Here is a 288,358-nt window from a genome sequence, read left to right as displayed (position 1 = left end):
CCCTCTGTGTTCAGCCCATCCAGAACAGTCACTCACCTTCCCCTCTGTGTTCAGCCCATCCAGAACCGTCACTCACCTTCCCCTGTGTGTTCAGCCCATCCAGAACAGTTACTCACCTTCCTCTCTGTGTTCAGCCCATCCAGAACCGTCACTGAGCTTCCCCTCTGTGTTCAGCCCATCCAGAACAGTCACTCACCTTCCCCTCTGCGTTCAGCCCCTCCAGAACAGTCACTCACCTTCCTCTCTGTGTTCAGCCCATCCAGAACCGTCACTGAGCTTCCCCTCTGTGTTCAGCCCATCCAGAACAGTCACTCACCTTCCCCTCTGCGTTCAGCCCCTCCAGAACAGTCACTCAGCTTCCCATCTGTGTTCAGCCCATCCAGAACAGTCACTCACCTTCCCCTCTGTGTTCAGCCCATCCAGAACAGTCACTCACCTTCCCCTCTGTTTTCAGCCCATCCAGAACAATCACTCACCTTCCCCTGTGTTCAGCCCATCCAGAACAGTCACTCTCTGCTTCCCCTCTGTGTTCAGCCCCTCCAGAACAGTCACTCACCTTCCCCTCTGCATTCAGCCCATCCAGAACAGTCACTCTCTGCCTCCCCTCTGTGTTCAGCCCATCCAGAACATTCACTCTGTGCTTCCCCTCTGTGTTCAGCCCATCCAGACCAGTCACTCTCTGCTTCCCCTCTGTGTTCAGCCCATCCAGAACAGTCACTCACCTTCCCCTCTGTGTTCAGCCCATCCAGAACAGTCACTCACCTTCCCCTCTGTGTTCAGCCCATCCAGAACAGTCACTCACCTTCTCCTCTGTGTTCAGCCCATCCAGAACAGTGACTCTCTGCTTCCCCTCTGTGTTCAGCCCATCCAGAACAGTCACTCTCTGCTTCCCCTCTGCGTTCAGCCCATCCAGAACAGTCACTCACCTTGCCCTCTGCATTCAGCCCATCCAGAACAGTCACTCACCTTCCCCTCTGCGTTCATCCCATCCAGAACAGTCACTCACTTTCCCCTCTGCATTCAGCCCATCGAGAACAGTCACTCTCTGCTTCCCCTCTGTGTTCAGCCCATCCAGAACAGTCACTCACCTTCCCCTCTGCGTAGAGCCCCTCCAGAACAGTCACTCACCTTGCCCTCTGCGTTCAGCCCATCCAGAACCGTCACTCACCTTCCCTCTGCGTGCAGCCCATCCAGAACAGTCACTCACCTTCCCCTCTGTGTTCAGCCCATCCAGAACAGTCACTCACCTTCCCCTGTGTTCAGCCCATCCAGAACAGTCACTCTCTGCTTCCCCTCTGTGTTCAGCCCCTCCAGAACAGTCACTTACCTTCCCCTCTGCATTCAGCCCATCCAGAACAGTCACTCTCTGCTTCCCCTCTGTGTTCAGCCCATCCAGAACAGTCACTCTCTGCTACCGCTCTGTGTTCAGCCCATCCAGAACAGTCACTCTCTGCTTCCCCTCCGTGTTCAGCCCATCCAGAAGAGTCACTCACCTTCCGCTCTGTGTTCAGCCCATCCAGAAGAGTCACTCACCTTCCCCTCTGTGTTCAGCCCATCCAGAACAGTCACTCACCTTCCCGTCTGTGTTCAGCCCATCCAGAACAGTCACTCTCTGCTTCCCCTCTGCGTTCAGCCCATCCAGAACAGTCACTCAGCTTCCCCTCTGTATTTAGCCCATCCAGAACAGTCACTCATCTTCCCCTCTGTATTCAGCCCATCCAGAACAGTCACTCACCTTCCCCTCTGTGTTCAGCCCATCCAGAACAGTCACTCACCTTCCCCTGTGTTCAGCCCATCCAGAACAGTCACTCTCTGCTTCCCCTCTGCGTTCAGCCCCTCCAGAACAGTCACTCACCTTCCCGTCTGCGTTCAGCCCATCCAGAACCGTCACTCACCTTCCCCTCTGTGTTCCGCCCATCCAGAACAGTCACTCACCTTCCCCTGTGTTCAGCCCATCCAGAACAGTCACTCTCTGCTTCCCCTCTGCGTTCAGCCCCTCCAGAACAGTCACTCACCTTCCCGTCTGCGTTCAGCCCATCCAGAACCGTCACTCACCTTCCCCTCTGTGTTCAGCCCATCCAGAACAGTCACTCACCTTCCCCTGTGTTCAGCCCATCCAGAACAGTCACTCTCTGCTTGCCCTCTGTGTTCAGCCCCTCCAGAACAGTCACTCACCTTCCCCTCTGCGTTCAGCCCATCCACAACAGTCACTCTCTGCTTCCCCTCTGTGTTCAGCCCATCCAGAACAGTCACTCTCTGCTTCCCCTCTGTGTTCAGCCCATCCGGAACAGTCACTCACCTTCCCCTCTGTGTTCAGCCCATCCAGAACAGTCACTCACCTTCCCCTGTGTTCAGCCCATCCAGAACAGTCACTCCCTGCTTCCCCTCTGTCTTCAGCCCATCCAGAACAGTCACTCTCTGCTTCCCCTGTGTGTTCAGCCCATCCAGAACAGTCACTCTCCGCTTCCCCTCTGTGTTCAGCCCATCCAGAACAGTCACTCTCTGCTTCCCCTCTGTGTTCAGCCCATCCAGAAGTCACTCACCTTCCCCTCTGTGTTCAGCCCATCCAGAACCGTCAGTCACCTTCCCCTCTGTGTTCAGCCCATCCAGAACAGTCACTCACCTTCCCCTGTGTTCAGCCCATCCAGAAGTCACTCTCTGCTTCCCCTCTGTGTTTAGCCCGTCCAGAACAGTCACTCACCTTCCCCTCTGCATTCAGCCCATCCAGAACAGTCACTCTCTGCTTCCCCTCTGTGTTCAGCCCATCCAGAACAGTCACTCTCTGCTTCCCCTCTGTGTTCAGCCCACCCAGAACAGTCACTCTCTGCTTCCCCTCTGTGTTCAGCCCATCCAGAACAGTCACTCTCTGCTTCCCCTCTGTGTTCAGCCCATCCAGAACAGTCACTCACCTTCCCCTCTGTGTTCAGCCCATCCAGAACAGTCACTCACCTTCCCCTCTGTGTTCAGCCCATCCAGAAACGTCACTCACCTTCTCCTCTGTGTTCAGCCCATCCAGACCAGTCACTCACCTTCCCGTGTACAGCCCATCCAGAACAGTCACTCTCTGCTTCCCCTCTGTGTTCAGCCCATCCAGAACAGTCACTCACCTTCCCCTCTGTGTTCAGCCCATCCAGAACAGTCACTCACCTTCCTTTCTGTGTTCAGCCCATCCAGAACCGTCACTCAGCTTCCCCTCTGTGTTCAGCCCATCCAGAACCGTCACTCACCTTCCCGTGTGTTCAGCCCATCCAGAACAGTCACTCGCCTTCCTCTCTGTGTTCAGCCCATCCAGAACCGTCACTGAGCTTCCCCTCTGTGTTCAGCCCATCCAGAACAGTCACTCACCTTCCCCTCTGCGTTCAGCCCCTCCAGAACAGTCACTCAGCTTCCCATCTGTGTTCAGCCCATCCAGAACAGTCACTCACCTTCCCCTCTGTGTTCAGCCCATCCAGAACAGTCACTCACCTTCCCCTCTGTTTTCAGCCCATCCAGAACAATCACTCACCTTCCCCTGTGTTCAGCCCATCCAGAACAGTCACTCTCTGCTTCCCCTCTGTGTTCAGCCCCTCCAGAACAGTCACTCACCTTCCCCTCTGCATTCAGCCCATCCAGAACAGTCACTCTCTGCCTCCCCTCTGTGTTCAGCCCATCCAGAACATTCACTCTCTGCTTCCCCTCTGTGTTCAGCCCATCCAGACTAGTCACTCTCTGCTTCCCCTCTGTGTTCAGCCCATCCAGAACAGTCACTCACCTTCCCCTCTGTGTTCAGCCCATCCAGAACAGTCACTCACCTTCCCCTCTGTGTTCAGCCCATCAAGAACAGTCACTCACCTTCTCCTCTGTGTTCAGCCCATCCAGAACAGTGACTCTCTGCTTCCCCTCTGTGTTCAGCGCATCCAGAACAGTCACTCTCTGCTTCCCCTCTGCGTTCATCCCATCCAGAACAGTCACTCACCTTCCCCTCTGCATTCAGCCCATCCAGAACAGTCACTCACCTTGCCCTCTGCATTCAGCCCATCCAGAACAGTCACTCACCTTCCCCTCTGCGTTCATCCCATCCAGAACAGTCACTCACTTTCCCCTCTGCGTTCAGCCCATCGAGAACAGTCACTCTCTGCTTCCCCTCTGCGTTCAGCCCATCCAGAACAGTCACTCATCTTCCCCTCTGTATTCAGCCCATCCAGAACAGTCACTCACCTTCCCCTCTGTGTTCAGCCCATCCAGAACAGTCACTCACCTTCCCCTGTGTTCAGCCCATCCAGAACAGTCACTCTCTGCTTCCCCTCTGCGTTCAGCCCCTCCAGAACAGTCACTCACCTTCCCGTCTGCGTTCAGCCCATCCAGAACCGTCACTCACCTTCCCCTCTGTGTTCCGCCCATCCAGAACAGTCACTCACCTTCCCCTGTGTTCAGCCCATCCAGAACAGTCACTCTCTGCTTCCCCTCTGCGTTCAGCCCCTCCAGAACAGTCACTCACCTTCCCGTCTGCGTTCAGCCCATCCAGAACCGTCACTCACCTTCCCCTCTGTGTTCAGCCCATCCAGAACAGTCACTCACCTTCCCCTGTGTTCAGCCCATCCAGAACAGTCACTCTCTGCTTGCCCTCTGTGTTCAGCCCCTCCAGAACAGTCACTCACCTTCCCCTCTGCGTTCAGCCCATCCACAACAGTCACTCTCTGCTTCCCCTCTGTGTTCAGCCCATCCAGAACAGTCACTCTCTGCTTCCCCTCTGTGTTCAGCCCATCCGGAACAGTCACTCACCTTCCCCTCTGTGTTCAGCCCATCCAGAACAGTCACTCACCTTCCCCTGTGTTCAGCCCATCCAGAACAGTCACTCCCTGCTTCCCCTCTGTCTTCAGCCCATCCAGAACAGTCACTCTCTGCTTCCCCTGTGTGTTCAGCCCATCCAGAACAGTCACTCTCCGCTTCCCCTCTGTGTTCAGCCCATCCAGAACAGTCACTCTCTGCTTCCCCTCTGTGTTCAGCCCATCCAGAAGTCACTCACCTTCCCCTCTGTGTTCAGCCCATCCAGAACCGTCAGTCACCTTCCCCTCTGTGTTCAGCCCATCCAGAACAGTCACTCACCTTCCCCTGTCTTCAGCCCATCCAGAAGTCACTCTCTGCTTCCCCTCTGTGTTTAGCCCGTCCAGAACAGTCACTCACCTTCCCCTCTGCATTCAGCCCATCCAGAACAGTCACTCTCTGCTTCCCCTCTGTGTTCAGCCCATCCAGAACAGTCACTCTCTGCTTCCCCTCTGTGTTCAGCCCACCCAGAACAGTCACTCTCTGCTTCCCCTCTGTGTTCAGCCCATCCAGAACAGTCACTCTCTGCTTCCCCTCTGTGTTCAGCCCATCCAGAACAGTCACTCACCTTCCCCTCTGTGTTCAGCCCATCCAGAACAGTCACTCACCTTCCCCTCTGTGTTCAGCCCATCCAGAAACGTCACTCACCTTCTCCTCTGTGTTCAGCCCATCCAGACCAGTCACTCACCTTCCCGTGTACAGCCCATCCAGAACAGTCACTCTCTGCTTCCCCTCTGTGTTCAGCCCATCCAGAACAGTCACTCACCTTCCCCTCTGTGTTCAGCCCATCCAGAACAGTCACTCACCTTCCTTTCTGTGTTCAGCCCATCCAGAACCGTCACTCAGCTTCCCCTCTGTGTTCAGCCCATCCAGAACCGTCACTCACCTTCCCGTGTGTTCAGCCCATCCAGAACAGTCACTCGCCTTCCTCTCTGTGTTCAGCCCATCCAGAACCGTCACTGAGCTTCCCCTCTGTGTTCAGCCCATCCAGAACAGTCACTCACCTTCCCCTCTGCGTTCAGCCCCTCCAGAACAGTCACTCAGCTTCCCATCTGTGTTCAGCCCATCCAGAACAGTCACTCACCTTCCCCTCTGTGTTCAGCCCATCCAGAACAGTCACTCACCTTCCCCTCTGTTTTCAGCCCATCCAGAACAATCACTCACCTTCCCCTGTGTTCAGCCCATCCAGAACAGTCACTCTCTGCTTCCCCTCTGTGTTCAGCCCCTCCAGAACAGTCACTCACCTTCCCCTCTGCATTCAGCCCATCCAGAACAGTCACTCTCTGCCTCCCCTCTGTGTTCAGCCCATCCAGAACATTCACTCTCTGCTTCCCCTCTGTGTTCAGCCCATCCAGACTAGTCACTCTCTGCTTCCCCTCTGTGTTCAGCCCATCCAGAACAGTCACTCACCTTCCCCTCTGTGTTCAGCCCATCCAGAACAGTCACTCACCTTCCCCTCTGTGTTCAGCCCATCCAGAACAGTCACTCACCTTCTCCTCTGTGTTCAGCCCATCCAGAACAGTGACTCTCTGCTTCCCCTCTGTGTTCAGCGCATCCAGAACAGTCACTCTCTGCTTCCCCTCTGCGTTCATCCCATCCAGAACAGTCACTCACCTTCCCCTCTGCATTCAGCCCATCCAGAACAGTCACTCACCTTGCCCTCTGCATTCAGCCCATCCAGAACAGTCACTCACCTTCCCCTCTGCGTTCATCCCATCCAGAACAGTCACTCACTTTCCCCTCTGCGTTCAGCCCATCGAGAACAGTCACTCTCTGCTTCCCCTCTGTGTTCAGCCCATCCAGAACAGTCACTCACCTTCCCCTCTGCGTAGAGCCCCTCCAGAACAGTCACTCACCTTGCCCTCTGCGTTCAGCCCATCCAGAACCGTCACTCACCTTCCCTCTGCGTGCAGCCCATCCAGAACAGTCACTCACCTTCCCCTCTGTGTTCAGCCCATCCAGAACAGTCACTCACCTTCCCCTGTGTTCAGCCCATCCAGAACAGTCACTCTCTGCTTCCCCTCTGTGTTCAGCCCCTCCAGAACAGTCACTTACCTTCCCCTCTGCATTCAGCCCATCCAGAACAGTCACTCTCTGCTTCCCCTCTGTGTTCAGCCCATCCAGAACAGTCACTCTCTGCTACCGCTCTGTGTTCAGCCCATCCAGAACAGTCACTCTCTGCTTCCCCTCTGTGTTCAGCCCATCCAGAAGAGTCACTCACCTTCCGCTCTGTGTTCAGCCCATCCAGAAGAGTCACTCACCTTCCCCTCTGTTTTCAGCCCATCCAGAAGAGTCACTCACCTTCCCGTCTGTGTTCAGCCCATCCAGAACAGTCACTCTCTGCTTCCCCTCTGCGTTCAGCCCATCTAGAACAGTCAGTCAGCTTCCCCTCTGTATTCAGCCCATCCAGAACAGTCACTCACCTTCCCCTCTGTATTCAGCCCATCCAGAACAGTCACTCACCTTCCCCTCTGTGTTCAGCCCATCCAGAACAGTCACTCTCTGCTTCCCCTCTGCGTTCAGCCCCTCCAGAACAGTCACTCACCTTCCCGTCTGCGTTCAGCCCATCCAGAACCGTCACTCACCTTCCCCTCTTTGTTCAGCCCATCCAGAACAGTCACTCACCTTCCCGTGTTCAGCCCATCCAGAACAGTCACTCTCTGCTTGCCCTCTGTGTTCAGCCCCTCCAGAACAGTCACTCACCTTCCCCTCTGCGTTCAGCCCATCCAGAACAGTCACTCTCTGCTTCCCCTCTGTGTTCAGCCCATCCAGAACAGTCACTCTCTGCTTCCCCTCTGTGTTCAGCCCATCCGGAACAGTCACTCACCTTGCCCTCTGCGTTCAGCCCATCCAGAACCGTCACTCACCTTCCCTCTGCGTGCAGCCCATCCAGAACAGTCACTCACCTTCCCCTCTGTGTTCAGCCCATCCAGAACAGTCACTCACCTTCCCCTGTGTTCAGCCCATCCAGAACAGTCACTCTCTGCTTCCCCTCTGTATTCAGCCCCTCCAGAACAGTCACTTACCTTCCCCTCTGCATTCAGCCCATCCAGAACAGTCACTCTCTGCTTCCCCTCTGTGTTCAGCCCATCCAGAACAGTCACTCTCTGCTACCGCTCTGTGTTCAGCCCATCCAGAACAGTCACTCTCTGCTTCCCCTCCGTGTTCAGCCCATCCAGAAGAGTCACTCACCTTCCGCTCTGTGTTTAGCCCATTCAGAAGAGTCACTCACCTTCCCCTCTGTGTTCAGCCCATCCAGAACAGTCACTCACCTTCCCGTCTGTGTTCAGCCCATCCAGAACACACTCTCTGCTTCCCCTCTGCGTTCAGCCCATCTAGAACAGTCACTCAGCTTCCCCTCTGTATTTAGCCCATCCAGAACAGTCACTCATCTTCCCCTCTGTATTCAGCCCATCCAGAACAGTCACTCACCTTCCCCTCTGTGTTCAGCCCATCCAGAACAGTCACTCACCTTCCCCTGTGTTCAGCCCATCCAGAACGGTCACTCTCTGCTTCCCCTCTGCGTTCAGCCCCTCCAGAACAGTCACTCACCTTCCCGTCTGCGTTCAGCCCATCCAGAACCTTCACTCACCTTCCCGTCTGTGTTCAGCCCATCCAGAACAGTCACTCACCTTCCCCTGTGTTCAGCCCATCCAGAACAGTCACTCTCTGCTTGCCCTCTGTGTTCAGCCCCTCCAGAACAGTCACTCACCTTCCCCTCTGCGTTCAGCCCATCCAGAACAGTCACTCTCTGCTTCCCCTCTGTGTTCAGCCCATCCAGAACAGTCACTCTCTGCTTCCCCTCTGTGTTCAGCCCATCCGGAACAGTCACTCACCTTCCCATCTGTGTTCAGCCCATCCAGAACAGTCACTCACCTTCCCCTGTGTTCAGCCCATCCAGAACAGTCACTCTCTGCTTCCCCTCTGTGTTCAGCCCATCCAGAACAGTCACTCTCTGCTTCCCCTGTGTGTTCAGCCCATCCAGAACAGTCACTCTCTGCTTCCCCTCTGTGTTCAGCCCATCCAGAACAGTCACTCTCTGCTTCCCCTGTGTGTTCAGCCCATCCAGAACAGTCACTCTCTGCTTCCCCTCTGTGTTCAGCCCATCCAGAACAGTCACTCTCTGCTTCCCCTCTGTGTTCAGCCCATCCAGAAGTCACTCACCTTCCCCTCTGTGTTCAGCCCATCCAGAACCGTCAGTCACCTTCCCCTCTGTGTTCAGCCCATCCAGAACAGTCACTCACCTTCCCCTGTGTTCAGCCCATCCAGAAGTCACTCTCTGCTTCCCCTCTGTGTTTAGCCCGTCCAGAACAGTCACTCACCTTCCCCTCTGCATTCAGCCCATCCAGAACAGTCACTCTCTGCTTCCCCTCTGTGTTCAGCCCATCCAGAACAGTCACTCTCTGCTTCCCCTCTGTGTTCAGCCCACCCAGAACAGTCACTCTCTGCTTCCCCTCTGTGTTCAGCCCATCCAGAACAGTCACTCTCTGCTTCCCCTCTGTGTTCAGCCCATCCAGAACAGTCACTCACCTTCCCCTCTGTGTTCAGCCCATCCAGAACAGTCACTCACCTTCCCCTCTGTGTTCAGCCCATCCAGAAACGTCACTCACCTTCTCCTCTGTGTTCAGCCCATCCGGACCAGTCACTCACCTTCCCGTGTACAGCCCATCCAGAACAGTCACTCTCTGCTTCCCCTCTGTGTTCAGCCCATCCAGAACAGTCACTCACCTTCCCCTCTGTGTTCAGCCCATCCAGAACAGTCACTCACCTTCCTTTCTGTGTTCAGCCCATCCAGAACCGTCACTCAGCTTCCCCTCTGTGTTCAGCCCATCCAGAACCGTCACTCACCTTCCCCTGTGTGTTCAGCCCATCCAGAACAGTCACTCACCTTCCCCTGTGTTCAGCCCATCCAGAACAGTCACTCTCTGCTTCCCCTCTGCGTTCAGCCCCTCCAGAACAGTCAGTCACCTTCCCGTCTGCGTTCAGCCCATCCAGAACCGTCACTCACCTTCCCCTCTGTGTTCAGCCCATCCAGAACAGTCACTCTCTGCTTGCCCTCTGTGTTCAGCCCCTCCAGAACAGTCACTCACCTTCCCCTCTGCGTTCAGCCCATCCAGAACAGTCACTCTCTGCTTCCCCTCTGTGTTCAGCCCATCCAGAACAGACACTCTCTGCTTCCCCTCTGTGTTCAGCCCATCCGGAACAGTCACTCACCTTCCCCTCTGTGTTCAGCCCATCCAGAACAGTCACTCACCTTCCCCTGTGTTCAGCCCATCCAGAACAGTCACTCCCTGCTTCCCCTCTGTGTTCAGCCCATCCAGAACAGTCACTCTCTGCTTCCCCTCTGTGTTCAGCCCATCCAGAACAGTCACTCTCCGCTTCCCCTCTGTGTTCAGCCCATCCAGAACAGTCACTCTCTGCTTCCCCTCTGTGTTCAGCCCATCCAGAAGTCACTCACCTTCCCCTCTGTGTTCAGCCCATCCAGAACAGTCACTCACCTTCCCCTCTGTGTTCAGCCCATCCAGAACAGTCACTCACCTTCCCCTGTGTTCAGCCCATCCAGAAGTCACTCTCTGCTTCCCCTCTGTGTTTAGCCCGTCCAGAACAGTCACTCACCTTCCCCTCTGCATTCAGCCCATCCAGAACAGTCACTCTCTGCTTCCCTTCTGTGTTCAGCCCATCCAGAACAGTCACTCTCTGCTTCCCCTCTGTGTTCAGCCCACCCAGAACAGTCACTCTCTGCTTCCCCTCTGTGTTCAGCCCATCCAGAACAGTCACTCTCTGCTTCCCCTCTGTGTTCAGCCCATCCAGAACAGTCACTCACCTTCCCCTCTGTGTTCAGCCCATCCAGAACAGTCACTCACCTTTCCCTCTGTGTTCAGCCCATCCAGAAACGTCACTCACCTTCTCCTCTGTGTTCAGCCCATCCAGACCAGTCACTCACCTTCCCGTGTACAGCACATCCAGAACAGTCACTCTCTGCTTCCCCTCTGTGTTCAGCCCATCCAGAACAGTCACTCACCTTCCCCTCTGTGTTCAGCCCATCCAGAACAGTCACTCACCTTCCTTTCTGTGTTCAGCCCATCCAGAACCGTCACTCAGCTTCCCCTCTGTGTTCAGCCCATCCAGAACCGTCACTCACCTTCCCCTGTGTGTTCAGCCCATCCAGAACAGTCACTCACCTTCCTCTCTGTGTTCAGCCCATCCAGAACCGTCACTGAGCTTCCCCTGTGTGTTCAGCCCATCCAGAACAGTCACTCACCTTCCCCTCTGCGTTCAGCCCCTCCAGAACAGTCACTCAGCTTCCCATCTGTGTTCAGCCCATCCAGAACAGTCACTCACCTTCCCCTCTGTGTTCAGCCCATCCAGAACAGTCACTCACCTTCCCCTCTGTTTTCAGCCCATCCAGAACAGTCACTCACCTTCCCCTCTGTGTTCAGCCCATCCAGAACAGTCACTCACCTTCCCCTGTGTTCAGCCCATCCAGAACAGTCACTCTCTGCTTCCCCTCTGTGTTCAGCCCCTCCAGAACAGTCACTTACCTTCCCCTCTGCATTCAGCCCATCCAGAACAGTCACTCTCTGCTTCCCCTCTGTGTTCAGCCCATCCAGAACAGTCACTCTCTGCTACCGCTCTGTGTTCAGCCCATCCAGAACAGTCACTCTCTGCTTCCCCTCTGTGTTCAGCCCATCCAGAAGAGTCACTCACCTTCCGCTCTGTGTTCAGCCCATCCAGAAGAGTCACTCACCTTCCCCTCTGTTTTCAGCCCATCCAGAAGAGTCACTCACCTTCCCGTCTGTGTTCAGCCCATCCAGAACAGTCACTCTCTGCTTCCCCTCTGCGTTCAGCCCATCTAGAACAGTCAGTCAGCTTCCCCTCTGTATTCAGCCCATCCAGAACAGTCACTCACCTTCCCCTCTGTATTCAGCCCATCCAGAACAGTCACTCACCTTCCCCTCTGTGTTCAGCCCATCCAGAACAGTCACTCTCTGCTTCCCCTCTGCGTTCAGCCCCTCCAGAACAGTCACTCACCTTCCCGTCTGCGTTCAGCCCATCCAGAACCGTCACTCACCTTCCCCTCTGTGTTCAGCCCATCCAGAACAGTCACTCACCTTCCCGTGTTCAGCCCATCCAGAACAGTCACTCTCTGCTTGCCCTCTGTGTTCAGCCCCTCCAGAACAGTCACTCACCTTCCCCTCTGCGTTCAGCCCATCCAGAACAGTCACTCTCTGCTTCCCCTCTGTGTTCAGCCCATCCAGAACAGTCACTCTCTGCTTCCCCTCTGTGTTCAGCCCATCCGGAACAGTCACTCACCTTGCCCTCTGCGTTCAGCCCATCCAGAACCGTCACTCACCTTCCCTCTGCGTGCAGCCCATCCAGAACAGTCACTCACCTTCCCCTCTGTGTTCAGCCCATCCAGAACAGTCACTCACCTTCCCCTGTGTTCAGCCCATCCAGAACAGTCACTCTCTGCTTCCCCTCTGTATTCAGCCCCTCCAGAACAGTCACTTACCTTCCCCTCTGCATTCAGCCCATCCAGAACAGTCACTCTCTGCTTCCCCTCTGTGTTCAGCCCATCCAGAACAGTCACTCTCTGCTACCGCTCTGTGTTCAGCCCATCCAGAACAGTCACTCTCTGCTTCCCCTCCGTGTTCAGCCCATCCAGAAGAGTCACTCACCTTCCGCTCTGTGTTTAGCCCATCCAGAAGAGTCACTCACCTTCCCCTCTGTGTTCAGCCCATCCAGAACAGTCACTCACCTTCCCGTCTGTGTTCAGCCCATCCAGAACACACTCTCTGCTTCCCCTCTGCGTTCAGCCCATCTAGAACAGTCACTCAGCTTCCCCTCTGTATTTAGCCCATCCAGAACAGTCACTCATCTTCCCCTCTGTATTCAGCCCATCCAGAACAGTCACTCACCTTCCCCTCTGTGTTCAGCCCATCCAGAACAGTCACTCACCTTCCCCTGTGTTCAGCCCATCCAGAACGGTCACTCTCTGCTTCCCCTCTGCGTTCAGCCCCTCCAGAACAGTCACTCACCTTCCCGTCTGCGTTCAGCCCATCCAGAACCTTCACTCACCTTCCCGTCTGTGTTCAGCCCATCCAGAACAGTCACTCACCTTCCCCTGTGTTCAGCCCATCCAGAACAGTCACTCTCTGCTTGCCCTCTGTGTTCAGCCCCTCCAGAACAGTCACTCACCTTCCCCTCTGCGTTCAGCCCATCCAGAACAGTCACTCTCTGCTTCCCCTCTGTGTTCAGCCCATCCAGAACAGTCACTCTCTGCTTCCCCTCTGTGTTCAGCCCATCCGGAACAGTCACTCACCTTCCCATCTGTGTTCAGCCCATCCAGAACAGTCACTCACCTTCCCCTGTGTTCAGCCCATCCAGAACAGTCACTCTCTGCTTCCCCTCTGTGTTCAGCCCATCCAGAACAGTCACTCTCTGCTTCCCCTGTGTGTTCAGCCCATCCAGAACAGTCACTCTCTGCTTCCCCTCTGTGTTCAGCCCATCCAGAACAGTCACTCTCTGCTTCCCCTGTGTGTTCAGCCCATCCAGAACAGTCACTCTCTGCTTCCCCTCTGTGTTCAGCCCATCCAGAACAGTCACTCTCTGCTTCCCCTCTGTGTTCAGCCCATCCAGAAGTCACTCACCTTCCCCTCTGTGTTCAGCCCATCCAGAACCGTCAGTCACCTTCCCCTCTGTGTTCAGCCCATCCAGAACAGTCACTCACCTTCCCCTGTGTTCAGCCCATCCAGAAGTCACTCTCTGCTTCCCCTCTGTGTTTAGCCCGTCCAGAACAGTCACTCACCTTCCCCTCTGCATTCAGCCCATCCAGAACAGTCACTCTCTGCTTCCCCTCTGTGTTCAGCCCATCCAGAACAGTCACTCTCTGCTTCCCCTCTGTGTTCAGCCCACCCAGAACAGTCACTCTCTGCTTCCCCTCTGTGTTCAGCCCATCCAGAACAGTCACTCTCTGCTTCCCCTCTGTGTTCAGCCCATCCAGAACAGTCACTCACCTTCCCCTCTGTGTTCAGCCCATCCAGAACAGTCACTCACCTTCCCCTCTGTGTTCAGCCCATCCAGAAACGTCACTCACCTTCTCCTCTGTGTTCAGCCCATCCGGACCAGTCACTCACCTTCCCGTGTACAGCCCATCCAGAACAGTCACTCTCTGCTTCCCCTCTGTGTTCAGCCCATCCAGAACAGTCACTCACCTTCCCCTCTGTGTTCAGCCCATCCAGAACAGTCACTCACCTTCCTTTCTGTGTTCAGCCCATCCAGAACCGTCACTCAGCTTCCCCTCTGTGTTCAGCCCATCCAGAACCGTCACTCACCTTCCCCTGTGTGTTCAGCCCATCCAGAACAGTCACTCACCTTCCCCTGTGTTCAGCCCATCCAGAACAGTCACTCTCTGCTTCCCCTCTGCGTTCAGCCCCTCCAGAACAGTCACTCACCTTCCCGTCTGCGTTCAGCCCATCCAGAACCGTCACTCACCTTCCCCTCTGTGTTCAGCCCATCCAGAACAGTCACTCTCTGCTTGCCCTCTGTGTTCAGCCCCTCCAGAACAGTCACTCACCTTCCCCTCTGCGTTCAGCCCATCCAGAACAGTCACTCTCTGCTTCCCCTCTGTGTTCAGCCCATCCAGAACAGTCACTCTCTGCTTCCCCTCTGTGTTCAGCCCATCCGGAACAGTCACTCACCTTCCCCTCTGTGTTCAGCCCATCCAGAACAGTCACTCACCTTCCCCTGTGTTCAGCCCATCCAGAACAGTCACTCCCTGCTTCCCCTCTGTGTTCAGCCCATCCAGAACAGTCACTCTCTGCTTCCCCTCTGTGTTCAGCCCATCCAGAACAGTCACTCTCCGCTTCCCCTCTGTGTTCAGCCCATCCAGAACAGTCACTCTCTGCTTCCCCTCTGTGTTCAGCCCATCCAGAAGTCACTCACCTTCCCCTCTGTGTTCAGCCCATCCAGAACAGTCACTCACCTTCCCCTCTGTGTTCAGCCCATCCAGAACAGTCACTCACCTTCCCCTGTGTTCAGCCCATCCAGAAGTCACTCTCTGCTTCCCCTCTGTGTTTAGCCCGTCCAGAACAGTCACTCACCTTCCCCTCTGCATTCAGCCCATCCAGAACAGTCACTCTCTGCTTCCCTTCTGTGTTCAGCCCATCCAGAACAGTCACTCTCTGCTTCCCCTCTGTGTTCAGCCCACCCAGAACAGTCACTCTCTGCTTCCCCTCTGTGTTCAGCCCATCCAGAACAGTCACTCTCTGCTTCCCCTCTGTGTTCAGCCCATCCAGAACAGTCACTCACCTTCCCCTCTGTGTTCAGCCCATCCAGAACAGTCACTCACCTTTCCCTCTGTGTTCAGCCCATCCAGAAACGTCACTCACCTTCTCCTCTGTGTTCAGCCCAGCCAGACCAGTCACTCACCTTCCCGTGTACAGCACATCCAGAACAGTCACTCTCTGCTTCCCCTCTGTGTTCAGCCCATCCAGAACAGTCACTCTCTGCTTCCCCTGTGTGTTCAGCCCATCCAGAACAGTCACTCTCTGCTTCCCCTCTGTGTTCAGCCCATCCAGAACAGTCACTCTCTGCTTCCCCTCTGTGTTCAGCCCATCCAGAAGTCACTCACCTTCCCCTCTGTGTTCAGCCCATCCAGAACCGTCAGTCACCTTCCCCTCTGTGTTCAGCCCATCCAGAACAGTCACTCACCTTCCCCTGTGTTCAGCCCATCCAGAAGTCACTCTCTGCTTCCCCTCTGTGTTTAGCCCGTCCAGAACAGTCACTCACCTTCCCCTCTGCATTCAGCCCATCCAGAACAGTCACTCTCTGCTTCCCCTCTGTGTTCAGCCCATCCAGAACAGTCACTCTCTGCTTCCCCTCTGTGTTCAGCCCACCCAGAACAGTCACTCTCTGCTTCCCCTCTGTGTTCAGCCCATCCAGAACAGTCACTCTCTGCTTCCCCTCTGTGTTCAGCCCATCCAGAACAGTCACTCACCTTCCCCTCTGTGTTCAGCCCATCCAGAACAGTCACTCACCTTCCCCTCTGTGTTCAGCCCATCCAGAAACGTCACTCACCTTCTCCTCTGTGTTCAGCCCATCCGGACCAGTCACTCACCTTCCCGTGTACAGCCCATCCAGAACAGTCACTCTCTGCTTCCCCTCTGTGTTCAGCCCATCCAGAACAGTCACTCACCTTCCCCTCTGTGTTCAGCCCATCCAGAACAGTCACTCACCTTCCTTTCTGTGTTCAGCCCATCCAGAACCGTCACTCAGCTTCCCCTCTGTGTTCAGCCCATCCAGAACCGTCACTCACCTTCCCCTGTGTGTTCAGCCCATCCAGAACAGTCACTCACCTTCCCCTGTGTTCAGCCCATCCAGAACAGTCACTCTCTGCTTCCCCTCTGCGTTCAGCCCCTCCAGAACAGTCACTCACCTTCCCGTCTGCGTTCAGCCCATCCAGAACCGTCACTCACCTTCCCCTCTGTGTTCAGCCCATCCAGAACAGTCACTCTCTGCTTGCCCTCTGTGTTCAGCCCCTCCAGAACAGTCACTCACCTTCCCCTCTGCGTTCAGCCCATCCAGAACAGTCACTCTCTGCTTCCCCTCTGTGTTCAGCCCATCCAGAACAGTCACTCTCTGCTTCCCCTCTGTGTTCAGCCCATCCGGAACAGTCACTCACCTTCCCCTCTGTGTTCAGCCCATCCAGAACAGTCACTCACCTTCCCCTGTGTTCAGCCCATCCAGAACAGTCACTCCCTGCTTCCCCTCTGTGTTCAGCCCATCCAGAACAGTCACTCTCTGCTTCCCCTCTGTGTTCAGCCCATCCAGAACAGTCACTCTCCGCTTCCCCTCTGTGTTCAGCCCATCCAGAACAGTCACTCTCTGCTTCCCCTCTGTGTTCAGCCCATCCAGAAGTCACTCACCTTCCCCTCTGTGTTCAGCCCATCCAGAACAGTCACTCACCTTCCCCTCTGTGTTCAGCCCATCCAGAACAGTCACTCACCTTCCCCTGTGTTCAGCCCATCCAGAAGTCACTCTCTGCTTCCCCTCTGTGTTTAGCCCGTCCAGAACAGTCACTCACCTTCCCCTCTGCATTCAGCCCATCCAGAACAGTCACTCTCTGCTTCCCTTCTGTGTTCAGCCCATCCAGAACAGTCACTCTCTGCTTCCCCTCTGTGTTCAGCCCACCCAGAACAGTCACTCTCTGCTTCCCCTCTGTGTTCAGCCCATCCAGAACAGTCACTCTCTGCTTCCCCTCTGTGTTCAGCCCATCCAGAACAGTCACTCACCTTCCCCTCTGTGTTCAGCCCATCCAGAACAGTCACTCACCTTTCCCTCTGTGTTCAGCCCATCCAGAAACGTCACTCACCTTCTCCTCTGTGTTCAGCCCATCCAGACCAGTCACTCACCTTCCCGTGTACAGCACATCCAGAACAGTCACTCTCTGCTTCCCCTCTGTGTTCAGCCCATCCAGAACAGTCACTCACCTTCCCCTCTGTGTTCAGCCCATCCAGAACAGTCACTCACCTTCCTTTCTGTGTTCAGCCCATCCAGAACCGTCACTCAGCTTCCCCTCTGTGTTCAGCCCATCCAGAACCGTCACTCACCTTCCCCTGTGTGTTCAGCCCATCCAGAACAGTCACTCACCTTCCTCTCTGTGTTCAGCCCATCCAGAACCGTCACTGAGCTTCCCCTGTGTGTTCAGCCCATCCAGAACAGTCACTCACCTTCCCCTCTGCGTTCAGCCCCTCCAGAACAGTCACTCAGCTTCCCATCTGTGTTCAGCCCATCCAGAACAGTCACTCACCTTCCCCTCTGTGTTCAGCCCATCCAGAACAGTCACTCACCTTCCCCTCTGTTTTCAGCCCATCCAGAACAATCACTCACCTTCCCCTGTGTTCAGCCCATCCAGAACAGTCACTCTCTGCTTCCCCTCTGTGTTCAGCCCCTCCAGAACAGTCACTCACCTTCCCCTCTGCATTCAGCCCATCCAGAACAGTCACTCTCTGCCTCCCCTCTGTGTTCAGCCCATCCAGAACATTCACTCTCTGCTTCCCCTCTGTGTTCAGACCATCCAGACTAGTCACTCTCTGCTTCCCCTCTGTGTTCAGCCCATCCAGAACAGTCACTCACCTTCCCCTCTGTGTTCAGCCCATCCAGAACCGTCACTCACCTTCCCCTGTGTGTTCAGCCCATCCAGAACAGTTACTCACCTTCCTCTCTGTGTTCAGCCCATCCAGAACCGTCACTGAGCTTCCCCTCTGTGTTCAGCCCATCCAGAACAGTCACTCACCTTCCCCTCTGCGTTCAGCCCCTCCAGAACAGTCACTCACCTTCCTCTCTGTGTTCAGCCCATCCAGAACCGTCACTGAGCTTCCCCTCTGTGTTCAGCCCATCCAGAACAGTCACTCACCTTCCCCTCTGCGTTCAGCCCCTCCAGAACAGTCACTCAGCTTCCCATCTGTGTTCAGCCCATCCAGAACAGTCACTCACCTTCCCCTCTGTGTTCAGCCCATCCAGAACAGTCACTCACCTTCCCCTCTGTTTTCAGCCCATCCAGAACAATCACTCACCTTCCCCTGTGTTCAGCCCATCCAGAACAGTCACTCTCTGCTTCCCCTCTGTGTTCAGCCCCTCCAGAACAGTCACTCACCTTCCCCTCTGCATTCAGCCCATCCAGAACAGTCACTCTCTGCCTCCCCTCTGTGTTCAGCCCATCCAGAACATTCACTCTCTGCTTCCCCTCTGTGTTCAGCCCATCCAGACTAGTCACTCTCTGCTTCCCCTCTGTGTTCAGCCCATCCAGAACAGTCACTCACCTTCCCCTCTGTGTTCAGCCCATCCAGAACAGTCACTCACCTTCCCCTCTGTGTTCAGCCCATCCAGAACAGTCACTCACCTTCTCCTCTGTGTTCAGCCCATCCAGAACAGTGACTCTCTGCTTCCCCTCTGTGTTCAGCCCATCCAGAACAGTCACTCTCTGCTTCCCCTCTGCGTTCAGCCCATCCAGAACAGTCACTCACCTTGCCCTCTGCATTCAGCCCATCCAGAACAGTCACTCACCTTCCCCTCTGCGTTCATCCCATCCAGAACAGTCACTCACTTTCCCCTCTGCGTTCAGCCCATCGAGAACAGTCACTCTCTGCTTCCCCTCTGTGTTCAGCCCATCCAGAACAGTCACTCACCTTCCCCTCTGCGTAGAGCCCCTCCAGAACAGTCACTCACCTTGCCCTCTGCGTTCAGCCCATCCAGAACCGTCACTCACCTTCCCTCTGCGTGCAGCCCATCCAGAACAGTCACTCACCTTCCCCTCTGTGTTCAGCCCATCCAGAACAGTCACTCACCTTCCCCTGTGTTCAGCCCATCCAGAACAGTCACTCTCTGCTTCCCCTCTGTGTTCAGCCCCTCCAGAACAGTCACTTACCTTCCCCTCTGCATTCAGCCCATCCAGAACAGTCACTCTCTGCTTCCCCTCTGTGTTCAGCCCATCCAGAACAGTCACTCTCTGCTACCGCTCTGTGTTCAGCCCATCCAGAACAGTCACTCTCTGCTTCCCCTCCGTGTTCAGCCCATCCAGAAGAGTCACTCACCTTCCGCTCTGTGTTCAGCCCATCCAGAAGAGTCACTCACCTTCCCCTCTGTGTTCAGCCCATCCAGAACAGTCACTCACCTTCCCGTCTGTGTTCAGCCCATCCAGAACAGTCACTCTCTGCTTCCCCTCTGCGTTCAGCCCATCCAGAACAGTCACTCAGCTTCCCCTCTGTATTTAGCCCATCCAGAACAGTCACTCATCTTCCCCTCTGTATTCAGCCCATCCAGAACAGTCACTCACCTTCCCCTCTGTGTTCAGCCCATCCAGAACAGTCACTCACCTTCCCCTGTGTTCAGCCCATCCAGAACAGTCACTCTCTGCTTCCCCTCTGCGTTCAGCCCCTCCAGAACAGTCACTCACCTTCCCGTCTGCGTTCAGCCCATCCAGAACCGTCACTCACCTTCCCCTCTGTGTTCCGCCCATCCAGAACAGTCACTCACCTTCCCCTGTGTTCAGCCCATCCAGAACAGTCACTCTCTGCTTCCCCTCTGCGTTCAGCCCCTCCAGAACAGTCACTCACCTTCCCGTCTGCGTTCAGCCCATCCAGAACCGTCACTCACCTTCCCCTCTGTGTTCAGCCCATCCAGAACAGTCACTCACCTTCCCCTGTGTTCAGCCCATCCAGAACAGTCACTCTCTGCTTGCCCTCTGTGTTCAGCCCCTCCAGAACAGTCACTCACCTTCCCCTCTGCGTTCAGCCCATCCAGAACAGTCACTCTCTGCTTCCCCTCTGTGTTCAGCCCATCCAGAACAGTCACTCTCTGCTTCCCCTCTGTGTTCAGCCCATCCGGAACAGTCACTCACCTTCCCCTCTGTGTTCAGCCCATCCAGAACAGTCACTCACCTTCCCCTGTGTTCAGCCCATCCAGAACAGTCACTCCCTGCTTCCCCTCTGTGTTCAGCCCATCCAGAACAGTCACTCTCTGCTTCCCCTGTGTGTTCAGCCCATCCAGAACAGTCACTCTCCGCTTCCCCTCTGTGTTCAGCCCATCCAGAACAGTCACTCTCTGCTTCCCCTCTGTGTTCAGCCCATCCAGAAGTCACTCACCTTCCCCTCTGTGTTCAGCCCATCCAGAACCGTCAGTCACCTTCCCCTCTGTGTTCAGCCCATCCAGAACAGTCACTCACCTTCCCCTGTGTTCAGCCCATCCAGAAGTCACTCTCTGCTTCCCCTCTGTGTTTAGCCCGTCCAGAACAGTCACTCACCTTCCCCTCTGCATTCAGCCCATCCAGAACAGTCACTCTCTGCTTCCCCTCTGTGTTCAGCCCATCCAGAACAGTCACTCTCTGCTTCCCCTCTGTGTTCAGCCCACCCAGAACAGTCACTCTCTGCTTCCCCTCTGTGTTCAGCCCATCCAGAACAGTCACTCTCTGCTTCCCCTCTGTGTTCAGCCCATCCAGAACAGTCACTCACCTTCCCCTCTGTGTTCAGCCCATCCAGAACAGTCACTCACCTTCCCCTCTGTGTTCAGCCCATCCAGAAACGTCACTCACCTTCTCCTCTGTGTTCAGCCCATCCAGACCAGTCACTCACCTTCCCGTGTACAGCCCATCCAGAACAGTCACTCTCTGCTTCCCCTCTGTGTTCAGCCCATCCAGAACAGTCACTCACCTTCCCCTCTGTGTTCAGCCCATCCAGAACAGTCACTCACCTTCCTTTCTGTGTTCAGCCCATCCAGAACCGTCACTCAGCTTCCCCTCTGTGTTCAGCCCATCCAGAACCGTCACTCACCTTCCCCTGTGTGTTCAGCCCATCCAGAACAGTCACTCGCCTTCCTCTCTGTGTTCAGCCCATCCAGAACCGTCACTGAGCTTCCCCTCTGTGTTCAGCCCATCCAGAACAGTCACTCACCTTCCCCTCTGCGTTCAGCCCCTCCAGAACAGTCACTCAGCTTCCCATCTGTGTTCAGCCCATCCAGAACAGTCACTCACCTTCCCCTCTGTGTTCAGCCCATCCAGAACAGTCACTCACCTTCCCCTCTGTTTTCAGCCCATCCAGAACAATCACTCACCTTCCCCTGTGTTCAGCCCATCCAGAACAGTCACTCTCTGCTTCCCCTCTGTGTTCAGCCCCTCCAGAACAGTCACTCACCTTCCCCTCTGCATTCAGCCCATCCAGAACAGTCACTCTCTGCCTCCCCTCTGTGTTCAGCCCATCCAGAACATTCACTCTCTGCTTCCCCTCTGTGTTCAGCCCATCCAGACTAGTCACTCTCTGCTTCCCCTCTGTGTTCAGCCCATCCAGAACAGTCACTCACCTTCCCCTCTGTGTTCAGCCCATCCAGAACAGTCACTCACCTTCCCCTCTGTGTTCAGCCCATCCAGAACAGTCACTCACCTTCTCCTCTGTGTTCAGCCCATCCAGAACAGTGACTCTCTGCTTCCCCTCTGTGTTCAGCCCATCCAGAACAGTCACTCTCTGCTTCCCCTCTGCGTTCATCCCATCCAGAACAGTCACTCACCTTCCCCTCTGCATTCAGCCCATCCAGAACAGTCACTCACCTTGCCCTCTGCATTCAGCCCATCCAGAACAGTCACTCACCTTCCCCTCTGCGTTCATCCCATCCAGAACAGTCACTCACTTTCCCCTCTGCGTTCAGCCCATCGAGAACAGTCACTCTCTGCTTCCCCTCTGTGTTCAGCCCATCCAGAACAGTCACTCACCTTCCCCTCTGCGTAGAGCCCCTCCAGAACAGTCACTCACCTTGCCCTCTGTATTCAGCCCATCCAGAACAGTCACTCACCTTCCCCTCTGTGTTCAGCCCATCCAGAACAGTCACTCACCTTCCCCTGTGTTCAGCCCATCCAGAACAGTCACTCTCTGCTTCCCCTCTGCGTTCAGCCCCTCCAGAACAGTCACTCACCTTCCCGTCTGCGTTCAGCCCATCCAGAACCGTCACTCACCTTCCCCTCTGTGTTCCGCCCATCCAGAACAGTCACTCACCTTCCCCTGTGTTCAGCCCATCCAGAACAGTCACTCTCTGCTTCCCCTCTGCGTTCAGCCCCTCCAGAACAGTCACTCACCTTCCCGTCTGCGTTCAGCCCATCCAGAACCGTCACTCACCTTCCCCTCTGTGTTCAGCCCATCCAGAACAGTCACTCACCTTCCCCTGTGTTCAGCCCATCCAGAACAGTCACTCTCTGCTTGCCCTCTGTGTTCAGCCCCTCCAGAACAGTCACTCACCTTCCCCTCTGCGTTCAGCCCATCCAGAACAGTCACTCTCTGCTTCCCCTCTGTGTTCAGCCCATCCAGAACAGTCACTCTCTGCTTCCCCTCTGTGTTCAGCCCATCCGGAACAGTCACTCACCTTCCCCTCTGTGTTCAGCCCATCCAGAACAGTCACTCACCTTCCCCTGTGTTCAGCCCATCCAGAACAGTCACTCCCTGCTTCCCCTCTGTGTTCAGCCCATCCAGAACAGTCACTCTCTGCTTCCCCTGTGTGTTCAGCCCATCCAGAACAGTCACTCTCCGCTTCCCCTCTGTGTTCAGCCCATCCAGAACAGTCACTCTCTGCTTCCCCTCTGTGTTCAGCCCATCCAGAAGTCACTCACCTTCCCCTCTGTGTTCAGCCCATCCAGAACCGTCAGTCACCTTCCCCTCTGTGTTCAGCCCATCCAGAACAGTCACTCACCTTCCCCTGTGTTCAGCCCATCCAGAAGTCACTCTCTGCTTCCCCTCTGTGTTTAGCCCGTCCAGAACAGTCACTCACCTTCCCCTCTGCATTCAGCCCATCCAGAACAGTCACTCTCTGCTTCCCCTCTGTGTTCAGCCCATCCAGAACAGTCACTCTCTGCTTCCCCTCTGTGTTCAGCCCACCCAGAACAGTCACTCTCTGCTTCCCCTCTGTGTTCAGCCCATCCAGAACAGTCACTCTCTGCTTCCCCTCTGTGTTCAGCCCATCCAGAACAGTCACTCACCTTCCCCTCTGTGTTCAGCCCATCCAGAACAGTCACTCACCTTCCCCTCTGCGTTCATCCCATCCAGAACAGTCACTCACTTTCCCCTCTGCGTTCAGCCCATCGAGAACAGTCACTCTCTGCTTCCCCTCTGTGTTCAGCCCATCCAGAACAGTCACTCACCTTCCCCTCTGCGTAGAGCCCCTCCAGAACAGTCACTCACCTTGCCCTCTGTATTCAGCCCATCCAGAACAGTCACTCACCTTCCCCTCTGTGTTCAGCCCATCCAGAACAGTCACTCACCTTCCCCTGTGTTCAGCCCATCCAGAACAGTCACTCTCTGCTTCCCCTCTGCGTTCAGCCCCTCCAGAACAGTCACTCACCTTCCCGTCTGCGTTCAGCCCATCCAGAACCGTCACTCACCTTCCCCTCTGTGTTCCGCCCATCCAGAACAGTCACTCACCTTCCCCTGTGTTCAGCCCATCCAGAACAGTCACTCTCTGCTTCCCCTCTGCGTTCAGCCCCTCCAGAACAGTCACTCACCTTCCCGTCTGCGTTCAGCCCATCCAGAACCGTCACTCACCTTCCCCTCTGTGTTCAGCCCATCCAGAACAGTCACTCACCTTCCCCTGTGTTCAGCCCATCCAGAACAGTCACTCTCTGCTTGCCCTCTGTGTTCAGCCCCTCCAGAACAGTCACTCACCTTCCCCTCTGCGTTCAGCCCATCCAGAACAGTCACTCTCTGCTTCCCCTCTGTGTTCAGCCCATCCAGAACAGTCACTCTCTGCTTCCCCTCTGTGTTCAGCCCATCCGGAACAGTCACTCACCTTCCCCTCTGTGTTCAGCCCATCCAGAACAGTCACTCACCTTCCCCTGTGTTCAGCCCATCCAGAACAGTCACTCCCTGCTTCCCCTCTGTGTTCAGCCCATCCAGAACAGTCACTCTCTGCTTCCCCTGTGTGTTCAGCCCATCCAGAACAGTCACTCTCCGCTTCCCCTCTGTGTTCAGCCCATCCAGAACAGTCACTCTCTGCTTCCCCTCTGTGTTCAGCCCATCCAGAAGTCACTCACCTTCCCCTCTGTGTTCAGCCCATCCAGAACCGTCAGTCACCTTCCCCTCTGTGTTCAGCCCATCCAGAACAGTCACTCACCTTCCCCTGTGTTCAGCCCATCCAGAAGTCACTCTCTGCTTCCCCTCTGTGTTTAGCCCGTCCAGAACAGTCACTCACCTTCCCCTCTGCATTCAGCCCATCCAGAACAGTCACTCTCTGCTTCCCCTCTGTGTTCAGCCCATCCAGAACAGTCACTCTCTGCTTCCCCTCTGTGTTCAGCCCACCCAGAACAGTCACTCTCTGCTTCCCCTCTGTGTTCAGCCCATCCAGAACAGTCACTCTCTGCTTCCCCTCTGTGTTCAGCCCATCCAGAACAGTCACTCACCTTCCCCTCTGTGTTCAGCCCATCCAGAACAGTCACTCACCTTCCCCTCTGTGTTCAGCCCATCCAGAAACGTCACTCACCTTCTCCTCTGTGTTCAGCCCATCCAGACCAGTCACTCACCTTCCCGTGTACAGCCCATCCAGAACAGTCACTCTCTGCTTCCCCTCTGTGTTCAGCCCATCCAGAACAGTCACTCACCTTCCCCTCTGTGTTCAGCCCATCCAGAACAGTCACTCACCTTCCTTTCTGTGTTCAGCCCATCCAGAACCGTCACTCAGCTTCCCCTCTGTGTTCAGCCCATCCAGAACCGTCACTCACCTTCCCCTGTGTGTTCAGCCCATCCAGAACAGTCACTCGCCTTCCTCTCTGTGTTCAGCCCATCCAGAACCGTCACTGAGCTTCCCCTCTGTGTTCAGCCCATCCAGAACAGTCACTCACCTTCCCCTCTGCGTTCAGCCCCTCCAGAACAGTCACTCAGCTTCCCATCTGTGTTCAGCCCATCCAGAACAGTCACTCACCTTCCCCTCTGTGTTCAGCCCATCCAGAACAGTCACTCACCTTCCCCTCTGTTTTCAGCCCATCCAGAACAATCACTCACCTTCCCCTGTGTTCAGCCCATCCAGAACAGTCACTCTCTGCTTCCCCTCTGTGTTCAGCCCCTCCAGAACAGTCACTCACCTTCCCCTCTGCATTCAGCCCATCCAGAACAGTCACTCTCTGCCTCCCCTCTGTGTTCAGCCCATCCAGAACATTCACTCTCTGCTTCCCCTCTGTGTTCAGCCCATCCAGACTAGTCACTCTCTGCTTCCCCTCTGTGTTCAGCCCATCCAGAACAGTCACTCACCTTCCCCTCTGTGTTCAGCCCATCCAGAACAGTCACTCACCTTCCCCTCTGTGTTCAGCCCATCCAGAACAGTCACTCACCTTCTCCTCTGTGTTCAGCCCATCCAGAACAGTGACTCTCTGCTTCCCCTCTGTGTTCAGCGCATCCAGAACAGTCACTCTCTGCTTCCCCTCTGCGTTCATCCCATCCAGAACAGTCACTCACCTTCCCCTCTGCATTCAGCCCATCCAGAACAGTCACTCACCTTGCCCTCTGCATTCAGCCCATCCAGAACAGTCACTCACCTTCCCCTCTGCGTTCATCCCATCCAGAACAGTCACTCACTTTCCCCTCTGCGTTCAGCCCATCGAGAACAGTCACTCTCTGCTTCCCCTCTGTGTTCAGCCCATCCAGAACAGTCACTCACCTTCCCCTCTGCGTAGAGCCCCTCCAGAACAGTCACTCACCTTGCCCTCTGCGTTCAGCCCATCCAGAACCGTCACTCACCTTCCCTCTGCGTGCAGCCCATCCAGAACAGTCACTCACCTTCCCCTCTGTGTTCAGCCCATCCAGAACAGTCACTCACCTTCCCCTGTGTTCAGCCCATCCAGAACAGTCACTCTGTGCTTCCCCTCTGTGTTCAGCCCCTCCAGAACAGTCACTTACCTTCCCCTCTGCATTCAGCCCATCCAGAACAGTCACTCTCTGCTTCCCCTCTGTGTTCAGCCCATCCAGAACAGTCACTCTCTGCTACCGCTCTGTGTTCAGCCCATCCAGAACAGTCACTCTCTGCTTCCCCTCTGTGTTCAGCCCATCCAGAAGAGTCACTCACCTTCCGCTCTGTGTTCAGCCCATCCAGAAGAGTCACTCACCTTCCCCTCTGTTTTCAGCCCATCCAGAAGAGTCACTCACCTTCCCGTCTGTGTTCAGCCCATCCAGAACAGTCACTCTCTGCTTCCCCTCTGCGTTCAGCCCATCTAGAACAGTCAGTCAGCTTCCCCTCTGTATTCAGCCCATCCAGAACAGTCACTCACCTTCCCCTCTGTATTCAGCCCATCCAGAACAGTCACTCACCTTCCCCTCTGTGTTCAGCCCATCCAGAACAGTCACTCTCTGCTTCCCCTCTGCGTTCAGCCCCTCCAGAACAGTCACTCACCTTCCCGTCTGCGTTCAGCCCATCCAGAACCGTCACTCACCTTCCCCTCTGTGTTCAGCCCATCCAGAACAGTCACTCACCTTCCCGTGTTCAGCCCATCCAGAACAGTCACTCTCTGCTTGCCCTCTGTGTTCAGCCCCTCCAGAACAGTCACTCACCTTCCCCTCTGCGTTCAGCCCATCCAGAACAGTCACTCTCTGCTTCCCCTCTGTGTTCAGCCCATCCAGAACAGTCACTCTCTGCTTCCCCTCTGTGTTCAGCCCATCCGGAACAGTCACTCACCTTGCCCTCTGCGTTCAGCCCATCCAGAACCGTAACTCACCTTCCCTCTGCGTGCAGCCCATCCAGAACAGTCACTCACCTTCCCCTCTGTGTTCAGCCCATCCAGAACAGTCACTCACCTTCCCCTGTGTTCAGCCCATCCAGAACAGTCACTCTCTGCTTCCCCTCTGTGTTCAGCCCCTCCAGAACAGTCACTTACCTTCCCCTCTGCATTCAGCCCATCCAGAACAGTCACTCTCTGCTTCCCCTCTGTGTTCAGCCCATCCAGAACAGTCACTCTCTGCTACCGCTCTGTGTTCAGCCCATCCAGAACAGTCACTCTCTGCTTCCCCTCCGTGTTCAGCCCATCCAGAAGAGTCACTCACCTTCCGCTCTGTGTTCAGCCCATCCAGAAGAGTCACTCACCTTCCCCTCTGTGTTCAGCCCATCCAGAACAGTCACTCACCTTCCCGTCTGTGTTCAGCCCATCCAGAACAGTCACTCTCTGCTTCCCCTCTGCGTTGAGCCCATCTAGAACAGTCACTCAGCTTCCCCTCTGTATTTAGCCCATCCAGAACAGTCACTCATCTTCCCCTCTGTATTCAGCCCATCCAGAACAGTCACTCACCTTCCCCTCTGTGTTCAGCCCATCCAGAACAGTCACTCACCTTCCCCTGTGTTCAGCCCATCCAGAACGGTCACTCTCTGCTTCCCCTCTGCGTTCAGCCCCTCCAGAACAGTCACTCACCTTCCCGTCTGCGTTCAGCCCATCCAGAACCTTCACTCACCTTCCCGTCTGTGCTCAGCCCATCCAGAACAGTCACTCACCTTCCCCTGTGTTCAGCCCATCCAGAACAGTCACTCTCTGCTTGCCCTCTGTGTTCAGCCCCTCCAGAACAGTCACTCACCTTCCCCTCTGCGTTCAGCCCATCCAGAACAGTCACTCTCTGCTTCCCCTCTGTGTTCAGCCCATCCAGAACAGTCACTCTCTGCTTCCCCTCTGTGTTCAGCCCATCCGGAACAGTCACTCACCTTCCCCTCTGTGTTCAGCCCATCCAGAACAGTCACTCACCTTCCCCTGTGTTCAGCCCATCCAGAACAGTCACTCCCTGCTTCCCCTCTGTGTTCAGCCCATCCAGAACAGTCACTCTCTGCTTCCCCTGTGTGTTCAGCCCATCCAGAACAGTCACTCTCTGCTTCCCCTCTGTGTTCAGCCCATCCAGAACAGTCACTCTCTGCTTCCCCTCTGTGTTCAGCCCATCCAGAAGTCACTCACCTTCCCCTCTGTGTTCAGCCCATCCAGAACCGTCAGTCACCTTCCCCTCTGTGTTCAGCCCATCCAGAACAGTCACTCACCTTCCCCTGTGTTCAGCCCATCCAGAAGTCACTCTCTGCTTCCCCTCTGTGTTTAGCCCGTCCAGAACAGTCACTCACCTTCCCCTCTGCATTCAGCCCATCCAGAACAGTCACTCTCTGCTTCCCCTCTGTGTTCAGCCCATCCAGAACAGTCACTCTCTGCTTCCCCTCTGTGTTCAGCCCACCCAGAACAGTCACTCTCTGCTTCCCCTCTGTGTTCAGCCCATCCAGAACAGTCACTCTCTGCTTCCCCTCTGTGTTCAGCCCATCCAGAACAGTCACTCACCTTCCCCTCTGTGTTCAGCCCATCCAGAACAGTCACTCACCTTCCCCTCTGTGTTCAGCCCATCCAGAAACGTCACTCACCTTCTCCTCTGTGTTCAGCCCATCCGGACCAGTCACTCACCTTCCCGTGTACAGCCCATCCAGAACAGTCACTCTCTGCTTCCCCTCTGTGTTCAGCCCATCCAGAACAGTCACTCACCTTCCCCTCTGTGTTCAGCCCATCCAGAACAGTCACTCACCTTCCTTTCTGTGTTCAGCCCATCCAGAACCGTCAGTCAGCTTCCCCTCTGTGTTCAGCCCATCCAGAACCGTCACTCACCTTCCCCTGTGTGTTCAGCCCATCCAGAACAGTCACTCACCTTCCTCTCTGTGTTCAGCCCATCCAGAACCATCACTGAGCTTCCCCTCTGCGTTCAGCCCCTCCAGAACAGTCACTCACCTTCCCGTCTGCGTTCAGCCCATCCAGAACCTTCACTCACCTTCCCGTCTGTGTTCAGCCCATCCAGAACAGTCACTCACCTTCCCCTGTGTTCAGCCCATCCAGAACAGTCACTCTCTGCTTGCCCTCTGTGTTCAGCCCCTCCAGAACAGTCACTCACCTTCCCCTCTGCGTTCAGCCCATCCAGAACAGTCACTCTCTGCTTCCCCTCTGTGTTCAGCCCATCCAGAACAGTCACTCTCTGCTTCCCCTCTGTGTTCAGCCCATCCGGAACAGTCACTCACCTTCCCCTCTGTGTTCAGCCCATCCAGAACAGTCACTCACCTTCCCCTGTGTTCAGCCCATCCAGAACAGTCACTCCCTGCTTGCCCTCTGTGTTCAGCCCATCCAGAACAGTCACTCTCTGCTTCCCCTGTGTGTTCAGCCCATCCAGAACAGTCACTCTCCGCTTCCCCTCTGTGTTCAGCCCATCCAGAACAGTCACTCTCTGCTTCCCCTCTGTGTTCAGCCCATCCAGAAGTCACTCACCTTCCCCTCTGTGTTCAGCCCATCCAGAACCGTCAGTCACCTTCCCCTCTGTGTTCAGCCCATCCAGAACAGTCACTCACCTTCCCCTGTGTTCAGCCCATCCAGAAGTCACTCTCTGCTTCCCCTCTGTGTTTAGCCCGTCCAGAACAGTCACTCACCTTCCCCTCTGCATTCAGCCCATCCAAAACAGTCACTCTCTGCTTCCCCTCTGTGTTCAGCCCATCCAGAACAGTCACTCTCTGCTTCCCCTCTGTGTTCAGCCCACCCAGAACAGTCACTCTCTGCTTCCCCTCTGTGTTCAGCCCATCCAGAACAGTCACTCTCTGCTTCCCCTCTGTGTTCAGCCCATCCAGAACAGTCACTCACCTTCCCCTCTGTGTTCAGCCCATCCAGAACAGTCACTCACCTTCCCCTCTGTGTTCAGCCCATCTAGAAACGTCACTCACCTTCTCCTCTGTGTTCAGCCCATCCGGACCAGTCACTCACCTTCCCGTGTACAGCCCATCCAGAACAGTCACTCACCTTCCCCTCTGTGTTCAGCCCATCCAGAACAGTCACTCACCTTCCTTTCTGTGTTCAGCCCATCCAGAACCGTCACTCAGCTTCCCCTCTGTGTTCAGCCCATCCAGAACCGTCACTCACCTTCCCCTGTGTGTTCAGCCCATCCAGAACAGTCACTCACCTTCCTCTCTGTGTTCAGCCCATCCAGAACCGTCACTGAGCTTCCCCTCTGCGTTCAGCCCCTCCAGAACAGTCACTCAGCTTCCCATCTGTGTTCAGCCCATCCAGAACAGTCACTCACCTTCCCCTCTGTGTTCAGCCCATCCAGAACAGTCACTCACCTTCCCCTCTGTTTTCAGCCCATCCAGAACAATCACTCACCTTCCCCTGTGTTCAGCCCATCCAGAACAGTCACTCTCTGCTTCCCCTCTGTGTTCAGCCCCTCCAGAACAGTCACTCACCTTCCCCTCTGCATTCAGCCCATCCAGAACAGTCACTCTCTGCCTCCCCTCTGTGTTCAGCCCATCCAGAACATTCACTCTCTGCTTCCCCTCTGTGTTCAGCCCATCCAGACTAGTCACTCTCTGCTTCCCCTCTGTGTTCAGCCCATCCAGAACAGTCACTCACCTTCCCCTCTGTGTTCAGCCCATCCAGAACAGTCACTCACCTTCCCCTCTGTGTTCAGCCCATCCAGAACAGTCACTCACCTTCTCCTCTGTGTTCAGCCCATCCAGAACAGTGACTCTCTGCTTCCCCTCTGTGTTCAGCGCATCCAGAACAGTCACTCTCTGCTTCCCCTCTGCGTTCATCCCATCCAGAACAGTCACTCACCTTCCCCTCTGCATTCAGCCCATCCAGAACAGTCACTCGCCTTGCCCTCTGCATTCAGCCCATCCAGAACAGTCACTCACCTTCCCCTCTGCGTTCATCCCATCCAGAACAGTCACTCACTTTCCCCTCTGCGTTCAGCCCATCGAGAACAGTCACTCTCTGCTTCCCCTCTGTGTTCAGCCCATCCAGAACAGTCACTCACCTTCCCCTCTGCGTAGAGCCCCTCCAGAACAGTCACTCACCTTCCCCTCTGTGTTCAGCCCATCCAGAACAGTCACTCACCTTCCCCTGTGTTCAGCCCATCCAGAACAGTCACTCTCTGCTTCCCCTCTGTGTTCAGCCCCTCCAGAACAGTCACTTACCTTCCCCTCTGCATTCAGCCCATCCAGAACAGTCACTCTCTGCTTCCCCTCTGTGTTCAGCCCATCCAGAACAGTCACTCTCTGCTACCGCTCTGTGTTCAGCCCATCCAGAACAGTCACTCTCAGCTTCCCCTCTGTGTTCAGCCCATCCAGAAGAGTCACTCACCTTCCGCTCTGTGTTCAGCCCATCCAGAAGAGTCACTCACCTTCCCCTCTGTTTTCAGCCCATCCAGAAGAGTCACTCACCTTCCCGTCTGTGTTCAGCCCATCCAGAACAGTCACTCTCTGCTTCCCCTCTGCGTTCAGCCCATCTAGAACAGTCACTCAGCTTCCCCTCTGTGTTCAGCCCATCCAGAACAGTCACTCTCTGCTTCCCATCTGCGTTCAGCCCCTCCAGAACAGTCACTCACCTTCCCGTCTGCGTTCAGTTCATCCAGAACCGTCACTCACCTTCCCCTCTGTGTTCAGCCCATCCAGAACAGTCACTCACCTTCCCCTGTGTTCAGCCCATCCAGAAGTCACTCTCTGCTTCCCTTCTGTGTTTAGCCCGTCCAGAACAGTCACTCACCTTCCCCTCTGCATTCAGCCCATCCAAAACAGTCACTCTCTGCTTCCCCTCTGTGTTCAGCCCATCCAGAACAGTCACTCTCTGCTTCCCCTCTGTGTTCAGCCCACCCAGAACAGTCACTCTCTGCTTCCCCTCTGTGTTCAGCCCATCCAGAACAGTCACTCTCTGCTTCCCCTCTGTGTTCAGCCCATCCAGAACAGTCACTCACCTTCCCCTCTGTGTTCAGCCCATCCAGAACAGTCACTCACCTTCCCCTCTGTGTTCAGCCCATCCAGAAACGTCACTCACCTTCTCCTCTGTGTTCAGCCCATCCGGACCAGTCACTCACCTTCCCGTGTACAGCCCATCCAGAACAGTCACTCTCTGCTTCCCCTCTGTGTTCAGCCCATCCAGAACAGTCACTCACCTTCCCCTCTGTGTTCAGCCCATCCAGAACAGTCACTCACCTTCCTTTCTGTGTTCAGCCCATCCAGAACCGTCACTCAGCTTCCCCTCTGTGTTCAGCCCATCCAGAACCGTCACTCACCTTCCCCTGTGTGTTCAGCCCATCCAGAACAGTCACTCACCTTCCTCTCTGTGTTCAGCCCATCCAGAACCGTCACTGAGCTTCCCCTCTGCGTTCAGCCCCTCCAGAACAGTCACTCAGCTTCCCATCTGTGTTCAGCCCATCCAGAACAGTCACTCACCTTCCCCTCTGTGTTCAGCCCATCCAGAACAGTCACTCACCTTCCCCTCTGTTTTCAGCCCATCCAGAACAATCACTCACCTTCCCCTGTGTTCAGCCCATCCAGAACAGTCACTCTCTGCTTCCCCTCTGTGTTCAGCCCCTCCAGAACAGTCACTCACCTTCCCCTCTGCATTCAGCCCATCCAGAACAGTCACTCTCTGCCTCCCCTCTGTGTTCAGCCCATCCAGAACATTCACTCTCTGCTTCCCCTCTGTGTTCAGCCCATCCAGACTAGTCACTCTCTGCTTCCCCTCTGTGTTCAGCCCATCCAGAACAGTCACTCACCTTCCCCTCTGTGTTCAGCCCATCCAGAACAGTCACTCACCTTCCCCTCTGTGTTCAGCCCATCCAGAACAGTCACTCACCTTCTCCTCTGTGTTCAGCCCATCCAGAACAGTGACTCGCTGCTTCCCCTCTGTGTTCAGCGCATCCAGAACAGTCACTCTCTGCTTCCCCTCTGCGTTCATCCCATCCAGAACAGTCACTCACCTTCCCCTCTGCATTCAGCCCATCCAGAACAGTCACTCGCCTTGCCCTCTGCATTCAGCCCATCCAGAACAGTCACTCACCTTCCCCTCTGCGTTCATCCCATCCAGAACAGTCACTCTCTGCTTCCCCTCTGTGTTCAGCCCCTCCAGAACAGTCACTTACCTTCCCCTCTGCATTCAGCCCATCCAGAACAGTCACTCTCTGCTTCCCCTCTGTGTTCAGCCCATCCAGAACAGTCACTCTCTGCTACCGCTCTGTGTTCAGCCCATCCAGAACAGTCACTCTCAGCTTCCCCTCTGTGTTCAGCCCATCCAGAAGAGTCACTCACCTTCCGCTCTGTGTTCAGCCCATCCAGAAGAGTCACTCACCTTCCCCTCTGTTTTCAGCCCATCCAGAAGAGTCACTCACCTTCCCGTCTGTGTTCAGCCCATCCAGAACAGTCACTCTCTGCTTCCCCTCTGCGTTCAGCCCATCTAGAACAGTCACTCAGCTTCCCCTCTGTGTTCAGCCCATCCAGAACAGTCACTCTCTGCTTCCCATCTGCGTTCAGCCCCTCCAGAACAGTCACTCACCTTCCCGTCTGCGTTCAGTTCATCCAGAACCGTCACTCACCTTCCCCTCTGTGTTCAGCCCATCCAGAACAGTCACTCACCTTCCCCTGTGTTCAGCCCATCCAGAAGTCACTCTCTGCTTCCCTTCTGTGTTTAGCCCGTCCAGAACAGTCACTCACCTTCCCCTCTGCATTCAGCCCATCCAAAACAGTCACTCTCTGCTTCCCCTCTGTGTTCAGCCCATCCAGAACAGTCACTCTCTGCTTCCCCTCTGTGTTCAGCCCACCCAGAACAGTCACTCTCTGCTTCCCCTCTGTGTTCAGCCCATCCAGAACAGTCACTCTCTGCTTCCCCTCTGTGTTCAGCCCATCCAGAACAGTCACTCACCTTCCCCTCTGTGTTCAGCCCATCCAGAACAGTCACTCACCTTCCCCTCTGTGTTCAGCCCATCCAGAAACGTCACTCACCTTCTCCTCTGTGTTCAGCCCATCCGGACCAGTCACTCACCTTCCCGTGTACAGCCCATCCAGAACAGTCACTCTCTGCTTCCCCTCTGTGTTCAGCCCATCCAGAACAGTCACTCACCTTCCCCTCTGTGTTCAGCCCATCCAGAACAGTCACTCACCTTCCTTTCTGTGTTCAGCCCATCCAGAACCGTCACTCAGCTTCCCCTCTGTGTTCAGCCCATCCAGAACCGTCACTCACCTTCCCCTGTGTGTTCAGCCCATCCAGAACAGTCACTCACCTTCCTCTCTGTGTTCAGCCCATCCAGAACCGTCACTGAGCTTCCCCTCTGCGTTCAGCCCCTCCAGAACAGTCACTCAGCTTCCCATCTGTGTTCAGCCCATCCAGAACAGTCACTCACCTTCCCCTCTGTGTTCAGCCCATCCAGAACAGTCACTCACCTTCCCCTCTGTTTTCAGCCCATCCAGAACAATCACTCACCTTCCCCTGTGTTCAGCCCATCCAGAACAGTCACTCTCTGCTTCCCCTCTGTGTTCAGCCCCTCCAGAACAGTCACTCACCTTCCCCTCTGCATTCAGCCCATCCAGAACAGTCACTCTCTGCCTCCCCTCTGTGTTCAGCCCATCCAGAACATTCACTCTCTGCTTCCCCTCTGTGTTCAGCCCATCCAGACTAGTCACTCTCTGCTTCCCCTCTGTGTTCAGCCCATCCAGAACAGTCACTCACCTTCCCCTCTGTGTTCAGCCCATCCAGAACAGTCACTCACCTTCCCCTCTGTGTTCAGCCCATCCAGAACAGTCACTCACCTTCTCCTCTGTGTTCAGCCCATCCAGAACAGTGACTCTCTGCTTCCCCTCTGTGTTCAGCGCATCCAGAACAGTCACTCTCTGCTTCCCCTCTGCGTTCATCCCATCCAGAACAGTCACTCACCTTCCCCTCTGCATTCAGCCCATCCAGAACAGTCACTCGCCTTGCCCTCTGCATTCAGCCCATCCAGAACAGTCACTCACCTTCCCCTCTGCGTTCATCCCATCCAGAACAGTCACTCACTTTCCCCTCTGCGTTCAGCCCATCGAGAACAGTCACTCTCTGCTTCCCCTCTGTGTTCAGCCCATCCAGAACAGTCACTCACCTTCCCCTCTGCGTAGAGCCCCTCCAGAACAGTCACTCACCTTGCCCTCTGCGTTCAGCCCATCCAGAACCGTCACTCACCTTCCCTCTGCGTGCAGCCCATCCAGAACAGTCACTCACCTTCCCCTCTGTGTTCAGCCCATCCAGAACAGTCACTCACCTTCCCCTGTGTTCAGCCCATCCAGAACAGTCACTCTCTGCTTCCCCTCTGTGTTCAGCCCCTCCAGAACAGTCACTTACCTTCCCCTCTGCATTCAGCCCATCCAGAACAGTCACTCTCTGCTTCCCCTCTGTGTTCAGCCCATCCAGAACAGTCACTCTCTGCTACCGCTCTGTGTTCAGCCCATCCAGAACAGTCACTCTCAGCTTCCCCTCTGTGTTCAGCCCATCCAGAAGAGTCACTCACCTTCCGCTCTGTGTTCAGCCCATCCAGAAGAGTCACTCACCTTCCCCTCTGTTTTCAGCCCATCCAGAAGAGTCACTCACCTTCCCGTCTGTGTTCAGCCCATCCAGAACAGTCACTCTCTGCTTCCCCTCTGCGTTCAGCCCATCTAGAACAGTCACTCAGCTTCCCCTCTGTGTTCAGGCCATCCAGAACAGTCACTCTCTGCTTCCCATCTGCGTTCAGCCCCTCCAGAACAGTCACTCACCTTCCCGTCTGCGTTCAGTTCATCCAGAACCGTCACTCACCTTCCCCTCTGTGTTCAGCCCATCCAGAACAGTCACTCACCTTCCCCTGTGTTCAGCCCATCCAGAAGTCACTCTCTGCTTCCCTTCTGTGTTTAGCCCGTCCAGAACAGTCACTCACCTTCCCCTCTGCATTCAGCCCATCCAAAACAGTCACTCTCTGCTTCCCCTCTGTGTTCAGCCCATCCAGAACAGTCACTCTCTGCTTCCCCTCTGTGTTCAGCCCACCCAGAACAGTCACTCTCTGCTTCCCCTCTGTGTTCAGCCCATCCAGAACAGTCACTCTCTGCTTCCCCTCTGTGTTCAGCCCATCCAGAACAGTCACTCACCTTCCCCTCTGTGTTCAGCCCATCCAGAACAGTCACTCACCTTCCCCTCTGTGTTCAGCCCATCCAGAAACGTCACTCACCTTCTCCTCTGTGTTCAGCCCATCCGGACCAGTCACTCACCTTCCCGTGTACAGCCCATCCAGAACAGTCACTCTCTGCTTCCCCTCTGTGTTCAGCCCACCCAGAACAGTCACTCTCTGCTTCCCCTCTGTGTTCAGCCCATCCAGAACAGTCACTCTCTGCTTCCCCTCTGTGTTCAGCCCATCCAGAACAGTCACTCACCTTCCCCTCTGTGTTCAGCCCATCCAGAACAGTCACTCACCTTCCCCTCTGTGTTCAGCCCATCTAGAAACGTCACTCACCTTCTCCTCTGTGTTCAGCCCATCCGGACCAGTCACTCACCTTCCCGTGTACAGCCCATCCAGAACAGTCACTCACCTTCCCCTCTGTGTTCAGCCCATCCAGAACAGTCACTCACCTTCCTTTCTGTGTTCAGCCCATCCAGAACCGTCACTCAGCTTCCCCTCTGTGTTCAGCCCATCCAGAACCGTCACTCACCTTCCCCTGTGTGTTCAGCCCATCCAGAACAGTCACTCACCTTCCTCTCTGTGTTCAGCCCATCCAGAACCGTCACTGAGCTTCCCCTCTGCGTTCAGCCCCTCCAGAACAGTCACTCAGCTTCCCATCTGTGTTCAGCCCATCCAGAACAGTCACTCACCTTCCCCTCTGTGTTCAGCCCATCCAGAACAGTCACTCACCTTCCCCTCTGTTTTCAGCCCATCCAGAACAATCACTCACCTTCCCCTGTGTTCAGCCCATCCAGAACAGTCACTCTCTGCTTCCCCTCTGTGTTCAGCCCCTCCAGAACAGTCACTCACCTTCCCCTCTGCATTCAGCCCATCCAGAACAGTCACTCTCTGCCTCCCCTCTGTGTTCAGCCCATCCAGAACATTCACTCTCTGCTTCCCCTCTGTGTTCAGCCCATCCAGACTAGTCACTCTCTGCTTCCCCTCTGTGTTCAGCCCATCCAGAACAGTCACTCACCTTCCCCTCTGTGTTCAGCCCATCCAGAACAGTCACTCACCTTCCCCTCTGTGTTCAGCCCATCCAGAACAGTCACTCACCTTCTCCTCTGTGTTCAGCCCATCCAGAACAGTGACTCTCTGCTTCCCCTCTGTGTTCAGCGCATCCAGAACAGTCACTCTCTGCTTCCCCTCTGCGTTCATCCCATCCAGAACAGTCACTCACCTTCCCCTCTGCATTCAGCCCATCCAGAACAGTCACTCGCCTTGCCCTCTGCATTCAGCCCATCCAGAACAGTCACTCACCTTCCCCTCTGTGTTCAGCCCATCCAGAACAGTCACTCACCTTCCCCTCTGTGTTCAGCCCATCCAGAACAGTCACTCACCTTCTCCTCTGTGTTCAGCCCATCCAGAACAGTGACTCTCTGCTTCCCCTCTGTGTTCAGCGCATCCAGAACAGTCACTCTCTGCTTCCCCTCTGCGTTCATCCCATCCAGAACAGTCACTCACCTTCCCCTCTGCATTCAGCCCATCCAGAACAGTCACTCGCCTTGCCCTCTGCATTCAGCCCATCCAGAACAGTCACTCACCTTCCCCTCTGCGTTCATCCCATCCAGAACAGTCACTCACTTTCCCCTCTGCGTTCAGCCCATCGAGAACAGTCACTCTCTGCTTCCCCTCTGTGTTCAGCCCATCCAGAACAGTCACTCACCTTCCCCTCTGCGTAGAGCCCCTCCAGAACAGTCACTCACCTTGCCCTCTGCGTTCAGCCCATCCAGAACCGTCACTCACCTTCCCTCTGCGTGCAGCCCATCCAGAACAGTCACTCACCTTCCCCTCTGTGTTCAGCCCATCCAGAACAGTCACTCACCTTCCCCTGTGTTCAGCCCATCCAGAACAGTCACTCTCTGCTTCCCCTCTGTGTTCAGCCCCTCCAGAACAGTCACTTACCTTCCCCTCTGCATTCAGCCCATCCAGAACAGTCACTCTCTGCTTCCCCTCTGTGTTCAGCCCATCCAGAACAGTCACTCTCTGCTACCGCTCTGTGTTCAGCCCATCCAGAACAGTCACTCTCAGCTTCCCCTCTGTGTTCAGCCCATCCAGAAGAGTCACTCACCTTCCGCTCTGTGTTCAGCCCATCCAGAAGAGTCACTCACCTTCCCCTCTGTTTTCAGCCCATCCAGAAGAGTCACTCACCTTCCCGTCTGTGTTCAGCCCATCCAGAACAGTCACTCTCTGCTTCCCCTCTGCGTTCAGCCCATCTAGAACAGTCACTCAGCTTCCCCTCTGTGTTCAGGCCATCCAGAACAGTCACTCTCTGCTTCCCATCTGCGTTCAGCCCCTCCAGAACAGTCACTCACCTTCCCGTCTGCGTTCAGTTCATCCAGAACCGTCACTCACCTTCCCCTCTGTGTTCAGCCCATCCAGAACAGTCACTCACCTTCCCCTGTGTTCAGCCCATCCAGAAGTCACTCTCTGCTTCCCTTCTGTGTTTAGCCCGTCCAGAACAGTCACTCACCTTCCCCTCTGCATTCAGCCCATCCAAAACAGTCACTCTCTGCTTCCCCTCTGTGTTCAGCCCATCCAGAACAGTCACTCTCTGCTTCCCCTCTGTGTTCAGCCCACCCAGAACAGTCACTCTCTGCTTCCCCTCTGTGTTCAGCCCATCCAGAACAGTCACTCTCTGCTTCCCCTCTGTGTTCAGCCCATCCAGAACAGTCACTCACCTTCCCCTCTGTGTTCAGCCCATCCAGAACAGTCACTCACCTTCCCCTCTGTGTTCAGCCCATCCAGAAACGTCACTCACCTTCTCCTCTGTGTTCAGCCCATCCGGACCAGTCACTCACCTTCCCGTGTACAGCCCATCCAGAACAGTCACTCTCTGCTTCCCCTCTGTGTTCAGCCCACCCAGAACAGTCACTCTCTGCTTCCCCTCTGTGTTCAGCCCATCCAGAACAGTCACTCTCTGCTTCCCCTCTGTGTTCAGCCCATCCAGAACAGTCACTCACCTTCCCCTCTGTGTTCAGCCCATCCAGAACAGTCACTCACCTTCCCCTCTGTGTTCAGCCCATCTAGAAACGTCACTCACCTTCTCCTCTGTGTTCAGCCCATCCGGACCAGTCACTCACCTTCCCGTGTACAGCCCATCCAGAACAGTCACTCACCTTCCCCTCTGTGTTCAGCCCATCCAGAACAGTCACTCACCTTCCTTTCTGTGTTCAGCCCATCCAGAACCGTCACTCAGCTTCCCCTCTGTGTTCAGCCCATCCAGAACCGTCACTCACCTTCCCCTGTGTGTTCAGCCCATCCAGAACAGTCACTCACCTTCCTCTCTGTGTTCAGCCCATCCAGAACCGTCACTGAGCTTCCCCTCTGCGTTCAGCCCCTCCAGAACAGTCACTCAGCTTCCCATCTGTGTTCAGCCCATCCAGAACAGTCACTCACCTTCCCCCTCTGTGTTCAGCCCATCCAGAACAGTCACTCACCTTCCCCTCTGTTTTCAGCCCATCCAGAACAATCACTCACCTTCCCCTGTGTTCAGCCCATCCAGAACAGTCACTCTCTGCTTCCCCTCTGTGTTCAGCCCCTCCAGAACAGTCACTCACCTTCCCCTCTGCATTCAGCCCATCCAGAACAGTCACTCTCTGCCTCCCCTCTGTGTTCAGCCCATCCAGAACATTCACTCTCTGCTTCCCCTCTGTGTTCAGCCCATCCAGACTAGTCACTCTCTGCTTCCCCTCTGTGTTCAGCCCATCCAGAACAGTCACTCACCTTCCCCTCTGTGTTCAGCCCATCCAGAACAGTCACTCACCTTCCCCTCTGTGTTCAGCCCATCCAGAACAGTCACTCACCTTCTCCTCTGTGTTCAGCCCATCCAGAACAGTGACTCTCTGCTTCCCCTCTGTGTTCAGCGCATCCAGAACAGTCACTCTCTGCTTCCCCTCTGCGTTCATCCCATCCAGAACAGTCACTCACCTTCCCCTCTGCATTCAGCCCATCCAGAACAGTCACTCGCCTTGCCCTCTGCATTCAGCCCATCCAGAACAGTCACTCACCTTCCCCTCTGCGTTCATCCCATCCAGAACAGTCACTCACTTTCCCCTCTGCGTTCAGCCCATCGAGAACAGTCACTCTCTGCTTCCCCTCTGTGTTCAGCCCATCCAGAACAGTCACTCACCTTCCCCTCTGCGTAGAGCCCCTCCAGAACAGTCACTCACCTTGCCCTCTGCGTTCAGCCCATCCAGAACCGTCACTCACCTTCCCTCTGCGTGCAGCCCATCCAGAACAGTCACTCACCTTCCCCTCTGTGTTCAGCCCATCCAGAACAGTCACTCACCTTCCCCTGTGTTCAGCCCATCCAGAACAGTCACTCTCTGCTTCCCCTCTGTGTTCAGCCCCTCCAGAACAGTCACTTACCTTCCCCTCTGCATTCAGCCCATCCAGAACAGTCACTCTCTGCTTCCCCTCTGTGTTCAGCCCATCCAGAACAGTCACTCTCTGCTACCGCTCTGTGTTCAGCCCATCCAGAACAGTCACTCTCAGCTTCCCCTCTGTGTTCAGCCCATCCAGAAGAGTCACTCACCTTCCGCTCTGTGTTCAGCCCATCCAGAAGAGTCACTCACCTTCCCCTCTGTTTTCAGCCCATCCAGAAGAGTCACTCACCTTCCCGTCTGTGTTCAGCCCATCCAGAACAGTCACTCTCTGCTTCCCCTCTGCGTTCAGCCCATCTAGAACAGTCACTCTGCTTCCCCTCTGTGTTCAGCCCATCCAGAACAGTCACTCTCTGCTTCCCCTCTGTGTTCAGCCCATCCGGAACAGTCACTCACCTTCCCCTCTGTGTTCAGCCCATCCAGAACAGTCACTCACCTTCCCCTGTGTTCAGCCCATCCAGAACAGTCACTCCCTGCTTCCCCTCTGTGTTCAGCCCATCCAGAACAGTCACTCTCTGCTTCCCCTGTGTGTTCAGCCCATCCAGAACAGTCACTCTCTGCTTCCCCTCTGTGTTCAGCCCATCCAGAACAGTCACTCTCTGCTTCCCCTCTGTGTTCAGCCCATCCAGAAGTCACTCACCTTCCCCTCTGTGTTCAGCCCATCCAGAACCGTCAGTCACCTTCCCCTCTGTGTTCAGCCCATCCAGAACAGTCACTCACCTTCCCCTGTGTTCAGCCCATCCAGAAGTCACTCTCTGCTTCCCCTCTGTGTTTAGCCCGTCCAGAACAGTCACTCACCTTCCCCTCTGCATTCAGCCCATCCAGAACAGTCACTCTCTGCTTCCCCTCTGTGTTCAGCCCATCCAGAACAGTCACTCTCTGCTTCCCCTCTGTGTTCAGCCCACCCAGAACAGTCACTCTCTGCTTCCCCTCTGTGTTCAGCCCATCCAGAACAGTCACTCTCTGCTTCCCCTCTGTGTTCAGCCCATCCAGAACAGTCACTCACCTTCCCCTCTGTGTTCAGCCCATCCAGAACAGTCACTCACCTTCCCCTCTGTGTTCAGCCCATCCAGAAACGTCACTCACCTTCTCCTCTGTGTTCAGCCCATCCGGACCAGTCACTCACCTTCCCGTGTACAGCCCATCCAGAACAGTCACTCTCTGCTTCCCCTCTGTGTTCAGCCCATCCAGAACAGTCACTCACCTTCCCCTCTGTGTTCAGCCCATCCAGAACAGTCACTCACCTTCCTTTCTGTGTTCAGCCCATCCAGAACCGTCAGTCAGCTTCCCCTCTGTGTTCAGCCCATCCAGAACCGTCACTCACCTTCCCCTGTGTGTTCAGCCCATCCAGAACAGTCACTCACCTTCCTCTCTGTGTTCAGCCCATCCAGAACCATCACTGAGCTTCCCCTCTGCGTTCAGCCCCTCCAGAACAGTCACTCACCTTCCCGTCTGCGTTCAGCCCATCCAGAACCTTCACTCACCTTCCCGTCTGTGTTCAGCCCATCCAGAACAGTCACTCACCTTCCCCTGTGTTCAGCCCATCCAGAACAGTCACTCTCTGCTTGCCCTCTGTGTTCAGCCCCTCCAGAACAGTCACTCACCTTCCCCTCTGCGTTCAGCCCATCCAGAACAGTCACTCTCTGCTTCCCCTCTGTGTTCAGCCCATCCAGAACATTCACTCTCTGCTTCCCCTCTGTGTTCAGCCCATCCGGAACAGTCACTCACCTTCCCCTCTGTGTTCAGCCCATCCAGAACAGTCACTCACCTTCCCCTGTGTTCAGCCCATCCAGAACAGTCACTCCCTGCTTCCCCTCTGTGTTCAGCCCATCCAGAACAGTCACTCTCTGCTTCCCCTGTGTGTTCAGCCCATCCAGAACAGTCACTCTCCGCTTCCCCTCTGTGTTCAGCCCATCCAGAACAGTCACTCTCTGCTTCCCCTCTGTGTTCAGCCCATCCAGAAGTCACTCACCTTCCCCTCTGTGTTCAGCCCATCCAGAACCGTCAGTCACCTTCCCCTCTGTGTTCAGCCCATCCAGAACAGTCACTCACCTTCCCCTGTGTTCAGCCCATCCAGAAGTCACTCTCTGCTTCCCCTCTGTGTTTAGCCCGTCCAGAACAGTCACTCACCTTCCCCTCTGCATTCAGCCCATCCAAAACAGTCACTCTCTGCTTCCCCTCTGTGTTCAGCCCATCCAGAACAGTCACTCTCTGCTTCCCCTCTGTGTTCAGCCCACCCAGAACAGTCACTCTCTGCTTCCCCTCTGTGTTCAGCCCATCCAGAACAGTCACTCTCTGCTTCCCCTCTGTGTTCAGCCCATCCAGAACAGTCACTCACCTTCCCCTCTGTGTTCAGCCCATCCAGAACAGTCACTCACCTTCCCCTCTGTGTTCAGCCCATCTAGAAACGTCACTCACCTTCTCCTCTGTGTTCAGCCCATCCGGACCAGTCACTCACCTTCCCGTGTACAGCCCATCCAGAACAGTCACTCACCTTCCCCTCTGTGTTCAGCCCATCCAGAACAGTCACTCACCTTCCTTTCTGTGTTCAGCCCATCCAGAACCGTCACTCAGCTTCCCCTCTGTGTTCAGCCCATCCAGAACCGTCACTCACCTTCCCCTGTGTGTTCAGCCCATCCAGAACAGTCACTCACCTTCCTCTCTGTGTTCAGCCCATCCAGAACCGTCACTGAGCTTCCCCTCTGCGTTCAGCCCCTCCAGAACAGTCACTCAGCTTCCCATCTGTGTTCAGCCCATCCAGAACAGTCACTCACCTTCCCCTCTGTGTTCAGCCCATCCAGAACAGTCACTCACCTTCCCCTCTGTTTTCAGCCCATCCAGAACAATCACTCACCTTCCCCTGTGTTCAGCCCATCCAGAACAGTCACTCTCTGCTTCCCCTCTGTGTTCAGCCCCTCCAGAACAGTCACTCACCTTCCCCTCTGCATTCAGCCCATCCAGAACAGTCACTCTCTGCCTCCCCTCTGTGTTCAGCCCATCCAGAACATTCACTCTCTGCTTCCCCTCTGTGTTCAGCCCATCCAGACTAGTCACTCTCTGCTTCCCCTCTGTGTTCAGCCCATCCAGAACAGTCACTCACCTTCCCCTCTGTGTTCAGCCCATCCAGAACAGTCACTCACCTTCCCCTCTGTGTTCAGCCCATCCAGAACAGTCACTCACCTTCTCCTCTGTGTTCAGCCCATCCAGAACAGTGACTCTCTGCTTCCCCTCTGTGTTCAGCGCATCCAGAACAGTCACTCTCTGCTTCCCCTCTGCGTTCATCCCATCCAGAACAGTCACTCACCTTCCCCTCTGCATTCAGCCCATCCAGAACAGTCACTCGCCTTGCCCTCTGCATTCAGCCCATCCAGAACAGTCACTCACCTTCCCCTCTGCGTTCATCCCATCCAGAACAGTCACTCACTTTCCCCTCTGCGTTCAGCCCATCGAGAACAGTCACTCTCTGCTTCCCCTCTGTGTTCAGCCCATCCAGAACAGTCACTCACCTTCCCCTCTGCGTAGAGCCCCTCCAGAACAGTCACTCACCTTGCCCTCTGCGTTCAGCCCATCCAGAACCGTCACTCACCTTCCCTCTGCGTGCAGCCCATCCAGAACAGTCACTCACCTTCCCCTCTGTGTTCAGCCCATCCAGAACAGTCACTCACCTTCCCCTGTGTTCAGCCCATCCAGAACAGTCACTCTCTGCTTCCCCTCTGTGTTCAGCCCCTCCAGAACAGTCACTTACCTTCCCCTCTGCATTCAGCCCATCCAGAACAGTCACTCTCTGCTTCCCCTCTGTGTTCAGCCCATCCAGAACAGTCACTCTCTGCTACCGCTCTGTGTTCAGCCCATCCAGAACAGTCACTCTCAGCTTCCCCTCTGTGTTCAGCCCATCCAGAAGAGTCACTCACCTTCCGCTCTGTGTTCAGCCCATCCAGAAGAGTCACTCACCTTCCCCTCTGTTTTCAGCCCATCCAGAAGAGTCACTCACCTTCCCGTCTGTGTTCAGCCCATCCAGAACAGTCACTCTCTGCTTCCCCTCTGCGTTCAGCCCATCTAGAACAGTCACTCAGCTTCCCCTCTGTGTTCAGCCCATCCAGAACAGTCACTCTCTGCTTCCCATCTGCGTTCAGCCCCTCCAGAACAGTCACTCACCTTCCCGTCTGCGTTCAGTTCATCCAGAACCGTCACTCACCTTCCCCTCTGTGTTCAGCCCATCCAGAACAGTCACTCACCTTCCCCTGTGTTCAGCCCATCCAGAAGTCACTCTCTGCTTCCCTTCTGTGTTTAGCCCGTCCAGAACAGTCACTCACCTTCCCCTCTGCATTCAGCCCATCCAAAACAGTCACTCTCTGCTTCCCCTCTGTGTTCAGCCCATCCAGAACAGTCACTCTCTGCTTCCCCTCTGTGTTCAGCCCACCCAGAACAGTCACTCTCTGCTTCCCCTCTGTGTTCAGCCCATCCAGAACAGTCACTCTCTGCTTCCCCTCTGTGTTCAGCCCATCCAGAACAGTCACTCACCTTCCCCTCTGTGTTCAGCCCATCCAGAACAGTCACTCACCTTCCCCTCTGTGTTCAGCCCATCCAGAAACGTCACTCACCTTCTCCTCTGTGTTCAGCCCATCCGGACCAGTCACTCACCTTCCCGTGTACAGCCCATCCAGAACAGTCACTCTCTGCTTCCCCTCTGTGTTCAGCCCATCCAGAACAGTCACTCACCTTCCCCTCTGTGTTCAGCCCATCCAGAACAGTCACTCACCTTCCTTTCTGTGTTCAGCCCATCCAGAACCGTCACTCAGCTTCCCCTCTGTGTTCAGCCCATCCAGAACCGTCACTCACCTTCCCCTGTGTGTTCAGCCCATCCAGAACAGTCACTCACCTTCCTCTCTGTGTTCAGCCCATCCAGAACCGTCACTGAGCTTCCCCTCTGCGTTCAGCCCCTCCAGAACAGTCACTCAGCTTCCCATCTGTGTTCAGCCCATCCAGAACAGTCACTCACCTTCCCCTCTGTGTTCAGCCCATCCAGAACAGTCACTCACCTTCCCCTCTGTTTTCAGCCCATCCAGAACAATCACTCACCTTCCCCTGTGTTCAGCCCATCCAGAACAGTCACTCTCTGCTTCCCCTCTGTGTTCAGCCCCTCCAGAAAAGTCACTCACCTTCCCCTCTGCATTCAGCCCATCCAGAACAGTCACTCTCTGCCTCCCCTCTGTGTTCAGCCCATCCAGAACATTCACTCTCTGCTTCCCCTCTGTGTTCAGCCCATCCAGACTAGTCACTCTCTGCTTCCCCTCTGTGTTCAGCCCATCCAGAACAGTCACTCACCTTCCCCTCTGTGTTCAGCCCATCCAGAACAGTCACTCACCTTCCCCTCTGTGTTCAGCCCATCCAGAACAGTCACTCACCTTCTCCTCTGTGTTCAGCCCATCCAGAACAGTGACTCGCTGCTTCCCCTCTGTGTTCAGCGCATCCAGAACAGTCACTCTCTGCTTCCCCTCTGCGTTCATCCCATCCAGAACAGTCACTCACCTTCCCCTCTGCATTCAGCCCATCCAGAACAGTCACTCGCCTTCCCCTCTGCGTTCATCCCATCCAGAACAGTCACTCTCTGCTTCCCCTCTGTGTTCAGCCCCTCCAGAACAGTCACTTACCTTCCCCTCTGCATTCAGCCCATCCAGAACAGTCACTCTCTGCTTCCCCTCTGTGTTCAGCCCATCCAGAACAGTCACTCTCTGCTACCGCTCTGTGTTCAGCCCATCCAGAACAGTCACTCTCAGCTACCCCTCTGTGTTCAGCACATCCAGAAGAGTCACTCACCTTCCGCTCTGTGTTCAGCCCATCCAGAAGAGTCACTCACCTTCCCCTCTGTTTTCAGCCCATCCAGAAGAGTCACTCACCTTCCCGTCTGTGTTCAGCCCATCCAGAACAGTCACTCTCTGCTTCCCCTCTGCGTTCAGCCCATCTAGAACAGTCACTCAGCTTCCCCTCTGTGTTCAGCCCATCCAGAACAGTCACTCTCTGCTTCCCATCTGCGTTCAGCCCCTCCAGAACAGTCACTCACCTTCCCGTCTGCGTTCAGTTCATCCAGAACCGTCACTCACCTTCCCCTCTGTGTTCAGCCCATCCAGAACAGTCACTCACCTTCCCCTGTGTTCAGCCCATCCAGAAGTCACTCTCTGCTTCCCTTCTGTGTTTAGCCCGTCCAGAACAGTCACTCACCTTCCCCTCTGCATTCAGCCCATCCAAAACAGTCACTCTCTGCTTCCCCTCTGTGTTCAGCCCATCCAGAACAGTCACTCTCTGCTTCCCCTCTGTGTTCAGCCCACCCAGAACAGTCACTCTCTGCTTCCCCTCTGTGTTCAGCCCATCCAGAACAGTCACTCTCTGCTTCCCCTCTGTGTTCAGCCCATCCAGAACAGTCACTCACCTTCCCCTCTGTGTTCAGCCCATCCAGAACAGTCACTCACCTTCCCCTCTGTGTTCAGCCCATCCAGAAACGTCACTCACCTTCTCCTCTGTGTTCAGCCCATCCGGACCAGTCACTCACCTTCCCGTGTACAGCCCATCCAGAACAGTCACTCTCTGCTTCCCCTCTGTGTTCAGCCCATCCAGAACAGTCACTCACCTTCCCCTCTGTGTTCAGCCCATCCAGAACAGTCACTCACCTTCCTTTCTGTGTTCAGCCCATCCAGAACCGTCACTCAGCTTCCCCTCTGTGTTCAGCCCATCCAGAACCGTCACTCACCTTCCCCTGTGTGTTCAGCCCATCCAGAACAGTCACTCACCTTCCTCTCTGTGTTCAGCCCATCCAGAACCGTCACTGAGCTTCCCCTCTGCGTTCAGCCCCTCCAGAACAGTCACTCAGCTTCCCATCTGTGTTCAGCCCATCCAGAACAGTCACTCACCTTCCCCTCTGTGTTCAGCCCATCCAGAACAGTCACTCAACTTCCCCTCTGTTTTCAGCCCATCCAGAACAATCACTCACCTTCCCCTGTGTTCAGCCCATCCAGAACAGTCACTCTCTGCTTCCCCTCTGTGTTCAGCCCCTCCAGAACAGTCACTCACCTTCCCCTCTGCATTCAGCCCATCCAGAACAGTCACTCTCTGCCTCCCCTCTGTGTTCAGCCCATCCAGAACATTCACTCTCTGCTTCCCCTCTGTGTTCAGCCCATCCAGACTAGTCACTCTCTGCTTCCCCTCTGTGTTCAGCCCATCCAGAACAGTCACTCACCTTCCCCTCTGTGTTCAGCCCATCCAGAACAGTCACTCACCTTCCCCTCTGTGTTCAGCCCATCCAGAACAGTCACTCACCTTCTCCTCTGTGTTCAGCCCATCCAGAACAGTGACTCTCTGCTTCCCCTCTGTGTTCAGCGCATCCAGAACAGTCACTCTCTGCTTCCCCTCTGCGTTCATCCCATCCAGAACAGTCACTCACCTTCCCCTCTGCATTCAGCCCATCCAGAACAGTCACTCGCCTTGCCCTCTGCATTCAGCCCATCCAGAACAGTCACTCACCTTCCCCTCTGCGTTCATCCCATCCAGAACAGTCACTCACTTTCCCCTCTGCGTTCAGCCCATCGAGAACAGTCACTCTCTGCTTCCCCTCTGTGTTCAGCCCATCCAGAACAGTCACTCACCTTCCCCTCTGCGTAGAGCCCCTCCAGAACAGTCACTCACCTTGCCCTCTGCGTTCAGCCCATCCAGAACCGTCACTCACCTTCCCTCTGCGTGCAGCCCATCCAGAACAGTCACTCACCTTCCCCTCTGTGTTCAGCCCATCCAGAACAGTCACTCACCTTCCCCTGTGTTCAGCCCATCCAGAACAGTCACTCTCTGCTTCCCCTCTGTGTTCAGCCCCTCCAGAACAGTCACTTACCTTCCCCTCTGCATTCAGCCCATCCAGAACAGTCACTCTCTGCTTCCCCTCTGTGTTCAGCCCATCCAGAACAGTCACTCTCTGCTACCGCTCTGTGTTCAGCCCATCCAGAACAGTCACTCTCAGCTTCCCCTCTGTGTTCAGCCCATCCAGAAGAGTCACTCACCTTCCGCTCTGTGTTCAGCCCATCCAGAAGAGTCACTCACCTTCCCCTCTGTTTTCAGCCCATCCAGAAGAGTCACTCACCTTCCCGTCTGTGTTCAGCCCATCCAGAACAGTCACTCTCTGCTTCCCCTCTGCGTTCAGCCCATCTAGAACAGTCACTCAGCTTCCCCTCTGTGTTCAGCCCATCCAGAACAGTCACTCTCTGCTTCCCCTCTGCGTTCAGCCCCTCCAGAACAGTCACTCACCTTCCCGTCTGCGTTCAGCCCATCCAGAACCGTCACTCACCTTCCCCTCTGTGTTCAGCCCATCCAGAACAGTCACTCACCTTCCCGTGTTCAGCCCATCCAGAACAGTCACTCTCTGCTTGCCCTCTGTGTTCAGCCCCTCCAGAACAGTCACTCACCTTCCCCTCTGCGTTCAGCCCATCCAGAACAGTCACTCTCTGCTTCCCCTCTGTGTTCAGCCCATCCAGAACAGTCACTCTCTGCTTCCCCTCTGTGTTCAGCCCATCCGGAACAGTCACTCACCTTCCCCTCTGTGTTCAGCCCATCCAGAACAGTCACTCACCTTCCCCTGTGTTCAGCCCATCCAGAACAGTCACTCCCTGCTTCCCCTCTGTGTTCAGCCCATCCAGAACAGTCACTCTCTGCTTCCCCTCTGTGTTCAGCCCATCCAGAACAGTCACTCTCCGCTTCCCCTCTGTGTTCAGCCCATCCAGAACAGTCACTCTCTGCTTCCCCTCTGTGTTCAGCCCATCCAGAAGTCACTCACCTTCCCCTCTGTGTTCAGCCCATCCAGAACAGTCACTCACCTTCCCCTCTGTGTTCAGCCCATCCAGAACAGTCACTCACCTTCCCCTGTGTTCAGCCCATCCAGAAGTCACTCTCTGCTTCCCCTCTGTGTTTAGCCCGTCCAGAAGAGTCACTCACCTTCCCCTCTGCATTCAGCCCATCCAGAACAGTCACTCTCTGCTTCCCCTCTGTGTTCAGCCCATCCAGAACAGTCACTCTCTGCTTCCCCTCTGTGTTCAGCCCACCCAGAACAGTCACTCTCTGCTTCCCCTCTGTGTTCAGCCCATCCAGAACAGTCACTCTCTGCTTCCCGTCTGTGTTCAGCCCATCCAGAACAGTCACTCACCTTCCCCTCTGTGTTCAGCCCATCCAGAACAGTCACTCACCTTCCCCTCTGTGTTCAGCCCATCCAGAAACGTCACTCACCTTCTCCTCTGTGTTCAGCCCATCCAGACCAGTCACTCACCTTCCCGTGTACAGCCCATCCAGAACAGTCACTCTCTGCTTCCCCTGTGTTCAGCCCATCCAGAACAGTCACTCACCTTCCCCTCTGTGTTCAGACCATCCAGAACAGTCACTCTCTCCTTCCCCTCTGCGTTCAGCCCATCCAGAACAGTCACTCACCTTCCCCTCTGTGTTCAGCCCATCCAGAACCGTCACTCACCTTCCCCTCTGTGTTCAGCCCATCCAGAACAGTCACTCACCTTCCCCTCTGTGTTCAGCCCATCCAGAACAGTCACTCACCTTCCTTTCTGTGTTCAGCCCATCCAGAACCGTCACTCAGCTTCCCCTCTGTGTTCAGACCATCCAGAACCGTCACTCACCTTCCCCTGTGTGTTCAGCCCATCCAGAACAGTCACTCACCTTCCTCTCTGTGTTCAGCCCATCCAGAACCGTCACTGAGCTTCCCCTCTGTGTTCAGCCCATCCAGAACAGTCACTCACCTTCCCCTCTGCGTTCAGCCCCTCCAGAACAGTCACTCAGCTTCCCATCTGTGTTCAGCCCATCCAGAACAGTCACTCACCTTCCCCTCTGTGTTCAGCCCATCCAGAACAGTCACTCACCTTCCCCTCTGTTTTCAGCCCATCCAGAACAATCACTCACCTTCCCCTGTGTTCAGCCCATCCAGAACAGTCACTCTCTGCTTCCCCTCTGTCTTCAGCCCCTCCAGAACAGTCACTCACCTTCCCCTCTGCATTCAGCCCATCCAGAACAGTCACTCTCTGCCTCCCCTCTGTGTTCAGCCCATCCAGAACAGTCACTCTCTGCTTCCCCTCTGTGTTCAGCCCATCCAGAACAGTCACTCTCTGCTTCCCCTCTGTGTTCAGCCCATCCAGAACAGTCACTCACCTTCCCCTCTGTGTTCAGCCCATCCAGAACAGTCACTCACCTTCCCCTCTGTGTTCAGCCCATCCAGAACAGTCACTCACCTTCTCCTCTGTGTTCAGCCCATCCAGAACAGTGACTCTCTGCTTCCCCTCTGTGTTCAGCCCATCCAGAACAGTCACTCTCTGCTTCCCCTCTGCGTTCATCCCATCCAGAACAGTCACTCACCTTCCCCTCTGCGTTCAGCCCATCCAGAACAGTCACTCACCTTGCCCTCTGCATTCAGCCCATCCAGAACAGTCACTCACCTTCCCCTCTGCGTTCATCCCATCCAGAACAGTCACTCACTTTCCCCTCTGCGTTCAGCCCATCCAGAACAGTCACTCTCTGTTTCCCCTCTGTGTTCAGCCCATCCTGAACAGTCACTCACCTTCCCCTCTGCGTACAGCCCCTCCAGAACAGTCACTCACCTTGCCCTCTGCGTTCAGCCCATCCAGAACCGTCACTCACCTTCCCTCTGCGTGCAGCCCATCCAGAACAGTCACTCACCTTCCCCTCTGTGTTCAGCCCATCCAGAACAGTCACTCACCTTCCCCTGTGTTCAGCCCATCCAGAACAGTCACTCTCTGCTTCCCCTCTGTGTTCAGCCCCTCCAGAACAGTCACTTACCTTCCCCTCTGCATTCAGCCAATCCAGAACAGTCACTCTCTGCTTCCCCTCTGTGTTCAGCCCATCCAGAACAGTCACTGACCTTCCCCTCTGTGTTCAGCCCATCCAGAACAGTCACTCACCTTCCCCTCTGTGTTCAGCCCATCCAGAAACGTCACTCACCTTCTCCTCTGTGTTCAGCCCATCCAGACCAGTCACTCACCTTCCCGTGTACAGCCCATCCAGAACAGTCACTCTCTGCTTCCCCTGTGTTCAGCCCATCCAGAACAGTCACTCACCTTCCGCTCTGTGTTCAGACCATCCAGAACAGTCACTCTCTCCTTCCCCTCTGCGTTCAGCCCATCCAGAACAGTCACTCACCTTCCCCTCTGTGTTCAGCCCATCCAGAACCGTCACTCACCTTCCCCTCTGTGTTCAGCCCATCCAGAACAGTCACTCACCTTCCCCTCTGTGTTCAGCCCATCCAGAACAGTCACTCACCTTCCTTTCTGTGTTCAGCCCATCCAGAACCGTCACTCAGCTTCCCCTCTGTGTTCAGACCATCCAGAACAGTCACTCACCTTCTCCTCTGTGTTCAGCCCATCCAGAACAGTGACTCTCTGCTTCCCCTCTGTGTTCAGCGCATCCAGAACAGTCACTCTCTGCTTCCCCTCTGCGTTCATCCCATCCAGAACAGTCACTCACCTTCCCCTCTGCATTCAGCCCATCCAGAACAGTCACTCGCCTTGCCCTCTGCATTCAGCCCATCCAGAACAGTCACTCACCTTCCCCTCTGCGTTCATCCCATCCAGAACAGTCACTCACTTTCCCCTCTGCGTTCAGCCCATCGAGAACAGTCACTCTCTGCTTCCCCTCTGTGTTCAGCCCATCCAGAACAGTCACTCACCTTCCCCTCTGCGTAGAGCCCCTCCAGAACAGTCACTCACCTTGCCCTCTGCGTTCAGCCCATCCAGAACCGTCACTCACCTTCCCTCTGCGTGCAGCCCATCCAGAACAGTCACTCACCTTCCCCTCTGTGTTCAGCCCATCCAGAACAGTCACTCACCTTCCCCTGTGTTCAGCCCATCCAGAACAGTCACTCTCTGCTTCCCCTCTGTGTTCAGCCCCTCCAGAACAGTCACTTACCTTCCCCTCTGCATTCAGCCCATCCAGAACAGTCACTCTCTGCTTCCCCTCTGTGTTCAGCCCATCCAGAACAGTCACTCTCTGCTACCGCTCTGTGTTCAGCCCATCCAGAACAGTCACTCTCAGCTTCCCCTCTGTGTTCAGCCCATCCAGAAGAGTCACTCACCTTCCGCTCTGTGTTCAGCCCATCCAGAAGAGTCACTCACCTTCCCCTCTGTTTTCAGCCCATCCAGAAGAGTCACTCACCTTCCCGTCTGTGTTCAGCCCATCCAGAACAGTCACTCTCTGCTTCCCCTCTGCGTTCAGCCCATCTAGAACAGTCACTCAGCTTCCCCTCTGTGTTCAGCCCATCCAGAACAGTCACTCTCTGCTTCCCCTCTGCGTTCAGCCCCTCCAGAACAGTCACTCACCTTCCCGTCTGCGTTCAGCCCATCCAGAACCGTCACTCACCTTCCCCTCTGTGTTCAGCCCATCCAGAACAGTCACTCACCTTCCCGTGTTCAGCCCATCCAGAACAGTCACTCTCTGCTTGCCCTCTGTGTTCAGCCCCTCCAGAACAGTCACTCACCTTCCCCTCTGCGTTCAGCCCATCCAGAACAGTCACTCTCTGCTTCCCCTCTGTGTTCAGCCCATCCAGAACAGTCACTCTCTGCTTCCCCTCTGTGTTCAGCCCATCCGGAACAGTCACTCACCTTCCCCTCTGTGTTCAGCCCATCCAGAACAGTCACTCACCTTCCCCTGTGTTCAGCCCATCCAGAACAGTCACTCCCTGCTTCCCCTCTGTGTTCAGCCCATCCAGAACAGTCACTCTCTGCTTCCCCTCTGTGTTCAGCCCATCCAGAACAGTCACTCTCCGCTTCCCCTCTGTGTTCAGCCCATCCAGAACAGTCACTCTCTGCTTCCCCTCTGTGTTCAGCCCATCCAGAAGTCACTCACCTTCCCCTCTGTGTTCAGCCCATCCAGAACAGTCACTCACCTTCCCCTCTGTGTTCAGCCCATCCAGAACAGTCACTCACCTTCCCCTGTGTTCAGCCCATCCAGAAGTCACTCTCTGCTTCCCCTCTGTGTTTAGCCCGTCCAGAAGAGTCACTCACCTTCCCCTCTGCATTCAGCCCATCCAGAACAGTCACTCTCTGCTTCCCCTCTGTGTTCAGCCCATCCAGAACAGTCACTCTCTGCTTCCCCTCTGTGTTCAGCCCACCCAGAACAGTCACTCTCTGCTTCCCCTCTGTGTTCAGCCCATCCAGAACAGTCACTCTCTGCTTCCCGTCTGTGTTCAGCCCATCCAGAACAGTCACTCACCTTCCCCTCTGTGTTCAGCCCATCCAGAACAGTCACTCACCTTCCCCTCTGTGTTCAGCCCATCCAGAAACGTCACTCACCTTCTCCTCTGTGTTCAGCCCATCCAGACCAGTCACTCACCTTCCCGTGTACAGCCCATCCAGAACAGTCACTCTCTGCTTCCCCTGTGTTCAGCCCATCCAGAACAGTCACTCACCTTCCCCTCTGTGTTCAGACCATCCAGAACAGTCACTCTCTCCTTCCCCTCTGCGTTCAGCCCATCCAGAACAGTCACTCACCTTCCCCTCTGTGTTCAGCCCATCCAGAACCGTCACTCACCTTCCCCTCTGTGTTCAGCCCATCCAGAACAGTCACTCACCTTCCCCTCTGTGTTCAGCCCATCCAGAACAGTCACTCACCTTCCTTTCTGTGTTCAGCCCATCCAGAACCGTCACTCAGCTTCCCCTCTGTGTTCAGACCATCCAGAACCGTCACTCACCTTCCCCTGTGTGTTCAGCCCATCCAGAACAGTCACTCACCTTCCTCTCTGTGTTCAGCCCATCCAGAACCGTCACTGAGCTTCCCCTCTGTGTTCAGCCCATCCAGAACAGTCACTCACCTTCCCCTCTGCGTTCAGCCCCTCCAGAACAGTCACTCAGCTTCCCATCTGTGTTCAGCCCATCCAGAACAGTCACTCACCTTCCCCTCTGTGTTCAGCCCATCCAGAACAGTCACTCACCTTCCCCTCTGTTTTCAGCCCATCCAGAACAATCACTCACCTTCCCCTGTGTTCAGCCCATCCAGAACAGTCACTCTCTGCTTCCCCTCTGTGTTCAGCCCCTCCAGAACAGTCACTCACCTTCCCCTCTGCATTCAGCCCATCCAGAACAGTCACTCTCTGCCTCCCCTCTGTGTTCAGCCCATCCAGAACAGTCACTCTCTGCTTCCCCTCTGTGTTCAGCCCATCCAGAACAGTCACTCTCTGCTTCCCCTCTGTGTTCAGCCCATCCAGAACAGTCACTCACCTTCCCCTCTGTGTTCAGCCCATCCAGAACAGTCACTCACCTTCCCCTCTGTGTTCAGCCCATCCAGAACAGTCACTCACCTTCTCCTCTGTGTTCAGCCCATCCAGAACAGTGACTCTCTGCTTCCCCTCTGTGTTCAGCCCATCCAGAACAGTCACTCTCTGCTTCCCCTCTGCGTTCATCCCATCCAGAACAGTCACTCACCTTCCCCTCTGCGTTCAGCCCATCCAGAACAGTCACTCACCTTGCCCTCTGCATTCAGCCCATCCAGAACAGTCACTCACCTTCCCCTCTGCGTTCATCCCATCCAGAACAGTCACTCACTTTCCCCTCTGCGTTCAGCCCATCCAGAACAGTCACTCTCTGTTTCCCCTCTGTGTTCAGCCCATCCTGAACAGTCACTCACCTTCCCCTCTGCGTACAGCCCCTCCAGAACAGTCACTCACCTTGCCCTCTGCGTTCAGCCCATCCAGAACCGTCACTCACCTTCCCTCTGCGTGCAGCCCATCCAGAACAGTCACTCACCTTCCCCTCTGTGTTCAGCCCATCCAGAACAGTCACTCACCTTCCCCTGTGTTCAGCCCATCCAGAACAGTCACTCTCTGCTTCCCCTCTGTGTTCAGCCCCTCCAGAACAGTCACTTACCTTCCCCTCTGCATTCAGCCCATCCAGAACAGTCACTCTCTGCTTCCCCTCTGTGTTCAGCCCATCCAGAACAGTCACTGACCTTCCCCTCTGTGTTCAGCCCATCCAGAACAGTCACTCACCTTCCCCTCTGTGTTCAGCCCATCCAGAAACGTCACTCACCTTCTCCTCTGTGTTCAGCCCATCCAGACCAGTCACTCACCTTCCCGTGTACAGCCCATCCAGAACAGTCACTCTCTGCTTCCCCTGTGTTCAGCCCATCCAGAACAGTCACTCACCTTCCGCTCTGTGTTCAGACCATCCAGAACAGTCACTCTCTCCTTCCCCTCTGCGTTCAGCCCATCCAGAACAGTCACTCACCTTCCCCTCTGTGTTCAGCCCATCCAGAACCGTCACTCACCTTCCCCTCTGTGTTCAGCCCATCCAGAACAGTCACTCACCTTCCCCTCTGTGTTCAGCCCATCCAGAACAGTCACTCACCTTCCTTTCTGTGTTCAGCCCATCCAGAACCGTCACTCAGCTTCCCCTCTGTGTTCAGACCATCCAGAACCGTCACTCACCTTCCCCTGTGTGTTCAGCCCATCCAGAACAGTCACTCACCTTCCTCTCTGTGTTCAGCCCATCCAGAACCGTCACTGAGCTTCCCCTCTGTGTTCAGCCCATCCAGAACAGTCACTCACCTTCCCCTCTGCGTTCAGCCCCTCCAGAACAGTCACTCAGCTTCCCATCTGTGTTCAGCCCATCCAGAACAGTCACTCACCTTCCCCTCTGTGTTCAGCCCATCCAGAACAGTCACTCACCTTCCCCTCTGTTTTCAGCCCATCCAGAACAATCACTCACCTTCCCCTGTGTTCAGCCCATCCAGAACAGTCACTCTCTGCTTCCCCTCTGTGTTCAGCCCCTCCAGAACAGTCACTCACCTTCCCCTCTGCATTCAGCCCATCCAGAACAGTCACTCTCTGCCTCCCCTCTGTGTTCAGCCCATCCAGAACAGTCACTCTCTGCTTCCCCTCTGTGTTCAGCCCATCCAGAACAGTCACTCTCTGCTTCCCCTCTGTGTTCAGCCCATCCAGAACAGTCACTCACCTTCCCCTCTGTGTTCAGCCCATCCAGAACAGTCACTCACCTTCCCCTCTGTGTTCAGCCCATCCAGAACAGTCACTCACCTTCTCCTCTGTGTTCAGCCCATCCAGAACAGTGACTCTCTGCTTCCCCTCTGTGTTCAGCCCATCCAGAACAGTCACTCTCTGCTTCCCCTCTGCGTTCATCCCATCCAGAACAGTCACTCACCTTCCCCTCTGCGTTCAGCCCATCCAGAACAGTCACTCACCTTGCCCTCTGCATTCAGCCCATCCAGAACAGTCACTCACCTTCCCCTCTGCGTTCATCCCATCCAGAACAGTCACTCACTTTCCCCTCTGCGTTCAGCCCATCCAGAACAGTCACTCTCTGTTTCCCCTCTGTGTTCAGCCCATCCTGAACAGTCACTCACCTTCCCCTCTGCGTACAGCCCCTCCAGAACAGTCACTCACCTTGCCCTCTGCGTTCAGCGCATCCAGAACCGTCACTCACCTTCCCTCTGCGTGCAGCCCATCCAGAACAGTCACTCACCTTCCCCTCTGTGTTCAGCCCATCCAGAACAGTCACTCACCTTCCCCTGTGTTCAGCCCATCCAGAACAGTCACTCTCTGCTTCCCCTCTGTGTTCAGCCCCTCCAGAACAGTCACTTACCTTCCCCTCTGCATTCAGCCCATCCAGAACAGTCACTCTCTGCTTCCCCTCTGTGTTCAGCCCATCCAGAACAGTCACTCTCTGCTTCCGCTCTGTGTTCAGCCCATCCAGAACAGTCACTCTCTGCTTCCCCTCTGTGTTCAGCCCATCCAGAGGAGTCACTCACCTTCCCCTCTGTGTTCAGCCCATCCAGAAGAGTCACTCACCTTCCCCTCTGTGTTCAGCCCATCCAGAACAGTCACTCACCTTCCCCTCTGTGTTCAGCCCATCCAGAACAGTCACTCTCTGCTTCCCCTCTGCGTTCAGCCCATCTAGAACAGACACTCAGCTTCCCCTCTGTATTCAGCCCATCCAGAACAGTCACTCACCTTCCCCTCTGTATTCAGCCCATCCAGAACAGTCACTCACCTTCCCCTCTGTGTTCAGCCCATCCAGAACAGTCACTCACCTTCCCCTCTGTGTTCAGCCCATCCAGAACAGTCACTCACCTTCCCCTCTGCGTTCAGCCCATCCAGAACAATCACTCACCTTCCCCTCTGCGTTCAGCCCAACAAGAACAGTCACTCTCTGCTTCCCCTCTGTGTTCAGCCCATCCAGAACAGTCACTCACCTTCCCCTCTGTGTTCAGCCCATCCAGAACCGTCACTCACCTTCCTCTCTGTGTGCATTCCCTCCAGAACAGTCACTCACCTTCCCCTGTGTTCAGCCCATCCAGAACAGTCACTCCCTGCTTCCCCTCTGTGTTCAGCCCCTCCAGAACCATCACTCACCTTCCCCTCTGCGTTCAGCCCATCCAGAACAGTCACTCACCTTCCCCTCTGTGTTCAGCCCATACAGAACAGTCACTCACCTTCCCCTCTGTGTTCAGCCCATACAGAACAGTCACTCACCTTCCCCTGTGTTCAGCCCATCCAGAACAGTCACTCCCTGCTTCCCCTCTGTGTTTAGCCCCTCCAGAACAGTCACTCACCTTCCCCTCTGCATTCAGCCCACCCAGAACAGTCACTCTCTGCTTCCCCTCTGTGTTCAGCCCATCCAGAACAGTCACTCACCTTCCCCTCTGTGTTCAGCCCATCCAGAACAGTCACTCACCTTCCTTTCTGTGTTCAGCCCATCCAGAACCGTCACTCAGCTTCCCCTCTTTGTTCAGCCCATCCAGAACCGTCACTCACCTTCCCCTGTGTGTTCAGCCCATCCAGAACAGTCACTCACCTTCCTCTCTGTGTTCAGCCCATCCAGAACCGTCACTGAGCTTCCCCTCTGTGTTCAGCCCATCCAGAACAGTCACTCACCTTCCCCTCTGCGTTCAGCCCCTCCAGAACAGTCACTCAGCTTCCCATCTGTGTTCAGCCCATCCAGAACAGTCACTCACCTTCCCCTCTGTGTTCAGCCCATCCAGAACAGTCACTCACCTTCCCCTCTGTTTTCAGCCCATCCAGAACAATCACTCACCTTCCCCTGTGTTCAGCCCATCCAGAACAGTCACTCTCTGCTTCCCCTCTGTGTTCAGCCCCTCCAGAACAGTCACTCACCTTCCCCTCTGCATTCAGCCCATCCAGAACAGTCACTCTCTGCCTCCCCTCTGTGTTCAGCCCATCCAGAACATTCACTCTCTGCTTCCCCTCTGTGTTCAGCCCATCCAGACTAGTCACTCTCTGCTTCCCCTCTGTGTTCAGCCCATCCAGAACAGTCACTCACCTTCCCCTCTGTGTTCAGCCCATCCACAACAGTCACTCACCTTCCCCTCTGTGTTCAGCCCATCCAGAACAGTCACTCACCTTCTCCTCTGTGTTCAGCCCATCCAGAACAGTGACTCTCTGCTTCCCCTCTGTGTTCAGCCCATCCAGAACAGTCACTCTCTGCTTCCCCTCTGCGTTCATCCCATCCAGAACAGTCACTCACCTTCCCCTCTGCATTCAGCCCATCCAGAACAGTCACTCACCTTGCCCTCTGCATTCAGCCCATCCAGAACAGTCACTCACCTTCCCCTCTGCGTTCATCCCATCCAGAACAGTCACTCACTTTCCCCTCTGCGTTCAGCCCATCGAGAACAGTCACTCTCTGCTTCCCCTCTGTGTTCAGCCCATCCAGAACAGTCACTTACCTTCCCCTCTGCATTCAGCCCATCCAGAACAGTCACTCTCTGCTTCCCCTCTGTGTTCAGCCCATCCAGAACAGTCACTCTCTGCTTCCCCTCTGTGTTCAGCCCATCCAGAACAGTCACTCTCTGCTTCCCCTCTGTGTTCAGCCCATCCAGAACAGTCACTCACCTTCCCCTCTGTGTTCAGCCCATCCAGAACAGTCACTCACCTTCCCCTCTGTGTTCAGCCCATCCAGAACAGTCACTCACCTTCTCCTCTGTGTTCAGCCCATCCAGAACAGTGACTCTCTGCTTCCCCTCTGTGTTCAGCCCATCCAGAACAGTCACTCTCTGCTTCCCCTCTGCGTTCATCCCATCCAGAACAGTCCACTCACCTTCCCCTCTGCGTTCAGGCCCATCCAGAACAGGTCACTCACCTTGCCCTCTGCATTCAGCCCATCCAGAACAGTCACTCACCTTCCCCTCTGCGTTCATCCCATCCAGAACAGTCACTCACTTTCCCCCTCTGCGTTCAGCCCATCCAGAACAGTCACTCTCTGTTTCCCCTCTGTGTTCAGCCCATCCTGAACAGTCACTCACCTTCCCCTCTGCGTACAGCCCCTCCAGAACAGTCACTCACCTTGCCCCTCTGCGTTCAGCCCATCCAGAACCGTCACTCACCTTCCCTCTGCGTGCAGCCCATCCAGAACAGTCACTCACCTTCCCCTCTGTGTTCAGCCCATCCAGAACAGTCACTCACCTTCCCCTGTGTTCAGCCCCATCCAGAACAGTCACTCTCTGCTTCCCCTCTGTGTTCAGCCCCTCCAGAACAGTCACTTACCTTCCCCTCTGCATTCAGCCCATCCAGAACAGTCACTCTCTGCTTCCCCTCTGTGTTCAGCCCATCCAGAACAGTCACTGACCTTCCCCTCTGTGTTCAGCCCATCCAGAACAGTCACTCACCTTCCCTCTGTGTTCAGCCCATCCAGAAACGTCACTCACCTTCTCCTCTGTGTTCAGCCCATCCAGACCAGTCACTCACCTTCCCGTGTACAGCCCATCCAGAACAGTCACTCTCTGCTTCCCCTGTGTTCAGCCCATCCAGAACAGTCACTCACCTTCCGCTCTGTGTTCAGACCATCCAGAACAGTCACTCTCTCCTTCCCCTCTGCGTTCAGCCCATCCAGAACAGTCACTCACCTTCCCCTCTGTGTTCAGCCATCCAGAACCGTCACTCACCTTCCCCTCTGTGTTCAGCCCATCCAGAACAGTCACTCACCTTCCCCTCTGTGTTCAGCCCATCCAGAACAGTCACTCACCTTCCTTTCTGTGTTCAGCCCATCCAGAACGTCACTCAGCTTCCCCTCTGTGTTCAGACCATCCAGAACCGTCACTCACCTTCCCCTGTGTGTTCAGCCCATCCAGAACAGTCACTCACCTTCCTCTCTGTGTTCAGCCATCCAGAACCGTCACTGAGCTTCCCCTCTGTGTTCAGCCCATCCAGAACAGTCACTCACCTTCCCCTCTGCGTTCAGCCCCTCCAGAACAGTCACTCAGCTTCCCATCTGTGTTCAGCCCATCCAGAACAGTCACTCACCTTCCCCTCTGTGTTCAGCCCATCCAGAACAGTCACTCACCTTCCCCTCTGTTTTCAGCCCATCCAGAACAATCACTCACCTTCCCCTGTGTTCAGCCCAATCCAGAACAGTCACTCTCTGCTTCCCCTCTGTGTTCAGCCCTCCAGAACAGTCACTCACCTTCCCCTCTGCATTCAGCCCATCCAGAACAGTCACTCTCTGCCTCCCCTCTGTGTTCAGCCCATCCAGAACAGTCACTCTCTGCTTCCCCTCTGTGTTCAGCCATCCAGAACAGTCACTCTCTGCTTCCCCTCTGTGTTCAGCCCATCCAGAACAGTCACTCACCTTCCCCTCTGTGTTCAGCCCATCCAGAACAGTCACTCACCTTCCCCTCTGTGTTCAGCCCATCCAGAACAGTCACTCACCTTCTCCTCTGTGTTCAGCCCATCCAGAACAGTGACTCTCTGCTTCCCCTCTGTGTTCAGCCCATCCAGAACAGTCACTCTCTGCTTCCCCTCTGCGTTCATCCCATCCAGAACAGTCACTCACCTTCCCCTCTGCGTTCAGCCCATCCAGAACAGTCACTCACCTTGCCCTCTGCATTCAGCCCATCCAGAACAGTCACTCCACCTTCCCCTCTGCGTTCATCCCATCCAGAACAGTCACTCCACTTTCCCTCTGCGTTCAGCCCATCCAGAACAGTCACTCTCTGTTTCCCCTCTGTGTTCAGCCCATCCTGAACAGTCACTCACCTTCCCCTCTGCGTACAGCCCCTCTCAGAACAGTCACTCACCTTGCCCTCTGCGTTCAGCGCATCCAGAACCGTCACTCACCTTCCCTCTGCGTGCAGCCCATCCAGAACAGTCACTCACCTTCCCCTCTGTGTTCAGCCCATCCAGAACAGTCACTCACCTTCCCCTGTGTTCAGCCCATCCAGAACAGTCACTCTCTGCTTCCCCTCTGTGTTCAGCCCCTCCAGAACAGTCACTTACCTTCCCCTCTGCATTCAGCCCATCCAGAACAGTCACTCTCTGCTTCCCCTCTGTGTTCAGCCCATCAGAACAGTCACTCTCTGCTTCCGCTCTGTGTTCAGCCCATCCAGAACAGTCACTCTCTGCTTCCCCTCTGTGTTCAGCCCATCCAGAGGAAGTCACTCACCTTCCCCTCTGTGTTCAGCCATCCAGAAGAGTCACTCACCTTCCCCTCTGTGTTCAGCCCATCCAGAACAGTCACTCACCTTCCCCTCTGTGTTCAGCCATCCAGAACAGTCACTCTCTGCTTCCCCTCTGCGTTCAGCCCATCTAGAACAGACACTCAGCTTCCCCTCTGTATTCAGCCCATCCAGAACAGTCACTCACCTTCCCCTCTGTATTCAGCCCATCCAGAACAGTCACTCACCTTCCCTCTGTGTTCAGCCCATCCAGAACAGTCACTCACCTTCCCCTCTGTGTTCAGCCCATCCAGAACAGTCACTCACCTTCCCCTCTGCGTTCAGCCCATCTAGAACAGACACTCAGCTTCCCCTCTGTATTCAGCCCATCCAGAACAGTCACTCACCTTCCCCTCTGTATTCAGCCCATCCAGAACAGTCACTCACCTTCCCCTCTGTGTTCAGCCCATCCAGAACAGTCACTCACCTTCCCCTCTGTGTTCAGCCCATCCAGAACAGTCACTCACCTTCCCCTCTGCGTTCAGCCCATCCAGAACAATCACTCACCTTCCCCTCTGCGTTCAGCCCAACAAGAACAGTCACTCTCTGCTTCCCCTCTGTGTTCAGCCCATCCAGAACAGTCACTCACCTTCCCCTCTGTGTTCAGCCCATCCAGAACCGTCACTCACCTTCCTCTCTGTGTGCATTCCCTCCAGAACAGTCACTCACCTTCCCTGTGTTCAGCCCATCCAGAACAGTCACTCCCTGCTTCCCCTCTGTGTTCAGCCCCTCCAGAACCATCACTCACCTTCCCCTCTGCGTTCAGCCCATCCAGAACAGTCACTCACCTTCCCCTCTGTGTTCAGCCCATACAGAACAGTCACTCACCTTCCCCTCTGTGTTCAGCCCATACAGAACAGTCACTCACCTTCCCCTGTGTTCAGCCCATCCAGAACAGTCACTCCCTGCTTCCCCTCTGTGTTTAGCCCCTCCAGAACAGTCACTCACCTTCCCCTCTGCATTCAGCCCACCCAGAACAGTCACTCTCTGCTTCCCCTCTGTGTTTCAGCCCATCCAGAACAGTCACTCACCTTCCCCTCTGTGTTCAGCCCATCCAGAACAGTCACTCACCTTCCTTTCTGTGTTCAGCCCATCCAGAACCGTCCACTCAGCTTCCCCTCTTTGTTCAGCCCATCCAGAACCGTCACTCACCTTCCCCTGTGTGTTCAGCCCATCCAGAACAGTCACTCACCTTCCTCTCTGTGTTCAGCCCATCCAGAACCGTCACTGAGCTTCCCCTCTGTGTTCAGCCCATCCAGAACAGTCACTCACCTTCCCCTCTGCGTTCAGCCCCTCCAGAACAGTCACTCAGCTTCCCATCTGTGTTCAGCCCATCCAGAACAGTCACTCACCTTCCCCTCTGTGTTCAGCCCATCCAGAACAGTCACTCACCTTCCCCTCTGTTTTCAGCCCATCCAGAACAATCACTCACCTTCCCCTGTGTTCAGCCCATCCAGAACAGTCACTCTCTGCTTCCCCTCTGTGTTCAGCCCCTCCAGAACAGTCACTCACCTTCCCTCTGCATTCAGCCCATCCAGAACAGTCACTCTCTGCCTCCCCTCTGTGTTCAGCCCATCCAGAACATTCACTCTCTGCTTCCCCTCTGTGTTCAGCCCATCCAGACTAGTCATCTCTCTGCTTCCCCTCTGTGTTCAGCCCATCCAGAACAGTCACTCACCTTCCCCTCTGTGTTCAGCCCATCCACAACAGTCACTCACCTTCCCCTCTGTGTTCAGCCCATCCAGAACAGTCACTCACCTTCTCCTCTGTGTTCAGCCCATCCAGAACAGTGACTCTCTGCTTCCCCTCTGTGTTCAGCCCATCCAGAACAGTCACTCTCTGCTTCCCCTCTGCGTTCATCCATCCAGAACAGTCACTCAACCTTCCCCTCTGCATTCAGCCCATCCAGAACAGTCACTCACCTTGCCCTCTGCATTCAGCCCATCCAGAACAGTCACTCACCTTCCCCTCTGCGTTCATCCCATCCAGAACAGTCACTCACTTTCCCCTCTGCGTTCAGCCCATCGAGAACAGTCACTCTCTGCTTCCCCTCTGTGTTCAGCCCATCCAGAACAGTCACTTACCTTCCCCTCTGCATTCAGCCCATCCAGAACAGTCACTCTCTGCTTCCCCTCTGTGTTCAGCCCATCCAGAACAGTCACTCTCTGCTTCCCCTCTGTGTTCAGCCCATCCAGAACAGTCACTCTCTGCTTCCCCTCTGTGTTCAGCCCATCCAGAACAGTCACTCACCTTCCCCTCTGTGTTCAGCCCATCCAGAACAGTCACTCACCTTCCCTCTGTGTTCAGCCCATCCAGACAAGTCACTCACCTTCTCCTCTGTGTTCAGCCCATCCAGAACAGTGACTCTCTGCTTCCCCTCTGTGTTCAGCCCATCCAGAACAGTCACTCTCTGCCTTCCCCTCTGCGTTCATCCCATCCAGAACAGTCACTCACCTTCCCCTCTGCGTTCAGCCCATCCAGAACAGTCACTCACCTTGCCCTCTGCATTCAGCCCATCCAGAACAGTCACTCACCTTCCCCTCTGCGTTCATCCCATCCAGAACAGTCACTCACTTTCCCCTCTGCGTTCAGCCCATCCAGAACAGTCACTCTCTGTTTCCCCTCTGTGTTCAGCCCATCCTGAACAGTCACTCACCTTCCCCTCTGCGTACAGCCCCTCCAGAACAGTCACTCACCTTGCCCTCTGCGTTCAGCCCATCCAGAACCGTCACTCACCTTCCCTCTGCGTGCAGCCCATCCAGAACAGTCACTCACCTTCCCCTCTGTGTTCAGCCCATCCAGAACAGTCACTCACCTTCCCCTGTGTTCAGCCCATCCAGAACAGTCACTCTCTGCTTCCCCTCTGTGTTCAGCCCCTCCAGAACAGTCACTTACCTTCCCCTCTGCATTCAGCCCATCCAGAACAGTCACTCTCTGCTTCCCCTCTGTGTTCAGCCCATCCAGAACAGTCACTGACCTTCCCCTCTGTGTTCAGCCCATCCAGAACAGTCACTCACCTTCCCCTCTGTGTTCAGCCCATCCAGAAACGTCACTCACCTTCTCCTCTGTGTTCAGCCCATCCAGACCAGTCACTCACCTTCCCGTGTACAGCCCATCCAGAACAGTCACTCTCTGCTTCCCCTGTGTTCAGCCCATCCAGAACAGTCACTCACCTTCCGCTCTGTGTTCAGACCATCCAGAACAGTCACTCTCTCCTTCCCCTCTGCGTTCAGCCCATCCAGAACAGTCACTCACCTTCCCCTCTGTGTTCAGCCCATCCAGAACCGTCACTCACCTTCCCCTCTGTGTTCAGCCCATCCAGAACAGTCACTCACCTTCCCCTCTGTGTTCAGCCCATCCAGAACAGTCACTCACCTTCCTTTCTGTGTTCAGCCCATCCAGAACCGTCACTCAGCTTCCCCTCTGTGTTCAGACCATCCAGAACCGTCACTCACCTTCCCCTGTGTGTTCAGCCCATCCAGAACAGTCACTCACCTTCCTCTCTGTGTTCAGCCCATCCAGAACCGTCACTGAGCTTCCCCTCTGTGTTCAGCCCATCCAGAACAGTCACTCACCTTCCCCTCTGCGTTCAGCCCCTCCAGAACAGTCACTCAGCTTCCATCTGTGTTCAGCCATCCAGAACAGTCACTCACCTTCCCCTCTGTGTTCAGCCATCCAGAACAGTCACTCACCTTCCCCTCTGTTTCAGCCCATCCAGAACAATCACTCACCTTCCCCTGTGTTCAGCCCATCCAGAACAGTCACTCTCTGCTTCCCCTCTGTGTTCAGCCCCTCCAGACAGTCACTCACCTTCCCCTCTGCATTCAGCCCATCCAGAACAGTCACTCTCTGCCTCCCCTCTGTGTTCAGCCCATCCAGAACAGTCACTCTCTGCTTCCCCTCTGTGTTCAGCCCATCCAGAACAGTCACTCTCTGCTTCCCCTCTGTGTTCAGCCCATCCAGAACAGTCACTCACCTTCCCCTCTGTGTTCAGCCCATCCAGAACAGTCACTCACCTTCCCCTCTGTGTTCAGCCCATCCAGAACAGTCACTCACCTTCTCCTCTGTGTTCAGCCCATCCAGAACAGTGACTCTCTGCTTCCCCTCTGTGTTCAGCCCATCCAGAACAGTCACTCTCTGCTTCCCCTCTGCGTTCATCCATCCAGAACAGTCACTCACCTTCCCCTCTGCGTTCAGCCCATCCAGAACAGTCACTCACCTTGCCCTCTGCATTCAGCCCATCCAGAACAGTCACTCACCTTCCCCTCTGCGTTCATCCCATCCAGAACAGTCACTCACTTTCCCCTCTGCGTTCAGCCCATCCAGAACAGTCACTCTCTGTTTCCCCTCTGTGTTCAGCCATCCTGAACAGTCACTCACCTTCCCCTCTGCGTACAGCCCCTCCAGAACAGTCACTCACCTTGCCCTCTGCGTTCAGCGCATCCAGAACCGTCACTCACCTTCCCTCTGCGTGCAGCCCATCCAGAACAGTCACTCACCTTCCCCTCTGTGTTCAAGCCCATCCAGAACAGTCACTCACCTTCCCCTGTGTTCAGCCCATCCAGAACAGTCACTCTCTGCTTCCCCTCTGTGTTCAGCCCCTCCAGAACAGTCACTTACCTTCCCCTCTGCATTCAGCCCATCCAGAACAGTCACTCTCTGCTTCCCCTCTGTGTTCAGCCCATCCAGAACAGTCACTCTCTGCTTCCGCTCTGTGTTCAGCCCATCCAGAACAGTCACTCTCTGCTTCCCCTCTGTGTTCAGCCCATCCAGAGGAGTCACTCACCTTCCCCTCTGTGTTCAGCCCATCCAGAAGAGTCACTCACCTTCCCCTCTGTGTTCAGCCCATCCAGAACAGTCACTCACCTTCCCCTCTGTGTTCAGCCCATCCAGAACAGTCACTCTCTGCTTCCCCTCTGCGTTCAGCCCATCTAGAACAGACACTCAGCTTCCCCTCTGTATTCAGCCCATCCAGAACAGTCACTCACCTTCCCCTCTGTATTCAGCCCATCCAGAACAGTCACTCACCTTCCCCTCTGTGTTCAGCCCATCCAGAACAGTCACTCACCTTCCCCTCTGTGTTCAGCCCATCCAGAACAGTCACTCACCTTCCCCTCTGCGTTCAGCCCATCCAGAACAATCACTCACCTTCCCCTCTGCGTTCAGCCCAACAAGAACAGTCACTCTCTGCTTCCCCTCTGTGTTCAGCCCATCCAGAACAGTCACTCACCTTCCCCTCTGTGTTCAGCCCATCCAGAACCGTCACTCACCTTCCTCTCTGTGTGCATTCCCTCCAGAACAGTCACTCACCTTCCCCTGTGTTCAGCCCATCCAGAACAGTCACTCCCTGCTTCCCCTCTGTGTTCAGCCCCTCCAGAACCATCACTCACCTTCCCCTCTGCGTTCAGCCCATCCAGAACAGTCACTCACCTTCCCCTCTGTGTTCAGCCCATACAGAACAGTCACTCACCTTCCCCTCTGTGTTCAGCCCATACAGAACAGTCACTCACCTTCCCCTGTGTTCAGCCCATCCAGAACAGTCACTCCCTGCTTCCCCTCTGTGTTTAGCCCCTCCAGAACAGTCACTCACCTTCCCCTCTGCATTCAGCCCACCCAGAACAGTCACTCTCTGCTTCCCCTCTGTGTTCAGCCCATCCAGAACAGTCACTCACCTTCCCCTCTGTGTTCAGCCCATCCAGAACAGTCACTCACCTTCCTTTCTGTGTTCAGCCCATCCAGAACCGTCACTCAGCTTCCCCTCTTTGTTCAGCCCATCCAGAACCGTCACTCACCTTCCCCTGTGTGTTCAGCCCATCCAGAACAGTCACTCACCTTCCTCTCTGTGTTCAGCCCATCCAGAACCGTCACTGAGCTTCCCCTCTGTGTTCAGCCCATCCAGAACAGTCACTCACCTTCCCCTCTGCGTTCAGCCCCTCCAGAACAGTCACTCACCTTCCCCTCTGCGTTCAGCCCATCCAGAACGGTCACTCACCTTCCCCTCTGTGTTCAGCCCATCCAGAACAGTCACTCACCTTCCCCTCTGTTTTCAGCCCATCCAGAACAATCACTCACCTTCCCCTGTGTTCAGCCCATCCAGAACAGTCACTCTCTGCTTCCCCTCTGTGTTCAGCCCCTCCAGAACAGTCACTCACCTTCCCCTCTGCATTCAGCCCATCCAGAACAGTCACTCTCTGCCTCCCCTCTGTGTTCAGCCCATCCAGAACATTCACTCTCTGCTTCCCCTCTGTGTTCAGCCCATCCAGACTAGTCACTCTCTGCTTCCCCTCTGTGTTCAGCCCATCCAGAACAGTCACTCACCTTCCCCTCTGTGTTCAGCCCATCCACAACAGTCACTCACCTTCCCCTCTGTGTTCAGCCCATCCAGAACAGTCACTCACCTTCTCCTCTGTGTTCAGCCCATCCAGAACAGTGACTCTCTGCTTCCCCTCTGTGTTCAGCCCATCCAGAACAGTCACTCTCTGCTTCCCCTCTGCGTTCATCCCATCCAGAACAGTCACTCACCTTCCCCTCTGCATTCAGCCCATCCAGAACAGTCACTCACCTTGCCCTCTGCATTCAGCCCATCCAGAACAGTCACTCACCTTCCCCTCTGCGTTCATCCCATCCAGAACAGTCACTCACTTTCCCCTCTGCGTTCAGCCCATCGAGAACAGTCACTCTCTGCTTCCCCTCTGTGTTCAGCCCATCCAGAACAGTCACTTACCTTCCCCTCTGCATTCAGCCCATCCAGAACAGTCACTCTCTGCTTCCCCTCTGTGTTCAGCCCATCCAGAACAGTCACTCTCTGCTACCGCTCTGTGTTCAGCCCATCCAGAACAGTCACTCTCTGCTTCCCCTCTGTGTTCAGCCCATCCAGAAGAGTCACTCACCTTCCGCTCTGTGTTCAGCCCATCCAGAAGAGTCACTCACCTTCCCCTCTGTGTTCAGCCCACCCAGAAGAGTCACTCACCTTCCCGTCTGTGTTCAGCCCATCCAGAACAGTCACGCTCTGCTTCCCCTCTGCGTTCAGCCCATCTAGAACAGTCACTCAGCTTCCCCTCTGTATTCAGCCCATCCAGAACAGTCACTCACCTTCCCCTCTGTATTCAGCCCATCCAGAACAGTCACTCACCTTCCCCTCTGTGTTCAGCCCATCCAGAACAGTCACTCTCTGCTTCCCCTCTGCTTTCAGCCCCTCCAGAACAGTCACTCACCTTCCCGTCTGCGTTCAGCCCATCCAGAACCGTCACTCACCTTCCCCTCTGTGTTCAGCCCATCCAGAACAGTCACTCACCTTCCCGTGTTCAGCCCATCCAGAACAGTCACTCTCTGCTTGCCCTCTGTGTTCAGCCCCTCCAGAACAGTCACTCACCTTCCCCTCTGCGTTCAGCCCATCCAGAACAGTCACTCTCTGCTTCCCCTCTGTGTTCAGCCCATCCAGAACAGTCACTCTCTGCTTCCCCTCTGTGTTCAGCCCACCCAAAACAGTCACTCTCTGCTTCCCCTCTGTGTTCAGCCCATCCAGAACAGTCACTCTCTGCTTCCCCTCTGTGTTCAGCCCATCCAGAACAGTCACTCACCTTCCCCTCTGTGTTCAGCCCATCCAGAACAGTCACTCACCTTCCCCTCTGTGTTCAGCCCATCCAGAAACGTCACTCACCTTCTCCTCTGTGTTCAGCCCATCCAGACCAGTCACTCACCTTCCCGTGTACAGCCCATCCAGAACAGTCACTCTCTGCTTCCCCTGTGTTCAGCCCATCCAGAACAGTCACTCACGTTCCCCTCTGTGTTCAGACCATCCAGAACAGTCACTCTCTCCTTCCCCTCTGCGTTCAGCCCATCCAGAACAGTCACTCACCTTCCCCTCTGTGTTCAGCCCATCCAGAACAGTCACTCACCTTCCCCTCTGTGTTCAGCCCATCCAGAACCGTCACTCACCTTCCCCTCTGTGTTCAGCCCATCCAGAACAGTCACTCACCTTCCCCTCTGTGTTCAGCCCATCCAGAACAGTCACTCACCTTCCTTTCTGTGTTCAGCCCATCCAGAACCGTCACTCAGCTTCCCCTCTGTGTTCAGCCCATCCAGAACCGTCACTCACCTTCCCCTGTGTGTTCAGCCCATCCAGAACAGTCACTCACCTTCCTCGCTGTGTTCAGCCCATCCAGAACCGTCACTGAGCTTCCCCTCTGTGTTCAGCCCATCCAGAACAGTCACTCACCTTCCCCTCTGCGTTCAGCCCCTCCAGAACAGTCACTCAGCTTCCCATCTGTGTTCAGCCCATCCAGAACAGTCACTCACCTTCCCCTCTGTGTTCAGCCCATCCAGAACAGTCACTCACCTTCCCCTGTGTTCAGCCCATCCAGAACAGTCACTCTCTGCTTCCCCTCTGTGTTCAGCCCCTCCAGAACAGTCACTCACCTTCCCCTCTGCATTCAGCCCATCCAGAACAGTCACTCTCTGCCTCCCCTCTGTGTTCAGCCCATCCAGAACAGTCACTCTCTGCTTCCCCTCTGTGTTCAGCCCATCCAGAACAGTCACTCTCTGCTTCCCCTCTGTGTTCAGCCCATCCAGAACAGTCACTCACCTTCCCCTCTGTGTTCAGCCCATCCAGAACAGTCACTCACCTTCCCCTCTGTGTTCAGCCCATCCAGAACAGTCACTCACCTTCTCCTCTGTGTTCAGCCCATCCAGAACAGTGACTCTCTGCTTCCCCTCTGTGTTCAGCCCATCCAGAACAGTCACTCTCTGCTTCCCCTCTGCGTTCATCCCATCCAGAACAGTCACTCACCTTCCCCTCTGCGTTCAGCCCATCCAGAACAGTCACTCACCTTGCCCTCTGCATTCAGCCCATCCAGAACAGTCACTCACCTTCCCCTCTGCGTTCATCCCATCCAGAACAGTCACTCACTTTCCCCTCTGCGTTCAGCCCATCCAGAACAGTCACTCTCTGCTTCCCCTCTGTGTTCAGCCCATCCAGAACAGTCACTCTCTGCTTCCCCTCTGTGTTCAGCCCATCCAGAACAGTCACTCACCTTCCCCTCTGTGTTCAGCCCATCCAGAACAGTCACTCACCTTCCCCTCTGTGTTCAGCCCATCCAGAAACGTCACTCACCTTCTCCTCTGTGTTCAGCCCATCCAGACCAGTCACTCACCTTCCCGTGTACAGCCCATCCAGAACAGTCACTCTCTGCTTCCCCTGTGTTCAGCCCATCCAGAACAGTCACTCACCTTCCCCTCTGTGTTCAGACCATCCAGAACAGTCACTCTCTCCTTCCCCTCTGCGTTCAGCCCATCCAGAACAGTCACTCACCTTCCCCTCTGTGTTCAGCCCATCCAGAACAGTCACTCACCTTCCCCTCTGTTTTCAGCCCATCCAGAACCGTCACTCACCTTCCCCTCTGTGTTCAGCCCATCCAGAACAGTCACTCACCTTCCCCTCTGTGTTCAGCCCATCCAGAACAGTCACTCACCTTCCTTTCTGTGTTCAGCCCATCCAGAACCGTCACTCAGCTTCCCCTCTGTGTTCAGCCCATCCAGAACCGTCACTCACCTTCCCCTGTGTGTTCAGCCCATCCAGAACAGTCACTCACCTTCCTCTCTGTGTTCAGCCCATCCAGAACCGTCACTGAGCTTCCCCTCTGTGTTCAGCCCATCCAGAACAGTCACTCACCTTCCCCTCTGCGTTCAGCCCCTCCAGAACAGTCACTCAGCTTCCCATCTGTGTTCAGCCCATCCAGAACAGTCACTCACCTTCCCCTCTGTGTTCAGCCCATCCAGAACAGTCACTCACCTTCCCCTCTGTTTTCAGCCCATCCAGAACAATCACTCACCTTCCCCTGTGTTCAGCCCATCCAGAACAGTCACTCTCTGCTTCCCCTCTGTGTTCAGCCCCTCCAGAACAGTCACTCACCTTCCCCTCTGCATTCAGCCCATCCAGAACAGTCACTCTCTGCCTCCCCTCTGTGTTCAGCCCATCCAGAACAGTCACTCTCTGCTTCCCCTCTGTGTTCAGCCCATCCAGAACAGTCACTCTCTGCTTCCCCTCTGTGTTCAGCCCATCCAGAACAGTCACTCACCTTCCCCTCTGTGTTCAGCCCATCCAGAACAGTCACTCACCTTCCCCTCTGTGTTCAGCCCATCCAGAACAGTCACTCACCTTCTCCTGTGTTCAGCCCATCCAGAACAGTGACTCTCTGCTTCCCCTCTGTGTTCAGCCCATCCAGAACAGTCACTCTCTGCTTCCCCTCTGCGTTCATCCCATCCAGAACAGTCACTCACCTTCCCCTCTGCGTTCAGCCCATCCAGAACAGTCACTCACCTTGCCCTCTGCATTCAGCCCATCCAGAACAGTCACTCACCTTCCCCTCTGCGTTCATCCCATCCAGAACAGTCACTCACTTTCCCCTCTGCGTTCAGCCCATCCAGAACAGTCACTCTCTGCTTCCCCTCTGTGTTCAGCCCATCCAGAACAGTCACTCTCTGCTTCCCCTCTGTGTTCAGCCCATCCAGAACAGTCACTCTCTGCTTCCGCTCTGTGTTCAGCCCATCCAGAACAGTCACTCTCTGCTTCCCCTCTGTGTTCAGCCCATCCAGAGGAGTCACTCACCTTCCCCTCTGTGTTCAGCCCATCCAGAAGAGTCACTCACCTTCCCCTCTGTGTTCAGCCCATCCAGAACAGTCACTCACCTTCCCGTCTGTGTTCAGCCCATCCAGAACAGTCACTCTCTGCTTCCCCTCTGCGTTCAGCCCATCTAGAACAGTCACTCAGCTTCCCCTCTGTATTCAGCCCATCCAGAACAGTCACTCACCTTCCCCTCTGTATTCAGCCCATCCAGAACAGTCACTCACCTTCCCCTCTGTGTTCAGCCCATCCAGAACAGTCACTCACCTTCCCCTCTGTGTTCAGCCAATCCACAACAGTCACTCACCTTCCCGTCTGCGTTCAGCCCATCCAGAACCGTCACTCACCTTCCCCTCTGTGTTCAGCCCATCCAGAACAGTCACTCACCTTCCCCTGTGTTCAGCCCATCCAGAACAGTCACTCTCTGCTTGCCCTCTGTGTTCAGCCCCTCCAGAACAGTCACTCACCTTCCCCTCTGCGTTCAGCCCATCCAGAACAGTCACTCTCTGCTTCCCCTCTGTGTTCAGCCCATCCAGAACAGTCACTCTCTGCTTCCCCTCTGTGTTCAGCCCATCCGGAACAGTCACTCACCTTCCCCTCTGTGTTCAGCCCATCCAGAACAGTCACTCACCTTTCCCTCTGTGTTCAGCCCATCCAGAACAGTCTCTCACCTTCCCCTCTGTGATCAGCCCATCCAGATCAGTGACTCTCTGCTTCCTCTCTCTGTTCAGCCGATCCAGAACAGTCACTCTCTGCTTCCCCTCTGTGTTCAGCCCATCCAGAACAGTCACTCACCTTCCCCTCTGTGTTCAGCCCATCCAGAACCGTCACTCACCTTCCCCTGTGTTCAGCCCATCCAGAACAGTCACTCACCTTCCCCTCTGTGTTCAGCCCATCCAGAACCGTCACTCACCTTCCCCTCTGTGTTCAGCCCATCCAGAACAGTCACTCACCTTCCCCTCTGCGTTCAGCCCATCCAGAACAATCACTCACCTTCCCCTCTGCGTTCAGCCCAACAAGAACAGTCACTCTCTGCTTCCCCTCTGTGTTCAGCCCATCCAGAACAGTCACTCACCTTCCCCTCTGTGTTCAGCCCATCCAGAACCGTCACTCACCTTCCTCTCTGTGTGCATTCCCTCCAGAAGAGTCACTCAGCTTCCCCTCTGCGTTCAGCCCATCCAGAACAGTCACTCACCTTCCCCTGTGTTCAGCCCATCCAGAACAGTCACTCCCTGCTTCCCCTCTGTGTTCAGCCCCTCCAGAACCATCACTCACCTTCCCCTCTGCGTTCAGCCCATCCAGAACAGTCACTCACCTTCCCCTCTGTGTTCAGCCCATCCAGAACAGTCACTCACCTTCCCCTGTGTTCAGCCCATCCAGAACAGTCATTCCCTGCTTCCCCTCTGTGTTCAGCCCCTCCAGAACAGTCACTCACCTTCCCCTCTGCATTCAGCCCATCCAGAACAGTCACTCTCTGCTTCCCCTCTGTGTTCAGCCCATCCAGAACAGTCACTCTCTGCTTCCCCTCTGTGTTCAGCCCATCCAGAACAGTCACTCTCTGCTTCCCCTCTGTGTTCAGCCCATCCAGAACCGTCACTCACCTTCCGCTGTGTTCAGCCCATCCAGAACAGTCACTCACCTTCCCCTCTGTGTTCAGCCCATCCAGAACAGTCACTCACCTTCCCCTGTGTTCAGCCCATCCAGAAGTCACTCTCTGCTTCCCCTCTGTGTTCAGCCCGTCCAGAACAGTCACTCACCTTCCCCTCTGCATTCAGCCCATCCAGAACAGTCACTCTCTGCTTCCCCTCTGTGTTCAGCCCATCCAGAACAGTCACTCTGTGCTTCCCCTCTGTGTTCAGCCCATCCAGAACAGTCACTCTCTGCTTCCCCTGTGTTCAGCCCATCCAGAACAGTCACTCTCTGCTTCCCCTCTGTGTTCAGCCCATCCAGAACAGTCACTCTGCTTCCCCTCTGTGTTCAGCCCATCCAGAACAGTCACTCACCTTCCCCTCTGTGTTCAGCCCATCCAGAACCGTCACTCACCTTCCCCTCTGTGTTCAGCCCATCCAGAACCGTCACTCACCTTCCCCTCTGCGTTCAGCCCATCCAGAACAGTCAGTCACCTTCCCCTCTGCGTTCAGCCCATCCAGAACAGTCACTCAACTTCCCGTCTGTGTTCAGCCCATCCAGAACAGTCACTCTCTGCTTCCGCTCTGTGTTCAGCCCATCCAGAACAGTCACTCTCTGCTTCCCCTCTGTGTTCAGCCCATCCAGAGGAGTCACTCACCTTCCCCTCTGTGTTCAGCCCATCCAGAAGAGTCACTCACCTTCCCCTCTGTGTTCAGCCCATCCAGAACAGTCACTCACCTTCCCGTCTGTGTTCAGCCCATCCAGAACAGTCACTCTCTGCTTCCCCTCTGCGTTCAGCCCATCTGGAACAGTCACTCACCTTCCCCTCTGTGTTCAGCCCATCCAGAACAGTCACTCACCTTCCCCTCTGTGTTCAGCCCATCCAGAACAGTCACTCACCTTCCCGTCTGCGTTCAGCCCATCCAGAACCGTCACTCACCTTCCCCTCTGTGTTCAGCCCATCCAGAACAGTCACTCACCTTCCCCTGTGTTCAGCCCATCCAGAACAGTCACTCTCTGCTTGCCCTCTGTGTTCAGCCCCTCCAGAACAGTCACTCACCTTCCCCTCTGCGTTCAGCCCATCCAGAACAGTCACTCTCTGCTTCCCCTCTGTGTTCAGCCCATCCAGAACAGTCACTCTCTGCTTCCCCTCTGTGTTCAGCCCATCCAGAACAGTCACTCACCTTCCCCTCTGTGTTCAGCCCATCCAGAACAGTCACTCACCTTCCCCTCTGTGTTCAGCCCATCCAGAACAGTCTCTCACCTTCCCCTCTGTGTTCAGCCCATCCAGATCAGTGACTCTCTGCTTCCTCTCTCTGTTCAGCCGATCCAGAACAGTCACTCTCTGCTTGCCCTCTGTGTTCAGCCCCTCCAGAACAGTCACTCACCTTCCCCTCTGCGTTCAGCCCATCCAGAACAGTCACTCTCTGCTTCCCCTCTGTGTTCAGCCCATCCAGAACAGTCACTCTCTGCTTCCCCTCTGTGTTCAGCCCATCCGGAACAGTCACTCACCTTCCCCTCTGTGTTCAGCCCATCCAGAACAGTCACTCACCTTCCCCTCTGTGTTCAGCCCATCCAGAACAGTCTCTCACCTTCCCCTCTGTGATCAGCCCATCCAGATCAGTGACTCTCTGCTTCCTCTCTCTGTTCAGCCGATCCAGAACAGTCACTCTCTGCTTCCCCTCTGTGTTCAGCCCATCCAGAACAGTCACTCACCTTCCCCTCTGTGTTCAGCCCATCCAGAACCGTCACTCACCTTCCCCTGTGTTCAGCCCATCGAGAACAGTCACTCACCTTCCCCTCTGTGTTCAGCCCATCCAGAACCGTCACTCACCTTCCCCTCTGTGTTCAGCCCATCCAGAACAGTCACTCACCTTCCCCTCTGCGTTCAGCCCATCCAGAACAATCACTCACCTTCCCCTCTGCGTTCAGCCCAACAAGAACAGTCACTCTCTGCTTCCCCTCTGTGTTCAGCCCCTCCAGAACCATCACTCACCTTCCCCTCTGCATTCAGCCCATCCAGAACAGTCACTCACCTTCCCCTCTGTGTTCAGCCCATCCAGAACAGTCACTCACCTTCCCCTGTGTTCAGCCCATCCAGAACAGTCATTCCCTGCTTCCCCTCTGTGTTCAGCCCCTCCAGAACAGTCACTCACCTTCCCCTCTGCATTCAGCCCATCCAGAACAGTCACTCTCTGCTTCCCCTCTGTGTTCAGCCCATCCAGAACAGTCACTCTCTGCTTCCCCTCTGTGTTCAGCCCATCCAGAACAGTCACTCTCTGCTTCCCCTCTGTGTTCAGCCCATCCAGAACCGTCACTCACCTTCCGCTGTGTTCAGCCCATCCAGAACAGTCACTCACCTTCCCCTCTGTGTTCAGCCCATCCAGAACAGTCACTCACCTTCCCCTGTGTTCAGCCCATCCAGAAGTCACTCTCTGCTTCCCCTCTGTGTTCAGCCCGTCCAGAACAGTCACTCACCTTCCCCTCTGCATTCAGCCCATCCAGAACAGTCACTCTCTGCTTCCCCTCTGTGTTCAGCCCATCCAGAACAGTCACTCTGTGCTTCCCCTCTGTGTTCAGCCCATCCAGAACAGTCACTCTCTGCTTCCCCTGTGTTCAGCCCATCCAGAACAGTCACTCTCTGCTTCCCCTCTGTGTTCAGCCCATCCAGAACAGTCACTCTCTGCTTCCCCTCTGTGTTCAGCCCATCCAGAACAGTCACTCACCTTCCCCTCTGTGTTCAGCCCATCCAGAACCGTCACTCACCTTCCCCTCTGTGTTCAGCCCATCCAGAACCGTCACTCACCTTCCCCTCTGCGTTCAGCCCATCCAGAACAGTCAGTCACCTTCCCCTCTGCGTTCAGCCCATCCAGAACAGTCACTCAACTTCCCGTCTGTGTTCAGCCCATCCAGAACAGTCACTCTCTGCTTCCGCTCTGTGTTCAGCCCATCCAGAACAGTCACTCTCTGCTTCCCCTCTGTGTTCAGCCCATCCAGAGGAGTCACTCACCTTCCCCTCTGTGTTCAGCCCATCCAGAAGAGTCACTCACCTTCCCCTCTGTGTTCAGCCCATCCAGAACAGTCACTCACCTTCCCGTCTGTGTTCAGCCCATCCAGAACAGTCACTCTCTGCTTCCCCTCTGCGTTCAGCCCATCTAGAACAGTCACTCACCTTCCCCTCTGTGTTCAGCCCATCCAGAACAGTCACTCACCTTCCCCTCTGTGTTCAGCCCATCCAGAACAGTCACTCACCTTCCCGTCTGCGTTCAGCCCATCCAGAACCGTCACTCACCTTCCCCTGTGTTCAGCCCATCCAGAACAGTCACTCTCTGCTTGCCCTCTGTGTTCAGCCCCTCCAGAACAGTCACTCACCTTCCCCTCTGCGTTCAGCCCATCCAGAACAGTCACTCTCTGCTTCCCCTCTGTGTTCAGCCCATCCAGAACAGTCACTCTCTGCTTCCCCTCTGTGTTCAGCCCATCCGGAACAGTCACTCACCTTCCCCTCTGTGTTCAGCCCATCCAGAACAGTCACTCACCTTCCCCTCTGTGTTCAGCCCATCCAGAACACTCTCTCACCTTGCCCTCTGTGTTCAGCCCATCCAGATCAGTGACTCTCTGCTTCCTCTCTCTGTTCAGCCGATCCAGAACAGTCACTCTCTGCTTCCCCTCTGTGTTCAGCCCATCCAGAACAGTCACTCACCTTCCCCTCTGTGTTCAGCCCATCCAGAACCGTCACTCACCTTCCCCTGTGTTCAGCCCATCCAGAACAGTCACTCACCTTCCCCTCTGTGTTCAGCCCATCCAGAACCGTCACTCACCTTCCCCTCTGTGTTCAGCCCATCCAGAACAGTCACTCACCTTCCCCTCTGCGTTCAGCCCATCCAGAACAATCACTCACCTTCCCCTCTGCGTTCAGCCCAACAAGAACAGTCACTCTCTGCTTCCCCTCTGTGTTCAGCCCATCCAGAACAGTCACTCACCTTCCCCTCTGTGTTCAGCCCATCCAGAACCGTCACTCACCTTCCTCTCTGTGTGCATTCCCTCCAGAAGAGTCACTCAGCTTCCCCTCTGCGTTCAGCCCATCCAGAACAGTCACTCACCTTCCCCTGTGTTCAGCCCATCCAGAACAGTCACTCCCTGCTTCCCCTCTGTGTTCAGCCCCTCCAGAACCATCACTCACCTTCCCCTCTGCGTTCAGCCCATCCAGAACAGTCACTCACCTTCCCCTCTGTGTTCAGCCCATCCAGAACAGTCACTCACCTTCCCCTGTGTTCAGCCCATCCAGAACAGTCATTCCCTGCTTCCCCTCTGTGTTCAGCCCCTCCAGAACAGTCACTCACCTTCCCCTCTGCATTCAGCCCATCCAGAACAGTCACTCTCTGCTTCCCCTCTGTGTTCAGCCCATCCAGAACAGTCACTCTCTGCTTCCCCTCTGTGTTCAGCCCATCCAGAACAGTCACTCTCTGCTTCCCCTCTGTGTTCAGCCCATCCAGAACCGTCACTCACCTTCCGCTGTGTTCAGCCCATCCAGAACAGTCACTCACCTTCCCCTCTGTGTTCAGCCCATCCAGAACAGTCACTCACCTTCCCCTGTGTTCAGCCCATCCAGAAGTCACTCTCTGCTTCCCCTCTGTGTTCAGCCCGTCCAGAACAGTCACTCACCTTCCCCTCTGCATTCAGCCCATCCAGAACAGTCACTCTCTGCTTCCCCTCTGTGTTCAGCCCATCCAGAACAGTCACTCTGTGCTTCCCCTCTGTGTTCAGCCCATCCAGAACAGTCACTCTCTGCTTCCCCTCTGTGTTCAGCCCATCCAGAACAGTCACTCACCTTCCCCTCTGTGTTCAGCCCATCCAGAACCGTCACTCACCTTCCCCTCTGTGTTCAGCCCATCCAGAACCGTCACTCACCTTCCCCTCTGCGTTCAGCCCATCCAGAACAGTCAGTCACCTTCCCCTCTGCGTTCAGCCCATCCAGAACAGTCACTCAACTTCCCGTCTGTGTTCAGCCCATCCAGAACAGTCACTCACCTTCCCCTCTGTGTTCAGCCCATCCAGAACAGTCACTCTCTGCTTCCCCTCTGTGTTCAGCCCATCCAGAACAGTCACTCACCTTCCCCTCTGTGTTCAGCCCATCCAGAACAGTCACTCACCTTCCCCTCTGTGTTCAGCCCATCCAGAACCGTCACTCACCTTCCCCTCTGCGTTCAGCCCATCCAGAACAGTCAGTCACCTTCCCCTCTGCGTTCAGCCCATTCAGAACAGTCACTCAACTTCCCGTCTGTGTTCAGCCCATCCAGAACAGCCACTCACCTTCCCCTTTGTGTTCAGCCCATCCAGAACCGTCACTCACCTTCCCCTCTGTGTTCAGCTCCTGTGTTTATGACTTCAGTAGACTCAACGTGGTTGGGTAAGCACAGCACGGTCATGTGGCTGTTAACGTTCCTTTTTGAAGCACCAATGATAGCGCGGTCACGGTTCAATTCCCTTTGCTGTCCGTGAGGAGATTGTAGGTTCTCCCCATTTCCTCCGGGTGCTCCAGTTTCACCCCACATATCACGGTGGACGGTGAGGGTTAGGGTGGGCAACTTGTGGGCATGCTAATCTGGCGTGAGAAGCGTGTCCCCACTGCACCCTCAAGCTGTGTTGTCTGTTGCTGAAAACGACACTTTTTAACAAATAAAGCTGATCTTTAACGCTGTCAATAACAACTTCCAACACTTCAGTACTGGTTGAGATTAGCTGATCAACTCCTCGCACTGAAGTCCTCACACTTTACTGTGGACAGGAGCTTGTATAAACATCAATAAATACAGGACAGGAGTTGTTAAATTCCCAGCATTTGTGCAAATATATATCTAGCATATTATAAACTAGGAAGTCTGCAGATGCTGGAAATCCAAAGCAACACACACAAAATGCTGGAGGAACTCAGCGGTCAGGCAGCATCTGTGACGAGAATAAACAGTGGACGTTTTGGACCGAGAAGGAAGGAGGAAAATCCGGAATAAAAAGGTGGGGGGAGGGGAACGAGTCTGGCTGGAAGGTGATAGATGAAGCCGGGTGGGTGGGAAACAGGGTTGGCCAGGGAATTAGCTGTAAAGAAGGTTAATATTGCTGTGTACTCCAAATATGGGCTACTTATTAATTACAGGCTAATTATTAATGGTGGTATTTTCCAGAGAATCTTTTGGCTTATTCTGATGAAATGCTGGGCGATATGTCTAAGGATCGATGTTTATAAAACAGTCAACATCCTCAAAGCATTGTGTAAGTTCTCACCAATTTCGGTCTGCCAGAATGTGCTGTGCACAGAGAGATGGAGACTCAGAGCTCACACCACAGGAACAGTTACTACCCCTCAACCATCAGGCTCTCGAACCAAAGGGGATAACTTCACTTGCCCCATCAGTGAAATGTTCCCACAGCCTATGGATTCACTTTCAAGGACTCTTCATCTCATGTTCTTGAGATTTATTCCTTAATTATTATTAGTGGTCTTTTGCTTTTTGTATTTGCACAGCTGGTTGTCACATTCACACTGGTTGTCTGCCCTGCTGATGCGGTCTTGCATTGATTCTATTATGGTTATTGAATTTACTGAGTATGCCCGCAAGAAAATGAGTCTCGGGGTCGTATATGGTGACCTATATGTACTTGATAAATAAAGTTACTTTGATCTTCGAACGTTGCTGCATTTTCTCACTGCCTGGAGAACGCTGCAGGAGATTGAATGCCATCTTGGTCAATGTCTCCCATCCCCTACATAATGTACTGGGTGGGCACAGGAGTACATTCAGCCAGAGACTCATTCCACTGAGATGCAACACAGAGCATCATAGGAAGTCATTCCTGCCTGTGGCCATCAAACTTTACAACTCCTCCCTTGGAGGGTCAGACACCCTGAGCCAGTAGGCTAGTCCTGGACTTATTTCATAATTTACTGGCATAATTTACATATTACTATTGAACTATTTATGGTTCTATTACTATTTATTATTTATGGTGCAACTGTAACGAAAACCAATTTCCCCCGGGATCAATAAAGTATGACTATGACTACTATGACTATTACAAAGGTACATTTAATGTCAGAGAAATGTATACGATATAATCCTGAAATGCTTTTACTTCGCAAACATCCACGAAAACAGAGAAGTGCCCCAAAGAATGACAGTTAAACTTGAGAACCCCAAAGTCCCCTCCCCTCCCGCGAGTAAGCGGCAGTGAACATCAATCCCTCCCTCCCCCCACCGGAAAAAAAATGCCGGAGAAAGGCATCGAGTAAAAGCAGAAACAGTTTACATGATCAAGGTAGTTGCCCGGAACTCTCCGCACTTCATGAAGCACCCTGCCTGTGCAGCAGGAGTGTCCGTTACCTGGGAAAGATGATATCTTACATGGCTATCAGATTCGAAGCATGTTGGTTTTGGAATTTTAATACAATATGGGTTTAAGGGCGGCTTCCTACTTTCTGAAAATTATCCGTTGTTATCCCTGTATTGAAACCTGGTGAGGATCAATCAGATCCTTCCAGTTACAGACCTGTTTCACTAACTTCACAGGTATGCAAGATCATGGAATGAATGGTGATTGCACAGCTTTCTTATTTTGTGGAAGATAATAGAAAATTAGCTGCATGCAAATCTGGAGAATGAGACTGGGCTCAATGTTAAGTTTGGAATCTGATATTCGTAAGACCCAAGTTAATAAAGAATCAGTGGCAAACAACAGAAAATCTGCAGGTGCTGGAAATCAGGGCCCCAGACAGAGACAACACTTCACCTGTGCTGCTGTGGCCTCCAGTATATCAGTGAGACACAACATAGATTGGGAGACTGCTTCACCGAGCACCTACACTCTGTCCACCAGAAGAAGCTGGATGTCCTAGAAGCCACCCATTTTAATCCATTCCGACATGTCAATCCATGGCCTCCCCTAGTGCTGCAATGAGGCCACACTCAGGTAGGAGGAACAACACATTGTATTCCAGTAATGACCCCCCTCACCATTCCCCAACCCCTTTTCCATCTCTCACCTCATCTCCTTGCCCACCCATCACCTCCTTCAGGTGCTCCTCCCCACTTTTTCTTTCTTCCATGGCCTTCTGTCCTCTCTTATCAGACTCCCCCTTCCCCAGCCTTGTATCTCCTTCACCAATCAACTTCCCAGCTCATCTCTCCCCTCCCAGCTTCACCGATCACCTTGTGTTTCTCTCTCCCCTTTCCCCAGAAATCTCCTCCTCAGCTTTTTTTCTCCAGTCTTGCCGAAGGGTCTGGGCCCGAAACGCCGACTGTACTCTTTTCCATAGATGCTGCCTGGCCCGCAGAGGATCAGTGGTAGCACTTTTCTTTGGCATAGAAACAGCTTTGAAATGTTATGGACACAGGGTTGCTGCTTAAACTGGAAAAGGTGCGAATAGGTGGGAGAATGTTCAAACAGATTCAAGATTTTTTAATGTGACAGGAAGATACAAGTTAGGGTGGGAACAACATTTCCTAAGGAGTATGAGACAGAGGATGGGATTCCACAGAGAGAGTGTGTGTGTAGCCCACTCCTTTTTAATATTAGGATTAATAATTTATTAAAAGTTGGCTCAGACATTTCCAAATCGTTGCATGTTGATGAGGTGCTGTGTGGAAGAGAGGCAAAATATAAAGGATATCCTCAGAAGTAGAGGAATGGGGTTGTTGGTGGGGATTTAATTTTCTGTATACATGAGAGTTTGACTTTCTGAAAAACATTAGACTTCCTGGTGTTATTTGAATTGGGGTTTGTAATCAAACGGGGTATATTTCCCGTCTCTTTGCTCCACACTCCATCTCAGTAGATAGCGGTAACTTTGGTCTGCCAGCCACCATTAAGCTTCACTACAAGGAGAAGGAGCGCCCGAGGAACACGGGAACGCGCAAGAACCGGACACATGCATGAAAGAAGGTTCCAGATGGTGGGTAGGCGGAGCGCCGGGATTAATTAACATTGGCGAGCAGCCCCACTCCTGTCCCCTCTCCCTCAGGCCGCAGCCCGGCCTCGGGATCTCCCGTTGCCGTTGGCGACCAGAGCTGGGCGGAGGGTTTCTGGGGTGCGCAGGATTGTGGGTAAGAGGGCGGCCATTGTTGCCGGCCCTTTGCCAGTGGGCTGTGTGGGAGCCGGTCGGCTCTCCAGATCCTGCCTGGCTGCGAATATCCAAGCCTGTGAGATAACTGTGGGCGTTAGGATGGGGATAAAATCTCCCAGTTAATCTGTAATACTTTCTCACAAATCAAAATTCAAGGTCAATCTATTATCAAAGTACATATATGTCACCATATACAAACCTGAGATGCATTTTCTTGTGGGTATACTCAATAATCTATAGAATAATAACTATAATAGAATCAATGAAAGGCCGTCAAACTTGGGCATTCAACCAGAATGCAGAGGACAACAAACTGTGCAATTCGAAAAAAAAGAAAGAATAATAAACAAACAATAAATATGAGAACATGAGATGACCAGCCCTTGAAAATGAGTCCAGAGGCTGTGGGAACATTTCAATGATGAGACAAATGAAGCAGAGTGAAGTTATCCCCTTTGGTTCAAGTCCTGATGTTTGAGGGGACTGTTCCTGGACATCATGCTGTGAGTCCCGAGGCTCACGTACCTGATGGCAGCAGCGAGAAGACAGCATGACCTGGGTGGGGACGGCTTTACCCATGATGGAGTGGGCTGAATCCTCTACGTTTTGTACGATTTTCTGTTCAACAGCAGTGATGTTTCCATACCAGGCTGTGATGCAGCCAGTCAATATATTCTCCACCACACATCTGAGGCTGGACGTAAACTACAGGAACAGCAAGTTGCAGTCCACTGAGTGATGTGAATTTTTACTTCCCCCCTCCCCCCCCAATTAGTGATTTTTCCTTCCTACATACAGGGGCTCCACAGTGTGTAGCGGTTAGTGTGACGCTATTACAGTTTGGGGCGTCAGAGTTCGGAGTTCATCTGTAAGGAGTGTGTACGTGTGACCGTGTGGGTTTTCTCCTAGTCCTCTGGTTCCCCCCCCCCCAACCCCAACAGACCGGTTAGGAGGTTAGTTGGTCGTTGTAAATTGTCCCATGACTCGGTTAGGTTTAAATCGGGAGTTGCTGGATGGCGTGGATCGGAGGGTAAATTGCGAGCTGTATCTCCATACGTACATATTCGCAACTAGACACAAAGACGGGAATAGACAGGTTGAACGTGGTGAGAATAGGGTTCCGAGGTCCGTCTATTTCACTGAAAGCAGTGTTGTAGGAAAGGCGGAACAGCTTGGGGCATGGATCAGCACGTGGGATTGTAGCCAGTAGTGAGACTTGCTTGCAGGAGGGGCAGGACTGGCAGCTCACTGTTCTGGAGTTATGTTTTAGGTGTACAGCGTGAGGTATTAAAGGGGGAGGGTGGCATTGCTACTCGATGGGAGTAGGCAGAATAATTGTTCAGCATGGAGTGGATGAGCCAAAAGGCCAGTTTTTGTGCTTGCAACGCTCTGTGACTCTGCTGTCCCAAATTACTGTGTTATTAATACATAATTTTACTGCAAACCTCCACTACACCGAATACAATATACACTCAATGGCCACTTTGGGTACACCTGTACACCTGCTTGTTAATGCAGATACCTAATCAGCCAATCATGTGGCAGCAACTCAATGCATAAAAGCATGCAGACATGGTCAAGAGGTTCAGTTGTTGTTCAGACCAAACATCAGAATGGGGGACAAAATGTGATCTAAGTGACTTTGACTGTTGGTGCCAAAGGAGGTGGTTTGAGTATCTCAGAAACTGCTGATCTCCTGGGATTTTTATGCACAACAGTCTCTAGAGTTTACAGAGGATGGTGCAAAAAAAAAACAACAAAAGACAGGTTCTCTGGGTGAAAACGCCTTGTTAAGGAGAGAGGTCAGGGGAGAATGGCCAGACTGGTTCAAGCTGACAGTAACTCAAATAACCACACATTACAACAGTGGTGTGCAGAAGAGCATCTCTGAATGCACAACACGTTGAACCCTGAAGTGGATGGGCTACAGCAGCAGAAGGCCACGAACACACACTCAGTTACTTACAGGAGGTTCCTAATTAAACTGGCCACAGAGTGCATAATATTACAGCAAAGGCATTTCCAGTCCCGCTGCAGCACCTACCAGACATAACAGCGCTGGAAATGCCACCAGGCCTGTGGCAGCCAAGTTTAAGGTCAAAGGCCTCCACATCTCTTTCCTCGTTTAAGAAACTCTTTAAAACTTATCACCCTGACCAAAGTATCTCCATCCCTGAGTTTTCTGAGATTTGCGGAAAGCACAGGACGTTCAGCATGTGATTGGAAACAATGTTCACAGGGATTGTTGGAGGGGAGAAGATCCCCATTGACATTTAGATTTAATGTTACACCCCCACCCTCCAGTCCAAAAAACCTACCAGGTTAATTGGTCATTGTAATTTGTCCTATGATTAGGCTAGGGTTACATTGGGAGTTGCTCATCTACTTTTATATAAAGAGGAAGGATTTTATTAACTTCTTCAGCTCTGTTGTATTTGTCAAGGGAAATTTCAGGCCTCGAAATGGCAATTTCGAGGCAGCCCTACCCTGGGCTGCCTGGGGAGTCTCATGGGCGGGACTTTGACTGCCCGCCACCTGAGGCCCAGCGATGGCCAAGCGTCAGGTTTAGGATCTCTTACTAGCTCTTCTTTCAGTTAGTCCTGACGAAGAGTCTCGGCCCGAAACCTCAACTGTACCTCTTCCTAGAGATGCTGCCTGGCCTGCTGTGTTCACCAGCAACTTTGATGTGTGTGGCATCAGGTTTAGGAGGCTGGTGGAACTTCATGCCAGCTGGACCTGCACCCATCAGACTTGGAAAGTCTGGGAGACGATCCTACTGAAACGGGCAGGAATCTGAGGCTAAACTAGATCGGTGCTGAGAAGACATTTCCTTTAGTGTTGAGGGAGAGGAGGTTCAGAGGAAGGATTCACCTTTTTCTGAAGGAGGATGAGGAGGGATTTCTCCAATGAATCGTGGAGGTTCTGTCAGATTCGGATATATGTAATATCGTTTGCATTTGATGGTGGCAGCCCGCAAGTGTCGCCACACATTCTGGCCCCAACCTGACATTCTCACAATGCTCAGCAGAATGCCATACAACAGGCTGTGAAGCAACAACAGCACAACAAGCTTCATTCCCCCCTCCCAACACCTCCCCCCACCGTCAACAGAGAAGGGGCGAGCGACGGTGAGGTGTGTTCCAGGGATGAGCCAAGATGGTGTGTTGCCGATGGAGTTCCGGTGCCTGTACAGCTGGCCGGGAGCAAGGTTAGATCATTCTGGGCACTGAAAGGAGAAGTCGGGACCCAGGCAGAGGAGATTTGGTGCCCATACGGCTGGCCAGGGTGCGAGGTTGGATCATTCTGGGTGCCCAACTGATTTGAAGAGCTTGAGAGTGGCACCGGGCTGGGTGAGGAAATCTGGGCCTGGAGCGAGCAGCATTGCTGGAGTCCGCGTGCGAGGTACGAGCTGCTGTTTAGACAATTTAAACGCCGGCTCAGATCGGAGACGAGAGCCGATTTTTGCTCGCTGTCTACGATCTTCACTCCTCTCTCCAGGGCGCCGGAGGCTTCAGCCATTTCATTGTTCGGTCAATAGACTGAAAAGACAGGGTATTGGGATCTGAGGCGAGAGCTGATTCTGCTTGTTTTCTGCAATGGTCATCTCCATGGCACTGAGGCTATGAAAACAGCCCCGGCTGCTGTGCTCAGTGCCTGCTAATATGATGAACTGATAAGCGAGGCTTTGGGCCGAATCTGGGCTGCTCCAGGGTTCAGATCTGAGGACTCATTTTTGGTGTGGAATGCTGTTCACTTCAAATGTTTGCATGATTTGTTTTTCCTTTCCACTTTCTCTTGCATATGGAGTGCTGGTCTTTGATTTTTTTTTCTTTAATTGGATCTTTTGGGTTCTTGCTTTGTGGCTAACTGTGAGCAAACAAATCTCAAGGTTGTGTAATTTATACATTCTTTCATAATAAATGCACTTTGAACACATACAGTTCTCTAACCCCAGGGCAGCTGAATTCCCGCGGCCCCCAGCCTATATGGAGTCATGGATTTGTTGATATTGCATCTTCAATTTCCCTAGCAGGCATGCAGAGATTTGTCATTGAATATATTTTAAATCAAGGTAGATTCTGTTTGATAAGAAGCATCGAATGGCAGGAAAGTGGCGCTGGGACAAAATCAGGTCATGCAAGAGCTTGAGGTGTGATGGAAGAAGCCTGAGATGCTGTAGAGTTTGTCCCTGCTCCACTTCTGGTGTGAATGTAGATAACCATATAACAATTACAGCATAGAAACAGGCCATCTCGGCCCTTCTAGTCCGTGCCAAACTATTGTGAGCTATTCATGTGCAATGTTGCCCTAAAACACCCCCGTACATAAACATTGATGGGGTGATGTTCCAGCCAAGCAACACACACAAAATGCTGGAGATACAGTCGACGTTTCAGGTCTCAGCCCGAAACGCCGACTGTACTCTTTCCCATAGCTGCTGCCTGGCCTGCTGAGTTCCTCTGGCATTGTGTGTGTGTGTTGCTCGGATTTCCAGCATCTGCAGATTTTCTCTTGCATTGATGTAACATCACAAACAAGTTGTTTCATTCTCTTTATTACAAGTTTATTTTTGACATAATATTTAATTTACAAAATAGAAACAAATGTTTCTTTCTGTCTCTGCTCTTTCCAATTCTTTGGCTGCTGCGTAATTTTATAAAGTTCCACAAAGGACCATACATATATTTGTGTGTATATATATTTTTCATAGCAAGTGGAATCTACCTCAGGCAGTTAATCTGCTCAACCATTCTACTAGCCCCCACCCCACCCCCTCTGTGAGCTCAGTCACTGCTCTGTAGGCATTTTAAGTCACTTTCTGTAATGTTGTTTACACTGTAAGTACACACCGGTATTAATGCACATTTATTCCATATCTCTTGATCCAACATTAGTCTTTATAATTGTTGAATGTTGTTTTTCTCGCACCAGCACACCACAGCAAGTTCCCAAGACATGCCAAGGTACAACATGAATGAAATTGATGATTGATCAGCTTGCATCAGAAGTGTGACTGAAAGCTTTGCTGTGTTACTGATCCGACTTATCCCTCCTGTGGAATCCTTCGGTGGGATAGGATAGCCCAGCTCTCCACGGATACTTTCCTGCTCACATCACAGCCTCCAATCCACTGGTCTCTCGGTCACGCGACATTCCTAGATGGGTGCGGTTTAGACCATAAAACCATAAGACATAGGAGCAGAATTAGCCCAATCGAGTCTGCTCCACCATTCAATCATGGCTGATCCTCTTTTCTATCTCCTCCTCAACCCCAGTTCCCGGCCTTCTCCCCTTAACCTTTGATGCCATGTCCAATCAAGAACCTATCAATCTCTGCTTTAAGTACACCCGTCGACCTGACCTCCACAGCTGTCTGTGGTAACAAACTCCACAAATTCACCACTCTTTGGCTAAAGAAATTTCTCCGCATCTCTGGTTTGAAAGGGCGTCCCTCTTTCCTGAGGCTGTGCCCTCTTGTCCTAGACTCTCCCACCACAGGAAATATCCTTTCCACATCTACTGTCTAGGCCTTTCAACATTAGAAATGTTTCAATGAGATCACCTCTCATCCTTCTGAATTCCAACGAGTACAGACCTAGAGCCATCAAACGTTTCTCGTATGATAACCCTTTCATTCCTGGAATCATCCTTGTGAACCTCCTCTGGACCCTCTCCAATGCCAGCACATCTTTTCTAAGATGAGGAGCACAAAACTGTTCACAATACTCAAGGTAAGAGCTCACCAGTGCCTTGTACAGCCTCAGCATCACATCCCTGCTCTTGTATTCTAGACCTCTTGAAATGAACGCAAACATGGCATTTGTCTTCCTCACCACTGACTCGACCTGCAAGTTAACCTTCAGGGTGTTCTGCACAAGGACTCCCAAGTCCCTCTGCATCTCAGATTCCTGGATTTTCTCCCCGTATAGAAAATAGCCTACACATTTATTTTTACTACCAAAGTGCATGACCATGCATTTTCCAATATTGTATTTTATTTGCCACTTTCTTGCTGATTCTCCTAATCTGTTTAAGTTCTTCAGCAGCCTACCTGTTTCCTCAACACCACCTGCCCCTCCACCAATTTTTGTATCGTCTGCAAACTTGGCAACAAAACCATCTATTCCACCATCTAAATCATTTATATACAGCATAAAAAGAAGTGGTCCCAACACTGACCCCTGTGGAACACCACTAGTCACTGGCAACCAACCAGACAAGGATCCTTTTATTCCCACTCACTGCCTCCTACCAATCAGCCAATGCTCTAACCATGTTAGCAACTTTCCTGTAATACCATTGGCTCTTAACTTGGTAAGCAGCCTCATGTGTGGCACCTTGTCAAAGGCCTTCCAAAAATCCAAATATACAGCATCCACTGCATCCCCTTTATCTATCCTACATGTAATCTCCTCAAAGAATTCCAACAGGTTCATCAGGCAGGATTTTCCCTGAAGGAAACCATGCTGACTTTGTACTATCTTGTCCCGTGTCACCAAGTATTCCATCACCTCATCCTTAACAATTGACTCTAAGACCTTCCCAACCACTGAGGTCAGGCTAACTGGTCTATAATTTCCTTTCCGCTGCTTTCCTCCTTTCTTAAAGAGTGGAGTGACATTTACAATTTTCCAGTCCTCTGGCACCATGCTAGACTCCAGTGGTATTTGAAAGATCATTTCTAATGCCACCTCAATCTCAAACGCTAACTCTTTCAGAACCCTAGGGTGCAGTTCATCTGGTCCAGGTGACTTCTGTACCTGTAGGTCTTTCAGCTTTTTGAGCACCTTCTCCCTTGTAATAGTAACTGCACCCACTTCCCTTCGTTCACACACTACAACATCAGGCATACTGCTAGTGTCTTCTACAGTGAAGACTGATGCAAAATACTCATTTAGTTCATCAGCCATCTCCTTGTCCCCCGTTATTATTTCACCTGCCTCATTCTAGTGGTCCTATATGCACTCTCAATTCTCTTTTATTTTTAACATACTCGAAAAAGCTTTTACCATCCTCTTTGATATTATTTGCTAGCGTGCTTTCATATTTCATCTTTTCCCTTCTAATGATTTTTTTAGTTGCTCTCTGTAGGTTTTTAAAATCTTCCCCATCCTCTAACTTCCCACTAATTTTTGATTTGTTGTATGCCCTCTCTTTTGCTTTTACAATAGCTTTGACTTCCCTTGTCAGCCATGGTTGTACTATTTCACCATTTGAGTATTTCTTCATTTTTGGAATACATCTTTCAGCAATGACCAGTGGTTTCAGGTTTAAATGCTGTAGGAGAGTGTCTGCTTGAACGTTTTGTCAGCTGGCTTTTCAGGGGTTAACAAGCTCCGTAGCAGGCTGTATGTTTTTGCGCCCATTACACTAAGTAAGATGCTGACTTTCTTTTCTTCATTAACACTGTTAGCATCACAAAATAACTCTATTCTTTTGATATGAATTGCCCAGTCTTCAATGCCACTATCAAATGCAATTAACGCCATCCTTGTTTTGTGAATTAAGCCCCGGTCCCTTATTTTCTTCTTGGCTCACTTTTTGCTAGCGTGGCGAGCGTACTCTGACTAGATGCGTGTGTCGTTCCTTTTTTTTCTCCCTTCTGGGGCAGGCAGACCCGCAGACCTTCAGCCCCTGGGGTCAGCGCCGGTGGTGGTCTCTTGGTCTCCTGATGTGCTGCCACTCCGACTGTGTCTCCGATTCTTTTCGGACTGCCGCGGTCTCGCTCTTCCTTCGAGTGCCGTTATCAATTAAAACACGGAGTTCCGATACGAAGATAGGTGGAGGGGCAGGTAGTGTTGAGCAAGCAGGGAGTCTGCAGAAGGATTGAGACAGATTTGGAGAATGGGCAAAGAAGTGGCAGATGGAATATAGTGTCGGAAGTATATAGTCATGCACTGTGATCGCTGCCAAGACTATTTTCTAAACAGGGAGAAATTTCAAAAATATGAGGTGCAAAGTGACTTGGGAGTCCTCGTGCAGGATTCCCGAAAGGTTAACTTGCAAGTTGAGTCAGTGGTGAGGAAGGCAAATGCAATGTTAGCAGTCACTTTGAGAGGACTAGACTATAATAACAAGGATGTAATGCTCAGGCTTTATCAGGCACTGGTCAGACTGCATTTGGAGTGTTGTGAGCAGTTTTGGGCTCCTATCTAAGAAAGGATGGGCTAGCATTGGACAGGGTCCAGAGAAGGTTCATGAGAAGTTTCTGGGACTGAAAGGGTTAATGTACAAGGAGCATTTGCTGGCTTGGGGCCTGTACTTGCTGGTTTAGAAGAATGAGGACGGATCTCATTGAAACCTATTGAATATTGAAAGTCTGAGATAGAGTGGATATGGGAGAGGATGTTTTGAGTAGTGGGGAAGTCTTGGGACAGGGGCATAGCCTCAGAATACAAGGACGTCCCTTTAGAACAGAGATAAGGAGGAATTTCCTTAGTCAGGGGGTGGTGAATCTGTGGAATTCATTGCCACAGACAGCTGTGGAGGCCAAGTCATTGGGTATATTTAAAGTGGAGGTTGATAAGTTCTTGACTAGTAAGGACGTCAATGACTACAGGCAGAAGGTGGGAGAATGGGGTTGACAGGGATAGTAAATCAGCCAATATTGAATGGAACAGACTCGATGGGCTGACTGGCCTAATTCTGCTCCTACATCTTATGTTATACCACTCATCATTTTGTACACCTCAATTAAATCTCCTCCGCTCCAGGCAATAAAGTCCTAACCTATTCAACCTTTCCCTATAATTCACTACAAATTAACAACGTTGTGACGAACTTGCACTAAAATGGACCTTTTTAATTCTAATTATGTTTTTATAGTAAATATTGTGAATAATTTCTTTATTCGTTGTGAATCCTGCTTATATGAAGCTATGAGCCTGTGTTTGTAAGCTGAACAAGTGCTATACATGCCCTTACACCTCCTCCCTCACTACCATTCAGGGCCCGAGACAGTCCTTCCAGGTGAGGCAACACTTCACCTGTGAGTTGGCTGGGGTGATATACTGCGTCCGGTGCTCCCGATGTGGCCTTCTATATATTGGCGAGACCCGACGCAGACTGGGAGATCATTTTGCTGAACACCTACGCTCTGTCCGCCAGAGAAAGCAGGATCTCCCAGTGGCCACACATTTTAATTCCACGTCCCATTCCCATTCTGACATGTCTATCCACGGCCTCCTCTACTGTAAAAATGAAGCCACACTCAGGTTGGAGGAACACCACCTTATATTCCGTCTGGGTAGCCTCCATCCTGATGGCATGAACATCAACTACTCAAACTTCCGCTAATGCCCCACCTCCCCCTGTACCCCATCCATTATTTATATACACACATTGTTTTTCTCTCTCTCCTTTTTCTCCCTCTATCCCTCTCACTATACTTTTTGCCTATCCTCTGGGTTTCCCCCGCCCCCTTTTCTTTCTCCCTGGGCCTCCTGTCCCATGATCCTCTCATATCCCTTTTGCCAATCACCCGTCCAGCTCTTGGCTCCATCCCTCCCCCTCCTGTCTTCTCCTATCATTTTGGATCTCCCCCTCCCCCTCTCAAACTCACTCTTCCTTCAGTTAGTCCTGACGAAGGGTCTCGGCCTGAAACGTCGACTGCACCTCTTCCTAGAGATGCTGCCTGGCCTGCTGCATTCACCAGCAACTTTGATGTGTGTTGCTTGAAATTCCAGCATGTATGAGCCTGTGCTGTTGTCTTCAGTAAGTTTTTCATCGCATGCATACGACAATAAACTGAACTCTGACTTCCTGCTCCTTCCCTCAAACCCATTGCCACTGGTTATAGACACCTCTCCTACTGGAAAACGTTTGCTGTCTCCCCTGACGGCTCTGTCTCTCTTCTCCGCCTCTGGGACTGGAACTTGGGCAAGGGTAGGTTCGCAAGGATGTGTTCTGGCAGGATCACTGAATATCAGATTTCATCAGAGAAGCAAATGTCACGTTTTGATTGAACTCTTGAAAAAATTTGTGCGGAGACTGCCAAAATGTAATTTTAACGGGATTCCGGGCAGCGCTTTGTGGAACAGTCCCTATTGAGCCCCAAGTAAACACAGTGAATGTATTGAAAGAGAAAACATTTTATGCAGGCAGAAAATCAGCTCGGGTTTCCACGCCTACTTGCTTTATACTCTTTCAGCTTGCAGTGTCAGTGGAGGTTCAGATGCACACTGTGTCTTTTTGTTCCGTTTCAATGTACACTCAGTGATCACTTTATTAGGTACTCCTGTATACTGGCTTGTGAATGCAAATATCTAATCAGCCAGTCATGTGGCAGCAACTCAATACATAAAAGCATGCAGGCGTGGTCAAGAGGTTGAGTTGTTGTCCAGACTAAACATCAGAATAGGGAGGAAATGTGACTTAACTGACTTTTGACAATGATTGGTGCCAGAGCGCAGATCTCCCGGGATTTTTACTCAGAACAGTCTCCAGAGTTTACAGAGAATGGTGCAAGAAACTAAAATACGTCCAGTGAGCGTTAGTTCTGTGGGTGAAAACACCTTGTTAATAAGAGAGGTCAGAGGAAAATGGCCGGACTGGTTCAAGCTGACAGGAAGGTGACAGTAACTCAGATAACCATGTAGGAACTTGCAGTGGATGGGCTCGAACAGCAGTGGGCGAGCACACTAAGTTCCACTCTGGTAAAGTAGCCACTGGGTGTATGTGCAGATACCCCAACCACTTCTAAAAATGACTTTTTTTATTTTAGGCAAATTTCTCTCTAACAGACACATGAAGGAGATATTGCATGTAGGAGTCAAAGCCATATGAATTAAGAAGGGAAAATATTTAAAAAATACTATGATTGGAAAAAGGGGAGACAGTGGGAATAGGGTAGAAAGTACATAGCGAAGTAGAACATGAGAGACAGAGTTATTATTTATTTATTGAGATACATTGTGGAATCAATCTTTCCAGTCCTTCAAGGCGCTTCACCCGGAAACCCCTACCCTAATCACAGGACAATTTACGATGACCAACTAACCGACAAACTGATACTTTATACTCGCCAAACAATTGATACTAGAATGTACAATCATCACAGCGATATTTGATTCTTCGCTTCCCGCTCCCTGGATTACAAATATTAAATATTAAAAAGTTAAAAATAGTAAATATTAAAAATTTAAATTTTAAATCATAAATAGAAAATAGAACATGGAAAGTAAGGTTGTGCAATAAAACCGAGAGGCAGGTCCGGATATTTGGAGGGTATGGCCCAGATCCGGGTCAGGATCCTTTCAGCAGTCTTATCCCAGTTGGAAAGAAGCTGTTCCCAAATCTGGCCGTTCGAGTCTTCAAGCTCCTGAACCTTCTCCCGGAGGGAAGAGGGACGAAAAGTCCGTTGGCTGGGTGGGTCGTGTCCTTGATTATCCTGGCAGCACCGCTCCGACAGCGTGCGGTGTAAAGTGAGTCCAAGGACGGAAGATCGGTTTGTGTGATGTGATGCACGGTCTTCTGCAGCTTCTTTCGTTCTTGGACAGGACTTCCATACCAGGTTGTGATGCATAATTGATAGGTCTTTGGAGTGGGGGAGGAAATTGGAGAACCTAGAGGAAACTCAGGGGAACAGACGAGCTCCTTACATACAGCGGTGAAGTGTACAAATTCCTAATGGGCAACAGTGAGGTGTACAATTCAACGAATGAAAAACGTGGAGCAAAATAGAAAAAGTTAAAAGTAAAATTAAAAGCAGAGAACAATTGAAAACCGAGTGAAAATACCATTGAGGAAAGGAAACACAGTAACAGGAAGTTAAAGAAAGGGACGAGAATTCAGCATCTTTGTGGCTATCGTTCAGCTGCAGCCTGATCGGTTGCAGTGTATGTGCAGGGACTGGTACGTGAACTGCTGACATCCACCAGGTGAATGCTGGAGAGCAGTCTCACCGTGATTTGAACATCAGCACAGCCAGCTTCAATCTCCACACGGCATTCGATGCCTCCATGTCATCGGTAATATCTCCAGGAGACAGCACCTCATGAGGGAACGTGAAACAGTAAAGTCTCCCACCACACAGGACACAGCATCCTCTCCCAGCTGCCAACGGATAGGAAATCCCACTGCCCAGGATCAGGAACAGCTATTTCCCTTCAACCGAGTGTGAAAGTGGGGAGCTGAGGCTTTGGTTTGGGAGGCTGAGAAGAGAGACTCGAAGGATTGGCTAAGTTTGGCTTTTCAACTTTCGTCTGGGAGTGACTGAAATGGTGTAGACAATTCAGGCGGGGGGGGGCAGGTCAGTTTCTGCAGTGTACAGTCAGTTCGGGCCCTGGGGAGGTCAGTTCGGGAGTTAGTTAACTCCACCTCTGGGGTCCCTGAGGACTCTAGCTGGCGGAAGTGTGTTCAGTTCCCCGCTGACTACATTCAGGACTTGTTGAGGATCATATGGGATACCGACAGGGAATCATTGTTTCAGTAAAGTGGTCAGGCTGCAGATTGATGAGTGATGGCAGGAGAAGGAGGGGTAAATGGACAGACAGACATTGCAGGGTCCCCCTGTCTCTTGCCTGCAGCGGGAAGTATGCCCCTTTGGATGCCTCTGGCAATGACATAGCAGGACACAGCAGCCAGGCCAGTTGCACCGTAGCCAGCTGTGAGGTGTTGGGGGGTAGTCAGGCAGAGCAACAAAGATAGGAGACTTAACAGTTAAGGGGACAGACGGGAGATTCTGTGACCATGAAAGAGTTGTTAGGAGAGTGTGCTGCCCCCTGGGTGCCGGGATTATAGGTGTCTCAGTATGATGGCGAACGCTCTCAAGGGAGGGGGGAGCAGCCAGAGGTGGGGGGTGCACACTGGCACCAGTGGCACTGGTAGAAAGTGGGAAAAGGCCCTGTGCAGTGTACACAGGGAGTTTAGAAAGTGGCTGGTCGTGGAGGTAGAGATCTCTGGATTACTCCTGGTGCCACGTGCCAGTCAGGGCAGTACAGATGAATGAGTGGCTGAGGAACTCGTTCAGATCACTGGAACACTTTTGCGGCTGGTGTGCCCATGTGTCAGGTTGCACCTTAACTAGAATTCTGGCCAGGAGGTTCTCTGGTGCCACTCGGGTGGGTTGGGGGGATGGCAACTCGTGCTCCAGGTCAGAAAGGGGAGAAATTGAGAGACACGAGAATGCCATGGCTGGTAAGAATGGGCAAGAGCAAGGCAACAGACACAATGGGACAGACGAGTATTTCAATGCTGGAGTATCACGGGTCAGTGTGATGAACTTGGAGCAGGGATCAGTACGTGGAGCTATAACAGAGACGGGGTTGTGTGGGGACAGGAATGGATGCTTCATGTCCCAGAGTATTGGTGTTTTAGTAAAGATAGAAAAGGAGGTAAAGAGTTGAGGGGGGGGGGGGTGTGAGGCGGAATTGCACTATTAATCAGGGACTATCGCAGTTGTGTTTAGAGGAGACGTAATGGAGGCTCATCCCTCAAAAACAAACAAAAAAAGGTGCAATCACCCTAATGCAAACCCCCAGTAGCCAGCAGGACTTTGAGGAACAGATAAGCAGGAAGAGCAGGGAAAAATGTAAAAACAATAGTGTTGTTGTCATGGGTGACCTCAGCTTTGTTAATGTAGAGTGGGACCTCCTTGGTGCAAGAGGTTTAGGCATGGCAGATTTTGTTAATTTCATCCAGGGAAATGTCTTAAATCATTATGTATGAAGTCTAATGACAGGAGGACCATACCGGACCTGTTGTGGGTAATGAACCCAGCCAGCTGACTGACCTTTCAGTGGGAGAACAGTAGGAAACAGTGATCACAACTCCTTAAGTTTTAACATGGCTACAGATATTGACCTTGCGGGAGAGTATTAAATTGAAATAGAGCAAGTTGTAAGAGTATTGAACAAGAACTAAGGAGAGTAAATTGGGAACAACTGTTTACAGAGAAGTCCACATCTGGCACGTGGAGGATGTTTGCACAGAATACAGGACAAGTATGTTTCAGTAGGGAAGAAAGGACAGGGATGGAAAAGAGAATCTTGAACGTTAAGAGAGGTGGTGAATTTACGTACGCAGGAAGCCACAATCAAACAGGCACCTTCAGAATTGTATGGAAACCAGGACAGAACTCATCCAGCACTGGCCTTCCCACCATCAAGGACATCATTAAGGACCCCTACAACCCAGGACATGCCCCCACCTCACTAGTACCATCAGAGAAGAGGCACAGGAGCCCAATGCACACGTTCAACGTTTTAGGAACAGCTTCTTCCTCCCCTCAGCCATCAGATTTCTGAACGGACAATGAACCCATGAACACTACCTGACTTTTGATCTTTTTTCACAATTTATTTACTTTCTACTTTTCTTATTGTAACTTACAGTAAGGTTTATGTCTCGCACTGTACTGCAGCCACACACTTCACGATGTCAGTGATTCTGATTTTGAATCACATTCTAACTGTACACATTGTGTAAACTTGAAATTTGGCCTGTCCCCTAAAACCCTCACTAATTTTTATAGATGCACCGTAGAAAGCATTCTTCTAGGGTGCATCACAACCTGGTATAGAAGTTGTCCTGTCCAAGACCGAAAGAAGCTGCAGAAGATCCTGAACACGGCGCAGCACATCACACAAACCAATCTTCCGTCCGTGGACTCACTTTACACTGCACGCTGTCAGAGCAGTGCTGCCAGGATAGTCAAGGACATGACCCACCCAGCCAACACACTTTTCGTCCCTCTTCCCTCCGGGAGAAGGCTCAGGAGCTTGAAGACTCATACAGCCAGATTTGGGAACAGCTTCTTTCCAACTGTGATAAGACTGCTGAACGGATCCTGACCCGGATCTGGGCCGTACCCTCCAAATATCCGGACCTGCCTCTCGGTTTTTTTGCACCACCTTACTTTCCATTTTTCTATTTTCTACTTATGAATTATAATTTAAATTTTTAATATTTACTATTTTTTACTACTTTTAATATTTAATATTTGTAATCAGTGAGTGTGAAGCACAGAATCAAATATCGCTGTGATGATTGTACATTCTAGCATCAATTGTTTGGCGACAATAAAGTATAAACATATTACAGCAGAGCTACCTGTATTTGATAGGTAACACTTCCTGGAAGAGTAATGAAGAGTTGAGGCTGTTAACCGGAGATGCAGGCTCGAGTGGGCGACAATAAAGTATAAACATATTACAGCAGAGCTACCTGTATTTGATAGGTGACACTTCCTGGAAGAGTAATGAAGAGTTGAGGCTGTTAACTGGAGATGCAGGCTCGAGTGGGCATCTGACGATCCTCCCCTCGTCCCTGTCCCAGCCACAAGGCCAGTGAGGGACTGAGGCTGTGTCCTGGTGACATCACACAACAGCACGGTGATGTCACAAGGCACCAGCCCCTCCCACCTGAGTCCTTCCACAGTAACGTAAGCAGGGTCCGAGTCAATAGACAATAGGTGCAGGAGTAGGCCATTCAGCCCTTCGAGCCAGCACCACCATTCACTGTGATCATGGCTGATCATCCACAATCAGTACCCTTTTCCTGCCTTCTCCTCATATCCCTTCACTCCGCTATCTTTAAGAGCTCTATCTAACTCTTTCTTGAAAGAATCTAGAGAATTGGCCTCCACTGCCTTTTGAGGCAGAGCATTCCACAGAACCACAACCCTCTGTGTGAAAAAAGTTTTTCCTCAACTCCGTTCTAAATTGTCTCCCCTTATTCTTAAACTGTGGCCTCTGGTTCTGGACTCCCCCAACATCGGGAACATGTTTCCTGCCTTTAGCGTGTCCAATCCCTTAATAATCAGATATGTTTCAATCAGATCCCCTCTTATCCTTCTAAATTCCAGTGTATACAACCCCAGTCGCTCCAATCTTTCAACATATGACAGTCCCACCATCCCGGGAAGTGAACAATATCGTCAGGTATAAACAGCCAAGACTTGAGGACTAGGGTTGGAAAGGTGAGGACTTCATTCCCTGGAGCGTAGAAGAATGGGGGAGATTTAGTAGCAGTGTGCAAAATCTCATCATGAGGGGTAAATGCAAGCAGGCTTTTTCCACTCAGGTTGGATGAGACTAGTAGAGGTCATGGGTTAAGGGTGAAAGGTGAAATGTTTAAAGGGAACATGAGTGGGACTTTCTTCACACAGAGGGTGGTGAGAGTGTGGAATGAGCTGCCAGTGCAAGTGGTGGATGCAGGTTTGATTTCAAAATTTAACAGAAGTTTGGATAAGCATATGGATGAGAGAAATAAGAGAAAGGCAACTCAGATTCCTGGGACACATCATGTGGAAAGATGAACTAGAAAAACTCATCCTCTCTGGAAAGATTGAAGGATCAAACCTAGAGAAAGACCTCGGCTTATGTACATCAAAAGCATAGCCAGGTGGCTACACATCGAGGAAATGGAAGTCATCCAAAAAACGAAGGACAGGTTTATATGGAAAACCATGGTCACCGAAGTCCGCATCGGATACGGTACCGAGACAGACATATGGATGAGAGGGGCATGGAGGGCCAAGATCGATGGAACTAGGCAGAATAGTATGGACTAGATGATGTTTCTGTGCTGGACTCCATGACAAGTTTATTACAGAAACAGGCCTTGTGGCTCACCATGCCCACAATGACTATCTGTGTTCATCCCATTGGAACGGATCGTTCCAATACATGACCATGGGGGTGGTGGAGTGCATCACAATAGATCGTTCCAATACAGGACCCTGGGTGGAGTGGATCTCAACGTTAATGTAACATTGTCTGATGTGATTGTTGGCCATCGCCAGCTCCTCACGTATAGAAACATAGAAACATAGAAAATAGGTGCAGGAGTAGGCCATTCGGCCCTTCGAGCCTGCACTGCCATTTATTATGATCATGGCTGATCATCCAACTCAGAACCCCGCCCCAGCCTTCCCTCCATACCCCCTGACCCCCGTAGCCACAAGGGCCATATCTGACTCCCTCTTAAATATAGCCAATGAACTGGCCTCAACTGTTTCCTGTGGCAGAGAATTCCACAGATTCACCACTCTCTGTGTGAAGAAGTTTTTCCTAATCCCGGTCCTAAAAGGCTTCCCCTTTATCCTCAAACTGCGACCCCTCGTTCTGGACTTTCCCAACATCGGGAACAATCTTCCTGCATCTAGCCTGTCCAATCCCTTTAGGATTTTATACGTTTCAATCAGATCCCCCCTCAATCTTCTAAATTCCAACGAGTACAGGCCCAGTTCATCCAGTCTTTCTTCATATGAAAGTCCTGCCATCCCAGGAATCAATCTGGTGAACCTCCTTTGTACTCCCTCTATGGCAAGGATGTCTTTCCTCAGATTAGGGGACCAAAACTGCACACAATACTCCAGGTGTGGTCTCACCAAGGCCTTGTACAACTGCAGTAGTACCTCCCTGCTCCTGTACACGAATCCTCTCGCTATAAATGCCAGCATACCATTCGCCTTTTTCACCGCCTGCTGTACCTGCATGCCCACTTTCAATGACTGGTGTATAATGACACCCAGGTCTCGTTGCACCTCCCCTTTTCCTAATCGGCCACCATTCAGGTAATAATCTGTCTTCCTATTTTTGCCACCAAAGTGGATAACTTCACATTTATCCACATTAAGTTGCATCTGCCATGAATTTGTCCACTCACCCAACCTATCCAAGTCACCCTGCATCCTCTTAGCATCCTCCTCACAGCTAACACTGCCGCCCAGCTTCGTGTCATCTGCAAACTTGGAGATGCTGCATTTAATTCCCTCATCCAAGTCATTAATATATATTGTAAACAACTGGGGTCCCAGCACTGAGCCTTGCGGTACCCCACTAGTCACCGCCTGCCATTCTGAAAAGGTCCCGTTTATTCCCACTCTTTGCTTCCTGTCTGCTAACCAATTTTCCATCCACATCAATACCTCACCCCCAATACCGTGTGCCTTAAGTTTGCACACTAATCTCCTGTGTGGGACCTTGTCAAAAGCCTTTTGAAAATCCAAATATACCACATCCACTGGTTCTCCCCTATCCACTCTACTAGTTACATCCTCAAAATATTCTATGAGATTCGTCAGACATGATTTTCCTTTCACAAATCCATGCTGACTTTGTCCGATGATTTCACCGCTTTCCAAATGTGCTGTTATCACATCTTTGATAACTGACTCCAGCAGTTTCCCCACCACCGACGTTAGGCTAACCGGTCTATAATTCCCCGGTTTCTCTCTCCCTCCTTTTTTAAAAAGTGGGGTTACATTAGCCACCCTCCAATCCTCAGGAACTAGTCCAGAATCTAACGAGTTTTGAAAAATTATCACTAATGCATCCACTATTTCTTGGGCTACTTCCTTAAGCACTCTAGGATGCAGACCATCTGGCCCTGGAGATTTATCTGCCTTCAATCCCTTCAATTTACCTAACACCACTTCCCTACTAACATGTATTTCGCTCAGTTCCTCCATCTCACTGGACCCTCTGTCCCCTACTATTTCTGGAAGATTATTTATGTCCTCCTTAGTGAAGACAGAACCAAAGTAATTATTCAATTGGTCTGCCATGTCCTTGCTCCCCATAATCAATTCACCTGTTTCTGTCTGTAGGGGACCTACATTTGTCTTTACCAGTCTTTTCCTTTTTACATATCTATAAAAGCTTTTACAGTCAGTTTTTATGTTCCCTGCCAGTTTTCTCTCATAATCTTTTTTCCCCTTCCTAATTAAGCCCTTTGTCCTCCTCTGCTGAACTCTGAATTTCTCCCAGTCCTCAGGTGAGCCACTTTCTCTGGCTAATTTTTATGCTTCTTCTTTGGAATTGATACTATCCCTAATTTCTCTTGTCAGCCACGGGTGCACTACCTTCCTTGATTTATTCTTTTGCCAAACTGGGATGAACAATTGTTGTAGTTCATCCATGCAACCTGTAAATGCTTGCCATTGCATATCCACCGTCAACCCTTTAAGTGTCATTTGCCAGTCTATCTTAGCTAATTCACGTCTCATACCTTCAAAGTTACCCCTCTTTAAGTTCAGAACCTTTGTTTCTGAATTAACTATGTCACTCTCCATCTTAATGAAGAATTCCACCATATTATGGTCACTCTTACCCAAGAGGCCTCTCACGACAAGATTGCTAATTAACCCTTCCTCATTGCTCAAAACCCAGTCCAGAATAGCCTGCTCTCTAGTTGGTATAGCACCAGCCCTTGTTGACTACCTGTGCACCACAGTCGCTCGTGGTGAGCACCGTGTAATTACAGCTCGGGGCATCGGAGTTGTGAGTTCAATTCAACAACATCCGGAAGGAGTTTGTGCTCCGTGAAGGCGTGGGTTTCCTCTGGTGCTCCGGTTTCCTCGCAATTCCAAAGACATATTGGTTAGTAGGTTAACTGGTCGTTGTAAATTGTCCTGTGGGTTAACTGGGTGAGGTGCTGGGCAGTGCAGCTTGTTGGCCCAGAATAAACCATCTACCAGCTCTGGAAATGGGAATCTGTGATGCTCGGAGAATGTCAGAAGAAATTAGTTCAGTCCCTTCCTGTTTACCTCTCATGCTCTTGATCTCCTCACTGGTTTTCAATTCCCTGGCCCTGCCCATGGACGTCCAGCCCCTGTACACGTCTATCCCCCACCAAGAAGACCTTAAAGGTCTCTGCTTCTCTCTCAGTACAAGAACCAAGCAGTTCCCCTTCACCTCCAACCTCCTCCATCTGGCAGAACCAGTCCTCACCTCCAAACGTTTTCCTTCCGCTCTGCCCACTTTCTGCAAACCCGAGGGGTGGCCTAAGCACTGGCACGGGCCCAGCTATGCCTGCCTTTCTGTTGGTTATGTTCAAGGCCGTCCCCAGTGACACTCCCCATCTCTTCCTCCGCTACACTGGTGACTGCATTGGTGCTGCTTCATGCACCCGTGCTGAGCTCGTCAATTTCATCAACTTTGCCGCTGACTTCAACCCTGCCCTTAAGTTCACTTGGTCCATTTCTGACACCTCCTTCTCCTTTCATGATCTGTCTGTCTCCATCTCTGGAGACAAACTATCAACCAACATATTCTATAAACCTACCAATTCCCATGGTTATCATGACTTTCCACCAAATCCTGTAAAAATGCTATTCCCTTTTCTCAGTTACCTTCGTCTCTGCCACGTCTTTTCCAGGACATCCGAGATGTTCTCCTCCTTCAAAGGATGGGGTTTCCCTTCCTCCACCATTGGTGCGGCCTTCACCCGCATCTCCTCCATTTCCTGAACATCCGTGCTCACCTCATCTTCCTGCTCCCTTTACAGTGTTAGAGTTCCTCTTGTCCTTACCTGCTACCCCATGAGCCCCACATCTAACTCTTCATTCTCCATAACTTCTGCCACCTCCAAAGGGATGCTATCACCAAACATATCTTTACCCCCCCCCAACCCCAACTCTCCACTTTCTGCAGGGATCGCTCCCTCCGTGATTCCCTTGTCGATCTGTCCCTCCCCACTAATCTCACTCCTGGCATTTAGCCCAAAGTGCTACACTGCTCATTCACCTCCTCTATCATCTCAATTCAGGGCCACAACATATTCCAGGTGAGGGCAACTCTTCACCCGTGAGTCTGTTGGGGTTGTCCATGGTGACTGGTGCTCCTGATGTGGCCTCCTCTACATTGGAAAGATCCATTGTAAATTGGGGAACCGCTTTGTCTAGCACCTCCCCTCCATCCGCCACAAGCGGAACTTCCTGGTGGTGAAACATTTTAATTCCGATTTCCATTCCCATTCCAACATGTTGGCCCATGGACCCTTGTATTCCATCTTGGTAACCTTCAATCTGATGGCATGAACACTGATTTCTCTTTCCAGTAAAAAAAATTCCCTTCCTCTCCCCTCCTCTTCAATTCCCCACTCTGGGCTCTTACCTCTTCTCACCTCCCCTGGGAACCTTTCTCCCACGGTCCACTCTCCTCTCCTATCAGATTCCTTCCTCTCCAACTCTTCACCTTTCCCACCCACTTGGCTTTACCTATCACCTTCTAGCTATCCTCCCTCCCCTCCCTCCCCACACCTTTTTATTCTGGCATCTTCCCTCTTTCCTTCCAGTCCCAATGACGGGTCTCGGCCCAAAATGTCAATTGTTTATTCATTTCCATAGATGCAGCCTGACCTGCTGAGTTGCTCCAGCATTTTATGTATGCTGCTTTGAAATAAAAAGCCTTCTTTTTAATAAGGTATCCAGAAATTCTCACATCAGCATTTAATAATGTTACAACACTTAACTCATATTCAATTCTGTTCTTCCTATTCCCCGTAATTTACACTGATTCTGTCATCTGTTTTCTAACTCGCCTCTCTGTTCTTTTGCAGACGTTTTGTGCCCTTGTTACAGTTTGCTTTCCCACCTTTCCTCATATCGACAGCAAACCTGGACAAACAACACTTGGCTCCTTCATCAAAACCCCAGAAGACTGTAAATGACTGTGACTCCAGCCCATATGAGAACCAGCCAGCTACCAAAAGGCACACGGTAGTGTAGTGTACTGCTAAGAGCATCACTCGCCTGCGATCAACGGTTTGGGTCCAATTCCTGCTGCCATCTGTAAGGAAAGTGTACATTCTCCCTGTGACCACATGGGTTCCTCTGGCTCTTCCGGTTCTCTCCCACGGTCCAAAGGTGGAAAGGTTAGGGCTGGTAAGTTAGTATGCCTAGTTGGCACTGGAAGTGTGCCGACAATCCTTGCTGATTTGACGCCAACAAGGGATTTCACTGCATGTTTCAATATACATGTGACAAATAAAGCTAATTTTAATCTTTAGTTTCAGTTTGCGTATCCTATATTGTTAATATTAACACCTCCAATTTTTATCCCATCTAGGTCTTCTATTTCTCTGAGAATCATTTAAAATCTATAGTGAAATGATTCTCAGAGGAATAGAAGACCTAGAGGGGATAAAAATTGGAGGTGTTAACATCAACAATATAAGATATGCAGACGATACCACCCTAATAGCAAGTGCTGCAGAAGACCTACAAATCCTCCTAGACAAAGTAGTACAAACAAGTGCAGATTTTGGTCTAACCATCAACTGTAAAAAAATGAAATGTATGCTAAAGCAGCAGGATACTCCCAACTGCCACTTGTACATCAGTAACCAAGAGATTGAAAAAAGACTGGCTTTAATTACCTTGGCAGTTTTATATCACAAGATGCTAGAAGTAGAAATAAAAAGAAGAATTGCCATTGCCAAAACCAACTTCCAAAAAATGAAACCCATTTTTACCAACAGACACATTTCTATGACAAATGTTAAAATGTTACACCTGGTCAATCTTGCTGTGTGCTTCCAAAACATGGACTATAACACCAGAACTCCAAAGAAACGTAGAAGCCACAGAAATGTGGTTTCTTAGAAGGATGCTGAAAATATCATATAGAGATAGGGTAACTAATGAGACAGTACTCCAACGTGCCCATACAAAAACATCTTTAATGAGAACATTAAATAAGAGGAAACATGAATTCCTGGGCCATGTCATCAGAAAGGGAGAAATAGAATGCCTTACATTACAAGGCCGTATGCCTGGGAAACGCGGAAGAGGAGGGCAAAGAAGAAAATATATGGACACTGTGAAAGAACTAACACTGTGTGCGAGATATCATTGATGCTGTGAGGGTCGTTCGATGTGGACAGCCGTGATCGCCCAAGCATGTAACGTGCGAGACACATGAAGAAGAAGTAGTTTCAGTTTGCCCGTGATTTACTCCACCTTGGTTTATCAACCAATTAATCAATTAATGCTGTAATTAGCTTTCATGTGGCCCCTTATTAAATGCCTTTTGCCAATCCATTATTTGTATTTGCTCAAAGTAGGAAGTTATAAGGAGTATTTAAAAAGCAAGAGAGAGAGATATGGAGGGAACTTGAAGATAATCTTGTCACGTGTTCCATCTTCATTCCCACCACAACGGCCATGCCATTATTTCCGGGTTAGTAATAACTCAGCAGGTGCTACTTTACCGGTGTTAGTTACAGCACGTTGTTTGAGAAAACGGAACATGTGTTGATGTGAATAACCAAGACGGTGGTAACGTTGTGGAGCTGTCGCCCACTGAGAATAATTGAGCATCATGGTAATGTAGCGGTAAGCACGACACTATTACAGCTTGGGGCGTCGGAGTTCAGAGTTCAATTCCGCCTCCATCTGTAAGGAGTTCGTACATTCTCCCCCTGACCGCGTGGGTTTCCTCCGGGTGCTCTGACTTCCTCCAGAGACGTACCGGTTAGTAGGTTAACTGGTCATTGTAAATTGTCCTGTGATTAGGCTAGGGTTGAATAGGTTGGTTACTGGGCAGTGCGGTTTGTTGGGTTAGAAGCTTGTCTCTAAGTAAATCAATATAATTGTGGCAAATGAGGGGTGACCGCTGAGCAGCGGGAACACTGACAGTCACGTCGGGTCTGGCGGCCGATACGTGGCCTGTGCATTCAATATGTAATTGAAGAGCACAGGTCCAAACTGGGATTGCCATCAAAACCCAGCACAACCCGATCACTGTGCATAAAGCGCAAGTGATTTGTTTGGCAAGGATCCAACTTTAAACTCCATCTTCACAAACAGTCCTGACTCCTGATCAGGCTCCTGACTAGCATCGATAACTTCACCCACCTCAACAGTGAAATAACTCTACAACCTACAGGCTCAATTTCAAGCACTATGATTCATGTTCCCAGTATTTTGTTTTATTTTATACTGTTTGTCTTCTTTAGCACATTGGTTATCAGTTTTTGTTGAAGTCCACGTTTTCATAGTTCTTCACCTTCCTGTGAATGAATCTCAGGATTGTGTATGGTAACACATGTACTTTGATAACAAATTTACTTTGACTTTGACTCTCTTGGTTGTGGTGGTTTTGAACAGCAAAGCTGAAATGTCCACCATGACAGTCACTTAATCCTGGGTTGATCAGCCACAGGTATAACTTCAGAATCTGTACCTACTGCTACCTCAGCTGCTGGGATTCTGAAACGTTCCACGTACACAGTGTCTTTAAACTTTCCCCCCGGCATGGACACGCTGGTGTTTAATCAGGTATGATGAAACAGCAAATCCTTTCCCACACTTGGAGCAGGTGAATGGCCGCTCCCCGGTGTGAATTTGCTGGTGCGTCAGCAGGTTGGACGACCGATTAAATCCCTTCCCACATTCGGGGCAGATGAACGGCCGCTCCCCAGTGTGAACCCGCTGGTGCGTCAGCAGGTTGGACGACCGATTAAACCCCTTGCCACACTCAGAGCAGGTGAACGGCCTCTCCCCAGTGTGAACTCTCTGGTGCGTCAGTAGGGACGATGACCGACTGAATCGCTTCCCGCACTCAGAGCAGGTGAACGGCCTCTCGCCGGTGTGAACCCTCTGGTGCGTCAGTAAGGATGATGACAGCGTGAATCCCTTCCCACATTCGGAGCAGGTGAACGGTCTCTCCCCAGTGTGAACCCGCTGGTGCTTCAACAAGGACGCCGACTGACCAAAACCTTTCCCACACTCAGAACAGGTAAATGGTTTCTCTCCAGTGTGCACCCTCTGGTGTGTCAGCAACGATGATGACTCACTGAACCCTTTCCCACAATCAGAGCAGGTAAATGGTGTGTTCCAGCTGTGAACTCGCTGGTGCTGCAGCAGTTGGGACGACTGGGTGAATCCCTTCCCACACTCAGAGCAGGTAAATGGCCTCTCCCAGCTGTGGACTTGCTGGTGTCTTTTCAGATTAGCTGACTGGGTGAATCCTTTCCCACACTCTGAGCAGGTGAACGGCCTTTCGCCGGTGTGAATTCGCTGGTGTTTCAGCAGCTGGGAAGAATCTGCCAGACCTTTCCCACACACAGAGCAGGTGAACGGTCTGTCTCCAGAGTGAATCCGCTGGTGTATCAGCAGGTAGCTTGACTGGGTGAATCCCTTCCCGCACTCGGAGCAGGTGAACGGTCTCTCCCCGGTGTGAACTCGCTGGTGGGTCACCAGGTCCGATGACCGAGCAAATCCTTTCCCACACACAGAACAGGAGAATGGCCTCTCCCCCGTGTGGATCCGCTGGTGTGTGATCAGGGCATTGGACCGCTTAAAGTTTTTCCCACAGTAAGCACAGTGAAATGTCTTCATTGGCATGAAGCACCGGTGTTTTGAATAGGAGGATAATCTGTGAACCACTCTCCAGATACAACGTAGGAAAACTCTCACCTTGGTGTGACGATCAAAGTTCCATGTGGTGTGGAAATCTCTTCGAAAGCCCAAACTGATATATATCAATATTTGCCTTCTCCATCAAATAAAGAAGAACATTTGTCTCATTTAATTGCAGTTTGGTCATTTACCAAAATCTCATGCTAACCCAGAATACAAGCTTGATTTCTTCCCAGTGTAAATGGTGAAACCCCCTCTTGCCTTTCCTTACAGCACCGATCCCACTGGGTACCTGAGTCTTGCTGCCTTGCTGTTCACAACCATGTTTTCACTCTTTCCCAAACTGGCGGATGTTTCCTCTCCCACACCAATCAGATGCAGATGTACTGAGCGGCCGTCAGATCCTGAGGATGTTTGGCTTGAAGAGCTCATCTTCAAATCCTCCTCTTCTAGAAACCTGCAAAAGGAATGTCCGAATGTCAACCCAGCACGAAGGAGGTTCTGAACAAGTAAATCTACTCCTAGCCACTATTGCCCCTCATTCAGAAGGTTGTGGGGAACGACTGATTTTTTTTAAAGTCCAACTTTGAGTGGGAGCATCTACGCTGATGCAGAGATAGTATAGATGAGATATTGTCCAACCAACACTCCATCTGCTCTCCAATATTTCCCCTTCAATCAACACCAGCCCTGCAAAGAGATGATCATTGTTGCTTGTGGGAACTTGTTGTGCACAAGTCTGTCAGCATGTATCTACATTTCAGGTGACCGAGGTAAGACTTTCTCTGTACAGATAACCCTGTCAGGGCAGCACACCATGAATTTCTTAGCCCTCAGAAAGACAAATACTGGATACACCTACATAAAACAGAACGCTGACAGATGGAATGAGACAGCTGTGTGTGTGTGGTGGGGGGGGGGAGAGGATTGGGCAGCTCGGTATTGGCAATTTACACTGGTGATCTTCTTGTTTGTTCTCTCAAGATGGGCAACATTTTAAACCACGCCTGCACTGCATTCAGCTGAAGGAGGTCGAAGCTGTCTGCTCCCGCCCACCCTTTCCCCTTGTGCCCAGCGTGACGTCTCCTGTCCTCAGAACCAGGTTTAATGTCACCGCGTATGTCACGAGAGTTGATGTTGGTGAGTCAGCAATACGTAACTAATAGAAAAAATTTGAATTACATTGAGTGTGTGTTAGTTAAAATAGTACAAAAAATATAATGAGGTAGTGCTTGTGAGTTCAGAAATTGGATAGCAGAGGGAAGAAGCTATTCCTGAATCATGGAGTGTGTGCCTTCAGGCTCCTGTACCTCCTTCATGACGGTAACAATGAGAAGAGAGCATGACCTAGGTGGTGGGGCCCCTTCATGATGGACGCTGCCTTTTTGAGGCACCGCTCCTTGCAGGTGTCCTGGGTACTACAGAGGCCGGTGCCCATGATGGACCTGACTGAGTTCACAACTTGCAGCTACTTTCGATCCTGTAGGGTGTCCCCCACCTCCACCATACCAGATGGTGATGCAGCCAGTTAGAATGCTCTCCACGGTATATCTGCAAGATCCCCCGCATTCTTCTCAATTCCAGTGAGTACAGGCCCAAAGCCACCAAACGCTCCTCATATGTTAACTCCTTCATGTCCGGAATCATCCTCGTGAACCTCCTCTGGACGCTCTCCAATGACAACACATCCTTTCTGAGATATGGGGCCCAAAACTTGACAATACTCTGTGTGGTCTGACTAGTGTCTTGTAAAGCCTCAGCATTACCTCCTTTCTTTTATATTCTATTCCCCTTGAAATAACTGCCTTTATTTGCCTTCTTTACCACAGACTCAAGCTGTAAATTAACCATCTGGAATTTTGCACAAGGACTCCTAAGTCTCTCTGCACCTCCGATGTTTGAACCTTCTCCCCATTTAGATAATAATCTGCACCATTGTTCGTTTTACCAAAATACATGATCATACATTTCCCAATACTGTATTCCATCTGCCACTTTTTTGCCCATTCTTCCAATTTGTCTAAATACTGCTGGAATCGCATTGCTTCCTCAGCACTACCTACCCCTCCACCCTTCTTATCATCCACAAACTTTGCCGCAAGGCCATCAATTCCATTATCTAAATAATAGACAAGCAATGTGAAAAGTAGCGGTCCCAATGCTGACCCCCGAGGAACACCAGCAGTCACTGGCAGCCAAGCAAAAAAGGCCCTTTTATTCCCACTCACTGCCTCCTGCCCGTCAGCCATTCCTGTATCCCTGCCAGTACCTTTCCTGTAACACCATAGGATTTTATCTTGTTAAGCAGCCTCAAGTGAGGTGCCTTATCAAAGGCCTTCTGAAACTCTAGGTAAATAACATCCACTGCCTCTCCTTTGTCCACCCTGCTTGTTACTTCCTCGAAGAATTCTAACAGATTTGTCAGACAAGATTTCCCTTTACCATGCTGATTGTGACTTACTTTACCATTAGTCTCCAAGTACCCCGAAACCTCGTCCTTAATAATGGACTCCAACACTTTCCCAGATATTGAGGTTAGGCTAACTGGCCTATAATTTCCTTTCTTTTGCCTTCTTCCCTTCTTAAATAGTGGAGTTACATTTGCAATCTTCCAGTCCTCTGAGAACATACCAGAATCAAGTGATTCTTGAAAGATCATGACCAATGCATCAGTTATCTCTTCTGCAACCTCTCTCAAGATTCTGGGATGTATTCCGTCTAGTCCAGGTGACTTATCCACCTTAAGAGCTTTCTGTTTGCCTAGCACGTTTTCCTTTGTAATAGCAATGGCACTCACTCCTGCTCCTTGACACTCACGGACCTCTTGGCTTACAGCTAATGACTTCTTTGCCCCCCATTACTACCTCGCCAGCATCATTTTTCAGTGGTTCAATATCAACTGTCACCTCCCTTTTATTCTTAATATAACTGAAAAAAACTTTTAGTATCCTGCTTTATATTATCAACTAGTTTGCCCTCATATTTCATCTTTTCCCATCTCACAGCATTTTTAGTTGCCTTTTAGAAACATAGAAAACCTACAGCACAATACAGGCCCTTTGGCCCACAAAGCTGTGCCAAACATGTCCTTACCTTAGAACTACGTAGGGTTCCCCATAGCCCTCTATTTTTCTAAGCCCCATGTACCTATCCAGAAGTCTCTTAAAAGACCCTATCATATCCGCCTTCACCACCGATGCCGGTAGCCCATTCCATGCACTCACCACTCTCTGCATAAAAAAACTTATCCCTGACATCTCCTCTGTACCTACTTCCAAGCACCTTAACACTGTGCTCTCTCGTGTTAGCCAATTCAGCCCTGGGAAAAAGCCTCTGACTATCCACATGATCAATGCCTCAGCCAGAGACTCATTCCACCGAGATGCAACACAGAGCGTCATAGGAAGTCATTCCTGCCTGTGGCCATCAAACTTTACAACTCCTCCCTTGGAGGGTCAGACACCCTGAGCCAATAGGCTGGTCCTGGACTTATTTCCTGGCATAATTTACATATAACTATTTAATTATTTATGGTTTTATTACTATTTAATTATTTATGGTGCAACTGTAACAAAAACCAATTTCCCCCGGGATCAATAAAGTATGACTATGACTGTGACATCTTATACACCTCTATCAGGTCACCTCTCATCCTCCACGCTCCAAGGAATAAAGGCCGAGTTCACTCAACCTGTTCTCATAAGGTATACTCCCAATTCAGGCAACGTCCTTGTAAATCTCCTCTGTACCTTTTCCATGATTTCCACATCCTTCCTACAGTGAGGCGACCAGAACTGAGCACAGTACTCCAAGTGGGGTCTGACCAGGGTCCTATATAGCTGCAACATTACCCCCCGGCTCTTAAACTCAATCCCACGATTAATGAAGGCCAATGCACCGTATGCCTCCTTAACCACAGAGTCAACCTGCACAGCAGCTTTGAGTGTCCTATGGACTCAGACCCCAAGATTCCTCTGATCCTCCACAGTGCCAAGAGTCTGACCACTAATGCTATATTCTGCCATCATATTTGACTACCAAAATGAATCACCTCACACTTATCTGGGTTGAACTCCATCTGCCACTTCTCAGCCCAGATTTGCATCCTATCAATGTCCCACTGTAACCTCTGACAGCCCTCCACACTATCCACAACACCCCCAACCTTTGAGTTATCAGCAAATTTACTAACCCATCCCTCCACTCCTCATCCAGGTCATTTATAAAAATCACGAAGAGTAAGGGTCACAGAACAGATCCCTGAGGCACACCATTGGTCACCGGCCTCCACGCAGAATATGATCCATCTACAACCACTCTTTGCCTTCTGTGGGCAGGCCAGTTCTGGATCCACAAAGCAATGTCCCCTTATCCCATGCCTCCTTCCTTTTGCTGGGATCTTAAAAGCTTCTCAATCATCCAACTTCCCACTGACTTTTGCTACCTTATATGCCCTTTCCTTAGCTCTTACGCAGTCCTTAACTTCTCTTGTCAGCCATGGTTGCCAACCCCTGCTGTTTGAGAACAACTTCCTCTGTGGGACATAACTATCCTGCGCCTTGTGAACTATTCCCAGAAACTTCAGCCGCTTCTGCTCTGCCGTCATCCCCACCAGTCTGCCCCTCCAATCGAACTGGGCAAGCTTCTCTCTCACCCCTCTGTAATTCCCCTTATTCCATTCACCATCACCCTGCCCCCTGAGTCTTTAAATCACCTAGAAGAATCACACAGATGCAACCCCTCTCCAAAGCACCATCTGAATTAACTTCATATCATACCAGAGCCAACCCCTTAGTCCCATACAGTGGAACAAGCTGTCAGTGCAAGTGGTGCAGGCAGGCTCGATTTCAATATTAAAGAGAAGTTTGGGTGGGTACATGGATAGTAGGGATATGGAGGGCTACGGTCCAGGGACAGGTTGATGGGAGTTGGCTTGGCCCACACTAGACTGGCTGTACCTTTCAATGACTCTACATTCCAGTACGTTAACAGAAGAAAGTGGCTGACGATGACGTCCAGCCTGAGGAGTCTTCTGTTGACCGTAGCTGTGCCCTCAGACAGGCTCGCAGCGACACCTCCGCCCTCAGACAGGCTCGCAGCGACACCTCCGCCCTCAGACAGGCTCGCAGCGACACCTCCGCCCTCAGACAGGCTCGCAGCGACACTTCCGCCCTCAGACAGGCTCGCAGCGACACCTCCGCCCTCAGACAGGCTCGCAGCGACACCTCCGCCCTCAGACAGGCTCGCAGCGACACCTCCGCCCTCAGACAGGCTCGCAGCGACACCTCCGCCCTCAGACAGGCTCGCAGCGACACCTCCGCCCTCAGACAGGCTCGCAGCGACACCTCCGCCCTCAGACAGGCTCGCAGCGACACCTCCGCCCTCAGACAGGCTCGCAGCGACACCTCCGCCCTCAGACAGGCTCGCAGCGACACCTCCGCCCTCAGACAGGCTCGCAGCGACACCTCCGCCCTCAGACAGGCTCGCAGCGACACCTCCGCCCTCAGACAGGCTCGCAGCGACACCTCCGCCCTCAGACAGGCTCGCAGCGACACCTCCGCCCTCAGACAGGCTCGCAGCGACACCTCCGCCCTCAGACAGGCTCGCAGCGACACCTCCGCCCTCAGACAGGCTCGCAGCGACACCTCCGCCCTCAGACAGGCTCGCAGCGACACCTCCGCCCTCAGACAGGCTCGCAGCGACACCTCCGCCCTCAGACAGGCTCGCAGCGACACCTCCGCCCTCAGACAGGCTCGCAGCGACACCTCCGCCCTCAGACAGGCTCGCAGCGACACCTCCGCCCTCAGACAGGCTCGCAGCGACACCTCCGCCCTCAGACAGGCTCGCAGCGACACCTCCGCCCTCAGACAGGCTCGCAGCGACACCTCCGCCCTCAGACAGGCTCGCAGCGACACCTCCGCCCTCAGACAGGCTCGCAGCGACACCTCCGCCCTCAGACAGGCTCGCAGCGACACCTCCGACCTCAGACAGGCTCGCAGCGACACCTCCGACCTCAGACAGGCTCGCAGCGACACCTCCGCCCTCAGACAGGCTCGCAGCGACACCTCCGCCCTCAGACAGGCTCGCAGCGACACCTCCGACCTCAGACAGGCTCGCAGCGACACCTCCGCCCTCAGACAGGCTCGCAGCGACACCTCCGACCTCAGACAGGCTCGCAGCGACACCTCCGACCTCAGACAGGCTCGCAGCGACACCTCCGACCTCAGACAGGCTCGCAGCGACACCTCCGACCTCAGACAGGCTCGCAGCGACACCTCCGACCTCAGACAGGCTCGCAGCGACACCTCCGACCTCAGACAGGCTCGCAGCGACACCTCCGACCTCAGACAGGCTCGCAGCGACACCTCCGACCTCAGACAGGCTCGCAGCGACACCTCCGACCTCAGACAGGCTCGCAGCGACACCTCCGACCTCAGACAGGCTCGCAGCGACACCTCCGACCTCAGACAGGCTCGCAGCGACACCTCCGACCTCAGACAGGCTCGCAGCGACACCTCTGCCCTTAGACAGGCTCACAGCGACATCTCTGCCCTTAGACAGGCTCACAGCGACATCTCTGCCCTTATAGACAGGCTCACAGCGACACCTGTGACCTTAGACAGGCTCACAGCGACACCTCTGACCTTAGACAGGCTCACAGCGACATCTCTGCCCTTATAGACAGGCTCACAGCGACACCTCTGACCTTAGACAGGCTCACAGCGACACCTCTGACCTTAGACAGGCTCACAGCGACACCTCTGACCTTGGACAGGCTCACAGCGACACCTCTGACCTTGGACAGGCTCACAGCCACACCTCTGACCTTAGACAGGCTCACAGCCACACCTCTGACCTTAGACAGGCTCACAGCCACACCTCTGACCTTAGACAGGCTCACAGCGACATCTGTGCCCTTAGACAGGCTCACAGCAACATCTCTGCCCTTATAGACAGGCTCACAGCGACATCTGTGCCCTTAGACAGGCTCACAGCGACACCTCTGACCTTAGACAGGCTCACAGCCACACCTCTGACCTTAGACAGGCTCACAGCGACATCTGTGACCTTAGACAGGCTCACAGCGACATCTGTGACCTTAGACAGGCTCACAGCGACACCTCTGCCCTTAGACAGGCTCACAGCGACACCTCTGCCCTTAGACAGGCTCACAGCGACACCTCTGACCTTAGACAGGCTCACAGCGACATCTGTGACCTTAGACAGGCTCACAGCGACATCTGTGACCTTAGACAGGCTCACAGCGACACCTCTGACCTTAGACAGGCTCACAGCGACATCTCTGACCTTAGACAGGCTCACAGCGACATCTCTGCCCTTATAGACAGGCTCACAGCGACACCTCTGACCTTAGACAGGCTCACAGCGACACCTGTGACCTTATAGACAGGGCTCACAGCGACATCTGTGACCTTAGACAGGCTCACAGCGACACCTGTGACCTTATAGACAGGGCTCACAGCGACATCTGTGACCTTATAGACAGGGCTCACAGCGACATCTGTGACCTTAGACAGGCTCACAGCGACATCTGTGACCTTAGACAGGCTCACAGCGACATCTGTGATCTTAGACAGGCTCACAGCGACATCTGTGACCTTAGAGATGGCTCACAGCGACATCTGTGACCTTAGACAGGCTCACAGCGACATCTGTGACCTTAGACAGGCTCACAGCGACATCTGTGACCTTAGACAGGCTCACAGCGACATCTGTGACCTTAGACAGGCTCACAGCGACATCTGTGACCTTAGACAGGCTCACAGCGACATCTGTGACCTTAGACAGGCTCACAGCGACATCTGTGACCTTAGACAGGCTCACAGCGACATCCGTGACCTTAGACAGGCTCACAGCGACATCTGTGACCTTAGACAGGCTCACAGCGACATCTGTGACCTTAGACAGGCTCACAGCGACATCTGTGACCTTAGACAGGCTCACAGCGACATCTGTGACCTTAGACAGGCTCACAGCGACATCTGTGACCTTAGACAGGCTCACAGCGACACCTCTGCCCTTAGACAGGCTCACAGCGACATCTGTGACCTTAGACAGGCTCACAATGACATCTGTGACCTTAGACAGGCTCACAGCGACACCTCTGCCCTTAGACAGGCTCACAGCGACATCTGTACCCTTAGACAGGCTCACAGCGACATCTGTGACCTTAGACAGGCTCACAGCGACATCCGTGACCTTAGACAGGCTCACAGCGACATCTGTGACCTTAGACAGGCTCACAGCGACATCTGTGACCTTAGACAGGCTCACAGCGACATCTGTGCCCTTAGACAGGCTCACAGCGACACCTCTGCCCTTAGACAGGCTCACAGCGACATCTGTGACCTTAGACAGGCTCACAGCGACATCTGTGACCTTAGACAGGCTCACAGCGACTCCTCTGACCTTAGACAGGCTCACAGCGACACCTGTGACCTTAGACAGGCTCACAGCGACACCTCTGACCTTAGACAGGCTCACAGCGACACCTCTGACCTTAGACAGGCTCACAGCGACACCTCTGCCCTCAGACAGGCTCACAGCGACACCTCTGCCCTCAGACAGGCTCACAGCGACACCTCTGCCCTCAGACAGGCTCACAGCGACACCTCTGCCCTCAGACAGGGCTCACAGCGACATCTGTGAGCTTATAGACAGGCTCACAGCGACATCTGTGACCTTAGACAGGCTCACAGCGACATCTGTGACCTTAGACAGGCTCACAGCGACACCTCTGCCCTCAGACAGGGCTCACAGCGACATCTGTGCCCTTAGACAGGCTCACAGCGACATCTGTGCCTGTCACAGCGACACCTCTGCCCTCAGACAGGGCTCACAGCGACATCTGTGACCTTATAGACAGGCTCACAGCGACATCTGTGACCTTAGACAGGCTCACAGCGACATCTGTGACCTTAGACAGGCTCACAGCGACATCTGTGACCTTAGACAGGCTCACAGCGACATCTGTGACCTTAGACAGGCTCACAGCGACATCTGTGACCTTAGACAGGCTCACAGCGACACCTCTGCCCTCAGACAGGCTCACAGCGACATCTGTGCCCTTCGACAGGCTCACAGCGACATCTGTGCCTGTCACAGCGACACCTCTGCCCTCAGACAGGGCTCACAGCGACATCTGTGACCTTAGACAGGCTCACAGCGACATCTGCGCCCTTAGACTGGCTCACAGCGACACCTCTGACCTTAGACTGGCTCACAGCGACACCTCTGACCTTAGACAGGCTCACAGCGACACCTCTGACCTTAGACTGGCTTACAGCGACACCTCTGACCTTAGACAGGCTCACAGCGACATCTGTACCCTTAGACAGGCTCACAGCGACATCTGTGACCTTAGACAGGCTCACAGCGACATCTGTGACATTAGACAGGCTCACAGCGACATCTGTGACATTAGACAGGCTCACAGCGACACCTCTGCCCTCAGACAGGCTCACAGCGACACCTCTGCCCTCAGACAGGCTCACAGCGACACCTCTGCCCTCAGACAGGCTCACAGCGACACCTCTGCCCTCAGACAGGCTCACAGCGACACCTCTGCCCTCAGACAGGGCTCACAGCGACATTTGTGAGCTTATAGACAGGCTCACAGTGACATCTGTGCCCTCAGACAGGCTCACAGCGACATCTGTGCCCTTCGACAGGCTCACAGCGACATCTGTGCCCTTCGACAAGCTCACAGCGACATCTGTGCCTGTCACAGCGACACCTCTGCCCTCAGACAGGGCTCACAGCGACATCTGTGACCTTATAGACAGGCTCACAGCGACATCTGCGCCCTTAGACAGGCTCACAGCGACACCTCTGCCCTTAGACAGGCTCACAGCGACACCTCTGCCCTTAGACAGGCTCACAGCGACATCTGTGACCTTAGACAGGCTCACAGCGACATCTGTGCCCTTAGACAGGCTCACAGCGACACCTCTGACCTTAGACAGGCTCACAGCGACACCTCTGACCTTAGACAGGCTCACAGCGACACCTCTGCCCTTAGACAGGCTCACAGCGACATCTGTGCCCTTAGACAGGCTCACAGCGACATCTGTGCCCTTAGACAGGCTCACAGCGACACCTCTGACCTTAGACAGGCTCACAGCGACACCTCTGCCCTTAGACAGGCTCACAGCGACATCTGCGCCCTTAGACTGGCTCACAGCGACACCTCTGACCTTAGACTGGCTCACAGCGACACCTCTGCCCTTAGACAGGCTCACAGCGACACCTCTGACCTTAGACAGGCTCACAGCGACATCTGTGACCTTAGACAGGCTCACAGCGACATCTGTACCCTTAGACAGGCTCACAGCGACACCTCTGACCTTAGACAGGCTCACAGCGACATCTCTGCCCTTATAGACAGGCTCACAGCGACACCTCTGACCTTAGACAGGCTCACAGCGACACCTCTGACCTTGGACAGGCTCACAGCGACACCTCTGACCTTGGACAGGCTCACAGCGACTCCTCTGACCTTAGACAGGCTCACAGCCACACCTCTGACCTTAGACAGGCTCACAGCCACACCTCTGACCTTAGACAGGCTCACAGCGACACCTCTGACCTTAGACAGGCTCACAGCGACACCTCTGACCTTAGACAGGCTCACAGCGACATCTGTGACCTTAGACAGGCTCACAGCGACATCTGTGACCTTAGACAGGCTCACAGCGACATCTGTGACCTTAGACAGGCTCACAGCGACGTCTGTGACCTTAGACAGGCTCACAGCGACGTCTGTGACCTTATAGACAGGGCTCACAATGACGTCTGTGACCTTAGACAGGCTCACAGCGACGTCTGTGACCTTACACAGGCTCACAGCGACATCTGTGACCTTAGACAGGCTCACAGCGACATCTGTGATCTTAGACTGGCTCACAGCGACATCTGTGACCTTATAGACAGGGCTCACAGCGACATCTGTGACCTTAGACAGGCTCACAATGACATCTGTGACCTTACACAGGCTCACAGCGACATCTGTGACCTTAGAGAGGCTCACAGCGACATCTGTGACCTTAGACAGGCTCACAGCGACATCTGTGACCTTAGACAGGCTCACAGCGACATCTGTGATCTTAGACTGGCTCACAGCGACACCTCTGACCTTAGACAGGCTCACAGCGACACCTCTGACCTTAGACAGGCTCACAGCGACACCTCTGACCTTAGACAGGCTCACAGCGACACCTCTGACCTTAGACAGGCTCACAGCGACATCTGTACCCTTAGACAGGCTCACAGCGACACCTCTGACCTTAGACAGGCTCACAGCGACACCTCTGACCTTAGACAGGCTCACAGCGACATCTGTGACCTTATAGACAGGGCTCACAGCGACATCTGTGACCTTAGACAGGCTCACAATGACATCTGTGACCTTACACAGGCTCACAGCGACATCTCTGACCTTCGACAGGCTCACAGCGACATCTGTGACCTTAGACAGGCTCACAGCGACACCTGTGACCTTAGACAGGCTAACAGCGACACCTGTGATCTTAGACAGGCTCACAGCGACACCTGTGATCTTAGACAGGCTCACAGCGACACCTGTGATCTTAGACAGGGCTCACAGCGACATCTGTGACCTTATAGACAGGCTCACAGCGACATCTGTGCCCTTAGACAGGCTCACAGCGACATCTGTGACCTTAGACAGGCTCACAGCGACATCTGTGACCTTAGACAGGCTCACAGCGACATCTGTGACCTTAGACAGGCTCACAGCGACTCCTCTGACCTTAGACAGGCTCACAGCGACACCTCTGACCTTAGACAGGCTCACAGCGACATCTGTGACCTTAGACAGGCTCACAGCGACATCTGTGCCCTTAGACAGGCTCACAGCGACATCTGTGACCTTATAGACAGGGCTCACAATGACATCTGTGACCTTAGACAGGCTCACAGCGACATCTGTGACCTTAGACAGGCTCACAATGACATCTGTGACCTTAGACAGGCTCACAGCGACATCTGTGACCTTAGACAGGCTCACAATGACATCTGTGCCCTTAGACAGGCTCACAATGACATCTGTGACCTTAGACAGGCTCACAGCGACACCTCTGCCCTTAGACAGGCTCACAGCGACATCTCTGCCCTTATAGACAGGCTCACAGCGACACCTGTGACCTTAGACAGGCTCACAGCGACACCTCTGACCTTAGACAGGCTCACAGCGACACCTCTGACCTTAGACAGGCTCACAGCGACACCTCTGACCTTAGACAGGCTCACAGCGACACCTCTGACCTTAGACAGGCTCACAGCGACACCTCTGACCTTAGACTGGCTCACAGCGACACCTCTGACCTTAGACTGGCTCACAGCGACACCTCTGACCTTAGACAGGCTCACAGCGACACCTCTGACCTTAGACTGGCTTACAGCGACACCTCTGACCTTAGACAGGCTCACAGCGACATCTGTGACCTTAGACAGGCTCACAGCGACATCTGTGACCTTAGACAGGCTCACAGCGACAGCTCTGCCCTCAGACAGGCTCACAGCGACACCTCTGCCCTCAGACAGGCTCACAGCGACACCTCTGCCCTCAGACAGGCTCACAGCGACACCTCTGCCCTCAGACAGGCTCACAGCGACACCTCTGCCCTCAGACAGGGCTCACAGCGACATCTGTGAGCTTATAGACAGGCTCACAGCGACATCCGTGCCCTTAGACAGGCTCACAGCGACATCTGTGCCTGTCACAGCGACACCTCTGCCCTCAGACAGGGCTCACAGCGACATCTGTGACCTTATAGACAGGCTCACAGCGACATCTCTGCCCTCAGACAGGGCTCACAGCGACATCTGTGACCTTATAGACAGGCTCATAGCGACATCTGTGACCTTAGACAGGCTCACAGCGACATCTGTGCCCTTAGACAGGCTCACAGCGACATCTGTGACCTTAGACTGGCTCACAGCGACATCTGTGACCTTAGACTGGCTCACAGCGACACCTCTGACCTTAGACAGGCTCACAGCGACACCTCTGACCTTAGACTGGCTTACAGCGACACCTCTGACCTTAGACAGGCTCACAGCGACACCTCTGACCTTAGACTGGCTCACAGCGACACCTCTGACCTTAGACAGGCTCACAGCGACACCTCTGACCTTAGACTGGCTTACAGCGACACCTCTGACCTTAGACAGGCTCACAGCGACACCTCTGACCTTAGACAGGCTCACAGCGACATCTGTGCCCTTAGACAGGCTCACAGCGACACCTCTGCCCTCAGACAGGCTCACAGCGACACCTCTGCCCTCAGACAGGCTCACTGCGACACCTCTGCCCTCAGACAGGGCTCACAGCGACATTTGTGAGCTTATAGACAGGCTCACAGTGACATCTGTGCCCTCAGACAGGCTCACAGCGACATCTGTGCCCTTCGACAGGCTCACAGCGACATCTGTGCCTGTCACAGCGACACCTCTGCCCTCAGACAGGGCTCACAGCGACATCTGTGACCTTATAGACAGGCTCACAGCGACATCTGTGACCTTAGACAGGCTCACAGCGACATCTGTGCCCTTAGACAGGCTCACAGCGACATCTGTGACCTTAGGCAGGCTCACAGCGACATCTGTGCCTGTCACAGCGACACCTCTGCCCTCAGACAGGGCTCACAGCGACATCTGTGACCTTAGACAGGCTCACAGCGACATCTGTGCCCTTAGACAGGCTCACAGCGACATCTGTGACCTTAGACAGGCTCACAGCGACATCTGTGACCTTAGACAGGCTCACAGCGACATCTGTGACCTTAGACAGGCTCACAGCGACATCTGTGACCTTAGACAGGCTCACAGCGACATCTGTGCCTGTCACAGCGACACCTCTGCCCTCAGACAGGGCTCACAGCGACATCTGTGACCTTAGACAGGCTCACAGCGACATCTCTGACCTTAGACAGGCTCACAGCGACATCTCTGCCCTTATAGACAGGCTCACAGCGACACCTCTGACCTTAGACAGGCTCACAGCGACACCTCTGACCTTAGACAGGCTCACAGCGACACCTCTGACCTTGGACAGGCTCACAGCGACTCCTCTGACCTTAGACAGGCTCACAGCCACACCTCTGACCTTAGACAGGCTCACAGCCACACCTCTGACCTTAGACAGGCTCACAGCGACACCTCTGACCTTAGACAGGCTCACAGCGACACCTCTGACCTTAGACAGGCTCACAGCGACATCTGTGACCTTAGACAGGCTCACAGCGACATCTGTGACCTTAGACAGGCCTTACAGCGACATCTGTGCCCTTAGACAGGCTCACAGCGACATCTGTGACCTTATAGACAGGCTCACAGCGACGTCTGTGACCTTATAGACAGGGCTCACAATGACGTCTGTGACCTTAGACAGGCTCACAGCGACGTCTGTGACCTTACACAGGCTCACAGCGACATCTGTGACCTTAGACAGGCTCACAGCGACATCTGTGACCTTAGACAGGCTCACAATGACATCTGTGACCTTACACAGGCTCACAGCGACATCTCTGACCTTCGACAGGCTCACAGCGACATCTGTGACCTTAGACAGGCTCACAGCGACATCTGTGACCTTAGACAGGCTCACAGCGACATCTGTGACCTTACACAGGCTCACAGCGACATCTGCGCCCTTAGACAGGCTCACAGCGACATCTGTGACCTTATAGACAGGGCTCACAGCGACATCTGTGACCTTAGACAGGCTCACAATGACATCTGTGACCTTACACAGGCTCACAGCGACATCTGTGACCTTAGACAGGCTCACAGCGACATCTGTGACCTTAGACAGGCTCACAGCGACATCTGTGACCTTAGACAGGCTCACAGCGACATCTGTGATCTTAGACAGGCTCACAGCGACACCTGTGATCTTAGACAGGCTCACAGCGACACCTCTGACCTTAGACTGGCTCACAGCGACACCTCTGACCTTAGACTGGCTCACAGCGACACCTCTGACCTTAGACTGGCTCACAGCGACACCTCTGACCTTAGACAGGCTCACAGCGACACCTCTGACCTTAGACTGGCTTACAGCGACACCTCTGACCTTAGACAGGCTCACAGCGACATCTGTGACCTTAGACAGGCTCACAGCGACATCTGTGACCTTAGACAGGCTCACAGCGACAGCTCTGCCCTCAGACAGGCTCACAGCGACACCTCTGCCCTCAGACAGGCTCACAGCGACACCTCTGCCCTCAGACAGGCTCACAGCGACACCTCTGCCCTCAGACAGGCTCACAGCGACACCTCTGCCCTCAGACAGGGCTCACAGCGACATCTGTGAGCTTATAGACAGGCTCACAGCGACATCTGTGCCCTTAGACAGGCTCACAGCGACATCTGTGCCCTTCGACAGGCTCACAGCGACATCTGTGCCCTTCGACAGGCTCACAGCGACATCTGTGCCTGTCACAGCGACACCTCTGCCCTCAGACAGGGCTCACAGCGACACCTCTGACCTTAGACAGGCTCACAGCGACACCTCTGACCTTAGACTGGCTTACAGCGACACCTCTGACCTTAGACAGGCTCACAGCGACATCTGTGACATTAGACAGGCTCACAGCGACATCTGTGCCCTTAGACAGGCTCACAGCGACACCTCTGCCCTCAGACAGGCTCACAGCGACACCTCTGCCCTCAGACAGGCTCACAGCGACACCTCTGCCCTCAGACAGGGCTCACAGCGACATTTGTGAGCTTATAGACAGGCTCACAGCGACATCTGTGCCCTTAGACAGGCTCACAGCGACATCTGTGCCCTTCGACAGGCTCACAGCGACATCTGTGCCTGTCACAGCGACACCTCTGCCCTCAGACAGGGCTCACAGCGACATCTGTGACCTTATAGACAGGCTCACAGCGACATCTGTGCCCTTAGACAGGCTCACAGCGACATCTGTGACCTTAGACAGGCTCACAGCGACACCTCTGACCTTAGACAGGCTCACAGCGACACCTCTGCCCTCAGACAGGGCTCACAGCGACATCTGTGAGCTTATAGACAGGCTCACAGCGACATCTGTGCCCTTAGACAGGCTCACAGCGACATCTGTGCCTGTCACAGCGACACCTCTGCCCTCAGACAGGGCTCACAGCGACATCTGTGACCTTATAGACAGGCTCACAGCGACATCTGTGACCTTAGACTGGCTCACAGCGACACCTCTGACCTTAGACTGGCTCACAGCGACACCTCTGACCTTAGACAGGCTCACAGCGACACCTCTGACCTTAGACTGGCTTACAGCGACACCTCTGACCTTAGACAGGCTCACAGCGACATCTGTGACATTAGACAGGCTCACAGCGACATCTGTGCCCTTAGACAGGCTCACAGCGACACCTCTGACCTTAGACAGGCTCACAGCGACACCTCTGCCCTCAGACAGGCTCACAGCGACACCTCTGCCCTCAGACAGGCTCACAGCGACACCTCTGCCCTCAGACAGGCTCACAGCGACACCTCTGCCCTCAGACAGGGCTCACAGCGACATCTGTGAGCTTATAGACAGGCTCACAGCGACATCTGTGACCTTAGACAGGCTCACAGCGACATCTGTGCCCTTAGACAGGCTCACAGCGACACCTCTGCCCTCAGACAGGCTCACAGCGACACCTGTGACCTTAGACAGGCTCACAGCGACATCTGTGCCCTTAGACAGGCTCACAGCGACATCTGTGCCTGTCACAGCGACACCTCTGCCCTCAGACAGGGCTCACAGCGACATCTGTGACCTTATAGACAGGCTCATAGCGACATCTGTGACCTTAGACAGGCTCACAGCGACATCTGTGACCTTAGACAGGCTCACAGCGACATCTGTGACCTTAGACAGGCTCACAGCGACATCTGTGACCTTAGACAGGCTCACAGCGACATCTGTGACCTTAGACAGGCTCACAGCGACACCTCTGCCCTCAGACAGGCTCACAGCGACATCTGTGCCCTTCGACAGGCTCACAGCGACATCTGTGCCTGTCACAGCGACACCTCTGCCCTCAGACAGGGCTCACAGCGACATCTGTGACCTTAGACAGGCTCACAGCGACATCTGCGCCCTTAGACTGGCTCACAGCGACACCTCTGACCTTAGACTGGCTCACAGCGACACCTCTGACCTTAGACAGGCTCACAGCGACACCTCTGACCTTAGACTGGCTTACAGCGACACCTCTGACCTTAGACAGGCTCACAGCGACATCTGTACCCTTAGACAGGCTCACAGCGACATCTGTGACCTTAGACAGGCTCACAGCGACATCTGTGACATTAGACAGGCTCACAGCGACATCTGTGACATTAGACAGGCTCACAGCGACACCTCTGCCCTCAGACAGGCTCACAGCGACACCTCTGCCCTCAGACAGGCTCACAGCGACACCTCTGCCCTCAGACAGGCTCACAGCGACACCTCTGCCCTCAGACAGGGCTCACAGCGACATTTGTGAGCTTATAGACAGGCTCACAGTGACATCTGTGCCCTCAGACAGGCTCACAGCGACATCTGTGCCCTTCGACAGGCTCACAGCGACATCTGTGCCCTTCGACAGGCTCACAGCGACATCTGTGCCTGTCACAGCGACACCTCTGCCCTCAGACAGGGCTCACAGCGACATCTGTGACCTTATAGACAGGCTCACAGCGACATCTGCGCCCTTAGACAGGCTCACAGCGACACCTCTGCCCTTAGACAGGCTCACAGCGACATCTGTGCCCTTAGACAGGCTCACAGCGACACCTCTGACCTTAGACAGGCTCACAGCGACACCTCTGCCCTTAGACAGGCTCACAGCGACATCTGTGACCTTAGACAGGCTCACAGCGACATCTGTGCCCTTAGACAGGCTCACAGCGACACCTCTGACCTTAGACAGGCTCACAGCGACACCTCTGACCTTAGACAGGCTCACAGCGACACCTCTGACCTTAGACAGGCTCACAGCGACACCTCTGCCCTTAGACAGGCTCACAGCGACATCTGCGCCCTTAGACTGGCTCACAGCGACATCTGTGACCTTAGACAGGCTCACAGTGACACCTCTGACCTTAGACAGGGCTCACAGCGACATCTGTGACCTTAGACAGGCTCACAGCGACATCTGTGCCCTTAGACAGGCTCACAGCGACATCTGTGACCTTAGACAGGCTCACAGCGACATCTGTACCCTTAGACAGGCTCACAGCGACACCTCTGACCTTAGACAGGCTCACAGCGACATCTCTGACCTTAGACAGGCTCACAGCGACATCTCTGCCCTTATAGACAGGCTCACAGCGACACCTCTGACCTTAGACAGGCTCACAGCGACACCTCTGACCTTAGACAGGCTCACAGCGACACCTCTGACCTTGGACAGGCTCACAGCGACTCCTCTGACCTTAGACAGGCTCACAGCCACACCTCTGACCTTAGACAGGCTCACAGCCACACCTCTGACCTTAGACAGGCTCACAGCGACACCTCTGACCTTAGACAGGCTCACAGCGACACCTCTGACCTTAGACAGGCTCACAGCGACATCTGTGACCTTAGACAGGCTCACAGCGACATCTGTGACCTTAGACAGGCTCACAGCGACATCTGTGACCTTAGACAGGCTCACAGCGACGTCTGTGACCTTATAGACAGGGCTCACAATGACGTCTGTGACCTTAGACAGGCTCACAGCGACGTCTGTGACCTTACACAGGCTCACAGCGACATCTGTGACCTTAGACAGGCTCACAGCGACATCTGTGATCTTAGACTGGCTCACAGCGACATCTGTGACCTTATAGACAGGGCTCACAGCGACATCTGTGACCTTAGACAGGCTCACAATGACATCTGTGACCTTACACAGGCTCACAGCGACATCTGTGACCTTAGAGAGGCTCACAGCGACATCTGTGACCTTAGACAGGCTCACAGCGACATCTGTGACCTTAGACAGGCTCACAGCGACATCTGTGATCTTAGACTGGCTCACAGCGACACCTCTGACCTTAGACAGGCTCACAGCGACACCTCTGACCTTAGACAGGCTCACAGCGACACCTCTGACCTTAGACAGGCTCACAGCGACACCTCTGACCTTAGACAGGCTCACAGCGACATCTGTACCCTTAGACAGGCTCACAGCGACACCTCTGACCTTAGACAGGCTCACAGCGACACCTCTGACCTTAGACAGGCTCACAGCGACATCTGTGACCTTATAGACAGGGCTCACAGCGACATCTGTGACCTTAGACAGGCTCACAATGACATCTGTGACCTTACACAGGCTCACAGCGACATCTCTGACCTTCGACAGGCTCACAGCGACATCTGTGACCTTAGACAGGCTCACAGCGACACCTGTGACCTTAGACAGGCTAACAGCGACACCTGTGATCTTAGACAGGCTCACAGCGACACCTGTGATCTTAGACAGGCTCACAGCGACACCTGTGATCTTAGACAGGGCTCACAGCGACATCTGTGACCTTATAGACAGGCTCACAGCGACATCTGTGCCCTTAGACAGGCTCACAGCGACATCTGTGACCTTAGACAGGCTCACAGCGACATCTGTGACCTTAGACAGGCTCACAGCGACATCTGTGACCTTAGACAGGCTCACAGCGACTCCTCTGACCTTAGACAGGCTCACAGCGACACCTCTGACCTTAGACAGGCTCACAGCGACATCTGTGACCTTAGACAGGCTCACAGCGACATCTGTGCCCTTAGACAGGCTCACAGCGACATCTGTGACCTTAGACAGGCTCACAGCGACATCTGTGCCCTTAGACAGGCTCACAGCGACATCTGTGACCTTAGACTGGCTCACAGCGACACCTCTGACCTTAGACAGGCTCACAGCGACACCTCTGACCTTAGACTGGCTTACAGCGACACCTCTGACCTTAGACAGGCTCACAGCGACACCTCTGACCTTAGACTGGCTCACAGCGACACCTCTGACCTTAGACAGGCTCACAGCGACACCTCTGACCTTAGACAGGCTCACAGCGACATCTGTACCCTTAGACAGGCTCACAGCGACACCTCTGACCTTAGACAGGCTCACAGCGACACCTCTGACCTTAGACAGGCTCACAGCGACATCTGTGACCTTATAGACAGGGCTCACAGCGACATCTGTGACCTTAGACAGGCTCACAATGACATCTGTGACCTTACACAGGCTCACAGCGACATCTCTGACCTTCGACAGGCTCACAGCGACATCTGTGACCTTAGACAGGCTCACAGCGACACCTGTGACCTTAGACAGGCTAACAGCGACACCTGTGATCTTAGACAGGCTCACAGCGACACCTGTGATCTTAGACAGGCTCACAGCGACACCTGTGATCTTAGACAGGGCTCACAGCGACATCTGTGACCTTATAGACAGGCTCACAGCGACATCTGTGCCCTTAGACAGGCTCACAGCGACATCTGTGACCTTAGACAGGCTCACAGCGACATCTGTGACCTTAGACAGGCTCACAGCGACATCTGTGACCTTAGACAGGCTCACAGCGACTCCTCTGACCTTAGACAGGCTCACAGCGACACCTCTGACCTTAGACAGGCTCACAGCGACATCTGTGACCTTAGACAGGCTCACAGCGACATCTGTGCCCTTAGACAGGCTCACAGCGACATCTGTGACCTTAGACAGGCTCACAATGACATCTGTGACCTTAGACAGGCTCACAGCGACATCTGTGACCTTAGACAGGCTCACAATGACATCTGTGCCCTTAGACAGGCTCACAGCGACATCTGTGCCCTTAGACAGGCTCACAGCGACATCTGTGACCTTAGACAGGCTCACAGCGACATCTCTGCCCTTATAGACAGGCTCACAGCGACACCTCTGACCTTAGACAGGCTCACAGCGACATCTGTGACCTTAGACAGGCTCACAGCGACATCTGTGCCCTTAGACAGGCTCACAGCGACATCTGTGACCTTAGACAGGCTCACAATGACATCTGTGACCTTAGACAGGCTCACAGCGACATCTGTGACCTTAGACAGGCTCACAATGACATCTGTGCCCTTAGACAGGCTCACAATGACATCTGTGACCTTAGACAGGCTCACAGCGACACCTCTGCCCTTAGACAGGCTCACAGCGACATCTCTGCCCTTATAGACAGGCTCACAGCGACACCTGTGACCTTAGACAGGCTCACAGCGACACCTCTGACCTTAGACAGGCTCACAGCGACACCTCTGACCTTAGACAGGCTCACAGCGACACCTCTGACCTTAGACAGGCTCACAGCGACACCTCTGACCTTAGACAGGCTCACAGCGACACCTCTGACCTTAGACTGGCTCACAGCGACACCTCTGACCTTAGACTGGCTCACAGCGACACCTCTGACCTTAGACAGGCTCACAGCGACACCTCTGACCTTAGACTGGCTTACAGCGACACCTCTGACCTTAGACAGGCTCACAGCGACATCTGTGACCTTAGACAGGCTCACAGCGACATCTGTGACCTTAGACAGGCTCACAGCGACAGCTCTGCCCTCAGACAGGCTCACAGCGACACCTCTGCCCTCAGACAGGCTCACAGCGACACCTCTGCCCTCAGACAGGCTCACAGCGACACCTCTGCCCTCAGACAGGCTCACAGCGACACCTCTGCCCTCAGACAGGGCTCACAGCGACATCTGTGAGCTTATAGACAGGCTCACAGCGACATCCGTGCCCTTAGACAGGCTCACAGCGACATCTGTGCCTGTCACAGCGACACCTCTGCCCTCAGACAGGGCTCACAGCGACATCTGTGACCTTATAGACAGGCTCACAGCGACATCTCTGCCCTCAGACAGGGCTCACAGCGACATCTGTGACCTTATAGACAGGCTCATAGCGACATCTGTGACCTTAGACAGGCTCACAGCGACATCTGTGCCCTTAGACAGGCTCACAGCGACATCTGTGACCTTAGACTGGCTCACAGCGACACCTCTGACCTTAGACAGGCTCACAGCGACACCTCTGACCTTAGACTGGCTTACAGCGACACCTCTGACCTTAGACAGGCTCACAGCGACACCTCTGACCTTAGACTGGCTCACAGCGACACCTCTGACCTTAGACAGGCTCACAGCGACACCTCTGACCTTAGACAGGCTCACAGCGACATCTGTACCCTTAGACAGGCTCACAGCGACACCTCTGACCTTAGACAGGCTCACAGCGACACCTCTGACCTTAGACAGGCTCACAGCGACATCTGTGACCTTATAGACAGGGCTCACAGCGACATCTGTGACCTTAGACAGGCTCACAATGACATCTGTGACCTTACACAGGCTCACAGCGACATCTCTGACCTTCGACAGGCTCACAGCGACATCTGTGACCTTAGACAGGCTCACAGCGACACCTGTGACCTTAGACAGGCTAACAGCGACACCTGTGATCTTAGACAGGCTCACAGCGACACCTGTGATCTTAGACAGGCTCACAGCGACACCTGTGATCTTAGACAGGGCTCACAGCGACATCTGTGACCTTATAGACAGGCTCACAGCGACATCTGTGCCCTTAGACAGGCTCACAGCGACATCTGTGACCTTAGACAGGCTCACAGCGACATCTGTGACCTTAGACAGGCTCACAGCGACATCTGTGACCTTAGACAGGCTCACAGCGACTCCTCTGACCTTAGACAGGCTCACAGCGACACCTCTGACCTTAGACAGGCTCACAGCGACATCTGTGACCTTAGACAGGCTCACAGCGACATCTGTGCCCTTAGACAGGCTCACAGCGACATCTGTGACCTTAGACAGGCTCACAATGACATCTGTGACCTTAGACAGGCTCACAGCGACATCTGTGACCTTAGACAGGCTCACAATGACATCTGTGCCCTTAGACAGGCTCACAGCGACATCTGTGCCCTTAGACAGGCTCACAGCGACATCTGTGACCTTAGACAGGCTCACAGCGACATCTCTGCCCTTATAGACAGGCTCACAGCGACACCTCTGACCTTAGACAGGCTCACAGCGACATCTGTGACCTTAGACAGGCTCACAGCGACATCTGTGCCCTTAGACAGGCTCACAGCGACATCTGTGACCTTAGACAGGCTCACAATGACATCTGTGACCTTAGACAGGCTCACAGCGACATCTGTGACCTTAGACAGGCTCACAATGACATCTGTGCCCTTAGACAGGCTCACAGCGACATCTGTGCCCTTAGACAGGCTCACAGCGACATCTGTGCCCTTAGACAGGCTGACAGCGACATCTGTGACCTTATAGACAGGCTCACAGCGACATCTGTGACCTTAGACAGGCTCACAATGACATCTGTGCCCTTAGACAGGCTCACAATGACATCTGTGACCTTAGACAGGCTCACAGCGACACCTCTGCCCTTAGACAGGCTCACAGCGACATCTCTGCCCTTATAGACAGGCTCACAGCGACACCTGTGACCTTAGACAGGCTCACAGCGACACCTCTGACCTTAGACAGGCTCACAGCGACACCTCTGACCTTAGACAGGCTCACAGCGACACCTCTGACCTTAGACAGGCTCACAGCGACACCTCTGACCTTAGACAGGCTCACAGCGACACCTCTGACCTTAGACTGGCTCACAGCGACACCTCTGACCTTAGACTGGCTCACAGCGACACCTCTGACCTTAGACAGGCTCACAGCGACACCTCTGACCTTAGACTGGCTTACAGCGACACCTCTGACCTTAGACAGGCTCACAGCGACATCTGTGACCTTAGACAGGCTCACAGCGACATCTGTGACCTTAGACAGGCTCACAGCGACAGCTCTGCCCTCAGACAGGCTCACAGCGACACCTCTGCCCTCAGACAGGCTCACAGCGACACCTCTGCCCTCAGACAGGCTCACAGCGACACCTCTGCCCTCAGACAGGCTCACAGCGACACCTCTGCCCTCAGACAGGGCTCACAGCGACATCTGTGAGCTTATAGACAGGCTCACAGCGACATCCGTGCCCTTAGACAGGCTCACAGCGACATCTGTGCCTGTCACAGCGACACCTCTGCCCTCAGACAGGGCTCACAGCGACATCTGTGACCTTATAGACAGGCTCACAGCGACATCTCTGCCCTCAGACAGGGCTCACAGCGACATCTGTGACCTTATAGACAGGCTCATAGCGACATCTGTGACCTTAGACAGGCTCACAGCGACATCTGTGCCCTTAGACAGGCTCACAGCGACATCTGTGACCTTAGACTGGCTCACAGCGACACCTCTGACCTTAGACAGGCTCACAGCGACACCTCTGACCTTAGACTGGCTTACAGCGACACCTCTGACCTTAGACAGGCTCACAGCGACACCTCTGACCTTAGACTGGCTCACAGCGACACCTCTGACCTTAGACAGGCTCACAGCGACACCTCTGACCTTAGACTGGCTTACAGCGACACCTCTGACCTTAGACAGGCTCACAGCGACACCTCTGACCTTAGACAGGCTCACAGCGACATCTGTGCCCTCAGACAGGCTCACAGCGACACCTCTGCCCTCAGACAGGCTCACAGCGACACCTCTGCCCTCAGACAGGCTCACAGCGACACCTCTGCCCTCAGACAGGGCTCACAGCGACATTTGTGAGCTTATAGACAGGCTCACAGTGACATCTGTGCCCTCAGACAGGCTCACAGCGACATCTGTGCCCTTCGACAGGCTCACAGCGACATCTGTGCCTGTCACAGCGACACCTCTGCCCTCAGACAGGGCTCACAGCGACATCTGTGACCTTATAGACAGGCTCATAGCGACATCTGCGCCCTTAGACAGGCTCACAGCGACATCTGCGCCCTTAGACAGGCTCACAGCGACATCTGTGACCTTAGACAGGCTCACAGCGACATCTGTGACCTTAGACAGGCTCACAGTGACATCTGTGCCTGTCACAGCGACACCTCTGCCCTCAGACAGGGCTCACAGCGACATCTGTGACCTTAGACAGGCTCACAGCGACATCTCTGACCTTAGACAGGCTCACAGCGACATCTCTGCCCTTATAGACAGGCTCACAGCGACACCTCTGACCTTAGACAGGCTCACAGCGACACCTCTGACCTTAGACAGGCTCACAGCGACACCTCTGACCTTGGACAGGCTCACAGCGACTCCTCTGACCTTAGACAGGCTCACAGCCACACCTCTGACCTTAGACAGGCTCACAGCCACACCTCTGACCTTAGACAGGCTCACAGCGACACCTCTGACCTTAGACAGGCTCACAGCGACACCTCTGACCTTAGACAGGCTCACAGCGACATCTGTGACCTTAGACAGGCTCACAGCGACATCTGTGACCTTAGACAGGCCTTACAGCGACATCTGTGCCCTTAGACAGGCTCACAGCGACATCTGTGACCTTATAGACAGGCTCACAGCGACGTCTGTGACCTTATAGACAGGGCTCACAATGACGTCTGTGACCTTAGACAGGCTCACAGCGACGTCTGTGACCTTACACAGGCTCACAGCGACATCTGTGACCTTAGACAGGCTCACAGCGACATCTGTGACCTTAGACAGGCTCACAATGACATCTGTGACCTTACACAGGCTCACAGCGACATCTCTGACCTTCGACAGGCTCACAGCGACATCTGTGACCTTAGACAGGCTCACAGCGACATCTGTGACCTTAGACAGGCTCACAGCGACATCTGTGACCTTACACAGGCTCACAGCGACATCTGCGCCCTTAGACAGGCTCACAGCGACATCTGTGACCTTATAGACAGGGCTCACAGCGACATCTGTGACCTTAGACAGGCTCACAATGACATCTGTGACCTTACACAGGCTCACAGCGACATCTGTGACCTTAGACAGGCTCACAGCGACATCTGTGACCTTAGACAGGCTCACAGCGACATCTGTGACCTTAGACAGGCTCACAGCGACATCTGTGATCTTAGACAGGCTCACAGCGACACCTGTGATCTTAGACAGGCTCACAGCGACACCTCTGACCTTAGACAGGCTCACAGCGACACCTCTGACCTTAGACTGGCTCACAGCGACACCTCTGACCTTAGACTGGCTCACAGCGACACCTCTGACCTTAGACAGGCTCACAGCGACACCTCTGACCTTAGACTGGCTTACAGCGACACCTCTGACCTTAGACAGGCTCACAGCGACATCTGTGACCTTAGACAGGCTCACAGCGACATCTGTGACCTTAGACAGGCTCACAGCGACAGCTCTGCCCTCAGACAGGCTCACAGCGACACCTCTGCCCTCAGACAGGCTCACAGCGACACCTCTGCCCTCAGACAGGCTCACAGCGACACCTCTGCCCTCAGACAGGCTCACAGCGACACCTCTGCCCTCAGACAGGGCTCACAGCGACATCTGTGAGCTTATAGACAGGCTCACAGCGACATCTGTGCCCTTAGACAGGCTCACAGCGACATCTGTGCCTGTCACAGCGACACCTCTGCCCTCAGACAGGGCTCACAGCGACATCTGTGACCTTATAGACAGGCTCACAGCGACATCTGCGCCCTTAGACAGGCTCACAGCGACATCTGTGACCTTAGACTGGCTCACAGCGACACCTCTGACCTTAGACTGGCTCACAGCGACACCTCTGACCTTAGACAGGCTCACAGCGACACCTCTGACCTTAGACTGGCTTACAGCGACACCTCTGACCTTAGACAGGCTCACAGCGACATCTGTGACCTTAGACAGGCTCACAGCGACATCTGTGCCCTTAGACAGGCTCACAGCGACACCTCTGCCCTCAGACAGGCTCACAGCGACACCTCTGCCCTCAGACAGGCTCACAGCGACACCTCTGCCCTCAGACAGGGCTCACAGCGACATTTGTGAGCTTATAGACAGGCTCACAGCGACATCTGTGCCCTTAGACAGGCTCACAGCGACATCTGTGCCTGTCACAGCGACACCTCTGCCCTCAGACAGGGCTCACAGCGACATCTGTGACCTTATAGACAGGCTCATAGCGACATCTGCGCCCTTAGACAGGCTCACAGCGACATCTGTGCCCTTAGACAGGCTCACAGCGACATCTGTGACCTTAGACAGGCTCACAGCGACATCTGTGACCTTAGACAGGCTCACAGCGACATCTGTGACCTTAGACAGGCTCACAGCGACACCTCTGACCTTAGACAGGCTCACAGCGACATCTCTGACCTTAGACAGGCTCACAGCGACACCTCTGACCTTAGACAGGCTCACAGCGACACCTCTGACCTTGGACAGGCTCACAGCGACACCTCTGACCTTAGACAGGCTCACAGCGACACCTCTGACCTTAGACAGGCTCACAGCGACACCTCTGACCTTGGACAGGCTCACAGCGACACCTCTGACCTTAGACAGGCTCACAGCGACACCTCTGACCTTAGACAGGCTCACAGCGACATCTGTGACCTTAGACAGGCTCACAGCGACATCTGTGACCTTAGACAGGCCTTACAGCGACATCTGTGCCCTTAGACAGGCTCACAGCGACATCTGTGACCTTAGACAGGCTCACAGCGACACCTCTGCCCTCAGACAGGCTCACAGCGACACCTCTGCCCTCAGACAGGCTCACAGCGACACCTCTGCCCTCAGACAGGGCTCACAGCGACATCTGTGACCTTAGACAGGCTCACAACTACATCTGTACCCTTATAGACAGGGCTCACAACGACATCTGTGCGCTTAGACAGGCTCACAACGACATCTGTGCCCTTACAGACCAGCTCACAGCTGCATCTGCTCTGTTCCCCACACTTTTGCTCTCACCCCAAAAGAAAAAAAAAAAATTTGAATAAAACCATAACATTCTAGGAGCAGAATTAGGCCATTCAGCTCAGCCTGTCCTGCCATTTGATCACAGCTGACTGTTTTCTCTACCCCATTCCTCTGCCTTCTCTCTGCAACCCTTCATCAGTCAACATTCACATATCCATGTAGTAAAGGCTGGGATAAATATCTTAGACACTCAAAAGAATGTTATGGTGATCTTTACATTATCCAACAAGATTTAGACGAACAGAGGCAGTCTGCAACAGAGGTTGGTAAGAGGAGCACGGATATTGCATAGAGTTACAGAACTGCAAGAGATTACACAGATAAAGAAAGACAGTGATACAAATACAGTGCAGAAAAATGTATCAGCAACCAAAAATATTCTAAATTTAGAATTACTCTAATTATTTGTATTTGTCATCAATTTAAAACTGTTGCACCCCAATGCATCACGATACACAGGGACACCTGTTTATAAGAGGCTGCTATCACCTAACGCAATTTTTGCAGCAGCCCGCAATTTCATTTAAATCTTTCATAGAATCAGAGAATAGTACGACCTCTCCTTTCATTGGGACTGATTTAAAGGTGTTTTGCCTTTAGTCCAGCATCTGGACGGCCCTTCCCAATGTGGGCTGACAGGTCTTGGTGCGATCAATGGCTACCGCGTTTCCCAGAATCCGCCGCGCTCCGGAACTCCTCTATGCATACAGCGCTAATGACAGACCCGGGCCCCGCCACCCTCCGGGAGCGGGAGGAGGCACCCGAACTGCCCCGGCATGGAGGCCGCGATATTTTGGAGCTCGTACCCATTCATTGCCACCTACCCTCAGCAGGGAAGCTGCTCCTCAGACCTCGGTGACCGGCGTCTATTGCCACAGGAACCCGTCCTTCCAGACGCTTCGTTTCTGACTGCGCATGCTCGATGACGCTATTTCCTGTGCCTGCCGCCGACGCCTGCGCTCTGGGTCAATGAGATTAGAGGGGCGCTGGTTCGAATCCCGGCTGGGTTGCCGTCGGTGGCGTTTGCATGCTCCTCTGCATTATTTTAAATGTAAGTCACTTCTAATAATGCGAGTTTTGTATTTTCAATTCTCTGCATTATAAGAAATGTTTTCCCCTGCTCTCATCTTGCATAGGCCGACACTCTGCCCTCAAACCATATGGGAATCTTCTTCATGTGCCTTGCGCGTTACACGCTTGGGCGATCATGGCTTTCCACATTGAACGATCCCATGCAGCGTCAATGATATCTCGCACTTACATCTATTAGTTCATGTGGGAGTAGTATCTCCGCATTTTCTCTTCCTGAACCCTTCTCTATCCTCTCAACTAAACACACTCGGCCACCATGGCTTCTCTAATCCAGCCTGACCCAGAGAAATCTCTCCTTCTCCAGGACTTCCACATCCTTCATAAAGTGTGGTGGCCAGAACTGGATGCTTTCCTCTACCCGTGCCTGAACCAAGCGTTTCCTCGAGGTTCAGCAGAAGCTCCCTTAATTTGTACTCTGTACCTCAATTAGTCATACATCACAGACACTGGCCAATCTGCCCACTCAGTTCCACTCTCTCGACCTCAGAAGTCTCGGAAATCAGGGCTCAGTGGAGGCCTGAAACCATACAAAAAATCTTGGGTGCCTAAGACTTTTGCATGGGACTGTGTTGGCCATAGTGCTGTTAAAATGTAATAATTAGGGTTGTATTGGTTGATTTAATAATGCAGTGGTCACTACTGTATCCTGGAGAATTGCAGAGATTTGATCATGGGGGAAAGTAGATACACCAAAGGTAGTATTTAATGTTTTGTGAATTGAACACGATGGGAACTGGCACAGAAGAGGAGGTAAGGCCGAGAGCAGATCATGCACGATTATATTGAATGGTCTATTCTTGCTCCAATCTTCTCACGGTCTTCCTCAAGTTGTAGTCATCTTCTCTGGGGTGTTAGAATGAAGAGTTTATGAATGGGAACCTGTAACACAATTTCACATCAGATTTGCAGCATCAGTCAGTTCCCCTGCACCTGAACACCATTGGTCTTTGATTTCAGAAGGAGAGATGTTTGTCCTATCTCGGGGGAAGGATTTTAGTCCTGAGCATTACAGAGGAGACAGTGAGACTCTCAAACTGCAGTGTGAGCCTCAGCCACAGAAGGTAAAGCGCATTCAGGGCAGTGTTGTGCACGGAGGGTGATAAAGGAACTTGGAGTCAAAATATAGAAAGTTCCTTCAAAACCGTGAAGAACTGGGCAGACATTTCTCTCAAACATGCAAGTTAATGAAGTTGGAAAGGAAACAATTATCTGTTCACTTGCAAATGGTGCATCTCAAAGGAGACAGACTTGTCTGCTTGTGCTTAAGATTTCTGATTTATATTCACAACACCATTGGTTCACAATAACTTACCAATAGAACATTCTTCATACAGTGCATTTCAAAGTATTTTATGAGGGATAAAGAGCAAACATGAAAATGATATTTGGCGGAGCTACGATGGTGGCTGACAGCGACTCCTTTGAGTTCATCTGCGGAAACAGCTTAATTTCTACCTTCACACATCAAAGTTGCTGGTGAACGCAGCAGACCAGGCAGCATCTCTAGGAAGAGGTGCAGTCGACATTTCGGGCCGGGACCCTTCGTCAGGACTAACTGAAAGAAGAGCATTTCTTCTTTTGAGACCTCTTCCTTCAGTTAGTCCTGACGAAGGGTCCCGGCCCGAAACGTCGACTGCACCTCTTCCTAGAGATGCTGCCTGGCCTGCTGCGTTCACCAGCAACTTCCATGTGTGTCGCTTGAAATTCCAGCATCGGCAGATTTCCTCGTGTTTGTGTTTTTAATTTCTGCCTTTAATGTTTCCCTCCAAAAACAGGAGAAAATCTGCGGATGCTGGAAATCTGAGCAACACACAAAACGCTGGAGGAACTCCGCAGGCCAGGGCAGGTTTATTATTGCTGACATTTGGCATGGAACGTGCTGTTTCTCAGCAGCAATACATAAAATTACATTACTATAAGCTACAAGTAGTATAGAAAAATGTAGTGCAAAACTAAGAAACATAGTGAGGTAGTATTCACGGACCGTTCAGAAATCTGATCACAGAGGGATAAAACTGCTCCAAAAACACTGAGTGTGTGTCTTCAGTCTCCTTACCTCCTCCCTGGTGGTAGTAATGAAAAGAGGCCGTGTCCTGGGTGGTGAGGGTCCTTAATAATGGATGCCACCTTTTTGAGACATCACATTTTGAAGATGTCATAGAGACATGGAACACTACGGCACAGAAACAGGCTCTTCAGACCATCTACTAGCCCATGCCAAAATGTGAATCATGAACGACACTGTGGGCCCGAGGGTCTGCACTGTACTGGGCCGTAGTGTTCCACGTCCATGAACAACGCTGTGGGCCCGAGGGTCTGCACTGGGCCGCGGCGTTCCATGTCCATGAACAAGGCTGTGGGTCCGAGGGTCTGCACTGGGCTGCGGCGTTCCACGTCCATGAACAACGCTGTGGGCCCAAGGGTCTGCACTGGGCAGCGGCGTTCCACGTCCATGAACAACGCTGTGGGCCCCGTCCATGGACGACGCTGTGGGCCCGAGGGTCTGCACTGCACTGGGCCGTAGTGTTCCACGCCCATGAACGACACTGTGGGCCCGAGGGTCTGCACTGGGCCGTAGTGTTCTATGTTTATACATCTGGTTTCAGGTTTATCATCACTGACGTATGATGTGAAATTTGTTGTTTTCAGTAGCAATGCAGAAAACTAATAACCTCCATTTGAAACACATTGTGTTCTTCATGTGAGGTGCGGGAATTCTGGGAAACCTCCAGCCTTCCGGATAACCGTATCTGCACCAGGCACACCGAGCCGCAGCTTTTCAGAGACACGTTAAGGAACTGGAGCCGCAGCTCGATGACCTTTCGCCCGCAAGGAAAACTGAGGAGGTGACAGATAGGAGGTGCAGGGAGGTAGTCCACCCCTGAGGTGCAGCAGGCAGGTAAAAGGGTGCCTGTCAGGAAAGGGAAGAGAAATGGGCAGCAATTATAGTGGCCTTTCCCCTCAACAGTAAGCAAACCGATTCGGATGCTGTTGAGGGGGACAACCTACCGGTGGAGGGGAGGGGAGGGGGTCTCTGACACCAAGGCTCAGAAGGGAAGGGAGGAAAAGAGGAGTGCGGTAGAGACAGGGGATTCCGAGGTTAGAGGAGTAAACACCAGATTGTGTGTGTGCAACAGACACAGCCGGATGGTATGTTAGCTCCAAGGTGCCAGGGTCAGTGACCGTTTGGGTTGGGTCCATGACAATCCAAAGGGGGAGGATGCACAGTTAGAAGTCTTGTTACATATTGGCTGTCTGATCCAGCTCCAAAAAAGTAGAGAGAGAATTTAAGGAGTTAGGTAGAAAGGACCTCCAGGACAGTAATCTCTGGACTGCTGCCTGTACCACACATCAGTGAGGGTAAGAAAGGATGACTTTGGTAGATGAATGTGTGCCTGAGAAATTGGTGCAATTTCAGATTCCGGGATCATTGGGAATCTCTTCTGTAAAAGGTACGACGTGTACAAAAAGGACAGCTCACACCTGAACCCCAGGGGACCAATATCCTTGCAGGCAAGTTTGCTGGAGTGATTAGGGAAGGATTAAACTATTTTGGCAGGGGGATTGGAACGAGAGTTCTAGTGCTGAGGATCGGGTAGCTGCTTTACAAACACAGGCAGTGTGTAGTGAGACTGCTAGCAAGGACGGGCTGATGATAGTGGGGTGAATTGCAATGTAACAGGCAGATGAAATCAAAAAGCGTAACAAATACAACTCTGAAGGTGTGATAGTTGAATGCACACAGTATACGGAATAAGGTAGAGACTGGCAGGTACGACATTGTGGGCATCACTAGGTCGTGGCTGAAAGAAGATCATAGCTTAACATCCAAGAATACACATTGTATTGAAAGGACAGGCAGGTAGGCAGAGGGAATGGGGTGGCTCTGACAGTAAAAAGGAAAAAGAGTGACATACAATCGGAAGATGTAGAATCCTTGTGGGTAAACTAAGGAACTGCAATGGTAACAGGAGCCTGATGGAGTTATATAGAGACCTCCACACAGTAGCCAGGATGTGGGTTACAAATTACAAAGGGAGACAGAAAAGGTATGTTAAAAAAAGGCAATGTTACGATAGTCATGGGGGATTTCAATATGCAGGAAGATTGGGAAAATCGGGATGGTGCTCTATACTAAGAGAGAAGATTAGTAAAATGCCTACGAGATGGGTTTAGAGCAGCTTGTGGTTGGGGCAACTGGGGATCAGATATTCTGGACTGGGTATTGTGTAATGAACTGGATCAGATTAAGGAAATTTTAGGAGGCAGTGATCATACATAATATGATAGAATTCATCCTGTAGTCTGAGAGGGAGAAGCTAGTCAGATGTGCCTGTCAGTGGCGTAAAGGGGATTCCAAAGGAATGAGAGAGAGAGCTGGCCAATATTGATTGGAAAGGAACACTAGCAGGGATGGTAGCTGAGCAGCAATGGCTGGAGTTTCTGGGAGCAATTTGGAAGGCACAGGAGAGATACATCCCAAAGAAGAAATAGTATTCTAAAGGCAGGATGATAAAACCGTGGCTGACAGGGGAAATCAAGGCCATCATAGAGGAAAAAGGGGGCATTTAATATCGCAAAAAATTGTGGGAAGTTAAAGGATTGGGTTTTTTTTTAAACCAACATAAGGCAAGTGAGCCATAAGGGAGGAAAAGATGAAATATGAAGGTAAGCTAGCCAACAGTATCAGAGAGGATACCGATAGTATTTCCAGATATATAAAGGGTAAAAGAGAGATGAGAGTAGTTATTGGACCGCTGGAAAATGATGCTGGAGAGGTAGTAATGGGGGACAAGGAAATGGCAGATGAACTGAATAAGTATTTTGCATCAGTTTTCACTGTGAAATGTCAAAAGTTTGAGAGTGCCAGGGGCAGAAGCAGGAGAAGATGCCATTACTAGGCAGAAGGTGCTTGGGAAAGTGAAAGGTCTGAAAGTAGATAAGTCACCTGGACCAGATGGACGACACCCAGGGTTCAAAAGAGATAGCTAAAGAGATTGTGCAGGCAGTGGTGATGATTTTTTTAAGAATCCACAGTCTGGAATAATTCCGGAGAAATGGAAAAAGGCAAATCTCCTTCAAGATGGAGAGGCAGAAGAAAGGAAATTATAGGCCAGTTTGTCCGACTTCAGTGGATGGGAAGATGTTGGAGCCTATTGCTAAGGATGTAGTTTAGGAGTACTTGGAAGCACATGGTGAAATAGACCACAGTCAGCATGGTTTCAGCATGGGAAAATCTTGCCTGACAAATCTGTTGGAATTCTTTGAGAAAATAACCAGGATAGACAAAGGAGAATTGGTGGATGTTGTGTACTTAGATTTGCAGAAGGTCTTTGACAAGGTGCAATTCGAGGCTGCTTAACAAGTTAAAAGCCCGTGGTATTACAGAAATATACTGGCATGGTTCTGGGATCGAAAGACTTGTCATATGGGAACCTTTACTCACTGGAATTTAGAAGAATGGGGAAGGGGGAATCTCATTGAAACCTATCGAACATTAAAAGGCCTAGACGGAATGGGTGTGGTGAGGATGTTTCCTGTGGTGGAGCTTCGACAACCAGAGGGCAGTGTCTCAGCACAGAGAGACATCCAACAGAACAGAAATGAAGAGGAATTTCTTTAGCCAGAAGGTGGTGAATCTATGGAATTTCATTGGTGTATTTACGGCGGAGGTTGATAGGTTCTCGATTAGTCAGGGCGTGAAACATTACGGGAAGAAGACAGGAGAATGGGGTTAAGAGGGAAACGGATCAGCCATGATGAGGCAGAGCAGACTCAATGGGCCGAACAGCCTAATTCTGCTCCTATGTCATTAGGACGCTGACCCAACCAAACTGGCTCCTCATAGATTGATCCAGTAAGGAAAATGACAATAAGAATGGAGGATTTCCAGTGGATAGGCAGTGACAACTCTGTGGAGACCAACAATCACAGAACTGGATGATCCCATGTTGGAAATGTGGATCCCAGCCAGCGCAGGCTCCTTTCCCCAGGTTTAATCTCCATTGGCTGTTCATGGAGGAGCAGAGAAACCGAGTGGGTGTTCACCCAAGTACTGAGTTGTGTAAATTCACGTGTTTGCTACCCAGAGCTAAAAGAGGTATTATCAGTAAATACAGATCCTTTCTGTGCCTAACTGGTCTTTATTACTGAAGATTTAATCCCTGCAAGACCACCTCACACTTTTTTAAGATTCACCTTTGTTCAGATGTTGCACAGTACAACACTCAAACTTCTCCTGAAGCCAGTGAGTAGAATGGAGCCTGGTGCCATTGGCAGCACGTTTACTCTGGGAGAAGGCTGAAACACGAGTCTGGCCAAGGAGCTTGGCTCCCTACTTCACTGCGGGAGTGTTACCGATTGAAAGGACCTGTGACACAGATTAAAACAGATTTGATTTATTTCACACTGATTCAGGAATATAAAAGGCCAGTCCAGTTACAAGATTTATGGACATCATCAGAAACAAATCCCAAACTGACCAGGGTTCAGTCCTTGGTCTGGTCAGTGGTGTCAGGAACTGCAGAAGGCAACAGCCTGCAGTCACTGTGAACTCACTGGTGTCTCGGTGACTGCAGTGTTTTAGTGTCAACGTGTCACACAGTTACACTTTCTCCCGAGTGTGAACTCGCTGGTGTTTCTCCAGGCGGAATGACCGTGCGAATCCCTTCCCACACACGGAGCAGGTGAACGGCCTTTCCCCGGTGTGAATGTACTTGTGTGCCTGCATTTGGGACAGCTGAACGAACCCCTTCCCACACACGGAGCAGGTGAACGGCCTCTCCCCGGTGTGAATCCGCTGATGTGTCAGCAGGTTGGCCCTCCGAATGAATCCCTTCCCGCACTCAGAGCAGACGTATGGCCTCTCTCCAGTGTGAATTCGCTCGTGCATTATCAGTTCTGCTGAATGTTTGAATCGTTTCCCACACACGGAGCAGCTGAACGGCCTCTCCCCGGTGTGAATCCGCTGATGCGTCAGCAGGTTGGTTGACCGAATGAATCCCTTCCCGCACTCAGAGCAGACGTACGGCCTCTCTCCGGTGTGGATTCGCTGATGCGTCTTGAGTTGTGCTGAATGAATGAATCGTTTCCCGCACATGGAGCAGCTGAATGGCCTCTCCCCGGTGTGGATCTGCTGGTGTCCCAGCAGGCTAGCCAAACAGGTGAACCCGGTCCCACAGTCAGAGCAGGTGAACGGCCTCTCCCTGGTGTGCGTCCGCTGGTGTCTTAGCAGGTTGGATGACGTGGTGAAGCCCTTCCCGCATTCCGAGCAGGAGAACGGCCTCTCCCCGGTGTGGATCCGCTGGTGCCGCAGCAGGGTGGATAAGCTGGTGAAGCTGATCTCGCAGGCAGAGCAGGTGAACGGTCTCTTTCCAGCGTGAACCTGCTGGTGGGAGGCCAGGCTTGTTAACTGCATGAACCCCTTCCCACAGTCAGAACAAGTGAATGTCTTCTCCCCGGTGTGAAACTGCTGGTGTTTCACCAGGTTAGCCGGCCAAGAGAACCCTCTCCCGCATTGAGAGCAATTGTATGGCTTCTCCCCGGTGTGAATCTGCTGGTGTGTCTGTAAGTGGGACAACTGAGTGAATCCCTTCCCACAGTCGGAGCATGTATACGGCCTCTCACCTGTGTGGATCTGCTGGTGTCGCTGCAGAGACGATAACCGGGCAAAGCTCCTCCCGCACTCAGTGCAGGTAAACGGCCTCTCCCCGGTGTGAAGTTGCTGGTGGGTCAGCAGGTTTGAGGACCGGGTGAACCCCTTCCCACACTCAGAGCAGGTGAACGGCTTCTCCCCGGTGTGGCTCAGCATGTGCGTCTGCAGTTGGGACGAGCGGTTGAACCCCTTCCCGCACTTGGAGCAGGTGAACGGCTTCTCCCCGGTGTGGACCCTCTGGTGTATCTGCAGATCGTACGACCGAATGAATCCCTTCCCGCACTCGGAGCAAGTAAACGGCCTCTCCCCTGTGTGAGTGCGCTGGTGGAGCTCCAGATTGTAAAACTGATTAAATCCTTTACCACACTTGGAGCAGGTGAACGGCCTCTCCCCGGTGTGAACTCGCTGGTGCCTCTCCAGATCGGATGTTGAATTGAAACCTTTTCCACACTTGGAGCAGGCGAACGGCCACTTCCCGGTGTGCGTGCGCAGGTGTACCTCCAGGTTGGACGACTGACTGAACCCCTTTCCACACTCAGAGCAGGTGTACGGCCTCTCCCCGGTGTGAACTCGCTGGTGCCTCTGCAGATCAGACGGCCATTTGAATCCCTTCCCACACTCAGAGCACGAGAATGATTTATTCCTGGTGTGAGCCCGCTGTGGTCTCCTCAAATCAGATGACATAGTGAACACTTCCCTCTCAGGGCGCAGTGGAAAGGTCTGTCCTCAGCAGGAATGTGCTGGAATACAGAACAGAGAACATTACAGCACAGGACTGGGCCTTCAGCCCACCATGTTGTGCTGTCCTTGAACCTACTCTAAGATCAATCCACCCCTTCCCTCCCACAGCCTCCACTTTCCTCTCATCCACGAGGTTATTCTCAGGTTCTTAAAGGCCCCTAAAATATCTGCCTTTACCACCTCTGACAAGGTGTTCCACACACCACCCCTCTCCATATAAAAAACTTACTTCTGACATTCCCCCCCCCCAAATACTTTTGTGCAATCACTTTAAAATTATTCCCCCTTGTATTAGCCATTTCCGGCCTAGGAAAGTGCCTCTGGATATGCCGATTATCATCTTGTTCCAATCTGTTACTTCACCTCTACCTTCTCTCCAAAGGGAAAAGCCCTACCTCGCTGATCCTTTCCTCATAAGACATGCTCTCTAGTCCAGCCAGCGTCCTGGTAAATCTCCTCCGCACCCTCTCTGCAGGTTCCACATCCTCCCGAAAATGAGGTGACCAGAACGGAACACAATATTCCGAGTGTGATCTAACAGGGTTTTACAAAGCTGCAACATTACTCATGGAGCTTGAACTGAATCCCCTGACAGGCCAACACACCACACACCTTCTCAGCCAGCCGGTCAATGAGAAACAGGAGTCTGATCGTTTCAGGGGGAGTTTTAAGTTCAAAGGAGATTTATTATCGAAGTACATACATGTCACCACATACAACACTGTTTTACTTGCACAATATGTCTTCTTTTGCATGTAGATTGTTTGTCAGTCTTTAGGTGTAATTTTTCATAAATTGTATTGTATTTCTTTATTTTCTGTGAATGCCTGCAAGAAAATGAATCTCAAGTTAGTGTTTGGTGACATCTGTGTACTTTTGAAAATAAATTTACTTTCACTTTGACTTGAGCACGAGATCAAGTCTGGCATTCCAGTAGAGTGCAGATCAGTAACTTTGAAGGTTTCTTCCTGGGGACAAATAATCGATCTGGGGCTGAGGGATTTTTGTTGTCTGGACGGACTGTAGAAGTGGGGCTGCTCTCGGAGCAGACGGTTGGGCTAGATCTGATCGAGTATAAACACCACTCAGTAAACAGAGAAAAACTCTTCCCGTGGGCAGAAAGTACAAGAACTGAAGGACACACGAATGTAGATCATTTGTAAAAGAAGCAGAAGAAACCAAAACAAGAGACATTTTTCCACAGGACCTGTCTCTGTGCTCTATCACTATTTTACCCACATCCTTAACTTTCCCACCTGATTCAGGTGAAAGTATTATCAGGTGTTATTTTTCAATGGGAATCAAACTTAATTCCTAATATTTGTACAAATACATGAAATTAGTTAGTATATGAACATAGTCTATAAAAATACACAAAATATAATGAATTCTGGTTAATTGGTTCACATTGAGACCATTGAACTGCTGCTGCTAAGTTAACAAATTTCACGTCACATGCCGGAGATAATAAACCTGATTCTGATTCTGAGTACATTTCCGCTGCTCCAATTAGCTGGTTTCATGGAAATACTGAAAATAGAGAAACTACCATTTAATTGAGCTACGGATTATGTGCCTAAATGAAACACAGAACAAATTAGAACACTACCAGTGCTACTACTGTACCATAAAACAGTGTATTAGCTCCTACTAACCATTGACAGAGGAATTCACCCAGTGTTGGCGGGGGGGGGATGGAAGGGTCGCACCTCTGGTGAAGGGGCTTGTCGTGTCCATTCTGGGGCAGCTCACTCACCTCCGGTCCCCACTGGACTCTCAGCTCTCACCTGTGGCTCCAAGTAGCCGTTTGCATGCGACAGCGGCCACAGCCTGGTACATACCGCTCCGACAGGCAGGCTAAACGAGGTGAGGGTAGCCAGAGGGCCTCGTACCCTGGTAAGACAGGGACATGCCTGTCCCAGCCTGTGATGTCAGCTGCGGTGGGCTGTGGGTGAGTTCCAACAGCCATTAAGGTATCTCTGCTCCACTTTGTGGAGAGCAAAGGGCTTGGCAAGGCACAGAATTCATGGTTATCCACTGCAACCAAGGAAGACCCCAGTTTATGACGACCACTTGTACCACTGGACCCAGACTTCTGAGGTCAAGAGAGTGGAACTTCCCCAGTGCAATGGCTTTTCCCCTTTAAAAACCCTGCAGCACAGGTTTCACGGTCATTACATACGACAGCCAACACGCTACTGTATTCTTTTAATTGACTGGAAATGAACAAAATGAACTAGTGCAGACACCTAGCGCAGCTAATGCTTCACACGACACTATCAACAATGCCACCCCTCAAATCTTAATTTTCATTGTAACATTCAAGATAATTGTCGATACCTTCAAATTCTTTGTAGTTTCTAACTTGTTGAAGTACTGTGTGGAAATGTATTCAAAACTTTTGAGATTTTTTAAACGTATTCAATGTCGTAATATGGCAAAAAAGGAACCTGTAAGATCCCATAGTGCTTCACTATATGCTGAGTCTGCACATGACCAGAGGCACAGAATGTCCTGGGTCACTGTGTAACACGTGCAGCTGTGTTGAAGGGCAGAAGCTGCCTTCAGAACAGATAACAGCCAAAGCATAGCCTGAACACGTGTATAAAATAAAAATTTGTAAGCTGCGAATCAGAAGCAGCCTCCAGCCTCCACTCATGGGAACCGAAAATGTTTCTCATTATTGCTGACAATAAGAACATAAGAAACAGGAGCAGGAGTCGGCCATCTGGATGTCGAGCTTGCTCCGCCATTCACTAAGATCATGGCTGATCTCCACCTACCTGCCTTTTCCCTAGAACCCTTAATTCCCCTTCGATGCAAAACAATAGGCATGCCTCTGAACAGATTCACCCAGGGTTTTTTTTGGTTCTTTGTTACAAGACATAGCAAAAGGTTCTTGGCAACTCAAATTGATTCATTTTCACTCATGCCCATTTCTGGCATCTCCAAGCCTGAATAATTGAGACCGCAGTGGGCAATGTGTGGAAATATATCTGAAACCTTGGAAGCCTTTATGAATTCGTAACTTCTATGAAATGTAATATGACAAAATGGAACCGGTGAGATGCCAGACTGCTTTGCTAATTTGATGGAGGCTTATAGGAAGATGTGTGTGTTTAATGACAAGGGGTGTGCTTACGGCAGGAACGTTCTGACAACAGAGATAAAAAACAGGACACAGCTGTCATGGGAAAGAAGTTTCTAAAGACAAATGGACTGACTGAAAAATAGGCACCAGGAATCGGAGATGTTTGCAGATAAAGGAGGAATGTTATTATGGAATGGGACAACCTAATTACTGTTCTCTGTAACAAGTATAAAAGTGGTTTGTTTGAGTTGTAAGATTGAAGCTCCTCTCCAACGATAATGTGTGGGGTAGCTTCCCTTGCAAGTAAATAACAAAACACACTTACAGTTTGATCCAATCTGAATGGGTGTCAGGGAAGAGAAGTGTGCGCAGTCACAATTATGACAGAGAAAGTACTCAGGAAGCTGAATAGTCTAAAGGTAGATAAATCTCCCGGACCAGATGGAATGCACCCTCGTGTACTAAAGGAAGTAGCTGTGGAGATTGCGGAGGCATTAGCGATGATCTTTCAAAAGTCGATAGATTCTGGCATGGTTCCGAAGGACTGGAAGATTGCAAATGTCATTCTGCTATTTAAGAAGGGGGCAAGGAAGCAAAAATGAAATTATAGACCTGTTAGCTTGACATCGGTGGTTGGGAGTCGATTGTCAAGGATGAGGTTATGGAGTACCTGGAGGCATATGACAAGATAGGCAGAACTCAGCATGGTTTCCTTAAAGGAAAATCCTGCCTGACAAACCTATTACAATTTTTTGAGGAAATTACCAGTAGGCTAGACAAGGGAGATGCAGTGGATGTTGTGTATTTGGATTTTCAGAAGGCCTTTGACAAGGTGCCGCACATGAGGCTGCTAAACAAGATAAGAGCCCATGGAATTACAGGGAAGTTACATTTGTGGATAGAGCATTGAATGATTGGCAGGAAACAGAGTGGGAATAAAGGGATCCCATTCTGGTTGGCTGCCAGTTACCAGTGGTGTTCCACAGGGGTCCGTGTTGGGGCCGGTTCCTTTTACGTTGTACATCAATGATTTGGATTATGGAAAATCCCTTACTCACTCTTCCTTCAGTTAGTCCTGACGAAGGGTCTCGGCCTGAAACGTCGACTGCACCTCTCCCTAGAGATGCCGCCTGGCCTGCTGCGTTCACCAGCAACTTTTATGTGTGTTGCTTGAATTTCCAGCATCTGCAGAATTCCTGTTGTTTGGATTATGGAATAGATGGCTTTGTGGCTAAGTTTGCTGATGATACAAAGATAGGTGGAGGGGCCAGTAGTGCTGAGGAAACAGAGAGTCTGCAGAGAGACTTGGATAGATTGGAAGAATGGGCAAAGAAGTGGCAAATGAAATACAATGTTGGAAAGTGTATGGTTATGCACTTTGGTGGAAGAAATAAACAGGCAGACTATTATTTAAATGGGGAGAGAACTCAAAGTTCTGAGATGCAACGGGACTTGGGAGTCCTCGTGCAGGATACCCTTAAGGTTAACCTCCAGGTTGAGTCGGTGGTGAAGAAGGTGAATGCAATGTTGGCATTTATTTGTGGAGGAATAGAGTATAGGAGCAGGGATGTGATGTTGAGGCTCTATATGGCGCTGGTAAGACCTCACTTGGAGTATTGTGGGCAGTTTTGGGCTCCTTATTTAAGAAAGGACGTGCTGACGTTGGGGAGGGTACAGAGAAGATTCACTAGAATGATTCCGGGAATGAGAGGGTTAACATATGAGGAATGTTTGTCCGCTCTTGGAGTGTATTCCTTGGAGTTTAGAAGAATGAGGGGGGACCTCATAGAAACATTTCGAATGTTGAAAGGCATGGACAGAGTGGATGTGGCAAAGTTGTTTCCCATGGTAGAGGAGTCTAGTACGAGAGGGCAGACTTAAGGATTGAAGGGAACCCATTCAGAACAGAGATGCAAAGAAATTTTTTTAGCCAGAGGGTGGTGAATCTGTGGAATTTGTTGCCATGGGCAGCAGTGGAGGCCAAGTCATTGGGTGTATTTAAGGCAGAGATTGATAGGTATCTGAGTAGCCAGGGCATCAAAGGTTATGGTGAGAAGGCGGGGGAGTGGGACTAAATGGGAGAATTATGATAAAATGGCGGAACAGATTCGATGGGCCGAATGGCCGAGTTCTGCTCCTTTGTCTTATGGAATTTGTAGTTTGTTACTGTATATCAGAAGACCTACCAAATGGTACACAACAAACACATTTCTAAATTGTCTGACTGCTTATCATTGACAAAAAAGTCACTGCTATTTGAACACAAACACACACAAAGATGCTGTTTAAAAACTGTTTGCTTTAAGTGTGGTGTTTAACAGCCACACAAGTTCATATAACTGAGAGTACTTCAAAAATATTCCGTAACAATCTCCAGTATGCATTAAGTCAGTGGTCCCCAACCACCAGGCCACGGACCGGTACCGGGCCGTGAGGAAACGATATGAGTCAGCTGCACCTTTCCTCATTCCCTGTCACGCACTGTTGAACTTGAACACCCCCGGTGACCAGAATTGAGCAGAGTACTCCAAGTGGGGTCTGACCAGGGTCCTGTATAGCTGTAACATTACATCTCAGCTCTTAAACTCAATCCCACGATTGATGAAGGCCAGTGCACTGTATGCCTTCTTAACCACAGAGTCAACCTGCGCAGCAGCTTTGAGTGTCCTATGGACTCGGACCCCAAGATTCCTCTGATCCCCCACACTGCCAACAGTCTTACCATTAATGCTATATTCTGCCAATTAACCCTCTGGGTGGAGAAGCAACACCATATATTCTGTCTGGGTAGCCTCCAATCTGATGGACTGTACATCAATTTCTTATGGTATTTTTTTCTTTATCCCTCCCCTTCTTCTATTCGGTCACAGTTTGAGGATAAAGAGGAAGCCTTTTAGGACCGAGATTAGGAAAAACTTCTTCAAACAGAGAGTGGTGAATCTGTGGAATTCTCTGCCACAGGAAACAGCTGAGGCCAGTTCACTGGCTATATTTAAGAGGGAGTTAGATATGGCCCTGTGGCTAAAGGGATCGGGGGTATGGAGAGAAGGCAGGTACAGGGTTCTGAGTTGGATGATCAGCCATGATCATACTGAATGGCGGTGCAGGCTCGAAGGGCCGAATGGCCTACTCCTGCACCTATTTTCTATGTTTCTATTCCCCACTGTGGCCTCTTACCACTTCTCTTCTCCTGCCTGTCACCCGTCCTCTCTCCTCTCCTATCAGATTCATCCCTCCCCAGCCCTTTACCTTTCCCCCACACCTGGCTTCACCTATCACCTTTTTATCCTGGAGTCTTCCCCCTTGCTTTCCAGCCCGAAACGTCGACTGCTAATTCATCGCCACAGGCGCTGCCCGACGTGCCGAGCTCCCGCAGCACTTTTGTGTGCCTTACATCTGCACCAGACAGCCAACCGCGCATGCGCGCCTCTTCCCGCACGGCATCTCGGGCCAGGTTGGCAAGACAAAGCTGCAGTGGCGGCGCCGTCCCGGTGCGATGACCCGCGGGGTTTACCGGAATTGGACTGAATGTACCACCCCCCGGCCAAAGGGCAGTTTCCCGGATTCACTCTCAGCAGTGAAACATCCCACGGCCCGACGCTTCACCCCTACCTGCTTTCCAGCGGCTGCCCTGTTTGTGACGTGACGTCGATCATGCGCATGCGCGCTCGGCCGCTGCTACATTGAACGAGTGTCCCCTGCTGGCGGAGGGTGGAAGTGAAATCGGAAATCCTTCGTACAGGGTCTCATTTCCCAAACGGGACTGACGAACTCTGCAAATAAACCTCCCACCAACATAAATGGGACTGGAATTATACAGCTCACCGTTGTACAGCTTTCTTGTCCATCACAACTCAGTTTCTGCACCACGCACAGATGCAGCATGTCAGGATGCTCTCTACTACACATCTATAGAAGGACATAATTATAGATGCAGATAGTCCATCTCCCTTCAGCCTCCTAAGAAAGTAGAGGCATTGGAGAGCCTTCCTGATTGTGTATTGCTCAAGATTTATAGATCTGCAGAATCTCTTGTGTCAAACGAGTGAACGACAAACTAATTAAAATGGAATCAGCTGTTTCTGTTCTGATTCACTATTGGCATAGTGTGTTCTGCTCCTAGTGCATTCTTTAGGCTCTGAACAAACCTTTCCACCAAAGAGCACTTGTAGCTGGTTGGTACGGTGCAGATGTAATATGTCTTATTCCATCCATTTTTTTAGGAAAGACTGATGCTGTCCACCACAAAGTGTGGTCCATGAGCAGTAAGGGTTCTGGAATACCAGCCTTGCGAATATGCTTCTCAATACATCAACAGTGTGTGGGGCTGCAGGGGAGCAGATTGGGGACATTCCTGGCCACTTTGTAGCTGGACTCCTGATAGTTAACCCTATTTACAGTTACTGTTTCATAGACTTGCTAAGTGTTCCCGCATAAAAAGAATCTCAGGGCTGTATGTGGTGAAAATAAATTTTAGTTTGAACTTCGAGTGTACCCACAATCATAACACAGCTGAGAAAACCATTAAAAATCTGACAAAGGGTCTTGGCCCGAAACGTCGACTGTACCTCTTCCTAGAGATGCTGCCTGGCCCGCTGCGTTCCACCAGCAACTTCTATGTATGTTGCTTAAAAATGTTTATAGTTGTTTTTCAAATCGCAAGCTTTCTGGGAAACCTGAATTTTGTTCTGCTGAGTTGGTTACAGGGAGCGAGTTCTGCAAAGAGACTCGTTGATCAGGGGTAGAAGGTATAGTCGACTCATTGTCCCACCCTTGTACAGCCCCTCCGCTCACCGGTACCAGAAGCGCCTCTACTATCGGGGGCAGTTGGTCAAATTCCATCTTCCCCAGAACGTACAGGTGCAATTCTACTCTGAAGCATCCTCTCGTCAGCCATTACTGCCTTTGGAGCAGAACCCTCTCGCAAAATATGAAACTACAGCAGACAGTCAGGTCACCAGAAAAGGTCATTGTCTGCTGTCTACCGTCACCACAGGCCTTGTATGTGTCCAGGACAAAGGCCGGCAGGAAAGTTCACTGCAGACACGACCCGGCATGCAAGTTGCTAATTCCACAAGCTGCCTTCTGGAAAGTGCTGTTTTTTTTTGTGTGCCATTCTCTGCCAGAGCCTCGGCGACCACCTTTTCAAGTGGTTGTCTTGGAGGAAAGATTCTGTGAGTGGTCCCCCACATCCTCACAGCGCAGTTTGTTTTTTTTTAACGAGGCCGAGTTGCAAGCTCGACACTCAACCCGGCACGGATGGAAAGCGTGCCCGGGAGCGGCTCGACTGGATTCGAACTCGGGAGCCTTCGCTCCGGAGTCTGGCACTGATGTCACTGCGCCACCAGTGCTATAATGCTATTGAAACGAAAACCATGACATCTCCAGAAGTCCTTACGTACCCCTCTATTTACCCCATCACTGCATTTTATAATAACACTTACACGGTAAATTTATGCTGGCATTTAAGTATTTTTGTATATTTCAATACATAATTCATCCTTTAACCTCCAATTTTATTTTTATACAATTCTTTATAATTATTGAAGTGTTGACCTGATGAGAGGTGACCTGATAGAGGTGTATAAGATGATAAGAGGCTTTGATTGTGTGGATAGTCAGAGGCTTTTTCCTAGGGCTGAAATGGCTAGCACGAGAGGGCATAGTTTTAAGGTGCTTGGTAGTAGGTACAGAGGAGATGTCACGGGTAAGTTTTTTTACGCAGAGAGTGGTGAGTGTGTGGAATGGGCTGCCGGGAACAGTGGTGGAGGCGGAAACGATAGGGTTTTTAAAGAGACTTTTGGATAGGTACATGGAGCTTAGAAAAATAGAGGGCTATGGGTAACCCTAGTAATTTCTAAGGTAGGGACATGTTCAGCACAACTTTGTGGGTTGAAGGGCCTGTATTGTCCTATAGGGTTTCTATGTTGTTTTTTGTCGCACGCCGACCCCTGACCAACACCACAGGAAAAGCTAATAGACATGCACTCAGCGATAGCTTAATAGCCAATCACGTGGCAGCAACACTATGCATAAGAGCATGCAGACACTGCCAAGACGTTCAGTTGTTGTTCAAACTAAACACGAGAATGGGGAAAAATTGTGATCTAAGGGACTTTGACTGTGGAAGGTTTGTTGGTGCCAGATGGGGCGACTTGAGTATCTCAGAAGCCGCAAAATCTCCCGGGATTTTCATGCATGACATTCTCCAGAGTTTACAGAGAACGGTGTGAAAAGCAAGGAAAAATTCCAGTCAGCGACAGTGCCGTTGGTTTAAAAAAAGCACTGTTAATGAGAGAGGTCAGAGGAGAATGGCCAGACTGGTTCAAGCTGACAGGAAGATGACAGTAATTCAAATAACCACACGTTACAACAGTGGTGTGCAGAACGGCATCCCCGAATGCATAACAGATTGAACTATGAAGTAGATAGACGGCAGCCGCAGGAAACCACAAACATACACTCAGTGGCCACTAAGGGCAAACGTATATGGCAAATAGAGTTGATCCTTGACCCCTGACCTGTGGATTCTGACCCTCTGAGCATTCGGCTGATGCCTGATGGGCACGATCTATCTGGATTCCATGGTAGTAGTGGACGGTGTGGATGAAATACTAATGCTACTTTAGAAATTTTCCCCCTGCACAAGGTTCATAACATCCGGAAATATCAAGGAGGAGTTTGGATTTTCTCTTACTAATCCACTTACTTAGTAACACATAGGGAGTAAATTTGACCTCCTGTCATCAAAAAGGTGAATTTTGGTTCTGTCCAGAGGATTTAGTAAACAATGGGTTGACAGATTGGGTTTGTTTCTCATGATAATTTTTCTCTACCAATGTTGCCTGTCGATAAGAGGACATTCCTGAAATTTGCTGTGGTGAATGATGCTTATTCCATTGCTACCTCAAGCACAAATTACAATTACATTTGCAGTTTGATTAATGTTTTGTGCAAATGTGAGGGGTGATTGATAAGTTTGTGGCCTAAGGTAGAAGGAGTCAATTTTAGAAAACCTAGCGCATTTATTTTTCAACATAGTCCCCACCTACATTTACACACTTAGTCCAACGGTCATGGAGCATACGGATCCCTTCTTTGTAGAAGTGGTCCCCAGCAGGGCTGATTGATAAGTTCGTGGCCTATGGTAGAAGGAGATGAGTTATTAACTTCAAACTTTCTGCATTATCACTCAAAGAGTTGAACTGCTCGTACATGTAACAAGAGCGTTTTGGACCTCCAGGTGGTCCACAGCAGGGGTGATTGATAAGTTTGTGGCCCTGGGGAGAAGGAGATGAGTTATACAGCTCTTGTTACATGCACCTGCAGTTCAACTCTTTGAGTACTTTAGGCCACGAACACCATTTCTGGACGTCCAAGACGCCAACTTCTACAAAGGAGGGATCCGTATGCTCCACGACCACTGAACTGTGAAGTGTGTAAATGTATGAAAAATAAATGTGCTAGGTTTCCTAAAAGTGACCGCTTCTACCTTAGGCCACAGACTTATCAATCACCCCGTGTATTACCCAAACCAGTTGTAAAACCACCTATTGAACTGAATATATACATCAATGATACTGCTGAGGGCTTACTTAGATATGTACCTCCTGCCCTTCCACCTATCCCTCATTTTACTGCAGAGTGAGATAGAGTTATTAACCAGAATGAAGCTATTATTAGACAAACATAGAACATAGAATAGTACATCACAGTACAGGCCCTTCGGCCCACAATGTTGTGCCAACCCTCAAACCCTGCCTCCCATATAACCCCCCACCTTAAATTCCTCCATATACCTGTCTAGTAGCCTCTTAGATTTCACTAGTGTATCTGCCTCCACCACTGATTCAGGCAGTGCATTCCACACACCAACCACTCTCTGAGTAAAAAAAATCTTCCTCTAATATCCCCCTTGAACTTCCCACCCCTTACCTTAAAGCCACGTCCTCTTGTTTTGAGCAGTGGTGCCCTGGGGAAGAGGCGCTGGCCATCCACTCTATCTATTCCTCTTATTATCTTGTACACCTCTATCATGTCTCCTCTCATCCTCCTTCTCTCCAAAGAGTAAAGCCCTAGCTCCCTTAATCTCTGATCATAATGCATTCTTGAAACCAGGCAGCATCCTGGTAAATCTCCTCTGTACCCTTTCCAATACTTCCACATCCTTCCTACAGTGAGGCGACCAGAACTGGACACAGTAATCCAAGTGTGGCCTAACCAGAGTTTTATAGAGCTGCATCATTACATCACGACTCTTAAACTCTATCCCTCGACTTATGAAAGCTAACACCCCATAAGCTTTCTTAACTACCCTATCTACCTGTGAGGCAACTTTCAGGGATCTGTGGACATGTACCCCCAGATCCCTCTGCTCCTCCACACTATCAAGTATCCTGCCATTTACTATGTACTCTGCCTTGGAGTTTGTCCTTCCAAAGTGTACCACCTCACACTTCTCCGAGTTGAACTCCATCTGCCACTTCTCAGCCCGCTTCTGCAACCTATCAATGTCTCTCTGCAATCTTAGACAATCCTCTACACTATCCACAATACCACCAACCTTTGTGTCGTCTGCAAACTTGCCAACCCACCCTTCAACCCCCACATCCAGGTCGTTAATAAAAATCACGAAAAGTAGAGGTCCCAGAACCGATCCTTGTGGGACATCACTAGTCACAACCCTCCAATCCGAATGTACTCCCTCCACCACGACCCTCTGCCTTCTGCAGGCAAGCCAATTCTGAATCCACCTGGCCAAACTTCCCTGGATCCCATGCCTTCTGACTTTCTGAATAAGCCTACTGTGTGGAACCTTGTCAAATACCTTACTAAAATCCATACAGATCACATCCACTGCACTACCCTCATCTATATGCCTGGTCACCTCCTCAATCAGGCTTGTTAGACACGATCTGCCCTTCACAAAGCCATGCTAACTGTCCCTGATCAGACCATGATTCTCTAAATGCCCATAGATCGTATCTCTAAGAATCTTTTCCAACAGCTTTCCCACCACAGATGTAAACCTCACTGGTCTATAATTACCCGGACTATCCCTACTACCTTTTTTTGAACAAGGGGACAACATTCGCCTCCCTCCAGTCCTCCGGTACCATTCCTGTGGACAAGGACATAAAGATCCTAGCCAGAGGCTCAGCAATCTCTTCCCTCGCCTCATGGAGCAGCCTGGGGAATATTCTGTCAGGCCCCGGGGACTTATCTGTCCTAATGTATTTTAACAACTCCAACACCTCCTCTCCCTTAATATCAACATGCTCCAGAACATCAACCTCACTCATATTGTCCTCACTGTCATCAAGTTCCCTCTCATTGGTGAATACCAAAGAGAAGTATTCATTGAGAACCTCACTCACTTCCACAGCCTCCAGGCACATCTTCCCACCTTTATCTCCAATCGGTCCTTCCTTCACTCCTGTCATGCTTTTGTTCTTCACATAATTGAAGAATGCCTTGGGGTTTTCCTTTACCCTACTCACCAAGGCCTTCTCATGCCCCCTTCCTGCTCTTCTCAGCCCCTTCTTAAGCTCCTTTCTTGCTTCCCTATATTCCTCAATAGATCTTCCTAAACCTCATGTATGCTGCCTTCTTCCACCTGACTAGATTTTCCACCTCACTTGTCACCCATGGTTCCTTCACCCTACCATTCTTTATCTTCCTCAACAGGACAAATTCATCCCTAACATCCTGCAAGAGATCTCTAAACATCGACCACATGTCAATAGTACATTTCCCTGCAAAAACATCACTCCAATTCACACCCGCAAGTTCTAGCCTTATGGCCTCATAATTTGCCCTTCCCCAATTAAAACATTTCCTGTCTTCTCTGATTTTATCCTTTTCCATGATAATGCTAAAGGCCAGGGAGCGGTGGTCACTGTCCCCCAGAGGCTCACCCACTAACAGATCTGTGACCCGACCCGGTTCGTTACCTAATACTAGATCTAGTATGGCATTCCCCCTAGTCGGCCTGACAACATACTGTGACAGGAATCCGTCCTGGACACACTTAACAAACTCTGCCCCGTCTAAACCCTTGAAACTAATCAGGTGCCAATCAATATTAGGTAAGTTAAAGTCACCCATGATAACAACCCTGTTATTTTTGCACCTTTCCAAAATCTGCCTCCCAATCTGCTCCTCGGTATCTCATCTGCTACAAGGGGGCCTATAGAATACTCCCAATAGAGTAACTGCTCCCTTCCAATTCCTGACTTCCATCCATACTGACTCAAAAGAGGATCCTGCCACATTATCCACCCTTTCTGTAGCTGTAATAGTATCCCTGACCGGTATTGCCACCCCTCCTCCCCTTTTTCCACCCTCTCTATCCCTTTTAAAGCACTGAAATCCAGGAATATTGAGAATCCATTCCTGCCCTGGTGCCAGCCAAGTCTCTGTAATGGCCACTACATCACTATTCCATGTATGTATCCAAGCTCTCAGTTCATCATCTTTATTCCTGATGCTTCTTGACTGGCAGACCTCTACCTGCAAGGATATTGCTCCCCCTCAAGTTCAGGTGCAACCCATCCAATCTGTACAGGTCCCACCTTCCCCAGAAGAGATTCCAATGATCCAAAAATCTAAAACCCTGCTCCCTGCACCAACTCCTCAGCCACGCATTCAACTGCCATCTCCTCCAATTCTTACCATCACTATCACGTAGCACTGGCAGCAATCCTGAGAACGCCACCCTTGAGGTCCTGTTCTTCAGCCTTCTGCCTAGTTCCCGAAACTCACACTTCAAGACCTCATCCCTCTTCCTGTTAGTAGGGAAGTGGTGTTAGGTAAATTGAAGGGATTAAAGGCAGATAAATCCCCAGGGCCAGATGGTCTGCATCCCAGAGTGCTTAAGGAAGTAGCCCAAGAAATAGTGGCTGCATTAGTGATAATTTTTCAAAACTCTTTAGATTCTGGACTAGTTCCTGAGGATTGGAGGGTGGCTAATGTAACCCCACTTTTTAAAAAAGGAGGGAGAGAGAAACCGGGGAATTATAGACCGGTTAGCCTAACGTCGGTGGTGGGGAAACTGCTAGAGTCAGTTATCAAAGATGTGATAACAGCACATTTGGAAAGCGGTGAAATCATCGGACAAAGTCAGCATGGATCTGTGAAAGGAAAATCATGTCTGACGAATCTCATAGAATTTTTTGAGGATGTAACTAGTAGAGTGGATAGGGGAGAACCAGTGGATGTGGTATATTTGGATTTTCAAAAGGCTTTTGACAAGGTCCCACACAGGAGATTAGTGTGCAAACTTAAAGCACACGGTATTGGGGGTGAGGTATTGATGTGGATAGAGAATTGGTTGGCAGACAGGAAGCAAAGAGTGGGAATAAACGGGACTTTTTCAGAATGGCAGGCAGTGACTAGTGGGGTACCGCAAGGCTCAGTGCTGGGACCCCAGTTGTTTACAATATATATTAATGACTTGGACGAGGGAATTAAATGCAGCATCTCCAAGTTTGCGGATGACATGAAGCTGGGCGGCAGTGTTAGCTGTGAGGAGGATGCTAAGAGGATGCAGGGTGAATTGGATAGGTTAGATGAGTGGGCAAATTCATGGCAGATGCAATTTAATGTGGATAAATGTGAAGTTATCCACTTTGGTGGCAAAAACAGGAAAACAGATTATTATCTGAATGGTGGCCGATTAGGAAAAGGGGAGGTGCAACGAGACCTGGGTGTCATTGTAAACCAGTCATTGAAAGTGGGCATGCAGGTACAGCAGGCGGTGAAAAAGGCGAATGGTATGCTGGCATTTATAGCGAGAGGATTCGAGTACAGGAGCAGGGAGGTACTACTGCAATTGTACAAGGCCTTGGTGAGACCACACCTGGAGTATTGTGTGCAGTTTTGGTTGCCTAATCTGAGGAAAGACATCCTTGCCATAGAGGGAGTACAAAGAAGGTTCACCAGATTGATTCCTGGGATGGCAAGACTTTCATATGATGAAAGACTGGATGAACTAGGCTTATACTCGTTGGAATTTAGAAGATTGAGGGGGGATCTGATTGAAACGTATAAAATCCTAAAGGGATTGGACAGGCTAGATGCAGGAAGATTGCTCCCAATGTTGGGGAAGTCCACAACGAGGGGTCACAGTTTGAGGATAAAGGGGAAGCCTTTTAGGACCGGGATTAGGAAAAACTTCTTCACACAGAGAGTGGTGAATCTGTGGAATTCTCTGCCACAGGAAACAGCTGAGGCCAGTTCACTGGCTATATTTAAGAGGGAGTTAAATATGGCCCTTGTGGCTAAAGGGATCGGGGGTATGGAGGGAAGGCTGGTACAGGGTTCTGAGTTGGATGATCAGCCATGATCATACTGAATGGCAGTGCAGGCTCAAAGGGCCGAATGGCCTACTGCTGCACCTATTTTCTATGTTTCTATGTTTCCTGCCTGTGTCGTTGGTGCCAACATGTATCATGACTTCTGGTTGCTTTCCCTCTCATACCAGGATGTCGTGCACCACAATGGGATGAACTATCCAAGATAATGCAGATTTAGCAAATCATGCTTTGCAGAATCCACCCTTTTGGAATAAAGTTTGGACCCGGGGACTGAACATTAATGGATTTGTGTTATTTCACATCTTGTTCTACTCTTTGTTCTAATGACTACCCAATTTTAATTATTTTTAATATTTAATATTTGTAATCCAGGGAGTGTGAAGCGCAGAATCGAATATCGCTGTAATGATTGTACATTCTAGTACCAATTGTTTGGCGCCTATAAAGTATATAAAGTATATTTGCCTAAGTGTTTTTCAATGGCAAATTAAATTAACAATTTAAGTGTTTCATTAAATGCCATTCCAAGTCTCTTTTTGGTGATTTTGTCTGACTTTATGTCTTACTCACTGGTGCTGGAGCAGATTGAATGAACACGCGGATGCCTTCCCGCCCTCAGAACAAGTGAGCGGCCTCTCCCCAGTGTGAATGTGTCGGTGCCTCGTCAGGCTGGTTGATTCACTGAAGATGAAGAGTTTCTTCTGGAGTGAGTCCGCTGGTGCGTCTGCAGATGAGAGGACCGAGTGAATCCCTTCCCGCACTCAGAGCAGGTAAACGGCCTCTCCCCGGTGTGGACCTGCTGATGTGTCCGCAGGTGGGATGACCGAGTGAATCCTTTACCACACTCGGAGCAGGTAAACGGCCTCTCCCCAGTGTGGATGCGTTGGTGTGTCTGCAGGTGGGATGAGTGAGTGAATCCTTTCCCACACTCAGTACAAGTGAATGGTCTCTCTACAGTGTGAACGTGTTGGTGGCTCGTCAGTTTGGATGCCTCAGTGAAGCCCTTCCCACACTCGGTACAGGTGAACGGTCTCTCTCCAGTGTGAACGTGTTGGTGGCTGGTCAGGCTGGACGAGTCAGTGAACCCCTTCCCACACTCAGGGCAGATGAACGGCTTCTCCCCGGTGTGAATCCGCTGGTGCGTCTGCAGGTGGGACGACTGAGTGAACCCCTTCCCGCAGTCGGAGCAGGTGAACGGCCTCTCTCCGGTGTGAATGTGTTGGTGCCTCTTCAGCCTGGACGAGTCTGTGAATCCCTTCCCACACTGGCAGCAGGTGTACGGTCTCTCTCCAGTGTGAGTCCGCTGGTGTATCAGCAGGTGGGACGACTGAGTGAATCCCTTCCTGCACTCGGAGCAGGTGAATGGCCTCTCCCCGGTGTGAAGTCGCTGGTGGGTCAGCAGGCTTGACGCCCTTGCGAAAGACTTCCCGCACTCAGAGCAGATGAACGGCCTCTCCCCGGTGTGAGTGCGCTGGTGAATCTCTAGATGGGATAACTGACTAAATCCTTGCCCGCACTGGGAGCAGGTGAACGGCCTCTCCCCGGTGTGGACCCGCTGGTGCTTAAGCAGACTAGACGTACATGTGAATCCCTTTCCACAATCGAAGCAGGTGAACAGCCTCTCCCCGGTGTGGACCCGCTGGTGTCTCACCAGATCATGTGGCCAATTGAATCCCTTCCCACACTTCGTGCAGATGAACGGCTTCTCCCCGGTGTGAATCTGCTGATGTCTCTGCAGGTGGGACGACTGCGTGAACCCCTTCCCGCACTCGGAGCAGGTGAACGGCCTCTCCCCGGTGTGAGTGCGCTGGTGTATCTCCAGGTTGGACAAGTGACTGAATCCCTTCCCGCACTGGGAGCAGGTCAACGGCCTCTCCCCAGTGTGAACCCGCCGGTGCTTAAGCAGACTGGATGTACACATGAATCCCTTTCCGCAATCGTAGCAGGTGAACGGCCTCTCCCCGGTGTGGACCCGCTGGTGTACCTGCAGATGAGAAGGCCATTTGAAGCCCTTCCCACACTCAGAGCACGAGAATGATTTATCCCCGGTGTCAGTCTGCTGTGGTCTCCTCAAGTCAGATGACATAGTGAACAATCCCCTCTCAGGGCGCCGTAGAAAGGTCTGTCCTCAGCAGGAATGTGCTGGAATACAGAACAGAGAACATTACAGCACAGGACTGGGCCTTCAGTCCACCATGTTGTGCTGTCCTTGAACCTACTCTAAGATCAATCCACCCCTTCCCTCCCACAGCCTCCACTTTCCTCTCATCCACGAGGCTACTACAAGTTTTTTAAATGCCCCTAATGTATCTGCCTCTACCACCACCCCTGGCAAGGCGTTCCATGCACTCACTACTCTCTGTGTAAAAAAACTCATCCTTAGCGTTTGACCAAGTGGAATGGCCATATATGATGTCTGCACTTAAGAAGTTTGGATTTGGACCATCTTTCATTAAATGGATTGAGATAATTTATTCACACCCATCTGCTTCTATTATCACTAATCAGAATATTTCCTCCCCTTTTGCAATTCATCGTGGGACTCGTCAAGGCTGCCCCTTTCTCCATTTTTGTTTGCAGTTATCATTGAGCCACTGGCTGTTAGCATCCGACAGGACCCTTTGATATCTCCCATTGATACGCATGGACATAAACATCACCTTTCGTTATACGCTGGCAATGTCCTTTTATATATCTCCAGCCCACAAACATCAATACCCGCCCTTCTGACTCTAATTAATCATTTTGGTAGTTTCTCAGGTTTCTCTGTTAATTGGGATAAGCGTGAACTAATGCCAGTCACTGCAGTGGTTAATACAGCATATTTACAGTCCATTCCCTTTAAAATAACTTATGATCATTTCTCCTATCTTGGTGTGACTATTACAAAAAACCCAGATGACCTTTTGCAAGTGAATTGGCGAAACAAAGGTGAGCAGGTTAAATGCAATATTGACTTTTGGAAAACCCTTCCAATTTCTTTGGTGGGGAGGGTTAATGCAATCAAGGTAATTGTACTGCCACGATTTCTTCATCGTTTCCAGTCAATTCCATGTTTTATTCCTCTGTCATATTTTAAGCAATTGGATTCAATTATTATACCCTTCATTTGGAATTATAAAGCCATTAGAATTACAAAAAAGCACTTGTCAAAGCCCAGGGAAGCAGGTGGTTTTGCCCTACCGGACGTTAAAATGTATTACTGGGCTGCCCACCTATCCATGCTTGCATGGTGGAAAAAAGGCCCACCCTCTACCTCAGACTCGTGCCCAGCATGGTTACTCAGAGAGCGAGTGCTTTGTAAGAAGACTTCCTTACAAGCTCTCCTTAATAGCCCCACTGCAGTTAATAAGTCACAGTTTAGTAACAGCTTCGTGGTAAGAATTTGGAAGCAGATTCAACCACACATTAAGGCCCCAAAAATTTATATTGACACTCCGATTTGTGACAATGGCCTGAATGATACTGTTTTTCCCTACCTGGAAACAGAGAGGCATCTGTATTGCAGGTGACCTATATATTAATGGAAACTTTGCCGCATTTGCACAGTTACAAGCAGTTTACAACATCCCTGCATCTAGATTTTTTTAGATATTTACAAATTCGAGATTATGTCGGGAAATATATACCTAACTTCGAGGTTTTAGACAAACATGAGTCCCTGGAGGCAATAAATAAATTTGATCCTGTTACTCGTAGTGCGGTATCCTATCTTTGTCAGATTCTACATAATGCAGCTCGGGTGAATACTGCAGGTCTTAAACATGCATGGGTGGATGAACTGGGTATAGAACTGACAGAGGAGGTCTGGGATGAGTGTTTAAAGAGTATACATGATTGTTCGGTCAACATCAGACACAGACTTATACAGTTTAAAACAATACATAAACTTCATTATTCCAAAGTAAAGTTGCACAGTTTCTACCCTGAAGTTTCACCAGTTTGTAATAGATGTAAATCTGTGAGCAGTAACTTGTCACATTCATTCTGGTCATGTTGTAAGCTTTATGCATACTGGAAAAGTATTTTTCACTGTTTCTCTGAGGCTTCTGGGAAACGGTGGGAACCAGACCTGCTTATAGCCATCTTTGGAGCAACAAGCTCCCTATCTTCAGCCAATAGGTATGAAAAAAAGGCTGTATTGTTTGATAGGGTGATTGCCAAGAAGTTAATCCTGCAAATGCCGAAAATGGACTCTGTGCCTCCGTACAATCTGTGGCTGAGAGAACTGGCAAATACTGCACATTTGGAGAGACTGAGACTATGTAATGAGGACAGAGGGGACATCTTTGAAAGGATATGGGGCCCTGTATTGGACTTCCTTACGGGGTGAGGTCTGAGTTTTTTGGTGCGGTGCACCTCTGCTGTGTATGTTTACTTCTGCCTTTATATTTTTCTCCCTTTTGCTGCTCAATATTTAATTTGATTTTGTTAAGGTTGTGGTTTTTGTGGATGTGCTGTATTTTTTCTGTTTTTTTGTTTCTTTGTAATAAATAAATAAAAATATTTTAAGAGACTCATCTCTGTCACCCCCCTCTGTACTTTCCTCCAATCACCTTCAAACTAAGCTCCCTTCTAATTAGCCATTTTCAACCTCAGAAAACATCTCTGACTGTCCACTCGATCTATGCCTCTCATCATCTTGTACACTTCCATCAGGCCACTTCCCATCCCCCTTCTCTCCAAAGGGAAAATCCCTAGCTCACTCAACCCCTCCCCCTAAAACATGCTCCCCAATCCAGACAGCATCCTGGTAAATCTCCTCTCCACCCTTCCTAATCCAGGCAGTATCCTGGTAAATCCCCTCCCCACCCTCCCTAATCCAGGCAGCATCCTGGTAAATCTCCTCTCCACCCTCCCTAATCCAGAGGGCATCCTGGTAAATCTCCTCCCCACCCTCCCCAATCCAGTCAGCATCCTGGTGAATCCCCTCCCCACCCTCCCTAATCCAGACAGCATCCTGGTGAATCCCCTCCCCACTCTCCCCAATCCAGGCAGCATCCTGGTGAATCCCCTCCCCACCCTCCCCAATCCAGAAAGCATCCTGGTGAATCCCCTCCCCACCCTTCCTAATCCAGGCAGCATCCTGGTGAATCCCCTCCCCACCCTCCCCAATCCAGAAAGCATCCTGGTAAATCCCCTCCCCACCCTCCCTAATCCAGGCAGCATCCTGGTGAATCCCCTCCCCAATCCAGAAAGCATCCTGGTGAATCCCCTCCCGACCCTCCCTAATCCAGGCAGCATCCTGGTGAATCCCCTCCCCAATCCAGACAGCATCCTGGTGAATCCCCTCCCCACCCTCCCTAATCCAGGCAGCATCCTGGTAAATCTCCTCCACACTCTCCCCAATCCAGACAGCATCCTGGTAAATCTCCACCCCACCCTCCCTAATCCAGACAGCATCCTGGTGAATCCCCTCCCCACCCTCCCTAATCCAGACAGCATCCTGGTGAATCTCCTCCCCACTCTCCCCAATCCAGACAGCATCCTGGTAAATCTCCTCCGCACCCTCGCTAATCCAGACAGCATCCTGGTGAATCCCCTCCCCACCCTCCCTAATCCAGGCAGCATCCTGGTAAATCTCCTCTCCACCCTCCCTAATCAAGACAGCATCCTGGTGAAGCCCCTCCCCACCCTCCCTAATCCAGGCAGCATCCTGGTAAATCTCCTCTCCACCCTCCCTAATCCAGACAGCATCCTGGTAAATCTCCTCCGCACTCTCCCCAATCCAGACAGCATCCTGGTAAATCTCCTCCCCACCCTCCCTAATCCAGACAGCATCCTGGTGAATCCCCTCCCCACTCTCCCCAATCCAGGCAGCATCCTGGTGAATCCCCTCCCCACCCTCCCCAATCCAGAAAGCATCCTGGTGAATCCCCTCCCCACCCTTCCTAATCCAGGCAGCATCCTGGTGAATCCCCTCCCCACCCTCCCCAATCCAGAAAGCATCCTGGTAAATCCCCTCCCCACCCTCCCTAATCCAGGCAGCATCCTGGTGAATCCCCTCCCCAATCCAGACAGCATCCTGGTGAATCCCCTCCCCACCCTCCCTAATCCAGGCAGCATCCTAGTAAATCTCTTCTCCACCCTCCCTAATCCAGACAGCATCCTGGTAGATCTCCGCCGCACTCTCCCCAATCCAGACAGCATCCTGGTAAATCTCCTCCCCACCCTCCCCAATCCAGTCAGCATCCTGGTGAATCCCCTCCCCACCCTCCCTAATCCAGACAGCATCCTGGTGAATCCCCTCCCACCCTCCCTAATCCAGACAGCATCCTGGTGAATCTCCTCCCCACTCTCCCCAATCCAGACAGCATCCTGGTAAATCTCCTCCGCACCCTCGCTAATCCAGACAGCATCCTGGTGAATCCCCTCCCCAACCTCCCTAATCCAGGCAGCATCCTGGTAAATCTCCTCTCCACCCTCCCTAATCCAGACAGCATCCTGGTAAATCCCCTCCCCACCCTCCCTAATCCAGGCAGCATCCTGGTAAATCTCCTCCACATTCTCCCCAATCCAGACAGCATCCTGGTAAATCTCCTCCCCACCCTCCCTAATCCAGACAGCATCCTGGTGAATCCCCTCCCCACTCTCCCCAATCCAGGCAGCATCCTGGTGAATCCCCTCCCCAATCCAGACAGCATCCTGGTAAATCTCCTCTGCACTCTCCCTAATCCAGGCAGCATCCTGGTGAATCTCCTCCCCACTCTCCCCAATCCAGACAGCATCCTGGTAAAACTCCTCCGCACCCTCGCTAATCCAGACAGTATCCTGGTAAATCTCCTCTGCACTCTCTCTAAACCTTCCAAATCCTTCCGATAATATAGCAACCAGAAATGAACACAATTTTCCAAATGTGATCCAACCAGAGTTCTGTAGAACTGCAACAATACTCGTGGCTCCTGAACTCAGTCCCCCAACTCACAAAGGCCTACACACCAAACACCTTCTCGACCACTCTACCAATCTGGAAAATTATACGGTCAGATCAAAAGATATTGGAGCAGAACCAACTAGACCATTCGGCCCATCGAGTCTGTTCTGCCATTTGACCATGACTGATGTAATTCCATTTCAACCCTATTCTCTGTACCTTTTCACGACCTGACATTAAAAATTTATCAACCTGGGCTTCAAATACACTAAATAAACTGGCTTCCACAGCAATGAATGCCACAGATTCACCACCTCTGGTCCTAGACTACCCCCACTATAGGAAACATCCACTTCACATCCAATCTATCGAGGCCTTTCAACAATCGGTAGGCTTCAACGAGACAACCTCCCATTGTTCTGAATTCCAGTGGGTACAAGCCAGAGCCATCAAACACTCCCCATACGACAAGCCTTTCGATCCCGAAATAATTTCTGCGAACCTCCTCCGAACCTTCTCCAATGTCAGCACATCCTTGCTGCTCACAGTACTCAGGGTGAGGCCTCACCAGTGCCTTATCAAGCTCCAGCATTACATCCCTGTTTTTATATTCTAGTCCTCTCCAAATAAATGCTGACATTGCATTTCCCTTCCTCAACACCAGCTGACTCAACCTGCAAGTTAACCATTAGGGAATCCTGCCCAAGTCCCTTCGGACTTCAGAGTTTTGAATTTTCTCCCCATGAGAAAATCCTCTATGCTGCTATTTCTTCTACCAAAGTGCACGACCATATACTTCCTGACACAGTATTCCATCTGCCACTTCTTTGCATGTTCTCCTAATCTGTCTCAATCCTTCTGCAACCTCCCTGCTTCCTCAACACTACCAACCCCTCCACCTACCTTTGTACTGCCCTCAAACTTGGCCAACAATTCTATCATCCAAATCATTGACATATACCATGAGAAGAAGCGGTCCCAACACCGACCACTGCGGAACACCTCTAGTCACCAGCAGCAACCCAGTAAAGACTCCATTTGTTCCATTCTTTGCCTCCCGCCAATCAGCCAATTCTCTTTCCGTGCAAGTATCTTCCCTGTAATAGCACGGACTGTTAACTTGTTTAGCAGCCTGATGTGCAGCAGCTTGTCAAAGGCCAGCTGGAAATCCAGCTGCACGACACCCACTTTGTCTGTGCTGCCTGTTGTTTCTTCAAAGAATTCCAACAGATATGTCAGGCAAGATTTTCCCTTGAAGAAACCATACTGACTACAGCCTATTTTATCACGTGCCTCCAAGTACCTGAGACCTCATCCTTAATAATTGACTCCAACCTCTTCCCAACCACTGAGGTCAGACTAACTGGCCTATAGTTTCCTTTCTTCTGCCTCCTTCCCTCCTTGAAGAGTGGAGTAACATCTGCAACTTTTCCAGTCTTCCGGAATTATGCCAGCTTCCAGTGAGTCTTGAAAGATCCTTACTGATCCCTTCACGATCACTATTCACTATTCAGTTCATCCGTCATTTCCTTAAAATGGGATTAAAATGGATGGCCCTGGGAGATTCTGCTTTGTCTTGTAGGTGCTCGGCGAAGCGGTCTCCCCATCTACGTCAGGTCTCAACGACATACTGGAGGCCACACGGCGAGAACTGAATACAGTAGGTGATCCCAACAGACTCACAGGTGAAGTGTTGCCTCACCTGGAAGGACCGTTTAGAACCCTTAATGGTAGTGAGGGAGGAGGTGTAGGGGCAGGTGTAACACTTGTTCTGCTGGCAAGGGTAAGTGCCAGGAGGGAGATCAGTGGGGATGGACAAATGGACAAGGGAGTCATGTAGACAGCGATCCCTGCGGAAAGCAGAAAACTGGGGGGGGGGGTGAGAGGGGTGGTGGGATCCCGCTGGAGATGGCGGAAGTTAGACCATAAGATACAAGAGCAGAATTAGGACATTTGGCCCATCACGGTGATCTAATTTTCCTCTCGGCCCCAATCTCCTGCCATCTCCCCGTATCCCTTCATTTCCTGACCAATCATTAAGCTCTGCCTTAAATATACATAAAGGCTTGATCTCCACAGCTGCCTGTGGCAAAGAATTCTACAGATTCATCACCCTCTGGCTAAAGAAATTCGTCCTCAGCTCTGTCCTAAAATGATGCTCATCAATTCTGAGGCTGTGTCTTCTGGGCTTAGACTCTCCCACCATAGGAAACATCCTCTCCACATCCACTCTATCAAGGCCTTTCACTATTCAATAGGTGTCAATAAGATCACTCCTCATTCTTCTGAATTCCAGTAAATATAGGCCCAGAGCCATGCAATGCTCTTCCTATGACAACCCATTCAATCCTGGAATGATTTTAATGAACCTCCTTTGAACCCTCTCCACTTTCAGCACACCCTTTCTAAGACAAGGGATACAAACTGCTCAAAATGCTCCAAGTGAGGCCTCACCAGTCCTTTATAAAGTCTCAACATTAACTCCTTGTTTTGATATTCTAGTCCTCTTGAAATGAATGCTAACTTCACATTTGCCTTCCACACCACAGACAACCTGCAAATTAACCTTTAGGGAATCCTGCACAAAGATTGCAAGTCCCTCTGCACCTCAATTTTTTGTATTTTCTCTCCATTTAGAAAAGATTCAACCCTTTCATTTCTTCCACCAAAGTACACTTCCCGAGCAACACTGTATTCCACCTGCCATTTCTTTGCCCATTCTCTTAATCCAATTTCATCTGTAGCCTCTCTACTTTCTCAAAACTACATGCCCCTCCACCTATCTTCATATGGTCTGTAAACTTTGCAACAAAGCCATGAAAAAAGCGACAAAATGACTTTTAAGATCATAACCAGGTTGTTGTTACGTCTCCTGCTCGCTGTGAAAATGGGGGACACCTCCCTCTCCCTTTCCATGGAGAGAGAGAACCTGTGGGTTGTCAAATGTCAGATGAAATACGAAGCCTTTTGGGTAACTTTGGTCTGTATCTTTGCTATTGCTTGGGCTCGGTGATGGTACCAATGCACATTTTTTTGCTGGTAGGGGGAGGGGGCTCATTGCTTGCTGCCGCTTATACGCAGAAGGGGGGACTTTGGGGTTCTCATGTTCAATTGTCCATTCTTCGGGGCACTTCTCTGTTTCCGTGGATGTTTATGAAGAAAAAGCATTTCAGGATGTATATCGTATACATTTCCCTGACATTAAATTGAACCTTTGAACTCCATCATCCAAATCATTGACATAGCACATAAAAATAATCAGTCCCAACAGAGACCCCTGCGGAACACCATCACTGGCAGCCAGCCAGAGAAGACTCCCTTTATTCCTGTCTTTTGCCTCCTGCCAATCAGCCACTGCTTTATCCATGCTAGAATCTTTCCCTATAATACCATGGATGAAGAATTATGTGCTGGAAGCAGAGGCTGGTGGGGGCGAAGGTGAGGACAAGAGAAACCCAATCTCTGGTAGAGTGGTGGAGGGATGGGGTGAGAGCAGATGTGTGTGAAATGAAAGATACGGTTGAGGGCACCACCAATCCCTCCTTCTTACCGAACCGATAAAAGTGAATGACATTTTTAGAAGTGACAGGGTGGAAAGAGGAATAGTCCAGATAGCTGTGAGAGTCAGTGGGTTTATGAAAGATAATATGACAAGATCTATATCTCTGAAGGACTTGTTTCTGTGCTGTAGTGCTCCTTCACTCTATTTTACCCACATCCTTAATTTTCCCACGAGATGAATATATTATCAGGGATTATTTTTCAATGAAAATAAACTGCTCCTGATTTTTGTACAAGCATCATAAGAAACTGGATAACATATGAACATAGATAATATATTAAAATAAATATATAAAACAGACTGCTACAAAGATCGGGATGTCGCTAGATCTGGACAGCCCACTGGCTTAAAATCTATCTGCTTGCATTTTCAGACCCACTTACAGACGAGAAAGCGCAGGCGCAGAGAAAACAATGGTGGCTATTGTACCCACAATCCCCAGCGGCCGAGAAACCGCCCTGCAAACAAAAGGTGGCAGCTGACGCGCATGTGCCGAGTTGGGTCGCAATGTATGAGTAGGGTTTCGGGCCGAGACGCTTGATGAACATTGAATGTTTACTCTTTTTTGCAATGTTCCTGCAGCATTCTGCGTATGTCGCGCTGGGTCTTCTCGTGTTTCTGCTGCGCTGGGTCAGGTTGGCGGGCGGGGGAGGTAATGGCTGGAGCCGTCCGCGGGGTTTACTGGAATTGGACTGAGTTTTCCCCCCCGGCCAGGGGCTGTTTCCCGGATTCACCCTCAGCGGTGAAACACCCCACGGCCCGACGCTTCACCCCTACCTGCTTTCCAGCGGCTTCCACCTGGAAGATCCGCAGTGCGCGCGTTTCTGACGTGACGTCGATCATGCGCATGCGCGCTCGGCCGCTGCTACATGGAACGGGTGCCCCCTGCTGGCGGAGGCTGGAAATGAAATCAGAAATCCTTTGTACAGGGAACACACATAAAAGTTGCTGGTGAACGCAGCAGGCCAGGCAGCACCTTCGAAGGGTCTCGGCCTGAAACGTCGACTGCACCTCTTCCTAGAGATGCTGCCTGGCCTGCTGCGTTCACCAGCAACTTTTATGTGTGTTGCTTGAATTTCCAGCATCTGCAGAATTCCTGTTGTTTGCGTCCGTTGTACAGGGCGCATTTCCCAAACGGGACTGACAATCTCTGCAGATAAACCTCCCACCAACATAAATGTGATAGATATTTGCATAAATTTATTGTCCCTGCGCCCGACATTCAGATTCAAGATCGCTTCAGGTCATTTCCAGTACACAAGTGTAATGGAGAACAAAATTGTGACTCTGGATGCAATGCACCAAAAAAAACAATAAAATACAGAATACAATGATTAAAAAACAAAACAAATATAAATAAAAAGATAGATTATGTATATAGATTGATATCAAGTCCATAAAGTGACGTTAGGCACACAGAGTCTGTACATAGGTGACTGACAGGAAATGATGAAGTCGTGGTGGTTGGTAGTCGGGGTGTGGAGGGGTGGAGGTGTTGATCAGCCTTACTGCTTGGGGGAAGAAACTGTTTTTGAGTGTGGTGGTCCTGGTGTGGATGCTATGTAGTCTCTCCCTGATGGTGGTGGGCCAAACAGTCCACGAGTAGGGTGGGTGTGATCCTTCATGATGGTACAGGGCCTTTTCTGACACCTTTCTGTATACTGAGTCCTTGAATGTGGGCAGCCTGGTGCCAGTGATGCACTGGGCCCTTTTGACTTCCCACTGTAAACCCTTTCTGTCCGCCATGGTGCAGCTTCTGTCTCACGCAGTGACGCGGAGTGTTCGAATACTCTCTGCTGCGCATCTGCAGTAGGACTTGAGCATTACTGCGAATAGTGCAGCTGTCTGCAGCCTCGTGAGAAAGCAGAGGTGTCGCGGGACCATAAGGGGAAGGGGTGTGTGAGATACGGAGTCCTAGGAGTTTGAAGCTGCTCACACGTTCCAGTGCTGTGGCACAGATGTGAAGAGACAACTTCTACAAATACAAAATGCTGGAGGAGCTGAGCAGGCCCGGCAGCATCTACAGAGATCAACATTTTTATGATGAAATCCACAGTTCCCAGAGGCAGAGGCAATCCGGGCTGTCAAAGAGGGATTGCAATGACTCTTCACAGGGAATCATTTGCAAAGCGACAGAAATGAGAAAATCTGCAGACGCTGTAAATCCACAGCAACACGCACAAAATGCTGGAGGAAGTCAGCAGGCTGGGCAGTATCTATGGAAAAGAGTCAACGATCTGGACCGAGAAATCAGCAGAATTTGCAGAGCATTGGGACAGCACTGAATAGATGGCCGCACACACAGAGTTGGCATGTGAGTTGACTGGCCTCCTCCTGCCCAAAGTAATCCCAAGATCCCACTCGGTGAAACAAACACCCGAGCAGCCAGGCTGATTAGCAAGGAATTGGATGGGAAATGAATAAAAGTGGCAAAGAGAGCCACCTAGAAATGCTTATCTGCCAAAAGCAATGAAATCCAAAGGTGTTGTGTGGAGACAGAAACACCACCGTGGGTCGAAGGGTCTGTACTGTGCCATGGTGTTCCACGTTTGTACATCTGGTTTCAGCTTTAATCATCAATGACATGTGATCTGTACGGCAGCAGTACAATGCAATGCATAAAAATATAATTTTCAATAAATATGTAACACCCTGCGAAAGGTTTCACTGCTAATGTAATAGTTTTTCTGTAGCAGCAGTGTTTGGTTATGGCTGGAGATAACGGGAGCTTTGGAATTTGCACCGTCCAATGAGGGGAGTGTTTTTTCTGGCTGTGTGCCTGACACCGAGGTGATCTGAGTCTTTTGTTCCGTGAGAGATGGAGAGAGAGAAGATGACAGAAAGGAGAGGTCGTAGACGGCAGGATGGATTGGAATTGGAGTGGGCCAGGAGTCAACGAGGCCCAGGGGAAATCGATGGAGGACCAGTGGAAGGGAAACCGTGAGCTCCAACTTGTGCACATTAAACTGTTTCATTAAAATGGGCTCTTTTCTTTTTGTTTTACTTTACTAACCCTTTAGTCAAATTAAGAATCATAAAGCTAACTTGTTTAATTGCATATGGTGTACTATCTGTTATTTCGCGGTACTAATTTGTAACAGGGTAACAAATCATGCAGCATCCACACAAACGGGAGGTTCTGCACCTCAATCTCACACGTTTGGTGGGGCCAGAGATTGTCTTCCCTGGACTAACGCCGCCGACAGAACCTGAGGGTTACATATATTAATCAGGTAAACATGCCTGCTGACTCCCCTGGCATTTTCTGTGTGTACCTCTGGATTTTCAGGGTCTCGGCCCAAATCGCTGACTGTTTACTCTTTTCCATAGATGCTGTCTGGCCTGAGTTGTGCCTCTGTCTGTTGCCCACGTCACTGTAACATTTACGTTGCTACGGCAAGCACACACTACAAATAAACTATCTTTAATCTGTGGCTGGCTTAACTCTAGTGTTGTGCTTTCAAATGCTTTAAGGGACTTAACTCCAGCTGGGCAAACCAGTTGTAAAGCTACCTACTGAACTGAATGTACACATCAATGCTACTGCTGAGGGCTTACTTAGATATCTTCTCCATGGATTGTCACCTTGTCGCGGTGGAGAAGCTTGTGCGGTCCTGTGAACCCGACAGCAATGCTGTCTGGAGCTATGCTCCTGGTAGGGTCACCCATGGTGGTAAGGTCGAGGGTGAGGTTGCTGACAAAGAACAATCCAACCAAGACCTCAACGGTGGAACAGGCGGATGAAGTTACTTCGAACTCAACGGCTGTGAAGGCGGATGAAGGCTGCAACAAATCCATCAGCTCCAATCGTCGTGGTTTCCATGCCATTGGAATCAGTTGGTTGATTTGTGAAGTATCGTGTGCTTCTTGGAGTGCAGCATCAAGTACACGTTAAAAAAATACACGCACAGGCATCTTCGCTCTGTGGGCCACTTCTTCAGAATGAAGACCATCATCCTCGACCTCGAGGGATAGACACGACGATGACAACTGTTTTGTACCTCCTGCCCTTCCACCTATCCCTCATTTTACTGCAGAGTGGGGTGGAGTTATTAACCAGAATGAAGCTTTATTAGACAATGGGATGACCTATCCAAGACTATTAATGATTATGCAGACTTAGCTAATGATGTTTTGCAGAACCCACCCTCTTGGAGTAAAGTTTGGACCTGGGGACTGAATGTTAATGGATTTGTACGTGTTCTGCTCTTTGCTTGAATGTATTTTGCTGATTTTTTTTCCGATGGCAGCTTCTGGTTTAAGATGGTGCTGGTGAAGCTCAGGGACCACAGAAAGCACAGAAAACCACTGAATACTTTGTTAATCTCATCTTTTCTGTTAAACACTCACCGCAAACAATAGCCTGTAACCCCCCATTTGACCTGGAGGTGATTTGGCGCGGCAGAACCAAGGCCCAAGGTGAGGCACCGGGCCAAATTGGAAAAGCCGGGGGCAGGCCAAATCGCAGCAGCAGAGTCCAGGTGCCAGAAGCAGCAGATCCAGATACTTGGTTGACAATTTAAGTGCCGGGTCAGATTGAAAAAGTCAGGATGTCGGGGCCCGAGACGAGGGACGGGCCGGTTCAGCTCACTACTGCACAACGTTTGCTCGGCTCTGCCCTGAACTGAGGCTCTGTGGACAGACTTCTCTCTCTCCCTCCCTCTGCCCACTGGGTGTTTGACGGGCTTTTGTTAATGGGTTCTTTTGGGTTTCTTTATTTCGTGGCTGCCTGTGAGGGGATCAATCTCAAAGCTGCATTATGTATATATATAGGCATCCATTAGTCTTGTGAGACCACGGATTTGCGCCTTGGAAAGCTTTCCAGGGCGCAGGCCTAGGCAAGGTTGTATGGAAGACCGGCAGTTGCCTATGCTGCAAGTCTCCCCTCTCCACGCCACTGATGTTGTCCAAGGGAAGGGCATTAGGACCCATACAGCTTGGCACCGGTGTCGTCGCAGAGCAATGTGTGGTTAAGTGCCTTGCTCAAGGACACAACACGCAGCCTCAGCCAAGGCTCGAACTAGCAACCTTCAGATCACTAGACCGACACCTTAACCACTTGGCCACGCGCCACAGTATTATACACACACATTATGTATACATACTTTGAAAATAAATGTACTTAAAAGCTTGAACAACTAAAGTGTTGGCATGCTAAATACCATTCTGAGTCTCTTTTCAGTGATTTTCAAAGTAAACTTATACACCATATACAACCCTGAGACTCAATTTCTTGCAGGCATACTCAATAAATCCGTAATAGACTATTAACCAAAGAGAATCAATGAGAGACCACACCAACTGGCCATTCAACCAGTGAGCAAAAAGCCAACAAACAGGGCAAAGGCTAAAATAAAATCAATAATAATAATAATAAATAAATAAATATGGAGAACATGAGATGAAGAGTCTTTGAAAGTGAGTCCGTAGGCTGTGGGAACATTTCAATGTTGGGGCGAGTGAAGTTGCCTTTGTCTGACTTTACACCACAATATTGTCTTGCTTTGAGCATGATGTACCTGTACCTCACACTTTATTAACTATTCTATACCTCAACACTTGAGATGAAACGAGGTACATTTTATCACGTTTCTTTGATATATTTTGTAAGTTTAAATATGTCGATAGTACTTTTTATCCAGGTTTTACGATATCCACGCTCTACACTTCACTTGCATTTAAAATTAAGTTTTATTAACTGATTTGTGGTCATATTTTGTTTTGTGCTCTGGAGGAATGCTGTTAGATTAGATTAGATTATGAGGACACTCAGTCCTCTTTTATTGTCATTTAGTAATGCACGCATTAAGAAATGATACAACATTTTTCCGGAATGATATCACATGACCAACCAACTGAAAAACTGACAAAAACCACATAATTATAACATATAGTTACAACAATGTAAAGCAATACTGTAATTTGATAAAGAACAGACCATGGGAACGGTAAAAAGTCTCAAAGTCTCTTGAAAGTCCCATCATCTCACGCAGACGGCGAACCTCCAACGCCGCAAACTTGCCAATGCAGCATCCCGAGAGCACCCGACCACAGTCTGACCCCGAGTCTGTCCGAAAACTCCGAGCCTCCGACCAGCTCTCCGACACCAAGCACCGAGCACCATCTCTGCCGAGTATTTCGACCCCAGCCACGGCAAAAGGCGATAGGCAAAGCTGAGGATTTGGGGCCTTCCCCTCTGGAGATTCTCGATTGCACAGTAGCAACGGCAGCAAAGCAGGCTTTTCAGCAGTTTCTCCAGATTTCCCTCCGTGCTTCTCACGGCTGTCTCCATCAAATCAGGATTGTGCACGGCCCCCTAGTTAACACATATCGATTAGTTGTACATATTTACAGTCAGTTAAAAGGGACTGGAGACCGTTGCCCAACAGTTTCTAACAAAACGTGTGTGGCAATCAGACACTACACCCTGCTTTGAGAAAAGATTTCACAAAGCACCAGTGGCCGATGCTTGTGTTTCATTGTCTATTTGGGCCGATGGATGCTGATTCAAAGAGCAGTGATTTTTGATCATTTTGTTGTCTATTTTGACTTTTTAAAAAATTCCGACACTTATCAAGATGCCACGAAAACATTTGACATTAGCCAAAAATATTACCTTACAGCATCAAATTAAAAACCAATGGCCTCACAAAATTTGTTCTGTATTTCATTTAAATACAGAATTTGTTATTCATTTAACTAGGAGCTATATTTTTTTAAACCTGTTTAACTATTCCCATGAAACTGGCTAACTGGGTCAGCCACATATTTTGCCCAAGATGTACTGATCCTAATGTGTCCTGAGTAGCTGGAATCCCTTGCACTCCCAATAGTGTGGACAGCTGGAATCCCTTCCTGTTCCTGACTTACACTCAGAATAGGTTCCCTCCATGACATCTTCCCTCTCTGCAACTGTGATATTATTTCCAGATTAGCAATGCCACTCCCCCACCTCTTTTACATCCCTCCCTGTCCCTTTCGAAGCATCTAAACCACGGCCATTCCTGCGCTTGTGACAGGCAATTATCTGGGATGAACACTACCTGCCCTGGACTGCTGGTGTGAGATGGGAATGGTGCTCGACGCGGTCTGGTGCACTGAGGGAAGGTCATAATGAAGGGTTGGGCCTCTGGCATCATCCTGCAGAGAAGTTCTGACTAAGATGATCGACAACCAGCCACCAGCGACACTCAAGGCTGAAATGTACGTACAATTGGAGTGTGGAGATAGAACAGAGAACATTACAGCACAGCACAGGAAGTTCGACTCATGATGCTGTGCTGAGCTTTTAGCCTACTCTGTGAACAATCGAACTCCTACATAGCCCTCCATTTTTCTATCATCCATGTGCCTTTCTAAGAATCTCTTAATTGTCCCCAAGCGTATCTGCTTGTACCACTAACCCAGGCAGAGGGTTCCACACACTCACCACTCTTTGTAAAAGAAAATTTACCTCTGACATCCCCCGCATATTTTCCTCCAATCACCCCTTGCATTAGCCACTTCCACCCTGGGACAAAGTCTCTGGCCGCCCACTCGATCTCTGCCTCCGCTCACCTTGCACACCTCTGTCAGGTCACTTCTCATCCTCCTTCACTCTAAAGAGCTTGCTCAACCTATCCTGATAAGGCACACTGTCCAATCCTGGACTCTGGTGGATTTAAACTCACATGAAGATTGACATTAGATTTAACATCTGGAATGAAACAGCAATCTGCAGATCTGAAGGGAGGGTGAACAAGGACCACAGCCGGGACCTTTCTGAATGGTGAAGCAGACTCAAGGGGTCCATCGCCAACTCCTGCTTCTGATTCAGATGCGACAGTGATCCCCTCCTCTCTGACACGGGCCCATTCTCCTAGCAATGCCCCTGACCATACATAACTCTTGCCCTGTACTGATCCTCTCTCTGTTTCTGGCCCCATTCCACAGAGCGGGCGGTGATGGGCCCTTAGTTGCTTGACATTCAGGATGAGGTAGTAAATTGGATTAGACATTGGGTTTGTGGGAGAAGCCAGAGAGCAGTAGTACATGGTTGCCTCTCTGACTGGAGGCCTGTGACCAGTGGTGTGGCACAGGGATCGGTGCTGGGCCCATTGTTGTTTGTGGTCCATCTCAATGATCTGGATGACAATGTGGTTAATTGGATCAGCAGATTTGTGGATGACACCAAGATTGAGGATATAGTGGACAGTGAGGAAGGCGGTCATGGCTTGCAGAGGGATCTGGATCAGCTGGGAAAATGGCAGCTGGAATTTAATGCAGATAAGTGTGAGGTGTTGTATTTTGGTAGGACCAGCCAGCGTAGGTACTACACAGTGAACAGTAGGGCACTGAGGACTGTGGTACATCAAAGAGATCTGGAAATACAGGTCCATAATTCATTGAAAGTGGTGTCACAGGTAGATAGGTTCGTAAGGAAAGCTTTCCACACATTGGCCTTCATAAATCAATGTACTGAGTACAGGAGATGGGGTGTTATGTTGAAGTTGTATAAGACATCCGTGAGGCCTAATTTGGAGTATTCTGGTGAATGCAGCAGGCCAGGCAGCATCTCTAGGAAGAGGTGCAGTTGACGCTTCAGGCCGAGACCCTTCATCAGGACTAACGACGACTGAAACGTCCTGAAACATCGACTGCACCTCTTCCTAGAGATGCTGCCTGGCCTGCTGCGTTTACCAGCAACTTTTATGTGTGTTGCTTGAATTTCCAGCATCTGCAGAATTCCTGTTGTTGTTTGGAGTATTCTGTGTAGTTTTAGTCACCTACCTACAGGAAAGATGTAAACAAGGTTGAAAGAAGGCAGAGAAAATTTACAAGGATGTTGTTGGGTCTGGAGGACCTGAGTTATAAGGAAAGACTGAATGGGTTCAGACTATATTCTTTAGGACATAGAAGATGGAGAGGAGATTTGATAGAAGTACACAAAATGATGAGGATTATAGTTAAGGCAAATGCAAGCAGGCTTTTTCCACTGAGGTTGGGTGAGACAACAAAGGTCATGGGTTAAGGGTGAAAGGTGAGAAGTTTAAGGGGAATATGATGGGAAATGTCTTCACTCAGAGGGTCGTCAGAGTGTGGAATGAGCTGCCAGCACAGACGTTTAACAAGTTTGGATAGGCACATAGATGGTAGGGGTACAGAAGGTTGTGGTCCTGGTGCAGGTCGGTGGAAGTGGGCAGTTTAAATGGTTTTGGCATGGACTATGTGGGCTGAAGGGCCTGTTTCTGTGCTGTATGTCTCTATGCTGCCCTCAGGACCTCATACTTGTCAGAATGGTCCTGTATCGCAGAGACCCACCTGAGCTATTTATTGGTCACGTCCTTCCACCTCCACTATCAAAAAGAGTTGGCAACCAACAGTTAAACATCAATTACATCCTCCCAGGGACATGATGGACGAGGAAAGTCTGGGATAAGGCACCAGGGAGCTCTCGTCTTGTCCTTCAGTCTGCAGTAAGTCCCACATGGGAAAGCTCTTCACCCCCCCCCCCCCCCCAGAGTGGGGACAGTGTGTCATGGAGACACAGAGCATTACAAGCCTGGGAACTTCTCATTAACGTTTGAAATCAAAACCGCATCCACACGTCCCACACTGTCACAACTCTCTGCCGGAAGAACATCCCCCCCTTAAACATTTCACCTTTCATTCTTGTTTTAGTCTCACCCAACCTCAGACGGGAAAGCCTGCTTGCATTTGCCCAATCTACATATACCACTCAGAATTTTGTACTCATGGTTCTGTGTTACCCCTTACCTCAGGGAGGGATTGAGATGATGAGCAGGGATGATTGAATAAACACAGAAAGGGAAGACAGAGTAAAACTCCTGCACTCCAACACCCTCAGACTATTACAGAATCATTTCTGTTAGCACCACCTCACACTTTTTTAAGATTCACCTTTGTTCAGATGTTGCACAGTACAACACTCAAACTTCTCCTGAAGCCAGTGAGTAGAATGGAGCCTGGTGCCATTGGCAGCAGGTTTACTCTGGGAGGAGGCTGGAACACGAGTCTGGCCAAGGAGCTTGGCTCCCTACTTCACTGCGGGAGTGTTACCGATTGAAAGGACCTGTGACACAGATTAAAACAGATTTGATTTATTTCACACTGATTCAGGAATATAAAAGGCCAGTCCAGTTACAAGATTTACGGACATCATCAGAAACAAATCCCAAACTGACCAGGGTTCAGTCCTTGGTCTGGTCAGTGGTGTCAGGAACTGCAGAAGGCAACAGCCTGCAGTCACTGTGAACTCACTGGTGTCTCGGTGACTGCAGTGTTTTAGTGTCAACGTGTCACACAGTTACACTTTCTCCCGAGTGTGAACTTGCTGGTGTCTCGCTAGGCAGAATGACCGTGCGTATCCCTTCCCACACACGGAGCAGGTGAACGGCCTCTCCCCGGTGTGAATGTACTTGTGTGCCTGCATTTGGGACAGCTGAACGAACCCCTTCCCACACACGGAGCAGGTGAACGGCCTCTCCCCGGTGTGAATCCGCTGATGTGTCAGCAGGTTGGCCCTCCGAATGAATCCCTTCCCGCACTCAGAGCAGACGTATGGCCTCTCTCCAGTGTGAATTCGCTCGTGCATTATCAGTTCTGCTGAATGTTTGAATCGTTTCCCACACACGGAGCAGCTGAACGGCCTCTCCCCGGTGTGAATTTGCTGATGCGTCAGCAGGTTGTAAGACTCAGTGAACCCTTTCCCACACTCCGAGCAGGTGAACGGCCTGTCCCCAAAGTGAATCCGCCGGTGGGTCACCAGTTTGGATGACAGAATGAAGCCCTTCCCGCACTCGGAGCAGGTGAACGGCCTCTCCCCGGTGTGCGTGCGCTGGTGTATCTCCAGGTTGGACGACTGACTGAACCCCTTTCCACACTCAGAGCAGATGAACGGCTTCTCCCCGGTGTGAACCCGCTGGTGCTTCAGGAGGTTGGAGGAGCATGCAAATCCTTTCCCGCACTCGGAGCAGGTGAACGGCCTCTCCCCGGTGTGAGTGCGCTGGTGTCGCAGCAGATCAGACGGCCAATTAAATCCCTTCCCACACTCAGAACATGAGAATGATTTATCCCTGGTACGAACCCGCTGTTGTCTCCTCAAGTCAGAGGACATAGTGAACAATTCCCTCTCTGGGTGCAGCCTGTCTTCAGCAGGAATGTGCTGGAATATAGAACATAGAACAGGAACGGACCTTCAGAAATGGAAACACTTCAAAACATGGTTACTCACATTTCACAACAAAATAGTGATGGTCTGTGTGCTTCATTGCTCATTGTTAAATCTGATAAACCCTGTGCAATTGGCGAAGAACTGATTCTGCCAGCAGTAAGGGAGGTTCTGAGAACAGACTTGCACAAGTCACCACATTAAAAAATTAAAGCAACTCCCTCAGAGACAACTCTGTTCGAAGATGAATAGATGAAATGTCTGAGAACGTGGAAGACACATTCTGAAATGTAAGTGCCATGTACCTAATTTCTATTTTCAGTATTATATTTTGATTTGTGTGTTTATCACAGGTAATTTGTCGTGTGGGTTGGAGCATGGTATAAGTGAATGGGTCTAGTTACATATTGTCACTTTGTCTCAGTCAGCTTAGCCAGAGGGAGGCCTACAGGGAATGATAATATTTATTGGCTGCTAACTTCACTAATTGGAATGCTAATTACGTTAATTTCACTATATCACAAATTCTAGTTTCATTAGTTTTTTTTATTGCTATAAGAATTTTTTCAACTTGGAGCTTGGTTATCCAGGAAGGGCATCACCCGGTTTCAACTCCCGTACTCAAGTCCCTCAGCGGTTTTGCTTTGTGTCCAAGTAACCACTACGTGTGACATACTTAGGACAACAGAATTTGTCCCGCTGTTGGATTAGTCAACTTTGCCAGACAATGAATTGTTGCTTCTTGGTTATGTTCACTTCATAAAGAATGAAAGCATGGTTCAGGAGTTGTTATTTGCAGGGAGACTGGAAACAGATACGAAGGGGGAGACAATATTTGGGTTGTTGGGGAATTTTCCAACAGAAAGGATATTCCACTCACCAACATTCTTGCTTGTGCATCAATGATAGGACACTGCCGTGAGGTTATTACTTTATTGAATAGAGTTGTAGCTAACATAGTTACCATTCGCTGTTTAATTATCAGACAACATCTTGTCACAATAAACCTAAGCGATTGGCTGCATAAATCATTCAATGCTGTTCCAGATATCACAGTGGTAAGTAACATCAATTCTCACAATTTCAAGAGCTTTGTATTGAGGATGGTAAACAGTCTGAATGCTTGCTGTTCCACACAGAGTCCGATGGCTCTCAAAAGGAAACTGCCTGAGATGCTCTCATGCACTTTTTGAAACTGAGATAAAATTATTTGAAGATTCTAATGCTTCATTCAGTAATTGACTCAAGAATATTGGGTATGATACTGCTTAATTGTCAGAATTATTCACAAAGTTTAATGAAATCAGTCTTCAATTGCAAGGAAATGATGTGAATCTTATCTGTCACATCAGTTGTCTGCACATTCTGTTCAAGTTAGCCCTACTTAAGTGCAATGTTGGCTGTGGTGACCTTTTCCAATCTCTGAGCCTCTCTGACTTGGAAGGGGGAGAAAGAATACCAGATGATCTTCAACCATACTGTGCCCACCCGGGTGAGCTGCATAACGACACGTCAGAGAGATTTCAGGATCTCCTCTCAATCCAAATTCCAGATTGGGTAATAAATCCATTCTTGAACATTTGTAATGAGGAATTAACAGGAAGGATGGAGGAATTACTGATCTCACTACAAAATGACTTTGAGTTGAAACATATCAAGATCTTTGGTTGCAGAAAGAAATCTCTCAACACTGTCCTACACTTTGGAAAAAGGTTAAGGTGTTCTTTACTGCCTTTCCAATATCATATTTAGCGGAGCGCGGTTTTAGTGGAGTCACCCAAATTCTTTTAAAACAACAAAACAGTCTGCAAATTATTGGATGTGGGGATCTGAGATACTTCCAAGTGGCATTCAGCCTGGTGTTGAGAAGCTGATATCATTGCACCTAGCCCATCCTTCCCACTGAAAGGTGAAAAAGCAATGAAATACTGACAAGTTGGATAACTAATGTACTCTCTAAAACTGTTGATGAAAATTGTTTTTAATTGTAATCAAATAAAAAAATCATTTTACTTGTAGCTTGAAACAGATTTGAGTTGTTTATGCAATATTTGTTCATGCTTTGAATTTGCAGTTTCTATGTCTGCATTGTGAATCAAAATACTTTATAGTTTTTATGTAATGGCCAGAAAGGCAGGATGGGGGGGGTAGCAATGGGGACGTGGTCTGGGAGCCGGGGGGGGGGGGGGGGCGATAACCCCAAAACAATTGGGAACCAGTGTTTTAGATAGTTTAAGAGCAAGGGAATGATCGGCTGCATATCGCAGTGATCATAAGACCATAAGATATAGGAGCAGAATTAGGCTATTCGGCCCATCAAGTCTGCTCTGACCGTTGAGAGGTACATCAGAAGTTCTTTTAGCTGCCTGCAAAAGGTCGCTATCTTGATTTGGAGGATACAGCAATCAACGTCTTTCCACACAAAGCAGGTAAAATCCCTAACCTGCACTGAGAAATCACCTGTCTGACCCTCGTGTGAAATGTTTCTGATTTCTCCTCAGGTTAGTTTAACGTAACCTCACACACAGAGAACACGCGTCTGGTACTTTCCTGCCAGTGACTGGAGAGCTCTTCCCCTCCGGCTGAACCTCTCTCCACACTTGGTACTTTTGAGCATTCCAATGCAAAGCTGCCTCTGTCACGGGCACTACCCTCCCCACCATCGAGGACATCTTCAAAAGGCAACGCCTCAAAACACCACGTGCATCATTAAAGACCCCCACCACCCAGGACATGCTCTCTTCTCATTGCCACCATCAGGGATCAGGATCAGGTACAGGAGCCTAAAGACACACACTCAACATTTCAGGTACAGCTTCTTCCTCCATCAGATTTCCGAACAGTCCATGAATCCATGAACAATACCTGATACTTTGTGTGGATAACTTCACTCACCTCAACTCTAAACTGATTCAACAACCTATGGACTCACTTTCAAGGACACTACAACTCATGTTCTCAGTATATAATTTTTTTATTTCCACAGTTAGTTATCTTTTGCACATGGGTTGTTTGTCAGTTTTAAGTATAATTTTCACAAATTCTATTGTATTTCTTTATTCCCTGTGAATGCCTGCAAGAAAATGATCTCAAGTTAGTACGAGGTGACATCTACGCACTTTGATATTAAATGTATTTATTTATTTACTTTGACTTGAGCACGAGATCAAGTCTGGCATTCCAGTAGAGTGCAGATCAGTAATTTTGAAGATTTTTTGCTGGGGACAAATAATCGATCTGGGGCTGAGGGATTTTTGTTGTCTGGACGGACTGTAGAAGTGGGGCTGCTCTCGGAGCAGACGGTTGGGCTAGATCTGATCGAGTATAAACACCACCAGTAAACAGAGAAAAACTCTTCCTGTGGGCAGAAAGTACAAGAACTGAAGGACACACGAATGTAGATCATTTGTAAAAGAAGCAGAAGAAACCAAAACAAGAGATACTTTTCCACAGGACCTGTCTCTGTGCCCGATCACTATTTTACCCACATCCTTTACTTTCCCACCTGATTCAGGTGAACGTATTATCAGGTGTTATTTTTCAATGGAAAATCTGAAATGTCAACTGTACCTCTTCCTAGAGATGCTGCCTGGCCTGCTGTGTTCACCAGCAACTTTTATGTGTGTTGGTTAAACTTAGTTCCTTATTTTAGTACAAGTATTATTTAAAAAATAGACCAGAGGTCATAGCAGCACGATTAGGCCATTCAGCCCATGGAGTTTGCCCTGCAATCCGTTCATGACTGAATTTATTTATTTATTGAGATGCCGTGTGAAATACACCCTTCCTGTCCTTCAACCCAAGCCACCCAGCAATCCCCGATTTATCCCTCACCAATTGAAATGATCATTTCACCTACTAACTCGTACATCTTTGGAAGGTGGGAGGAAACTGGAGCAGAGCAAAAAGGGCCCCCTTTACAGCCACTCTTTGCTTTCTGCCAGTCAGCCAACCTTCTATGTGTAGTAATTTGTTTCCATGGGCTCATGTGAGGCACTTTGTCAAAGGCCTTCTGAAAATCTAAGTAAACAACATCCACTGAATCTCCTTTGTCTATCCCGCCTGTTATATTTCCTCGAAGAATTCCAAAGGTTTATCAGACAAGATATCCCCTTAAGCAAAATATGCTAACGTTTGCCTAGTTTATCTTGTGCCTCGAAGTACCGTAAAATCTAATCCTTAATAATGGATTGCAACAACTGAAGTCAGGGTAACTTGCTTATAATTTCCTTTTTTAGAATACGTAATACATAACCTACTGTATTTGGTTTATGAAAATAAACAAAATATATATTTTTCCAAATATAGCCAAAAGCTAGGAAGATCGGCATGCCGGCTGGGTCTGAACAGCCCACTGACTTAAAACCTATCTGCGTGAATTTTCAGTCTCACTTGCAGCCCAGACAGAATGTACAAAGGGTGGCGCAACAGCAATGGTGGCCTTCGTACCCAGAATCTCCAGCTGCCCAGAAACCACCCTACAAGTATCGGGCCAGGCAAAACGCGCATGCGCAGATTCGGTTTGCACTGTATCTTGGGACAGATTGGCAGCACAAAGCCCAGTCACGGCGCGGTGGGGGGAATAAATTGCGCCGAGCTCGTTCGGCGGCCCGCAGGGTTTCTGGAACCCGCGCCTATTCTCCCCCACCCAGGGGCTGTTTCCCGGATTCAGCCTCAGCGGTGAAACATCCCACGACGCGACGTTTCGCTCCTACCTGCTTTCCAGCGGCTTCCACTTCGAAGATCCGCAGTGCGCGTGTTTCTGACGTCATGTCGGTCGTGCGCATGCGCTCTCGGCCGCTTCTGCGTGGAAGGTGTGCCCCGCTGGCGGAGGTTGGGAATGAAATTGGAGATCCTTTGTTTCCCAAACGGGACTGACAATCTCTGCATATAAATGTCCTACCAACACAAATGTGATAGACAATTGCATAAATTTATTGTCCCTGCACCCGACATTCAGATTAAACAGTCAAAGATTCAAGATGATTGAATCTTGAATCCAAAAAAAGACCAAGGTAACGTGCCTGAACGACTGGCGTCCTGCCGCACTCACCACTATAATAAGCAATTGCGTTGAGAAGTTGGTCAGGGATTACATCTGCAGGGTGCTACCACCCACACTGGATCCCCTACAATTTGCCTACCGACACAACCGATCGACGGACAACGCAATAACCACTGCTCTACATACCCTCCTTACACACCTGGAGGAGAAGGATGCTTATGTGAGAATACTGTTCTCGGACTACAGTTCAGCATTCAACACCATACTTCAGGCTCAACAAGAAGCTCAGAGACCTCGGCCTTCACCCTGCCTTGTGCAGCTGGATCCTGGACTTCCTGTCAGGTCGCCAGCAGGTTTAAGAGTGGGCTCCCTCACCTCCAACCCTCTGACTTTCAATACAGGAGCCCCTCAGGGCTGTGTACTGAGTCCCCTCCTTTACTCCCTGTATACCCATGACTGTATCGCCACCCACAGCTCCAATCTGCTATTTAAATTTGCTGACGGCACTACGTTGATTGGCCTAATCTCAAACAATAACGAGGTGGCCTACAGGTCACCACCCTGACACAGTGGTGTCAAGAAAACAACCTCTCCCTCAATGTCGCAAAAACAAAAGAACTGGTTGTGGGTTACAGGAGGAATGGAGACATCAATGGATCTGGGGTTGAGAGGGTAAATAACTTCAAGTTCCTCGGCATCCACATCACTGAGGACCTCATGCGGTCTATACACACAGGCTGTGTGGTGAAAAAGGCACAACAGCACCTCTTTCACCTCAGATGGTTGTGGAAGTTTGGTATGGGCCCCCAAATCCTAAGAACTTTCCACAGGGGCACAATTGAGAGCATCCTGACTGGCTGCATCACTGCCTTGTATGGGAACTGTACCTCCCTTAACCGCAGGATTCTGCAGAGAGTGGTGTGGACAGCCCAGCACATCTGTAGTTGTGAACTTCCCATGATTCAGGACATTTACAAGGACAGGTGTGTAAAAGGGGTCGTAGGATCATTGGGAACCCAAGCCGTCCCAACCACTATCTATTCCAGTTGCTACCATCCGGGAAGCAGTACCGCAACATAAAAGCCAGGACCAACAGGCTCCGGGACAGCTTCTTCCACCAGGCCATCAGACTGATGAACTCACGCCGACTTGAGTGTACTCTATATTACACTGACTGTTCTATTTATTATAACTTACAATGATTGCCCATGGCACATTTAGATGGAGACGTAACATAATGAGTTTTACTCCTCGTATATGAAGGATGTAAGAAATAAAGTCAATTCAATTCAATTATTTGATGTCAAAGCACTGTGTAAGTGAAAAGAAGAATGAAATAATTGTTACTCCTGATCCGATGCAACACCAAACAACACTATAACATAACAGAATAATAAAAACACAGTAAGTACAAATGTATAAATAATTCAGAAAATGTGTAGCTCAGGTGGTTGATGTTTGGGACATGTTGTTCTCCGATCTTGGCAATTTGCTTGCAAATGTTTCATCACTATGGTTGGAGACGTTGTCGGTGCGCTGTTAATTGTGACGTCCTCTGAATGCTTGCCTTTATATACATTCCAATCAGCTGATTGGTCGTCATTACGGAAATTCTATTGTGATGAGGAGAAGAAATTTCATCACTGGTTGGCTGCGTGGCGAACATGCATTGTGGTCTGAAACCTTGCCTGTGTTACTTCATAAATAGGATTGAGGTCTACATGTTTTCAGAAAATCACACTTCAGACCAGTTGATGTTCGTGGATACTTGTGGATAGCTTTCTCCCAGTTTGGTCGATGTAATATTTGCTGCAGTCCCCACATTGGATTTTGAAACCACATTGGTCTCATCTAATAGCTTGGGTAGTTCTTTTGCTCTGCAAAGTCCTCTCCTCAGTGTTGCTGTTGGCTGGTGCATGACTGAAATTCCATGTTCTTGGAGCAGTCAGGCCATCATTTCCGAGATATTTTGAATGTATGGGAGGACAACACATTTGTTTCCTTCTTGGCCAGACTATTGTTCCTTTGGTGATTTGGTCTGAAACACAAAAGCTTCACCCCTCCTGAGCGGTGACAAAGATTGTACTCTGTGTCTGAGATCATGCATGCTCTTTGTTTTCTCACGCAGTGTTGTCTCAACATTTTTCACTTTGTCTATGTCTGGCAAGTGAGGTTGGAGAAGGGAAGGAAGAACGGGCAGGCTTGTTTCAGTCTCTAGTGGACTGTAGCCATTCACAAGAGCTGTGGAGCAATAAGCAGGCAGAGCCCTGTTGGGATCTTCAGCAGGAGACTCTTAACAGTTCGTACTGCTCTTTCCACTTCACCATTTGTCCGTAGGTACGAGAGACTGCTTGACCAGAGTTTCAACCTATAGCCCCGAGGAAGGGCTTTGAATTCTGAGCAGCTGAATTGTGACCTTTGTCTCTGCTATTCCATGGTGACTGAATACAGCTTTCAGGTGCTGTATAACTGTTACTGAGGATGTAGATACAGCTTGGTCTGGAACTTCAGCAGCAAGCCAGCAAGAACGGAGAGTGTGTCTCTTTCAAGCCAGTGAGGTCTAAATTTGTGAGCTCCTTTTGAAACAGCTGGCCGTCTATGCTCACAGTATGCCTGTTTGATCCTTTTTCAGCTCAGCACAAATTTCATCCAGTTTACCCTGTGATGCAGGAAAGCTTTCATGTACCCCAGCTAAGCAGATGTTTGTATCTTCCATGGGGTGGAGACATCTTCTGTCCACTCACTTTTGCATGGCATCCTCGACAGAGTGTCTGGTGTGAAATATTTGATGGGGATATGTTCAATGTAATAACAGTATCACATAAGCCTCATTCTGAATCTTTGCAGACATGGAGGTAAGTCATCCAAGTGTCGGAGCTGAGGAGGCTGACAAGTGGATTGTGGTCCGTTTTCAGTAGGAATTTAATGCCTATCAAGTAGCAGCTGAAGCGTTCACAACCCTACACAAGATCTGGTATCTCCTTTTTGATTTGGGCATAATGCTGTTCAGCAGGAGTCAGTGCTCTTGATGCATATGTCACCAGTTTCCATACATCACTGCAATGTTGTATGAGCACCCCCCTCTAGGCCAAAGGAAGAAGGGTCTGCTGACCTTGGTCGCTTTGTTTGGATCAAAAAACACCAATATTGGTAAAGAGTAGCTTTGCTTTAAGTGGTGAGAATGATTTCTCCTGTGGTGCATCCCAGGTCCAAATGTTTCTCTGAGAGAGGAGGTCACATAGTGGCTTTGTCTTCTTTGCTAAATCTGGAATGAGCTTTCACAGCTGGTTTTCCATGTCAAGGAAACTGTGGGCCTCTGATATATTCATAGGTTGTTCCATGTTCCGAACTCCTGCCAGTTTGTCGGAATCTGCTTGCACTCCCTTTGAGGACAGTTGATGGCCTAAGAACTTCATCTCCGACTTTGCAAATTCACATTTCTTTTTGTTCAGGGTGATTCCAGCCTGTTTCAGTTTCTCCAAGGCAGCTTCCACTCTTTTGTCATATTCCTGACTTGAGCCTCCAAAGGTAAGTATATCATCCACATGGCAGATTATGTCTTCCAGTCCCTCCAGAATTTGGTTCTTCCTCAACTGAAAGAGTTCAGGGGCTGATGAGATGCCAAAAGGGAGTCTCTTGAAGGCATAGCGTCCATATGGTGTGATAAAGGCTGTGACCTTCTGACCCAGGTTCAATTCCTGCCACCTCCTGTAAGGAACTTGCGCATTCTCCCTGTGACCACGTGAGTTTCCTCTGTGTGCTCTGATTTCCTCCCACATACTGGTTGGTTGTTTAATCGGTCATTATAAGTTGTTCCATGATTATGCTCGGATTAAATTGGGGGATTGCTGGGTTGCGTGTGGCCTATACTGCACTGCATCTCAATAAATAAATGAAATTTCACTTCTTGTGCTGGACAGAGCTGTTTGACGTGGAATGGAGACTTGCTGCATCTCCTGCAGTTGGACATTTTGTCTGATTTGTTTGAGCTGAGCTCTGTTGTCATCTCTTCCTGTTGTCTTTCTGAATGCACCTTGTTTGTACCCTTCTTTTTGTAGAGCGCGCAGCTGTACCTCAGCATTGTTCACATGCCTGAGTTTTGCCTGTTGCTGACAAACATTCTCTCTCTGCCTGACCACAGTAATAGCCTGAGTGAGATTGCTGAACCATCTCTCAAAGTCCCCTGAAGAAATCAAATGCCTTGGGGGGGCCTTTATTTATTTGGTAAGTAGATGTGGGTACTGCAGGTATTTGCTCCATTTTCCTGTTTGTCTTTTTTAAATTTACTATTCTATTTATTTGGACTACAAAAGTCTTCCTTTCTCTCCCTGACAGTTTAACTGACTTCTCTGCTGTGTCTGTGTCTCTGTGCACTTCCCCTGGCTAGCGGCTCACAGATTATTACAACGTATCCACTTTAGGTGTAGTGTGAAGGCATTGCTGAGCAAACCTGACCTTTGGATTTTTTTCATAGATATATGCGAACAAGAACAGTCTTACTGTAAATTCTTTCTCGTTGGCGATCTCACTTAGTCTGTAGCACCAATTCATCAATGATCAACCACCTCAACACCATGTTGTGCTCATTATGGAGGGAGAGTGCAGAGCACACCAGGATGCCAGCATGCAGAATACTGAACTGAACTTTACCGATAACTCTGCTGCTAGTGTATGTTAACTCCTCCCCTATGAGAGTGACTAACTGAGTAGCATAGCAATAACCTACTAACTACCACAACAGGTGTTATATTTGGATGCATGCAATATACAAAATAAGGTAGGTGAACTTGTAGCACAGATGATATAGGCATCACTAAGTCATGGCTGAAAGAAGTTTGTAGCTGGGAGCATACCATCCAAGGATACACATTGTATTGAAAAGACAGCCAAACCAGCAGACGGGGCAGGGTGGCTCTGCTGGTAAAAAAATGGAATCAAATTATTAGAAAGAGCTGGCATAGGATTGGAAGGTGTAGAATCGTTGTGGGGATAGAGCTAAGAAACTGTAAGCTTAAAAACACCGTGGTGGTAGTTATACAGAGATCTCCAAACAGTAGCAAAGATGTGGTTTACAAAGTACAATGGGAGTTAGAAAATGCATGTCAAAATGGCAATGTTACAATAGTCGTGTGGAAATTCAATATGCAGGTAAATTGGGAAAATCAGGTTGGTGCTGAATGCCAAGAGAAAGAATCTGTGGAATGCCTGTGGGATGGCTTTTTTTAGAGCAGCTCCTGGTTGAGCCAACTAGGGAATCAGCTAATCTGGATTGGGTATTGTGCAGCAAAGCAGAATTTATTAGAGAGCATAAGGTAAAGGACCCTTTAAGGGCTAGTGAACATAATACCATAGAATTCATCCTGCAGTTTGAGAGGGAGAAGCTAAAGATAGATGTATCAGTATTACAGTGGAGTAAAGAGAATTACAGAGGCATGATAGAGGAGCTGGCCAAAATTGATTGGAAGGGAACACTAGCATGGATGATGACAGAGTAGCAATGGCTGGAGTTTCTGGGAGCACTTGTGAAGGCCAGGATAGATACATCCCAAAGAGGAAGAAGTATTCTAAAGGCAGCATTAACCAACAGTGGCTGATAAGAGAAGTTAAAGTCTACATAAAAGCCAAAGAGGGGGGCATATAATAGAGCAGAAATTAGTGACTTAGTGAGGTCAGACGATTGGGAAGCTTTTAAAAACCAAAAGAAGGCAACTGAAGAAAGTCATAAAGGAGGAAAAGATGGAATATGAAGGCAAGCTAGCTAATAATGTTAAAGAGGATACCAACGTTTCTTCAGATATATAAAGAGTGAAAGAGGGATGAGAATAGATATTGGACCACTGGAAAAAGATGCCGGAGGGGTAATAATGCGGGACAAGAAACTGGTGGAAGAACTAAATAAGCATTTTCCATCAGTCTTCTCTGTGGAAGACATTAGCAATATGGTAGAAGTCCAAGTGTCAGGAGGCAGAAGGGAGTGAAGTTGCTGTTACTGGGGAGAAGGTGTTTGGGAAACTGAAAAGTCTGAAGGCAGATAAGTTACCCAGACCAGGTGATCTAAAACCGATGGTTCTGAACGAGGCAGCTGAAGAAATCGTGGAGCCATCAGTAATGACCTTTCAAGACTCATTGGATGCTGACATGCTTCCAGAAGACAGGAAAATTGCACTCCACTCTTTAAGAAAGGAGGGAGGCAGATGAAAGGAAACTAGTCTGACCTCAGAGGTTGGGAAGATGTTAGCGTCCATTGCTAAGGATGTGGTTTCTAGATACCTGGAAGGACATGATAAAATAGGCCAACGTTAGCATGGTTTCCTTAAGGGAAAATCTATCCTGACAAATCTGTTGGAACTCTTAGAAGAAATAACAAGCGGGATAGATGAAGGAGAATAGATGGATGTTGTGTATTTGGATTTTCAGAAGGCGTTTGACAAGGTACCACACATGAGGTTGCTTAATAAGTTAAGAGCCCATGGTATTACAGGATAGATACTAGCATGGATAAAGCAGTGGCTGATTGGTAGAAGGCAAAAAATGGGAATAAACAAGCCTTTTCTGGTTGGCTGGCTGTGACAAGTAGTGTTCCACAGGGGTCAGTGTTGGGACCACTTCTTTTTGCATGACATGTCATTGATTTGGATGAAGGAATTGATGACTTTGAGGCCATGTTTTCAGATGATACGAAGATAGATGTAGGGGCAGATGGTGTTCAGAAAGTGGAGAGTCTACATTCAGACTTAGACAGATTAGGAGAGTGGACAAAGAAGTGTCGGTCAGTGTCTGGTCATGCACTTTGGTACAAGGAATAAAATAATAGACTATTTTCTAAATGGGATGGAATTTAAAAATCTGATGTGCAAAGGGTCTTGGGAATCATTGCGCAGCGTTCTCTACCGGTTAATTTGCAGGTTGACTCGGTGGTGAGGAAAGCAAATTCATTTCGAGAGGACTAGGGTATAAATAAAAGGGTGTAATGAGGCTTTATAAGGCACTGGCGAGGCCTCATTGGAAGCATTGTAAGCAGTTTTGGGCCCCTTATCTAAGAAAGGATGTGTTGACATTGGAGAGCGTTCAAACAAAATTCACAAAAATGATTGTGGGATTGAAAGACATCATATGAGGAGTGTTTGATGGCTCTGGGCACGGACTAGAAGGGCTGAGATGGCCTGTTTCCGTGCTATAATTGTTATATGGTTTATATGGTTACTTACTGGAATTCAGAAGAATGGCGGGGGGGGGGGGTCTCATTGAAACCTATTGAATGTTGAAAGACCTCGAAAGAGTGAATGTGGAGAGGATGATTCCTATGGTGCGGGAGTCCAATACCAGAGGACACAGCCTCAGAATAGAGGGACGTTGATTTAGAACAGAGATGAAGTAGAATTTCTTTAGCCAGAGAGCGGTGAATCTGTGGAATTCATTGCCGGAATCGGGCTGTGGAGGCCAAGTCTTTAGATATGTTTAAGGCAGAGCTTGATAGGTTCTTGATTGGTCAGGGCCTGAAGGGATTTGGGGAAAAAGTGGAAAATTGGGGCTGAGAGGGAAATGAATCAGCCATGATGAAATGATGGAGCAGACTCGATGGGCCAGATGGCCTAATTTCTCTCCTATTTCTTATTGTCTTGTGGTCTTGTATGCATAGATTGATTGCATATCTATAGAGTGACGCTAGGCACAGGGGTGTCTGTTCATAAGGTGATCGACAGGAAATGATAAATCGTGTTGGTTGGGTAGGATAGTGGGTGGAGGTGTTGATCAGCCTTACCACTTCAGGAAAGATAATTGTCTCTGAGTCTGGTGATCCCGGCACAGATGCTACCCTGATGGGAGTGGGACAAGCAGTCCATGAGCAGGGTGGGTGGCATCCTCCATGATGTTACTGGCCTTTTCCCCGGCATCTTTCAGTGAGTATGTCCCTGACAGCGAATAGGGTGTGCCACTGATGTGTTGGGCAGTTTTGGAGAGGCAGTTTTTATACAGTGAAGTAATTTATCTTGCTGGATGCTCTCTACTACGCTTCTGTAGTAAGATGGGAACACAGATGTGCATCATCCAGCTCTCTTCAGCCTCCTCAGAAAGTAAAGGAGTTGGTAAGCTTTCCTGACTATGTAGGATGTGTTCTGGGACCACGAGATGTTGTGTGACATGTGCACTGCCAAGATTTTGTGATTGCTCACCGATTCCTCTGCTGCTGCAACAGCCCTCCACAAATACAGTATGCTGGAGGGATTCAGCAGGTCAGGCAGCATCAACAGAGATCGACATTTCAGGAAACTTCATCAGATCCAGCCCTTTATGTGTGTTACTCAAGATTTACAGATCTGCAGAGTCTCATGCCAAATTTGTACGTGTTGTCATGTGTGACGCCCAGCAGAGCTACCGGACGGATGATGCTAATGAGAGAGATAACAGAAGACAATGGAGAAACATTCAAAATGCTAATAAGAAAGAACAGAGAGATTAACGGGAAAGAAACACAATTCAGATATTGACAGACCAGTTGCTTTCAACCTGAACTGTTAGAAGTTTGATGGACAGGTGATACCCCAGCAGGGGGATAAAAGGAGCAGGTTTGCTAAGGCACGACACGCCATGCGACCCTGGAAAGAGCAGTGTGCCCCCACAAATTGGTGAGTGTTTGGAGGACCGGTTCACTGGAATCGGTCAGAGGCTCACAGGATGTAAAGGTATGATTGGTGGGAACCTGGGGTGTGTGTCTGCCCTTGCCTGGGTGCCGGGTTCACTGCGGGAGAATGATCGTATCCAGAATGGAGGGGTCATAGTCGGTGACCACAGCGGGATAGAAGACATCAAAAGGTCTGCCCCAAACCAACTGCGAAGACATCAAAAGGTCTGCCTGAAACCAAAGTGCATCTCTCTCTCTCTCTCTCTCTCTCCAATGGTACGGCAACAGCAATTACCGCGAACTGCACTAAACTGAACTGAACTCTGCTTCACTTAAGATTGATCATTTTACCCCTAGACTGCAGTAGAGCTTGGTTGATTCCTATTACCCTAGTTCTGTGTACACGTGTGTATTATCATTGCTAACCTGTTATATTTATATCCTTACGATTAGTGTACTGTATTATTTATTTCTTTAATAAAACTTTATTAGCTCCCAGTAATCACAGACTCCAACGAGCGTTCCAATCCTGCTGGTTTGGCAACCCAGTTACGGGGTACGTAACATAAGTGGGGATCTCGTCCGGGATTTTGAACGCTAAATTTGGGACTGGGTAAATTGATTGGGTTAAAATTCCCAAAAGAAAGAAAAGGCAAACAGCAGAAATGGAGATTGAGAAATTTCTAAAGGCGCCAACTTTGGAGGCATTAGAGGATGCCAGGAAATCAGAATTGGCAACTGTTGCCAAACGGTTGAATCTTTTTAAGGGGAAGCCGACAATGAGGAGAGCGGAGATGCACAGATCTATCGTTGAGCATTATGTGTCTAAAGGAGTGTTTCCCCTCGGGGAGCTGGAGGTGGTGTTTATGAGCAAACCTGGTGGAGAAGCAGTGCAGCTGCAGATGGAAAAATTGAGACTCGAGCACGAGTTCTGAATAAAGCAGTTAGAATGAGAAAATAAACAGTTAGAACGGGAAGAGAGAGTAAGGCAGTTAGAACGAGGAGAGAGAGAAAGGCAGTTAGAACGGGAAGAGAGAGAGAAGCAGAAGGAAAGGGAGTTTGAGCTGGAGAAGTTAAAGATGACACTAGAGATGGGCCAAATGCCGAACCAAGGTGGAAGGTTCAGGGCGACCCAGGAGGTTAGGCTGGTTCCCCCATTTGAGGAGGCCGATGTTGATCGGTACTTTCTACATTTTGAAAAAGTCGCTGCAAGTCAGGACTGGCCGAGGGATAAGTGGGCTGTTTTGCTTCAGAGCGTACTTAAGGGGAAGGCTCAGCAAGCTTACTCGGCATTGTCCGCAGAAGAGGCCCAGAGGTATGATGTGGTGAAAGAGGCGATACTCAGGATTTATGAGTTGGTCCTGGAGGCATACCGGCAGAGGTTCCGGAATGTGAGGAAGCAGTGGGGCTGCACGTATTTAGAGTTTGCCCATGAGATGCAGATGTATTGTGAGCGTTGGCGTGCCTCGAAAGGGGTCAATGGGGATTATGACAGACTGCTACAGCTAATACCGATTGAGCAGTTTAAAGGTTGTGTCCCTGAAGGTATGAGGCCCTATCCAGATGAGAAAGAGGCAGAAACCTTAGCCGCAACTGTTAAGTTAGCGGATGAGTACGCGGTAACACACAAAGCAAAGTTTACCCCGAGCAAGAGCTACCACAAGGGTAGTCGAGAGGGCGGAGAAAGTCCACTGGAAAAGCCAGAAAGTAAGCCGGGGACTAGCGAGAAGGATAAGGAAGACAGGAAGCAGTTTGGTAGGAAGTCTCCTCGGGTCGTATGCTATAAATGTGGGAAAGCTGGTCACATTGCATCCAGGTATTTTGCCCCAAAGAAGGAGACGGGGAAAGGAAAAACGACGACTCCGACTGGCTGTATTGAGCCGGCAAACAGTTGATAGAATTATGAAAGAGTTCTACTGGCCGAACATGAGGAAGGATATTATTGAGTATTGTAGATGTGAGCCGACACAGCTAGAGCCTATTAATATGTTAAAAGCTTACCACGATCAGAAAGCAGATCTAGTCGGTGTTATCACGAAAATTAATGAGGCTGGGGTGCCAAATGATAAGGGGAAAACCCATTTTGAAAAGATAAATATGGTGCCGTCCAGATTGGAGAACTCTATTGTTTTGGCCAACTTTGCTGATAAGGTCTCTCACTTAACCCCCGAACAGAGCGAGCCGCTGATAAAGCTAATTAACTGGCATGCAGATGTATGTCCGGATGTCCCGAGGTGAGACAAGGGGATGGTACATGATGTTGTTGTCACCTCAGATCAGCCCATTAAGCAACACCCCTATAGGATGATTAATTCAGTGATAAAAAGGTTAAAGGACGCAGAAGCATATATTGATGATTTAGTGGTCTGGAGTGACACGTGGGAGGAGCACATTGTGGCGGTAGAGGAACTGTTTAAACGGCTGTCTGAAGCTAACCTGACAGTGAACCTCGCGAAAAGTGAGTTCGGTCACGCTAAGGTCACTTATCTGGGGTATGTGGTAGGACAGGGGCAGCTGACACCCATGCAGGCTCAGGTGCAGGCTATCTCTGAAATTCCCATCCCAACGGACAAGAGAGCCCTGAGAAGGTTCTTGGGGATGGTGGGGTACTATCGGAAGTTTTGCAAAAACGTTGCGGATATTACCCTCCCTCTTACTAAGCTCTTGCCGAAGAATGCGAAGTTTGTGTGGAACGACCTTTGTCAACAAGCCTTCGAGAGTCTGAAGGCGATTCTGTGTCACCACCCTGTATTGAATGTGCCTGATTTTTCAAAACCCTTCTCCCTAGCAACAGATGCTAGCGACGAAGCAGCCGGGGCGGTGCTGTTGCAGACAGACAAAGAGGACATTGAACACCCAGTGGCTTATTTTTCTAAGAAGTTTAATGTCCATCAGAGAAATTATTCCACTGTGGAGAAGGAATAACTGGCAATCATATTAGCATTACAACATTTTGAGGTTTATATTTGTCCGGCACGGAAACCACTGATAATTTACACTGATCACAATCCGTTAGTGATTTTGGCCACAATGAAGGATAAAAACAAATGCTTACTAAGTTGGAGCCTGGTCTTACAGGAATTTGATATTAAGATAAAACATATAAAAGGAACAGACAATGTGATTGCTGATTGTCTGTCACGGTGTTAAAACTTAAAGTTCTCTGTATTAGCCGAATAGCTGATGACAACCTGTATATTAGTGTGTATCTAATAATGTGCATTTCTGCCCATAATTTTTACCCCGGTAAAAATCCTTTTAAGGGTGGGGGTGTCATGTGTGACGCCCAGCAGAGCTACCGGATGGATGATGCTAATAAGAGAGAAGAGAGGGATTAACGGGAAAGAAACACAATTCAGATATTGATAGACTGGTTGCTTTGAACCTGAACTGTTTGAAGTTTGATGGACAGGTGATACCCCAGCAGGGGGATAAAAGGAACACACATAAAAGTTGCTGGTGAATGCAGCAGGCCAGGCAGCATCTCTAGGAAGAGGTGCAGTCGACGCTTCAGGCCGAGACCCTTCATCAGGACTGAAACGTCGACTGCACCACTGCCTAGAGATGCTGCCTGGCCTGCTGCATTCACCAGCAACTTTTATGTGTGTTGCTTGAATTTCCAGCATCTGCAGAATTCCTGTTGTTAGGGGGATAAAAGGAGCAGGTTTGCTAAGGCATGAGACACACCACGAGACCCTGGAAAGAGCAGTGTGCCCCCACAAGTTGGTGGGAGTGTGGAGGACCGGTTCACGGGAAGCAATCAGAGGCTCACAGGGTGTAAAGGTATGATTGGTGGGAACATGGGGTGTGTGTCCGCCCTTGCCTGGGTGCCGGGTTCACCGTGGAAGAACGATCGTATCTGGAATGGAGGGGTCACAGTTGGTGACCACAGCGGGATAGAAGACATCAAAAGGTCTGCCTGAAACCAGATTGCATCTCTCTCTCTCTCTCCAACGGTACAACAACAGCGACTACTTCGAACTGCACTAAACTGAACTGAACTCTGCTTCAATTAAGATTGATCATTTTACCCCTAGACTGCGATAGAGCTTGGTTGATTCCTATTACCCTAGTTCTGTGTACACATGTGTATTATCATTGCTAACCTGTTACATTTATATCCTTATGATTAGTGTACTGTATTACTTATTTCTTTAATAAAACTTTATTAGTTCCTAGTAATCCAGACTCCAACGAGCGTTCCATTTCTGCTGGTTTGGCAACCCAGTTACGGGGTACGTAACAGTGTGTTCTGTTGAAAATATCAAACGTGTTTTGTTATCACTGATAGATGACGTTAAATTTGTTTTGTACAGTGAAATACATAAAAACATAAATATTGTAATGTGTAATAAAATAATAACAAACAGCATGAAAAGTGAGCAAATTAGAGAGTTGTTTGGGTAGGTTCATGGACTGCTCGGAAACCTGACAGAGGAAGCTGTTTCTAAAGAGCCGAGTGGAATGTGTGACGTCAGGCTCCCACACCTCCTCTCTGACGGTGGTACAGTAACAAGAAGAGAGGACGTCCTGGGTGACAGAGGTCCCTAATGATCGATGCTGCCTTTCTGAGGCACCGCCTTTTAAAGATGTGCAAAGGCTGGTGCTCATGATGGAGCTGGCTGTTTACAAGCCTATGGAGCTTCTTTCATCTGGAGGTGCCAATACTGCAGCTTGTATCTTCCCCAATTAATCCGATTGACCTTTCTAGTTAGCACCTCACTTCCCTCAACTTTTGCTCCGTCAATGCCCTGTACACACTTTAAACCATTTTTATCATGCTCTTTAGATTTGCAATTATGTATTTGTTGAGATTTTATTGCATATTGTACCTCAAACTGTAACTTTAGTTTTATACAATTTTAATTGCTGAATGTTCTTTTATTTTACTGAATGTCGTGCCCTGACCAACACCACAGCAAATTGCTAACAGACATGCACTCATGGTCACTTTATTAGGTACACCTGCTCGTTGATGGAAAGATCTAATCATGTGGCAGCAACTCAAATCTGTGAAAGCCTGTCGGCGTGGCCAACAATTTCAGTTGTTGGTCAGACCAAATATCAGAGTGGTGAAGAAGGAAACGTGGTCCTAGTGACTGACCATGGACTTATTGTTGGTGCCAGACAGGGTGGTTTGAGTATCTCAGAAACTACTGATCTGTGATTTTCACGAACAACAGTCCCCAGGGTTTACAGGGAAAAAAAAAATCAACAAAAAACACCCAGTTGGTGGCAGTTGTGTGGGCAAGAATGCTTTGTTAACGAGAGAGGTCAGAGGAGTCATAGTCATAGTCATTGTCATACTTTATTGATCCCGGGGGAAACTGGTTTTCGTTACAGTTGCACCATAAATAATAAATAGTAATAAAACCATAAATAGTTAAATAGTAATATGTAAATTATGCCTGGAAATAAGTCCAGAACCAGCCTATTGGCTCAGGGTGTCTGACCCTTCAAGGGAGGAGTTGTAAAGTTTGATGGCCACAGGCAGGAATGACTTCCTATGACGCTCTGTGTTGCATCTCAGTGGAATGAGTCTCTGGCTGAATGTACTCCTGTGCCCACCCAGTACATTATGTAGTGGTTAGGAGACATTGTCCAAGATGGCATGCAACTTGGACAGCATCCCCTTTTCAGACACCACTGTCAGAGAGTCCAGTTCCATCCCCACGACATCATGGCCTTACAAATGAGTTTGTTGATTCTGTTGGTGTCTGCTACCCTCAGCCTGCTGCCCCAGCACACAACAGCAAACATGATAGCACTAGCCACCACAGACTCATATAACACCCTCAGCATCATCCGGCAGATGTTAAAGGACCTCAGTCTCCTCAGGAAATAGAGACTGCTCTGACTCTTCTTGTAGACAGCCTCAATGTTCTTTGACCAGTCCAGTTTATTGTCAATTCATATCCCCAGGTATTTGAAATCCTCCACCATGTCCACACTGACCCCCTGGATGGATACAGGGGTCACCGGTACCTTAGCTCTCCTCAGGTCTACCACCAGCTCCTTAGTCTTTTTCACATTAAGCTGCAGATAATTCTGCTCACACCAGACTGGTTCCAGCTGACAATAGGATGAACTATCCAAGACTATTAAAGATTATGTGGATTTAGCTAATGATGTTTTGCACAATCTAGCCTTTTGGAGTGAAGTTTGGACCTGGGGACTGAATGATAATGTACATCTTTGGATTTATATTATTGTCCTGCCTTTTGTTCTAATTATTATCCAATGTACTTTCCTAAATGTTTTTCAATGGCAACTAAACAATTTAAGTGTTTATGTGTTAATTCCATTTCAAAACTCATTTTGTGTGTTGTGTGTTATATGTATTGCAATGCAGATGAACATTGTATAATTACTATATGTAATTGATTTCATAAGTATTCACACCCTAAAATATGACACATTAAATCATCACTGGTGCAGCCAATTGGTTTTAGAAGTCTCACAATTAGTTAACTGTGTATCATCGTGTACAGTCACGGTGTTTCAATTGATTGTAGTAAAAATACACCTGTATCTGGAAGGTCCAACTGCTGGTGAGTCAGTATCCTGGCAAAAACTACACCCTGAAGACAAAAGAACACGCTAAGCAACTTTGCAAAAAGGTTATGATTCAGGAGATGGATACAAGAAAACTTTCCAGGTCACTGAATATCCCTTGGAGTACAGTTAAGTAAATCACCAAAAAATGGAAAGAATATGGCACAGCTGTAAATCTGCCTCAAGCAGGTTGCTCTCAAACGCTGAGTGACTGTGCAAGAAGTGGACTAGTGAGGAAGGCCATCATGAGACCAGAGAGACTGTCCATACAACTGTTGCCCATGTGCTTCACCAGTCGCAGCTTTATGGGAGAACAAACAAACAAAGAACAAAAAAAAGTACAGCAGATAACCGGCCCTTCGGCCCACAATGTTGTGCCGACCCTCAAACCCTGCCTCCCATATAAGCCTCCACTTTAAATTCCTCCATATTCCTGTCTAGTAGTCTCTTAAACTTCACGAGTGTATCTGCCTCCACCACTGACTCAGGCAGTGCATTCCACGCACCAACCACTCTCTGAGTAAAAAACCTTCCTCTAATATCCCCCTTGAACTTCCCACCCCTTACCTTAAAGCCATGTCCTCTTGTATTGAGCAGTGGCGCCCTGGGAAAGAGGCACTGGCTATCCACTCTATCTATTCCTCTTAATATCTTGTATACCTCTATCATGTCTCCTCTCATCCTCCTTCTCTCCAAAGAGTAAAGCCCTCACTCCCTTAATCTCTGATCATAATGCATACTTTCTAAACCAGGCAGCATCCTGGTAAAACTCCTCTGTACCCTTTCCAATACTTCCACATCCTTCCTATAGTGAGGTGACCAGAACTGGACACAGTACTCCAAGTGTGGCCTAACCAGAATTTAAAAGACCTGCATCATTACCTCGCGACTCTTAAACTCTATCCCTCGACATATGAAAGCTAACACCCCATAAGCTTTCTTAACTACCCTATCTACCTGTGAGGCAACTTTCAGGGATCTGTGGACATGTACCCCCAGATCCCTCTGCTCCTCCACACTACCAAGTATCCTGCCATTTACTTTGTACTCTGCCTTGAAGTTTGTCCTTCCACAGTGTACCATCTCACACTTCTCTGGGTTGCACTCCATCTGCCACTTCTCAGCCCATTTCTGCATCCTATCAATGTCTCTCTGCAATCTTCGACAATCCTCTACGCTATCCACAACACCACCAACCTTCGTGTCGTCTGCAAACTTGCCAACTCACCCTTCTACCCCCACATCCAGGTCATTAATAAAAATCACGAAAAGTAGAGGTCCCAGAACAGATCCTTGTGGGACACCACTAGTCACAACCATCCAATCTGAATGTTCTCCCTCCACCACAACCCTCTGCTTTCTGCAGGCAAGCCAATTCTGAATCCATCTGGCCAAACTTCCCTGGATTCCATGCCTTCTGACTTTCTGAATAAGCCTACCGTGTACAACCTTGTCAAATGCCTTACCAAAATCCATGTAGATCACATCCACTGCACTACCCTCATCTATATGCCTGGTCACCTCCTCAAAGAACTCTATCTGGCTTGTTAGACACCATCTGCCCTTCACAAAGCCATGCTGACTGTCCCTGATCAGACCATGATTCTCTAAATACCCATAGATCCTATCTTTAAGAACTTTTCCTACAGCTTTCCCACCACAGATGTAAGGCTCACTGGTCTATAATTACCCGGACTATCCCTTCTACCTTTTTTGAACAAGGAGACAACATTCGCCTCTCTCCAATCCTCCAGTACCATTCCCGTGGACAACGAGGACATAAAGATCCTAGCCAGAGGCTCAGCAATCTCTTCCCCCGCCTTGTGGAGCAGCCTGGGGACTATTCCGTCAGGCCACGGGGACTTATCCGTCCTAATGTATTTTAACAACTCCAACACCTCCTCTCCCTTAAGATCAACATGCTCCAGAACATCAACCTCACACATATTGTCCTCACCGTCATGAAGTTCCCTCTCATTGGTGAATACCGAAGAGAAGTATTCATTGAGGACCTCATTCACTTCCACAGCCTCCAGGCACATCTCTAATCGGTCCTACCTTCACTCCTGTCATCCTTTTGTTCTTCACATAACTGAAGAAGGGGGCATGAGAAGGCCTTGGGGTTTTCCTTTATCGTACTCGCCAAGGCCTTCTCATGCCCCCTTCTTGCTCTTCTCAGCCCCTTCTTAAGCTCCTTTCTTGCTACCCTATATTCCTCAATAGACCCATCTGATCCTTGCTTCTTAAACCTCATGTATGCTGCCTTCTTCCAACTGACTAGATTTTCCACCTCACTTGTCACCCATGGTTCCTTCACCCTACCATTCTTTATCTTCCTCACCAGGACAAATTTATCCCTAACATCCTGCAAGAGATCTCTAAACATTGACCACATGTCCACAGTACATTTCCCTGCAAAAACATCATCCCAATTCACACCCGCAAGTTCTAGCCTTATAGCCTCATAATTTGCCCTTCCCCAATTAAAAACTTCCCTGTCCTCTCTGATTCTATCCTTTTCCATGATAATGCTAAAGGCCAGGGAGCGGTGGTCACTGTCCCACTGAGAGATCTGTGACCAGACCTGGTTCATTAGCTAGTACTAGATCTAATGTGGCATTCCCCCTAGTCAGCCTGTCAACATACTGTGACAGCAATCCGTCCTGGACACATTTAACAAACTCTGCCCCGTCTAAACCATTGGAACTAATCAGGTGCCAATCAATATTAGGGAAGTTAAAGTCACCTATGATAACAACCCTGTTATTTTTGCACCTTTCCAAAATCTGCCTCCCAATTTGCTCCTCGGTATCTCTGCTGCTACCAGGGGACCTATAGAATACCCCTAGTAGAGTAACTGCTCCCTTCCTGATCCTGACTTCCACTCATATTGACTCAAAAGAGGATCCTGCTACATTACCCACCCGTTCTGTAGCTGTAATAGTATCCCTGACCAGTAATACCACCCCTCCTCCCCTTTCTCCCTCCTCTATATCCCTTTTAAAGCACTGAAATCCAGGAGTATTGAGAATCCATTCCTACCCTGGTGCCAGCCAAGTCTCTGTAATGGCCACTACAACATAATTCCATGTATGTATCCAAGCTCTCAGTTCAATCAGCTTTGTCCCTGATGCTTCTTGCATTGAGGTACACACATTTCAGCCCTTCTACCTTTACACCGTTTATTCTGCTTCTCTTTCCTCAAAGCCTCTCTATATGTTAGATCTGGCTTTACTCCATGCACTATACTTGCAGTTCTCGCATGACCTTTATCCTCCTCCACCTCACTATCTGCTCTAACACTCTGGTTCCCCTCCCCCTGCAAATCCAGTTTAACCCCCCGGAGCAGCACTAGCAAACCTTCCCGCAAGAATGTTAGTTCCCCTACAGTTCAGGTGCAACCCGTCCCATCGGAACAGGTCCCACCTTCCCTGGAACAAGGCCCAATTGTCCAGAAACACGAAGCCCTCCCTCCTACACCAACCCCTTAGCCACGTATTTAGCTGCATGATCTTCCTGTTTCCAGCCTCACTAGCAGGTGGCACGGGTAGCAATCCTGAGTTTGCAACCCTGGAGGTCCTGTCCTTCAACTTTGCACCTAACTCCCTAAAGTGTTTTTGCAGGACCTCCTCCTTCTTCCTATCCACGTCATTGGTCCCAACATGGATCATGACATCTGGCTGCTCACCCTCCCTCTTGAGAATACTGAGAACTTGATCCAAGATATTGCGCACCCCTGCACCAGACCATCTGGGATTCTTGATCTCTCCCACAGAACCTCTTATCTGCCCCCTATCACTACTGCTTTCCTCTTTTCCCTCCTTCCCTTCTGAGCTGAGGGTTCAGTCTCAGTGCCAGAGACGCAACCACTGCAACTTGTCCCTGGTAGGTCGTCCCCACCAACAGTATCCGAAATGGTATACTTATTGTTGATGGGAACGGCCACAGGGGTGCTCTGCTCATTCTGTCTATTCCCCTTCCCTCTCCTGACAGTCACCCAGCTACCAGTCTCCTGACTTTTAGGGGTGACTATCTCCCTGAAACTCCTGTCCATTTCTGCCTCTGCCTCACGAATGATCCAAAGTTCATCCAGCTCCAGCTGCAGTTCCCTAACTTGGTTTGTCAGGAGCTGCAGCTGGATGCACCTTTTACAGGTATAGTCATCAGGGACAATTGTGCTCCCCGACTTCCCACATACTACATACAGAGCACTCAACTGCTCTAATTGCTGCCTCCATGACCTACTCCTAAGGTAATTAAATTAATTACAGGAACTTACCCGTACCTCACTCGGAGTGAAACTCGTCCTCAGCCTCTGCTTGCCGAAGCTTCTTGAGCTAAAGCCTTCCTACCCTGTCTCCCACTCCTTTAATCTGCTCGCTTTTCAGACTCACCCGCTGTTCTCACAGGCTGACCTTCACGTGCTTGCGCAGTCATACCCCGTTCAAACTGTTGAAGAAATGACCTTCCCATTCTCAATCTGCTCACTTTTTAAACTCTCCCGAGTGGCAGAGAAAGCAACTGTTGAAATACCTCACATGAAATCTCAGCTAGAGTTTACCAGAAGGCATGTAGGAGACTCCAAAGTCAGCTAGAAGAAAGTTCTATAGCCTGATGAAACCAAATTTGAGCTTTTTTGAACTCAGACTAAGTGCTATGTTTAGCATAAGCCAAACACTGCACAAAATCAAAAACACACCATCCCTACTGTGAAGCATAGTGGTGGCTGCATCATGCTGTGGGGATGCTTCACTGCAGCAGGCCCTGGAAGGCTTGTGAAGGTAGAGGGTAAAATGAATGCAGCAAAATACAGGGAAATCCTTGAGGAAAACCTGATGCAGTCTGCAAGAGAACTGTGACTTGGGAGAAAATTTGTTTTCCAGCACGACAATGAACCCAAGCACAAAGCCAAAGCTACACAGGCATGGCTTAAAAACAACAAAGTTAATGTCCTGGAGTGGCCAAGGCACAGTCCAGACCTCAATCCAATTAAGAATTTGTGGCTGGACTTGAAAAGGGCTGTTCACTCATGATCCCCATGCAATCTCACAGAGTTTGAGCAGTTTTGTAAAGAGGAATGGGGAAAAATTGCAGAGACCAGATGTGCAAAGCTGATAGAGACCTGTCCACACAGACTCAAGGCTGTATTTGCTGCCAAAGGTGCATCTACTAAGACTGACTTGAAGAGAGTAACTAATTATGCAATCAATTATTTTGTGTTTAATATTGTAATAAATTTAGACCAATTTGTAGAAATCTGTTTTCAATTTGACATGAAAGAGCCTTCTGTTGATCGGTGTCAAAAAACCCAAATAAAATCCACTGTGATTCAATGTTGTAAACAACAAAACATGAAAACTTCCAAGGGGGCTGAATACTTTTCAAGGGCTCTCTATATATATATATTTTATTTTGTTGTCTGTGTGTACAATACTTTGCAGAGTCTTAGGCAGGTATATATCTAGGCTAAGACTTGCACAGAACTGTATTTGTCAACGTGGAACAAAAAGTGAATTTGTAAATCTGGCGGGAGCAAAGGATGTTGGGAATGGCAAGAATGGAGCGCTACGGGAGGAACGTGGGACGGGTGGAGTGCCAGGGACCTGGAAGTGAGGCGGGGGGGGGGGGTGACATGGCTGCAGACGCCCCCAGTCCTGAGACACCAGGCAAGGTCATCAGATTCCAAACAATTGGTTTATTGATCATGATAGAACATCTCTCTGCTGCTTCCCACTCCCTCGCCTCTCCCTTCTCCTTTTCCCAAACATGAATCTCCCTCCCTGCTGCCTTCCCACTCTCAGTCCACAGTAGAGACCCATATCAGAATCAGGTTTATCATCACTCACGAGTTTTTGTGGCAGTACAGTGCAATACATAAAATTACTACAGTACTGTGCAAAAGTCTTGGGCACACTAGCTATGGATATGTGCCCAAGACTTTTGCAAGTACCGTTATAGTGTGGTCCACAGAATGTTCTGTCAATCAAAAGTGGGCAGAGGGGGGATGCTGACCAGGAAGGAATGAAAACATGGAAGAAAACATCAAACAGGAATGAGTTGAGAACAGTGGAAGGAGACAAACCAAATGTCTGCCACTGTTCTCGGCTCATTCCAGCTTGATTCCCTATTTTAATTCCTTCATACTCCGCACTGTATATCAATCAATCAATAAATACACAAACAAATAAATTAACGGCTGGTTGTTTAAAACGGAGGTGTGCACTCATTTCTTCTCTCGGGCTGGGGGAGGGGGTAATGAATTATCAGTAATTCTCTATAGCGGAGGCCTGATCATCAGGCGTATATATTTTACACAAAGCGGAGGGTGCAGAGAACGCCCTGCTGCCCTGCCTGGGCTAGTGGTGGAGGCAAATACACCCAGCATTTAAGAAACACGTAGGTAGGCACATAGGAGAATGGAGGACTATACAAAAGGGAAGGGTTATTGATCTTGGAGTAGGTTTAAAGATCAGGCTGCAGGACCTGGACTGTGCTGGATCTATATTGGAAGTGGAGGCAGGTAAGTGTTTCAAAGGTCACGGCATCAAGGATTCTGGGGAACTGATGCCGAGGAGGAGTCGATTGGTCATGACTATATTGAAAGCCAGGGCAGCTCAAGAGGTCTGCTGGCCTCATCCTCCTTTCGTCTCGTCTACTTATTGTTGTGCCCCATCAGTTCACCACAATCCGTCCACAAGTTGAATTTAACTGGATAGGGATGAAAAGACAACATGAATGGGACCATCCTGATGAAGGGTCTTGGCCTGAAAAGTCAACTGTTTATTCCTCTCCACAGATGCTGCCTGACCTGCTGAGTTTCTCCAGCATTTTGTGTGGGTCTCTGTAACTTTTTTTCTCCCACACGCCTCACTAACTTCCCCATTTCTACTGCCACTTATGCACAACGTTGATAGTTTACATTGGAGAGTTTTCACGTCAGGACGGTGTGTGGCTTGGAGGGAAGTTTCAGCAGCTGGTGTTCCCCACGTTTGCTGCCCTTGTCCCTGTAGCTGGCTGAGCTGGGGGTCTGGAAGGTGCCTTGGCGTGCTGCTGCAGTGTGCCCTGTCAACGGTACGAACTGCTGCTACTGTGCATTGGTGGTGGAGTGAGTGAATGGTTGTGAATGAGGTGCCTGTAAAGCAGGCTGCTGTGTCACAGAACATAGGACATGACTGCACAGAAAAGCTCTTCAGCCTACGGTGTTATGCCAAAGTTTTCACCTACATAAACTCAATCTGTCCCTTCCCTCCCACAAAGCTCTCCACTGTTCTATCATCCATGTACCACTCTAAGAGTTTCTTAAATACCCCTCATGTATCTGCCTCTACCAACACCCCAGGCAGGGTGTTCCACACACTCACCACCTATCCCTGTTTAAAAACAATACTTACCTCTGGCATCGTCCCTATACTTTCTCCAGTCTCCTTAAATTATGCCCCCTCGTATTAGCTGTTTCAACCCTGGAAAAAAAGGTCTCTGGCTGTCCACTCTATCTATACCTCCTCTCGTCTTGTTCACCTCTCTAAGGTCACCTCTCACCGTCCTTCACGCCAAAGGAAAAGCCCAAGATTACTCAACCTATGATCAGATACACTGTCCGATCCTGGATTTAACGTCATTTGAGAGTCCTGTTGTTTGGGGACGACCATGGTTATTGCGTCCCAGCGGTCTATGTGATAGGCAAGCCAGGGCAGTACGATACGGAGAGCAAGCTGCTGCCCATGCAGCAGACTCCTCCTCTCCGTGCAGCTGATGGACCCAAAGGAACAGCAGGGACCGATACAGTTTGGCACCTGTGGCGTGGCAGGAATTGCCAGTCAGCGTTGAACTCAACACAGGACCGCCTTACAGACTCTAGCTCCACAATTTTCCCCTGGATTTTACTCCTGAAGCCCTCCCCACAAGTGGTGCAGTTGCAAGGCGTGGAGGTTTGAGATCAGAGACTTTTTTTTCCTCCCAGATGAGCTGCCAACCATGGCTAACAAGCCCATCTGCTCCAATCAACTGGTTTTAAGGTGCCAGTAACTCAGCTTGGGCCCTTCTCCTGTCAGTAGAAACACTTCTGCTGGGTTTAGTAGCTAAGCCACATGTGAAGGCCAGGAGCTGGACTTGGTTGTCAGAGGCTATTTGAGATGCACGCCATTGGGAGCATTTAATAAGTAGTGGGAGCTTGTCCCCATTACCACCCCCAGCTATAACAACCTTAAGGAACCATTTAACTCACATGGAGATTGACATTAGATTTAACATCTGGAATGGAACAGCAATCTGCAGATCTGAAGGGAGGGTGAACAAGGACCAGCCGGGACCTCTCTAAATGGTGAAGCAGATTCATCGCCAACTCCTGCTTCTGTTTCAGACGTGACTGTGATCCCCTTCTCTCTGACACGGGCCCGTTCTCCTAGCAATGCATAACTCTTGCCCTGTACCGATCCTCTCTCCCGTTTCTGGCCCCCTTCCACTGAGCGGGCGGTGATGAGGCCTGGTGCAGCTCTCGGGACCACACACCAGTCAGAGCTGGTCCTGTACCACCGAGACCCACCCGTGTGGCCGAGCCCTTGACAGGCCACCTTCTTCCATCTTCACTATTAGAGAATCAGGAGCCAACGGCTAAGCGTCCACTGAATTCTCCCAGAGGCACGATGGACAAGGGTAGTCTGGGACAAGGCACCAGCCAGCTCTCGTCTCATCCTTCAGTCCACTGGAAGTCCCATCCCGGAAACCTCTTCACCCCCAGGGTAGGGACAGTGTGTCATAGAGACACAGATTACTAGAGCACAGAAACAGGCCCTTCGGCTCCTCTAGCCCAGGCTGAACTCTGACTAGTTCCATCAGCCCACACCTGAACCACAGCCTCCCATCCATGTAATATCTGAACTTCTGCTGAATGTTGGAATTGAACCCACGTCCACCACCTCCGCTGGCAGCTCGTTCCACACTCTCTCCGAACTCTGAGAGAAGCTGCTCCCCCTCAGGATCACTTCTCACCCTTAACCCGTGGCCCCTGGATTTAGTCTCACCCAACCTCAGAGGAAAGAGCCTGCTTGCATTTACCCCACAGAACTTGGTAAACACAGTTGTGTGGGACCTGTCGCCACAGCGAGGGGCTGAGGTGAGAGCCGGGATGGATTGAATGGGAACTGACTGAATACAGAGTAAAACTCCTGCACTCCAACACCCTCAGACTATTGCAGAATCATTTCTGTTAGCACCACAGCACACTTTTCTTAAGGTTCACCTTTGTTCAGATGTTGCACAGTACAACACTCAAACTTCTCCTGAAGCCAGTGAGTAGAATGGAGCCTGGTGCCATTGGCAGCACGTTTACTCTGGGAGGAGGCTGGAACACGAGTCTGGCCAAGGAGCTTGGCTCCCTACTTCACTGCGGGAGTGTTACCGATTGAAAGGACCTGCGACACAGTTACAGGATTTACAGACACCATCAGAAACAAATCCCAAACTGACCAGGGTTCAGTCCTTGGTCTGGTCAGTGGTGTCAGGAACTGCAGAAGGCAACAGCCTGCAGTCACTGTGAACTCACTGGTGTCTCGGTGACTGCAGTGTTTTAGTGTCACTGTGTCACACAGTTACACTTTCTCCCGAGTGTGAACTCGCTGGTGTTTCTCCAGAAGGAATGATTGTGCGAATCCCTTCCCACACACGGAGCAGGTGAACGGCCTCTCCCCGGTGTGAATGTACTTGTGTGCCTGCAGTTGGGACAGCTGAACGAACCCCTTCCCACACACGGAGCAGGTGAACGGCCTCTCCCCGGTGTGAACTCGCTAGTGTGTCATCGGGGCAGATGACTAAGTGAATCCATTCCCACATTGGGAGCAGGTGAATGGCTTCTCCCCGTGTTAAGTCGCTGGTGTGTTATCAGTTCAAACGATTGTATGAAGCCTTTCCCACACTCGGTACAGGTGAACGGTCTCTCTCCAGTGTGAATGTGCTGGTGTCTCGTCAGGCTGGATCAGTCAGTGCAGATGAACGGCTTCTCCCCGGTGTGCATCTGCTGGTGACTCTGCAGATGGGATGATTGAGTGAATTCCTTCCCGCACTCGGAGCAGGTGAACGGCCTCTCCCCGGTGTGGACTCGCTGGTGTGTCTGAAGATTTGACAGTCGGGTGAACTTCTTCCCACAATGGGGGCAGATGTACGGTGTCTCCCCAGGGTGGACCCGCTGGTGTCTCAGTAAATTGGGTAACTGAGTGAAGCCCTTCCCACACTCGGAGCAGGTGAACGGCCTCTCCCCGGTGTGGATCCGCTGGTGTCTCAGCAGGTTGGATGATGTGGTGAATCCGATCCCACAGTTGGAGCAGGTGAATGGCCTCTCTCCAGTGTGAATTCGCTGGTGTGTCACAAGTTCTGATGAATGCATGAATCGTTTCCCACATTCTGAGCAGGAGAACGGTCTCTCTCCAGTGTGGATCCGCTGGTGTCGAAGCAGATTAGATACTGTGGTGAACCCGATCCCACAGTCAGAGCAGGTGAACGGTCTCTCCCCAGTGTGGATCCGCTGGTGGGTCACCAGGCATGTTAACCATTTGAATCCCTTCCCACAGTCAGAACAGGTGAACAGCCTCTCCCCGGTGTGAACTCGCTGGTGCCTCATCAGGGCAGATGACTGAGTGAATCCCCTCCCGCACTGAGAGCAGGTGAATGGCTTCTCCCCAGTGTGAACTCGCTGGTGTGTCATCAGTTCAAACGACTGCATGAAGCCCTTCCCACACTCGGTACAGGTGAACGGTCTCTCTCCAGTGTGAACATGCTGGTGTCTCGTCAGGCTGGATGACTCAGTGAATCCCTTCCCACACTCGGAGCAGATGAACGGCTTCTCCCCGGTGTGAATACGCTGGTGCGTCTGCAGGTGGGACGACTGCGTGAACCCCTTCCCGCACTCAGAGCAGGTGAACGGCCTCACCCCGGTGTGAGTGCGCTGGTGTATCTCCAGGTTTGTTGACTGATTGAATCCTTTCCCGCACTGGCAGCAGGTGAATGGCCTCTCCCCAGTGTGCACCCGCTGATGCTTAAGCAGGTTGGAAGAGCATGTGAATCCCTTCCCGCACTCGGAGCAGGTGAACGGCCTCTCCCCGGTGTGGACCCGTTGGTGGGTCATCAGTTCAGATGGCCAGTTGAATCCCTTCCCACACTCAGAGCACGTGAACAACTTATCCCTGGGGTGAACCCGCTGGTGTATCGAGTCAGATGACATAGTGAATCCTTCCCTCTCGGGGTGCAGTAGAAAGCTCTGTCTTCAGCAGGAACGCACTGGAATGTAGAACAGAGAACACAGAGCATTACAGCACAGGACTGTCCCTTTTCACCTACTCAATCCAACCCTTCCCTCCAATATAGCCTTCCATTTTCCTAACATTCATATGCCTATTAGAAGTTTCTTAAATGTCCCTAATGTATTTGCCTCTGCCACCAACCCTGACAGGACGTTCCACAAGCCCACCACTCTCTCTGTTTTTTTAAAAAAAACTGACCTCTAACATCCCCCACCTTTACTTTCCGCCAGTCACCCTTGTGTTAGCCATTTCTACCTTCGGGAAAAAATCTCTGACTATCCACTGGAACTGTGCCTCTCATCATCTTGTACAGCTCTCGTCCTCCTTCTCTCCAAAGAGAAATGTCCTAGCTCACTCAACTTGTCCTCAAAAGACATGCCCTCCAGCCCAGGCAGGTTCCTGGTAAATCTAAAGCTTCTACATTCTTCCTATAATGAGGTGACCAGACCGAACACAATATTCCAAGTGTGGTCTACCAGGGTGAGCTGTAACGTTACCCCACGGGTCTTCAACTCAATCCCCCCAGTAATGAAGGCCAACATAACAACCACCTTCTTATCCACCCCACCAATTTGGAACACAAGCGTGATGGTTTTGGGGGAAGGATAGAGCAGCAACTTCTTTACAGACAAAGCAGGTAAAGTCCCTAACCTGCACAGAGATATCACTTGTCTGATCCTTGTGTGAAATGAAGAAAATCTTCCTGATTTTCCTCAGTTAGCTCATCGGAACTTCACACACGACGGGTATGCATTTGGCATCTTCCTGCTGTCAACTGAAGTGTCCTTCCCATCCGGCTGGAGGTCTTTCCACACTTGGTGCTACTGAAGATTCCCATTCAGAGGTGTCAGGCTCACTGTCACAAGGAGGTTTTGTAATCTCTCTCCAGGAAGAAAACAAACAAGTATCTCCTCTTCCATATTCAGGTGATGATATTGGGATGTGGCGTTATGTTGGGTTTGAGACTCCCAGTACATCTTCTGCTTGTATTGCCCTGTAAAACAGAGTAAACAGAAGCCATCAATAGCTAGACAGCAGCTGAGAAGAGTATTTGTAGTCAGCTAGGAAGTACTCAGCAGCTTGCTTGTCTTTGGGAAAGAAGGTTAGCTCCAACTCCATAGACATACAAGCATCTGATGTGGATAACTTCACTCACCGCAACTCTGAACTGATTGCATAACCTATGCACTCACTTTCAAGGACTTTAATTCATGTTCTCAATACTTATACTTTTATTTGTACAATTTGTCAGTCTTTTAGATATAATATTCATAAACTGTATAGGATTTCTTTATTTTCCTCTTGTTCAGGAGAAAGAGTGGGGATCTCACTGAAACTTATTGAATATTGAAAAGCCTAGATAGAGTGGTTGTGGAGGGGATGTTTCCTATACAGGTGGAGTCTAGGACTAGAGGGCACAGCCTCAGAATAGAGGGACATCCATTTAGTTCAGAGATGAGGAATTTCTGTAACAAGAGGATGGTAAATCTGTGGAATTCATTGTCAAATATATCTGTGGAGGCCAAGTCATTTGGCATATTTAAAGTGGACATTGATAGGGTCTTGATCAAAGATTCAGAGTACATTTATTATCAAAGTATGTGTGCAATATACAACCCTGAGATTCATCTTCCGACTGACAGCCACAAAATACAGAAACACCCGACGCTCGATTTAAACAAATCAAATTGCTCAAATTCAAAAAATTTCCTGCCCCAGCAAGGATCTGGACCCACTGCAATTTGCCTATCACCACAGTAGGTCAATGGCAGGCACAATCTCCATGGCTCTCCACACGGCTTTAGACCACCTGGACAACACAAACACCTACATCAGGGTGCCGTTCATCAACTACAGCTCAGCATTTAATACCATCATCCTCACAATCCTGATTGAGAAGTTACAGAACCTGGGCCTCTGTACCTCCCTCTGTAATTGGATCCTCAACTTCCTAACCAGAAGACCACAATCTGTGCGGATTGACGATAACGTCTCCTCCTCACTGACAATCAACACTGGTGCACTTCAGGGTGTGTGTGCTTAGCCCACTGCTCTACTCTCTGTATACAGATGACTGTGTGCCTAGGCATTGCTCAAATACCATCTATAAATTTGCTGACAATACAACCATTGTAGGTAGAATCTCAGATTCTACTGAAGTACAGGAGTGAGATATGTCAACTAGTGAAGTGGTGCCACAGCAACAACCTGGCACTCAATGTCAGTAAGACGAAAGAGCTGATTGTGGACTTCAGGAAGGGCAAGATGAAGGAACACATACCAATCCTCACAGAGGGATCAGAAGTGGAGACAGTGAGCAGTTTCAAGTTCCTGGGTGTCAAGGTCTCTGAGGATCTAACCTGGTCCCAACATATCGATGCAGTTTTAAAGAGGGCAAGACAGCGACTATACTTCATTAGGAGTTTAAAGAGATTTGCTATGTCAACAAAAACTTCTATAGATGTACCGTGGAGAACATTCTGACAGGCTGCATCAACGTCTGGTATGGGGGGGCTACTGTACAGGACTGAAAGAAGCTGCAGAAGGTTGTAAATCTAGTCAGCTCCATCTCAGGTACTAGCCCACAAAGTACCCAGGACATCATAAGGGAGCAGTGTCTCAGAAAGGCAGCGTCCATTATTAAGAACCTCCAGCACCCAGGGTATTCCCTTTTCTCACTGTTACAATCAGGTAGGAGGGACAGCAGCCTGACAGCACACACTCAGCGATTCAGGAACAGCTTCTTCCCCTCTGCCAGCCAATTCATTGAATCCAGGAGCACCGCCTCACTTTTAAAATCTATATTACTGCTGTTTTTGCACGATTTTTAAGCTATTCAATATACATGACTCCACTGGTGGCGTAGTGGCATCAGTGCCGGACTTTGGGACGATCGGTCCCCAGTTCAAATCCAGCCGGCTCCCCTGCACACTGGGTTACAAGCTGGTGATCTCTTTGGAAACTCACCCGGCAGAAGGCAATGGCAAACCACTGCTGTAACTTGCCTCGTACGCGGTTCCCCACTACGTCAGAGAGGCGTGGAGGGAAATCGTCCGGCAACTGGAGAAACTCCGGATGTGACGTAACTTTCCTTTCCATATACATATACTGTAATTTATTCATTCTTCTATATTATGCATTGCGTTGAACTGCTGCTGCTAAGTTAACAAATTTCACAACACATTCTGGTGATGATAAACCTGATTCTAATTCTGAAACAAGCGAATAACACACAGAACATAAAACATTGAACCACAGAGTCCTTGAAACAGTCAGGGACATTCTGTTCAGTTCAGTTCAATTTAGTGCTGAAGGCCCAAGAGCCAGTCCGCCTCAATGCAGCCTTGATCAAAATTGTGCAAAATATCAAGAGTAACCAGAAATCCGAAGCACGTGTAACAGGACCGCAGAGTCCTCTAAAAACGAGTCCAATCCACAAACCACGGCAATCAACCCTCGCCCAAGATCCAAGTCTCTTTGCACCTTCCTCCGAGCATGAGGGAGAGGGAGACCAGTCAAATGCAGGCAGACGGTGCTTGCCTTCCAGTCTCATCCTTGTCGATATCAACCTTCCCCAACATTTGGAAAAGGAAGTCTGAGAATCGGAACGGAAGTGCGGAGGAAGCCTTTTATGAATTCTTCGTTTTTTTTTCATCAGTGTTGAGAGAGGCGGGACTGCGCAGGCGTGTGACGTCGGGAAGTAAAGAGCGGAAGATTTAAAAGGAACACAGCCTTCTACAGCGGGCAGCGTAGTTTGCGGGCTGCGGAGTGAGCCGGAAGCAGAGTGAAGGCTTAAGGGCTTTGGCTCAACGGGCAAGGCAAGGAAGGTTTGGTATTCATTTTTTGTTGTTATTTGAGGGGCGGGGGAAGTATGAGTGTGAGGGCAGTTTGTTGTTCTCAGTTCTGGATGTGGGAGGCCCTGGAGTCTCCCAGCCTCCCAGACGTCCACATCTGTACCAGGTGCGCTGAGATGCAGCTCCTAAGGGACCACGTTAGGAAACTGGAGCTGCAGCTCAATGACATTCGTCTGGTCAGGGAGAGTGAGGAGTTGATAGAGAGGAGTTACAGGCAGGTGGTCACACCGGGGCCACGGGAGGCAGACAAGTGGGTCACGATTAGGAGGGGGAATAGGAAGAATCAGGTAATAGAGAGTACCCCAGTGGCTGCGCCCCTTGATAATAAGTATTTCTGCTTGAGTACTGTTGGGGGGGAACAGCTTACCCGGGGGAAGCCTCCGGCACAGAGTCCGGCCCTGTAGCTAAGAAGGGTAGGGAACAGAAGAGGACGCCAGTAGTAATAGGGGACTCGATAGTCAGGGGGGGTCAGATAGACGATTCTGTGGACGCAGTCCGGAGACCCGGATGGTAGTTTGCCTCCCTAGTGTCAGGGTCCGGGATGTTTCTGATCGCGTCCTAGAGTTCATGAAGTGGGAGGGTGAGGAGCCAGAGGTCGTGGTACATATAGGTACCAATGACATAGGTGGAAAAGGGAAGAGGTCATGAAAGAAGGATATAGGGAGCTAGGAAGGGAGTTGAGAAAAAGGACCGCAAAGGTAGTAATCTCGAGATTACTGCCTGTGCCACGCGACAGTGAGAGTAGGAATGCAATGAGGTGTAGGATAAATGCGGGCTGAGGGATTGGAGCAGGGGGCAGGGATTCAAGTTTTTGGATCATTGGGACCTCTTTTGGTGCAGGCGTGACCTGTACAAAAAGGACGGGTTGCACTTGAATCCTAGGGGGACCAATATCCTGGCGGGGAGATTTGCGAGGGCTACTGAGGTGACTTTAAACTAGAATGGTTAGGGGGAGGGGATCAAATTAAAGAGACTAGGAGAGGGGAGGTTGGTTCACAAATGGAGAAGGCAGGTAGACAGTGTGTGAGGGAGGATAGGCAGGGGACAGAGATCAGGAGCACTCAGACCAAAGACGAAGGGGACAAGAAAGAAAAAGATAACAAAGTTGTTTGTTCCATTAAGGATAAACAGAGAGTAGGAGGTGGAGAGTTTCTTAAATGCATCTGTTTTAATGCTAGGAGCATTGTAAGAAAGGTGGATGAGCTTAGAGCATGGATTGATATCTGGAAATATGATGTTGTAGCCATTAGTGAAATGTGGTTGCAGGAGGGGTGTTCTAAGAGTAAACCTGGCAATTATCAGCCTATGAGTTTGACGTAAGTGGTGGGTAAATTGATGGAAAGTATTCTTAGAGATGGCATATATAATCTTCTGGATAGACAGGGTCTGATTAGGAACAGTCAACATGGATTTGTGTGTGGAAGGTCATGTTTGACAAATCTTACTGAAATTTTTTGAAGAGGTTACTAAGAAAGTTGACGAGGGTAAAGCGGTGGATGTTGTCTATATGGACTTCAGTAAAGCCTTTGACAAGGTTCCACACGGAAGGTTAGTTAGGAAGGTTCAATGGTTTGGCATTAATATCGAAGTAGTCAAATGGATTCTGCAGTGGCTGGATGGGAGACGCCAGAGAGTAGTGGTGGATAACTGTGTGTCAGATTGGAGGACGGCATGTAACAGTGTTTCTCAGGGATCTGTACTGGGTCCAGTGTTGTTTGTCATATATATTAATGATCTGGATGATGGGGTGGTAAATTGGATTAGTAAGTATGCAGATGATACTAAGATAGATGGCGTTGTGGATAATGAAGTAGGTTTTCAAAGCTTGCAGAGAGATTTAGGCCAGTTAGAAAAGTGGGCTGAAAGATGGCAGATGGAGTTTAATGCTGAAAAATATGAGGTGCTATAGTTTGGTAGGACTAATCAAAATAGGACATACATGGTAAATGGTGGGGCATTGAAGAATGCAGTAGAACAGAGGGATCTAGGAATAATGGTGCATAGTTCCCTGAAGGTGGAATCTCATGTGGATAGGGTGGTGAAGAAAGCTTTTGGTATGCTGGCCTTTATTAATCAGAGCATTGAGTAGAAGAGTTGGGATGTAATGTTGAAATTGTATAAGGCATTGGTAAGGCCAAATTTGGAGTGTTGTGTACAGTTCTGGTCACCGAATTGTAGGAATGATGTCAATAAAATTGAGAGAGTACAGAGGAGGTTTACTGAAATATTGTCTGGGTTTCATCTCCTAAGTTACAGAGAAAGGTTGAACAAGTTAGGTCTTTATTCTTTGGAGCGTAGAAGGTTGAGGGGGTACTTGATAGAGGTGTTTAAAATTATGAGGGGGATTGACAGAGTTGATGTGAATAGGCTTTTTCCATTGAGAATGGGGGAGATTCAAACAAGAGGACATGAGTTGAGAGTTAAAGGGCAAAAGTTTAGGGGTAACATGAGGGGGAACTTCTTTACTCAGAGAGTGGTAGCTGTGTGGAACGAGCTTCCAGCAGAAGTTGTTGAGGCAGCTTCAATGTTGACGTTTAAAGTTAAATTGGTTAGATATATGGACAGGAAAGGAATGGAGGTCTGAGTGCAGGTCAGTGGGACTGGGTAAGAGTAAGAGTTCGGCACAGACTAGAAGTGCCGAGATGGCCTGTTTCCGTGCTGTAATTGTTATATGGTTATATGCCAATCAGCAAGATCAGTGAGTAATGGGTTGGTGCTCCACCATTCAGCTGCACAAAGGTTAAAGTTCAGCCAGGGTGTCAAAGGTCACGGGGAGAAGGCAGGACAGGGATAATAAATCAGCCATGATGAAATGGTAGAGCAGACTTAATGGGCTGAAAAGAATATTTTGCTCTGATGCCTTATGTTTGCAGGGCAATGAACCTCAAGGTAGTACATGGTACTTTTGATAATAAATTTACTTTCACTTCAACTTGAGCACGAAGATCAAGTCTGGTGTTCCACGACAGTGCAGATCAATTAAACATAGAAAATCTACAGCACAATACAGGCCCTTTGGCCCACAAAGCTGCGCCGAACATGTCCCCACCTTAGAAATTACCTAGGGTTACCCATAGCCCTCTATTTTTCTAGCTCCATGTACCTTCCCAGGTGTCTCTTAAAAGACCCGATCATTTCCGCCTCCACCGGCAGCCCATTCCACACACTCACCACTCTCTGCGTAAAAAACTTACCCCTGACATCTCCTCTGTACCTACTCCCCAGCACCTTAAAACTGTGTCCTCTCGTACTAGCCATTTCAGCCCTGGGAAAAAGCCTCTGGCTCTCCACACAATCAATGCCACTCATCATCCTGTGCACCTCTATCAGGTCACCTCTCATCCTCCATCACTCCAAGGAGAAAAGGCCGGGCTCACTCAACCCATTCTCATAAGACATGCTCCCCAATCCAGGCAACATCCTTGTAAATCTCCTCTGCACCCTTTCTATAGATCCACATCCTTCCTGAACTGAAGTGACCAGAACTGAGCACAGTACTCCAAGTGGGGTCTGACCAGGGTCCAATATAGCTATAACATTACCTCTGAGCTCTTAAACTCAATCTCATGACTGATGAAGGCCAATGCACGGTATGCCTTCTTAACCACAGAGTCAACCTGCGTAGCAGCTTTGAGTGTCCTATGGACTCAGACCCCAAGATCCCTCTGATCCTCCACACTGTCAGGAGTCTTACCATTAATACTATAGTCTGCCATCATATTTGACCTACCAAAATGAACCACTTCACACTTATCTGCCACATCTCAGCCCAGTTTTGCATCCTATCAATGTCCCGCTTTAACCTCTGACAGCCATCCACACTGTCCACAACACACCCAACCTTTATGTCATCAGCAAATTTATTAACCCATCCCTCCACTTCCTCATCCAGGTCATTTATAAAAATCACGAAGAGTAGGAGTCCCAGAACAGATCTCTGAGGCACACCACTGGTCACTGACCTCCATGCGGAATATGGCAAGTCTACAACAACTCTTTGCCTTCTGTGGGCAAGCCAGTTCTGGATCCACAAAGCAATGTCCCCTTGGATCCCATGCCTCCTTACTTTCTCAATAAGCCTTGCATGGGGTACCTTATCAAATGACTTGCAAAAATCCATATACACTACATCTATGGCTCTACCTTTGATAAAGTTTTAAGGGGATTGGGGGACGTAAGAAATGATTCTCGGACTCTTGTAAATAACGGGTTAAAATTAAGTGCCAGCTTATGTGTGCTCTGTTCTGGATAGTGTGCAGAGTTTGTCCTTCTCTGAGAAATCTTCCTTCAGCTTGTTTAGATTAACAACTCACAGCTGCCCTTTGGGAACGATATGAAGGCTGAGTTCACACAGGTCCACACACCACGTCTCACGGTTTCGCACCACTGAAGTAAGTTCCTTCCTTGTTTCTAACGAAAGGGAGTAACTGATAAAGACTGGACAGAACATTCTTTTTTTTAATTAAAGCTCTGACTTAGTGGACTCTCTTATCTAAGTAGTTAAGTTTTGCTCCAACAGAGCTGGTGAAGAATACCAGTTTCTCTAAGTGCTCTTTGTTTCCTAGTTCTATAAATTGTAACGTTTCTGCACGTTAGTCAGAAGCTCGTCACGAGCCGCCAGAGAGAGAGAGAGGTATTCTGTCTCCCTGATGCTTGGCTCCGAGCTGCTCGTTGGCTGAGTTCGAACAAATAAACGGTGAAAGGATAAAGTAAAGAACTGTGTGTGGCGTGGTTATTGGTCCAGCAAATTTAAGTTTATGTTTGGTGCCGTGTCTCGGATCCCAGCATAGGGAACATTTCCCTGGGCTGAGTAAGTGACCGAGGGTTTGAATCGAACACAACCGAGTGGTAGGGCGCCTCGAGGTGTTTTACCTCTGGCCACTCCTTGTGTCCGGCGTTCTGCCCCTCGCCCATCAAAACTTGTACCTTGACGGGATCCAACGAACCACCGGGACCAGGAGAATAAGGTAAGCAGTTGTTTCTGTGAGTATTAACAGAGAATAAGGCTAGCAGTTGTTTTCATGAGGTTGCTGCGGGTGACATTGATTATTCTGTATTACGCTCGGAACAGGATTATGAGCCCCGGTCGGGAGAAGTGGTCGCCGCTGCCTGACGAATTCGGTAAAGGGTTGTGCATGCCTCAGAATATGGCCAGTTGAAATCTGATGATAAGGATACGAGACTGGCAGCCCGGTAAATTTCTCACCTCAGCAGCAGAAATATGGCCGGTTGAAATTTGACGATAAGGATCTTCGGATGTTAAGTGCTGCTCTAACCAAGTGATTGGGAAACGGTGTATGGCCCCCAGGGGGAACTTGGGATATAACCTCTTGTGAACAAGCAGTGAATTTGATTTGGAAAAAGGATTGCAGTAAAAAGTGGAAATTATTGATTAAAAATGGAAAGATAAAGCTGATACCAAATGGAATAGTACTTTACTGGCCAGTTGGAGGAACAACGCCTGTGATAACGGGGTGTAGCAGTACGTATGTCAGAAGGAAATCCCAAGAGTTGGGAAACATTAAAGGCGGAGTGAGAATGGGTAGATGGGAGAAGAAAAAGAGAACGAGAGAAACAAAGAAAACAGGCAAAGGCAGATATGGACAGACAGGAAGGTTTAAATCAGCAGTGCCGCGCGCAAATTCTAGGGCCAATACGGGATCCCAAACCCATGTCTGGCATACCGACCCTATTTGAGGACAGTGACCATGATGAGGAGTGGGCACCCACCTTATCGGGGCCCAGTGCACCCAGTGCTCCCGAACCTCAATCCTCCCAGTACTCAGATACGTCAGATACGGTGGCGGCTCGGGTAAAATAGCGGCGGCAGGGAAGGGAAGGCTCCCTATACCCTGAGATCCAGGAAGGGAATACTGAGGATTATTCCGAGACAGGGAGGGAAGAAGCCAATAAAACCCCAGAGTTAATGGCTCCACAGCGCCAATTGCCCACCCGAATGCTGCCCAATCCATGAGCAGCCGAGGAGGGACAGCCCTCAGTAATTCCTGTGTATGCACCCTGGAAGCCTCAAAAAATGATAATGATCATGAATCAGGCCCCAGAAAGAAAAGAAAAACCAGCACAGTTTGCTCAGTATGTCCGCAGTACTACACAAATGTATAATGTGACCCCGCAAGATTTATTTGGTCTCTGCTGCACGATTCTCTCAGCTGATGAGGGGTGGGAATGGAAGGCAGAATTAAGATACCAAACCTATCAGGAGTTACTGGCGGGAATCCATAATGAGAATGGACAGACAGACCAGATTATTCAAGCCTTGGCGAGGGCTCTCCAACAACCTGTAAATATCACTAAACACCAGGAATTCTGCAGATGCTGGAAATTCAAGCAACACACATCAAATTTACCGGTGAACGCAGCAGGCCAGGCAGCATCTCTAGGAAGAGGTACAGTTTACGTTTCAGACCTCTCGGCCCGAAACGTCGACTGTACCTCTGCCTAGAGATGCTGCCTGGCCTGCTGCGTTCACCAGCAACTTCAATATCACTAAAGTACTTGAATGCAAACCTAAGCCTGGGAAATCGGGACCAGACTATTGGGAGCGATTTGTGGCCTGCTACGGCACTTTCGTGGGAGACCAAGCCTCTAATAATGGGAATTCGTCCCCCCAGTTTAATGCCTTACTGCTCCAATACTTACCAATTAAGCTAGCCAACATGATTTAAACAAATAATATGGATTGGCCTGACAATGACCGAAATCAAATGCGACAAGCTTTGACATATTATTGGGACCCGGCTTTCGAATCCCAATATCCCCGAAGGGAACTAATATTAAAGGTGAATATGTTCAGTGGGAAGAAGGACATGAGCGGGCTATATCTGGGGATCAGAAATGGGAACAAAAACCTACAAAGGGACAGGTGGGGACAACAACCTGTTTAGAAATTGACAAGCAAGGCTGCTTCCTACCATGAGTACCACCCCTCAGGAAGAGCCCAATGTAATATTACAAGTTGCTGCAATTCTAATTCTGTTTATGATTGATACTGGGGGCGGGGGCAACCACACCCGCTCTCGATCAGGAAATAGTATCGGAAAAGGGATTCCAGTTATCAGATGCTACAATCACTCTGTCTGGGTTCGAAGCCACAGAACGCACGAATTCATGTACCCAGCTACTGCAGGTAGAATTCCAGGGGGACCCAGTGTGAGGTTTCATTTACAGCCACCACCAGTCTGGGGTGTAATCTAGCAGGGACAGACTTGCTCTGTCCGTTGGAAGTCAAGATTCCATGCACAGGCAAACTTATCACCCTGGGACTAGTGAACAACCGACAGCTTCCCCAGCTACCGACCCCCCCCCCCCCAGGGGTGGGCACTTAATCTGGACTCCGCTTTGTTCGAACCCCCTCTGCCAAAGGCAGACCTTCATGTGACTCTGTGCTATGATCCTACGGGGTGCTCAACTGACGAAAGCCAATATTATGCACCCTTCAAGGGATAGGAGTTCCCAGTCATGGTGATGGGAGAGGTTAAAGGAAAAGAGGGCTGTGCATTACTGGCCGAAGTTTCGGATTTCCTCTGGCGACAGACAGGACTGGTGGTTCCCCAAACCACCGTTAGGGTTTGCCTTGGGTTCAAGCCAAAGAGCCTGAGGTTCCTTGTCTACACCCTGACAAAACAAGCCTCCAGCACTGAGGGAGAATAGCAAGACTTGGCCACGGGCCAACTACGATACTGGAAGGAGTCGGAGGTGAAGACGGGACATCTGGTAACACTCTTTTAATGGTGACCGAACCCAAGATGTTGTACCACGTCTCTGGGCAATTTCAGACCATGAAGTTGGCCACACCGTGAAAAAAGGAAAGACTCTCCCATCCCTTCCGCAATACCCCCTCAAGGCCGAGGCAACGCTTTATGAGGATGGAAGCCAGCAGGGAAACGATGTTCTGGCTATGTGATAGTGACGGACAGTAAAGTAATTGAGCAGGCCTCTTTTGAAACAGCTGTCTCCACCCAGAAGGCTGAGTTGCTTGCTCTGAATTGTGCCTGTATCCTAGCAACAGACTAAAGTGCAAACTTTTACACAGACTCCCGTTATGCACTGACTACAGGACTTTAGGGATTTCTGACTTCCTCTGGCCACCCATTAATAATGCCACCTTTGTAAACAACTTCCTCACTGCTCTACAGCTACCTCGAGTGTTCACTATTATTAAATGTGTAGCCCATACTGGGGAATCTGATGAGATATTTAAGGGTAATGCTTGGGCTGATGCAGCAGCGAAACAGACAACCTTGAATTCCACACTTTTAGTCCCCTCGGGAACCCAGCAAGCTCCAATAGACAAAGTCTAAGAACGGATATGCCAGATATGGGGGAAATACGTAACTTCCAGGGGGACGCCCCTGAAGGAGAGTGCAGACTATGGTCCCAAATGGGTTGCCATCTTGAACCTCAGACCAATTTATGGGTAACCCCTGCGGGACAGGTCTGTGTTCCCTCTATGTTCTTATCTATATTTTGATAGATTATGCACATAATTGTACACACCTGGGCAAGGAGGGAATATTTAATACATTATTACAATCTTGGTGGCACCCTGACTTCCAGCAAGCAGCCAAAAAAAATGAGCCAAAGCATGCTTAATTTGAATGTAAGGGTTTCTCTTTTATGTTAACGGCTAAGGCTAATAAATGGCTTCTCTGTAGCATTATAATGAAATGGCTTCTCTGTAATGTTAACTGCTCAGGTAATGGGTTTTCTGTAGCAGCATGTTTGGGTTATAGATAGAGATAACGGGACTTTGGACTTCAGGGCTAACCAATGGAAGAGATGTTATTCTTCCTGGTCTGTGTGAAAGCTGTTAGTTTGCGTGGGCTTCAGGGAGAAGGCGCGAGGAGGATGAAGAGAGAAGACGCGACTTGAGGAGTCGGTGGGTTGTTCGACCCTTGGGGCTCTGGGCGGGAGCCCAGAGGTCGACAACGATCGAAGGAGGATCAGCGAAGGAAAATCCGTGAGCTCCAACGATTTGTGCATTGGACTGTTTAATAAGATTATTGGTGCCTTTTATTTTATATTTTATTTCTCTATTAGTCTCATGGTCAAAGTAAGAGTTATAAAATCTTACTTGTGTAACCGCATATTGTGTACTGTTTGTTATTTCGGAGTACTGATCTGACACAGGGGACACATCACACAGCATCCACCCAAACAAGAGTTCTAAAGCTTGGCCGGGCGGGGGGGTGGGAGGTGGTCATCACCCTTGAGATCATGCCACTAGGAAAAGTGAGTGTTACAATGTAAAAAAAAACGAATGCTGGAAAGGGAATGCCTTGTGTTTCCAGAACTACCCCCTTGCCTGGTGGGCCTTTTTCTTGTTTACAACTTGATTTTATAGAATTACCTAGAGTGCATTGTTATAGGTATTGCTTAGTGATGGTAGATGTATTTAGCAGATGGACTGAAACTGTTCCTACAACTGATAATACTGCTGTGACTGTTGTGAAAATATTGCTAAAAGAAGTAATTCCTCGCTATGGACTTCCAGAAATGATAAGCTTGGACAATGGGCCACATTTTGTTGCCAAAATATATGAGGAAGTCTGTAAGGAACTTGCTATAAAACAGCAGTTCCACTGCACCCATCATCGGAAAGCAGCCGGCAAACTGGAATGCGCCAACGGTACTTTGAAAGATAAGTTGGTCAAACTTACACAAGAAACTGGATTGACCTGGTTGAAGGCTTTACCCTTAGCCCTATTCCGTATGAGAATCACGCCATCAAGTAAGACGGAGTTATCACCTGCAGAAATTATCTACGGGAAGCCTTTGAGAACCCCATGGGGACTCCGACCTTGTTTACTGCTCCTCCCTGAGAGCTTACCTGCAAAATTAGATATGCATACTTTGGGGGAGGAGATAGAAAATACTTATGCAAATTAACTACAACTCTCCAAAGCTTGCATTCACAGATACGGCAGGCCTATCGGGAAGATGAAACCCAGCCCGAGGCTGACTATCCCACAAATGAGCCTGGAGTTTTTGTCCTGATCAAGAACTGGGATCGAGGGAAACTCTGACCTCGGTGGAGGACTCTCTTGGACTAAAGGAAAATGTATTGGTTGCACCCCAGCATCTTGGGGCCCCCATGTCAACACCCTTCTGTCTCTCTGTCACACCTATGCCAAACAGGTAGAACTAGGGGCCTCCTGGGTTTCCACAGCATGGTAAAACTATGATCCCAATGTCAGTAATCCCACTCAACCAGAGTGAGGAACTCTCAGCCTGGGCTTTCTCAAATAACACCCGGGAAAGTGAGGTGAGGAACTGTAGTCCAGTCAGAGGCGACTATGGCTGTCAGTGTTTTGAGGGATGGTATCTCAGGCCCCTACCAAACAGAACCTCATATACTGCGAGACAGGCATCCTGGCCATACCTGCAGGTGCCCAGCAGTGGAGTAGTAAATGCTACCTGTTACTGTTACTTCCATGGAGGGGAAGGTGCATTTTTTCTGGGAGATAGCAGCTGTGCCACCTATACCACTGCAGACCCTCCCCAACCAGTAAATAGCACCCACTGGGTGTATGGAAATCGGGCCTATATATGACTCCCGAGGGAAACTGCCAGTAGATGGGACCCACAAAGTCCCAGCAAAGGTGGACCGGCTGTTGTTCTCTAGCATAATTAGAACCTCATCTGAGAGTCATGGCCCATCCTCAAGATCACCCCCATTGGAATAGGCCATGAAGATGCATAACGGAAACCAAACGATTTTGGATTTTCAGTCATATGGGGTAGCCAGAAATTCCAGGGAAATGATTAATTTAGAAGCCGCTCTAGAAGAATTGGCCAATAATACAGCTGCAGCACTGACCGATACTCAAGCACAGGTAACTGGGATATCCACTGAAATGGTTGCAATTCACCAAACAGTACTATAGAATAGGATGGCCCTAGACTTTATATTAGCAGGAAAAGGAGAGACCTGTGCTATTATAGGAAAAGAATGCTGCGCCTATATCCCTGATAAATCCCCAAATATTACTGATCTATCTAAATACATAACCCAAGAGATCCAGAAAATTTGAGATGTTGGCAGTAAGCAACTCAATTTTGGGGCCGGTAAGGCAGCAGAATGGCCTGGCCTTTTAATATATTTGGGGACTTCTGAGGGTTGTTTTTGCATTTCAGAAGTCTAATTGTATTAACTTTGATTATTGCCTGTCTCCTATGGTGCCTTTGTATCATGTTGTAGAAGTGACAATCTGTTAAAGCAGGGAATGAAGAAGTTTTAAGGGAATTAGGGGACGTAAGAAATGATTCTCGGATTCTTGTAGATAACCGGTTAAAATTAAGTGCCAGCTTGTGCGTGCCCTGTTCTGGATAGAGTGCAGAGTTTGTCCTTCTCTGAGAAATCTGCCTTCAGCTTGTTTAGATTAATAACTCACAGCTGTCCCTTTGGGAATGATATGAGGGCTGAGTTCACACAGGTCCACAAACCATGTCTCACGGTTTCACACCACTGAAGTAAGCTCCCTCCTTGTTTCTCACAAAAGGGAGTAACTGATAAAGACTGGACAGAACATTCTTTTTTTTAATTAAAGCTCTGACTTAGCGGACTCTCTTATCTAAGTAATTAAGTTTTGCTCCAACAGAGCTGGTGAAGAATACCAGTTTCTCTAAGTGCTCTTTGTTTCCTAGTTCTATAAATTATAACGTTTCTGCATGTTAGTCAGAAGCTCATCATGAGCTGCCAGAGAGAGAGAGAGGTATTCTGTCTCCCTGATGCTTGGCTCCGAGCTGCTCGCCGGCTGAGTTCGAACAAATAAACGGTGAAAGGATAAAGTAAAGAACTGTGTGTGGTGTGGTTATTGGTCCAGCAAATTTAAGTTTACACCTTCATCAATGTGTTTAGTCACGTCCTCAAAAAAATTCAGTCAGGCTCGTAAGGCACGACCTGCCTTTGACAAAGCAATGCTGACTATTCCTCATCATATTATGCCTCTCCAAATGTTCACAAATCCTGCCTCTCAGGATCTACTCCATCAACTTACCAACCACTGAAGTAAGATTCATTGGTCTATAATTTCCTGGGCTATCTCTACTTCCTTTCTTGAATAAGGGAACAACACCCACAACCCTCCAGTCCTCCGGAACCTCTCCTGTCCCCATTGATGATGCAAAGATCATCGCCAGAGGCTCAGCAATCTCCTACTCACGTCCCACAGTAGCCTGGGGTACATCTCATCCGGTCCCGGTGACTTATCCAACTTGACTGCTTTCCAAAATTCCAGCACATCCTCTTCCTTAATATCTACATTGTCAAGCTTTTCAGACCACTGTAAGTCATCCCTACAATTGCCAAGATCCTTTTCTGTAGTGAATACTGAAGCAAAGTATTTGTTAAGTACCTCTGCTACCTCCTCTGGTTCCATACACACTTTTCCACTGTCACACTTGATTGGTCCTATTCTCCCACGTCTGCTCTTGCTCTTCACATACTTGTGGAGTGTCTTGGGGGTTTTCCTTAATCCTGTCCGCCAAGGCCTTCTCATGGCCCCTTCTGGCTCTCCTAATTTCATTCTTAAGCTCCTTTCTGCTAGCCTTATAATCTTCTAGATCTCTATCAATACCTAGTTATTTTGAAGCTTTATTCCTGGGGATGAATAGACGACTCAGGGATGAGGGATTTTAGTTCTCTGGGTGGACTGTAGAAGTGGGATTGCTCTGAAAACAGATGGTTGGGGGGAGATCTGATAGCTATAAACATCACTCAATAACTTGACAGACTAGAGAGAAACTCTTTCCTGGGCAAAAGTACAAGATCATTGGAAAACTAACCAAAAGCAAATATGACATAAGTATCCAAAGAACGTGTTTCTGTACTCTATTTTATCCATACTTTTAATTTTCCCACACAATTCAGATAAACGTATTATCAGGGTTTATTTTTTCAATGGTTTTTAAACAGTTGTGGCGGGATCCTGAATGATCCCTTATGAACTGTGCTTTTAAAAAGAGAGAGAGCTGTAAAGCACAAACACCTTGTTATGAAGAGAGAGAGAGGCAATGACTGCTCACAGTTTGTTTGGAATTTCTGCAAGGACACTGCCAGCTTCTGAGTTCCTACAGAGAGAGAAGGGAGGAGCTACTTGATGGACGGCTGGTGTTCAGCATGCTGAGATACATATAAGATCAGCTGGTTGTTAGACACACATGATTTTGGACACTGGATGAGCTTTGTTGTGCCCACAGAAAGGTGGGTTTTTGGAGGATCGATCAGTGGCTCTCACAGTGTGGAAAAGGTGTGACTGGTGAGAAGTTATTAGTGTCCAACCCTCGCCTGGGTTGATAGCTCCACCACAGAAAACAGTCCCCTTGTTGTGGTCACATTCAGTGACTTCTAAAGGATTTCAGAGGACAACAGGCAGAATTGACGGCATCCGCTTACTCGGACAACCACAACTCCTCTCTCTCTCCATCACTACTCAACTCAATCCCACGAACTGAACTTTACCCATCACCGTAAGACTGTATCCATGTACCCCTAGGCTTGAAGAAACTTGGTTTATATATATATATAAAAGCATTGCTAACCTGTCTGATATACCTGAATTTTATTACTGTCTTGCGTAGTTACTAATAAACGAGTATTAGTTCACAGCAATACCAGACTCCAAAAGGTGTTTTTCATTTCTGCTGGTTCTTTAACCCGTCACAAGGTACGTGACAGAGCTTTTTAAAAAAGTTCTCAAATTTGTACAAATTTTATACGAAAATAGATAATGTATGGAAATAAACAAAATACACATGATTTGCAAATGTATACAGCCTGCGGCGAGAAAGATTGGGATGTCGGCTAGCCCACTAGTTTAAAATTTATCCGCATTTTCTGCAGCCCACAAACGGTCACAGCGAACCGCGCATGCGCGGCTTTTTACCGCAATGCATCTCGGGCCAGGTTGACAGGACAAAGCCGCCGTGGCGGCGCGGGCCGCGGGAAGATGGCTGGCGCCGTCCCGGTGCGGTGACCCGCGGGGTTTACTGGCATTGGACTGAGTTTTCCCCCACGGCCAGGATTTACCCTCAGCGGTGAAACATCCCACAGCCCGTCGCTTCGCCCCTACCTGCTTTCCAGCGGCTTCCGCCTGGAAGATCCGCAGTGCGCGCGTTTCTGACGTGATATTGGTCGTGCGCATGCGCGCTAGGCCGTTTTTAATTGCAACGGGTGCCCCCTGCTGGCGGAAGCTGGAAATAAAATCAGAGGTCCTTTGTACAGGGTCTCATTTCCCAAACGGGACTGGCAATCTCTGCATATAAACCTCCCACCAGCAAAAATGTGACAGATAATTGCATAAGGTTATTGTCCCTGCGCCCAACATTCAGATTCAGGATTGTTTCATGTACAATTTTAAGTGCATGAGGAGACTGACAAGAAATGGTGGTGGTGGTGGTGGTGGTGGTGGACGTGGGTTGGTGGGTGGAGATCAGCTTTCCTGCTTGCAGAAAGAAACTGTTTTCAGGTCTGGTGGCCCTGGTGTGGATATTACATAGCCTCCTCCCTGATGGGAGTGAGGCAACAGTCCATGAGCAAGGTGGGTGGGTTCCTTTATGATATTACTGGCCTTTTCCTGTCACTTTTCTGTATACCTGGCCTTCATGGCAGGTAGCATGGTGTTGGGCAGTTTTGACTACCCACTGTCAGCCTTCTTGTCCAACACAATTATATTACAACGGATCAATTAGTACAGATAGGACAATCCATAATATAATATTACAGGATAAATAAGCAAGAACAGTTAACAGGAATAGCCATTCCAAACTTACAAAAATGAATAAGTGAAAAGCACCGGAAATATGCTGAATTAAAAGAGGAAATTAAAAGACTATGGAACATGAACAGGGTATACATTGTCCCAATAGTTATATCTTCAACTGGTATCATCCCAAAGTCACTACACAATAGCATTAAAGAATTAGCTCAACACAAATCTATGTAAAACTCCAGAAAGCCACAATACTAAAGGGGCCGCCAACCTGATTGCATGAACATCGATTTCTCAAACTTCCAGTAATGGTCTCACCCCCACCATTCCGCATTCCCTTTCCCCTCTCTCACCTTACCTCCTTGCCAGCCCCCTGGTGTTCCTCCCCCCTTTTCTTTCTTCTATGATCTTCTGTCCTGTCCTATTAGATTCCCCCTTCTCCAGCCCCGTGTCTCTCACCAATCAACATTCCAGCTCTTTACTTCATCTCTCCCCCACTTTTAAGATCTACTCTTTTTTCCCCAGTCTTGCCGAAAGATCTCGGCCTGAACCGTTGACTGTACCTTTGGCCTAGCTGCTGCCTGGCCTGCTGAGTTCCTTCAGCATTTTGTGTGTTGGCTTGGATTTCCAGCATCTGCAGAATTTCTCTTGTTAGTGACCAGAGGAGCCAGGCTGATTAGGAAGGAATTGGATGCGAAACGAAGACTAATGAGAGCAGTAGAGAAAGCGACAGAAAAGATTATCTGCCAAAATTAATGGAATCCAAATGTGTTGCGTGGATGTAGAAACAATACTGTGGACCAAAGGACCTGCACATTCATAAACAACATCGTGGGGTGAAGGGCCTGTACTGAGCTCTCGTGTTCTATGTTTGTACATCTGATTTTATGTTTTGTTATCACTGCCATATGATGTGGGATTTGTTGTTTTGAGGCAGCAGTGCAATGCAATGCATAAAAATATGAAATAGGTAAAAGTATAATAAAAATTTAATGTCAAAAAGAGAGAGATAGCATTTATGGGTTCATGGACCATTCAGAAATCTGACGGCAGAAGAACTTCAGGCTCCTGTTGCTCCACACTGATGGTAACAATGAGAAGAGGGTGTGTCCTGGGTGATGGGGGTCCTCAATGATGCACACTGCCTTCTTAATCATCGGCTTTTGAAGATGTCCTGGATGCTGGGTGGCTGATGCCCATGATGGAGCTGGCTGAGCTCGGAACCCTCTGCAGGTTTGGGACCTCAGCATGGAAAATGTTCCATCGAGGTTGCTGGCCTCCCACCATCGAGGACCTCAGGGAAAAAACTGCAAGGGCACCAGCCTCCCTATCATCGATGTCTCAAAATACCACATCCATCCAGGACATGTTCCCTTCTCCTTACTACCATCAGGGAGGAGGCGTAGGAGCCTAAATACACACTCAATATTTTAGGAACAGGTTTTTCTGAATGGCCGTCAGATTTCTGAACAGCCCACGAACACAACCTTACTATTTCACTTTCCTTCTGGACCCCACTGCTTTATTTTTTGCTGCATAATTTTATATACTGCTGCTTCCAAACAACAAAATGTACAACCTACGTCAATGATAATAAACCTGATTCTGGGTCTATGAGTAGTAAATAATAGTCCATGGAAGATCTAACATGGGAATTTGTGGATGGTGTTTGGTGTTCAGTGAGTATTTTGTTTTGTTTTTTTGGAGGTGTGGTCCAAGGAGCCAAATTCTTTGCACCTGCCTTCACCACCGAAGAGGGTTATCCAAGTAATACTGGAGATAGCTGAGACGTTGGACATGTTAGAAATGAACACATGGAGGTATCGGAAAACCCAAACATCCTTAATGTACATAAATGAGCAAGCCCGGATGAGGAGCACCCGAGAAACCCAAGCGTAGTACGGGAGGGGAAAAAGCAGGTGCATTGTTCAGGTATCTAATCTGCCCAAACTGCTGAGCTCCCCTGGCATTTTCTGTGTCAGAATCAGAATCAGGTTTATTATCACCGGCATGTGACGTGAAATTTGTTAACTTAGCAGCAGCAGTTCAATGCAATACATAATCCAGCAGAGACAGAAAATAATAATAAATAAAATAAAACATAGTAAGTAAATCAATTACATATATTGAACAGATTTTTAAAATGTACAAAAACAGAAATAATGTATATTAAAAAAGTGAGGTAGTGTCAAGGGTTCAATGTCCATTTAGGAATCGGATGGCAGAGGGGAAGAAGCTGTTCCCGAATCACTGAGTGTGTGCCTTCAGGCTTCTGTATCTCCTAGCTGATGGTAACAGTGAGAAAAGGGCATGCCCAGGGTGCTGGAGATCCTTAATAATGGATGCTGCCTTTCTGAGACACTGGTCCCTAAAGACGTCCTGGGTACTTTGTAGGCTAGTATCCAAGATGGAGCTGACTAGATTTACAACCCTCTGCAGATTCTTTTGGTCCTGTGCAGTAGCCCCTCCATACCAGACAGTGATGCAGCCTGTCAGTACAACTATAGAAGTTTTTGAGTGTATTTGTTGACATGCCAAATCTCTTCAAACTCCTAATAAAGTATAGCTGCTGTCTTGCTTTCTTTATGACTACATCAATATGTTGGGACCAGGTTAGATCCTCAGAGATCTTGACACTGAAGAAATTGAAGCTGCTCAGTCTTTCCACTTCTGATCCCTCTATGAGGATTGGTAAGCGTTCCTTTGTCTTACCCTTCCTGAAGTTCACAATCAGCTCTTTCATCTTATGTGTACCTTTGGATTTCAGGCATCTGCAAAATCTTGTGTTTGGAACTTAACATAATGTAAGTTCAGAACAGTGGAGCAATAAGGGGCCACAATTTACACCTACAGTTTTGATCAAAGTTTTGGATTTGTGACACATATTACAATGATTTTTACAGTATATCCACAATCAAATGACAAAGCTGAGAATGCCATGTGAAAATGTTTAGAACTTTTCCCAAGACACAAGCTTTCTGGGAAACCTGAATTTTGTTCTGCTGAGTTGGTTACAGGGAGTGAGTTCTGCAAAGAGACTCGTTGATCAGAGGTGGAAGGTATAGTCGACTCATTGTCCCACCCTTGTCCAGGAGCAGTACAGCCCCTCCCCTCACCGGTGCCAGAAGCCCCTCTACCATCGGGGGCAGTTGGTCAAATTCCATCTTCCCCAGAACGTACAGGTGCAATTCTACTCTGACATCACAGAGAGCATCCTCGCATCAGCCATTACTGTCTGGCTTGATGTGGCATCCTCTCGCAGTTTACAAAAACTACAGCATACTGTCAAAAGGTCATTGACTGCAATCTACGGTCATGTAGGAGCTGTACGTGTCCAGGAGAAAGAACTGGGCAGGAAAAATCATCGCAGACACAATCCATAATGCCTTTTCTAAAAACCCCCTTCTGGAAAGCGCTATTAAACAACAATTTAACGCCATTTTGACAGTTCCCCCCCAGGCTGTTAATCTGATCAACCATTCTAGTTAGCCCCACCGCCCTCTATTTACTACCTCACACACTACACTGCAAACACTTAATCAACACACACACAGCATCTATGGAAACAAATAAACAGTCTACGTTCAGGCCAAGACCCTTCATCAGGACTGAAAGGTTGAGACCCAAAACATCAACTGTTTACTCTTTTCTGTAGATGCTGCCTGACCTGCCGAATTCCTCCTGCATTTTGTGTCTGTTGCTTTGGCTTCTAGTATCTGCAGATTTTCTCATGTTTCTGGAACACTCTAAACCACTTTTTTATAATGCTGTTTGTATTGTAAATAAATGCTGTTATTTATGTATTCGTGCCCATTTTATTCAACATCTATCCTTTAAGTTCTAACTTTATTTTTATACAATTCTTTTTTTATATATATAGAACTGTTGATTGTTGTTTTTTATTGCATGCCATACCCTGACCAACACCAGAGCAAATTGCTAATAGACGTGCACTCACTGGGCACTTTATTCGGTACACCTGTACCTAGTGATGTGACTGCTGGCTGTAAACGTACATGGTGTGGGAAGTGTCGGTGTCATTCGGCGAACTCCGCTGCAAGTAAAAGAAAGGTTGGATCAAGCAGTGCGGCCATTGTCAGAGAGTGAAGGCTTTGGCTGAACAGGCGAAGGCACACTTAAGAGGAGGGAAGCCTTGTAGTTCTGTACTACAGAGCAGTCAGGATGGAATGCTCCCCCTGTCAGATGTAGATTACATCTGCGGGAAATGCACCTGACTGACCGGTCAAAGAGTTGGATCTGGAGTAGGATTTGCTCGGGATTATCCGGGAGGCTGAAGATATTATAGATGGGACTTTTGAAGAGGTGTCACACCCAGAGTACGGGCATCAGACAGTAGATGGTGACCACCAGGAGAGATAAGGGGGTTAATAAGTTAGTGCAGGTTCCCCTGTGGCTCTTCCCCTCTGAAACAATTATACCTCTTCAGATACTGCTGTGGGGCAGGACTAGCAGCCAGGCTGGTGGCTCTGAGGCTCAACAGGGAAGGGGAAAGTCGGGCAATGTGGTAGTTACAGGGGAGTCAATAGGAGATTCAATAGCCGCAAAAGAGACACCAGGAATGTGTGTTGCCTTCTGGGTGCTAGGGTCCATGATGTATTAGAGGATATTTCACACAGAGGGTTGTGGTTCTGTGGAATACTCTGCCTCAGAAGGCAGTGGAGGCCAATTCTCTGGATTCTTTCAAGAAAGAGTTAGATAGAGCTCTGTGGAGTGAAGGGATATGGGAAGAAGGCAGGAAAAGGGTACCGATTGTGGATGATCAGCCATGATCACAGTGAATGGCGATGCTGGTTTGAAGGGCTGAATGGTCTACTCCTGCACCTATTGTCTATTGATATTCTTAAGGGGAGAGGGAGAACAGCCAGGGGTTTTGGCGCATATTGGCACCAATGACATAGGCAGAAAAGGGGAAGAGGTCCTATGCAGTGGGTATATGGAGTTAAGAAAGAGGTTGAAAAGGGCCTCCAAGGTTGTAATCTCCAGATTACTCCCTGTGCCATGGGCTTGTGAAAGTAGGAATGGGGTGATAGCCCAGATGAATGAGTGGCTGAGGAGATGGTGCAGGGGGTTTCACATTCTTGGATCATTGGGACATTTTCTGGGGAAGAGGTGACCTGTAGAAGAGGTGTGACTCGTGAACTGAAGGAGAACCAATATCCTGGCCAGGAGGTTTGCTAATGCTACTTAGGGGTAGTTTAAGCTAATTTTGCAGAGGACTGAGAACTGGAGCCCCAGATCAGTAAGGAAGGTAGATATCAGGGAATGTATTGAAGGGCAAATTTGAAGTAACAGGTGTGATGGGTTGGATAGTTTGAAGTGTATATATTTTAATGCTAGGAGTACTATTGGTAAAGATGATGAAAAGAGCGTGGATCAGCACATGGAAATACGATGTTATGGCCATCACTAAAAACTGGTTGAGAGAGGGGAAGGAATGGGTGATTGATATACCAGGTTGTTGAAGTTTTAGAAAAGATAGAGGAGTTGCACTACTAATCAGGGACAATATCACAGCTGCACTCAGGGGACACATAATGGAGGGGTCAGACACTGAGTCCATTTGGGTGGAACTCAGGAATAGGAAGACTGTAATCACACAGATGGGATTGTACTACAGACTCCCTAACAGCAACCGAGATAATGAGGAACAGATATGTAAACAGATTAAGGAAATGTGTAAAAGTAATAGGGTTGTTGTCATAGGGGGAATTCAACTTCCCTAATATAAACTGTGGCTTTCTTAATGCCCGGGGTTTAGATGGGGCAAAGTCTGTTAAGTGTATTCAGGAAGGTTCCTTAAATCAATATGTGGATGGTCCAGTGAGAGGAGGAGCCGTACTGGACTTAGTGTTGGGTAACGAGCCTGGCCAGGTGACTGACCTTTCAGTGGGTGAGCAGTTAAGGAACAGGGACTACAACTCCTTATCGTTCAGGATTTCTATGGACAAAGATAGGCATGATCCTTGCAGAAGAGTTTTCAATTGAGGTAGCACGAATTAAAAGGGCATTAGGCAAGAAGAGTTAATTGGCAAGCTCACATTAGACATGTGGAGAGTGTTTTTTAAAGAGCAATTGCACAGAGTACAAGTAATATATGTTCCTGTTAGAAGGAAGGACGGTGATGGAAAGATAGAGAACTTTGGTGGAGAGAGGTGATGAATTTAGACAAGAAAGGTATGTAAAGCTTCAGAATCTCAGATCAAACTAAGTGCATGACGATTATAAAGAAGCCAGAAAAGAACTAGAGAAGGGAATTAGGAAAGTCAGGAGGGGCCATGAAAAGTCCTTGGCAAATAGGATTAAGGTGAATTCCAAGGCATTCTATACATACATCAAAAGTAAGAGGATAACTTGGAAGAGGGTGGGACCACTCAAGGAAAAGGGGAGAACATTTGTTTGAATGCAGAGAATGTGAGTGAGGTACTTAATGAGTACTTTGCTTCAGTGTTTACCACGGAAAAGGATATGAAGGACCAGGAGATCAGTGCTGAGTATATAAATACATTAGGGCGTTTTGGGGTTGAGGAGGAGGAAGTTTTGGGCCTCTTAATGAGTATTAAGGTGGATAAATCTCCAGGACCTGATGGATTTACACAGGTTATTGAAGAAGGAAAGAGATAGGATTGGTGGGCCCTTGACCAGTATCTTCATGTCCTCTCTAGCCACAGTCGAGATCCTGGAGGACTGCTGACTGGCTGATGTTATGTTTCCACTTAAAAAGGGAACAAGGGAAAATCCAGAACTACAGAATGGTGATCCTTGCGAAATTCCTGGAGAAAATTCTTCAGGAATAAGGTATATAAGCACTTCAAAACCTGTGGCCTAATTAGGGAGAGCCAGCATAGCTTTGTGTGTGGCAAGTCGTGCCTCACCAGCTTAACTGAGGTTTTTTTTTTGACAAGGTGATTGATGAGGGTAGGGCAGTGGATATGGTCTACTTGGATTTTAGTAAGGTGTTTGACAAAGTCCCTCATGGGAGGCTGATCCAGAAGATTAAAATGTAGGGGGTCCACAGCAAATTGGCTGTTTGATTCAGAAATGGCTTTCACATAGAAGACAGAGGGTAGTGGTTACTTTACTTTATTGTCGCCAAACAATTGATACTAGAATGTATGATCATCACAGCGATATTTGATTCTGCGCTTCCCTCTCCCTGGTTGAAGGAACTAATTTGAACCGGAGGTCTGTAATTTGTGGTGTTCCACAGGGATCTGTGCTGAGACCTCTGCTGATGGTGATGTATATAAATGACCTGGATGAAAATGTAGATAGGTGGGTTAGTAAGTCTGTGGGTGATACCAAGATTGGAGGAGTTGTGGTAGTGTAGGAGACTGAGAAAGAATACAGTGCAATATAGGTCAGTTGCAGATATGGGCAGAGAAATGGCAGATGGAGTTTAACCCAGATTAATGTGAAGTGTTGTACCTTGGTAGGGCAACTGTTTGGGCAAGGTCCTTAGCAGAGTTCCTGACCAGAGAGATTTTGGGATCCAGGTTCATGGCTACACAGGTCGATTGGGTGGAATACTTGCTTTTATTAGTCAAGGCAAATATGTATGCAGTATACAACCCTAAAATTCGTCCTCTCCACAGACAGCCAAGAAACAAAAAAAACCATGGAACTTGTTCAAACAATGAACATCAACCCTCCCCCATACCATGCAAAAAGAATCATTAAAATGGAAACCAAATAAAAAAGTTAAAACCACAGAAACTGTAACACAAGATTGAATCGTCCAGGCATATTCAGTCAGTTCAAACCTTGCCCAAAACCCAGGACTCCGGTACCATCCTCCAACAGCAACGAGGGAAAGACCATTCAACCGCAGTGACCTTCCTTTGGGGGCAGCGAGTGAGTGAGAGAGACTGTCACACACAGACACCTTCCTCTGACAGCAGTGAGCGAGGCGTTGGCAAGCGGCGCAGGACACCCGCCCACCTCCATTATTTCAATCTTCCTTGGTGCTTTGACCAGTGTGACCGGTGACAAATGGCAGTCGATCATGCGCTCACACTACCTCTCTAGGCCTCTTGTCCTCGAGGCCACACATTTCACTTGAAGCATCCTCAGAGACCGCAAAGTGCCAGGTTGCTCAATCGGCCCAAAAACACACCACCAGAATGTGGATCACAGGCTTTAACAGTAGCAGAACCACATTTGAAAGGAAAAGAAGACGTAAAAGTAGTTGTTTTCTGAACTGTCTGGAGTAAACTACCCAGTGTAATCCCCCCAGGCACCAGCAACTTAAGGCGCAGGGAATGTGTATGATGGCACACCAGCGAGCTCATCTTGTCCTTCAGTTTGTAGAAGTCCCCATAGGGAAATTAGGGGAAAGCCCTTCACCCAGAGTAAGGTTAATGTAGAATCTTATTTCCCATTCTGACATAATCTCGTCTCCTGCCATGATGAGACCACTCTCAGGTTGGAGCAGCGACACCTCATATTCTGTCTGTGTAGCCTCCAACCTGACGACATGAACACCAATTTCTCCACCTTCTGGTAATTTCCCCCCTCCCCCTTCCTCAATTGCCCACTTGGGCCAACCTCTACCTTCTCGTCACCTATCATCTCCCCCTGGTGTCCCTCCTCCTTCCCTTTGTCCCACGGTCCACTCTCTTGTCCTTATCAGATTCCTGCTTCTTCAGCCTCTTACGTTTCCCACCCATCACCTGCCAGCTGCTTCCTTCATCCCCAACCACCTCATTACATCTCTCACCTGCCAGCTTGTAATCCTTCCCAGCTCCCTCTCCCTTCCTTTCCAGTCCCGATGAAGTGCGATGGCCCAGAATGACTGTTCATTCCCCTCCTCTCCACAGATGCTGCCTGACCTGCTGAGATCTTCCAGTGATGTGTGTGTTGCCCGGGGGGGGGGGGGGGGGGGGTCAGGTGATGAAATGAAGATCTGAGTGACAACGGGAGGGAAAAGAAATACCAGGGGTGATTGATAATTTCGTATCCTAGGGTAGAAGGAGTCAATCTTAGAAAACCTGGTACATTTATTTTTCAACATAGTCCCCTCCTACATTTACACACTTAGTCCAGCGCTCGTGGAGCACACAGATCCCTTCTTTGTAGAAGTCGGCATCGTGGAATCCAGAAAGTGGTCCACAACAAGGGTGATTGATAAGTTTGTAGCTATTAGCTTCAAACATTCTGTGTAATCACTCAAAACAGTTGAACTACACATGCAGGTAAGGAGAGCTGTACAACTCATCTCCTTCTACCTGAGGCCACGAACTTATCAATTACCCCTCGTACGAGAACATTCCAGCAGGGTACTAGGGGAGGAGGCAGCTATGGAGCAGAAACACTGGCAGGGACCAGATGGGCCAAATGGCCTTACTTTCCAACAAAATGTTAATACTAATTCACAGTAAACAATAGTTAATGCATTGTGTGTATTCTAGAGACAGTGAAGGTCTGAAACATACAGTTTAAAATGGAACAGCTTTATTCATCACAGAACCAGACTATTAAGCTCCATCCCAGTTATAGGGGTGAGCAGTAGAATCAAACCCCTGCCGTGCCCAGTGCCCAGGGTTCAGACCTGGCTGTGAAGGGCAGCGACACGGGCAGCTGAGTGGCTGTGCTAGTTAGAATGTTAATGCCTGGTTAAATTATAGTTAATAAATTTTTCTCCTGGGTGTGAACTCGCTGGTGCATGGCGAGAGTGGATGACCGAGTGAACGACTTCCCACACTCAGAGCAGATGAAGAGCAGCCTCTCCCCAGTGTGAATCTGCTGGTGTCGCAACAGGCTGGATGAGCGAGTGAATCCCTTCCCACACTCGGAGCAGGTGAACTGCCTCTCCCCGGTGTGAATATTCTGATGTATCAGGAGGTCAGACGATCGATTGAACCCCTTCCCACACTCGGAGCAGGTGAAGGGCCTCTCCCCGGTATGAATTCGCTCGTGCGTCAGCAGATGGGACGACTGAGTGAATCCCTTCCCGCACTCGGAGCAGGTGAACGGCCTCTCTCCGGTGTGAACCAGTTGGTGGGTCATCAGGTTGGAGGACCGGGTGAATCCCTTCCCGCATTCAGAGCAGGTGAATGGTTTCTCCCCCGTGTGGACTTGCTGATGTCTCTTCAGGTGAGCTGACTGGGAGAACTGCCTCCCGCACTTGGAGCAGGTGAACGGCCTCTCCCCACTGTGAACTCGCTGGTGCTTGCGAAGGTAAGAGAATATGGCGAATCCCTTCCCACACTCGGAGCAAATGAACGGCCTCTCCCCAGTGTGGACGCTTTGGTGAATCACCAGGCTGGAGGAGTGGGTGAATCCCTTCCCACATTCTGAGCAGGTGAACGGCCTCTCCCTGTTGTGGACCCTCTGGTGCCTCAGCAGGTTGGACGACTGGGTGAATCCCTTCCCACACTCCGAGCAGCAGAATAACCTCTCCCCAGATTCTCGCTGGGGTCTCATCAGGTCAGGTGACTGAACAACCGATCCCACGAGGAGCAATGGAACAGCTTGTTGCCTGTGAGGATGATGGATACAAGGTGCTTTGAGCAGGAGGCTAAATCAATGAATTCTTCCCACATGATGCACCAGTTTCCCACCAGGAGAGGGGACTATTTCTTTTCCAAACATTATACAACTATCATAGATATTTCAGTCCTGATAAACTGTCTCAGCCCAAAATGTCAACTGCTTACTCCTCTCCACAGATGCTGCCTGACCTGCTGAGTTCTTCCAGTATTTTACATTTGTGTGTTACTCTGGATTTCTGGCAAATGCAGAATCCCCTGGGTTTCTATCTTACTGACATCTCAGGGTCTATTTGCTCACACCTTCAGAAGCTTAAAAAAAGCTTCCTGCAGGTAGAGAATGCAGATTTAACTGTGTCTAAGTTCCCTGTCTGGTTAAGCATCAGAAACAAGCAACTCCTACTCCACAGTCAAACGACTTGTGACACTCAGCGACGCTGTTGAACCGACAGACGCTGCGGATCTGGTGTGGTATTGAGTTTAAGATTCCCAGAGACAAACATCTACTCACAATCCCCTTCAACGGGAGTGTTACAAAAGTAATCAATAAATGCAAGTCAGCAATTCTGAACTGATCATTTCAGGCAGAATGGAGAACTGCCCCTCACCAAACGTTGGACTTGAAGTTCCACTGCAGAGACACAAACACAAAATTAGAACATAGAACATTACAGCACAAGCTCCTCAGCCCACGATTGACCTCACCCTCCCCTCCCCTCCCACATAGCCCTCCAATTTTCTATCATCCACTGCATCTGCTTCTGCCATCACCCTGGCAGTGTGTTGTATGCACCCACCACTTGATGCAAAGAAATTACCTCTGACACCTCCCCTCCCCCACTTTCCTCAAAATCACCGTAAAATGGTGCCCCTTGTATTAGCCATTTCTGCCCTAGGCATGTCTCTGGTTGCTCACGCTATCAATGACTCTTATCACCTTGTACACCTTTCACCCTCCTTCACTCCAAAGAAAATATCCCCAGCTCACTCAACCTTTCTTCGTATGACATGCTCTCTAATCCAGGCAGCATCCTGGTAAATCTACGCTGCACCCTCTCGAAAGCTTCTACAACCTTCCTATAATGAAGACACCAGAACCAAACACAATACTCCAAGTGTGGTCTAACCAGGGTTCTATAGAACAGTATCTCCGTAAGACACACCACTTAAATTAAATGCCATTGTAGTACCGAGGGATTTCTGCATTGTTGGAGATGGCACCTTTCACAAGAATCTGGAGTCTGAGAGACTTAGTTAGACACCTCCCCCCCACCTGAAAGCATATTTTGAGAAGAGCTGGTAAATTATCCCCAAGGTTCAAGAATTATGCAAAGAGAGCTGGGGGTATTCTCCTGCAAATGGGAAAGGTTTCAGTATTTATAGAGAGGACATTTCATTTTATTTATTTAGAGACAGGCCGATCCACCCTGTGGGGCAGCACGTCTTTGAAAGGAAATCAGAGCCTCTGGAGGAAACCCATGCAAACATTTTAGCATAGTGGTTAGTGCAACCAGCTGTAGTCCAGAACTCAATTCGCTCTCTCTCTGATTTGCCTGTACATTGTCCCTGTGGAACACGTGGGTTTTTCTCTGGGTGCTGTATTTTCCCTCCCACAGTCCAAAGACGTATTGGTTAGGAGGTTAATTAGTCAATATAAATTCTCCTGTCATTAGGGTAGCGTTAATTGGGGGTTGCTGAGCGGTTTTGCTCTAAGGGGCTGTTCCGCGCTGAATATCAAATAGATCAATAAATAGAATTAATCAAGCAATTCGTGGAATCACAATTATCAACATTATTCCTTAATTTTTGGTGTCAATCTCAACCGTAGCCTTTATCTGGGATTTGAATATTGGCGGGATTCGGAGAGCAAACCGCATTGCAATCTGCCTGTCTGAGTTTCAAGACTCGGTTTGTGGGCAAACTGAGACAACAGAAATATGTCAGCCACGTGACCCACAATCCCCTGCGCTCCAGCAACCCGCCCGGACGAACCGAATCAGGCCCAATGCGCATGCGCAGCCCTACTTCCCTCCCCCCCCTCCCCCGGGATATTCCGCCCCAGACTGACGAGACGAATAATGAAAACTCCGGCGCTGCGGCGGGGAGGGAGGCGAAGAGCGGTATGGTCCCAGTGTGGTAGCTCTCCGCGTCAGTTTCACCACCTTGTTCCGCGGGTTTGGCTCCAGTTGCGGGTTCGACCTCGGTGCTGATTAAACCCGGGACCCGATGCTCTGCCCCTACCTGCCGCCGGCCTCCCGGAAGCGTTTGTGTGGTAGGAGCGTACTGCGCATGTTCGTGATGTCAGATCCGGTCTCTGCTCCTGAGCCGGAAGTGAGTGAACAAACCGCAGTTGTGGCGGCGGCTCTGGGGAAACGATTACAGACCAGTTAGCCTGACTACTGCGGTCGGCGAGGTGTACATCAAGCTTCGGGGCACTTGATAACAGACTGTCGTCAGCATGGCTTCCTCAAGGGAGTAACAAGCAGGATAGATAGGCAAAGGAGAATAGGTGGATGTATTTTCAGAAGGGCTTTGACGAGGTGCCACACATCAGGCTGCAAGGATTTAATGGTGAGGCTTGATAAGGCACGGGCCAGACCACACTTGGAGTAGTGTGAGCAGCTGTCTAGGAAAGGATGTGCTGGCATTGGAGAGGGTCCAGAGGAGGGTCATGAGAATGATTCTGGGAATTAAAGGGTTAACGTATGAGGCGCGTTTGATAGCTCTGGGCTGGAGTTCAGAAGAATGGGGGAGGGGTTTTCATTGAAACCTGTCGAATAATGACAGACCGAGACAGAGTGGACATGGACAGGGTCTGGGACCAGAATGCACAGGCTCAGAAAGGGAATTTCTTTGGTCAGAGTCTGGTGAATCTGGAATTCAGGGCCACTGTTCTCTTCCTGGAAGGGTGTTCCTGAGAAACGTGGCAGGAGCATCCTAACGTGCTGTGTCCCTGCTGGTACGGAAACAGCACTGTGGCGGACAGGAAGCCTCCACAACAGGTAGTCAGAACTGTCCAACATATCACCAGCCAGCAGGAACATGTAAACTGAAAGGTGCCAGAGTAGGTCCAGTAACAATCTGAATGTTCCCACCCAAGGACTGTTCCACTCCCTTCAGGGAGGAGACTATGTCACATCCTTGCCAGGACCAGCAGACTCAAAAACGGTTACATTCCCCAAGCAGTAAGGCCGATCAACACCTCCACCCACTAACCCACCCCTCCACACTCCCAATCACCACGACTTTATTGTTTCCTGTCAGAGTCACCTTGTGTACAGACACACGTCACTTTAGAGACATACAATCAGTTTGTGTACATGAGATACCTTATGTATTTGTATTTATTTATTATGGAATTTTTAATTGCATTCATTATTGTGTTTTATCTTGTGTGGCATCGCATCCAGACTGACAATTATTTTGTTCTCCTTTACACTGGAAATAATATTAAACAATTTTGAATCTTGACGGGCTGAGGCCATTGGCAGGGTCTTCGGGTGGAGTAATATTGAAAATACTGATTAGTGCAAGGTCAAAGAAACCCTCCCAGGTCACATGTAGCATACATCTGGAACAAAACAAATCACTCTCCATTTCTCCAACAATGCAGTGGGCAGGTAGGTAGTTGAAATCTCGATCTAAGTTGCTTCACCAAACGCAGCCAGCAGGGAGTTGAATGTAGTTTGGCACATTTAATGGAAGTCCACATTTCGGCCCTGCATGGGACGGAAATTAATTGCCAAACACCTGTAACTAAGGTATGGGAATAGGTGCAAGGTTGGTGCGATCTCCAAACAAATCATTGACTCCCAACTATATGGTCAGTGAGTTCTCAAGCCCTCATCTTAGAGCATAGACCATTGAAGATTACAGCACAGTGCAGGATTTCAGCCCATCGCATTGTCCCAGCTGCTCTAAAGATCAATCTAACCCTCCGCTCCTGCAAGACCCTCCATTTTTCTATTATCCAAGTGTCCCGGATGTATCTGCCTCCTCCACCACTCCTGGTAGGGTTTCTCACCCCCCTCTGTGTAAAGAACCGATCACTGGCATCCCTGCTACACTTTCCTCCAATCACCTTAAAAGTTCTATTTCAAGTTTAATTGTCACATGAATACAGCCAGATGAAACAGCGCTCCTTATTCAAAGTAAAATTTATTATCAGAGTACATACATGTCACAACATACAACCCTGAGATTCTTTTCTGAGTTTGTGCAGGGCCAAGGTGCAAACACAGCTCCGACAGTCACACACAGCAAACAGCACATAGAGTTACGATAGCAGGGAAAAACAACACACAGTTTTGACACAAAACTAATCCAGCCCAAGTCCCTGAGTGTCATGGCCTGTAGTTCGATGGTGCATCGATGTTGTCTGGTTACCATGTTTCTGCAAGAACAACACCCAGATGCAGCCGTAGACGGATGCAATCCAGCTTCTACCAAACAAACAGTGGCGAAGGGAGGCATCCCCCAACTCAACACGGACTGCAAGTCTCTCCTGGTTGGGCGATTATCTTGTTCCTGCCCCTGCCCACCCCCACACTTTCTTGCTCATCGCTCCCTCCCCGTGAGCGCCCGTGGCTCCGTCCCAGTCCTCGTCCCGTCCACAGTTCTCCTCCGTGCAGACAGTGAACCCTCCCTCATATCGCCCCAGTTCCCATACTACCCGGGACAACTAACATTCCACTTGTTTGAGACAATGCTTGCATCATGAAAGCAGATTGTCAGCTGACCCTTGCTCTCGATCCGCTGCCTCAGGAAAGCAGCAGCATATGAAGGGAAGACTTACTAACCGTCTATCAGTAGGTACAGCAGAGTTGGTTGTTGTCGTTATAGGCTCACAATGGGTGGAGGAAATTTCTCCCTGTAAAGTTGTACTTGTTCAGATTCTTTTCCAGTTTTGATGAGTCGTACAATAGGTCAGACTTACTGTTGGAAGTTCTGCAAACTTTATTTCTTATACAAAGTTTACATGTCCTCTTCTTATGGGTTCTTGCGCACCGAAGCTTTGAGAGGGGTGAACGGGTTGATTGTTTGGCTGAAAAAGCTGTTAAAGTCTAACAGTGGATAGACCCACTTAGGAAATCAGAAGCTAAGGAGTCGGTGGGGTTAAGAATTGAGGGATTATGACAAGACCTGTTATTGTACTGTCGTAACTATATGTTATAATTATGTGGTTTTGTCAGTTTTTTCAGTCTTGGTCTAGCCTGTGTTTTGAGATATCACACCGGAGGAAATATTGTATCATTTCTTAATGCACGCATTACTAAATGACAATAAAAGAGGACTGCGTGTCCTCATAATCTAAAAAAAAAGACCCGTGGGATAATGGGCATTATGGGAGACACCTTTACAGAATGCATAAAACTGCTGGATTGATGGGAGAAGGGGGTAAGACAAGAGAAAGAATTATATTGACTCGACTTAGAATTGGGTGTACTTTGCTTAATTATCCCTTCTATCTTGTTGGAAACCATCACTCTGGGGTGTGTAGGTGTCATCATTATGAAACAGTTAAACACATTCATTTACAATGTGAAGCATATAAGGCTGAAAGAAAGCAAATGCAGACTTCACTACTATCTGTGGGAGTTGATAGTTTTCATTTACAAACTAAGTTACAGCAGTGACTTTAATTCACAGTTTTGTCTTTCATTACTTACGATCTATAGGGCTTTTTGGGGTGATTTAGCTTCCATTTGAAAGAGAAGCAGTGGGGGTTTTATTTCCCAATTCTGCACTGCAGTAGCACACTCCAGTCCAGTTGGTGGCGCTAGTGCACCTTTACCTGCGACTGCCAACTGTCATTAACAATCAGAGCAACACACATCAAAGTTGCTGGTGAATGCAGCAGGCCAGGCAGCATCTCTAGGAAGAGGTACAGTCGACGTTTCAGGCCGAGACCCTTCGTCAGGACAATCAACAATTAACAATCAGAAGCAGCAGCCAGCAGAATTGAAGATCGCACCTACCCCAGACATTTCTCTTCTGCCCTCTCCCACCGAGCAGAAGATCCAAGGACAGCTTCTATCCAGCTGATATAAGGCTATTAAGACGGTTCCCCAGTGGAATAAGGTGAACTTTTGACAATCTATCTCGTTATGACGGTGCACCTTGTAGTTTACCTGCATTACATTTTCTCTGTGGCTGTTATACTTTATTCCGCATTTTGTTATTACTCCACTTTGGTCTGCCCCAATGTTCTGTGTAACAATTTGATCTTTGTGCAAAACAGGCTTTTCACTGAGCCTTGGCACCTGTGACAACAATAAAACTGGTTTGGGAAACGGAGCTTCCCATCGAGCCTGGAGTCAGGCCGGGTTGCCCACACCCCCTTGTCTTGTTCACGTGCTGCAGGGAACCCTTAGCCAAAGGCATCGGGAAGGCCGGGTTTCCCACTCCTTCTTGTCTTGTTCATGTGTTGTATGGAACTCTTTGCCAGAGGTGTCAGGCAGGACAAGAGCATAACAGGGGTGATGCTGCCAGGCAGTGGAGGGACCCAAATGTAAACTTTCCTGAACATACATCGCCTTCTGCTCAGATCCAAGGTCAGTTTGCAGATTGATCAGCATCTGCGACCAATGTGAGTGGCATCGGGGCCAGAGTTAACTGCACGAAGAGCGAGGCCGTGCTTTTCAGCAAACGGCCTGACCAATCCAGTGTCCCCTTCACCACCAGGTCTGATTAGGTGAAGGTGCTGTGGATCTGGTTTGGAGGGGTTGAGCCCTGCAATGAGAATTGGCTGGAGTGGACTGAGAAGGTAAACCAGAAATTGGGACTGTGGGGAGGGTGCTCCCTATCGATAACTGGGAAGAACCTGGCCATCAAGTGTGAGGTGCTCCCAGGGCTCCTGTACCTGGGGTAGGTGGGGCCCATTCCCCACCCCTCCAGCCTGGGAACCACAGTGTCTTCAGATTCATCTGGGGATCCAAGATGGAGCAGATCAGACTGGTCATGATGTACAAGCCCCAGACAATGGGCAAAAATGTTCCCAGTGTCGCCTCACCTAATGGGGTCAAAACTGTACCCAGTGTCACCCTCACCCAATGGGAAAAAATGTACCCAGTGTCACCTCACCCAACGGGAGCAAAAGTGTACCCAGTCTCACATCACCCAAGGGGGGTCAGAAATGTACCCAGTGTCACCCTCACCCAACGGGGGCAAAAATGTACCCAGTGTCACCTCACCCAGCGGGTCAAAAATGTACCCAGTGTCACCTCACCCAACAGGGCAAAAATGTACCCAGTGTCACCGTCACCCAATGGTCAAAAATGTACCCAGTGTCGCCTCACCCAACGGGGGCAAAAATGTACCCAGTGTCACCTCACCCAGTGGGTCAAAAATGTACCCAGTGTCACCTCACCCAACGGGTCAAAAATGTACCCAGTGTCACCCTCACATGTGCGTGACTACATCAGGCTGAGTATGGAATCTGAATACATGGGCACCAAATACCACTATGTGCCGTGGTTCCTCGTCCCCAGTGTTGCGAAGGATGATGTTCCAATCAGCTGAACATTGCCACACTACCTGTTCTTCATGGAAAAGTTCTTACAGACCAACAACTTTGACCACAAGACAACACGGAATGTCCCGCAGACTCTGCAGGGAACGGACTCAACGGGTACAGTGGGGGGGTTTCCTGAAGACTATCCAGACTGTCAGGCAGAATGCCTCATCACCAACCCAACAGGTACCAGGACCTTGCCTGGATGCTGGTGAGAGGGAATCTCCCAGTCGGATCCTTCCTGCGAGCCCGGAGCATCACTGCCACAGTGCACTGCTCACAGGGTGACTGAGTGGGAAGAGATGGCGGCTCTCCTCTCTGCAGACCGTGGAGTTTGCAAAAAGGACGTGGAGAAAGATGAAACTCGTGGCCCATCCTGAGCAGCTACATGACAGGGGACTCTCTGATCTACGGACCGTTCCCAGGGACACCCACACAGACGAACATCACCTACTCTGTTTGGCCTGTCGGAAACCCGTTGGTCTGCCAACACACCGAGGTGTCTGTGGAAGAATGCTGCCGACTGGCACCTTCCAGGCTCAGGAGTACGTGCTGAGGGACGCACTGAAGCCCGGTGCGGCCACCGCAGGGCTCGGTGGGGAAGGGCCACAGTTCCGGTTCTTCTCCAATTGGAGAGGGAGGGGCTGGCGGGGAGGAAGCCCCTCAGTTATTATGACAGTAGTTTACCACCCCAGGGTGGCGGCAGTGCCTTTGATGTGTATGAACGTAAACAAACAGTACTGAATGTACTCAGTGTAAAGAATGAAATGGAATGGGTGCACTCCTTAGAAATAATTTTGATTATGATGGAAGTTTTTGTTAAAAAATTTCATTCTGAACTCCTACACCCCTGGCACCTTGCTGTTCATAAACTGGTTGCCAGCCTCTCCACGTTCCCACAGTGGTGACACTCTGAAAGTCCCTCATCGGCTGTGGGAGGCTCTGGGAATGTGGTCGGCGCTATATAAAAGCAGATCTTCCCTCCTCTATTGGAAGGGCGATCCTGGTTTGGAGGCTCCGATGTGCAGGATCGCAAGACCCTGCAGAGGGTTGCGGACTCGCCCTTCTCCGTCACGGTCACAACCCTCCCCACCATCGAGGACATCCGTGGTTGTCTACCCTGAGTCCTGCCCACACATTGCTGAACCCTGGCACGTACAGTGAGACCTTGTTGCGCCCTATTGTCCTGATGAAGGGTCTTGGGCTGAAACATTTCTTTCCACAGAGTCTGCCTGACCTGCTCGGTTCTTCCAGCATTTTGCATGTGTTACCCTTGTTGCACCTTATTGTTTGCCAGTGTTGCACTTTCTCTGTAGCTGTTACACTTTGTTCCACACTCGGCTACTGTTTTACTTTGTTCTACCTCAACACTGTGGAATAGATTGATCTGTACGAACAGTATGCAAGCTTTTCACCACATCTCAGTACATATGACAATGAAAAAAACAATTTCAAATCCCCTTCACCTCCTCACTTATGACTTCAGAACTGTCTGCTGTGTGTTCACACCAGCCCTTTGTAGCCTTCATTGTCTTTCATTTCTGACAAGCTGATTAAAAACTGAATCACAGGCTACCTCTGGGGACAAGGACTGGAAGCATCCTGTCCTGGGGGTTGGAGGACGGTGTGTGTGTGTGTGTGAGAGAGAGACAAGGCCTGGAGGCAGCCTGTCCTGAGATTGGAGGACGGTCTGTCTGGGACAAGGACTGGAGGCAGCCTGTCCTGGGGGTTGGAGGATGGTCTGTGTGCGTTAGTGTCTATGAGTGGGTGGGACGGTGGGAAAGTGTCTTGTTTAGCTGTTATTGTCACTGCTGCGTTATTGTGCTGAACACTGTGGACAAGCTCTGTTGGCACTGGAATGTACGGTGACACTTGTGGCTGCTCTTGACACATCCTTTGGGTGTGTTCGTTTTTAACACAAACAACTTATTTCACTGTATGTATTGATGTACTCGTGGTAAGTAAATGAATCTTAATGACTTCTCCTTTGACTCCAGGAGTCAAAAGTGAAAGTAAATTTATTATCAAAGTAGATATATGTCACCACCATCTACAACTCTGAGCTTAATTTTCTTGTGGGCATACTCAATAACCAATGAAGGGCCACATCAACTCGGGCATTCAACCAGTTTGCAAATACGAACAGCAAAAAATAATAATACTAAATAAATGAGCAGTAAATATCGATGAAGAATCTTTGAAAGTGAGTCCATTGGTTGTGGGAACGGTTCAATGATGGGGCAAGTGGAGCTGAGTGAAGTTATCTCCTTTCTTCCAAGAGCCTGGTGGTTGAGGGGTAAAGCAGTGAGAAGAGGGCACATGCTGAGTGGTGGGGGACCCTGACGATGGATGCTGCTTTCCTGTGACTACGCTTCCTGTAGATGTGCTCAATGGTGGGGAGGGCTTTACCTGTGATGGACTGGGCCATCTCCATTACTTTCTGTTGGATTTTCTGTTCAGTGACATTGGTGTTTTTATACCAGGCTGAGATGCAGCCAGTCAATATACTCTCCACTGCACATCTATAAAAGTTTGTCAAGGTTCTAGATGTTGTGCCAAATCTTTGCAAACTCCTAAGGATGTAGCGTCACTGCCGTGTGTTCTTCCTAATTGCGCTTATGTGCTGGGTCTAGGACAAGTCCTCCAAAATAATAACATGGAGGAATTTAAGGTTGCTGACCCTATCTACCTTTGATCTTCTGATGTGGACTGGCTTGTGGACCTCTGGTTTCCTCCTCCTGAAGTCAATAATAGCTCCTTGGTCTTGCTGACACTGAGTAAGAGATTATTGTTGTGGCACCACTCTGCCAGATTTTCAATCTCCCTCCTATTTACTGATTCATCTCCACCTTCAATTCGACCAACGACAGTGGTGTTGTTAATAAGCTCAAATATGGCATAGGAGCTGTGCCCAGCCACACAGTCATAAGTGAGTAGAGCAGGGGGATAAGCACACAGCCTTGTGGGGCACCGGTGCTGATGGAGACTGTGGAGGAAATGTTGTTGCCAATCTGAACTGACTGGGGTCTGAAAGTGAGGAAACTGAGGATCCAATTGCATGAGGAGGAATTGTTGCTAAGGACTTGAAACTTATTGGTTAGTTTTGATGGTATCGAATGCTGAGATGTAGTTGACAAAGAGCCTCCTGATGTATGCATCTTTCCTGTCCAGATGCTCCCACAGTTTGGAGAAAGCCTGCTGGAAATTGGAGGAAAAGAGCAGCAGGAATGTGAATGATGAGATAGGGACTAAAAATACACTTACAGATGAAATGGGAAGTGGCTGGTGTGGAACAGAAACACAGGGTCCTCAGAAACTTTCAGCTTCAAACTGTGCATCGATATATTCGACGATAGGCTTGTAGCTGTCCTCCTTGTTTACCTGATCCCCAAAGCCCACCGTATCTACGATAGTCAGCTTTAGCTGTACGTTACTGTCTTGTAATTTATAACTGTGTGATTTTAACCGGACTCCAGGTTCATTGTCTGGATCCAGATCAGGGCTCTGTGGTCTGGAGGTCAAACTCCCTCCCAAGAAGGTAGTACCTGAGGCTGTCCAACGCCCACTTGATTGCCAGACACTCCTTCTTGATTGTGGAGTACCGGGTTTCACGGGGCAGAAGTTTCCTGCTGAGATGTAACACAGGACGTTCCTCACCTGGCTCTCCTTGAGCCAGTACTTCCCCGATGCCTACACCTGAGGCATCCACCTGCACCAGGAAGCGGCATTCAAAATCAGGACTCTGCGACACAGGGGAAGAGCACAATTCGTCCTTCAGACCCTGGAAAGCACTTTCACACTCCTCACTCCATTCTACAGGATTACGGGCCAACTTGCAGGTGAGGTTGGTCAATGGGGCTGCCAGGGTTGAAAAGAGAGGGATGAACCATTGGTACCAGCCCACTAGGCCGAGAGAAGACCGGACCGGAATGCCAGGGTGACTGGGTGGCACCTGGAACTTCAACCTTTCAGGTTCTGTGTGCAGCACAAAGCAGGCAAGGAGAACATCACAGCGGACTTCCTGTCAAGACTGCCAAACATTGCCGCTGCAGGAGAGGAGGGTGGTAATGTGACGAAGGTCCGTCACTGATTACAGACGGCACATGGCGCATTCGGTAAAACACTCCTCCCCAGCAGTAATAGTGACTGGGTCTGAACCAGAGCTGCTGCATGGAGCTGTCTCATACGGAGGCAGCAGCAACCTGCACAGGTGTGCTGATGGTGGAGGATACCATCTTTAATTGGATAATTGAGTTGATTAGCTTTTGGTTGGTCTAGGGGGACGGGCTTAGCAGTTACAAGCCTCAGGTTACCAAGGCTTTGGGGTTAGTTTTCTTTTGTGTTTAGTGTACACACACACAACCTCTGCTTTGCTGATACTAATGTGCATTTCCACATTTTCTTTTTTTAACACCCTCTTTGCCAACTCATCCACCCTCTCATTCCCCTTCACCCCTACATGTGCTGGAACCCATAGAAATTTTACCTGACCTCCCTGATTTGCAATCCTTGTAACTAACTGAAGGACTTTATAAAGTACATCTTGCCGACTGGTTGTGTGAAAAGACCTTAAACTTGCTAGAACTGAGGATGAATCTGAACATATCAATGCTTTGACTTGTCTGGCTTTCTGCACCCATTGCAACGCAACCAACACTGCCAGCATCTCCACTGTAAACACCCCTAACTTATTAGATGTTCTTCTGCTGATTCCAGTTTCTTTTGCTGGTATTACCACCCCAAACCCTGTCACTCCTGTTTCAGGTTCCTTTGCACCATCCGTATAAATGTGAGTATAATCACTATACTTTTCCATCACATGACAGTTAGATGCATTTACCAAATCTGTTTTATATCTTTCTTTCCTTTTTACCTCTAACAAATGCCAGCCTATGTCAGGCCATACAAGCTTCCATGGAGCTACTACTGGATAAACTACTGAAGGACTTATCCTCAGATCAAACACACCACATTCTTTCGCGATATCATTCCCTACCCGACTAAAGGTATCCCTCTGAAACCTCCCATTTTCCCAGCACTCCTGCAACACTCCTTTAGTAGGGTGAGAATCATTGTGCCCCTGCAAGTTAGCCCAGTAGTTTGCCATCAGTTGCATCCTTCTTAGTTCCAAAGGCATTATTCCCATTTCTACATGTAGGGCTGACACTGGTGACGTTTTAAAAGCCCCACTGCACACTCTCAAGGCCTGAGCCTGAATTACATCCAGTTTCCTTATAAGAGACCTAGCTGCTGATCCATATACTATATTTCCATAATCCAATACAGATCTTACTAAAACCACATACATTCTCTTCAACGCTGAACAACTTGCTCCCCATTCCCTACCAGTCAAACATCTCATCACATTTATTACTTTTTTACATTTCTCCTCAACTTTCCTGATATGGTCTGCCCATGTTAATCGTGAATCAAATATAACTCCCAGAAATTTAAATGATGCAACCCTTTCTAATTCAACCCCATACATCCTTAACTTCTTCCCTACCTCAACCCTTTTCCTGGTAAAAAATACAGATTGAGTTTTGTCTACTGAAAATCTACATCCCCAATCATAACCCTACTCCACCACTTCATCAATTGCTTCTTGTAGTTTCCTGATTATATAGTCCATGTTCCTGCCTCTTTTCCACAAGGCCCCATCATCCACAAACAGTGACCTACCTATATCCACTGGTACCTTTGTGAAGACATCATTGATTATAATCATGAAAAGTAATGGGCTAATCACACTACCTTGAGGTCTTGGTAACCTGAGGCTTGTAACTGCTAAGCCCGTCCCCCTAGACCAACCAAAAGCTAATCAACTCAATTATCCAATTAAAGATGGTATCCTCCACCATCAGCACACCTGTGCAGGTTGCTGCTGCCTCCGTATGAGACAGCTCCATGCAGCAGCTCTGGTTCAGACCCAGTCACTATTACTGCTGGGGAAGAGTGTTTTACCGAGTGCGCCATGTGCCGTCTGTAATCAGTGACGGGCCTTCGTCACGCTTTTCAATGTGAACATACTTTGATTGCTCAGTGAATCCTTTCCCACGCTCGGTGCAGGGGAACGGCCTCTCCCTGGTGTGGACTCGCTGGTGGCTCATCAGGCTCGATGACCGACTGAATCCCTTCCTGCAGTCGGAGCAGATGAAAGGCCTCTTCTCAGTGTGAATCTGCAGGTGTGGCAGTAGACTGCATGACTGAGTGAACTGCTTCTCACACGTGTAGCAGGGGGATGGCCTCTCCCCGGTGTGGACTCGCTGGTGGATCATCAGGCTGGACGACCGACTGAATCCCTTCCTGCACTCGGAGCAGGTGAAGGGCTTTTCCTTGTTGTGAACCCGCTGGAGCCTCATCAGGACCCCTTCTCGCACTCAGAGCAGGTGAACGGCTGTGCCTCCGTGTGAGTCCGCTTGTGTCCCATGAGGTTGGACGGTTGGGAGAATCCCTTCCCCTGCCCACTTCCACATACACAAGGAGCATTTCCATGTGAACTCACCAGAGAAGGGGGACTGAAGGAACTTGACTTCCACTTGGAGAGTAGTTGTCTGACCTCGGCCTACTTTGACTGCTCTGTTAGGACTCTGGTTTGCCTGACATTCTTCCCGCCAGGAAACAGAAGTGGTTTCACTTGTGTGACAACAATGGTGTCCTAACCGGTTGGGGGTGGGGGAGGGAGGGTATATCAACGAACCCCTTTGGGACACAGAGGACGCAAAGTTACTCCCCAGCATGATCCACACTCTCTAATTTGGGAGAGCAATCGGTTCTTTTCCAAACATCAACACCTGGCACCGATGTCGCTCCCTCAGGAGCTTTGATCACCTGGTTCGTTCACTGAAATTTCAGGTGCTCACTGGGAGCGGGTGTGGTTTCTCCCCTGGTGTGAACGATGTCACCGCTGACCGCACAGCCGCCCGGAAGTTCCACCCAGCTGTCTGAAACACTCTCCTGCTGCTGCAAGAGTCTCATCATCTTGCTGGTCACTCTGAAACCTCTACACAAGATCTCTCCTTCCACCCTGAAAGGATGGTGATACTCCAGCGCTGTCCAGCTGAGGTGAGAGTGCAGATTTCCGGGCTTTGCTGGTTCTGAGGTTCAATCATGCAGACCCTCCAGTTGTAAAATCCTCTAAAGGAAGTTTTCAAAGTCATCAATAATGGAACAGGAATTCCATTTTAATTCCACTCCCCATTCCCATTCTGACATGTCGGTCCTTGGCCTCCTCCACTTCCACACCAAGGCAATCTCTGATTGGATGAGCAACACCTCTTATCCCCATCTGGGTAACCACCAGCCTGATGACATCAATTTGCACCAGGTTAGATCCTCAGAGATATTGACACCCAGGAACTTCAAACTGCTCACTCTCTCCACTTCTGATCCCTTTATGTGGATTGGTGTGGTTCCCTTGTCTTACCCTTTCTGAAGTCCACAATCAGCTCCTTGGTCTTATTGACATTGAGTGCCAGGTTGTTGCTGTGACACCACTCCACTAGCTGTTATGTCTTGCTCCTGTACACCCTCTTCCACTGTCTGAAATTCTCCCAACAATGGTTGTGGCATCAGAAAATTTATAGACGTGTGACAACTTCGAGGGATCTATTGAGGTGGACCCCAAGATGTGTCTGTTCTTCCTTTTGCCATTAACCCTGGATTATGTTTCCAGGCTCAACCTTCCAAAGAGCTTTGTTGGATTGAACTGCACCTGCCACTTTTCAGCCCAGCTTTGCTTCCTGTCAATGTACCATTGTAACTAATGACAATCTTCTCCATTATCCACAACTCCACCAACCTTCATATCATCTGCAAACTTACTAACACACTCTTCCACTTCCTCATTTATAAAAATCACAAGGATCAGGGATCCCTGCAGAACACCACTGTCACTGATGCCCAGGCAGAACACATTCCGTCTAATACCACTGTCTGCCTGCTGTGGTCAAACTAATTCTGAATCCACACAGCCATGTTTCTCTGGACCCCATGCCTCCTGACTTTCTGAATGAGCCTACCAGGGGAACCTTATCAAACGCCTCACTGTACACCAGTCCACTTCATCAATGTGCTTTGTCCCGGAGCCTGGTGTCCAAAAGGAACTGTGCCATGGACAGAAATAGTTTGAGGTTACGTCTTGTGACACTGGACCCAGTCTGGAAGGGATCACTGGATAGGGTGCTCTCCCGGGGTATAAAGGCAGTGGAATATGGAATGAATAGGGTTTCAGTGACAACTAATGGGAGGGAGAGAGCAATACATAAAGATGACTTATAGACATCAGTTAGTCTCGTGAGACCATGGATTTGCGCCTTGGAAGGTTTCCAGGGCGCAGGCCTGGGCAAGGTTATATGGAAGACCAGCAGTAGCCTATGCTACAAGTCTCCCCTCTCCACGCCACCGATGTTGTCCAAGGGAAGGGCATTAGGACCCATACAGCTTGGCACCGGTGTCGTCGCAGAGCAATGTGTGGTTAAGTGCCTTGCTCAAGGGCACAACATACCGCCTCAGCCAAGGCTTGAACTAGCGAACTTCAGATCACTAGATGAATGCCTTAACCACTTGGCCACGCGCCAACATAAAGATGACTATAAGTTATAATAATATATTAAATAAATAGTGTTCATTTTCTGTACTCAATACATTGACTTATGAAGGCAAATGTGTCAAAAGCTCTCTTTATGACCCTATCTCTCTGTGACACTACTTCCAATGACGTATGGACCTGCATTCCCAGATCCCTTTGTTCTCCCATGCTCCTCCTTCTCCCTTGGTTATATCTTCTCCGTGGACTGTCACCTTTTCATGGTGGAGAAGCTTGTGTGGTCCTGTGCTCCCGAGAGCAATGCCGTCTGGAGCTATGCTCCTGGTAGGGTCACCCATGGCAGTAAGGTCGAGGGTGAGGTCCCTGACAAAGAACAATCCAACCAAGATCTCAACGGTGGAACAGGCGGACAAAGTTATTTTGAACTCAACGGCTGTGAAGGCGGATGAAGGCTGCAACAAATCCATCAGCTCCAGTCATCGTGGTTTCCATGTCATTGGAATCAGTTGGTTGATTTGTGAAGTATCGTGTGCTTCTTGGAGTGCAACATCAAGTACACGTTAAAAAAATACACGCACAGGCGTCTTCGCTCTGTGGGCCACTTCTTCAGAATGAAGACCATCATCCTCGACTTTGAGGGATAGGCACAACGGCGATCTGCTCAGATGACGACGATCTGCTCAGCTAGGACAGTAGAGATGTCAGGCAGGATAGTGGAATATTTCTCTTCTAGGATGTGGGAAGGCAGGGAGACTTCCAGTGTCCCTGACCACTACAACTGCGAGAAGTCCATCCAGCTGCAGCTTCTAACAATCCATGTTAAGGAGTTGGAGCTGGAACTGGATGAACTCCAGATCATTCGGGAGGCTGCGGGTGGTGGGGGGGGGGGGGTGCGGGTTATAGATAGGACATATAGAGAGGTAGTTACGGCCAAGCTGCAGGACACAGGAAACTGGGTGACGGACAGTGGAAAGGGGTTAAAGAGCCAGTGCAGAGTGCCTCTGTGGTCATCCCCCTCAACAACAGGTATCTTGCTTTACGGATACCTTTTCGTGGGTGGTGGGACGGCAGGGTGACCTAACAGAAGAAAGTCACAGCGGTCAAGTCTCTGTTACTGACTCTGTCTCTGTGACTCAGGAGGGAAGGGGAAGAAGAGGAACGCTGTGGTGATAGTGGATTCATTAGTTAGGGGAGCAAACAGGAGGTTCTATAGGGAAGAAGAAGATTCCCAGATGCTATGTTGCCTCCCGGGTGCCAGGATTTGGGCTACCTTGGATCAAGTCCTCAGCATTCTTAAGTGGAATGGTGAACAGCCAGAGGTTGTGGTCCATGTAGGTACCGATGACATGGGTAGGACAAGTGACGAGGTTCTGCAAAGGGAGTTCAGGGAGTTAGGTGCTGAGTTAAAGGGCAAGTCCTCCAGGGTTGTGGTCTCAGATTTGCTACCCATGCCACATGCTGGTGAGGCCAGAGCTAGGAAGATTATACAGTTTAATACATGGCTAAGCAGTTGGTGTAGGAGGGAGGACATCAGATTTTTGGATGATTGGGCTCTCTTCCAGGGAAGATGGGACCTGTACAGATAGGACGGTTTGCACCTGAACCGGAGGGGGACTAATATCCTAGCATGAGTGTTTGTTAATGCTACACGGCGGGGTTTAAACTAGAGTTGCAGAGGGATGGGAACACGAGCGTCAGAACAGTTAGTGGAGAGGTTGTGGAGACAGATGGTGGTAAGATCTCAGGCAAAGTTAGGAATCAAAAGGTTGAGCATGGTGCGATGTGTCCTGAGCTGCCTATATTTCAATGCAGGAAGTATTGTAGGAAAGGCAGATCATAGTGCTGAAGATGAGGTAGCTCGTTTACAAAGAGAGGCAATGTGTAGTGAGAGAGGCTGTTGATAGGGCAAAGTTGCAGTCGACAGTTTGAGTTCCAACGTAAAAGGTAGACAAAATTGAAGAGGGTGAATACAGAATTGAAAGTGTGGTATTTGAATGCATGCAGTACATTATTATTCCAATAAGGTAGATGAACTTGTAGCACAGTTACAGATTGGCATGTATGATGTTGTAGGCATCACTGAATCATGGCTGAAAGAAGATTATAGCTGGGAGCTTAATAACCAAGGACACACATTGTATCAAAAGGACAGGCAGGAAGGCAGAGGGGATGGCATGCCTCTGTTGGTGAAAAATGAAATCAGATGCAACACAGAGTGTCATAGGAAGTCATTCCCACCTGTGGCCATCAAACTTCACAACTCCTCCCTTGGAGGGTCAGACACCCTGAGCCAATAGGCTGGTCCTGGACTTATTTCATAATTTACTAGCATAATTTACATATTACTATTTAACTATTTATGATTCTATTACTATTTATTATTTATGGTGCAACTGTAACGAAAACCAATTTCCCCCGGGATCAATAAAGTATGACTATGACTATGACAGATCATTAGGAAGAGGTGACAGAAGGTCAGAAGATGTTGGAATTGTGAATAGAGTTAGGGAACTGCAAGGGTAAAAAGACCATGATGGGAGTTGTATACAGACCTCCAAATAATAGTAAGGTTGTGGCTTATAAATTACAATGGGAGATAGAAAATGCATGCTTAAAGGCCAATATTACCATAGTGATGGGGGACTTCAATATGCAGGTAGATTGGGAAAATCAGGTTGGTGCTGGATTCCAGGATTTCTAGAATGCCGATAAGATGGCTTTTTAGAGCAGTTTGTGGTTGAGCCCACTGGAGGATCAGCTATTCTGAATTGGGTGTTGTGGAATGAACCAGAATTGATTAGAGAGCTTAAGGTAAAGGAACCCTTAGGGGAAAGTGATCATAATATGATCAAATTCACCCTGAAATTTGAGAAAGAGAAGCTAGAGTCAGATGTATCAGTATTACAGTGGAGTAAAGGGAATTGCAGAGGCATGAGAGAGGAGTTGGAAAAGAACACTGGCATGGATGACAGCAGAGCAGCAATGGTTGTAATTTCTGGAAGCAATTTGGGAGGCACAGGATATATACATCACAAAAAGGAAGAAGTATTCTAAAGGAAAGATGACACAACTTTGGCTAACAAGAGAAGTCAAAACCAACGTATAAAACCAAAGAGAGGGCATATAATAGAGCAAAAATTAGTGGTAATTTAGAGGATTGGGAAGCTTTTAAATACCAATAGAAGGCAATTAAAAGATCACGAAGAAGGTAAAGCTGGAATACGAAAGTAAGCTAACCAATAGTATTAAAGAGGATATCTAAAGTTTCTTCAGATACCAAAGTGTAAAAGAGAAGCACAAGTGTATATCAGACCACTGAAAAATTATGCTAGAGAGGTAGTAATAAGGACAAGGAAATGGCAGACAATCAGAACAAGTATTTTGCATCAGCCTTCACTGTGGAACACACTAGCTGTATGATGGGAAGTTCCAGGTGTCAGGGGTCATGAAGTGTGTGAAGTTACCATTACTCGAGAGGAGGTTCCTGGAAAACTGAAAGGTCTAAAGGTAGGTAAGTCACCTGGATCAGATGGAGTACACCCCAGAGTTCTGAATGAGGTGGCTGAAGAGATGGCGGGGGCATTAGTAATGAAACTATAGGCCAGTTAGTCTGACCCCAGTTGGGAAGATGTTGGAGTCAATTATTAAGGATAAGGTCTCAGGGTACTTGGAGGCCAATGATAAAATTGGTTATCGTCAGCATGGTTTCCTTAAAGAAAAATCTTGCCTGACAAATCTGTTGGAATTCTTTGAAGAAATAACAATCAGGATAGACAAAGGAGAATCAGTTGATGTTGTTATGCATACACAACCCTGGGGAAAGTACCTGGGGGAAGTGCTGGTTACATGCACATAACACCAAAAGCATCAACAGCAATTGAACACACCTGGAGTCTGGTTTTGTCATTAACAAACACTATTTTATTAGTAACTACTGATTATAGTAAACTTAAACCAGATAATCCAAGAGTTACATGTTAGGCATTGTTACATGCCCACAGTTTGATCATGGGACAGTGTAGGAGGTACACTGGTGCAGGAGTAGGCCATTCGGCCCTTCGAGCCAGCACCGCCATTCACTGTGATCATGGCTGATTATCCAAAATCAGTACCCCGTTCCTGCTTTCTCCCCATATCCCTTGACTCCACTATTTTTAAGAGCTCTACCTAACTCTTTCTTGAAAGAATCCAGAGAATTGGCCTCCACTGCCTTCTGAGGCACAGCATTCCACAGAACCACAACCCTCTGTGTGAAAAAGATTTTCCTCAACTCCGCTCTAAATGGCCTACCCCTTATTCTTAAACTGTAGCCTCTGGTTCTGGACTCCCCCAACATTGGGAACATGTTTCCTGCCTCTAGCGTGTCCAATCCCTTAATAATCTTATATGTTTCAATCAGATCCCCTCTCATCCTTCTAAATTCCAGTGTATACAAGCCCAGTCGCTCCAATCTTTCAACATATGACAGTCCCACCATCCCAGGAATTAACCGCGTGAACCTACACTGCACTCCCTCCATAGCAAGAATGTACTTCCTTAAATTTGGAGACCAAAACTGCACACAGTACTCCAGGTGTGGTCTCACCAGGGCCCTGTACAACTGCAGAAGGACTTCTTTGCTCCTATACTCAACTCCCCTTGTTATGACGGCCAATATGCCATTAGCTTTCTTCACTGCCTGCTGTACCTGCATGCTTACTTTCAGTGACTGATGAACAAGGACACCCAGATCTTGTTGTACTTCCCCTTTTCCTAACTTGACACCATTCAGATAATAATCTGCCTTCCTGTTCTTGCCACCAAAGTGGATAACCTCACATTTATCCACATTAAACTGCATCTGCCCACTCACCCAATCTGTCCAAGTCACCCTGCGTTCTCATAACATCCTCCGCACATTTCACACTGTCACCCAGCTTTGTGTCATCTGCAAATTTGCTAATGTTACTTTTAATCCCTTCATCTAAATCATTAATGTATGTTGTAAATAGCTGTGGTCCCAGCACCGAGCCTTGCGGTACCCCACTAGTCACTGGATGATGTAATGGTCTTGTGAGTGGGATGATGTAATTGTCTCATGACCATGGGGTGATGTTATGTCACGTGATGGCATGTTCCCTACGGTATTTAAGGAAGCCCGCCAAAGTGTGACGCAGTTTTACTTTCTATTTCAAGGTGCAAAGACATTGTTGCCGGCAGTTTCGCCAGTCGCTGCCAGTTTTTGTTTGTTGCACCTTTGCTTTCCTTTACAGTCCAGTGTTGGAGAGTGAAGACCTTACCAAAGTAGGGGAATAAATGACCGGGTAAAGTTAATGACATTCGGTGTTTTGGAAGGGATCGACTGTTTGGAATTGGAATCGTCTGGGAAATTGTGCAGGCAGGTTTGAGTTAAACCCCTGCAAGGTCAGGATGGTTTGTACAGTGTCCACCCTCCAGCCGAAAGGTCAGTTCCTTTATTTCTTCGTGATTGCTTCAACAAGGCATCGCTTGACTGTGATCGGCAGATTCATCATTTCCTTCGGAGGAATTGTTGCTGCAGTAAAGTCTCTCCTTAAAGACTGTAAAAATCTCTTGGACTTTTCAACTTACTACTTTAAGACTGTGCGTGAATGAGAACTCTTTAAGAACTATTTCTAAGTTTGTTTGCGATAGCCGCATAACGGTTAACTTCCGGTTAAGCTAGTTTGTTTACTTTTCTATGTTTTGAGTAAAGATTAATAAATATCATTGCTTGTTTATATAACCTGACTCAATTTCATATCCATTGTTGCTGGACTCGTGACAGCATATATAGGTGTATAGTTAAAGTTCTCCAACTTAACAAGCTCAGGTGGTAAAATGATACAGTCTTACTGGTAAGCAGTGGTAAGCAAACTCAATTCAGTTCATGGGATTGAAGTGAAAAAGAGGTATTTGTGATCCAAACAAACAAATGCCGTCTATCTTCTTGTTGTCCTCCGGTTCCTTCAGTTAGCCAAACTTGACTACAGAAAAGGGGGGTCCTTCTTGTAGTGGTGAACCACCAACCCAGGCGAGGGTTAAACACACCAGTGGCTCCCACAGGGTCACCCTTACACGCACGGCAATGACCACTGATCGATCCACAACCCACCCTCATGGGCACTCAAAGAGTTCAGTAAACACAAAATACTCTGCAGATGGTGGGGTCAAAGCACCACTCACAACACGCTGGAGGAACTCAGCAGGTCGGGCAGCATCCGTGGAAATGATCAGTCGATGTTTCCGGCCGGAACCCTTCGTCAGGACTGAAGAGGGAAGGGGCAGAGGCCCTATAAAGAAGGTGGGGGGAGGGTGGGAAGGAGAAGGCTGGTAGGTTCCAGGTAAAAAAACCAGTAAGGGGAAAGATAAAGGGGTGGGGGAAGGAAGGCAGGGAGGTGATAGGCAGGAAAGGTGAAGAAGGAACAGGGGAAAACACAGTGGGTAGTAGAAGGAGGCAGAACCATGAGGGAGATGATAGGCAGCTGGGGAGGGGGTAGAGTGACAGAGGGATAGAGGAAGGGAGGGGGAGGGAATTACTGGAAGTTGGAGAATTCTATGTTCATACCAAGGGGCTGGAGACTACCTAGACGGTATATGAGGTGTTGCTCCTCCAACCTGAGTTTAGCCTCATCATGGTGGCAGAGGAGGCCATGTATGGACATATCCGAATGGGAATGTGAAGCAGAGTTGAAGTGGGTGGCTACTGGGAGATCCTGTCTGTTGTGGCGGACGGAGCGGAGGTGCTCGATGAAGCGGTCCCCCAATCTACGTTGGGTTTCACCGATGTAGGGGAGGCCTCACTGGGAGCACCGGATGCAATAGATGACCCCAACAGACTCACAAGTGAAGTGTTGCCTCACCTGGAAGGACTGTTTGGGGCCCTGAATGGTGGCAAGAGAGGAGATGTAGGGACAGGTGTAGCACTTGCGCTTACACGAATAAGCGCCAGGTAGGAGATCCGTGGGGAGGGACGTGTGGATCAGGGAGTCGCGGAGGGACTGATCCCTGCGGAAAGCAGAGAGGGGTGGAGAGGGAAAGTTGTGCTTAGTGGTGGGGTCCTGTTGAAGGTGGCGGAAGTTGTGGAGGATAATGTGCTGGATCCGGAGGCTGGTGTGGTGGTAGGTGAGGACAAGGGGAACTCTGTCCCTGTTGTGGTGGCAGGAGGATGGGGTGAGGGCCGAAGTGCGGGAAATGGAGGAGATGCGGGTGAGGGCATCATTGATGACGGTAGAAGGGAAACCACGATCCTTAAAGAGGATATTTGAGATGTCCTGGAACAGAAAACCTCATCCTCAGAGCAGATGCGGCGGAGGTGGAGGAACTGGGAATAGGGAATGGCATTTTTGCATGTGGCAGGGTGGGAAGAGGTATAGTCGAGGTAGTTATGAGAGTCAGTGGGCTTGTATAAGCTGTCAGTGGACAGTCTGTCTCCAGAGATGGAGACTGAGAGATCAAGAAAGGGGAGAGAAGTGTCCGAGATAGAGCAAGTGAATTTGAGGTCTGGGTGGAAGTTTGAAGTAAAGTCGATGAAATTGACGAGCTCAGCATGGGTGCAGGAAGCAGCACCAATGTAGTCAGCAATGTACCGTCTAGGTAGTCTCCAGCTCCTTGGTATGAACATAGAATTCTCCAACTTCTGGTAATTCCCTCCCCCTCCCTTCCCCTATCCCCATGTCACTCTGCCCCCTCCCCCAGCTGCCTATCACCTCCCTCATGGTTCCACCTCCTTCTACTACCCATTGTGTTTTCCCCTATTCCTTCTTCACCTTTCCTGCCTATCACCTCCCTGCCTCCCGTCCCCCACCCTTTTATCGTTCCCCTTACTGGTTTTTCACGTGGAACCTACCAGCCTTCTCCTTCCCACCCTCCCCCACCTTCTTTATAGGGCCTCCGCCCTCACCGTTCCCCATCCGCTTTCCCTCTCTCACCCATCACCTCCCTCTGGTCAAACCCCTCCCCCCGCACCGTTCCCCATCCCCTTTCCCTCTCTCACCCATCACCTCCCTCTGGTTAAACCCCTCCCCCCTCACCGTTCCCCATCCCCTTTCCCTCTCTAACCCATCACCTCCCTCTGGTTAAACCTCTCCCCACTCACCATTCCCCATCCCCTTTCCCTCTCTCACCCATCACCTCCCTCTGGTCAAACCCCTCCCCCCGCACCGTTCCCCGTCCCCTTTCCCTCTCTCACCCATCACCTCCCTCTGGTCAAACCCCTCCGCCCTCACCATTCCCCATCCCCTTTCCCTCTCTCACCCATACCTCCCTCTGGTTAAACCCCTCCCCCCTCACCGTTCCCCATCCCCTTTCCTTCTCTCACCCATCACCTCCCTCTGGTTAAACCTCTCCCCACTCACCATTCCCCATCCCCTTTCCCTCTCTCACCCATCACCTCCCTCTGGTCAAACCCCTCCCCCCTCACCATTCCCCATTCCCTTTCCCTCTCTCACCCATCACCTCCCTCTGGTTAAACCCCTCCCCCCTCACCATTCCCCATCCCCTTTCCCTCTCTCACCCATCACCTCCCTCTGGTTAAACCCCTCCGCCCTCACCGTTCCCCATCGGCTTTCCCTCTCTCACCCATCACCTCCCTCTGGTTAAACCCCTTCCCCCTCACCATTCCCCATTCCCCTTTCCCTCTCTCGCCCATCACCTCCCTCTGGTTAAACCCCTCCCCCCTCACTACTCCCCATCCCCTTTCCCTCTCTCACCCATCACCTCCCTTTGGTTAAACCCCTCCCCCCTCACTACTCCCCATCCCCTTTCCCTCTCTCACCCATCACCTCCCTCTGGTTAAACCCCTCCGCCCTCACCATTCCCCATCCCCTTTCCCTCTCTCACCCATCACCTCCCTCTGGTTAAACCCCTCCCCCCTCACCATTCCCCATTCCCTTTCCCTCTCTCACCCATCACCTCCCTCTGGTTAAACCCCTCCGCCCTCACCGTTCCCTGTCCCCTTTCCCTCTCTCACCCATCACCTCCCTCTGGTTAAACCCCTCCGCCATCACCATTCCCCATTCCCTTTCCCTCTCTCACCCATACCTCCCTCTGGTTAAACCCCTCCGCCCTCACCGTTCCCCATCCCCTTTCCCTCTCTCACCCATCACCTCCCTCTGGTTAAACCCCTCCCCCCTCACCATTCCCCGTCCCCTTTCCCTCTCTCACCCATACCTCCCTCTGGTTAAACCCCTCCCCCCTCACTACTCCCCATCCCCTTTCCCTCTCTCACCCAATACCTCCCTCTGGTTAAACCCCTCCGCCCTCACCGTTCCCCATCCCCTTTCCCTCTCTCACCCATCACCTCCCTCTGGTTACACCCCTCCCCTCACCATTCCCCGTCCCCTTTCCCTCTCTCGCCCATCACCTCCCTCTGGTCAAACCCCTCCCCCCGCACCGTTCCCCGTCCCCTTTCCCTCTCTCACCCATCACCTCCCTCTGGTTAAACCCCTCTGCCCTCACCATTCCCCATCCCCTTTCTCTCTCTCACCTGTCACCTCCCTCTGGTCAAACCCCTCCCCCCTCACCATTCCCCATTCCCTTTCGCTCTCTCACCCATCACCTCCCTTTGGTTAAACCCCTCCCCCCTCACTACTCCCCATCCCCTTTCCCTCTCTCACCCATCACCTCCCTCTGGTTAAACCCCTCCGCCCTCACCGTTCCCCATCGGCTTTCCCTCTCTCACCCATCACCTCCCTCTGGTTAAACCCCTTCCCCCTCACCATTCCCATTCCCCTTTCCCTCTCTCGCCCATCACCTCCCTCTGGTTAAACCCCTCCCCCCTCACTACTCCCCATCCCCTTTCCCTCTCTCACCCATCACCTCCCTTTGGTTAAACCCCTCCCCCCTCACTACTCCCCATCCCCTTTCCCTCTCTCACCCATCACCTCCCTCTGGTTAAACCCCTCCGCCCTCACCATTCCCCATCCCCTTTCCCTCTCTCACCCATCACCTTCCTCTGGTTAAACCCCTCCCCCCTCACCATTCCCCATTCCCTTTCCTTCTCTCACCCATCACCTCCCTCTGGTTAAACCCCTCCGCCCTCACCGTTCCCTGTCCCCTTTCCTCTCTCACCCATCACCTCCCTCTGGTTAAACCCCTCCGCCCTCACCATTCCCATTCCCTTTCCCTCTCTCACCCGTCACCTCCCTCTGGTTAAACCCCTCCGCCATCACCATTCCCCATTCCCTTTCCCTCTCTCACCCATACCTCCCTCTGGTTAAACCCCTCCGCCCTCACCATTCCCCATCCCCTTTCCCTCTCTCACCCATCACCTCCCTCTGGTTAAACCCCTCCCCCCTCACCATTCCCCGTCCCCTTTCCCTCTCTCACCCATCACCTCCCTCTGGTTAAACCCCTCCCCCCTCACCATTCCCCATTCCCTTTCCCTCTCTCACCCATACCTCCCTCTGGTTAAACCCCTCCCCCCTCACTACTCCCCATCCCCTTTCCCTCTCTCACCCATCACCTCCCACTGGTTAAACCCCTCCGCCCTCACCATTCCCCGTCCCCTTTCCCTCTCTCGCCCATCACCTCCCTCTGGTCAAACCCCTCCCCCCGCACCGTTCCCCGTCCCCTTTCCCTCTCTCACCCATCACCTCTCTCTGGTTAAACCCCTCTGCCCTCACCATTCCCCATCCCCTTTCTCTCTCTCACCTGTCACCTCCCTCTGGTCAAACCCTTCCCCCCGCACCGTTCCCCGTCCCCTTTCCCTCTCTCACCCATCACCTCCCTCTGGTCAAACCCCTCCGCCCTCACCATTCCCCGTCCCCTTTCCCTCTCTCACCCATCACCTCCCTCTAGTTAAACCCCTCCGCCCTCACCGTTCCCCATCGGCTTTCCCTCTCTCACCCATCACCTCCCTCTGGTTAAACCCCTTCCCCCTCACCATTCCCCATTCCCCTTTCCCTCTCTCGCCCATTACCTCCCTCTGGTTAAACCCCTCCCCCCTCACTACTCCCCATCCCCTTTACCTCTCTCACCCATCACCTCCCTTTGGTTAAACCCCTCCCCCCTCACTACTCCCCATCCCCTTTCCCTCTCTCACCCATCACCTCCCTCTGGTTAAACCCCTCCGCCCTCACCATTCCCCATCCCCTTTCCCTCTCTCACCCATCACCTCCCTCTGGTTAAACCCCTCCCCCCTCACCATTCCCAATTCCCTTTCCCTCTCTCACCCATACCTCCCTCTGGTTAAACCCCTCCACCCTCACCATTCCCCGTCCCCTTTCCCTCTCTCACCCGTCACCTCCCTCTGGTTAAACCCCTCCGCCCTCACCATTCCCCATTCCCTTTCCCTCTCTCACCCATCACCTCCCTCTGGTTAAACCCCTCCGCCCTCACCGTTCCCCATTCCCTTTCCCTCTCTCACCCATCACCTCCCTCTGGTTAAACCCCTCCCCCCTCACCGTTCCCCGTCCCCTTTCCCTCTCTCACCCATCACCTCCCTCTGGTTAAACCCCTTCCCCCTCACCACTCCCCATCCCCTTTCCCTCTCTCACCCATCACCTCCCTCTGGTCAAACCCCTCCCCCCTCACCATTCCCCATTCCCTTTCGCTCTCTCACCCATCACCTCCCTTTGGTTAAACCCCTCCCCCCTCACTACTCCCCATCCCCTATCCCTCTCTCACCCATCACCTCCCTCTGGTTAAACCCCTCCGCCATCACCATTCCCCATTCCCTTTCCCTCTCTCACCCATACCTCCCTCTGGTTAAACCCCTCCGCCCTCACCATTCCCCATCCCCTTTCCCTCTCTCACCCATCACCTCCCTCTGGTTAAACCCCTCCCCCCTCACCATTCCCCGTCCCCTTTCCCTCTCTCACCCATACCTCCCTCTGGTTAAACCCCTCCCCCCTCACTACTCCCCATCCCCTTTCCCTCTCTCACCCAATACCTCCCTCTGGTTAAACCCCTCCGCCCTCACCGTTCCCCATCCCCTTTCCCTCTCTCACCCATCACCTCCCTCTGGTTACACCCCTCCCCTCACCATTCCCCGTCCCCTTTCCCTCTCTCGCCCATCACCTCCCTCTGGTCAAACCCCTCCCCCCGCACCGTTCCCCGTCCCCTTTCCCTCTCTCACCCATCACCTCCCTCTGGTTAAACCCCTCTGCCCTCACCATTCCCCATCCCCTTTCTCTCTCTCACCTGTCACCTCCCTCTGGTCAAACCCCTCCCCCCTCACCATTCCCCATTCCCTTTCGCTCTCTCACCCATCACCTCCCTTTGGTTAAACCCCTCCCCCCTCACTACTCCCCATCCCCTTTCCCTCTCTCACCCATCACCTCCCTCTGGTTAAACCCCTCCGCCCTCACCGTTCCCCATCGGCTTTCCCTCTCTCACCCATCACCTCCCTCTGGTTAAACCCCTTCCCCCTCACCATTCCCCATTCCCCTTTCCCTCTCTCGCCCATCACCTCCCTCTGGTTAAACCCCTCCCCCCTCACTACTCCCCATCCCCTTTCCCTCTCTCACCCATCACCTCCCTTTGGTTAAACCCCTCCCCCCTCACTACCCCCCCATCCCCTTTCCCTCTCTCACCCATCACCTCCCTCTGGTTAAACCCCTCCGCCCTCACCATTCCCCATCCCCTTTCCCTCTCTCACCCATCACCTTCCTCTGGTTAAACCCCTCCCCCCTCACCATTCCCCATTCCCTTTCCTTCTCTCACCCATCACCTCCCTCTGGTTAAACCCCTCCGCCCTCACCGTTCCCTGTCCCCTTTCCCTCTCTCACCCATCACCTCCCTCTGGTTAAACCCCTCCGCCCTCACCATTCCCCATTCCCTTTCCCTCTCTCACCCGTCACCTCCCTCTGGTTAAACCCCTCCGCCATCACCATTCCCCATTCCCTTTCCCTCTCTCACCCATACCTCCCTCTGGTTAAACCCCTCCGCCCTCACCATTCCCCATCCCCTTTCCCTCTCTCACCCATCACCTCCCTCTGGTTAAACCCCTCCCCCCTCACCATTCCCCGTCCCCTTTCCCTCTCTCACCCATCACCTCCCTCTGGTTAAACCCCTCCCCCCTCACCATTCCCCATTCCCTTTCCCTCTCTCACCCATACCTCCCTCTGGTTAAACCCCTCCCCCCTCACTACTCCCCATCCCCTTTCCCTCTCTCACCCATCACCTCCCACTGGTTAAACCCCTCCGCCCTCACCATTCCCCGTCCCCTTTCCCTCTCTCGCCCATCACCTCCCTCTGTTCAAACCCCTCCCCCCGCACCGTTCCCCGTCCCCTTTCCCTCTCTCACCCATCACCTCTCTCTGGTTAAACCCCTCTGCCCTCACCATTCCCCATCCCCTTTCTCTCTCTCACCTGTCACCTCCCTCTGGTCAAACCCTTCCCCCCGCACCGTTCCCCGTCCCCTTTCCCTCTCTCACCCATCACCTCCCTCTGGTCAAACCCCTCCGCCCTCACCATTCCCCGTCCCCTTTCCCTCTCTCACCCATCACCTCCCTCTAGTTAAACCCCTCCGCCCTCACCGTTCCCCATCGGCTTTCCCTCTCTCACCCATCACCTCCCTCTGGTTAAACCCCTTCCCCCTCACCATTCCCCATTCCCCTTTCCCTCTCTCGCCCATCACCTCCCTCTGGTTAAACCCCTCCCCCCTCACTACTCCCCATCCCCTTTACCTCTCTCACCCATCACCTCCCTTTGGTTAAACCCCTCCCCCCTCACTACTCCCCATCGCCTTTCCCTCTCTCACCCATCACCTCCCTCTGGTTAAACCCCTCCGCCCTCACCATTCCCCATCCCCTTTCCCTCTCTCACCCATCACCTCCCTCTGGTTAAACCCCTCCCCCCTCACCATTCCCAATTCCCTTTCCCTCTCTCACCCATACCTCCCTCTGGTTAAACCCCTCCGCCCTCACCATTCCCCATCCCCTTTCCCTCTCTCACCCATCACCTCCCTCTGGTTAAACCCCTCCCCCCTCACCATTCCCAATTCCCTTTCCCTCTCTCACCCATACCTCCCTCTGGTTAAACCCCTCCACCCTCACCATTCCCCGTCCCCTTTCCCTCTCTCACCCGTCACCTCCCTCTGGTTAAACCCCTCCGCCCTCACCATTCCCCATTCCCTTTCCCTCTCTCACCCATCACCTCCCTCTGGTTAAACCCCTCCGCCCTCACCGTTCCCCATTCCCTTTCCCTCTCTCACCCATCACCTCCCTCTGGTTAAACCCCTCCCCCCTCACCGTTCCCCGTCCCCTTTCCCTCTCTCACCCATCACCTCCCTCTGGTTAAACCCCTTCCCCCTCACCACTCCCCAACCCCTTTCCCTCTCTCACCCATCACCTCCCTCTGGTCAAACCCCTCCCCCCTCACCATTCCCCATTCCCTTTCGCTCTCTCACCCATCACCTCCCTTTGGTTAAACCCCTCCCCCCTCACTACTCCCCATCCCCTATCCCTCTCTCACCCATCACCTCCCTCTGGTTGAACCCCTCCGCCCTCACCGTTCCCCATCGGCTTTCCCTCTCTCACCCATCACCTCCCTCTGGTTAAACCCCTTCCCCCTCACCATTCCCCATTCCCCTTTCCCTCTCTCGCCCATCACCTCCCTCTGGTTAAACCCCTCCCCCCTCACTACTCCCCATCCCCTTTCCCTCTCTCACCCATCACCTCCCTTTGGTTAAACCCCTCCCCCCTCACCATTCCCCATTCCCTTTCCTTCTCTCACCCATCACCTCCCTCTGGTTAAACCCCTCCGCCCTCACCGTTCCCTGTCCCATTTCCCTCTCTCACCCATCACCTCCCTCTGGTTAAACCCCTCCGCCCTCACCATTCCCCATTCCCTTTCCCTCTCTCACCCGTCACCTCCCTCTGGTTAAACCCCTCCGCCATCACCATTCCCCATTCCCTTTCCCTCTCTCACCCATACCTCCCTCTGGTTAAACCCCTCCGCCCTCACCATTCCCCATCCCCTTTCCCTCTCTCACCCATCACCTCCCTCTGGTTAAACCCCTCCCCCCTCACCATTCCCCGTCCCCTTTCCCTCTCTCACCCATCACCTCCCTCTGGTTAAACCCCTCCCCCCTCACCATTCCCCATTCCCTTTCCCTCTCTCACCCATACCTCCCTCTGGTTAAACCCCTCCCCCCTCACTACTCCCCATCCCCTTTCCCTCTCTCACCCATCACCTCCCACTGGTTAAACCCCTCCGCCCTCACCATTCCCCGTCCCCTTTCCCTCTCTCGCCCATCACCTCCCTCTGGTCAAACCCCTCCCCCCGCACCGTTCCCCGTCCCCTTTCCCTCTCTCACCCATCACCTCTCTCTGGTTATACCCCTCTGCCCTCACCATTCCCCATCCCCTTTCCCTCTCTCACCCATCACCTCCCTCTGGTTAAACCCCTCCGCCCTCACCATTCCCCATCCCCTTTCTCTCTCTCACCTGTCACCTCCCTCTGGTCAAACCCCTCCCCCCGCACCGTTCCCCGTCCCCTTTCCCTCTCTCACCCATCACCTCCCTCTGGTCAAACCCCTCCGCCCTCACCATTCCCCGTCCCCTTTCCCTCTCTCACCCATCACCTCCCTCTAGTTAAACCCCTCCGCCCTTACCGTTCCCCATCGGCTTTCCCTCTCTCACCCATCAACTCCCTCTGGTTAAACCCCTTCCCCCTCACCATTCCCCATTCCCCTTTCCCTCTCTCGCCCATCACCTCCCTCTGGTTAAACCCCTCCCCCCTCACTACTCCCCATCCCCTTTACCTCTCTCACCCATCACCTCCCTTTGGTTAAACCCCTCCCCCCTCACTACTCCCCATCCCCTTTCCCTCTCTCACCCATCACCTCCCTCTGGTTAAACCCCGCCGCCCTCACCATTCCCCATCCCCTTTCCCTCTCTCACCCATCACCTCCCTCTGGTTAAACCCCTCCCCCCTCACCATTCCCAATTCCCTTTCCCTCTCTCACCCATACCTCCCTCTGGTTAAACCCCTCCGCCCTCACCATTCCCCGTCCCCTTTCCCTCTCTCACCCGTCACCTCCCTCTGGTTAAACCCCTCCGCCCTCACCATTCCCCATTCCCTTTCCCTCTCTCACCCATCACCTCCCTCTGGTTAAACCCCTCCGCCCTCACCGTTCCCCATTCCCTTTCCCTCTCTCACCCATCACCTCCCTCTGGTTAAACCCCTCCCCCCTCACCGTTCCCCGTCCCCTTTCCCTCTCTCACCCATCACCTCCCTCTGGTTAAACCCCTCCGCCCTCACCGTTCTCCGGCCCCTTTCTCTCTCTCACCTGTCACCTCCCTCTGGTTAAACCCCTCCCCCCTCACCATTCCCCATTCCCTTTCCCTCTCTCACCCATCACCTCCCTTTGGTTAAACCCCTCCCCCCTCACTACTCCCCATCCCCTTTCCCTCTCTCACCCATCACCTCCCTCTGGTTACACCCCTCCCCTCACCACTCCCCATCCCCTTTCTCTCTCTCACCCATCACCTCCCTCTGGTTAAACCGCTCCGCCCTCACCATTCCCCATCCCCTTTCCCTCTCTCACCCATCACCTCCCTCTGGTTAAACCCCTCCCCCCTCACTACTCCCCATCCCCTTTCCCTCTCTCACCCATCACCTCCGTCTGGTTAAACCCCTCCCCCCTCACCATTCCCCATCCCCTTTCCCTCTCTCACCCATCACCTCCCTCTGGTTAAACCCCTCCGCCCTCACCGTTCCCCATCGGCTTTCCCTCTCTCACCCATCACCTCCCTCTGGTTAAACCCCTCTGCCCTCACCGTTCCCCGTCCCCTTTCCCTCTCTCACCCATCACCTCCCTCTGGTTAAACCCCTCCCCCCTCACCATTCCCCATCCCCTTTCCCTCTCTCACCCATCACCTCCCTTTGGTTAAACCCCTCCCCCCTCACTACTCCCCATCCCCTTTCCCTCTCTCACCCATCACCTCCCTCTGGTTAAACCCCTCCCCCCTCACCATTCCCCATCCCCTTTCCCTCTCTCACCCATCACCACCCTCTGGTTAAACCCCTCCGCCCTCACCGTTCCCCATCGGCTTTCCCTCTCTCACCCATCACCTCCCTCTGGTTAAACCCCTCTGCCCTCACCGTTCCCCGTCCCCTTTCCCTCTCTCACCCATCACCTCCCTCTGGTTAAACCCCTCCCCCCTCACCATTCCCCATCCCCTTTCCCTCTCTCACCCATCACCTCCCTTTGGTTAAACCCCTCCCCCCTCACTACTCCCCATCCCCTTTCCCTCTCTCACCCATCACCTCCCTCTGGTTAAACCGCTCCGCCCTCACCATTCCCCATTCCCTTTCCCTCTCTCGCCCATCACCTCCCTCTGGTTAAACCCCTCTCCCCTCACCATTCCCCATTCCCTTTCCCTCTCTCACCTGTCACCTCCCTCTGGTTAAACCCCTTCCCCCTCACCATTCCCCATTCCCTTTCCCTCTCTCACCTGTCACCTCCCTCTGGTTAAACCCCTTCCCCCTCACCATTCCCCATTCCCTTTCCCTCTCTCACCCATCACCTCCCTCTGGTTAAACCCCTCCCCCCTCACCATTCCCCATCCCCTTTCCCTCTCTCACCCATCACCTCCCTCTGGTTAAACCCCTCCCCCCTCACCGTTCCCGATCCCCTTTCCCTCTCTCACCCATCACCTCCCTCTGGTTAAACCCCTCCGCCCTCACCGTTCCCCATCCCCTTTCCCTCTCTCACCCATCACCTCCCTCTGGTTAAACCCCTCCGCCCTCACCATTCCCCATCCCCTTTCTCTCTCTCACCTGTCACCTCCCTCTGGTTAAACCCCTCCCCCCTCACCATTCCCCATTCCCTTTCCCTCTCTCACCCATCACCTCCCTCTGGTTAAACCCCTCCGCCCTCACCGTTCCCTGTCCCCTTTCCCTCTCTCACCCATCACCTCCCTCTGGTTAAACCCCTCCCCCCGCACCGTTCCCCATCCCCTTTCCCTCTCTCACCCATCACCTCCCTCTGGTTAAACCCCTCCGCCCTCACCGTTCCCCATCCCCTTTCCCTCTCTCACCCATCACCTCCCTCTGGTTAAACCCCTACCCCCTCACCATTCCCCATCCCCTTTCCCTCTCTCACCCATCACCTCCCTTTGGTTAAACCCCTCCCCCCTCACTACTCCCCATCCCCTTTCCCTCTCTCACCCATCACCTCCCTCTGGTTACACCCCTCCCCTCACCACTCCCCATCCCCTTTCTCTCTCTCACCCATCACCTCCCTCTGGTTAAACCGCTCCGCCCTCACCATTCCCCATCCCCTTTCCCTCTCTCACCCATCACCTCCCTCTGGTTAAACCCCTCCCCCCTCACTACTCCCCATCCCCTTTCCCTCTCTCACCCATCACCTCCCTCTGGTTAAACCCCTCCCCCCTCACCATTCCCCATCCCCTTTCCCTCTCTCACCCATCACCTCCCTCTGGTTAAACCCCTCCGCCCTCACCGTTCCCCATCGGCTTTCCCTCTCTCACCCATCACCTCCCTCTGGTTAAACCCCTCTGCCCTCACCGTTCCCCGTCCCCTTTCCCTCTCTCACCCATCACCTCCCTCTGGTTAAACCCCTCCCCCCTCACCATTCCCCATCCCCTTTCCCTCTCTCACCCATCACATCCCTTTGGTTAAACCCCTCCCCCCTTACTACTCCCCATCCCCTTTCCCTCTCTCACCCATCACCTCCCTCTGGTTAAACCCCTCCCCCCTCACCATTCCCCATTCCCTTTCCCCCTCTCACCCATCACCTCCCTCTGGTTAAACCTCTCCCCCCTCACCATTCCCCATCCCCTTTCCCTCTCTCACCCGTCACCTCCCTCTGGTTAAACCCCTCCCCCCTCACCATTCCCCATCCCCTTTCCCTCTCTCACCCGTCACCTCCCTCTGGTTAAACCCCTCCCCCCTCACCATTCCCCATCCCCTTTCCCTCTCTCACCTGTCACCTCCCTCTGGTTAAACCCCTTCCCCCTCACCATTCCCCATTCCCTTTCCCTCTCTCACCCATCACCTCCCTCTGGTTAAACCCCTCCCCCCTCACCATTCCCCATCCCCTTTCCCTCTCTCACCCATCACCTCCCTCTGGTTAAACCCCTCCGCCCTCACCGTTCCCCGTCGGCTTTCCCTCTCTCACCCATCACCTCCCTCTGGTTAAACCCCTCTGCCCTCACCGTTCCCCGTCCCCTTTCCCTCTCTCACCCATCACCTCCCTCTGGTTAAACCCCTCCCCCCTCACCATTCCCCATCCCCTTTCCCTCTCTCACCCATCACCTCCCTCTGGTTAAACCCCTCCCCCCGCACCGTTCCCCATCCCCTTTCCCTCTCTCACCCATCACCTCCCTCTGGTTACACCCCTCCCCTCACCGTTCCCCATCCCCTTTCCCTCTCTCACCCATCACCTCCCTCTGGTTACACCCCTCCCCTCACCACTCCCCATCCCCTTTCTCTCTCTCACCCATCACCTCCCTCTGGTTAAACCGCTCCGCCCTCACCATTCCCCATCCCCTTTCCCTCTCTCACCCATCACCTCCCTCTGGTTAAACCCCTCCCCCCTCACTACTCCCCATCCCCTTTCCCTCTCTCACCCATCACCTCCCTCTGGTTAAACCCCTCCCCCCTCACCATTCCCCATCCCCTTTCCCTCTCTCACCCATCACCTCCCTCTGGTTAAACCCCTCCGCCCTCACCGTTCCCCATCGGCTTTCCCTCTCTCATCCATCACCTCCCTCTGGTTAAACCCCTCTGCCCTCACCGTTCCCCGTCCCCTTTCCCTCTCTCACCAATCACCTCCCTCTGGTTAAACCCCTCCCCCCTCACCATTCCCCATCCCCTTTCCCTCTCTCACCCATCACATCCCTTTGGTTAAACCCCTCCCCCCTTACTACTCCCCATCCCCTTTCCCTCTCTCACCCATCACCTCCCTCTGGTTAAACCCCTCCCCCCTCACCATTCCCCATTCCCTTTCCCTCTCTCACCCATCACCTCCCTCTGGTTAAACCTCTCCCCCCTCACCATTCCCCATCCCCTTTCCCTCTCTCACCCGTCACCTCCCTCTGGTTAAACCCCTCCCCCCTCACCATTCCCCATCCCCTTTCCCTCTCTCACCCGTCACCTCCCTCTGGTTAAACCCCTCCCCCCTCACCATTCCCCATCCCCTTTCCCTCTCTCACCTGTCACCTCCCTCTGGTTAAACCCCTTCCCCCTCACCATTCCCCATTCCCTTTCCCTCTCTCACCCATCACCTCCCTCTGGTTAAACCCCTCCCCCCTCACCATTCCCCATCCCCTTTCCCTCTCTCACCCATCACCTCCCTCTGGTTAAACCCCTCCGCCCTCACCGTTCCCCGTCGGCTTTCCCTCTCTCACCCATCACCTCCCTCTGGTTAAACCCCTCTGCCCTCACCGTTCCCCGTCCCCTTTCCCTCTCTCACCCATCACCTCCCTCTGGTTAAACCCCTCCCCCCTCACCATTCCCCATCCCCTTTCCCTCTCTCACCCATCACCTCCCTCTGGTTAAACCCCTCCCCCCGCACCGTTCCCCATCCCCTTTCCCTCTCTCACCCATCACCTCCCTCTGGTTACACCCCTCCCCTCACCGTTCCCCATCCCCTTTCCCTCTCTCACCCATCACCTCCCTCTGGTTAAACCCCTCCGCCCTCACCATTCCCCATCCCCTTTCCCTCTCTCACCCATCACCTCCCTTTGGTTAAACCCCTCCCCCCTCACCATTCCCCATTCCCTTTCCCTCTCTCACCCATCACCTCCCTCTGGTTAAACCCCTCCCCCGTCACTACTCCCCATCCCCTTTCCCTCTCTCACCCATCACCTCCCTCTGGTTAAACCCCTCCGCCCTCACCATTCCCCATCCCCTTTCCCTCTCTCACCCATCACCTCCCTCTGGTTACACCCCTCCCCTCACCACTCCCCATCCCCTTTCCCTCTCTCACCCATCACCTCCCTCTGGTTAAACCCCTCCGCCCGTACCGTTCCCCATCCCCTTTCCCTCTCTCACCCATCACCTCCCTCTGGTTAAACCCCTCCCCCTTCACTACTCCCCATCCCCTTTCCCTCTCTCACCCATCACCTCCCTCTGGTTAAACCCCTCCGCCCTCACCGTTCCCCATCGGCTTTCCCTCTCTCACCCATCACCTCCCTCTGGTTAAACCCCTCTGCCCTCACCGTTCCCCGTCCCCTTTCCCTCTCTCACCCATCACCTCCCTCTGGTTAAACCCCTCCCCCCTCACCATTCCCCATTCCCTTTCCCTCTCTCACCCATCACCTCCCTCTGGTTAAACCCCTCCCCCCTCACCGTTCCCCGTCCCCTTTCCCTCTCTCACCCATCACCTCTCTCTGGTTAAACCCCTCTGCCCTCACCATTCCCCATCCCCTTTCCCTCTCTCACCCATCACCTCCCTCTGGTTAAACCTCTCCCCCCTCACCATTCCCCGTCCCCTTTCCCTCTCTCACCCATCACCTCCCTTTGGTTAAACCCCTCCCCCCTCACTACTCCCCATCCCCTTTCCCTCTCTCACCCATCACCTCCCTCTGGTTAAACCGCTCCGCCCTCACCATTCCCCATTCCCTTTCCCTCTCTCGCCCATCACCTCCCTCTGGTTAAACCCCTCTCCCCTCACCATTCCCCATTCCCTTTCCCTCTCTCACCTGTCACCTCCCTCTGGTTAAACCCCTTCCCCCTCACCATTCCCCATTCCCTTTCCCTCTCTCACCTGTCACCTCCGTCTGGTTAAACCCCTTCCCCCTCACCATTCCCCATTCCCTTTCCCTCTCTCACCCATCACCTCCCTCTGGTTAAACCCCTCCCCCCTCACCATTCCCCATCCCCTTTCCCTCTCTCACCCATCACCTCCCTCTGGTTAAACCCCTCCCCCCTCACCGTTCCCGATCCCCTTTCCCTCTCTCACCCATCACCTCCCTCTGGTTAAACCCCTCCGCCCTCACCGTTCCCCATCCCCTTTCCCTCTCTCACCCATCACCTCCCTCTGGTTAAACCCCTCCGCCCTCACCATTCCCCATCCCCTTTCTCTCTCTCACCTGTCACCTCCCTCTGGTTAAACCCCTCCCCCCTCACCATTCCCCATTCCCTTTCCCTCTCTCACCCATCACCTCCCTCTGGTTAAACCCCTCCGCCCTCACCGTTCCCTGTCCCCTTTCCCTCTCTCACCCATCACCTCCCTCTGGTTAAACCCCTCCCCCCGCACCGTTCCCCATCCCCTTTCCCTCTCTCACCCATCACCTCCCTCTGGTTAAACCCCTCCGCCCTCACCGTTCCCCATCCCCTTTCCCTCTCTCACCCATCACCTCCCTCTGGTTAAACCCCTCCCCCCTCACCATTCCCCATCCCCTTTCCCTCTCTCACCCATCACCTCCCTTTGGTTAAACCCCTCCCCCCTCACTACTCCCCATCCCCTTTCCCTCTCTCACCCATCACCTCCCTCTGGTTACACCCCTCCCCTCACCACTCCCCATCCCCTTTCTCTCTCTCACCCATCACCTCCCTCTGGTTAAACCGCTCCGCCCTCACCATTCCCCATCCCCTTTCCCTCTCTCACCCATCACCTCCCTCTGGTTAAACCCCTCCCCCCTCACTACTCCCCATCCCCTTTCCCTCTCTCACCCATCACCTCCCTCTGGTTAAACCCCTCCCCCCTCACCATTCCCCATCCCCTTTCCCTCTCTCACCCATCACCTCCCTCTGGTTAAACCCCTCCGCCCTCACCGTTCCCCATCGGCTTTCCCTCTCTCACCCATCACCTCCCTCTGGTTAAACCCCTCTGCCCTCACCGTTCCCCGTCCCCTTTCCCTCTCTCACCCATCACCTCCCTCTGGTTAAACCCCTCCTCCCTCACCATTCCCCATCCCCTTTCCCTCTCTCACCCATCACCTCCCTCTGGTTAAACCCCTCCCCCCTCACCATTCCCCGTCCCCTTTCCCTCTCTCACCCATCACATCCCTTTGGTTAAACCCCTCCCCCCTCACTACTCCCCATCCCCTTTCCCTCTCTCACCCATCACCTCCCTCTGGTTAAACCGCTCCGCCCTCACCATTCCCCATCCCCTTTCCCTCTCTCGCCCATCACCTCCCTCTGGTTAAACCCCTCCACCCTCACCACTCCCCATCCCCTTTCCCTCTCTCACCCATCACCTCCCTCTGGTTAAACCCCTCCCCCCTCACCATTCCCCATTCCCTTTCCCTCTCTCACCCATCACCTCCCTCTGGTTAAACCTCTCCCCCCTCACCATTCCCCATCCCCTTTCCCTCTCTCACCCGTCACCTCCCTCTGGTTAAACCCCTCCCCCCTCACCATTCCCCATCCCCTTTCCCTCTCTCACCCGTCACCTCCCTCTGGTTAAACCCCTCCCCCCTCACCATTCCCCATCCCCTTTCCCTCTCTCACCTGTCACCTCCCTCTGGTTAAACCCCTCCCCCCTCACCATTCCCCATCCCCTTTCCCTCTCTCACCCGTCACCTCCCTCTGGTTAAACCCCTCCCCCCTCACCATTCCCCATCCCCTTTCCCTCTCTCACCCATCACCTCCCTTTGGTTAAACCCCTCCCCCCTCACTACTCCCCATCCCCTTTCCCTCTCTCACCCATCACCTCCCTCTGGTTAAACCCCTCCCCCCTCACCATTCCCCATCCCCTTTCCCTCTCTCACCCATCACCTCCCTCTGGTTAAACCCCTCCGCCCTCACCGTTCCCCATCGGCTTTCCCTCTCTCACCCATCACCTCCCTCTGGTTAAACCCCTCTGCCCTCACCGTTCCCCGTCCCCTTTCCCTCTCTCACCCATCACCTCCCTCTGGTTAAACCCCTCCTCCCTCACCATTCCCCATCCCCTTTCCCTCTCTCACCCATCACATCCCTTTGGTTAAACCCCTCCCCCCTCACTACTCCCCATCCCCTTTCCCTCTCTCACCCATCACCTCCCTCTGGTTAAACCGCTCCGCCCTCACCATTCCCCATCCCCTTTCCCTCTCTCGCCCATCACCTCCCTCTGGTTAAACCCCTCCACCCTCACCACTCCCCATCCCCTTTCCCTCTCTCACCCATCACCTCCCTCTGGTTAAACCCCTCCCCCCTCACCATTCCCCATTCCCTTTCCCTCTCTCACCCATCACCTCCCTCTGGTTAAACCTCTCCCCCCTCACCATTCCCCATCCCCTTTCCCTCTCTCACCCGTCACCTCCCTCTGGTTAAACCCCTCCCCCCTCACCATTCCCCATCCCCTTTCCCTCTCTCACCCGTCACCTCCCTCTGGTTAAACCCCTCCCCCCTCACCATTCCCCATCCCCTTTCCCTCTCTCACCTGTCACCTCCCTCTGGTTAAACCCCTCCCCCCTCACCATTCCCCATCCCCTTTCCCTCTCTCACCCGTCACCTCCCTCTGGTTAAACCCCTCCCCCCTCACCATTCCCCATCCCCTTTCCCTCTCTCACCCATCACCTCCCTTTGGTTAAACCCCTCCCCCCTCACTACTCCCCATCCCCTTTCCCTCTCTCACCCATCACCTCCCTCTGGTTAAACTCCTCCCCCCTCACCATTCCCCATCCCCTTTCCCTCTCTCACCCATCACCTCCCTCTGGTCAAACCCCTCCCCCCGCACCGTTCCCCGTCCCCTTTCCCTCTCTCACCCATCACCTCCCTCTGGTTAAACCCCTCCCCACCTTTTCTTTTTTCCATGGCTAAGACTCCTATCAGACTCCCCCTTCTCCAGACCTGTATCTCTTTCATCAACCAGCTTCCCAGCTCTTTGCTTCATCCCTCCCCTCCCAGTTTCACCTATCACCTTGTCCTTCTCCCTCCCCTCCCTCCACCTTTTAAATCTACTCCTCAGCTTCTTATCTCCAGTCCTGCCGAAGGGTCTCGGCCTGAAACGTCACCTACACTCTTTCCCATCGATGCTCCCTGGCCTGCTGAGCTCCGCCAGCATTGTGTGTGTGTTGCTCGGATTTCCAGCATCCGCAGATTGTCTCTTGTTTACAAATGGACCCTTCTCTGGTTGGCTGCTGGCGACCAGTCATGATCCACAGAGGTCTGTGTTGGGACTGATTCTTCTTACGTTACATGTCAGATATTTGGATGATGGCTTTGTTGCAAAGTTTGCAGACAACAGTAAGATAGGTGGAGGGGCAAGTAGTTTTGAGGAAGTAGAGAGGCTACAGATTAGGAGAACTGGCAAAGAAATGGCAGGTAGAATACAGTGTCAGGAAGTGTATGGTGTTGGGCTTTGGTAGAAGAAATGAAAGGACTGATGTTAGCATTCATTTCAAGAGGACTTGAATATGAAAGCAAGGAAGTTATGTTGAAAATTTATAAAACACTGATGAGGTTTCACGGAGTATTGTGAACAGTTTTGGGCCCCTTATTTTAGAAAGGATGTGCTGAAACTGGAGGTGTTTCAAAGGAGGTCCACAAAAATGGTTCCAGGATTAAACAGCTTGATGACCTGGGCCTGTATTCACCAGAATTCAGAAGAATGAGGGGTGACCGAGTTGAAACCTATCAAATGGTGAAATGCTTGATGGAGTGGATGTTGAGAGGATGTTTCCTATGGTGGGAGAGTCTAAGGCCAGGGGATACAGCCTCAGAATAGCGAGATGTCCTTTCAGAATGGAGATGAGGAGGACAGCCAGAGCGCGGTGAATCTGCGGAATTCTTTGCCACAGGCAGCTGTGGTGCCCAAGTCTTTATGTACTTTTCAGGCAGAGCTTGATAGATTCTTGATTGCTCGTGGCATGAAGGGATACGGGAAGAAGGCAGGAAACTTGGTTATATCCCACAAGTGACATCAGACCCACAGGCCTAGAATTTCCTGGTTTCTGTTTAGAGCCTTTTTTAAACAGCAGAACAAGATTGACCATCCTCCAGCGGAACAATATTGAATATCCTCCAATCCTCTGGTACCTCTCTTGTCACTAAGGATGTTTTAAATATCTCAGCTAGGGCCCAGGCAATTTCTGCACTTGCCTTCTGTAGAATCTGAGGGAACAACTCAGGCCCTGAGGATTTATCCACCCTGATTTGCCTCAGGGTAGCAAACACCTCCTCCTCTGTAATCTGTACAAGGTCATAAAGATGATGCCACTTTGCCTCACTTCTACACCCCCTGTGTCTGTCTCCTGAGTAAGTGCAGACGCAAAGAATTCATTTAATATCTCCCCCATCGCTTTGGCTCCACACATGGATTACCATTCTGATCTTCCAGAGGACTGATTTTGTCCCTTGATCTTAACATATCTGTAGAACACCTGAGTATTCTCCTTCACCTTGTCTGTTAGAGCAACTTCATGCCTTCTTTTAGCCCTCCTGATTTCTTTCTTAAGTGTTCTCTTGCATTTCTTCTACTCCATAAGCACCTCATTTGTCCCTACTTCCCAATACCTGCTATGTACCTCGTTTTTCTCTCTTAACCAGGGCCTCGATATCTCTTGAAAACCAAGGTTCCCTCCACTTGTCATCTTCACCTTTTATTCTGAGCTTTGTACTCTCAAGATCTCGTTTTTGAATGCCTCCCACTTTCCAAGAACACCTTTGCCAGAAAACAGCCCGTCCCAGTCCACACTTGCCAGATCATTTCTCCAATTTAGAATCTCAACCCGCAGACCAGACTGAACTTTTTTGCATATTTACTTTGAAACTAATGGTAATGTGGTCACTGAATGCAAAGCGTTCCCCTACACGAATGTCTGTCACCTGCCCTGTCTCATTCCCTAATAGCAGATCCAGTATTGTACCCTTTCTTCATCTACTGATGAAGGAAACTTTCCTGAACATGTTTGACAAACTCTATCCCATCCAGTCCTTTTACAGTATGGGATTCCCAGTCAATATGAGGAAAGCTAAAATCACCTACTATAACAACCTTATGTTTCTTGCAACAGTCTATGATCTCTTTACAAATTTGTTCCTCTAAATCCCTCAGACTGTTAACACAAAATACTCTGCAGATGCTGGGGTCAAAGCAACATGCACAACATGCTGGAGGAACTCAGCAGCTCGGGCAGCATCCGTGGAAACGAACAGTTAACGTTTCGGGTCCTGACGAAGGGTCTCAGCCCGAGACGTTGACTCTTCATTTGCTGCCAGACCTGCTGAGTTCCTCCAGCGTGTTGTGCGTGTTCCTCGGACTGTTGGGTGGTCTGTAATATAGCCCCATTAATATGATCACTCCTTTCTTATTTCTCAGTTCCATCCCTTATGCCACACTAGATGTGTTCTCCAGTCTGTCTTGACGGAGCATTGTCATCATATTTTCCCTGACTAGTAACACCACCCCTCCCCCTTTAATCCCTCCCACTCTGTCACATCTAAAACAACGAAACCCCGGAATATTGAGCTGCCAGTCCTGCAACCAAGTCTCACTAATGGCTACAATACCATAATTCCGGGAGTTGATCCATGCCCTGAGCTCATCTGCCTTTCCTACGATACTTGCATTGAAATATTGAAGTCTACACAGCTCAGGACATTAGTCTCACCACGCTCAAACTTTAGGTTCCTGACTTCCCTGTCACGTCACTAACTGTGTTAGATGGTGCAGAGAAGGTAGTCAGCCTGTCAGGAAGGGAGGTGTCGCTGTCATTGACAGGCAGCGTGGACCTGTAATCTGTTATGGTTCGTATACCTCGTCACACGGACCCTGGTGTCACTGTGAAGTCGGTGACAACTGTGACATATTCAGTCACATCCGAAGATGAATCCCTGAATTTGATCTAGTCCACCGACTCATGGACTATGGCTTCTCATCGATGCCAACTGATCGCAGATTCCCTGGAGTCGCTGAACAGAATTTCCACATTCTCTGGCAAGTTTCTGGGCCCTAATCAGAGGTTTGCTTATTGGAATTGGAATAGATTTGTCATTGAGGTACACTGGAAAGGTTATCTTGCATACTGTTTAGACAGGACAGTTGCCATTGCCTTCTTTTGGCCAGGTTCCGAAGGTTGTCATAGCCGGGTGTGGGGGTGGGGGGTGGGGGCAGTGGTAGTGGAGATAAGCTCCAAATGGCATGTGTCCCTAACAGCCTCTGACAACCAGGTCCAACTCCTGGCCTTCGCGTGTGGCTTAGCTACTAGCCTGGCGGAAGTGTTTCTACTGACAGGAGAAGGGGCAAAGGCGGACAGCCAGTTGCTTTGGGCAGGTTGGGCTTGTCAGCCTTGGTCCCTTAGGCAGTTTGATGTTGTTTACAGCTTCACTCTGGCAACCCTTGCCACAACACTGGTGCCAAGCTGTATCGGCACTTGCCCTTCCCTTGGATACGTGGAGAGGGGGAACTCACCACATGGGCAACAGCTGGTTCTTCAAATCTTCCCTCCCAGGCTTGTGCCCCGGAAAGGACACAGTCCACCATGATCCCCTGGGATTGACGGCTGCCTACTGTGTACACAGAACAGTACATTGACGTCATCATCACTGTCATTATGTGCCATGTTGTATGACCTTGATTGTTCTTGGCAAATTTTTCTACAGGAGTGGTTTGTCACGGCCTTCTTTTGGCCAGTGTCTTTATAAAATGGGAGATCCCAGCTATTATCGATACTCTTCAGAAAATATATTCCTGGCATCAGTGGTTGCATAACTGGGACTTGTGATCTGCACCGGCTGCTCATACGACCATCCACCACCTGCTCCCATGGCTTAATGGCTATAAATGCTGGAATCTGGGGTGACAAATGACATGCTGCTCAAACAGTTTCTGTGGGTAGGGTGGGGGTGTGGGGAAGAGTTGTCAATATTCAGT

The 288,358-nt window shown here is 50.5% G+C and overlaps 3 protein-coding genes across 8 annotated transcripts; all 3 read right to left on the bottom strand.

Annotated features, from left to right (window-relative positions):
• Positions 1-105,935: 105,935 nt before the first annotated feature.
• On the bottom strand, positions 105,936-172,685 carry LOC140203982 (uncharacterized). 3 transcript variants are annotated; one of them, XM_072270189.1, is made up of 4 exons: positions 172,623-172,685; positions 162,132-163,551; positions 162,040-162,069; positions 144,015-145,903 (listed from the first exon to the last, which is right to left on the bottom strand). In XM_072270189.1, the coding sequence occupies exons 2-4, from the start codon at positions 163,493-163,495 to the stop codon at positions 144,211-144,213; spliced, it is 3,087 nt and encodes a 1,028-aa protein (XP_072126290.1). In that variant the 5' UTR covers positions 163,496-163,551; positions 172,623-172,685; the 3' UTR covers positions 144,015-144,210. The 3 variants fall into 3 exon arrangements, with proteins under 3 accessions (XP_072126289.1, XP_072126288.1, XP_072126290.1); XM_072270188.1 differs by lacking the exons at positions 144,015-145,903; positions 162,040-162,069; positions 162,132-163,551; positions 172,623-172,685 and adding exons at positions 105,936-109,088; positions 152,705-152,763; XM_072270187.1 differs by lacking the exons at positions 144,015-145,903; positions 162,040-162,069; positions 162,132-163,551; positions 172,623-172,685 and adding exons at positions 105,936-109,088; positions 137,339-137,421.
• Positions 172,686-181,956: 9,271 nt separating this feature from the next.
• LOC140203984 (uncharacterized) lies at positions 181,957-232,504 on the bottom strand. The gene is made up of 4 exons (XM_072270195.1): positions 232,437-232,504; positions 215,141-215,483; positions 213,275-214,466; positions 181,957-182,830 (listed from the first exon to the last, which is right to left on the bottom strand). Exons 3-4 carry the CDS (start codon positions 214,408-214,410, stop codon positions 182,152-182,154), a joined length of 1,815 nt encoding a protein of 604 aa, XP_072126296.1. The 5' UTR covers positions 214,411-214,466; positions 215,141-215,483; positions 232,437-232,504; the 3' UTR covers positions 181,957-182,151.
• Positions 232,505-242,529: 10,025 nt separating this feature from the next.
• On the bottom strand, positions 242,530-245,847 carry LOC140203983 (uncharacterized). 4 transcript variants are annotated; one of them, XM_072270192.1, is made up of 3 exons: positions 245,746-245,847; positions 244,095-244,214; positions 242,530-243,573 (listed from the first exon to the last, which is right to left on the bottom strand). In XM_072270192.1, the coding sequence occupies exon 3, from the start codon at positions 243,516-243,518 to the stop codon at positions 242,709-242,711; it is 810 nt and encodes a 269-aa protein (XP_072126293.1). In that variant the 5' UTR covers positions 243,519-243,573; positions 244,095-244,214; positions 245,746-245,847; the 3' UTR covers positions 242,530-242,708. The 4 variants fall into 4 exon arrangements, with proteins under 4 accessions (XP_072126293.1, XP_072126294.1, XP_072126292.1 ...); XM_072270193.1 differs by having other exon boundaries at positions 244,192-244,214; XM_072270191.1 differs by lacking the exon at positions 244,095-244,214.
• Positions 245,848-288,358: the final 42,511 nt, after the last annotated feature.

Source organism: Mobula birostris, chromosome 10 (assembly GCF_030028105.1).
Source record: "Mobula birostris isolate sMobBir1 chromosome 10, sMobBir1.hap1, whole genome shotgun sequence".
In the NCBI taxonomy this organism is placed as follows: Eukaryota; Metazoa; Chordata; class Chondrichthyes; order Myliobatiformes; family Myliobatidae; genus Mobula; species Mobula birostris.
The sequence above is the reverse complement of the archived record's forward strand: the minus strand, read 5'-3'. Positions and strand labels throughout refer to the sequence as shown.

What these genes read in the sequence shown, in the direction of transcription:
- LOC140203984 (XM_072270195.1), bottom strand. Translation starts at nt 214,410, where the DNA reads ATGTCATCTGACTCGATACACCAGCGGGTTCACCCCAGGGATAAGTTG. An exon ending in CGAGTCCACACCGGGGAGAG is followed by an intron (nt 182,831 to 213,274) that starts GCCGTTCACCTG and finishes CACCGGGGAGAG; the next exon opens with GCCGTTCACCTGCTCCGAGT.
- LOC140203982 (XM_072270189.1), bottom strand. Translation starts at nt 163,495, where the DNA reads ATGTCATCTGACTTGAGGAGACCACAGCAGACTGACACCGGGGATAAA. An exon ending in CGGTCCTCTCATCTGCAGAC is followed by an intron (nt 162,070 to 162,131) that starts GCACCAGCGGAC and finishes CAGCCTGACGAG; the next exon opens with GCACCGACACATTCACACTG. An exon ending in ATTCACACTGGGGAGAGGCC is followed by an intron (nt 145,904 to 162,039) that starts GCTCACTTGTTC and finishes GGCTCACACCAG; the next exon opens with GAATAAATCATTCTCGTGCT.
- LOC140203983 (XM_072270192.1), bottom strand. Translation starts at nt 243,518, where the DNA reads ATGAGACCCCAGCGAGAATCTGGGGAGAGGTTATTCTGCTGCTCGGAG.